This window comes from Ammospiza nelsoni, chromosome 30, assembly GCF_027579445.1.
Source record: "Ammospiza nelsoni isolate bAmmNel1 chromosome 30, bAmmNel1.pri, whole genome shotgun sequence".
Taxonomy (NCBI): Eukaryota; Metazoa; Chordata; class Aves; order Passeriformes; family Passerellidae; genus Ammospiza; species Ammospiza nelsoni.
The window spans coordinates 2,028,044-2,302,461 of NC_080662.1; the positions used below are offsets into that span (position 1 = coordinate 2,028,044).

General features: G+C 49.2%; 8 protein-coding genes across 14 annotated transcripts; 2 read left to right on the forward strand and 6 right to left on the reverse strand.

Annotated features, from left to right (window-relative positions):
- The first annotated feature begins 11,593 nt into the window (after window positions 1–11,593).
- Window positions 11,594–62,773, forward strand: ZMAT4 (zinc finger matrin-type 4). 2 transcript variants are annotated; one of them, XM_059490882.1, is made up of 7 exons: window positions 11,594–11,739; window positions 25,205–25,306; window positions 39,202–39,291; window positions 44,159–44,315; window positions 51,426–51,653; window positions 56,330–56,426; window positions 62,326–62,773. In XM_059490882.1, the coding sequence occupies exons 2-7, from the start codon at window positions 25,205–25,207 to the stop codon at window positions 62,339–62,341; spliced, it is 690 nt and encodes a 229-aa protein (XP_059346865.1). In that variant the 5' UTR covers window positions 11,594–11,739; the 3' UTR covers window positions 62,342–62,773. The 2 variants fall into 2 exon arrangements, with proteins under 2 accessions (XP_059346865.1, XP_059346866.1); XM_059490883.1 differs by lacking the exon at window positions 51,426–51,653.
- A 39,575-nt stretch (window positions 62,774–102,348) lies between these two features.
- Window positions 102,349–103,959, reverse strand: TCIM (transcriptional and immune response regulator). The gene has a single exon (XM_059490969.1). It carries the CDS (start codon window positions 103,946–103,948, stop codon window positions 103,628–103,630), a length of 321 nt encoding a protein of 106 aa, XP_059346952.1. The 5' UTR covers window positions 103,949–103,959; the 3' UTR covers window positions 102,349–103,627.
- Window positions 103,960–123,583: 19,624 nt separating this feature from the next.
- On the reverse strand, window positions 123,584–133,112 carry IDO2 (indoleamine 2,3-dioxygenase 2). 3 transcript variants are annotated; one of them, XM_059490853.1, is made up of 10 exons: window positions 132,990–133,112; window positions 131,499–131,594; window positions 130,645–130,764; window positions 130,351–130,469; window positions 129,755–129,769; window positions 128,870–128,969; window positions 128,584–128,701; window positions 128,416–128,467; window positions 126,276–126,424; window positions 123,584–124,134 (listed from the first exon to the last, which is right to left on the reverse strand). In XM_059490853.1, the coding sequence occupies exons 1-10, from the start codon at window positions 133,089–133,091 to the stop codon at window positions 123,767–123,769; spliced, it is 1,239 nt and encodes a 412-aa protein (XP_059346836.1). In that variant the 5' UTR covers window positions 133,092–133,112; the 3' UTR covers window positions 123,584–123,766. The 3 variants fall into 3 exon arrangements, with proteins under 3 accessions (XP_059346836.1, XP_059346837.1, XP_059346838.1); XM_059490854.1 differs by having other exon boundaries at window positions 131,499–131,590; window positions 132,938–133,011; XM_059490855.1 differs by lacking the exon at window positions 126,276–126,424.
- Window positions 133,113–135,150: 2,038 nt separating this feature from the next.
- Window positions 135,151–143,694, reverse strand: LOC132085297 (disintegrin and metalloproteinase domain-containing protein 32-like). Its single transcript, XM_059490673.1, has 17 exons — window positions 143,624–143,694; window positions 143,427–143,505; window positions 143,145–143,221; window positions 142,834–143,023; window positions 142,586–142,651; window positions 141,483–141,649; window positions 141,057–141,138; window positions 140,775–140,911; window positions 139,975–140,161; window positions 139,055–139,144; window positions 138,539–138,737; window positions 138,209–138,317; window positions 136,810–136,993; window positions 136,493–136,573; window positions 136,295–136,412; window positions 135,863–136,016; window positions 135,151–135,676 (listed from the first exon to the last, which is right to left on the reverse strand). Exons 1-17 carry the CDS (start codon window positions 143,692–143,694, stop codon window positions 135,151–135,153), a joined length of 2,517 nt encoding a protein of 838 aa, XP_059346656.1.
- Window positions 143,695–144,303: 609 nt separating this feature from the next.
- Window positions 144,304–172,379, reverse strand: LOC132085418 (disintegrin and metalloproteinase domain-containing protein 9-like). Its single transcript, XM_059490884.1, has 22 exons — window positions 172,215–172,379; window positions 164,660–164,757; window positions 164,066–164,130; window positions 162,954–163,032; window positions 161,546–161,622; window positions 160,666–160,855; window positions 159,730–159,795; window positions 159,234–159,305; window positions 158,180–158,349; window positions 156,730–156,811; window positions 155,603–155,736; window positions 155,238–155,409; window positions 155,039–155,131; window positions 154,122–154,317; window positions 152,350–152,455; window positions 151,741–151,930; window positions 150,975–151,055; window positions 150,426–150,531; window positions 148,954–149,092; window positions 148,335–148,437; window positions 147,579–147,706; window positions 144,304–146,261 (listed from the first exon to the last, which is right to left on the reverse strand). The coding sequence occupies exons 1-22, from the start codon at window positions 172,315–172,317 to the stop codon at window positions 146,147–146,149; spliced, it is 2,565 nt and encodes an 854-aa protein (XP_059346867.1). The 5' UTR covers window positions 172,318–172,379; the 3' UTR covers window positions 144,304–146,146.
- A 1,325-nt stretch (window positions 172,380–173,704) lies between these two features.
- TM2D2 (TM2 domain containing 2) lies at window positions 173,705–174,870 on the forward strand. Its single transcript, XM_059490852.1, has 4 exons — window positions 173,705–173,915; window positions 173,987–174,074; window positions 174,153–174,268; window positions 174,380–174,870. Exons 1-4 carry the CDS (start codon window positions 173,728–173,730, stop codon window positions 174,591–174,593), a joined length of 606 nt encoding a protein of 201 aa, XP_059346835.1. The 5' UTR covers window positions 173,705–173,727; the 3' UTR covers window positions 174,594–174,870.
- A 685-nt stretch (window positions 174,871–175,555) lies between these two features.
- Window positions 175,556–190,732, reverse strand: PLEKHA2 (pleckstrin homology domain containing A2). Its single transcript, XM_059490964.1, has 12 exons — window positions 190,597–190,732; window positions 187,087–187,250; window positions 186,107–186,163; window positions 184,715–184,763; window positions 184,500–184,597; window positions 181,793–181,939; window positions 179,717–179,851; window positions 179,547–179,615; window positions 179,357–179,427; window positions 178,836–178,899; window positions 178,161–178,238; window positions 175,556–178,057 (listed from the first exon to the last, which is right to left on the reverse strand). Exons 2-12 carry the CDS (start codon window positions 187,225–187,227, stop codon window positions 177,719–177,721), a joined length of 1,248 nt encoding a protein of 415 aa, XP_059346947.1. The 5' UTR covers window positions 187,228–187,250; window positions 190,597–190,732; the 3' UTR covers window positions 175,556–177,718.
- Window positions 190,733–196,515: 5,783 nt separating this feature from the next.
- TACC1 (transforming acidic coiled-coil containing protein 1) lies at window positions 196,516–232,777 on the reverse strand. Of its 4 annotated transcripts, XM_059490697.1 has the most exons (15): window positions 219,608–219,800; window positions 218,788–218,900; window positions 211,041–211,971; window positions 209,866–209,901; window positions 208,151–208,214; window positions 207,125–207,323; window positions 205,320–205,375; window positions 203,352–203,474; window positions 203,067–203,143; window positions 202,031–202,074; window positions 201,776–201,936; window positions 201,428–201,534; window positions 200,161–200,281; window positions 199,119–199,572; window positions 196,516–199,051 (listed from the first exon to the last, which is right to left on the reverse strand). In XM_059490697.1, the coding sequence occupies exons 1-14, from the start codon at window positions 219,781–219,783 to the stop codon at window positions 199,504–199,506; spliced, it is 2,277 nt and encodes a 758-aa protein (XP_059346680.1). In that variant the 5' UTR covers window positions 219,784–219,800; the 3' UTR covers window positions 196,516–199,051; window positions 199,119–199,503. The 4 variants fall into 4 exon arrangements, with proteins under 4 accessions (XP_059346680.1, XP_059346678.1, XP_059346677.1 ...); XM_059490695.1 differs by lacking the exons at window positions 209,866–209,901; window positions 219,608–219,800 and adding an exon at window positions 232,626–232,777; XM_059490694.1 differs by lacking the exons at window positions 209,866–209,901; window positions 219,608–219,800 and adding an exon at window positions 227,220–227,309.
- Window positions 232,778–274,418: the final 41,641 nt, after the last annotated feature.

Here is a 274,418-nt window from a genome sequence, read left to right on the forward strand (position 1 = left end):
CCTGTGTTTGAATGGAATTTATGCATCATGTATGAGGTGTATGAATATGCAACAGGCTGTTGCTTTTAAGGGTTAATCCTCTGTTAACGTGGGTCCTTTTTCGGGCTTATTTTGCCCAGAACCGCATGTCTGTAACTCTTTGTTTTTATTGTCTCATATTGTCCTGAATCCTAATTGTCCAAATTATTATTACTCTAATTATATTACTATTTTTATAACCATTTTATTACTAATAAACTTATAAAATTCTAAAAACAAGTTATTGGCATTTTTCACATAATACATATACAGTATCTGTATAATATATTTCATTATTTTTAATTGTTTCTGCTCTGTTTCAATGCCTCTCTGGAATGAATCTTGGCAAGATCCATTCGCCCTAAATGCTGTATTTTTTAAAGAATAAGCCCAAAGAGCAGCAGCAGAGCTTTGCTTCTCCCCTGCCCAGGTAATAACCAGTAACACAATTTGTGCCAGTGATAAAGAGCTGCTGAATTCCGCACCTGTCCTGGTTTTTGGCATTGAGCACAGCTGTCAGGGTTCCCAGTCTGGCCTAATGAGGTCGGTGCCTCTCTGTGCCATAACCAATCTGGACATCCGAGCTGCTGCTTTATTCCTTTCACTAATTGCTTCTGGCTGTTAAAAGCTTCTCATGCTTTAAAAAAGTGAAAGTCAATCCCCAGAAAATTCAGGAAATGATAACAGTCTCTGTGCTGGATGGAGAGGAGATGAGAAGACTTTTGATTTGTAATTTTGTGGTCTAACTAATTAAGGGAGAACAAAACATAATGGAAGCTTTGTTATTTTTATTTAACAGGGAATCTAAGCTGGTTAATTTTTGCTACGTGGATTTAAATGTGGGGTACCTGAGACCTCCACAGCATCATTAGGGAGAGGGTGAGGAGCTCCCCTTAAAGCCATAATTAGAAAGGCAGCGATTTCCCCATGAGTTTTTATTTTTGAAGTGTTTTAAGTGGCCTGGTCTCCTCCACAGAGCTCCCTCCCTCTCTCCTTCCCTGCTTTCTCCCCTCCCCAGTTTCTCTAATGTGGGTCATGCCTCCCTGTTTGCAGGTGGCACAGCACAGAATCTGCATTTTCCTTTTTCAAAATTAAAGTGCCTTTGAAATATGGTTCTGCATCTAATGCAGGGCATAATAAAAAGACTTTAAAGAGCTGCTGACGCCTCATGGAAAAGTGAAAAACACTCTGTTGAGAAACAATCCCGCTAGGCTGTCTTATCTGCTGTTCCCTTTGCTCATTTTTGATAGCAAGGGGCACTATAAATATATGTAACTATACATAAAAATGAGAAACCTTGGCAACCAGAGAGAAGGTTGGCTGTTTGCTCGTGTTCCCTCTCTGTGGGCAGGTGGGTGAGGGTAGGCAGAGTTCATCGGTCTCGTTTCATCTCCACAGCTCCCGAGCTGATGCTGTGGCCCTTTGCTGAGTGTTGGGCTCAAAGGGAGTCACGTACCAGCGGATTATTTTTTTCCTAGAGGTATTTTGTTAACCCTCTAAAAATAGCAGCGGTGGTTTCTGGAGCACTCTGATGAGGCTGGCGCTGGAACAGAGAGGAAGCTCCGGAGCCAGGGGACAGGAGCTGCCATATGGCCATTATTATATATATATATAAAGTTTATTATTTTATTATTATAGAATTTATTATTTTATTATCATACAATTTATTATTTTATTATTATACAGTTAATTATTTTATGATACTATATTATATTAAATAATACTATACTAATGAATACAGAAAGGATACTTACAGAAGGTTAAAAAGATAATAATGAAAACTCGTGACTCTCTGCAGAGCCCCAACACAGCTTGGCCCTGATTGGCTAATAAATCAAAACAATTTACATGGAACTAATGAAATAACCACCTGTTGGATAAATAATCTCTAACCACATTACAAAGCAGCAAAACACAGGAGAAGCAAAGGAGATAATATTGTTTTATAAGTAATATTGTTTTATAAGCATTTATAAATGCTATACTAAACTATACTAAAGAATATAGGATACAGACAGAAGGCTACAAAGAGAATAATAAAAACTCGTGACTTTCTCCAGAGTCCCAACACAGCTTGGCCCTGATTGGCCAAAGAGTCAAAATAATTCACATGGAACCAATGAAACAATCACCAGTTGGATAAACAATGTCCAACCACATTCCAAAGCAGCAGAACACAGGAGAAGCAATCAGATAATTATTGTTTTCCTTTTTCTCTGAGGCTTCTCAGCTTCCCAGGAGAAGAACCCTTGGCAAAGGGATTTTTAAAAGAAATATGAATGTGACACTGGGCACACACACCTCAGGGGCTGCTTCCTGTGCCCACGGCAGAAACCCAGGACATCTCCTTTCACCTGCTCTGCAGAACACAGGGATTGCATTGTGGAACTAATAGAATTGTGATTGTCATAGATAATATGACAATAACACCCCACACAGGCAGATGTCTGCTGCAAGGAGTGACTCTGATCATTTCCAAATGACTGAGCAAAAAGAACCTGCTTGATCCCTCCCCTTCTTGCAAAGAACATCTCCATCAGCAGCCCAGTAGATTCTGCTGAGAGGGGCTCAGCCAGTGTAGAAAGGATGGAAAATCCAGATTTTGGAGCCTGGCTACAGAGAGGAGCTGCCTCATGGCTGGGGTCCTGCAGATGGAAGCTGCAGTGTTGCATTGCTCAGCTAAGTGCTCCTTGGCTGCTAAGTTTCCCAGTAATTTTCCCAGGCAAATGATGCACCTGCCATAGCCTCAGGAGAAAATGTTTATTGCCATATCCACTGTTCAGGAAAACAGAGTTATTTTGGCACTGAAATACTGTACTCCCCTCCAAATCTGCACCTTGTTCATGCTGTTATAAATGGTAAAGCTGAAACCACAGAAGGTGGGCTGAAACCTCCCTCAGGTGTTGCAAGAGGTGCTTTCCTGTCAGAAAATCAGCAATTTCTGAAGTGACAGCCTTTCTAAAGAACTTCTTGAGTGCATTATTAGCAGGTTGTATGGAAAAGAGCTGTTTGGGCAAAGCTGGTTTCCAGCTTGGGTCTGCCAGGGCTGCCACAAGTGGCTGAGTGATGGTTCAGGCATCCTGGCAGGGCAGGCCGTGTGAAAAATGCCCATTTTCAGTAGGACAAAGCAAGCAGTTGCCTGGTGAATAAGGCAATCCAATTTAAAACCAAGGGTCAGTCAGGAAGCCAATATGGAGCAGGTCAGTAGACTCCAGAGTGGTGCTGTGAGAGGCTACAAACCACAGGTAACATTTACATGGAAATTGCAGCTCTGTGAGATGCCACCCAAGGCTGATGGGATTCCTTTGGAGCACTTATGGTTTCCAGACATCTCTTATTTAATACTGAGAAAGTCCCTTTTATTTTATTCTTGCTTTCCTGCACTTGTGACTTGTTGCTCTCTGAAATGATGAGGTGCCACGCACAGGTATGCTCTGCACAGAGCAATCCAGCCAGTGCTGGCTGAGTGGGCTCAGACATCTGCACAGTATCACTCCTCTGTCACCAGCTAATGGTGGTATAATTAGAAAAGTCATTAATCCTTGCTCAGCAGTGCTAGAAACTATTTATAGCAAGGCAGAAAGCCCTGCACATGAGGCTGGGGTATGGAAATTGCTTCTGGTGCCATGTGTGTTGTGGGGCCCACATGAAGAGGGTGAGGGAGGGAGCTTCTCTTTCTGAACTTGTGCAAACTGCCTGAGATGTGGGGAATCCCTTTTGATATCCCCTGCAGGCTGTCACCAGCACAGGGGAGAGCTGGTCTGCATCTCCCACTGCTGTGGGCTGTCCTGGCACACAGAAACCTGCAGTGACAGCCACCAGGCTGATTGCCCTGCTATTCCCTGTGCTGGCAGCAGCAGAGGGCAGGTAAAGCAAACTGGGAGCACACCTTGGTGTCTGTGCTGCTGCTCAGGGCAGGTAGAACAAACTGGGAGCACACCTTGGTGTCTGCAGTGCTGCTCAGGGCAATAGAACAAACTGGGAGCACACCTTGGTGTCTGCAGTGCTACTCAGGGCAGGTAAACAAACTGGGAGCACACCTTGGTGTCTGCAGTGCTGCTCAGGGCGATAGAACAAACTGGGAGCACACCTTGGTGTCTGCACTGCTGCTCAGGGCGATAGAACAAACTGGGAGCACACCTTGGTGTCTGCAGTGCTGCTCAGGGCGATAGAACAAACTGGGAGCACACCTTGGTGTCTGCACTGCTGCTCAGGGCGATAGAACAAACTGGGAGCACACCTTGGTGTCTGCAGTGCTACTCAGGGCAGGTAAACAAACTGGGAGCACATCTTGGTGTCTGCAGTGCTGCTCAGGGCAGGTAGAACAAACTGGGAGCACACCTTGGTGTCTGCACTGCTGCTCAGGGCAATAGAACAAACTGGGAGCACACCTTGGTGTCTGCACTGCTGCTCAGGGCAATAGAACAAACTGGGAGCACACCTTGGTGTCTGCAGTGCTGCTCAGGGCGATAGAACAAACTGGGAGCACACCTTGGTGTCTGCACTGTGCTCAGGGCAGTGGGAGCACACCTTGGTGTCTGCACTGTGCTCAGGGCGATAGAACAAACTGGGAGCACACCTTGGTGTCTGCAGTGCTGCTCAGGGTGATAGAACAAACTGGGAGCACACCTTGGTGTCTGCACTGTGCTCAGGGCAATAGAACAAACTGGGAGCACACCTTGGTGTCTGCACTGCTGCTCAGGGCAGGTAAACAAACTGGGAGCACACCTTGGTGTCTGCAGTGCTGCTCAGGGCAATAGAACAAACTGGGAGCACATCTTGGTGTCTGTGCTGCTGCTCAGGGCAATAGAACAAACTGGGAGCACATCTTGGTGTCTGCAGTGCTGCTCATGGCGATAGAACAAACTGGGAGCACATCTTGGTGTCTGCACTGTGCTCAGGGCGATAGAACAAACTGGGAGCACACCTTGGTGTCTGCAGTGCTGCTCAGGGTGATAGAACAAACTGGGAGCACACCTTGGTGTCTGCACTGTGCTCAGGGCTGGCAGATTGCACCTGCTCAGCCACCAGGGAGCTTTTGAGCTGCTTTGGCTGGTAAGAGCCCTTTGCTCAGCTCTCTTCCCACCTGGGGGCTCCAGCAGCAGCAGCAGCTGTAGCTGTTAATTCGGTGTGGCACTGCTCTCTGATGCTGGCAGCACGGGCAGAGGTTGCTCCCCAGGTCTCTGAGAAACTGGGGCACTGGTGATGCTCAGTGAGTCACAGGCAAGGGAAGCTGTTATTTACAGGAGGCTTCCAGGACACAGCTCAGCTTGGGCTGAAGTCCATGTTTTTCCTGTGCAGGAGTCAATATTTCTGCTTGAGGGGTTCAATCATCTCCCTGTGCCTGGGTTTCTCCTTGGTGAGGGGTGGGAGGATCTTGGGGCTTTCTGAAGCAGCCAAAGAGGCTGCAGTGCAGTACTGATGATGTTTTTGCCCCTCAACAAGGGGAAAGAATGATGAGGAGGACTCCATCTTATCAGAAGGCTAATTAATTACTTTATTATACTATATTATTCTATATTATATTACATTATATCTAAACTGAATCTGCCGAGCACTCAACTGCACAGAATCTCGTGACTGTCCCCAACAGTCCCGACACACACCAAGGAAACAAAACACCATCACTCTGGATAAACAATCTCCATATTACATTCTACTTTTGCACAGAACAGGCACAGCAAATGAGAGCAAGAATATTCTTGGGAAGAATTGTGCCTTGCTTTTCTCTGGGAAGAGAAATGTGGGGCTACACACCTGGCCCTGACAGGCCAAGGAACCAAAACACATCACTCTGGGGAAACAATTCCCATATTGCATTCTACTTTTGTAGTAGAAAAACAATAAGAATTGTTTTTCCTTTCTCTGAGGTTCAGAGGATGTGAAACCCAGAAATATTTTTGGGGAGAATTGTGCCTTGCTTTTCTCTGGGAAGAGAAATGTGGGACTGCACACTTGGCCCTGACAGGCCAAGGAACCAAACCACCATCACTGTGGGCAAACAATCTCCATATTGCATTCTACTTTTGTAGTAGAAAAACAATAAGAATTGTTTTTCCTTTCTCTGAGGTTCAGAGGATGTGAAACCCAGGAATATTCTTGGGAATAATTAATTGCGCCTTGCTTTTCTCTGGGAAGAGAAATGTGGCTGCAGTGGAGAACTGCTGGATGCTGGACACCGGAGAACTGCAGGATGCTGGACAGCAAGGAGCCCGTGGAGCTGGTGCAGAAGCACAAACTGCCTGGAAGTGGAGATGCTGAGGTGCTGGGGGAGCTGTGGAGCTGGGCTGGGGGTCAGCTGAGGTGGCCCCAGCGTTCAGAGAAACGCTCCCGTTGTCAAGTTAACCACTTGACTGGGCTGTGCCCAGTGAGGCACAAACAGCCTGTCTGTGTGCTGGCAGCCGGGCAGCAGCACAACCACAAGGGAAATATGTTTCTGTCTGGCCTCGCTGCATCTCCCAGGCTGTGCTGGAACCATTTCTCAAAGAAAGCATACAATTATTTTAGCCTCGGAGATTAGTGAACCAAGCCTTGTTCTCCTCAGGAATGAGAGTGAAATCCCTCTGAGAGAAGCCTGGTGGGCAGCTGCTGCTGTGGGATTTGGGGAGGAAGAGAGGACCTGTTGGAAATGGGGCTGTTACCAGCTGGAAACCCACTGTTCCAGCATTGTGGGAAGTCCCAGCGCTGGCTTTGGCTGTCAGAAGAGCTCTCAGGCTCTGTGGTGTGCCTGGATCATAAAAGGTGACCTCGGAAATTGCATTTCCAAACATCTTCCCCTCTCTGGGAATGATGGCATTGTTCCCAGTGTTTCAGGCTGGGACTGCCTGGGGCTCTTTGTTCAAACTCCCTGGGTGCTGCAATTCTAGCAGAGAGCTAACGATGCTTTGCCAGAGCCTGGGATCCTGGGAGGCAGCTGAGGATCAGCCTTTTGTTATCCCCAGCATTAAAAACCGCAGTTGGGGATGAGCTGGAGAAATCAAAGTCACTTATCTGGAGACATCCTGCGGGCATATTTAGCAGTGTGATGGAGCCAGGGTCAGCCACTCCTTCAGGCTGTTTCAAGCAGCAGGAGCTGGCAGGAGGACCCACAAACCTCAGTGAAGAGGCACAGGCTTCAAAAACTTTGTTTTGCTAAGAACCTGCTGCTGTCTGCTCTGATTTAAGGAAAGGAGAAGTCCAAAGGGCCTCAGTGAAGCAGGAGAGAATGTGAGAGGTGGCTGTCACAAAGGGGGAAGGGAAATGGAAAATGCCATCAGGAACAGCAGATGTTGCTGCTTTGCACAGTGAAGCATCATTTCTCCTCTCCTCAGAATTCGCTCTGAATCCATAGGCTGATGTCAGGATCTCTAGCTTGTCAGAGTGACCCCAAGAAGGGTTCAAAAGTCTCTTTTCTCAGTCCAGTGCTTGAACAAGGAGTCAGAGCTCTTCATTTCTCGGTCTCAAGGTTGTTTATTGTGTCTTATTTGTAAAAATTTTTTCCTGCCCTGCCGAGGTCCATCCAGCAGGACAGTTCCAGGCACTCTGCCTGCCCCCAGGGTGGTGTTATGTCTTTATACTAAAAACTACATGTACAATATTTACAATTCCTTCCCAATACCTGTCACCTATGTTAGACAGTGAGCTTCTACTCTAAACCAATCCAAAAGTGCCACCATCACAGCAGAAGATGGAGGCCAAGAAGAAGAAGGAGAAAGGCTGGACATGCCCAGATCTCTCCATTTTGCCCCTCTAAATCCCCATTCTAAAAACCCCAAAATCTATTTTTCACCTTGTGATAAATTCATTATCATTCTACTGAATTTGTCATGGCTTGCAGATCTTCATCTAAGGTTGGTAACTTGCTCCATAGGTCATAATCAAAACCACACAGGGGCATTCTGGGCTCTGAGACCCCTGGCAGGGTCTGGGCTGCTCAGGACAGCCAGAGGGATGTCCTGGCTCCTGACAGGCTGACATTGGATTTTTCCAGGGGAAGGCCTGGAATGGTGTCCCCTGGAGTATGTGGCACAGCACATGTCACTTGTTTGACTGACATGTAGATGAGATAGAAATTAGGATTTTTACAGTGCAAGATGCAGCTCCTTGCAGCATCCCCCTCTGTCTAACAAGGTGACCTGCTCCCCTGCTGGCACTGATGTGCTTGGGCAGGTTTGCCAGTGTCCTTTGGGCAGGTTTGGCAGTGTCCTTTGGTCCTTTGGCAGCTTTTCCACTGTCCTTTGGGCAGGTTTGGCAGTGTCCTTTGGTCCTTTGGCAGCTTTTCCACTGACCTTTGGGCAGGTTTGGCAGTGTCCTTTGGTCCTTTGGCAGCTTTTCCACTGTCCTTTGGTCCTTTGGGCAGGTTTGGCACTGCCCTTTGGTCCTTTGGTCAGGTTTTGCAGTGTCCTTTGGTCCTTTGGCAGCTTTTGCACTGTCCTTTGGTCCTTGGGCAGGTTTGGCACTGCCCTTTGGTCCTTTGGGAAGGTTTGGCACTGCCCTTTGTTCCTTTGGTCAGGTTTTGCAGTGTCCTTTGGTCCTTGGGCAGGTTTGGCAGTGTCCTTTGGTCCTTTGGAAGCTTTTGCACTGTCCTTTGGTCCTTGGGCAGGTTTTGCAGTGTCCTTTGGTCCTTGGGCAGGTTTGGCACTGCCCTTTGGTCCTTTGGTCAGGTTTTGCACTGTCTTTGGTCCTTGGGCAGGTTTAGCAGTGTCCTTTGGTGAGGTTTTGCACTGTCTTTGGTCCTTGGGCAGGTTTAGCAGTGTCCTTTGGGCAGGTTTAGCAGTGTCCTTTGGTCCTTGGGCAGGTTTTGCAGTGTCCTCTGGTCCTTTGGCAGGTTTTGAGGTGTCCTCTGATGTGCAGGCTCTGAGCTGTGAGTGTACACAGGAGCTGGGCACACAGCAGCTCCAGAGCCTTTCCAAGAAGGAATCAGCTCCACTTTGTGATCTGCTTTGTTCCACGTCTGTGGCAACCCCTCCTTCTTTGGAGAATAAGATGTTAAAGAGCTTATGAAAATGATCAAACCCTTCAGCTTCACTACTGTGATTAATCAATCACAGCTGCTGCTTTACAGCTCCTTGTTTTGATGTGTTTTAGGTTGTTCCAAAGTTAGCCCAGTGCAGGGCCAGGAAATATATTCCTGAGCCCTGCAGGGTTCTGCGATACAGCAAAAGCTGAGTTTTCAACATTATTTCCAACATTTCTTGTGCCTATGCTGCCATTTATTGCCAGTGCACATGGAATGCTCCTGGGAATTACACAATCCCCCAAAAAATGTGAGGAAAGGATTTAAGAACCAGCTCTTCCCTGAACGGTAGCTGCATCATTGCAAATATTGTCTGATCTGCCCTTCTTAGCACTGAAGTATCTGAGACTCCAGGTGGCACCTCTAAAGAGTTTGTGTCAATTTTGAAGGCTTAGTTGCATGGCTTAAATGCTCCTTAACACTGATATTTTTTACAGCTAAAGAGGCAAGCAGGATCATGAAGCTCAGATAGTTTGTAAAACTGCTGTCAAGCAGATTAAGCTGGAAATGGAAAATCTGCTGGTGAAGTCTTTTCTTTCTAATGTTTGTGTTGATAGAGGGTGATTTAAAGTTTATTTCAGCACTGAGGTGAGGCCTCAGGTATCTGGTAGCAAAAGGAGAGTGGGGATGGCTCAGCTTGCTGCATTGCACAGGCAAAATCCTTGAGACTGCCTGCAAAGAATATTTATTATAAACAAATTAAATTACACAGACTCAGCTCTTGGAGGTCCTGACAACACCCCTGGCTGGGCTGTGGGTGTCTGCAGAGAGCTCTCAGGCCCCAGGTCCATCTCTGATGTGTGCCACATCTGCTTCCCACAAACAGGGATCGCTGAAGGTGCAGCATTTCTGTCAGACCCTGACAAAGCTGACACCTGGACAGCAGAGCAGTTTGATGAGAAAAAGGGGGAATTTAACCACCCTGATGAGCCAAATGTTCAGGAGGGGAATGATGCAAGCTTAATTCCACCTGGCTTTGGAACTGAAGGCTCAAAGGAGCTTTTCTATATCTTGACATGCAAGACAACTCCACAGTTCCTCTGGGGTGCAACCACCAACTGCCTTGAGCTGCAAAGACTTTAAGCCATCTCCCCATCCCTGTGGAGACACAACCCCCTCATCCCTGATGAGGGATATCATGGGGGCTGAGGGAGGTGGAGCCGAGCCAGATTAACTGCCTTTGTCCTGGCTGTTTGCACAGCCTTACACCTGGCAGGACAGGGCTTGAGGCAGGACATCTCTCTGCTCCATCACATCCCACTCTCCTTAACTCATCTGCTGGCGATGAGGCACCAGCAGAGCTGGGACAGAAAGCCTCTCTGATAGCTGCTAGCCCTCATCCTCCTCTCCAGCACAGGCAGAAAGGAGGGCAGCAAGGTGGCATTGCCACTGCAGGTGTGCTTTGGCAGAGGGATGATGCTTCCAGGACTGTCACTCTGCATCCTGAAGTGGCTTTGCCTGGGGATAGCGTGCACAAAGATAAGGGAAATCCATCTTCTTTCCAGACTCAGGCATTACTGGATTTCAGAGTGGGGAGACAGCTTGGTTTGAGCCTGACTTTGCATCACAGATTCCCTGGCATGTGTGCCTCATGCTGTGCTAGGGATCATCTTCCCATCATGTTTGCAGGGCTCTGTGTCCCTCCAATTTCTCCTTGCCCTGTTCATTGCCTTGCTCTGGTCCTTGCCTTGCTCCTCTGTTCAGACCCTGGCATGGGGCACTTGTTCAGTGCTCACTGCCTCTCCTGGGGCTGTAACCAACCTTTGACTGGAGATGAACCCAGTTCCCTTTGGCATTTGCTCTCCTCCAAGCCGTTCCTGCCCGCGCAGGAGCTCACCTCCCACTATCCCCAAGTGCTGTGTGTGGTGAGCACCTGCAGTGCCAGGCATGCTTATCCATAAATCCAGGGGATTAAAATGAGTGTGTCATCTGCAGAAGGAAGACTCTGGGAGTGTGTTCTCCACATCCTTCTATTTTCACAGCGGGGAAAACTACAGACTCACGGAATGACTTGGGTTGGAAGACATAGCAGAGACCATCCAGTTCCAACCCCTGACATGGGCACGGACACCTTCCACTGGACCAGACTGTTCCAAGTCCCATCCTTGAGCACCTCCAGGGGCAGCCACAGGTCCTCCAGGGCCTCCCCATCCTCACAGGGAGGAGGAATCTCTTCACACCTCTGATTTAAATCTCCCCTCTTTCCATTCACAGACGTTTCCTCGCTCCCTGCCCGTGTCAGCCCCGTGCTCCGGGGGCGGCCGGACCGGGTGGCTCGGAAGCCGCGGGGCCGGGGGCTGCGGGGCCGGGCCCGGGGGCTGTGGGACCCGGGGCTGTGGGGCTGTGGGGCCGGGCCGGGGGCTGTGGGGCCGAGGACGGGGGGCTGCGGGCCCGGGGCTGTGGGGCCGGGCCGGGGGCTGTGGGACCCGGGGCTGTGGGGCTGTGGGGCTGCGGGGCCGGGCCGGGGGCTGCGGGCGGGCGGCCCTGCGGAGCTCGGCGGAGCCAATGGCGCTGCCGGGGAGGAGCCGCGGCCCCGGCCCGGCCCCGCCCGCCGCCCCCCGCCGCACTCGGCCTGGGCTCGGCGGAGCGGCGGGAGCTGCGGCTGCGGCGGCCCCGGAGCGCGGGGCAGCGGCGCCGGCGCCCGGCTGGAGCGGCCCCGCCGCGCCCGAGGCACCGGCCCTGGAGGCGCTGGACATCGGCCCCGCAGGCAGCGGCCGGACCCGAAGGTAGCGGGCAGCGACCCGCCGGCTCCGCGGGGGTGGCTGCGGGGATCTGTTGATGGGAGTTGCAGGAAAGTTTGCAGAGGGAGCGGAGGCTGCTCGCAGCGGTGTCGGTGCGGGCGGTGGGAGGCGGTCCGGTGCCGGTGCGGGCTGGGACTGACTGACCGACCGCCGGCGCGGTTCGGGCGATGCCAGCGCTGCTGCGGATGGAGCCGGGATGCGGGCTCGCCGCCGGGATGCGGGCTCGCCGCCGGGATGCTGTGCCCCCTGTGCCACCCCGCAGCCCGGCGGTGACCGGCGCTCGCCCTGCCAGCGCTCCAGCCCCGCCGATCTCCGGGCTGCTTTCCCGGCGGAGTTTTTAGGGAATGCTGCATCCACCTGTGAGGCGGCGGGCGGAGCAGGCAGGCCTGTGGGTGCAGGACCCTGGGGAAGCAGCCCCTGTGCTGCTGCTGCTGCGGGTGCAGCTCGGGCTGCTCCGCCGGGATGAGCTCCGCACCGGCGGCCCCACGGCCCGGCGGCGGAACGGGAGCTCCCGGGGCTCTTGGGGTATGATCAGAGATGCCTGCAGATGCGGGAAAACAAGGCTGTTCTCTGCGTTGTTTGGGAAGTTGGGAGAACTTCCTGAGGCAGCAGGGCGGCTGCCAGGAGGCCGGGGCTGCCGTCCCTGGGGCCAGCTCGGCCGGCTGAGGGGATCGGGCCGTGAGGCCGGGGGCTGCCGGCCCCCACGTGTTGCACCGGGGGTGTCCGGAGGTCAGAGCCCGGCCAAAGCTGTCCCTGGCACAGTGAGAGTGAAATGACCCCTGGTTCGGGCTGTGGGAAGGGTCTCTGGGGCTGCCCCCTGAGCGGATTGCCAGCGGTTTGTGTACCCCAGTGAGTGACACCCGTGCCCCCCTAGCTCCTGACCCCAATCGTGCTTGGGTGCCTGTCCTTGGGACACCCGCACGCTCCTCTGAACCTCCCGTGGTGCTGAAGTGGCCTGAGTGTGTGGAGAACACGATTTGCAGAGCGTTGAGTGAAAACCCATCAGTTTGTGTTTTCTGCGTGAGGTTGTGCTGTTTGCTCTTGCACGTGCTGTCCCTCTGCAAAACACAGCCAGGGAGGTGAGAGGTGAGCAGGGGATGCTCTTGGGCAGGAGGGGGATGCTGGACAGAGGAGCTTCAGTTTTGATTTCCTCATCGTCCCACAGGAAAGGGAGAGTGACCTGGAGCACTGCCTGACACTGCACTGTGCTGTGGGGCAGCGAGTAGCAGGGACCTGATAAGCAATAAGAGGTGTTTTGCTAAAGGTTCTAGACAGTGACTCATCTGCTGTAGGAAGGGACAGGAAGGAGAGGCAGCACAGGAGCTTTCTAGAGTACAAATGGGTCTTTCCCCCTGATTTTATCAGAAGCAGGAGCTTGGGAATCCTTTATTACTCTCAGAATAGTGCAGACCTGTAGGTTATAAACCTCCTGATGCAAGTGTCCCTGTACCAGCACCTCTTGCATCCCTGTCCCTGGGGAGGATGCTGATGTTGGGTCACATGCTAGGGTGGGACAGTTTCAAAATTTGAGGTGATTTCCAGGCCTCACAATTGATTTTATCTGACCATTTTTATTCACTTGTGAGTTTCTCCGAGTAATTGATCCTAGTCTGTACATTTCACCACCATTTCTGCGTGTGCCTGCCTGCCTGCCTGGGGTGTTTCAGAAGTCATTTTCCCTTGCCTCTCAGCTGCTCAGTCTTAACTTTTCTCCTTCATCCAGCCTTCCTCCCTCGGGCTTTTCTGCCTTCTTGTGCCCTGGCCAGCACAGAGGAGGTGCAGTGCTGCCGCCTTTCACTTTTTCAGGTGTGCTGCACCTCCCCAGCTATCAGCAGCATTGCTGACTGCCCTCACTTGAAACGTGTCTGTATAAGGAGCTGTTTTTGCTGATATTTGCCTGGATTTGTGTTGTGTGCAGAGGTATTGGTGCAGCCCGTTGGTCCTTGCTGACTGAGCACCTTGCTCACAGCTGGCTTCCTCTCTCTGGGGATTTATGGCTCCTGCACCACCTCACTTCATTTGCTGGGGATTTACCTGGGAATGCTGATGTCTGGTCAGGTCTGGGGGTGGATTTGTAATTTCTCCCTGCAGGAAGGGAGGGAAGATCCCCAAAAAACAGCCCTCATGTCAGTGGTTAAGGGCGGAAAATAGTGGGTGTTTGAGAATTATTCCTTTGCAAGAAGCAACTTTTGACCAAAAGTTGGCATATTTTTGAGACATGTGAGTCTCTAATCATACCCTTTTCCATTGCAAGGTGTTCTTTCACGTTTAGGCAGGCTCTTCAAACCATCTTGGGAATGGGTGTGGGGCTGGCCCAGGCTGGTCCTTGCACTGCTGCCCTGGGCACTTTGGGATCTGGGGTTCTCACTTTATCTGGGTTAAGCTCCCAAGGAAAGAGGTGTGACTTGAGATCCAGAACTGGTTTGAGAGATCAGAACTGGGCCAATTTCTAGGCCAGAATGGGGCTCTGGGTGTCCCAAGGGCAGATTTAGGCACAGAAACAGTTGAAGGTCAAGGTTCTCACCTCCCTTCCTTGCACAGGTGCCTTCCTGTGCTGAACACAGAGGGGGTTATGTCCCTGACAGGGCAGGCAGCAGGACATATGGCAGGACATAACCTTATTACTCCTTTCAAAGCATGAAAAACACCCCTTGCTGAGAAATACTGGAGCTGTGAAATGCAGATGGGGCTGCCCCCAGCAATAGCAGCAGCCTGGGGGAATGGAGAGAAAGCTTTTCTCCATGCCCTACCGCCTCACCCTCTGAAGTTCACAGTGTCTGCATCCCCCAGAGGAGGATTTAACAGCACCGGGCTTTGCTGTAACCCTCAGGCACCGTGTGGATGAGCCTGGGTGGAGAAATGGCTGAATGGGATGGTGCTTCCTTGCTCTTTCAGTTTCCTTGTGATTTCCTGCGTGCCTTGTTGGTACCACACTGCACATCCCCTGCCCTCCTGGGTATCAGGGAAACAGTCCAGGTTTGGGGCACCACTGATGCCCAAAGGCTGCCCTGCTCTGTCCTGCAGCAAGCTTGAGAGGTTTAGCTAAAATATAAATATAAATATACACCTTTTATATTTATATATATACCTTATATATATATATATATATACCATTTACATATTATATATGTATATACACCTTTTTTATATGTATATACACCTTTTTTATATGTATATACACCTTTTTTATATGTATACACACCTTTTTTATATATATATACACCTTTTTTATATATATACACACCTTTTTTTATATATATACACCATATATATATACACCTTTTTATATACACCTTTTTATATATACCTTATATATATTTATATATTTTTTATATATATACCTTATATATATATAGTTAAAGTAGGTTTAGTTAAGATATATAGGAGTACCTTTGTGAGTACATTTAAAAAGTTGAGAGATATTAAATACATATTTTTTCTGAGCTGTATGCAAGAAAACAAAGGGTTTTCCAGGCTGGCTCGTGCCTGCTCAGCCTGGCTCGTACACAGGAGCCTTTGGTTCTGTGTGTTTCTGGTCACCTTGCAGCAGGCACAGGCTGCTGTGGTTTCTGTTCTCCCTTTGCACCCTGTTCTGCTGACACCTGCGTTTTCCTGGGCCTGGAGGTGTGAATGCTTTACCTGGCAGCACCTCCTGCTCCTGCAGAGCAGAAGATGGCTTTTTGCAGGGAGCCAGGGGGAGCCGTGCCACTCGCTTCTTCCTTATTAACTAGAAAGGAATAAAGTTGCAGAGGGATCAGATTTTTGAGAAAGACCCAGAGTTCCAAAATGCTCCTAGAGGATAGATCCCTAATTACTCTCTAATTGCATTAGAGTTTAATTTGTTGTTGTTTTTACTGTAATGTTCCCATTTTCCTCGACAGTTTGCTCTGTTTCATTAACTGGAAATGGCTGGAGATGAATATTTGCAATATCAAAACTTGCCTCTTGTGCAATGCTTGACAGGTTTTAGACCTTTATTGTGCTGTCAGGTGCCTGGGACTCAAACCTCAGGTGCAGCTCTCACCCAAAGGCAGCATTTTGCCTACACATGCAGGTTTGGTCCTGGGCGTTTTGGTGTCTGTCCTGCTTCCAGGAGACATGGAAAAAGCTGAGCTGAGCTGTCCCCAGAGCAGCTCACGGGCAGCTGCTCTTCAAAAGGCTTGTTTAATCCATTTCTCCTGAGCACAGCGGGGAGCTGGTCTGGAAATGAGTTTGGGAAACTTCAAAAAAGGGTTTTCAGGAGCTTCATTTAGAAAGCAATAGGGGAGAAGGATGTTGCTGCTCTTAATTTTGAAGCAGAAATATATTTATTTTGCCTTGTTTAAGGGGAAATGGTGTAGAAGGTATGGTGAAGCTTAGACCTGCTTTTTGCCAATGCGTCTTTGTTGGTGAAACAAATCCTTGAGGTGGGAGAGTATAAATAAACCTTTCCAGTTTGTGACACCCTAGAGGTGTCACTTTGATCTACTTGCTTATATGTCACATCCATGTTATTTGTGTGTGCCACAAAGGGCACCTGAGCCCACTGCCCGTGAGCTGGGTGTGATGGAGCTGCACCCACAGCTCTCAGAAAGTGACAGGAACCATGAGGAGCTGCACTGTGAACTCAAAACTGCTCCTAAATTTGATCCAGCCGCTTAAAAACAGTGGGTGGACCTGGTGGTGAAGTGAGACGTTGGTATTTAAAGCTTGGAGGATGCAGCCAGAGACATGACACCCAGCAGTGAGCTGTGAAGGTGAGACATGCTCTGCTTTCAAAATTCACCGAGAAAACGGGAAAAGCTTGGAGGGCTGGATCTGCAGCACCTGGAGTGGCTTCTCAGAAACCCCCAGGAACGGGGTGGAATTGAACACCCACAGCCTTTGAAACCATAAATTAGTGGGTTAAAGCTGCTGCTGTGCAGAGTGCTGTGCAAGCCCCTCTATTATTTGATATACAATGAGCACATGTGAGCTGATTGTGTTAGAGGCAGAAGCTGTTTTGGCCTGGCTGTGTGAGCAGGGTTTCTCAGGCTGGCAATTCCCTGCTCTCAGCTGTAACCCTGGATCTCAGGACACTGGGGATGCCACCTCTGAGCTTCAGTCTTGGCTTCAGTGACAGCACCGAAGCCAGAGTTTAGTTTGACTTAAAATGAAAACTAATTAATCAATTCCGTGTTTTCCACCCTACAGTGTCACTAGTGAAAACATCAAGATGATAACTGTGGGTTCAACTGCTCGTTTGGAAATACTGAGCAATTAGACAAGTTTATGACAATATTATTTCCTGCCACCAGAGATGATCCACAATAGTACTAATTGTAGCAATAATTAATCTGTCTAATTTTCAAGCACGCAGCTGTAGTTCATGGTAGTCTGGCAGGGGCAGGAGTCGCACAGAGTGTGGGGACCCATTATTTTTTCTGTTTAATTATCAGTGCACTTTCAGCTTGTTGTGCTTTTTGAGGAGGTGCTGGGCTGCTCCCAGCAGATCTGGGAACAGGAGAGTGAGGACAGAGGGATGTGAGGAGCCAGTTCATAGTGCTCTGCTCTGACACTGGGTTAGACAGGACGTTGCAAAGCAGCTGGGATGGTTTTGGCTTTGCAGAACATACAAGGAGCATTTTTGAGCCCTTTTTCCTCCTAGCCAGACCATGAGGCTGACAGCCACGAATGCAGGATAATCTACAAACTCCACTTGGAAAACTGATTGTATATGAAACACATTAACTTGTTTTAATGCCTTTCTGTTGCTCCTGAGTACCACAGGGGATGCCTCATAAATACTGTAGGAATTGGAGTCTCTTTTTATGCAGGGAAAGGGAGACCTTTCCAAACCTATGAGTCAGAGCTGGTCTCTGAAAGGAGCAGCCAGTGCCCAGCTCCAGCCCTTCTGCAGTTTAATTTCTGACAGAAATAGAACAATTTGCATTTCTGGGGACCCTTTGGCACACGGGGCTGGAGCACTGCAGTGGGCATTGATGAACCATTGCTCATCTATTGGTAAGGGACAGAATGGTGTTTTTTTTCCCAGAGTTATCTGAGTGGCTTGTTGAGATGCTCCCAAGCCCAAGGAAGACAGGTCTGACATAAAACTCATAAAATAAAAAGCATGAAACAAAAGAACTCATAAAACATAAAGCAAAAGTCCAGCATGCTTTTGTTTAGTGTGACTGAGAGTGGGAGATGCTCCTGCTTCTTAGAAGAAAGCAAATGCAAACAAAAGGAGAGGTTTATGTTTTCTTTTTTTAATTCAAAGATGGGCAAAGGTAAAGAAAGTGCTGTAGGAAGGATGTAAATGTTTTATGTTTTGCTTAAGATAAAGCTCCTTGTTTGCTGGTGCTCACAAAGCTAATAGACAGATTACATGATGATAAGAAGGAGTTTAATGAAATGTGCCGATACCCTTTAGAGGATGTGGGATTTAGATGTGCAGTTTAATGAGGCCAGAGGTTTAGCTGCTGTGTGCTAACTCTGGCAACATTTGCATTCCTGGTGTCTTGTTTCTAAATCATTTCACTGGTGCCCAGAAGCTGTGCTGTAGCAGGGAGCTGTGGCTGGAGGGAGCAGAGTCCATCGCTCAGCGCAGGCAGGGAGGGTTCCTGGCTGGAGTTTCTCACTGCCTTGGTGGCACCCGAGCTCCTGTAAATCCTCACCAGGTGGCAGTCAGTGAGTCATCTCTGCTGGCAGCACAGGGTGGGAGAGGAGCCATCCTGGGGATGGAGAGCAGCTCAGCCCACCTGCTGCACCAAAACTCGTGGATGACCTGGAGCATCTCTGCCTCTGGTTAAAGTCTGCTGGGCAGGGAGCATTTAGAGCTGTCAGCAGTGACAGCAAACTCATCTGGGGTTAGTGCTGCTGAGCCTGATTGCAATTTTGGGATGAGGTGCTTTAGCTTAGCCAGCCAGCCAAGCATGCAGCCTTTTATCAGGGATCCAGAATTAAAATAATCCCCCATCAGCGATGGACAGATCTGTTCTCTGGAGGCTTCTCCTAAGTCTGTTGCCACCTTACATGGCTTTTCCTCTTGGGTTTCTGAGCTGAAGCTGATGGGGACTGACAAGCCCTGATTATGCAAAGTACCAGAGGCAACGGGCTGCTTGCATGGGATTCACTTACTGCCATTTTGTGCGGTATTAGGGAGCCATGGAAAAAGTAGGTCCTGCTTATCCAAAAATGAGTGTGTGGTCCTGGCTGGGCTGGGCTGGGCAGCAGTGACCCAGCCAGAGGGGTGCCCCAGCCTGTCTGTGCCCACGCTCAGCCACTGCTCAGGCTATTTATGTGTCTTTTTGTGAGAAGCCACCGTTTCCATGGCAACGGGGAGCATCACATGGTAGCCCTGGCTGTGGTGTGTGAGCCCGTGCTGTGCCCCGACACCCGCCAGGGTCCCTGGGCAGCCCGGGGGCTGCAGCTGCCCTGCTCACCCAGAGCTGCCAAAAACACCCCTGGTGGTGGTGGGATGGGAGCAAGAGTGATGCCAGGGTTTTGTGTCCTGACCCAGGACATTCCTCTGGGTGATTTGAGACCCTGGCACAGAGTCAAAACCAGCTGTGCCTTCCATTTTAGCCCATGGAAACAATTACCAACTTTGTGTGAAGATTTACAAGCCACAAGAGCTTGAGTAGAATGATAGTGAATTTGTCACAGGGTGAAAAAGTAGAATTTTGGGGATTTAGAGTGAGGGTTCAAGAAGCAAGATGGTGGGATCTGGGTGTGTCCAGTTCTTCTTCTCCTTCTTCTTGTCCTCCATCTTCTGTTGTGATGGTTTAGACACTTTTGGATTGGTTTAGAGTAGAGACAGACTGTCTAACATAGGTGATAGGTATTGGAAAATTATTGTAAATAAAGTACAGGTAGTTTTTAGTATAAAAAGCCAACAGCACCCCCAGGGCAGGGACTGTGCCACAACCCAACCTGCTGGACAGACCTCAGCAGGTCAGAGAAAGAATGGAATAGATAAGAGAAAATAAACAACCTTGAAAAGCAGAACTGAGGAATCTCGACTTCTTCTTTGGTCGCGGGGCTGGGAAAAATGATTTTTAATACCTCAAAAGTCATCTCAACCACAGAAACGCGAGAGTTACTCCCTTCTGACTCCAGCAGCCCCTCTACCTCAAGTGTAGTCTCTGCAAAGCCTGCTCAGGTCTGTTTTGATGCTTATTTCAGGACGTTTCTGGGCTGTCCCCTGTGCTAAAGGTTGAGCTGTGCCACCTGGCCTTGCTGAGTGAGTGACAGAGCCCTGTCCTTGAAGTGTGCTGGGCACAGAGTCCTGCAGCACAAAATCTGATCGCTCTGCCTTGAGTTCCTGCAAACTGTATTAAAACAATATATCAATCTCTTTTTTTTTAAAATGTATTTTTATTCAAATCAGCATATGTTTGCAATTAAACCCTGCTACATGATGTAGTGTGAATAATTAGAAAAATTCATGTGCTTAATGAATTTGTAGGGAGGGAATGATGCTAATCCCAGAACTGCAGCGTGGCTCCCTCTAAACTTGGCAGTGCCCTTCCCTCATGTGCCCTGAGGCACTTTGGGGCATGGAGGGCTTGTCTCCACTATCTGTCCTTTGCTCTCTGCTTCTGTAATTTCTGTTGCTTGCCTTTTGTTCCCCTTCAAACAGGCAGGTCAAAAAGTCGCCAGCTGGATTTTAGTGCCATAATCAGGTGGGTGCTGTGGTGCAGGTGGGGGATGCAGAGACAAACCTGGAGATGTGACCCTGCTGCTGTTCTGCCTGGAGGAAAATTATTGTAAATAAAGTACACATAGTTTGTAGTAGGGTATTTCCCTGGCTTCCCTCTTCCACAGAGCCCTCCTTCTCCTGATGTGCTCATCAGGCTGTTTCCTTGATGGGTTCGGTTTGTATAAATGGCACCTTGATGGTTAGGTGAGGAGATGGGAACATCTGGCAGCTTTCCCTCCAGCCCAGAGCTCGTGAGTGTTGGGAATTCAGTGAGACATCCGTGGCAGTTTCCTCCGCACAGTGGCATGAAAGCTGAGAGGCTCTTTTCAAAAACACCATCTCTGTCCATTGTTGTGTGACTGTACTTTTCTCAGTCCTGGCAAACACAGAATCCCACAATGGTTTGGGTTAGAAAAGACCTTAAAAATCACCTTGTTCCAATTCCCCTGTGTGGACACCTTCCACTAGTTTAGGTTTCTCCAAGGCTCATCCAGCCTGGCCCCTTTGGGCACTTCTGTCAAGAAACCCAGCAAATGAGCAGCTTGCCTGCTTACACTGGGGGAAAATCATGTGAAGTGAAGTATTTGGGGTGAGCCTGGTGTGCACTGAGGCTGTGTCTCCCCCGTGTTGTTCTCCACAACCTCTCCTCTCCGTGCTGCCGCATGCAGCAGCCACGTGCAGGATCTCTCCTGCTCCCCAGCTCATGCCACACACAATCTTGTTCTGATTTTCAGGGCTCCAATAAAGCGTGTCCAAATGCATCAAAGGCTCGGTGCCGAAGTGAAGCAAATTGACTCTGTGGAGGATTTAGGGAGTGGAGGGAGTTGGGATAAACCCCAAGCCAAACAAGAACTGCAGGGAAGGTGAGGCGTGGTGGAGACAGCAGATGTTCAGCACAGCTGGAGGGACGTGGAACATCTTGGTTTGGCAGGAGAATGGGAAAAATTAAAAATAGCACACACATCCTCTGGAGATGTGGCTCACAGGGAGCTCTTTGTGGACACACTGCCATGACCTGTGGGACACAGGATTATCTGGGCTCTGTTATTGCCCTGTCCCACCTCTTTGGGACAGCAAAGAAATTCAGGTGCTGGTGGAGGCTGAGGCTGTGAATTTGGGCTCTTGCACCAGTTCAGGTGGGCTGCAGAGCTCTGTCATTCCATGGGATGGCCTCTCCTGTCCTGTCCTGTCTGCAGCACAGAATTGGCCCAGGCTGCCCCATCCCAGCCCCTTTTCCTGGCTGCTGTGGCCTCCAGCACCCAAAATGTCTCCAGGCAATAAAAATAGGAGGAGAACTGCACTCCTGGAACAGGCTCAGCCATTGTCTTGTCGTGCTGGGAAATCAGGCACTTCAAAAGGCAGTTTTGCATTTCTTCAGATGCCTCGATGTAAGTGCAGTGACAGAGTTGCTCAAAGCACATTAATTATTAGTAAAGGCTTTTTTTCTTTTTATTGCAAGACAAATTAAACAACAGACAAAAACAGGAGGTGTTACATGAGATGTTAATCCATGGGAGAGTGGCAGCAGCAAAAGCCACAAATAATTCATAACATGAAAATCAGGACATTTAATTTTTGGCTTGTTGTTTGCATTTGGCATTCCTGCACATGCTCAGTTGTTGCTTCTCTGCCCTGGTGTGGAGATTTTGAATGCTGTTAATTTTGGAAAAAGTGATTGTAGGCCTTCAAGAGTAAATCAGGTAAGAGATCATATTTTTCTTCTCTCCTCTTGACTGGCGAAAACCAAGTTGCTGAACCCTGTTTTCTGTGGCACTCCTTGTCCTCAATGGGGCAATAGAAGAAATGAATGTGTACAGGAATTCCAGGGCACTTCCAGCGCTCTCCTGTGTGACGGGGACACATTTAGCATGTGACCTCACCTGGAGGGATTCAGCTGGTGCACAGCATTTCCTTAGAAAGGAATTTGGCTTTGCACATGTCTCTGATGTCAGCTGTGAGTTGCTATCCTCTAAAATTTAGTGCAGCTTAGTTAGCACCTTCCTGGACATTGCCAAAACCTGGCATCAGGGTGATGAAATTGATTTTTCATTGAGCTGTTCCAGTCACTGAAAGTGCTGAGGAGAATTGCAAGCATATGGCACAAGGTGCTGCAGACGAGGTCTCTGTGACACTCTGAGCCATTCCTGGAGATGCTGAGCTGACATTTGCAGGGCCATGGATCTGGGGCAGGGAGGGGATTTGTCACTGGAGTGCCATAATAAACCCCACAAAGTCATTGTCATTTTTGGGAGAGGCCCCACCTGAGTAGGAGGACACCAGGATTTTCAGATTTTAATATCTCAAATGCTTTTGCTCAGCATGACCATCTGTGTCCCAGTGCCAAAGTTATGAACCCCATTTAGTTCTTCAATTCTCAGCAAGAAAAGTCTCTGAGAGTGTTCAGGGGCATGTCCCACCTTGCTCAGCCCTTGAATGTCCCTCACAGCTGAGGACATACTCGTGGCAAGGACACCCCTCCTTTCCATGCTGCATTTTGACAGATGGGCTGTGAGGTGGGATCAGCTGAGGGCTGGTCAGTCCTGGAGCAGTTAGGCATGTGGGCAGGGAGAGAGTCACAGTGGTATTAAGTGATTAGAAATACATAAATATTAATTGCTTCTGAACTCCCTTTATCACTCTTGCAGGCAGAAGAAGTTAATAAATCACTGCTTGGATTAACCCACAGAAGGGTTAGGCAGGAGAGTGGGAGCTTCTCTCACATGGAACTCTGCTCTGGCTGTGTTATGTGAGGGTCTCCCATTCCAGAGAGACTTTTATTAGGTGATTTGAATATTTACATGTGGATGGTGGTGCACAGCAGTCACCATCAGCAGAACCACCATGTTCTGCTGGTGCTGAACCTGTGATGTGAGGGGAACACATCCCACACCTGTGTCAGACCTTGCTGCTTAGAGAAAATGCCTGAGATGCAGCTCCTGGATAAGCCTGTTCAGCCCTTGCCGCTATAAAGGAGGACAGAGGATTCCATTTGAGAAAAATAGACTTTGGCTCTGTTATCAGAGCGCAGAATGTTGAACTAATGCTGAGAAGCTTTTGATTTACTCTGATTTTTGCAATGAGGGTTTGTACTGGCATTGCAGGCTGCATGCAAATGAAGGTGGTGTTACCTGTCTCTGGCTTGGTTGCTGGATTGAGGTTTAATGAGATTCTTTGGTTTGCTTTGTGCCAATCTGTTGGAGTTAAGTGAGATTTCTTCCTCCCACTTTGTTTTGCCTTTGATGCAATTTTGCAACACTACTTGTATTCCTAAAAGGGTCTTTTGGTGTCTTTGAAAGTTTCTCAATGCAACATCTCTCTGGACAGAGTAAATGAGGATTAAAACTAGGCAGATAGCAAGAGAAAACAAGGAAATGTCTTTGCAGAATCAAACAAAGAGCAAGCACAGCAGCAGAGGAGCTCTGAGATCAGTGGTTTTGTCTGGTAAACCAGAACACCTGAGCAAACCTTTTCCTGGAGCTCAGGGCCAGCTGGTCTCTCCAGGCTGGCAGTCTCTGTCAGCTCAGCTGCTTGTTTTCATAAAATATAAATAACAATGACTGTGGGGTGGCAGGACACTGGGTTTGGCATCAGCACCTCCAGCTCTGCTGCACAGCCCAGCAGTGACCAACCCTTCTGCACCTGGCTTTGTCTGCTAATGAGATCTCATTGCCTCTTCATTTCCATGTTATTTTTCTTCCCAGTCAGTGGGATGAGCTCTATAAAACCTGTGTTATCAGTCTTCATTATGCTCAGGTTTGTTATGATTGTGAATTAATAGATTTTATCTTGGCATTAATGAGAAGGCACCAGCCTCTCTTTTCCCTCTTGCTTTGCATAGGGGTTGGTTTTAAATATTCTCTCTATGTAGCTGCTTCTGGCTCTGCTTGGGTTCTGACTGTTTTAAGCCTGAACTTTCCTGATCCACCCCTTGATTGTGAGTTCAGGTCTGTGTACCTGCAGTGGCACAAGGAGGAGCAGTGTGTTCCTGTGAATCAGAGCACTCTGCAAGCTGGTTTTAAAGGTGCAAGTGTCCTCCTGGAAAGTTCTGGGGAGCACATAAATATTTAAACAGCTGCTGGGGAACAGCACAGCCCAGTAGATCATCCAAACAATTCTCTTCCACATCTAAATCGAGAATTACAACAGAGTGCTCTTCCAGCTTAAAACCACCTTCTTCCAGGTTGTGCTGCTGTTTGCCTTCTCTATAAAAGATTTTGTAAGCTCTTTTACTGTTCTATAACAAATGGCCAAGCGTGTTTTGTGCCAGGAGGGACCTCTGGCAGAGCTGGTTCTGTGCCTGGTGCTCCTAGACAGGAAAGGTGATGAAGAGCAGCTAAAGAATACAGAAAGGATACTTACAGAAGGCTAAGAAGATAATAATGAAAACTCGTGACTCTTTCCAGAGCCTCGACACAGCTTGACCTTGATTGGCCAATGAGTCAAAACAATTCACATGAAACCAATGAAACAATCTCCAACCACACTCCAAAGCAGCAAAACACAGGAGAAGCAAATCAGATAATAATTGTTTTCCTTTTTCTCTGAGGCTTCGCGGCTTCCCAGGAGCAAAATCCTGGGCTAAGGGTTTTTTCCAGAAAATATGACTGTGATAGGGTCTGTGTGTCACATTTACACCTGTACAACATTGGTTTCACTCCCTCATGGTGACAAGAACTGCTTTGGCTCAAGTGTTGCCTTGCCCTTGGCTCTATAGGAGCCTTGTCAGACACATCTGCCTGCGTTCTGTGACTGATTCTGCTTCTTGTCTCTCCTCTCTGTCATGCACAGATGAAATCCTCTGACATCGACCAAGAATTGTTCACTGAAAGTTACTGCAAGGTGTGCAGTGCTCAGCTGATCTCTGAGTCCCAGCGCGTGGCCCATTACGAGGTAAGATGTTCTTGGTTTCTCACTCCACTGTTTCAGTTCTGCTTGGAAGACTCAGCATTTGAAGAACTGTTTTTCCTGTTTTTTTCCCCCTGTTTTTCTTTTTTTTTTTTCCCTGTTTTTCCTGGGTTTTTTTCCCTGTTTTTCCTGGTTTTTTTCCTGTTTTTCCATTTACTCTGTAAGTGATGTCACTGCAGCGGTGTCTGCTGCATGTCTGGCTTTTTTTTCCTTCTGTTTTTTGCCAAGTCAGCCTGCAATTTGATCAGGGCTGAAGGAAGCACAGTTAGCAAGGAGAGCAATTAAGAGTGCAGCAAAAAACAAGCTCAGGTTGTATTAAATGTGCTGCACTGTGGTTTGGTGAGTAGGAATCACTGATTGTGCAGAGAATAGATTAGAATTTGTGAATGTGTTTAAGCACTTAAGAGGTAGTGAGCAATGAATAATTAGAAAGGATGGATTATTAGAGACATGTTAGAACAGCAATTAACAGCACTGCATATCTTCAAAACAAACTTAAATACATTCCTATTAAACAAGGAGGAAATTATGGAGGGATATGATGCTGTAAAATCCTTCAGGGAAGGAAACTCACTGCCTGGGAGTAGATCCTGCCAGGGTGAGAGGCTTTTGAACAGAGATTCTCAGGTTCAAATGCAGAGGAGGTGCAGGGTCACTGTGTGGTGGCTGTGCACAAGGGACTGTCCTCCCCTGGGAGCATGTGAGGTGCTCCAGCCTGTCCTGGAGGGCTCCAGAAGTGATGCATGTCTGCATTATCTATAAAACATCGTTTGTATATGGAGAATAAACTATATTAACTCTGTATATTCATAATATATAGTTTGTACATGGAGAATAAACTATATTAACTCTGTATATTCACGATATATAAAATAGAGATAATACAGATAATATGGAATAATTTGGTTTGATTTTGGTGGTCATGGAGGTCTTCTCCAATGTAAATGGTTCTGTGATTCTCTGTGATGAGCTGTGGGATGAGGGATTTCTGCACTCAGGGGAGTGCTTTGCTTCTGTTTTTGGTTATGTGGAGACTCCCAGTGTCTGCAGAGTTCCAACAGATGCAGAGTTTGTGCACAGGGACCTGGAAGATGAAGTTACCCCAGGCTTGATTCAAGTGTTTTTCAGTTAATGTACGAGGGAGACAATTGTGTGGCCAGCAGAGAATGTGCAGGAAGCTTAATGTACATGATCTGAGGATGCTGTGCTGCATTAATTAACAATGGGAACAAGAATGTACGTGTGCTTGTAGGGCACTTTACATGTCTGTTTTGGTGAATTTCTTAGGAGCTCTTCTGTAACTGCTCCTCTGGCTGCCCTCGGTGTGCAGCAGAGGTCCCTGGCAACTCTGTGAAGTTGAAGGCTGCAGTTTTAGGGACACCTTCCAGATCTGGTACTGGGCAATGGATGCCAAATTTTGCCTGCAGGAGGCAGGAGCAGCTCCTGGTGAGCCTCAGGGTGCTCAGCCAATCTCGTCTCCTCTGCGCCTGTCACTGTAGGTATGTGCTGAATCATTAATTCATAGCAGATGTTTTTGAAATGTGGAAAACAACACTGTTTTCTGTTGTATATTTTAGTGTGAGGTGTTGTGCTCGTTTGTCATCTGCTGTGAAATCCCAGCAGACGCTGAGATGTTGGGCACAATAATGTCATTCCCAAACCTTGCTGCTGGGTTACATAACACAGAGAGGAGGAGGCTTGGAGTGAGTGAGGAGTTGTCTTGGTTTGGAAAGCCAGGTGCCTGCTAAGGAAGGCAGGAGCCTCCCCTGAAATGGAGAAAATGAACCCCCCCCTCCAAATTGCTGTAAATTTTAAATTAAGGGACTCTCAGGCAACAAAAAATATGGGAGCAGGGAAGAAAAGGATAAAATAAACAATGCAGTAACTAAATCAACACTGACAGAGTCAGAACCTAACCTGACACCCTGTGAGCCAGGGTGTTGGCAGCAGTCCCATTGGAATTGTGGCTCAGCCCTCCTGCAGTGTCAGGGGTGGTTCTGCTGGAGCAGGGATCCTGTAGAAAGGGTCCAGTCTTCCTCTGTCAATCCAGAAGAGGCAGCTGCTGTTCCTCTGGGAAATCCAGTGGAGAAGCCGTGCTGGTGTTCCAGAATCTCCAGATTATATCCAGGTAGCAATGCTTGGCTGGTGTTCCAGAATCCCCAGATTATATCCAGGCAGGAATGCTTGACTGGTGTTCCAGAATCCCCAGATTATATCCAGGCAGGAATGCTTGGCTGGTGTTCCAGAATCCCCAGATTATATCCAGGCAGGAATGCTTGGCTGGTGCTCCAGAATCTCCAGATTATATCCAGGCAGGAATGCTTGGCTGGTGCTCCAGAATCTCCAGATTATATCCAGGCAGGAATGCTTGGCTGGTGTTCCAGAATCTCCAGATTATATCCAGGCAGCAATGCTTGGCTGGTGCTCCAGAATCTCCAGATTATATCCAGGCAGGAATGCTTGGCTGGTGTTCCAGAATCTCCAGATTATATCCAGGCAGCAATGCTTGGCTGGTGCTCCAGAATCTCCAGATTATATCCAGGTAGGAATGCTTGGCTGGTGTTCCAGAATCTCCAGATTATATCCAGGCAGCAATGCTTGGCTGGTGCTCCAGAATCTCCAGATTATATCCAGGCAGGAATGCTTGGCTGGTGTTCCAGAATCTCCAGATTATATCCAGGTAGGAATGCTTGGCTGGTGTTCCAGAATCCCCAGATTATATTCAGGCAGGAATGCTTGGCTGGTGTTCCAGAATCCCCAGATTATATCCAGGCAGGAATGCTTGGCTGGTGTTCCAGAATCCCCAGATTATATCCAGGCAGGAATGCTTGGCTGGTGTTCCAGAATCTCCAGATTATATCCAGGCAGGAATGCTTGGCTCCTCCCTCTGGGCTCACATCTCCCAAGGGGATGCTGTAGTTCTTATCAGCCATGCAGTGACATTTAATGGCCTCTTATCAGCAGATGTCCCCTCCTGAGGGAAGAGTGATTGTGATCACTCAGAGAGATAAGGAAAACTGCCCACTTGACAAAAGACAACTGCCATACAGATGGTAATAAATACATCTTGCCTCGCAGTCTGGAAGAGCTGTAAAGACTATTTAGGATCCCCTCTGGTGTCCCAGAGGCTGGGAGTGCCTCTGCCCAGTGGCTGTGCCACACTTTGCTGCTCTCAGTGTCCCTTTGGGGCAGCTATTCTGGTCACCACTCCCAAGTGTGATGCTCATTCTCGTGCTAACTTTCTGACACCCTGGTCCAAGAGCCCTACAGGCGTGTGAGAGGCTGGAAACCTGCCCTGAGGTTCTCCAGGGAGGTGGAATTGAGGGCTCTATCCTGCCTGAGATTGCCAGCCCTTGCTGCAGGCCAGTAGTTAATAGCAGGAGTGTAAAATTCACTGTTTCTTTCTAATTATAAAGTAGCTGGTCACAATTTTCACACCTTTCTTTTTTTCCTTCTTTCTTTTAGAAAGTGCTGTATAGTTAAAAACCGATTATTTTCATGGGGGAGATTTCAACTTCAGAAGACTGAATTTTCTGCAAATCTCTTTCCAGGAGCCCTGGGGTAGCCACCCTGAGTACCCATGGGTGCTGAGGACCCTTGGTGGGTCCTGGCAGGGCCAGGGCTCTGTCTGGGTTTGTTTTGGTCAGCAGTGCCCTTATCCTTCCTGAGAGAGCTTGGATAGAAAGGGAATTGATCCACTGCCTCACTAGCGCAGTCAAGTGAGCTCTGCAGCCCTTGTGCCAGGGACTGGAATCTTGGCTCTCTGTGCATGCAAAATAAGACATTTCTCTGTAAGAAAATAGAGGGAAGCAGCCTATGAAAGGGGGACGTTTTTATCTTGCCAAACAGGAATAGTCAGTTCCAATCGCTGTCTCATCTCCTTCTCCAAATCACCAACCAATAACTTTTCTCCTGTGCTACTTTGCCAGGAATAAAAATATGATTTTATGTCAGTCACGCAGTATTAAGTGATATTATTTCCAAGGGCAAGCGTAGTGGAAAAAATGACAAAAGGATCAGAGTATTTGCAGCACTTTGTGCTTCCAGCCTGACATACAGCAAATACTGCCTTTATTACATGTGCTTCATGCAACTGTGTCTCTGCCTTTGTCTGATGTGTCTGATGCACCCTGGCTCTCCTTCCCATGCTGCTGAAAGTGCCAGGTCCTGCCCTCCTCTCCAGGGTTCACCCCAGGACAGAGCTGAGCCTTGGGGCATTGATTTGGCTCCCAAATTAAGGAGCCCAGCTCACTCTGCAGTGCTGAGCATCTCCAGGGGCTGCTGCTGGGCAGCTGTGAGTGAGGGATGAGGCAAACCTTACTGTTGGTGCCCAACAGAGTGTGCATTTGCATATTTTAATTCTGCAAGCAAATTACTGCCTTAATTTGTCCCCTGAAGTATCAGAAAACTCTCTTCTCCCTTCTGTTTCTGGAATAAAGCAGCGAAGTACGGATGCCTGAGACAATCCCTGGATGCCGAGCATCCCTGAGCTGCCCTGGCTCCCCTTTCCTCCTTGGGAGGAACAAAAAGGAGCAGGGTGGCTGTTTGGTCAAGAATCCATGTGCTGCAGGTGCTGGCTGGCTGCAGGAGGTGGCCAGGCACATTTGAGGGAGGGTATTTCACACCTGAGGGTATTTCACACCTTGTGGTCCAAGGGGTGACAATGTGCAGCGCTTGCTGCAATGCCATTGAAAGTCTGTGCTGCAGAAATGAGGTTTTTCTTTTCTGTGTCTCTGCATCTTTCCCTCCTCTGGAGCAGGAAGCCTCTTTGGCACTGGATTCCCTCTGGATTACCTGTAATTTAACACTTCCTTGCAGCTCTGTCTTTGAGAGAGGTTGTTTCAATCACTTTGGAGAGCTGCTCTGTAAATTAAAAAGCTAAAACAAAGAGAGCTAAGGTTTCTTAGTTAGCTCTGAGTCCTCATCTCTATGTAGAAGTGTTCACAGCCATTAGGAAGATGTTACCATTTATTTTCATGTTTCCCCTTGAAAATCCTGCAGGAAAATTACCTCATCTACAAAGTTGCTCTCAGATTTCACCCTGAGCTGCACATTCATCACCACATTTGCTCCTCAGGCTGCTGTAATGCTCTTCTCCATTTCCTCCATAATCTTTATTGCTTCAGGTGTTCAGAGGGTGCTTTATTTTTCCATTTAAAATGAAGGAAGATGCCAGGTCTGCAGGAAGAGCAGCCCAGGAGGGGCCCGTGGAAGTGTCACCTTATGGGATGCTGCTGGAATGCTTGTGGTGGAGCAGCAGGGGAGGGCAAAGCATATTAAAATTCAAATGCAGAAGGGACTGGGGAGAACAAATCAAGTGCCAGTGCCCCTTGGCTGCTCTCTGGAGCTGTGCACTGTGGAATTTCTCACTCTGTTTCCAGAGCAAAGCAGGCGGGCGGTATCGACAGCCTCGTCAGTGCTCCTTGTGTGCACGGGCTGGAGTGGTGCTGGGGTTAATCTGCCTCCAGTTGGGCTCTCCTTGGCTGGAAACGTGTAAAGCAGTGGCTTGTCTGAAGGAATAATAAACATTGTTTACTATTGGCACATTAGTGCCTTAAGGATCAAGATGTGTATGCACAGAGAGGCAATCCTGTGTCTGAAATATTAATGTGCTGCAAGGAGCACATACCCTATTTAACAAAATAAATGCTGTGCTAGAAAGCAAAGAGCTGGAATGGTATGTTTCTGCTCCCAGCTCCCTGAGTGAGATGCTGCAAGCATTTCCAGGCTGGAGGAGTGGAAAGGATGTGCTGTAGCTGAAGGGAAAGGCTGCACAGGGCTGTTGTATGTCAGTGATCATGGATGGGAATGTGACACTTGCTGGCCATGGTCTCTGATGTGTGTTGCTGCTCACTTGCCATGTTGTCTTGCTGTGGTGGCAGTGACATGTAAATCTTTCAGAGGATGAAGGAGGAGGGGACACCCTGGCTGTTGTTGCCATGTCCTTCTCCACCACTGCTGGAATCTGCTCTGCTGTGGTGATCACGGGTTTTGGTGGCTGCTCAAACATTGCTGTTACCCTGCAGATGTGCTGGTGTTGGATAGAAGAACCTTGGCTGGAGGAGAGAAAGCTAAAGAGGGCATATTTGTGTTGCAGAGATGACAAGGTGCTGCTTTGTTCTTTTGGTGTGCACATGCAGGCCTGGATATTCTTTGGTAGTTTGTGTCGTGGTGACAGCCCCAGTTAAAGTGTGCTGAGGAAAACGTGGCCACCCATTGCATGTGAGGGAGACAGGTGGGTGCCAGGGTTTTAGGGCACAAGGCTCGTGCTTCTCTCTGCATGCAGGGCAGCAGCAGCTGCTGCATCACGCTGGGAGCCAGTGGAGACGGGATGGGACTTTACAAGGCTCTATGTTACTGCTCTGTTGTCAACATTAATGGCTGAGCATTATTTTTAATGCACTCCCAGTGTCAAAATCTATTGCTAAACAGCAGTGGTAGCGGAGCAGATGAAGCCCTGTGCACAGCTCCCTTCCCAGGCACCTCTGCACACACAGACCTATTGCTGTCTAAAAATAGCTGGAGTTAAAAGGTCCTTCAGAGCAGCAGTAAAACACACTGGGAAAATGGGACCCCAGGGTTAGCAGTAGTGGGGAGGCATAAGGGATGTCACATTAAAGCTACATGGAATGAAAACAAAGAAAGGTTGCACTGGCTCAACCCTGGCCAGCATCCCTGGGAGATGAATTCCTGCAGCTCTTGCCCTTCTGCATCATCCCTTGCTGATCCTGCTGCACAGGAGGGCACCTCTCTTTGTTCCAGGTATTCACTCCTGCCTGTATTCATTATTTAAGCTCCCAGCCCGCGTTTGGATCGGGGTTCTGGGTGTTTGGCAGCAGTCTGCAGCTCTGTGTGTGTTGTGACAGACCCGCCCCCGTGCGCTCGGGCGCTCAGGAGTGACTGGCACTGACGCGGGGATTTGTTCCACACGGATCAAATGGGGATGGAATGGGAACAGCAGCGCTGCTGCTGCTGCTGTGGGGCAGCTCATGTGCACTGTGTTTGTGTTAACTTCTCTGTTGCCTGCTGGTAATGGGATGGGGGGCTGTATCCACACTGAAGTCCACTCACACTTCGATTATCTGTCCCCAAGAGTGACCCAGGATGAGGGACTTGACGTGCAGGTGAGCAGCAGGAATTTAGTTTGCTGTGTGGAGCACATATCAGAAGTGTTGCCACGTTTCTCTTCACAGAGAAAAGCAAGGCACAATTCTCCTCAAGGATCTCTGAGATTCACCTCAGAGAAAGGGAAAACACAATTCTTACAACTTGCTGTGCCTGTGTTGTGCCAAAGTAGAATGCAATATGGAGATTTTTTACCCAAAGTGATGGTGTTTTTTTCCTTGGCCTGTCAGGATGTGTGTGTGTGTTGGGACTGTTGGGACAGTCACGAGATTCTGTGCAATGTGTGCAGAGTGAGTGCTTGGCAGGTTCATTTTAGATGAAATGTATATAGTGTAGTATGATAAAGTAATTAATTAGTAAATTAATTCTGATATCCATGGAGTCAGATGCATCGCTCTCTCTCCCCTTCATCGGAGTCGGCTTTGATTTACAATATCAGAAGTTCCCAGCCTGCTCACTCTATCCCTGCATCCCCTTTCCCTTGGCATGTGTACAGAATCCTGGAATGGGTTGGGTTGGAAGGGACCTTTAAAGGTCTGGTCCAACCTCTGCCAAGAGCAGGGACACCTTCAGCTCAATCAGGGCGGTGCATTGCCTGGAAAAATCCCATCATACCAACGGATTAAATGCATGGTTGCGTTAGTGTAGATGTAAGATCCACCTGCAGAGAATGTGAGGCACTCAGAAGGGACTAGCAGTGGGTTTAGGGAGGAGCAGGTGCCTGTGGTGGCCCAGATGCTGAGCCTGGCTGCTCCTGCTCTGCTGCTCTAAGGAGAGTTATTTCCTCTCCACAGGGTACCCAGCAGTGTGTTGGACAAGAGATACTTTGACTACAGTCAAAACCAATAGAGGAAGCAGTAAAGCTAAAGATCACAGCTGAAATGGTGATTCCTGAGACAGAAAATTCATGTGTAGGATCCCCACTTGGAGTCAGCCTGGCCATCCAGGTGGAATGATCTAAGGGATAAGCAGATATAAGGAAGTGGAGCTAGTGATTGCTTGGCTGAATAGATCCTCAGTAGTTGCTTTAATGTGTAAACAAATCAATGTCCAAATGAGTTATGTGCCTCTCTTTGCTTTGGAGCAGCTGGTTTGATGGGGGTGCAAATTCAGCTGAGCACTCGGGAATTGCAGGCACATTTCTGTGTGCCCAGGAAGGCAAAAGCATGAGTAGACACTTTTTAAAAAATTAACTCGTGGAGGAAAAAGGGGAAGTTGATAGAAATGACCATAAATTATAAATGAGGCTTTTCAAAAATTACAAAGGGAGAAAAAGGACATTGGCATCCAGCAGTGTCTGGAATAACAGCCGGGGAGTTCAGCTCTGCAGCGAACCACGGGGATCTTGACAATGTTTGTTGTGTGGGTAGTAGAGGCAGAAAAGGGAAGGCATTTGCTGAAAATACTTCTCCTGTCTATTTAAAAAACGCAGAGGATGTTGTTATATCACAGAGGAAGAAATAGATTGGTTCCATTCCAGTAGAAATTTGGAAGAGGTTGTTAGGCAGCGATTACAAATTCCAGAATGATGTAGTTCAGGTCAGCAGGTCCACTAATTCCCAAGTGGGTGCTTGAAGTGTGCTGGCCACGTGCTGTGCACTGTCACTGCTGACCCTGGGGGCATGGGAAAGAGGAGGAAGAGGAGGAAGCAAGCGCAGGGCCAGGCATGGCAGTGCCAGGGGCCATGCAGGGAATCCAGCTTGGCACAGCCCATGGGCACAGCAGGACCATGGAACTGGGTTTCTGCCCAAGGTTTGGACAACTGGGCCAGCCAAAATAACTCTCTCTCCTTTGATGAGATTACAAGTGGGGCCAATACAGATAATAAAATTGGTATAATCACGTGGCTGCGTGTTGCGTGGCAATTTAATTAAGAAACTGCCAGCGCACAAAAAAACCAACACAGTGTACACTAAAAGGATTAAAACCCAACCAGTGGCCTTCTGAAAAAGAGTTTAATACAGACTAAGAGAAGCTGCAGCCATTTGGGCTGCCACAGTTCCTTCCTTCATCTCTCACCTGTGTCTCTGCTGGTGCTTGTGCTCCTCAGTGTGGGACGGCCTTTGGCTGGGGAAGAGGAGCCGGAGAGAAAAGCTAAACTGCCCAAAAGCATAAAGCTGCCAGCACAGGAGGGAGCAAGGACTGATGAAGGGATATATGGGGAATAGGGAAATGAGATTATGTGCTAGCACAGCCTGAGGGAAGCTGCAGAGATAGTTGATTTGAGCCTGATGGCAGCAGACAGGAAGAGGCTCTCACAAGCAAAGTGGTTTAGACTGCTGGATCAGCTGGAGTCGTGGTGTAAAGAGGGAGCAGGGCCAGGGCCATGGAGGGGTCTGAGCTCCTCAGCTCTCAGTGAGGGGACTCCTCTCCCAGACCCCAGAAGGGAAGAGCTGTGTGTGTCTGTGCAGCCTGGAGACCCCTGGGCTGTAATACCTCAGATGATTCAGTCCTCCCCAGAGCCACTGTTCCACCTTTAATTTCAGCCTTTTAGTCCTTTCCCAGCCATGCAGCCAAATGCCAGAAAATTTGAATGTACCCTGCTTGTCCTACAAGGGGGAGCTGGTTCCATGCAAGGCCGGGTTGGCTGGACAGCATGGGGGGCTGGAATTGGATGATCATTAAAGTCCATTCCGACATCAAAAATTCCTTATTTCTATGAAGAGATGCTTTGCTTGCTCAAGGCATGAATGCAAATTAAAAAAAAATAATTTTAACAACATATTTTGTTCTTGCTCAGGGTGGGAAGAGGGATGAGAAGCCCCTCCATCAAACAGGGCTGTGTCCCAAACCAGCTCCAGGTCCTGCCAGCTGCCACTGCTCCCACAGGGACCTCACTGCCTGCTCCAGGCACAGCGTGCTGCAAAACCCAATTTATGCAAAATCAAATTGCATTTCATAGCACAATCTCGCTCTGCTCTGCCCTTTTATGTTTTAGGGTTGAATTGCCAGAACTTTGCTGTCTCTGCCACGATCTTCTGTACTAGAGTAGATTTGATAGAGATAGAAATGATCCATTTATTTACTTTTATTGATGAGCCTTACAGTAGCAAATGAGCTTGCAGTGCAGAACTCTGCAGCAGCTGTGTGAAAACAGACTGAGCTCCCTGCATAGTCAGGGCTGGTTTTCAAGCCTGCAGTATTAAACCAGACTTAGTGCCTTGAAAAGGTGCTATTCCCACTAGAGACAGGAAAGTGAGAATGCCTTGGGCATAACACTTTGCTCAAAAGAAATATTCAGGGGCACAGAAACCCCTTTATTGCACCCAAAATGAGGTTGTGGTGGCTGTTGGAGCCATGAGTGTTCATTCCATGTAAATCCTGTGGATTTAGAGATGTGGCAAAGTTTTGTCTTTCCTAAAGTTTGTGGATGCGTTGAGATGGGTCAGAATAGGAGCTGCAGGTGCCCTCATCCCAGTTCCTCCCAGTTCATCCCAGTTTTCTGGCTCCTATTTGTGGTTCTTCCACATGTGCTATTCCCACTAGAGACAGGAAAATGAGAATGCCTTTGGTGTAACACTTTATACAGCTACAAAAGAAATATTCAGGGGCACAGAAACCCCTTTTTGCACCCAAAATGAGGTTGTGGTGGCTGTTGGAGCATGAGGCAGCATGCTCATTCCATGAGTGCTCATTCCATGTGAATCCTGTGGATTTACAGATGTGGCAAGGTTTTGTCTTTCCTAAAACTTGTGGATGTGATGAGATGGGTCAGAATGGGAGCTGCAGGTGCCCTAATCCCAGTTCATCCCAGTTTTCTGGCTCCTGTTTGTGATTCTTCCACAGGTGCTATTCCCACTAGAGACAGGAAAGTGAGAATGCCTTGGGCATAACACTTTGCACAAAAGAAATATTCAGGGGCACAGAAACCCCTTTATTGCACCCAAAATGAGGTTGTGGTGGCTGTTGGAGCCATGAGTGTTCATTCCATGTAAATCCTGTGGATTTACAGACGTGGCAAAGTTTTGTCTTTCCTAAAGCTTGTGGATGCATTGAGATGGGTCAGAATGGGAGCTGGATGTGCCCTAATCCCACTTCCTCCCAGTTCATCCCAGTTTTCTGGCTCCTGTTTGTGGTTACAGATGTGCCAAGGTTCTGTCTTTCCTAAAGCTTGTGGATGCTGTGAGATGGGTCAGAATGGGAACTGGAAGTGCCCTAATCCAGTTCATCCCAGTTCATCCCAGTTCAGCCAGTTTTCTGGCTCCTGTTTGTGGTTGTTCCTCTGGCCCCCCCATGTGTCTGGCACTTGCCCTCCTTGCAGGTTTTCAGCAGGGAGAGGATAACAGATTTACAGATGTGGCAAGGTTTTTGTCTTTCCTAAAGCTTGTGGATGCTGTGAGATGGGTCAGAATGGGAGCTGGAGGTGCCCTAATCCCAGTTCCTCCCAGTTCATCCCAGTTTTCTGGCTCTTGTTTGTGGTTTGTTTGTGGTTGTTCCTCTGGCCCCCCCATGTGTCTGGCACCTGCCCTCCTCGCAGGGTTTCAGCAGGGAGAGAGGATAACCCGCAGTGCTGTTTGCGAGCAGCACGCTCAGAATAATCACTGTGCTCCTGCCGTGCTCCTGCTGGGGTGTTGGGATGATAAATACACATGTAAATGTAGAAAATGCCAGAGATAAAGTGGATGACAAATGGGCTGTGCTTCCTCTGCTCTGCAGAGGGAAGGAGATGCTCAGCACATACACGCGGAGGCCAGGGATGATTTTAAGCTCCACTTTTATGGTCATAAGATAATAAGGTTGCATAAGGAGCTGTGTAGTTTTAAATTATGCCAAACAGAAGTCATTCCTTTACCTTGGCTTTCACAAACCCAAACAGTTGCCCCAAGAAAGGTGAGAGGTGTTGTACAGAAGCCTGAAGCTTTGTTGCCTTTTAACTCTGACACCTGGGCACCATTTGTGGTCCGGCTGAGCACCATAAAAATGATTCCTCTTGGCGTCTTTGCAGCTTGCACACACCCAGCAACCCCTCCCAGCTTTTTTTGCCCCTCCAAACAGAGCAGGCTGTGGCTGTGTGAGCGTGGGCATGGTGACGTGCTGGATGGAGCCGGGCGAGGGAAGAGCCTCGTGACTCTGGGGAGGATGACTCGAGGGAGGCTGACTGCTCTGCAGGGTGCAACAAATCCAACTGAAAAACTCTGGCCACGCCGCCTTTTCAGTGTATTTAACTGGCCCTGTGTGGTGCAAGGCTGAGCATCGCTTCAGGAGTGGCGTTGCACCTCTGTCCTGTGCATTTTTCAAACATTATTTGTCATTTTATTTTGTCGTTTTCTAATTACGCAGTCGCTGTTTGGCTGCTCATTTAATAGCTGGAGCTTTGGGGTTTCCAGCACTTAGCTCTGACCATGGAAGGTCACTTTTGCCAAATGCAGCAGGAAGACAAGCTGGGGACAGATATTTGACATTATTTGTCTTGACTGATTTGCTCTGTGGAAAAAATTATTGCACAGTCACATTTCTGCATGCGAATACAAATATAGCTCCCTGCAAATTTAGCTCCAAGTTTATACCACAGGAAAAAGAATGTTCCAGAACATGCTAATGGTAATTTAATATTTTCAAATTGCAGCTCTGTGATGTGGAATTATAACATTACGGTGCTGTTGTTCTCTGGGGCAGTAGGAAAGGGTGATTTAAAGGAAACATTTGCATGGTAACAGCTCCCCATGTGTCTGCTGCCCATATGCTGGGTGCAGTTATTTTGTGGCTGCAGGCTTTTCCCCCCTGCATCTGCTGGAAGACAAGACCTGATGTAAGTCAGGCTTTTGAAGGTTTTTATGTCTGTGCTCCTGCTGTAGAAGCTTTAAAATCTTCCTTTAAGTCTTGCCAGTCCCAAGGATTTGCTTTGGCTGCTGCTGCTGGGGTCACCAGGGGAGCTCCTGTCTGTTCTGACCCTCACCTGCCCATGAGCTCCACCTGTGAAACCTGCTCGTGTCTCCCTCACAGCAGATTATTTGCCCTTTTAATGTTTTATTACTCTAGAAGTGTAGGAGTTCTGGGTTTGGTCTGTGTGTCTGCCTGTGGTGGTGTCTCAGGATGAGGGAAGAGATGAGAATCTTGACTCCATGTTTCAGAAGGTTGATTTATTATTTTATGATATATATTATATTAAAAGAAAATTATATATCAAAACTATACTAAAAGAATAGGAGAAAGGATTTCATCAGAAGGCTTGAAAGGAATAGAAAGGAATGATAATAGAATCTTGTGACTGACCAGGGAGTCCAAGACAGCTGGACTGTGACTGGCCATTAATTAAAAACAACCACATGAGACCAATCACAGATGCACCTGTTGCATTCCACAGCAGCAGATAATTACTGTTTTTCTTTTCCTCTGAGGCTTCTCAGGAGAAAAAATCCTAATGAAAGGATTTTTCATAAAATGTGTCTCTGACACCACAGGGTGCTGTTGTGTCTCTGGCTGAAGCTCAGTAACCCACATCCTTCAATCTGCCCCTCTATGGAAATGGTCTGGTAACAAATTCTGTCCTTCCCTGGCTGTCTGTGACTTGGACAGGGGCCAGGGTGGGCCATTTCTTCATCCCACAGCTCATTCCAGCTGGGTGCAGAGCTCTGTGAACATTCAGAAAAGCGCAAATGCTCCTCACCTGGATCCCTCTGCCTTTTCTCCCCCAGTGGCGGATATGTGTGTCAGGGGGGGTGTGAAATCTGACTGTGGGTTGGTGTAGTGAGCACAGCAACAGAGCCTCTTGCTCCTTGTAACTTCATTTTTGGTTTTTTTTTTTTGCATTCCAGAGTCGGAAGCATGCCAGCAAAGTCCGCCTGTACTACATGCTTCACCCCGTGGATGGAGGCTGCCCGGCCAAAAAGCTGCGCTCAGAAAATGTGGGTACAACCCTAACCCTATTTATTCAGTTTCTTTGTGCGTCATTGACTCTGGCCTACAACATTCTCTCTTACAGCCACAGCTGATCAGGTGCCCAGAGGTAACATTTAGATTAGCTGAAATGCAAAGTAACTGGAAATAATTTTCAATAAACTGCGCAAGAATTATTACGCGCCTCAGCAGCAGTAATTGTGTTTTTAGTTATTTGAATGTTCTTTCATAGGGAAAAATGTGCTGATAGCAAATACTCAGGGCTTGCTCCATTTCTTCCAATTCTTCCAGACCAGGCTGAGTGGGCTGGTGAGCAGCTGGGGCAGGTGATAGGGGCAATGCCTCCAGGTTGATGTGCTTTATCCAAAGGCTCCTCACTCACCTCTGCTCTCCGTCTGCAAGTTTAAAGATTGGCCATTGGCTTCCTCTGCTGTGTTCCAATAAACAAAGGGAGGTGAGGAATTGGACCAGCTCACAGCCATTTGTCAGGCAGTAGATAGGAGGAGGCTGAATTTTTAAGAGATGGCTTCATGGGGAATTATTCATTTGGCTCCTTCCCACGTTCTGCTGCAGTGAGGTTCCCAAACCAGTTCAGTGTGACTGGGGCTGAGTGCTGTTGATATTCAGTGTGATATCTTGTAATTAAAGGGAGAAGCATGCAAGTTTTGCCCAAGGAATCTGAAAGCTCATTTACGTAGTAATTGAACCCTAGTGAACTTTTCTGTTGCACACAGAAAATTGAAACACCAGTGAACTTTTCTGTCGCACACAGGCCAATTGCAGATGCAATGTGCCTTTCGCAGCAGGACCTTGCAGTGATTTTATTAATAAGATAAAATAAAATATTTTATTGTTTATAATACATAAATATAAAAATACAGTCTAAAAATATATTTTATATATTTATATGTAATTTTATATATTTATGTATTTTAAAAATTATTTATTCATATATTAATTTATATATTAATCTGTTTATATACTCTTGAAATATTTATATATATTTATAGATATTTAAAATATATAGAGAAATATATTTTTAAATATATTATTTTTACTGTCATTAATAACAGTGTGGTCACTACAATGGACAGGTACATGGAGATGGGGAACAGAGTCCTCTAAGGGGTTTGATTACAAGGAGCCACATTCTGCATGTGCACCTCATGGGATGTGGAGGACAGAGAACCAATCAAACCTCAAATAAGTCAAATTTGAACGATTTCCCACTGTTTTTGTGAAAGGCAACATAGAGAAGGAATGTAATTCTGTGTTTGCTGATGCTCTTCCCAAGGGCAGCCCTGGTGGGGGTGGATTAACGTGTCCTCATGTTCTAGGTGAATGCCAGGCTAGGCCAGACCTAAATGCTAAAATTATTTGTGTTGTAAAAATATAGCAGGGAAAATCTGCCAACATTTCCAGCTCAGAGTAGGCCTGTTGCTGATCAGATATTATACAAGCCTTTGCATTTGGAGAGAGCAGAACTATTTAGGATGCCTCTAATGCTGCACAATTGCATCCCTGCCATGTGAACATGCCCAATCCTAGCAGTGTCACTCAGGCCATGGCACAGAGACTTTAATGAGCATTAGAAACAACCCATGGAAACCAATTAAATTTCTGTAGAAGTAGCTGCAGCTAAAAAGGGAATATTAGCCTTTTTTTTTTCATCAAAACTGTTCCATGGCTGGGTGCCATTGGGTTTGTGTTCTGCTGACCACAGAACTAACACCTTGTCCTTCTGCCAGGTGGCAGCAGGAGGGTGAGGTGGCTGCAGCTGTGGGTACTCAGTGCAATGGGATTGGAAACAGAATTTGCTTCCTGACCTTTCTGTGAGGCCAAGGGAGGGGTTGGCTGCTGTTCGAGGATTGCAAAAAAACTGCATTTCCAAAACACCCCTGAAGTAGAAGCTTTATATAAGTAGTCTTCCCATAGATTACTCAATTGTTTTGTTCTTTATTATTGGTTTGATTTGGTGTGGAGGAGGGGAAAACCCTCATGTCTTGACCTTCCATGAGCTGGTACTTGCTTTTTGCTGGTACCATGACAAAAACAGGCTCCAGAACAGAAATGACCTGAATTTCCTAAGGAGCAGCACAGAAAGTAGCTCTTTACAGCAGCACCAAAAATTAATTCAAATTTCAAAGTTACTTTGCAGCACTTTAATGCTGTGGTTTATGCTGCTCTGTTCTAGGGTTTGTATAATCTTTTCTTCTTAGTAAAACTTGGGAAATGAAGGCAGCAGATTTGTATCTGTGGAATGAAAATCCTTACTTTTCCTGTGGATTGCTTAAGGAATGGCCTGTGTGAGGATTATGCCTTGTTAACAGGCAGCCAAATTACTGAGGTTAATTCTGTTGGATATATGAGGCTGAAGTTTCTAATATCACAAAAAGCAGCCTAATAAATGAGGCTGGAGCAGGGGAAGAGTGGGGATGTCAGTGCTGGGAGACAGATGCTGGGAGACAGATGTAAATCCAGTGCTGTGTTCTGTTGTGTTTCAGTTTGTATGAAGCCAGTGGCTTCTGTGCTGCCTCGTAGTGAAGGTTTGTGAGGTGGGATGGGCTGGAGGAAGCTGCAGAAGCAGAATGTAGAAATATCCCTTGGCAGCAGGGGGTTAAGGAGCTGCTGGTGGATTTACAGACCAGAGCTGTCAGTGCCTGGTCACTCTTTCATTCCTGGGAGTGTTTTGTATTTGCAGGGACCCCCATGGCAGGAGGAATGATGAATCTGACTCCATGTTCTCAGAAGGCTAATTTATTATTTTATGATACTATATTATATTAAAGAATACTAAACTATACTAAAGAATAAAGAAAGGATACAGACAGAAGGGTAAAAAGATAATAATGAAAAGTCGTGACTCTTTCCAGAGTCTTGACACAGCTTGGCACTCATTGTCCAAAGAGTAAAAACAACCAGAATGCAATAAAACAATCACCTGTGGTAAACAATTTCCAAACACATTCCAGATGAGCAAAACACAGGAGAAGCAAATCAGATAATTACTGTTTTCATTTTCTCTGCGGCTTCTCAGCTTCCCAGCAGAAAAATCCTTGGCAAAGGGATTTTTCAGAGCATGTGAATGCCACAAGAGTGGACTGTGGTGCAGAACACCCCCAGGGAGCAGCCAGCTGCCCCTTGTAGAGCCCTGTGGCCCAGCTGAGCCCTGTGCTTGCAGCACCTGCACAGCCCTGGGTGTCTTTTGTCACCGTGTCATTCAGCAGGTGACAAAAGACACCCGGATCAGCTTCCCCCTGCCCTCTTGGGTTTCAGGTAAAACAGCCCCTGACAAATGAGAAGGCATAATTACCCTTCAGGGCTGGATCACCTGCAGCACCTCTGGCTCTGTGCAGGGCTTTGGGTGGTGGAGGAGGGAAGGGAAGTGATGCTGCTGAGGGATGATCCACACTTGGGGAAATTCTTAACCCAAATACCTCATGTTGGTGTATAAAACTGCTCTAAAAATAAAAGCTCTGCATCGTAGAGGTCTGTCATGGTTTGGGGACACCCCTGTCCTGCTGGTGGCTGCCACACATGGAGGTGCTGTCCCAGAGCCTTGGGTGAACCCAGGTGAGCTGCACAGCCAGCTGTGGGTCAGTGTAAATGGGACTCTGAGCTCTGCGTGAGGTATTGGAAGGCTCTTTGAGGGGGCTTTAATTTTTTATTTTTAATTGCAGTCTAGCTGAGAAAGTAGGTTGAAAAGGGAAAAGTGTCACTGAAGAGCAGCCCTGGCAGAGGAAGAGACCCTGGTGCATTAACACTGAAGTGTATCAGCTTTTCAAACGAGCTCTGTTGGAGGCTCTTTATGTGTTGCCACTGATGATCAATAGATACTGGAAATTTTCTACTCTGCTCTTAACTTTCAAGTGATTTCCCTTTGAAGGCATAAAATATCTTGAGAGAAAGCTATTTAAAAGAAGTGCAAATTACACTCAGAACAGTACTAAACACCTCTTGAGATTCCTCCCTAAGGTTTGATTTACAGTTATCAACAACAAAAAAGTCATGAAAATCAGTCATTTTTCTAAAAGTGGATTTTTTGGAGGGGAAAAATGACCTTCAGTGGTGGGTCAGATGTGTGTCAGTGTCCACTCTGTGTTGGGTTCACCCAAGGCTGGTCTTGGATCCTGCTGGAGGGACCTGAGAGCTTTCAGACAGTTCATTTATTTCTCCCACCTGCAGAGTGGGTTGTGCCCCCCAGATGTGTCCCCCCAGATGTTTTGGGGTCTCTTCAAAAAGTGCACGAGGAGGAAGCACCGGTGTTGGATGGCAGGGAAAGCTCTGGGTCTGTGTGACTCCCTCAGAGAGAGGAGGAGCAGAGGATGAGGGAAGGAAGGCTTGGGGTGTGCCAGGAGCTCCGGGGCCATGTGGGACAGAGGGACGGGCTGAGAGACATGGGGACAGGGTGAGGGACATGGGGACGGGCTGAGGGACATGGGGACAGGGTGAGGGACATGGGGACGGGCTGAGGGACATGGGGACAGGGTGAGGGACACGGGGATGGGCTGAGGGACATGGGGACGGGCTGAGGGACATGGGGACAGGGTGAGGGACACAGGGATGGCTGAGACACACAGGGACAGGCTGAGGGACACAGGGATGGGCTGAGGGACTCAGAAACAGGCTGAGGGACATGGGGACAGGCTGAGGGACACAGGGACAGGCTGAGCTCCCAGTGCAGACCAGGTGTTGGCAGCTGGAGGTGTCCCCAAGCTGGACACAGCTGGGATGAAGCACAAGCAAGGCTGGGAGAGATGAGGAAGGGAAACCCCTTGGCATGCCAACCTCGATTCCTCCCTCCTCTTCCTCTCCTCTCTCTGTGGCTGTGCTCACACACCTCTTTGTTTTGTCTGTGTTTTTGTCTCCACGCAGGGCAGTGATGGTGACTCAGTGGATAAGAACAAATGCTGCACGCTATGTAACATGTCCTTTACCTCAGCAGTGGTGGCAGAATCACATTACCAAGGGAAAATCCATGCCAAAAGGTTAAAACTGTTGCTAGGGGAACAACCAGCACTGAAGGCCACAGGTAGGTGCAGAGGGGCTGGTGCAGAGAGGTGTGGGGGCTTGGCCAAGGGGCTGGCTGGGTGTATGCAGGCAGAAAATGGGAACAAGGTGGAAAGCTGAGCTGGCAGAAGCAGCTATTCATTTGTGTTGCTGTCATAACAACCTTTACAAACTCCTGATGCTCATTACTGTCTGCTTTGTTTATGTAGATTAGGGCTTTATCAGCTGGGACTGGCCCTGGTGCCAGAGCCCTATCTCCAGCTCCACACTTCCAGAGTGTTTTCTCAGTGGAGGACAGCGTCTCCACTGGGTGCAGATAGCCAAGCCTGGCTTTAATTATCAGCAGTTCAATTATCAGCCCAGCTAATATGTTTAATAAACCTTTGGTGTTGCTGTACAGTACAGAGCATCATCTGCTCTTACCGCAGAGGGAAAGCCAGGCTTTAAAAACCCTTTAAAAACCCTTGGATTGATTGTCTCTTGATTTTTGCCCGGATGGGTTTTGTGCTTTCCTCCACAGTGATTCTAGTAATGCAGCCTATTAACTTTCACATTTAAAAAGTCAAATGTTGAAATTGGACAATTTAACCATCTTACTGTTTGCTTAACCATAAAGTCCTTGAAAACCACTAATAATCTGTGAAAAAAAATATTCCTCTGCGGTTGTGGAAGCAGAAAATGCTTGAACAAATCACTCACCTTTCTCCAGGAAGGATTGCTGGGCTGAGGTCCTGCAGACAAACAGATGTGACCCAGAATTGCTGCCAGTGGCACTTCCTTCAGCACAAAATACAAATGGAGCTGTGTGTGCTGTAGATGTGATTAGATAACAAGGGTTGACACTCTCTGTGTGTGGTTTTGTTGCCTTTTTAACTTCACAGACTGTAGATGCTGATACAGAGAGTGTGATTTGTCCTTTGCCAGGGTGGGCTTGGGAGCTGCTGGCCCCTTTGCCTGAGGGAGTGTGGGGAATTGTGTTAGGTGGTGGTTTGGTGGGTTAAACCATGCTGGGGCACCAGTGTGTCTTGTGGAGGAGAAGGTAAAGCCATGGTAGCCAGGAGGAAGGCTCTCACTGATCTGTCATGGTCATCCACACCTGGCTCATGTGGGGCTCCTGCAGCTGGCACACAGCTGGCACACAGCTGGCACAGACTCAGGCTTGGTGTTTGTGTGTCGCAGACATCTTTTAAGGAAAAATCCTTTCCTTAGGATTTTTTCCTCCTGAGAAAGCTGGAGGCCTCAGGAACAAAATGTAAACATTGATTATCTGCTGCTGTGGAATGCAACAGGTGCATCTGGGATTGGTCTCATGTGGTTGTTTCTAATTAATGGCCAATCACAGTCAGCTGGCTCAAACAGAGAGTCTGAGACAGCTGCCTTTGTTATCATTCTTTTCCATTCTATTCTTAGCCAGCCTTCTGAGATTAAACCTTTTCTTCTATTCTTTTAGTATAGTTTTAATGTAATATATATCATAAAATAATAAATCAAGCCTTCTGAAATATGGAGTCAGATCTACGTCTCTTCCCTCATTTTAAGACCCCTGTGACCACCCATCCCCATCCCTCGAGTGCAGGATGCCAGCAGCTCCTCCCCTGGCACCACAGGACCTGCCACAAGCCCTGGTACCCCCAGTGAGCTCCAGGTGAGCAGATGTTCACAGCAGTGCTGATCCTGTGTTACACTGACAATTTGGATTCACCCTTCAGCTGCAGGGCCTGGCCAAGGCAGGCATCGCTAAGAGCTGCAGCCTTGCATTGTGGCTTTTGTCTCACTTTTTAATCATCTGGATCAGCCTCACAAGGCTCTAAGTGAGCCATGCTGCCTGCTCTGGGGTAATTAGCTCTTCAGCCACCCTAACCACTGGGAAGGAGCAGCTCAAGGACTCATCAGCTCTTACAGACACTTGATCTGGAAGATGAAGCTGAGCTCAGGAATACATTAATAAGCACCTCCTTGCTCTCCAGGAATTCTCAGCAATATGCCCTTTGGACACAGCATTTTTCTGGGCTTCCTACCCAGCAATTTTCACTGGGTTTTTGTCCCAGTGCTCTGTGGCTGGCACTAGGGAGCATCAAGTCTCTCAGAGCAGAGACTCCACTGCTCGTGAGAGCCAGCCAAGCACAGCCCTGAGCGTGCTGGATGCTCCTGAGGAGGAGATTCTGCTGCTGGATATTCTGGGGTTTCTGTTTCATCAATCCCAAAGAAAATCACATCTATTCTTAGACCCCTTAGGGAGATCCACGTTCTCCTTCACAGTTACCATCCAGATGGAGCACAGATGTCCTGTTCTCTGCTGGTGCTTTCAGGAGAAGAAGTGGCCCAACAGTTGGGTTTCTCACAAAAACCATGTCTCATCATGACAGAGAAATAGTTGTGATCTTTCCTGTTCTCTGCTCTACAAGGCTGCAGCCCTCAGAGGCTTCATGTCAGCACTATTGCAGATGAATTCCTCCAGTCATTTCCAGCATCCCCTGTCAGTTTACATCCCATCATCACCACGAGTTATAAACCAAAGGATTGTGGGGAAGACCTGCTGTCTTCATCATCCAAGTGTGAGGACCTGCAGGCATCATTCCAGGAAAGTGGTGGTGGCCCTGTTTATTCTTTTTAGCTGCCTCTTGGAAAGTCACACTGTGATAATCAAGACATAGGCACGCATTTTAAGTGGAATTCCATTGTTTTCAATAGGCTTTAAATCAAGGCCATTTTGAGAGGAAAACTGAAATGGACATGGAAGATATTAAAAAGGGTTAGAGGTGGAGATAAAAGAGAACTCTTCTCCATTCCAAAGCTTTGCAACTTTTCATAAATTACAGAGGGTAAAGATTTTGGGACATCAAAAGGGATTGAGCAGATGGCTTTTTGTTTTGGTACTGGGATCTGTCCAGCAGTGGCTGGAGTTTTAGTCCTGGAGTTCTGGGATTTCTTCTGGAAAAAAACTGAGTTTCCCAGTGCCTCCTTGTTGTGGCTCACTTAGTTTCTTGTCCTCATGCTGAGTTTCTGGAGTGTGCCAATGGAAGAAGTTGGGTGCCATTTAAATCCAGCTTGGAATAAAAAGCTTTGGATGTGAGAAAGAAGTCAAACATTAGTTCATTCCCGGAGTGCTAAAGTGTTTCTAACTTTGTATTTTGCCTCTTGCAGCAAAGTAAGACTTTCTCACTTCCCTCCCACAGCGAAAGGGAACGTAAGGCAGACTGTCATGAGCTATTTAGCATTTTGAAATACTTGAAATAGTCAAACTCGCAGCTTTTATGTTTGTGTTTTAGATGGAGAAACATTTTTAACTTTTGACGTTTCGTGAGTGTTTATTATTAATTTTCATGTCGCTGCTCTGGGAATGATGGCATTTGCTGTTCTGCAGCAGTTATGTAGTGCATATCAAAATGATAAATTCACATTTGTGGAGAAGTCAACTTTCATCTGCTTCTCTCTGGGAGAATTTGGTACGCTTGGGATGCTTTCATTAATTGCCAGGCTGGGCTCAGCACACCTTAGGACTGCTAGGGGTTGTCAGTGGGACCTGAGGAATGTGAATTCAAAGAAAATATTTTGGCATTTTGTGAGTGCTTAGAGGAAATCCTTGCCCATGGCAGCCCCCATGTGATGCAGGGTCTCTGCTGTGGAGCTGTAGCCTGTGGTCCCATGGGAGCCAGCTGTGGATGAGGGCTGGGGTGGCCATGGGGGGCTCTGCTGCCATCCCCTGCAGCAGCAGTGCCAAACTCCTGCATGGAATTTGGGGGAAGCACAAACCACCAGCCTCATGGAGAGGGGCTCAGAGGCACAGCCAGAGGCTGGGAGCAGAGATGCTCCTGTCAGGTTTCCTTAGTGAGCAGGAGCTGTAACTCCTGTGGACATCACCAGCTCCCTGAGCTTCAGCCTGCCTGGTCCCCCTCAGGCAGCAGCGTGCATAGAAACAAGGAGAGAGCTGGCCAAAAGATTGGATAGATTTAACTTTATAGCCTGGGGCTTGTGGAACAGCAAGTCAGATCTGCTGCAGAGCTCCTGGGCTGCTGAAATTGCTGGTTGTTTATAATGCTCCAAACTTCTCTGCAGCTCAGTCTGGCTCCCTGGACTCACCAGGGCTGTTCCAAGTCCCTGTGGCATCGCTGTGCTCTGGGCATGGACCCCTTCCTGCAGGAACATCAGGAACACATCTGCAAGAAGCCAGCTGTGCTTGCTTCTCATGAGTCAAGCAGGTGCAAAGTCTGTGTAGCCCCAGTTTAACCAGGAAATACTGCAATTCCCCAATTTTCTTCCTAATGACCGTGCTGCCCGCTGGCTTTGCTCTTTGCTCACCCTGCCAGTTCTGCTGCATGCACCTTGGAGGAGCTGGGCCATGTCTCTCCCTGCTGGAACCATAGAAAAGACTTTTGTTTAGGAGCAAAATCCAGCCAGACCCTGCCTGGAGCAGCTCTTCAGAGGCACCATCATCACTGCTGGAACTCTGATACTTTGGCAGTCATCATCAAAAACAATAGAAGGTTATAAACCCCTGGAAATTGATAAGGTTGTAAGTAATGTTATATGTAAGATAGAATTTCCTTGGAGGTGTCCCTTACTGAGCAGGTCAGCAGAAGATTTATAACAATATTAACTTTCTCAAGGCAAGGAGTCAATCACAGTGGGCTCCAGGCATAATTATATGTCTAAATATATCCCTCAGTTGCTGTTCCTGGTGTCAGGCACTGAGGTGGGTTTGGCATTTGCTGCCCTGTGCGCTCATCAGGGCTCAGCTGGATCATCTCCTGATCAAAGACAGCCACCACACACCTCCAAATGTGCCTATTCCAGTACCATGGAGAGAGCAGGTTGTTAATTATTTAAAGAGCAGACATTTCATCTGGAAAAGAAAGGAAAAGGAAAACCACATAAAAGGGAATTTTTGAATGAAGTGTGATAATTAAGTGCTAGTCATTGTATATTTTTGTGTCCCAGTGTTACCTGAACTTTATTTTACTTCAAACTCTTTTTTTCCATGGGTTTGTGACTCGTATTGTACAAAGTTGGGAAACTCTGTTGAACAAAGTGCATTCCATTATATAAAGACTAATCACTCACTTTTCTTTGGGATGATTTGGGGGTCATATTTGTGTTCCTGGATGGGCTTTTGATGAATCTGAAGGAAAATAAAATTAAATTAAGGTTGTGTGTTGCTGGTACCTGACAATTCACAATGTGAAGGTCTTTGAAAGATGGGACTGACTGTTGAGTATTTTTTTTTTCATCTGTGACAGTTTGCAATGACTGTGGCTTTCCCATTCTTTCTGAGACCAAGTAAATTGAAAAATAAGAATCCTGAGATAATGATAAATATGTCTCTCTATCCTGAGAAGGAGATGGCTCTGCATGGTGTATTTATTCTCCACTGATGATTTTTCCTGGGAGTAGCAATTGAAGCAGGATAAGTTTAGCAAATGTAGTCAGAACAGTGATAAGACGTGTAATTGCACTGAGAGCATCCTCCTTCCCAGTTAGTGAAATGCAGAAAGCTGAGGAACAGTCTTGGGCTGTCCTTTCATGATGCTTTTTTAATGAGAAGTGGTAGCTTTCCAAGCAGTATGTCTTGGTCTGGAAAGACAGGTGCCTGCTAAGGAAGGCAGGAGCCTCCCCTGAAATGGAGAAAATGAACTCCCCCCTCCAAATTGCTATAAATTTTAAATTAAGGGGCTCTCAGGCAAAAAAAAATTATGGGAGCAGGAAATAACAGTTCTTTGATAGGGAAGAGAATAAAAGGATAAAATAAACAATGCAGTAAACGAAACCAACACTGACAGAGTCAGAACCCAACCTGACACCCTGTGGGTCAGGGTGTTGGCAGCAGTCCCATTGGAATTGTGGCTGCAGCTCTCCTGGAGCAGGGATTCTGGAGAAGGGTGGAGTCTTCCTCTGAAGCTCCAGGGGCAGAGGCAGCTGCTGTTCCTCTGGGAAATCCAGTGGAGAAGCCGTGCAGGTGCTCCAGAATCTCCAGGTTATATCCAGGTAGGAATGCTTGGTTGGTGCTCCAGAATCTCCAGATTATATCCAGGCAGGAATGCTTGGCTGGTGTTCCAGAATCTCCAGATTATATCCAGGCAGGAATGCTTGGCTGGTGTTCCAGAATCTCCAGATTATATCCAGGTAGGAATGCTTGGCTGGTGTTCCAGAATCCCCAGATTATATCCAGGTAGGAATGCTTGGCTGGTGTTCCAGAATCTCCAGATTATATCCAGGTAGGAATGCTTGGCTGGTGTTCCAGAATCTCCAGATTATATCCAGGTAGGAATGCTTGGCTGGTGCTCCAGAATCTCCAGATTATATCCAGGTAGGAATGCCTGGCTGGTGTTCCAGAATCTCCAGATTATATCCGGGTAGGAATGCTTGGCTGGTGTTGCAGAATCTCCAGATTATATCCAGGCAGGAATGCTTGGCTCCTCCCTCTGGGCTCACATCTCCCAAGGGGATGCTGTAGTTCTTATCAGCCATGCAGTGACATTCAGTGGCCTCTTATCAGCAGATGTCTCCCCAGAGGGAGGATTGGTTGTGGAAGAGATAAGGAAAACTGCCCACTTGACAAAAGACAACTGCCATCCAGATGGTAATAAATACATCTTGCCTTGCAATTTGGAACACAGCACCATCCAAAATATCCACTGGGACCCTATAACTGCAGCTGATTATTCCCTGTGTCTGCTGTGGGATCTGCCTCAGGCTCTGGCGCTCCTCAGGAGCCCAGCAGAGCTGACTTGTGATGGTGTTCACAGGAGTCTTAGGATGAGGGAAGAGACGAGGATCTGACTCCATGTTTCAGAAGGCTTGAATTATTATTTTATGATATATATTATATTGAATCTATACTAAAAGAAGAAAGGATTTCATCAGAAGGCTAGCTAAGAATAGAAAATGAAGAATGATAACAACAGCTTGTGTCTCAGACAGAGAGTCTGAGCAAGCTGACTGTGATTGGCCATTAATTAGAAACAACCACATGAGACCAATCACAGATGCACCTGTTGCATTCCACAGCAGCAGATAACCATTGTTTACATTTTGTTCCTGAGGCCTCCCAGCTTCTCAGGAGGAAAAATCCTAAGGAAAGGATTTCTTAGAAAATATCATGGCTACACTGATGTGTCCCCTTTGCCTGTTGCAGAGGCTGCTCTGGGTCCCCTGAAGCCGGCGCACACGGAGAGCACCGCGGCCGTGCCGCCGCCGCCGCAGCGCCGGGACTCGGACAGGTACTGCCAGCTCTGCACAGCCTGGTTCAACAACCCCCTGATGGCACAGCAGCACTACGAGGGCAAAAAGCACAAGAAGAACGCGGCCAGGGCTGACCTCCTGGAGCAGCTGGGGAAGACCCTGGACCTGGGGGAGCTGCGAGGTGAGGAGCTGGTGATGGAGAGGTGCAGTTTGATTCAGTCAGGATTGAATCTTGACAAGTACCTGTGATGGTGTTCACAGGGGTTCTTGGATTGGGGAAGAGACGAGGATCTGACTCCATGTTTCAGAAGGCTTGATTTATTATTTTATGATCTATGTTACATTAAAACTGTACTAAAAGAATAGAAGAAAAGGTTTCATCAGAAGGCTGGCTAAGAATAGAAAAGAATGATAACAAAGGTTTGTGGCTTGGGCTCTGTGTCTGAGCCAGCTGGGCTGTGATTGGCCATTAATTAGAAACATCCAAGATGGGCCAATCCCAGATGCACCTGTTGCATTCCACAGCAGCAGATAACCATTGTTTACATTTTGTTCCTGAGGCCTCCCAGCTTCTCAGGAGGAAAAATCCTAAGGAAAGGATTTTCCATAAAAGATGTCTGCAACAAGTGCCTGCTTGCTCTGGGCTGTAGGCACAGGGTCACAATCCTGTGTGCACACAGGGACTGACTCAGGCAGCTGAGGAGAAAGGACCAGGTTGATTCACAGCCATGTGCAAGAGCTTTGGTTTGCCAGTGAGGCTTTGCAATAACAGTTTGATACACCTGGGTCTTCCTCCTTGCTCAGTGAAATAATTTTTCTTTAGGTGCTAATGACTGTACAGTATATTGTGCATTTCTTGGTCTCCCATAAACCCTGTAATGGTTATCTTGATCCTCCTGTGCTACCTAGTGTGACTCACAGTGCCATCAATGATTCATGTTGGCTGAGTCACCGCCCGCTGCTGGAAATATGTGGGAATAAAAACCTGGGACAATAACATGGAAGTGCTCAGTACTTTGAGCTGTGCCAAGCTCAGGAGTGGCTGAGGAATGTCATTAGGTGTAAATAAATCAATTGGGAAGTGTTTTATTCATTTAGCTCCTGGGAGAGTTGAAATTGGAGACCCTCCCTCCCTTGCATTTAGCTGCAAGATCAGAGCAGATGTTGACAGGTGTGCAAAGCAGCCTCTGCAGTGGCCACCACACCATGTTACCCAGCCTCACCTTGCCAGGTGACATTATTTCTGCCTGCAGGGCAGCAGTGGTAGCAGGACATGTGCTGGGGACACCATCCCCATACTCTCCCTGCTCCACACTGTCTTTGCTGCCTCAGTTTTCCCTGGATTGCAAAGTCATCTCCTTCCTCTGCATCCCCGGTGGCTTCTCCCATCACAATTTAAATATTAATTCTATTTTGACTAGTGTGGGAGATGAACATTTGATGCATTGTGTGAGCCTGGAATAGGCAGTGTCAGTTGAAGTACAACATTTCAGCAGCCTTTGATGTTTTGATAATGGCTGTAATAAAATATTTATTGATAAACATGAGTGTATATTTAGAGAAATAAGAATAGAGATATATTTTTGGACAATTGATATTTATAGGAAACAAAAACATTGATTCTTGTCACCAAGCGCTCATCCTGCAATTTTGAGGTCTTGTTTTCTTCTCAGAAATAAGAATGAGGAGAGGGGGGAAAAAAAAGGAGAAATGAGCATTGTTTCTGCAGTCTGTGTTGAGTTAAAGCTGCAGCACAGGGCACACAGATCTCTTCTCCTTGGCTGGATGGAGTGCAGGGTCCAGCCCACCCTCAGAGCAGTTCTGTGGGGCTTTCCAGCTGTGGCACAGCTGCTTTGGGATCCACCCAGCTGTGTGGCTGACCTGGAACCCCTGAAAGAGGAAGGAACTGGGAGTTTTCTTCCTGCACAGCTGCCTCCCCTGCACCTTTTGTCATAGGAAGACAAAACCTGGTGGATACCAAGCCCCAGATTCCACAGCTCAAAGTGGCCATGGCTCAGCTGGAGGCAGCCCTGGGCTCCATCTGACAGCTCTCACCCTCCCCAGCCTGTCCCAGGCACAGGAGGAATGTCAAATTTCCTCCATCAAGTCACATCTCACCAGTTGTGGTTCATGTTTGGTGTCCCCCATGGCCCAGCTCTCCTGTTCCCTGTCCCAGGCAGGTGGGCTCTGCAGTGGCAGCTGGCTTGGAAGGTTAGGAGGGTGGTTTATAAGGTTTGGAAGGTGTTGGGGCCATCCAAAACCTGCAACAGGTGCTCTGAATCCCTAAAATAAATCTGAATCCCTAAAAAACCCTGCAGCCAAACCCTGCAACAGGTGCTCTGAATCCCTAAAATAAATCTGAATCCCTAAAAAGCCCTGCAACAGGTGCTCTGAATCCCTAAAATAAATCTGAATCCCTAAAAAGCCCTGCTACAGGTGCTCTGGATCCCTAAAATAAAGCACAGCAGCCTCTGCAGGACAGATGGACAAGGGCACAGAGATGATGTCACTTGGAGCCTTTGTGTTCTCAGGTAAATTGGTGGTGCTGCAGATGCACCAGCATCAGGCAATGAGCTGTGTTGCCTTTTTCATCCCAGCTCATAATTTCTTTGTATGCCTTATAAATACCTCTCATTCTGTGCTGTCACTTGTGGTTAGTAAGAAGCAGCTTAACAAGAACTCCCCTGGAATGGGTTTTAATTCATTTCATGCAGGACGACGTTAATAACTCGACTTGTTAATATTTTATTTAATGGGGATAGGAGGACATTCAATTTTACACGAATGCATGTCACGCTGCAGGGGAGGCAGTGCTGGTGTGTCTGGAGGATGCAGGAGGGGATTTGAGCACAGGCAGAGTCCAGAGCTCCCAGTATGGACTGGTCAGGCTGGGACACCTCACGGCCTGCAGGGCTGAGCTCAGCCCCACAGCACTGCTTGGGGAGTTTATAAAACCACTTTCAGCCAAGTAGCAGCTTTGATGAGCTCCAGTGAGCTCAAATTGTGGTAATTTTTATATCCTGGAAGTGATTGTTGCCTGTGGTCTCATCCTGCTGTTCATTTCAGGCTGGTTTCCTCCTCCGTCTCCATCCCAGTTCATGGGATCTGCCCAGTTTGGGGCTGCATCTTCCAGCCTGTGGGAAGAGCAGGGAACAGCATTGATTCCACAGGGAGGGGGAGCAGGGTTCCCCCTGGTTCATCTCTGTGAGTAGCCTTGACATGTTGAGGAAGAAAATCATCATCCCCACTTAGGAGCTGCTTTGCTGAAGGCGTTTCCACCTACACCAGTAATTAACATTCACTGAGGCTGCTCTTAACGTGCTGCTAAATTGGCTGAGCAGCAGAACCTTATTACCTTAAATTAAAGAATTACCTGTTTCTTAGTTCTCCAGTCCCACTCTTGATGTGGAGATCCTGGTGGGCTCCAAGTTCTGAGGCTGCTGCAATGTGCTGACACCATTCCTGCCCTTCCCATTCCTGCCTTCCCATTCCTTCTCCTGCATTCTGGGAGATTCATGTGGCTCCTGATGCCTGTTGGTTGAATAAAGGAAAACAGGAGCTGCCAACAGGACAAAGGGCGTGACTGTAAAATCATCACTTCTTCATCAAGAATAAATTCAGTGAGGAGAAAATCCATATGCACATTTGCAAATCGATTTTTTTTGTTCTGTGCCACGTCGTGACACAGAAATACAGAAACTACTTAAATACCTCTGCAGTTGCTGGCTTGTTGTTTTCAAGCACTCATCTGAATGATTTTGGAATATTATTTAAAGATGATTTTCATATGTTGTGCCAAATTCCTGGGTGGGAGATATTATGAGAAAAGTGGGGCTGTTGGTGTAGCTGTGCCTAGAGTGCAGAACAAGACAAGGGATCTTTTGAGATCCAAAAAAGGCAGGTCCAGCTGGGGAGGAGTCAGTGTGTTTATTACCTGTGCAGTTAATTATGGTGAGCATGGACTGATGGAATTTGACAATGCCACGCTTTATTTGTTCTGAGTGAGTCGTTCTAACAATTTTTGGCAAAGAAATAATACTGTAGAAAGCCAGAAGAGACTATTACAAGAAACATTAGGAGTGTTGCTGAGGAGCACAGCAATCCCTGCTAGGATCCTCCAGTGTTTTCAAGCAGAGCCCTTGTTCTGCAGCCAGGAGAGAACCCAGCAGGTGAGAGAGCTCCTGCTTTGGCTTTTTGGGGCTGCCAGCCTTGACCTTCAGCCAGAGGCTCTGGGAGAGCAGAATCTGTGCTTGGCTGGTTCACCGTGGTGGATAAATCAGAGTGGATCCCTCTGGGGAGAAGAGAGCTCCTAAGTGATGTGGCTGCTGAATGTGCTAACAGGGAATTGCTCTGAATTATGATCACTACCAAAAAGCAGAGGGATAAATGGTGCCTGGAGTGCTTTGTAAGTGTGAGCACAGTGATGGTGCCCTGAGGAGGGCACAGGAGAGATTCAGCACACTCTCAGGAGGGATGAGCCTTTGAACCTGGCTTTTTTCTGCTCGCTTCAAAAAATATCCTTTAGGTTTCTCTAATGTTTGGATAGCCTGGCCTGGAAAAATCAACAGAGGGGTCACTGTAAAGAGAAATGTCTGTGAAAATGGAAATGAAATGTGGGCTCCAAGTACCTTCTAATTAACTAGAAGTTTGCTTGGAGCACAGGTTACTGCTTTTTTCTCCCTATTTCTCTCCCTTTCTTCAGTCATTTTCACTTACTTGTTATTCCTAGCTGCCATTTTGAGCAGTCTGTAACCCAGAGTGTTTCCCTCTGGTGCTCCCCTGGGCCTCACCATGTGGCACAGCTGGAGCCAAGCCTTAATTAATTAACAATTAACTAATTTTTGGTTTTCTTCACAGGCCTGAAGCGCAGCTACACCTGCAACATCTGCAACGTCACCCTGAACTCCATAGAGCAGTACCATGCACACCTGAAGGGCTCCAAACACCAGACCAAGTGAGTGTCCCTGTGCCTCTCTCTCCCAGGGGGCTGCAGTCTGTCTGTCTGTCTGTCTGTCTGTCTGTCATGCTGGAATGCTCTGGGACAGTGCTTTGCCCTCCAGCCTCCCCCAGCAGAGGAGCACTGGGGGCTGTGCTAACACAGGTACCAGAGGAAGGAGGAGGGATCCACTCTGATTTATCCACCACAGTGAACACAGGTACCAGGTGGAGGAAGGCAGGGCTGTTGTGTTGCGATTTCAGGGTTTACCACAGAACCTTGGGTCCCTCCCAGGTGTGTCAGTCACCTCTCCTTTCCCCTCCCAGCACTGTCTGTCAGTCCTGGAATTCCAGAAGGGCATCGAGTGTCTATAGGGTGAAACACCACACACCCAGCCAGCCAAAAGTGTCTGTGGGGTGAAACACCACAATTGCCACTGTTTGCTTCAGCACCAAGGGCCAGACAAGCTCAGGCAGGTCCTGTCCAGCAATATTGGTAATTATTGCAATAATTGAATGGGTTCCATGAACCCACATGGGCTTGCTGGAGTCCCACTGACTTGTGGATAATGACACTGAGTCTGCAGCTTCTTTCATGTGTGGAACCTCAGAAGACACACCATGAGCCTAAGGGGATTAGGTGTTTCCCAGTGAAACAGTTTTTCTTTTTTTGCTGTGATTTAGACTAATTATGCATTACCCAGCTATGAGAACTGGGGGGAGTCTGCTCTGTCAATTACCACAAATTATTAAAATGAAGTGATGGAGAAACATGATACCAGAGACTAGATTAATGAACTAATTGCTCTTAATGCACTTATATGTGAGCTTTGGGAGCCATTTGAAGCTGAATCACTTGGAACTGCCCAGATTAGGAGAGGAATATAAAGGGATATACCTGAAGTGCTTCAGGTAGCTTTGAGGGTACTCTGAAAAGTGAGCAGGATGAGCAGAAGTAGCAATGACTGCTAATGGCTCATTTTGCTTAAGCCAGCAAAGAATAAAGCCAACCCTTCGCCAGCTGATGTCAGACCTTCTCAGGTTCCTGGTATTATTCACCTTAGCTTTATTCTATTTATTTATTTATTTGAATGCCTTCCAAATGCAGTGGTGCAGCACACCTGGCAGTGCAGGTGTGTCGTGGAGCAAGGGCTGGGCCAGGTGAGTGAGCCAGGTGTGGTTTTGGGCTGTTCCATGAACAACCTGAGACCTTGGCTGCCTCCATCTCCTCCTCTTCATCACAGCTGGGGGATCCCTGCCCAGCCAGATCATGTAGGAACAGCAGGGACAGGGTCCCAGTGCAAGAAATTCCCACTGCTGGAAAACAGAGCTCTTCCTCTTGGAAACTTGGAATGGCAGCATCTGTGCTGTGCTGCCCTGGCCCAGAGCTGTCATTTATCCTTTCCAATCCTTCCGAGTCAGTGTGATTATTGCTGTGCTTGCTGTTGGTGTTATTGTGAAGCATAAAGAAGTTTATCTCAAACCAGGAGGGGAGACAGAGATGTGCAGGAAGATGTGTTCAATTCCCCACACCAGAAGGGTCCTCTGGGTTACCCCCACACCCTCTACTCTGTTGTGCAGTCTCCTGCAATAAGCAGAGGTTAGGAAATCTTAATTTCTAGTGCTGTGAATGAAAACCTGGGGAAGTTATTTGTGCTTTGACTGTGGTAGGAGTGACAGATGACACACGTGCCTTGGGCTCAGCCAGTTCCAGATAAAGAAGTTTATCTCAAACCAGGGCAGCCTCATGGATGGGACACAGAGATGTGCAGGAAGATGTGTCACCAATCCCCACACCAGAAGGATGCCTGGTTCAGCAAAGGAATGTGCTGGGCAGCACAAACAGATTCTGGGCTGTATCTATGTCTCACTAGCTTTTCCACGCAATTGCCTCTTCCATACAAAGAAAGGGACTTTGGGAATGCAGAGCTGGTCCTTTGCTGAGCTCCCAGAGCTGTGGTGTCCCATGGCAGCGCTGTGGATCCCACTGTGCTCTGTGCACAGTGAGGATCATCCCCTGCTCACTCCTCAGCCAGTGTTCCCCCTGGTTTCTGCTGTTCTCATTATTGCTGCCTAATGTCAAGGCTGTCCTCTGCCTCCTAACTCAGGCTGAAGCCACTGGACTGCAGTTGCCAAGGCAACAAAACATTTTATGTAGCTGTCCTACTTCGTACAGTTAAAAACTAAACAAACCTGAAGAAAGGGGCAGTTAGTGAAGGGCTGGGCTGGAGGGACACAGGGATTTTGCTCTGGGACAAAGGGCAAAACAGGGAGCAGTGATTGCAGGCTGGAAGCTGACACCACCCAAAAAATACCAGGCAGATGAGTTTCCTGGAAAGCCGCTTCAGGAGCTCAGAACTTTTATGAGGCATGAGCTGCATTGTGGTTATTTATTACTGCTCCTGAGAGCTCTGCAGAGCTGAGAGCCCCAGTTAGAGCTGCCTTAAATGACCCACCACACTCACCAGGAGCTTGGCAGCTGTGTTAGCCAGGAGCCTGGCACTGCCCCATGGAGGGCTGGGGGTCCTGGGGCTCCAAGGGCAGCACAGTTTGAGGGCTGGGGGTCCATGGGCAGCACAATTTGAGGGCTGGGGGTCCATAGGCAGCACAGTTTGAGGGCTGGGGGTCCATAGGCAGCACAGTTTGAGGGCTGGGGCTCCATGGGCAGCACAAATTGAGGGCTGGGGGTCCTGGGGCTCCATGGGCAGCACAATTTGAAGGTTGGGGGTCCATGGGCAGCACATAATTTGAGGTTTGTACCCAGCAGCTGAGCTGCTCTTCTTTGAGTGGTCTGACCAGGAGAAATTAACCATTCATAGGAACTTCAGGTGCTGCCCCAAGTGCTTCTGACTGCATTTGTTTGACCAAAAGAGGGAGGAATACGGCTTAGGAAGGAAGCTGGAAGTTTCTTGGCTGGTATTTTGGTGCTGAATAAAAGATGCAGGAAGAGGGAGCTAATACTGAGCTGGCCCTTGTCCCTCCAGCTGTGCATGCACAAAGCAGATCTATCTGCCAGCTCCTGGTTTTTTCTCCAGGTACTTGAGCTTAATTTGAAAATTAAGGTTAAATGCCCCACTGGATGTGTGGGGAGTGCAGGGCTCAGCTCAGGCTGCCGTGGGTGATGCTGCTGGCACTGAGCAAGTGTTGGGGTGTGATGGTGTTCACAGGGGTCTGAGGATGAGGGACGAGATGAGGATCTGACTCCATGTTTCAGAAGGCTTGATTTTTTATTTTATGATATATATTACATTAAAACTATACTAAAAGGATAGAAGACAGGATTTAATCAGAAGGCTGGCTAAGAATAGAAGAGGAAAGAATGATAACAAAGGTTTGTGGCTCGGACAGAGAGTCTGAGCCAGCTGACTGTGATTGGCCATTAATTAGAAACAACCCCATGAGACCAATCCCAGATGCACCTGATGCATTCCACAGCAGCAGATAACCATTGTTTACATTTTGTTCCTGAGGTCTCCCAGCTTCTCAGGAGGAAAAATCCTAAGGAAAGGATTTTCCATAAAAGATGTTTGTGACATGGGTGCAAGGAGCAGAGGTGCTTTTGGCAGGGCAGAGAGCCCAGATTCAGGTTTGGGGTGGATGTCAGCCCTGGGCCAGCTGTGGGTTTGTCACTCTCATTCCAGGTGCCAGAATGAGAGCTGAGCTCTGAGCTCCTCTGCTTGGGCTGGCAGCCACGGAGGGCTGAGATCCAGCCCTGGTAATTAACAGTCTGCCTGTGTGGGGATAACCATTCCCACTTCCATAAAGAAGAACTTTGTCTTCTCGCCTTCATTTTTGTCTCTTTGATCAGCCAGACCTCTCTGCCACATCTAGAGCTCACAAATGTATTCCAGGCTTTTATAATCACTCATTTGCACTTTCATAGATGCTAATACATGGAAGGGTTTCCCTTTCAGGCTTAGGCTTGCTGGTTAATTTCAGGATTTTTGCAGAGAGAGGACCCAGTCCTGCAGCCACCATTGGTGTAAAACCAATTCAATGGTCAAAATTAACTCTGAGGGGTTAAGAGTGGTCATGTCCAGTAGGGGAGGTGGCTCTGCAGCCTTTCCTGCACAACTCTCACCTTGACTTTAGGGAAACCCAGATGGTTGATGTCCTGCTGAAGAGCAGAGGCAGCAGGCTTAGGCCTGGACAAGCTCTTTCCTCTTTTCTTTCCTTTTTTTATTTTCAGGCTGAGAACACAGATGTCTCATTGGAACAGGGTATTTATCAACATAAGCTGCTTGGCTATTCAGGCATGAGCTGATCAAAATATTGTTAATATCATGCCTGGAGAAATGTCACCCTTTCCCATGGTTGCATTTACATCACTTTCCCCATCTATTTAAGAAGGTGTGAACAAACACTGACAGCCTGTTGTGGCTGAAGCTTGTCCCAGGGTCTGTGTGTCTGGCACAGCCAACACGTGGGGAGCCCTGGGGCTGCCTGGCCCAGCTCCACCTGGGTCAGATTTAGTGCCAAATGGTGTTTCTGTTTCTCCTGGATGCTTCCAGCCCTGTCCCTGCTGCCAGCAGGTTGGGCTCCTCATGCACATCCTTGATGGAACCCAGGACATTCCTTTGGAGGACTCAAGACCCTGTCAAGGGGCTCAGAGACCCTGGCACAGAGTCAGAAACAGCTGTGCCTTCCATTTTAGCCCATGGAAACGATTACTAACTTTGTGTGAAGATTTACAAGCCACAAAAGTTTGAGTGGAATGAGAGTGAATTTGTCACAGGGTGAAAAAGTAGAATTTTGGGGATTTAGAATGGAGGTTCAAGAGGCAAGATGGAGGAATCTGGGCATGTCCTGTCCTCCTCCTCTTCCTCCTCCTCCTCCTTCTCCTTCTCCTCCTTCTTCTTCTCCTCCATCTTCTGCTGTGATGGTGACACTTCTGGATTGGTTTAGAGTAGAGACAGACTGTCTAACATAGGTGATAGGTATTGGAAAATTATTGTAAAAAATAAAGTACAGGTAGTTTTTAGTATAAAAAGCCAACACCACCCCAAGGGCAGGGACTGTGCCTCAAACCAACCTGCTGGACAGATCTCAGCAGGTCAGGGAAAGAATGGAATAGATAATAGAAAATAAACAACCTTGAGAAGCAAAACCAATGATTCTTGGCTTCTTCTTCAGTCACAAGGCTGGGAAAAAAGACTTTTAATACCTCAGGGGTCATCTCAACCACAGAAACCTGAGACATCCTCACTCAGGATGAAGGTGTTCTCTGACAGAAGATTGCCGGTAAATTTCTGGAAATTAAAATTGGTTGTATTGTGCACTTCACACCCAAGCCAAATGATTTTGTTGTACAGCACCAGTAACACTTGGAAATGGTAACATTTCCATGTGCTTTTTGCAGTGTATAGTGGGTTATGGTAAAGGAGCCTTTAGAACAGTAACAGCTCCAGAAGATGAATAATTACAAAAGGTAGATGGAATTGATAGGCATTTTAATTTGTCATAGTTTCACTTCCAGGGAGCAGCTGAATAATTACACTGCCTGTGAAGAAAGGGAATGTAATACTTCCCCTCATTATAGATCTGACTTGTCTCCCTTCCCTTTTAATGTAAGTGAAAATGAAGATATCTCTGATATCTTCTGTTTTGATCATAATTTGAAAGCCCCAGAACAGCCTGTACAGCTCTGTGTTGTGGTGTGGGGTGTACAGATTAATCATTTTAATGTAAAACCCAAACACTGGGTTAATTGCTCAAAGCACAAACCTGAGCTTGCCAATGCCAGTTCCAGTGAGGAATTCCTCATCAGCTGAGGAGGCGAATTGGGCAGGATTTGTGAGGCTCTTAAGTTCAAATTTAAGACCTAAAGAAAGGAGACTTTTTCCAATTTGCTGTGGTGGTTTTCTTTCATAAAACACACCAGGATGGAGCGTGACTTGGGCTTCTTTTCTCTCTTGCAGTCTGAAGAACCAATAGTGGCTCATCAGTGGAGAAGAGGACAAGCACTAATGCTGCTTCTGTGGAGGGGAGCAGGCCAGCAGGAGAGGAAGCTTTCTTGGACAGTGATCCTATGTGGATTCAATAATTAACATGTAACTAACCTTTGCTTTGGACAAGTACATGGATTTTCTTTTTTTTTTAATTTTGTGGTGAGTTAAAATATTTCGATGGATTTTTTTACCCTTTCAAGACAATATTTATTCAGCACAGAGTCTAGAGTATGATAACTATCCTGTAAATACAGCACTTACTCATCAGTCATCTTCAGGGACAGTGGAAACAAACTATTTTACTTTTTCATATTTATTCCTAGATTTCTCCCAAGAGTATAAGATTATTCTACTACATTATCCATGATAGTGATGTAATCAGTCTTCAATCAGAAATAAACACACTTTCTTCACCTTCTCCAGCATTGTTTGTGTCAACACACACAGAGCAGCAGCAGTGAATCGTGGGGATTGTGTAATGGATGAGTTCCTTCCTTCCCTCTTTGTCTCTAAAGAAACAAATGGGTTCCGTGAGTAAAGAACACTGAAAAGAAAGTGTGAATTCTTTTTCCTGCTGGTAGGATTCCTGCAGGCTCAGCAGAAGCTGTTTGCTTTACTGACGTTGCTGCGAGGCCGAACGCTGCCGTGCCCACCGGCGAGCTGCAGGTGCCCACCAGAGCCTTGGCACAGGCTGGGCTGGCCAGGCCCTCTCAGGTAAGGCTGATGCCCTGTGCACCTGCAGGGACAGGGGTTGGCCCTGCACTGACCCAGCTCTGCCCTGCAGCAGCTCGTCCTGCTTTGGGCACCTGAACAGAGAAGGAGCTGAGTGTGAGGAGAGCCCTGCAGGGCTCTGCACCTGGGGCTGCCGCAGCTCTGCTGGCCAGGAGCCCCAGCCCTGAGCTGTCCCTGAGGCCCTGGGCAGTGCCCACAGCTCTGCTGGCCAGGAGCCCCAGCCCTGGGCTGCATCTGAGCCCTACCTGGGCTGTGTCTGAGCCCTGGGCTGTCCCTGAGCTGCTTCTGGCCTGTCCCTGAGCCCTGGGCTGTCCCTGAGGGGCTAAACCCAAATAAGGGAATGTGGGCAGGGCTAAAACCCAAATAGGGGAATGTGGGCAGGGCTAAACCCAAATAAGGAAATGTGGGCAGGGCTAAACCCAAATAAGGAAATGTGGGCAGGGCTAAACCCAAATAAGGTAATGTGGGCAGGACTAAATCCAAATAAGGGAATGTGGGCAGGGCTAAACTCAAATAAGGGGCTGTGGGTGTGACTAAACCCAAATAAGGGAATGTAGGAGTGGCTTAGACACAAATAAGGAAATGTGGGCAGGGCTAAAACCCAAATAAGGGGATTTGGGAGGGGCTAAACCCAAATAAGGGAATGTAGGAGTGGCTTAAACCCAAATAAGGGGATGTGGGAGGGGCTAAACCCAAATAAGGAATTGTGGGAGGGGCTAAACCCAAATAAGGGAATGTGGGCAGGGCTAAACACAAATAAGGGGCTGTGGGTGTGACTAAACCCAAATAAGGGAATGTAGGAGTGGCTAAGACACAAATAAGGAAATGTGGGCAAGGCTAAAACCCAAATAAGGGGATTTGGGAGGGGCTAAACCCAAATAAGGGAATGTAGGAGTGGCTGAAACCCAAATAAGGGGATGTGGGAGGGGCTAAACCCAAATAAGGTAATGTGGGAGGGGCTAAATACAAATAAGGGAATGTGGGCAGGGCTAAACCCAAATAAGGGGCTGTGGGTGTGACTAAACCCAAATAAGGGAATGTAGGAGTGGCTTAAACCCAAATAAGGGGATGTGGGAGGGGCTAAACCCAAATAAGGTAATGTGGGAGGAGCTAAACCCAAGTAAGGGAATGTGGGAAGGGCTAAATCCAAATAAGGAAATATGGGAGGGACTAAACCCAATTAAGGGAATGTGGGTGGGGCTAAAACCAAATAAGGAAATGTGGGCCGGGCTAAACCCAAATAAGGGAATGTGGGAGGGGCTAAACCCAAGTAAGGGAATGTGGGATGGGCTAAATCCAAATAAGGGAATGTGGGAGGGGCTAAACCCAAATAAGGGAATGTGGGAGGGGCTAAAACCAAATAAGGAAATGTGGGCAGGGCTAAACTCAAATAAGGAAATATGGGAGGGGCTAAAACCAAATAAGGAAATGTGGGAAGGGCTAAACCCAAATAAGGGAATGTGGGCAGGACTAAATCCAAATAAGGGAATGTGGGCAGGGCTAAACCCAAATAAGGGGCTGTGGGTGTGACTAAACCCAAATAAGGGAATGTAGGAGTGGCTTAGACACAAATAAGGAAATGTGGGCAGGGCTAAAACCCAAATAAGGGGATTTGGGAGGGGCTAAACCCAAATAAGGGAATGTAGGAGTGGCTTAAACCCAAATAAGGGGATGTGGGAGGGGCTAAACCCAAATAAGGTAATGTGGGAGGGGCTAAACCCAAATAAGGGAATGTGGGCAGGGCTAAACCCAAATAAGGGGCTGTGGGTGTGACTAAACCCAAATAAGGGAATGTAGGAGTGGCTTAGACACAAATAAGGAAATGTGGGCAGGGCTAAAACCCAAATAAGGGGATTTGGGAGGGGCTAAACCCAAATAAGGGAATGTAGGAGTGGCTTAAACCCAAATAAGGGGATGTGGGAGGGGCTAAACCCAAATAAGGAAATGTGGGAGGGGCTAAACCCAAATAAGGGAATGTGGGCAGGGCTAAACACAAATAAGGGGCTGTGGCTGTGGGTGTGACTAAACCCAAATAAGGGAATGTAGGAGTGGCTTAGACACAAATAAGGAAATGTGGGCAGGGCTAAAACCCAAATAAGGGGATTTGGGAGGGGCTAAACCCAAATAAGGGAATGTAGGAGTGGCTTAAACCCAAATAAGGGGATTTGGGAGGGGCTAAACCCAAATAAGGTAATGTGGGAGGGGCTAAAACCAAATAAGGAAATGTGGGCAGGGCTAAAACCCAAATAAGGGGATGTGGGCAGGGCTAAACCCAAATAAGGGAATGTAGGAGTGGCTTAAACACAAATAAGGAAATGTGGGCAGGGCTAAACTCAAATAAGGTAATGTGGGAGGGGCTAAATACAAATAAGGAAATATGGGAGGGACTAAACCCAAATAAGGGAATGAGGGTGCGGCTAAAATCAAATAAGGGAATGTGGGCAGGGCTAAAGCCAAATAAGGAAATGTGGGATGAGCTAAACCCAAATAAGGAAATGTGGGAGGGGCTAAAACCCAAATAAGGGGATGTGGGTGGGGCAAAGTCCATATAAGGGAATTTTACCCCTTTTTCTCCCATTTTATTCCCATTTTCCCCATTTTTTTCCTGTTTTTTTCCCAGTTTCCCCCCAATTTTTATTCCCGTTTTCCTCCCAATTTTATTCCAATTTTCTTCTTATTTTATTCAAATTTTTCACTTTTTCTCCCAAATTTTTCCCCCACTTTATTCCCATTTTCCAGCAATTCCTCCCCAATTTTTGCTGATTTTCCCCCGGTTTTTCCCATTTTCCTGCTGTTTTTTCCCGTTGAGTCCCTGGGCTGTCCCTGAGCCTCCAGAGCTGTGGAGGGACAGCCTGGGTGCACTGCAGCATCACCTCCTCCCCTCTTTGGGGACACTCAGAGGCACTGCAGAAGCTCCGTGTGATTAATTTGTGCTCTTGCATCGATGCCTTTCATGTGTGGAGGAGAATGGGTTTTTCACAGATGAGTAAACATCTCCTTGGGTTTCATAGCTGTGGGGTGGTTTCATTTATTGTGTTTTGGGTAATAACACGAGCTGCCAGTGTTCCTGAAGCTAAACTGCCTCTTTACAGAGAGAATGATTTACAGAAATAGGGCACATCAGTCATGTGGGTTCAAGCCTGACTTTTCCAAGCCTCCTTTCCCCAAAGGAGCCCTCCCCCAAGCAGCATCCAGGGTGCTGCAGAGGCGTTTTTGTCAGGAGACAAGTCCAAAAATCTGTGTGCTCTAGTAATCACTACCAGCTAATTGCAGCAAATTAATTACAGCACAAACACAATTTCTTTCCCCAGGCAGGCATGGAGAGAGCTCTGCAGTGAGCTGGGTTGGACTCAGGCTCTGCTAGGCTGGCTGTTCTCCATGGGGTGTTCAGGTGTCACTCTGGGGTCACTCTGGTGTCACTCTGGTGTCTCGTGGCACTGCAGAGCAGGCTCAGCTCTGCTGATGGGATTCCCACCCCACAGCACCTGGCCCAGGTGAGTGGGAGGCAGGTGAGCTGTCCCATCACACCCCTGGAGGGACAGGGCAGCACAATATTTCCATTTGTTGCCCATATTGTCCAGGTCTTCGGTCCCTAAATCCTTTTAATCTGTTGTTGGCTTTCCCTAAGTTCATTAGGCTTTCAAAGCAAGACACAAAAAGACAAATCTCCTGCTGGTAAGTCAATGATCCTTGTAGATGTGAGGCCAGATCTCTGATGTCAAGCCTGGTCCAATGGCCCCAGGCTGAAATGTGTGAGAGGATGTGTTAGAAAGCTTTGAAAATGGTTCACTGCAACCACTGCATCCCCCTAGGTTCCTTTAAACTGAAGGGTGAAAACATTTGAGTATATTTTCTTCGTTAAGAAAAAAAAACATAAAAAACACACTCAGCATTTTTCTATATCTGTTGGTAACAATTTGATTTTTGTCTGTTCTGGCCAAATGTTTCACTGGTTTAAAATTCTGTGCAAGATAGTCTGTAAAGAAAGTAAATCTCAATAATAGATCTTCAGTGTGGTTTGGTGTCTCCCCAGACTCACTTTGCAGTCAGTGCTAACTGGAATGCAGGTGGCACTGGGAGACAGCTGCAAGGAAATGTGATGTTTCAGAAGTGTTTCATTAATGTGGCCATACTGAGGCAGCTCTCCAGAGTCTGCTGTGAGTCAGGTTGTGTTTCAGGGCCAGGACACTGACTTCCAGTGGTGTTTTGTGCTCAGTCACAGCCCAAAACAAATAATATGTGGTTTTATCTGGCTCCTTATGTGGTGGCAATGGAGCTCTATGGCAACAGGGTGTAACCTGAGGCAGCCCTGAGGCAGCAGCTCCATACAGAGATTAATCATGGCAGAGGAATGCTCCTGCTACCTAAGTGGTGCTTCCTTTGTGAAGTTCCTATTGCATCAACTTAATTAGCAAGTCCTGACCTTTAAAAACCACCTTCCATAAGCTTCAAATGAAGTATGTGGAAGTCTGGTTCTTCCTCTGGGCTGCACCTGCCCGAGGTCAGGGACCTGCAAGAGGCTGTGGGGAGTGCCCAGGGCTGGAGTGGGGCTGGGGACAAGCAGGACCCACTTTGGGGGTTAAATGAGAGCTCCAGAGAGAAACAAATGTCCATTAACCCTGTGGTGTGCTCCTGCTGAAGTTCCTGCAGGAGAAATTCAGTAGTGGGGCACTGCTCCCTCATTGAACCCTGGCACCCACTCGCAGGTCTCTGACAAAAGCCTTTGTCTAACACGTTTTTAATCAGTGTGTGCATTTCAATTTGCATATTAATAGCAAAGAGCTGGTATTACAGCTGCTGTTGATGAGATGGTGTCAAGCCCATCTTCTCATCTGAGGAGAGAAAGGAACTGCATCTATTATGTAGAGAATGACTTTGGCAGAAAACATGTCTGAGGATCGTCCATTCTTTGTCTCTATCTTCCTTTATCTCTGCCTTTATTTTGCTCTTAATGGCTCATATAGATGCATTCATTAAGCTTCTTTTTTCCCCTTAGAACAAGGATCATTTAACAAGAGACTGGGACAGGATTTTGTGCCTGTTGTGACAGCTCCAAGCTAAATACAACAGTCTTGTTCAGTGCCTTTGACTTTTGTAAAATGACAAAAGGTGGCCCCGCTCTGGGAGCCATTTTTTGCAGCTGACCCAGAAGAATAATTAACATTATGGCAGTGCTCTCCAGGTTCCAGCCTTCCACAGCTCCACAGTGTTGGCTTCCCCATCCATCCCAGTGCAGTGAGGCAAAGTGGAAATTTTCCAGGGTAGAAATCCATTTTGATTTAGGTGAAATGTACATTTTTGAGTTGAGTCTGTGGTTAGAAACCATAGCTATTTAGCCTGACTGCAGAACCCAGGCTCAGTGAAGTTGCTTCACTGAAGGACGAAGATAAGGGAGGGAGACAGAGGTGATAGAGAGAGACAGAGAGACTGCTGTGAGAGCAGCTCAACCTGACCTAAGAATTCTTTCTGATAAAGAAGAACTAGCAGCAAATGTCATGCGAAATTCATATAAATGAATATGTATGAACCTATTGTGAAATTGTATGCATATGTATCTGAGAGGGGGATAAAAAGGGACCTGAAGTTCCCAGAGTTACTCATGTCATTTTGAGGGGAACGATTCCCATGTGCATCCAGCACTGTAATAAACATCCCAGCTTTACAACTTTCACAAAAGTTGTGGAGTTTTTGGCTGTATCTCCACAAAACGCCAGACGGGGCTGTGGTGGTGCTGGTGGCACAGGAGGCAGATGGAGCAGGGCTGCTGCTCCTCAGAGCATGCACAGGAGGGCTGGGATGAGGGAGAGCTCATGGCATGGCTCAAACAGTGATAAAGGAGAGCTATGGAAATAGAAAATGCCAAGAAAAAGCCCTGAGGAAAAAGCATTGCACTCCATGAAATGAGCTGGAGGAAGAGCTGCAGTGCTGCACACACACATTTATTGAGGGCAGCGCTGCTCTGAGCAGACTGACAACCTCAGCTCACCCACTGCTGCCAGTTCAACAGCTTCTCCTCACGAGGAAGTTGTTATCTGTGCTGGGGAATGTGGAACCCAGCAGGTGCACAGGATTAAATAACAGAAAAGCATCTTTGCCAGTGCCAAAAACGTGGTGCTGCAATGTCGAGGGACCCTTGGGTGGGTGCTGTGAGGATGCTGCCTTTGTGTTTGGGAGCACAGGGATGGAGAGGTTTGTGCCACTGGGTCCCTTGGCTGGGGTGGCCAGGGGCAGGGCTGTGCATGGAACAGGAGCCATGTGGACTCTTCTCTCAGAAATGGCACAGGCTGCTCAGGCAATGCCTTTGGCTGCTCCTGCAGTTCAAATTGCAGTTTAAATTTGGAAAGGTCTGGCCAGAATCCAGCTCACAGCATGCACCTCTAAACCAGGGAGTGCTGTCTCGGTTGCTCCCACCATGAGTCACTTTCTAATGCAGATATTTAGTTCAGTAGTGCAGTAATGCATTAAAATGGATCTCAGTGAAAAGGCAAAGCTCATTATACAACACCCAAACAATTCCTCCCTCTTGTCCTGAGCATCTTTGGCCACTGACCAGTGAGTGCCCACAGGCTCTGGAAACAGGAAGGTAAATTAATCTCTGTTCTTGTGCCCAAAGGTTGTTTTCCTCTCCCAGTATCACAAATATCTGCAGCCTCTCCCTGGCACAGCTCAGGTGCTTATTTCACCCTTATAATTAGTTCTGTGTAATTTACTATCAGTGCTGTAGCAGAATCTAAGGCTATAGGATAATAATGTCCTGGTTCAGGGCAAATTTTGGAAAGAACCCCCAAAGGGGTCAACCTAGGACAAAGGTTTATAGTGAAATTAGAGTATCCAGAAAGGCTTTAGGGCATCAACAAATTCTTCTTTGGATCAAGAGTAGGAACACCAAGCTTCCAGCTAGATCTACACTATAAAAAAAAAATCAGCTCTAATTTAATGTAATTATGGCAACAAATTAGACAGTGTGGGGCAAAAGGTAGTAAGTCCCTGTAAAATTAAGTGGTATAAACCTAATTTATTATTTCAGATTTGGGAGGTTTAAATAGTGTTACAACCATCACCTAATTTCACAGGGGTTGAAATGAATTTTTGCATTGGACAGAAAGTTGGTTGTTTTGCACAGGACAGAAAGTAGGAAGTGCCAGCTGTGGTTGCACATGTTGAGGGGTTTTTTTGGGGGGCTTTTCCACCCCTCTGTTGCCATTCAGCATCGTGCACTTGTGTGTGAAAATGCCCAACGTGGTGATTTCTGTTCTGAGAACAGGATATTTGTGTCTGTGCAAGCACAAACACAGAGGTGCATTGCAAAAGGAATGTTAAAAATGAATTATTTTACACCGTGCTGTATGGTTGGATTAGTTCGGGGGTTTTGAGGATTTATTTCAGCTGTGTCTCTCTTTCCCCAGCCAAGCCCTGTTCATCTCAGAGAGGCTTTGGCACAGCAGCATGCTTGTTTGGGTCACACCAGTCTCTCCCTGTCCCACCTGCTCCTCTCTGAGGTTTCCTCTGGAACTGGAGCCCAGATCTCTGCATCCCTGCTTGGGGACAGGGGACAGCAGTGCTTGGAACAGCAAAGGGAGCTCAGGAAATCATCCATCACCCTCTCAGCACCGTGCAAACGTGCTGACAGCCCAGCCAGCCCTGCCTCCCCTCCGTGCCAGTTGCCTCAGTGTGTTCACGGGGATGAGTAATAAAGTAATATTTTAAATTCAGACCCAATGGTTCAGACCCATTTCTCTGCATAGCAACACCAGGCTCCTGTCCCAGGAGGGACATTTAGAAAGGCCTCAGAGACATTTAACAGAATTTTCTCTTGGAAGTCAATCTAGAGAGCAGCTCTGGAGCCATTCCCTGCTGGCTGGCTTCAGTGTGCATGTTTTTAATAGTCAGCTGCTGTGCAGGTTTAACACAAAACACCAGCGTTCTGTTTAATTAAACACACAGTTAAGGGATATCTGCAGCTTGCAGAGGGATGCTCTGTGGCTGCCCTGCCCTTCAGAGTGCTACCAGGGCACTGCTGTCCCCTCCTTGCTGAGCAATAAGCTGCCAGCAGCTTCAGCAGTGTCCCTGGGGACGATGCTGGTGCCCAGAGCAAGCCCCTGCCCTTTTCTGCTGAGAAGAACCCAAGGATTATGAAGTCATTGGGGCCCTTGGGGAGATTTATTGCTGTGACAGAGCTGTGCCTGTGCCAGAGCCTCACAGCAGGGCAGCCCTGAGGGCTGGAGGTGCTCTTGTCTCTGCTGCTGATCACTCTGGGGCATTCAATATCTCCTGGGTCTTCTCCCCATAAACTTCCCCTCATTTTTCTTGGCCTCCTGCATACTAGCTTGACAGACTTGTGTGGAAAAAAAAAAAAACCAAAAAAAACCCCGTCAGCCAGAGACTGAATCCAGAGTGCAAAATGTGCTGGGTTTTTATGCTGGGTTTTATGTGCTGTCTGTGCTAATGTTTAACCGTGCCTCAGCCAAAAATAGCAGGCTTTGGGGAACTCTGTAGTCTGCTGCTCATCAGCTCCTTCCATTCCTGCTGCTGCTGTCTAGCAGAGGCTGGCTGGGCTGCAGAGCAGTTCCTGCCAGCTGCAATAGATGCAGAGCAGGGGTGTGCTGCTTTGATTTTTTTAAGATTTTCTGCAGTGGTTGTCAGTTCCCAGGTGCTGCTGTGCTCCCAGGCAGGTGACCTGATGAGCTGAAGGGGTCCATGCATGTCTGCACATGCATTTTGCAGGAGAAATATCTTAAATACCCTTAAAAGTGTCTTAAATAGCAAACCTGCAGGCTTCAGACTGTCCTTGCAGCCAGTTCTGTGTCTGTTTCTGGTGAAAGTGCTTTGCTGAGATGTCTTTAATGTTCAGTCAATGATCTCGTTTGTTTTCCCTCTGTCAGTGTCTGTTTGCCAACACACGCTGCAGCAGGGGGTCCTGCTATTGGCACCTTTATTTCCCTGATGTTTGGGTTTTCACTCAGGTCTATTCCCAGCAATATTCCCAGGGAATACTAATAATCATCCCAGCCATGCCCAGGGATCACGGCTCTGCTGTGTGTGGACTTGGGGATAGCACTGAGTAGAGGCAGGAAAGCTTCTACTAAAAAGTAGTTGAGGTGAGCTGGGGTGTGAGAAAGCAACATTGATGCTTTGTGGTTTTTAGGCATCCAAGTTTAACATTAATGCTTAGTGGTTTTTAGGCATCCAACTTTGTAAATCTGCACTCTAAAACTTGCCCACACAGCACAATGAGTTTCAGCAGCCTGGTTTGCTCTGTGCCCATTCCATCCATTGAAACTCACTCTCCCTGTTCCCCCTTCCTTCCCAGTTTCTCTGCCCTGCTGGGTGGAAAGCTGCTGCCTTTATTTTCCCCTTTCCAAGCCTGGTGCCTCCTTTACAGACGAGTGGGCTGAAGAGGCAAAGCCCATCTGGGTGGGAGCTGGGAGTGAGGGGAAGCGTGGGAGGAACAAACGCTTCACATCATCACATAAACCCAGTGAGTTTGCCTTAAAAGCTCCTCATGGCTTCAGCACACGTTAATGGCAGCGCAGAAATCCAACCCAAAGCCAAACCAGCCTGGAGATGTGTTTGCACCAGGCACGTGTCAGTGTGTCCCTGCTGAGACATCCCCAGAGAGATCCCACATCACTGAGCTTGGCCCGCAGAAAGTGTGGTATGGTACAATCTGAAGGTACAACCTGATTTTTACTTTTTTTTTTTTTAATATTCCAGAGCTGTAGCCAGCAGGGAAGTTGGTGGTTAATATTCAGGGCCACAAACCTCCAAGGTTTTGAGTCACCACAGTTTCTTAGTGTATGAGGCAAGAGAAGTATCCCTGAGTGAAGAGTGGCAGGCACAGCTCCTGGCTGCCTCCAGGCATCCCAGCTGGGCTTGGAAATGTCCTCCTGCCCTGAGCTTCCTCATGGAGATGGTGGGTCTCAACCACGTGAGCTGCAAATCCTCCCTTGTTCCTCCTCCTTCTGAACCCTGGGAGGGTGTTTGGGGTGGAGGTTTCCCTGCTGTGCCCTCCTAAAGTCCCCCTGTGGCTCTTTTGGGGCCCAGCTTTCCCTGAGTGCTCCTGGTGACTGCCCTTGTTCAGTGCCATGGAGCAGAATTTCAGGGGAAGTTCCCTAAAATCATGGATTGAATTCTTTCCAGCTCAGGGTTTTTAGCATCTCGGAATTTCAGGGGAAGTTCCCTAAAATCAGGGATTGAATTCTCTCCAGCTCAGGGTTTTTAGCATCTCAGAATTTCAGGTAGAACAGATCAATCTGTGAGCTCTGCCATAACCTGCAGTTCTCATTTTGCCTCCAGTGACAGTGTGACCTCATTTTGAAAGGTCTGAATAACTTGCATTTGGCCCCTGGACATGACACAGAATCCAACTACTTCCCCTCTTTATTATACCTGTGGCAATAATTATTCTTCCTCTCCAAACATAGCATTTTCCTTTTTAAAAGGCCTTTTTCTCATTCTCATTTCCATCTTGGAAGTGCTGGTTTCTGTTCTATTTTTAATGGGAAGGCCGGAGGGCAAATGCAATTAAACCACAGTGCATGAACTGTAACTTGAAATAGATTTTTTAAAAAAACCCCAAACATCACCTTGTCACTGGCAGAGGACTGGCTTTCTAATCTGGGCTCCAAGTCCAGGTTTCAGTTGTTGTGATCAGAGCAGGGGAGGCAGGATCACAGAGGATTTGGAGTGAAATGAATTGAGTGTGCTACAGGAGGAGATCCAGTTATCCCAGGGCTGGAACTGGATGGCAAAGCAGCACTCAGGATCACCCCTGGTGCCGTGGGGTGTTCTGAGGGGGAGCCCAGCTGTGTGTGAGTGTGGAGCTGCTCCCCTTGCACCGAGGATCTAAAGGCAAATGTGATTTCAGCACCTCAAATGTCCCTTGTGGCCAAAGGCGTGTGGCTGAGGCTGTGATCCCCTCCTGGGTAGGATGGAGTGAGCTGCCATTGTGGCTAACAGGCAGGATCAATGAGGTGGAAGGTGCCATCCTTCTCCATTTGCTCCTCACGCTGGAATCGATGCCCTGATGCTGTTATCACTCACCTGTAACCACATTGCTCTTCACAGAGAAAAGCAAGGCACAATTCCTCCCAAGAATATTCCTGGGTTTCACATCCTCTGAACCTCAGAGAAAGGAAAAACAATTCTTATCTCATTTGCTGTGCCTGTGATGGTGCAAAAGTAGAATGCAATATGGAGAGTGATGGTGTTTTGGTTCCTCGGCCTGTCAGGGCCAAGTGTGCAGCCCCACATTTCTCTTCCCGCAGAAAAGCAAGGCACAATTCCTCCTTAGAATATTTCTGGGATTCACATTCTCTGAACCTCAGAGAAAGGAAAAACAATTCTTATTTGCTGTGCCTGTGTTTGTGCTAAAGTAGAATGCAATATGGAGATTGTTTACCCAGTGTTTTTGTTCCTTGGCCTGTCAGGGCCAGGTGTGTAGCCCCACATTTCTCTTCACAGAGAAAAGCAAGGCACAATTCTTCCCAAGAATATTCTTAATCTCATTTGCTGTGCCTGTTTGTGCCAAAGTAGAATGCAATATGGAGATTGTTTGCCCAGAGTGATGGTGTTTTGTTTCCTTGGCCTACCAGGGCCAAGTGTGTGTGGGGACTGTCAGCTAAAATTCACAAGATTCTGTGCAGAGTTGAGTGCTTGGCAGATTCAGTTTAGATGTTATGTAATATAATGTAATATAGTATAGACTAATATAGTATAATAAAGCAATTAATTAGCCTTCTGATAAGATGGAGTCCTCCTCATCATTCCTCTCCTTTGTCAGGGGCAAAAATATCCACTATAGCTCTGCCCATGGCAGAGAAGTGGGATGAGATGAGCTTTAAGGTCCAACCCAAGCCATTTTGGGCTTCTCTGATTAACTCAGCCACCTTCTAATGCCATTAAGATGTGAAAAGGTTTAAGTGCAGCTCCTGACAACTTTTTAGTCATAAATACTTTTATAGCTGTAAGACCTTGAACCATTGAAGCCACCATCCAGTGCAGCCCTTTCTGCAGCTGTCCAGGGTCCTCACCTGGCCCTGAGGTAGACAATTCCCAACAATTCTGCTGGGAATTGCTCCAAGAGGTGTCTGCAAGTGCAGGTGCAGAGGGGCTGTGCTGCAGCAGTCGTGCTGCAGTGCAGGTGGAAGGCAGAATTGCAGGAAGGTAATAAACTGCCCCATTTAGCAAGCGATTAAACACCCATTTAAAGGCTGACTTGGCCGCTCAGGCAGCAGAAAACAAGGTACAAGGCAGTACAAGTGCTCAATGGCCACTCCAAATGCAGCTTTTCCAAAGTTCAGGTGCTGTTAATCTCCAGAATGTGATTTCATCTGTCTGCAGCAGCTGCCTTTTGCATGTTTTGCTAATGTTTATACGATATTCTTGTTTTACTTAAAGTTCACAGCATTTAAATAATGTGTTTTGAGCAGATTAAAAATAGCACGAGATGCCACCTCTCTCTCTCCAGGCTGTGGGAAAGACTCCAACCAACAGGAAAATCTCCCTGTCCATCCTGCTGATGCCAGACTCCCCTCCTGCTGTACTTCATGCCACTTCATTTCTTAAATTGGCAGCTTATTGAAATTAAATGATTGTGTTTGTGTGTGTTGTCAGTAGCATTTAAGCTGTTCACTTTTTGGAAATCTGTTGGTTCTCCACGGGGCAAGCACAGGGATAAATTCCAAATAATAGGTGGATGAAAGAGTCTTTCATTCACATGTTGAAATCCTTCCAAGAAACCTGCTTTACATGTGAAAAAAATCCTTAAAAAGTCATCCAGAGCAGCTTTCTGGGATAGTTTATATTTTTGTGCAGTAAACAAAATTATAAAAAAAAATCCTTGTCTCTTCCCTCACCCTGAGATCTCTGTGAACACCGTCACAGACCCTGCTCTGAGCTCAATTATTACCTCTGTGTTTGTGTGAGGTTGGTGCTTCCCCCTGGGTGCCCTGCAGGTGATTTGGGCTCTCTGGAGGGAGTTTTGTGTTGTCCCATGTGTGAGAGCAGCTGGGAATTAAATTAATTATTCCTGAGTGAAGGCCATTTCTAATGGAGCAATTTCTAACAGTGCTGCTGACCCAGTGCATGGGGCTCATCTTTCATCTTTGTATTTTCCCCTGTAATTAGCCTTTCCTGCCACGACTCAGGGCACATGGATTATTATCCTGTGGGCTGGAATTGGTGTTTTCCTGCTGCAGGGGGATGTTGGGGGGTTCAGGAGCTGCCAGAGCTCAGCTGCAGACACCTGGGAAAAGGTTTTGGAGGATAGGATATGCTGCAAAGCAACTCACTGTCAGGTTTGGAGTCAAACAAAATCAAACTGATATCTTTTAAAATTTCATGCTTGTGTTAATGCACTCAGTCAAGCGTAATTAAATGTAGAGACTCAATGGATTCATATCAACACTCTGTGGGAGCCTGTCAATCTTCCAGGGAAGTGAAGCCCCCAAACAAATGAACAAACCTTTAATATCTTCAGCTCTGCCTCTTTCAAGAGCAGAGCTGGGGGCTCTGGAGAAGGATCCAAGGGCATTTTTCCAGGTGAAATGCTGTGTCTGGAGGGCTGAGGGACAGCTCAGAACTGGGGGCTCTGGAGAAGGATCTAAGGACATTTTTCCAGGTGAAATGCTGTATCTGAAGGGCTGAGGGACAACTCAGAACTCTGGCGCACCTGCACCGGGCCACTTTCTCCTAAACTCCTCAGAATTCCTCTGTGCTCATGAGTAGAACTGGGGAAATCATCTCCAGCAGGGTGAGAAAGGGAGGATAACACACTGCTGAGCTAATTTTTTCCTGTTTGTGGGGGATTTTTCCTCTTTCTCAGTTGAATTCTCACCTTCTCACAACAGTGGTTGCATATCACTGTAAACTTCATTTAATCCTTTTGTGAGGTTGAAGTAAATATGACTGAAAGACAAAATACATGCTGTACTTGATGTAAGACTGATGACACGTCCCCCAGTTATCTTCAGCAGTGAATACAGTGAATCTTCAGCTATGATCACGTTTAGAGAGCAGCTGTGCTGCTCAGCACTGCTGACAGGGATGCAGTGAGTTAGAATTGATGCTGCAGCATCGGCCCCAGTGGGGATGTGCTCACCCAGCCTTGGCACACACCACCAGCACCACTGGGCACCACCAGCCTGCTCTGCCCACTGCTAATCCTCTGCTCCTACCCCTAAATGTGCTGGAATTGGGACAGAACTCCCAGGCTTGTGTATCTGCTGGGCTGCCTTTCCCTTCTGAACCATTGTCTTGAATTGCCCATCCCTGACAGCTCCAGGGAGTTTCCTCTCTTGGGCTTCAAAGCCAGCCAAGCATTGAGCTGCTTTTATTTTTATTTTATTTTTTTTTAGCTTTAGCACAAATAGTTGTTTAAGTAGAGGACTCATTTCAGCTGTCTGTTTTGTCAAAAAAGAAAGAAAAAAGAATCTCTGCAGCTCCCTGCTGTCCTGGCCTCAGCAGGACGTGTCCAGCAGCAGCAGGGAACCTGATGGTTTAACATCCCCAGAACCTTCTGTGGTGCTCTTGGGTTTTCACTGTCAGCCTAATAGTGGTGTTCAAAATAATTGCCATGGAGGGAAAATGTGCCTTATCACAGGGAGCAGCACATGGACAATGGGAGCGTTTCAGAGCATATTTTTAGGACGCACAAAAAAAAAAATCAATCTAAATCTTGTGCTTTTTCATCATGTGCAGTGGAAAGGGGAGGAAAGGGATCAGCATTTTTGCTGGTTGGATGGGGCTGTGAGAGACGTGGTCTGGTGTCCCTGGGGGTAGCAGATGCACCCAGCAGGAGCTGCAGTGGTTTTCCCTCTCCTTGGTGCCCGCTTGGGAAAGTCAAATGTTTATGTGTAACCTAAAAGAAAAGCTGTTCTGCTGCTGTGAGCTATTGGGTAATAAAACCAGGAAAGGCACTGCAGTCAATAAAAGTAAATTAATAACTAGAGACAACAAACCCTGCTTCTCTGAGTGGCATAAAGCAATCCTGTGCTGAAAGCAGGAAAAATGTCACAGTTTATGAGGAGGCAGGTCAAGCCCAAGAGGAACGAGCCATAGCATTTTGTGGGATATTTGTGATCATGGCTTGTTCTTCCTAAACCTGTAGGGCTTTGTTTGCAGGAGAAGCCAAGCAGCTCCACAGAGCAGAGGAGACCCCAGGGCCCTCGGCGTGATGGGTGCTGCCCACACCTGCCCTTGCACTTGTGCTGCTCATGCAGCACAAATCAGGAGGCTTAATTATTTCAATAGAGGTTAATTACATTAGCCACTACAGCAAATCTCCCGTTCATGCCACGCTTTCCACTTCATTTAATTCATTACCCCCTGTGACAGTAGATTTCTGCACAGAGCCGCTCCTTTATTCCCCATATACCATCCAAGCAAGATCCTTCAAGCTTGCTCTTCTTCCTGGAGGGGAAGACAAAGGGGTTGTGTGGGAGCAGCCTGGGGCATGCTGTGCCCCAGGGGCAGAGTGGAGCAGTGCTGTGCCCAGCTCAGCATTGGGTTCTCACCATGCAGGGACAGGCTGTGAGCCCCACACTGTGCGTGCCCTGTGCTGGAGCTGAGCTGATGGTGACCATGGATTGTGCACATCACCTCCTGCCCTTGTGTTCATCATCCCCTTCCCTCTGTACATCACCCCTTTCCTTGCTATATGTTCATCGCCTGTAAGAGCCTAAATGAGGGATGTGGGACTCCAGGGGCTCTCCAAAATGCAGTTTGTTGTATACAGAATGCAGTTTATTCCATCCAAGAGGTTACAGCAGCCCAGGGCCATGGGTGACAGAGTCTGTGCTTCCAGCTGTCAGCTCCAGCTGCAGGCAGGCCTGGAGTCCCACATCCCTCATTCAGGCTCTTAATAATGGCGCCCCACGTTGGGCGCCACTGTGAGAGCCAAAATGAGAGATGTGGGACTCCAGGGGCTCTTCAAAATGCAGTTTATTGTATACAGAATACAGTTTATTCCATCCAAGAGGTCACAGCAGTCCAGGGCTGTGGGTGACAGAGCTGTGCCCACAGCTGTCAGCTCCAGCTGCAGGCCTGGAGACCCTTTGGTTTTGGTTACAATGCATTATAAACTTTTCTTTTGGTTACAATGCATTATTTACTTTTCTTTGCTGAGCACCTTATACAGTAGAACCAGTCTATACCTTAACTATTATCTATAGCCTATCATAGCTACTGTAATTACCATATTCATGTTACTGTTCTCCAATCACTAAAAGTCAGTACATTACAATTTAAGCTAGAAGTTATTTTTCAGTTTTCTTGCACTGGAAAATTCTGAGACCTTTTTTCTACTTGCAACTTTGCTGCCTTGTTTGCCTGTGCTATCTTTCTGCTGGGTAAAAACATCTTCTTGTTTGGGGTGGGTTTATCCTTTGTTCTAAGCCATAAAACCCCTTCTAACCAACACACCCTTTGCCTCCTTGGTTATCCAGCAAGACTGGCTCAGCAATTTTTTCTTCTATATCAAAACTTGCTTCCATCTCTATTCCTTCATCAGACTCTACATTCAAAAATCTTTCTGCTAAGCACACAGATCAGTGAGACTTTCTTGTCAGACTTTCATCCTTCCCAACAATCACCCCTTTCCCTCTGTACATCACCCCTTTCTCTGCTGTGTACCTCATCCCCTTTCCTCTCTGAATAGCTCTTGGAGATCTATTTCACACCCAAGGTAGCTCAGCTACCTCAGAAGGCATAAAATCAGCAGCATGGCTTCTGTGGTAGTGTTGGAAACAAAAAGGTTTTAATAAAAGGCAAAATAACAAAACTCTTTACAGAGAAAAACCCAGCCAGGTGCAAGAGGTGTTCTCACCTCACAAAAGCAATTTGTTTCTTTGTTCTCTTCTTTTTCTAGTAAATTGCTCAGGTGGGACTTTTTGGCTTCTGTCCAGTTGTGTATCCTTAAATTCGAGGTGAAGTCCTCCAGGTCCTATAAGATGTCTTTTCACCTAATTGAGGAGAGAAACTTCTGGGCTTATTTCCTTTTTAAGGGGACAAAGGAGAGTTTTGTCACTCCATCAACAAAGGGCACATTCCTACACTGAATTTGAAAATGAAGATTTGTCACACCTTGGGCTGAGGCAGAATTTAAGCTGTGAGCACTGTCAAGGTGCCCTGAGCAAATCTGTGTGGGCTGCCCACAAAGGCTGTTTGTGTTCCCAAGGCTTCCCAGAGCTTCCAAAACCCAGGGAACCAGAGCTCCGTGCCACTGCCTGGCTCCATCTCTCATTTTGTTTTTAAACCCAGTTCATTCCTTTTTCTCTCTGCACCTGGGAATTCATCATTCCTGTGCCTCCAGCTTCCCCAGCCCCCTGCACACAGCGTGGGGGGAGATTTCCACACTCAAGGAGCCCCAGTGCCCAAACTGTGGCTGCTGACATGTGCAAGGGGGAAGTGAGACATTTCCCACCTGTTCAGCTCGTTTGCAGCTTGGTGGGATATTTCCTATTTTTAACTGTAGCTGCAGTCAAAGGAATAAATTTGTGAAGTCAAACATAAGGTAACAACAAAAAGAAGCAGTTTTTTTAGCTGCAGATCTCTCTGATTCACTACCTGGTGAACATTTTCTTTAGCATGATGATATTTCTTAGGGTGCTCGATAAAAACCTGCAGTAATCAACAGACACTGTTCTGTTTTCAGTCTGACCATTAGCATTTTGCTCTCATTAACCTGAGCGTGATAAATTGCTTATAAAACAGCTATTTCTTTGTTGGCCATTAGCAGGAGAGATGTGGAATTTGGTTTGCAGAGTTTTGCATCATGGACATGAACTGTGTGTGGCTTTGACACCGCAGGTCAGGACAGTGTAAATCAAGGAGATGTTTCTAGACTTTAATCTGAATGTTTCTAGATTTTAATCTGAACTGAGACCTAGGGATTTAAAGATATTTAAACTCCTAACCAGGTGTTTTCTTGGGCTGGGAAGCAATCAGCTTTGCTGTCTGCAGGTGGAATGTCCTTCCACAGAGGTAGAAGATGCTCTGACTGTTGTAGGTAAAACTCCGCCCTCTCTCCTCTCCTTTTTGACATTTTAGAACTTTTTCTCTGCCTTTTTGTCCCCGTGTGCCATCCCCCATCCTGCTGGAGTGCTGCAGAGTCCAGCTGGGATGCTCACTGGGATGCCAGCCCTGGCTGGGAGCACTGGAGGGGCACACAGAGCGCTTCAGCTGCCAGAAAATGAGACTCATTTATTTGAAAATCTGTTGTACACAAAGCACTTTAATAACCACATTCATCTAAAGGCCACATCAGGAGAAACAGCACTGCCTGTTCCCTCTTGGATGCCAGTTTTGGGGAATGCTGCTGCTAACATTTAGCAGGAGCTCCAGGTCACCTTGATATAATCAAGCTAAGACACATTTTAATGGCTGTTTAATTAGATTTACCATAGGGAAGGTGCCATGGAGGAAGGCTGCATTTCTGCTTCTAGTGCTGGTTGAAATAAAAATGCAGATAAGAGACTGCAAGTGATAGATAAAGATGAGGGGGGTTTGTTACCCCTGTTCAATGTGATTTTTTTACCTTCATTTGAGTGATGTGTCTGCTCTTTCCCTGCACTTGCAGGGTTGGAAAACCTCACACCCCCACAGACTGGTGCTGTTTTCTGCCTGCCACAAAAATGTAGGTTCTCCTCAATGTGTGATTTTATTTGGGGTGACCTAAGCTTTGAGCACCTCACTGTGAGGCTCCCACATCCTTCAGAAGCTGCCCCTGTGTTATAAACAGAATTAAAGCATAAGGAAAGGAATTAATGTGATTTCCAGCAGCAATATCTGAACCTTATTGCAAACTTATGGTCCCTGTATTAGAGAACAAACAGCTCCTGCTCATCTCACACCATTTTGAGTCCTTCATGAGGCTGTGGGAAACTCCAAGGAGCATTTTGTAAAGTGGCCACTTGCTCCTCCATAGGAAATAAAGCATTGAAACATTGCTATAAAGGATATGACATCTCTCCCAGTGGATTTATTAAGAAGACCACACGAGTGAGGAGTTATAAAACCTGATCCAGTCGGCACTTCAAGCTGTGTAATTGATATCCATTATTTCCCATTGACTGCTCTGCATGAATTTGCTTTTTGTAGCATCAACAGATTCTGCCTGTGAGCTGCTGGGGCTTGGCAGAGAGCAAAGCCAATGGCAAACCTGGAGTGTGAATCCCAGAGAGAGCCAAGGTGCTTTTCCTCAATTTCTCCCATAAATACACACCTTTATCATCATTTGCACAGCTTCTCAAGTCACCACATTTGCACAGGGCAGCACAGATCTGCTGTGGCTTTGCTGGGGCAGACTGGGCATCAGTTTGGGTTCCACAATGATTTAATTTCTCCTCATTCTGCTTCATTTCATGTCAATTTCCTGTTATTTACAGAAATTGGGTTATTATAGTAAAGAATTTGCTGAAACAAAGCAGGCAGAAAGGGGCCATCCCCAGAAATTCAGATTATTCCTGTGCCAGAGTAACCTCAGCTCTGTTGGTGTCTGTCTGTCCTGAGCATTGTCTGTCTGTCAGCTGCCAGGAACAGCACATCAAGGCTTCCCCAGGACTTCAGGATTTGATTTCAGGATTTGATTTCAGTGTTTGGTTTGCTTTTGGTGGGTGTTAGAGCAACCAAAGATAACTGAGATGCTGACGTGCCCCCACCCAGGTCAGATCAGGGAAATCCATCATTTTTCCCTTCTTACCCAAAGCTGTTCTCCTGCCCCTACCTCCTGCAAATCATTTGCTTCACTATTAACTTGTGCTATTTCTTGCTTTATTTTATTTTTTTTTTCATTCTCCTTATCTCACCTCAAGAAGGAGAGGGATTACCTCATTTCCACTGCCTCAGAAATAAATCCTCATTATGGATTTGTACCTGGGGAGGAAGAAGCTGATTTCCACTCCCAGCCTAATCTGGAGAGAAATTTGAAGGCAATTGTTGAGTCCAGGGACATCTCACTTGTCTAATAACCATAAAGAGCATTTTTATTAGAGCTGGGCTTGGGGTTGGGACTGTTGAGAAGATATTTATGGGGAAGATATCATTTCAGACAAGTAGAATATGGACATCAAATAATTTCAGAAAACTGGAATATGGACATCAAATCATTTCAGAAAACTAGAATAGGGACATCAAATTTATGTTTGGAGCAAAGGGAAGGATCTAACATGCAATAAATGTCTTGAGTGCTGGTGAGGGGCTCATCCCCAGGCCAGGGCAGCTGCACTGCCCCACCAAGAGTGCACAGGGCTCACTGGATTGCCTCTGATTTCTTCAAAATCATCCTCTAAGCTGGCTAAACCCAGCAGCAGCTTTCCCCCTCGTGCTGTAGTTGTGAAAACTGCTGTGAACCAGCAGAAAATGGTGTTTTCACTCAGGATCCAGGAGGAATGCCTGGGTTCTGCCTCACTAAACATGCTGGAACACCAGGCTGAAGTGACAGTGGGATGCAGCCCTTTATTCCTGGCTAATTGCTGCAGGATGAAATAAGGGTCAGGATAAAATGTGGTTATCTGCTAAATGGCTGCAGCACCCAGCTGTCAGGCTGTCTGCTGCAGCCCGGAATATATTGAGTGTGGAGTTGTGGATGCTCCAGCTCAGGGCAGGGTTGTGCAGTGATTTCTGTGGGCTTTGACAGAGCTGGGGCTGAGCTCCTGCCACAGAACCATCAGTGATGGACCAGATAAAAATAAGAGTCCATGGGAGCTTTCAAGAGGAGAAATGGCTTGGTTCAGTGTTGCAGATTTACCCCAAATGTACCCAGATGAGTGTGACAGAGGTGTGTGCTCAGCTCTGAGGCTCTGGAGCTCTGCAGGGACCCTCAGTCACCTGCTCGGCCTCCAGCTGGTGCTGAGGATGGATTTTCTGTAATGATTCATGAGGAATGGCATCAAACTGACACAATCACAATTCCCATCTCGCTGTTGTTTAGTCCTTGGTGATTCAGGACAGTGCGTGCTCACACTCAGAGCTGCTTCCCACCCCTGGAAGCAGACACGAGGGTTTGTTTGCACAGGTCCTGGTCCCAGTGAAATGCAGAACATGTAAATCAGACTTAGATATAAAGAGGATGATAGATTAAGTTATGTTTGACTGACAGATTTTTCCTTCTGCTGCCTCCACATCCATGCTCTGAATAGGAGGCTTGGGATTAAGGCCATTAAGTTACTTAGTTTATTGGAAAAAATAAAATATCAGGAACAGATGAAAATGAAAAGAGAGAGAAATGCAAACTGAATGAGTGCTAAAAAATTACTAAGGTAAGGCAGCAAATGAAATAGAACAGCACTAAAACTGGATGGCATGTAAGAAATCCTTAAGTGGCAGTGCTGTGGAGTCTGGATTTCAAAGTGTGGAGTTAAAGACACGTGAGCTTGATCTTTTTATGAAAATCCTTTCCTTGGGATTTTTCCTCCTGAGAAGCTGAGAAGCCTCAGGAACAAAATGTAAACAATGGTTATCTGCTGCTGTGGGATGCAACAGGTGCATCTGTGATTGGGCTCGTGTGGTTGTTTCTAATTAATGGCCAATCACAGTCAGCTGGCTCAGACAGAGAGTCTGGGACAGCTGCTTTTGCTATCATTCATTCTTTTCTATTCTTAGCTTAGCCAGCCTTCTGAAGAAAACCTTTTTTCTATTCTTTTAGTATAGTTTTAATGTAATATATATCATAAAATAATAAATCAAGCCTTCTTGATTGTGCCAGTACTTGCACACAAGGCCATGGAGAGAGCTCAGACCCTGCCCTCTCCTCTGGATTCATGGAATGGGCTCTCACTGCACTCCTGGGTCTCCCTAAAGGAAACAGAACTGTTGCAGATTGCAGGCAGAGCCATACTCCTGAGGAGCTGCCTTTTCTAGAATATGAGCATTGAAACATTTCCTGGGGATTTGATTTCATCTCAGGGCTGGGGAGATTCTGCAGCTCCACAAACAATCCATCAACAGCTGCCCAGAGAGGAGCAATATAGATTCATCTTCTTCTGGAACAGCAGTGCAAACTGCCTTCCCTGCACGTGGAAAAATGCCAGATTTGGGTCAAAGGAGCAGCTTTCAGCTCCTCCTTCCCTGCCCACTGTGACTCATGTCACAGCAGCTCTGCTCCCCCATGCCTGGACAGCTGTGCTGCTTGGCAGGAATTGCTGCTGCCTTTTTCACAGCCTTTGCTTTTTTAGGCTCTTGATGAGGATGGTTGTTAAATCTCTGGAGCTCAGTGAGTGTCCACTGGGGTGATATCAGGTGCAGCCTGATGTGGGATTTGCAGGAGTACCCAGAGATGAGTGAGTCTGACTCCATGTTCTTAGAAGGCTGATTATATTATATTATATTATATTATATTATATTATATTATATTATATTATATTATATTATATTATATTATATTATATTATATTATATTATATTATATTATATTATATTATATTATATTATATTATATTATATCATATCATATTATATCATATCATATACAATAGAATGCAATATATTGTATTACATTACATTATGTTACATTATGTTACATTATTCTGTACTAAAGAATAGAGAAAGGATACAGACAGAAGGCTTAACAAGAATGATAATGAAAACTTGTGACTCTCCAGAGTCTGACACAGCTGGATGGTGATTGGCCGTTAAGTTAAAACAATTAGCATGAAACAAATCAAACATGCATCTGTTGGTAAAAAAATCTCCAGACCACATTCCAAAGCAGCAAAACACAGGAGAAGCAATCAGATAATTATTGCTTTCATTTTTCTCTGAGGTTTCTCAGCTCCCAGAAGAAGAAATTCTGGTGAAGGGATTTTTCCAGAAAACGTGACAGTGACAGCCTGACTCTGTGAGTGTCACTGTCCTCAAATGCAAAATAGGTAAGCATAGGATTTGTGCTCTGCCCATGGCAATGCTTCCCAGGCAGACCTCCTCCTCCTCATCATCATCATCCTCCTCTTCCTCCTCATTCTCCTCCTCCTCTTGGCAGGGCCAACCCCACCAGGGCAGAGGATGGAGATCCAGCCTCTGCACCAGGCTAGAAGTGGTTTAATCACATCACAGCACAAAGTAAGAGTGTGATAAAACGGGGTAAGAGAACATATTCTCTCGTGTTAAATCACCACTCTAGGTCCTGTTGCCATTGGAAGCCTGAGGGATATTTTTCAGAGATGCTAAAACACATCGTAAATTAGGAAAACAAGAGAGAAACCAAAACCAAAACACCATATTGTGCAAGATCATGTCTCTTGGTACCAGAAAAGCTTCTCAGAATGAACCGCCTCGTTCATGTTTACTCTTGTTTGTTTGGGGTTTTTCATTTGAAGAAATGAAAGAGACGTCAATTCTGGTTTTCTGTAAAAAAAAATAGCTGTTGTCACAATGCCACATCTGTAGCCTGCAGAGGTCAGGGCAGTGCAAGAGGCTGCACAAAGCACAGACACTGTGACCCGTTGTGTGGTAGCACACGCTGCTCTGCCACTCCTGCTGAGGCCTCAGTAATGCACAAACCATAAAATTTTTAAAAATGGTGTTAGGATACAATTAAAAGCAGCATCTCTGAACTGGAACTGCTTTGCCATGAACATGCCTAAACCCAGTCATGGTTGAGCAGAGCAATTCCACTCAGCGCTGGATAAACCCAACAGCAGAGTGCCCGGAATCTGATTTAATTTGAAAGACCACAAAATTATATTTCTCTGCTGATTTTCCAGGTGGCAGGATTTGATACAGAGTTTTTAGTTTTTCACTGCTTCCTTTTAAGTCAATTTGACAGAAATGGCTTTTGGTACAAGGCAGAATTTGCTGGGTGTCACAGCAGGGGATAATGGAAACATGAGAGAAATGGCAAAGCCCAACTGGGGGAGATCAAAACTCTGTCTGGAATGCTCTGGAATGCATGAAGGCTGTGAAAAATGCCAATCACTTGTTTTTAAAATTTTAAAAGTTTAATAGTAATTAAATGGTTATAAAAATAGTAATACAATTAGAGTAATAATAATTTGGACAAATTGAATTAGGACAATATGAGACAATAAATACAAAGAGTTATGGACAGTCTGGGTATGTTTTCCTGGGCAAAATAAGCCCAAAAAAGGACACTTGTTAACAAAGGATTAACCCTTAAAAGCAACAGCCTGTTGCATATTCTACAGCTCATACATGATGCATAAATTCCATTCAAACATAGGATTCTGCCTGGTCATCATCAACCTCCAATCCTAACAGCACCTTTGAGGTGTTAAGAAGTTTGTTTCTTGTGATAAGAGGGCAATAAATTCTTTTTCTCTGAAATATTCAGGTGTCCTGTGGCTGCTATCTCAGTGCAAGACCTTTCTTTAAAAACAGTATCTTACATAGCATCATTTCTATTTTAACAATTTTTATAACCTAAAACTATATTTAATGCAGTACTTAAGAGAATTAACACAGCATCACTTTCTAACGCAACACATATAATACTCATTTGAATATTTGCGAAAAGCCAATCATAAAATACGTGCATTTTACACAAAGGCCAGGCTTTCTGGAAAAGCAGAAGTCAGGGAAATTTGCACCTCTCGTGGGACATTCACTGGTCCACCAAAGCAGCCCCTTTTACCTCTTGGGGAGACCAAGAGCTGCAGCAGGATCTTCCATTCAGCAGGGCCTGGCAGATTGGGTGTGTGCTGGCCTTTGTGAGGATGTGGAAGGGATTTTTGCACGGTTGGCACCGGCGTGGCCACGAGCACGACGTCTGCAGGGGAAGGAAGGGTGGTGGCCGTGGACAGCGCGGCCACAGGGACACCCTGCAGGAACGGGAGCTGCCCTTCCTCGCGGCTTTGCTGATTGAGGAGCTCCTTTTGTTGGCGCTTTGGGCTGGGATTAAAACATTGCTGGGAGAGACGCGCTCAGGGGCAGGCGAACAGCTTGTTCCCAGCTGGCTCAGCACTTTCCTGTTTGCAATTCCACCTCTCAGGGCTCAGAAAATGCTCCCTGAAGGCAACGGGGTGCTGGGCTGGCAGCCCCACACAGCCCCTGTGGGGTTTGTGAGGTCCCTTCTCTCTTTCCCCATTTCTGAGGTACTTGAGAGGTTCAGACTCCCCTGAACACCTGATCCCAAAGACTCCCCTCTAATGCATAACCCTCCCTTTTCATTTTTAATTCTTACTGAATTTAGGGGTTTTCCTTCTTTATTGTTTCTTTCATCTTTCAACGCCTAATTTCATTTACCAGCAAACCTAAAGTTTATTTGTAAAAGCAAATCTTTTTCCATTCATCAATCAGTGGAATCCTTCCCATTGTTCCTTTTCTCTCCCAGTGCTGGTTTTATCTCCCAGCAGACCCACAGCTTGTTTGGAAGGACAAATCCCCCATTCCTCTCCCTCCAAACTGGAGGAGCTAGGGGATGTTTCTGCACCCATTGCTTGGTTTAAAGGTCAAGGGATTTAAAAGGGTTGGTGGTGGCTCCTCCTGCTCCCCCTGCCAGAAATGTTCTGCCTGGGAAATGGGCTGTGACTTAGCAGGCAGCTTTCTAATGACTCCTCAAACTGAGATTTTTATCCCTGCAAATGCAACTAGGTCTCAGTGTCCCTGATTAGTTCCTTGTGACAAATTCCATCTGCCTGCCTGCGAACAACAAAGACCTAAAAAACCTGAGCACCAGCCATGCAGCCGACTGCTCCCATGCTGGGCTTTGCCATCACAGGAAATCACTCACAAAACAGGAAGCTCTTCCTTGTTCCGCTCAATTTCCTGGGACTATTTGCTGTGAAATGTCACCTTCTCAGATGAAGGAATGGGATTTATCACAATTAAGGGAGGTTTTGACATATCCTTTTAAGTGAATTAAGGGTGCTCTAATTCTGAATTCGCCCAGGGCCTTGTTGGTGCAGTGGGAGTCCTCAGAACATCAAAAGCTTGCACATTTTTGGGCAGTTTTTGGTGTGATTTTGCTGTTCCTGTTAGTGTGGGCTGCCAAGGTTGACAATGAGTGGCTCATTGTCAGAATGTTGGCCCTGAACATTCCTGAGGAATGCAGAGAGAGGACTCTTGTGCTGGGTTGTTGATTGACTGAGCCGCTGCCGATGTGTTTGGGATTTTGAGTCACAATGCACCTGCGTCACTGCCCTCGTCAGTCAGCGCTTTCCTGCTCTGAGATTTTGGCTGCCACACGAGACACAGAGGAGCTGAACCCGTGTCACAGGGGTTATATTGTTATATTGCACAGGGGTCCTGTCTCACAGGGGTTATATTGCACAGGGGTTCCATGGCACAGGGGCTCTGTGGCAAGGGAATTTTGTGGGTCAGGGATTCCATGGCACAGGGGCTCTGGGGCACACAAATTCTGTCCTACCCAAGTTCTGTGGCTCAGGGGTTCTAGCTCACACAGGTTCTCTGGCACACAGGTTCTGGGGCACAGGGGCTCTTGTGGCACAGGAATTTCGTGGCTCAGGGGTTCCATGGCGCAGGAGTTTTGTGGCTCAGGGATTCCATGGCACAGGGACTCTGTGGCACAGGGATTTTGGGGCTCAGAGGTTCCATGGCACAGCCATTCTATGGCTCTGTGGCACACAAATTTTGTCTCACACAAGTTCTGTGGCTCAGGGCTTCTGTCTCACACAGGTTCTCTGGCACACAGGTCCTGGGGCACAGGGGTTTCATGGCACAGGGGTCCTGTGGCACACGAGTTCTGTGGCACAGGAGCTCTGGGGCACACGGGTTCTGTGGCATACAGGTTCCTTGGCAAACACAGGTTCTGTGGCACATGGGTTCTGTGGCACACATGATTCTGTCTCACACAAATTCTGTCGCACACAGATTCTGTCTCATACGATTTCTGTGGCACACAAATTCTGTCTCACACAAGTTCTGTCTCACACAAATTCTGTCTCACACAAGTTCTCTCTCACACAAATTCTGTGGCACACACAAGCTCTGTCTCACACAGGTTCTGTCTCATACAGGTTCTGTCTCGCACAGGTTTTGCTCCACAGGTGCTGGTGCAGTGATAGCAGAGCCCTGGCATGCAGAAGGGCAGGCAGAGGTGGCTCCCAGCAGCACTGCCCACCCTGGTCCCTCAGTCTCCTCCTCAGCCCCCTCACCATGGAGGTTTTTCCCTTTTTAACCCTTTAAGCCCTCCCAAAGCTCTGTCCATCGACCCCTTCTTGGCTGTCCAGTGGTGGAGATCTCTCCCTCAAACCCTGATATGAGATCATTTTGTCCAGCTTACTCTGAAATAACTTCCTGAAATAACTTCCTCCAATGAATAATTGGAGCTCAGGTGTTGCACAGTGACAAACCAGCCCTCCCAGATGTCCCTTGATAACCACACAAGGGTTATCAACAAACTATAAATCTATAAACTTTTCTTAACCTATAGACATGATATTTGTCTGTTAATTGTGAGAGTCAATAATTGCATTATTCATCTATCATGGATGAACTTTACAGAGCCCTTGGTGGGAGTTGCTTGGAGCAGTTATTGTGTCTGCTCAAGCCCACCTTACTGTGCTGTTATCTGTTTGGTGACATTTCATCAGAATTTTCAGCTGGTTTTGTTCCAGAATTTTAAGCTGGTTTTGAGCGGCTCTCCAGCCACAGGAGGGCGGCACAAACTGCCAAAGCGCTGGTTACAGCCTGGCTTTGTCAGAAAAACAAAATCAGGAACCAAATTAGCGCATATTTATGTGTATATTACGAAATAAGAGATAAAACTTTAACAGGAAGGAAGGAGGGAACCCCCTCAAGCATCACCCAGCCCCGCTGAGCCCTTGTGCAAATCCAAGGAGAAAGACTGTTTGCTTTTCAAAGCAAGATTTATCTCTAAATAATATTTTAAGTATCAAAAGGAGGTTAAGCCCCCATGAAGTGATCTAGCAGAAGCACTCTGTTTCCTCTAAGAGCTGAGGGGGGCTAGAAAGCCAGCAGGATTTTTGTGGCACCTTTCCATGGTCTAAATGTGCTGCAACGGACTTGGACAGTGACATAATGCACTACTCATTCACAAATCATTTACCATCTCAAATATCTCTTTTAAAGGGGTAAAGATTTAATTTGGTGGCAGTTTTGATTGTGTTTACAGTGGCTTGAGAAAATGAGTGGGTGCTGCAGTCCCAGGGTCTCTCTGGGTACAGTTTTTGTGGTCAGGAGGCTCAAGGGTGCCTGGAGACACAAAAAAACCCTCAAGGGTGATCTTAAAGCTCCTGCTCAATCTCCTGCTTCACTAAATAAAGGAAAAGTTAAAGAAATGATGTTGAAATGCAGAATTGCTGGCAATGCTCTGCAGCTTGGCTGATGTTTAACCTGAAACCCGCTCAGGTGATGGGATTTGGCTGTCTGAGGGGTGTGTGAGGCTGAGGCCAGGCCAGGCCGGCCCTGCTGGTGTTTTCTGCAGGATAAAGATAATTTCTTGGCCACAGCTCAGCCTGCAGCAAGGCAAGGGCATTGCCTTCCAAAGAGGTTTGTTTGTTTGGTTGTTCGGTTGAAGTGAGATGTTTCTGAGAAAGGTTAAATTAAGAATTGGCACACAGTGGCAAGGGACAGCATTTGGGAATCCACACCTGAACCAGCCAAACCCTGAAAAATGAGTCCAAAATGGAATTCTTTTATTAGCTTTCCCCTGGCACTGACACCTGCAGGCTTTTATCTGCAGCTGTGTGGGAAGAGCTCGCACTGCAAACCCAATTCCCAGAGGATGGGGCTTTGAGGAATCAGACTGGGTTTGAACCCATCCTGGAGAAGTGTCACAGACATCTTTTATGGAAAATCCTTTCCTTAGGATTTTTCCTCCTGAGAAGCTGGGAGGCCTCAGGAACAGAATGTAAACATTGATTATCTGCTGCTGTGGGATGCAACAGGTGCATCTGTGATTGGTCTCGTGTGGTTGTTTGTAATTAATGGCCAATCACAGTCAGCTGCCTCAGACAGAGAGTCTGAGCCACAAGCCTTTAAGGTTATCCATTCCTTCTTATTCTATTCTTAGCTAGCCTTCTGATAAAATCCTTCTCAGCTTCTCAGGAGAAAAAAAAACCCTAAGGAAAGGATTTTTCAGAAAATATCATGGCTACAATAATATCTTATAAAAATTAGGTTACATGACTCAGAGTGGAAGGGTGTCAAAGCTGAATTTCACTCTGTAAACAGCAGCCTCAGGTCATTGCTGAGCTCTGTGCCAAAGCACGTTGGGTTCTCTGAACTCTGCTCTGCCCCGTGATGGGTGCGTGGCTCTGGGCATCAGCTACAGGCAAAGAGCAAAAATTGTCCTCCTAAAGCCAGGAGGAGCTTCCTCATCTTCCCCAGCAGGGACTGGAAGGTTTCCCCAGCTGTAGGAATGTGCTCTTTGCTGATGGCGTGATAAAACTATCTTTGGTCCTCTTAAAGAAGAGTTTAAAAGTTAGTTTAAAACTATCTTTTGTCCCTTAAAAAAGGAAAGAAGCTCAGAAGTTTCTCTCCTCCATTAGGTGAAAAAGGCATTTCATAGGTTTGGGGGACCTCACCTCAAACTTAAGGATGCCCAGTTGGACAGAAGCCAAAAAGACTTTCTGAGCAATTCACTAGAAAAAGAAAAGAACAAAGAAACAAATTGCTTTTGTGAGGTGTTTTACCAAGAGCAAGGACCTCTTCCACCTAAATCAGTTTTTCTCTGTAAAGAGTTTGTTATTTTGCTTTTTATTAAAACTGTTTTGTTTCCAACACTGCCACAGAAGCCATCCTACTGATTTTATGCCTTCAGAGGTAGCTGAGCTATCTTGGGTGAGAAATAGACCTCCAAGAGCTTGTGAGACCTGGCTGGAAGAGGCTCCTATTCCTCCCAGCCTGTTCATTCTACTGAGAATTAATGGGGCTCTTCCTCTCTCTCCATTACTGGCTATCCACCTGTGAAGCTGTAAAGGGTTGGAACAGTAAATCTCACAATCAAACATTCAATTATACCTAATTTATTTGCTTATGGCACACGGTAAGCTCTGCAATCAAGTGTGTTAGGCTTTATGTCCCAAGCTCTCCTGGGAGTCAGGGGACGTGCCTGGCAGTGAATTTGGGGGGTTTTGCTGAGCACAGGGACAGGCAGGGACTGAGCCCTGAAAATCTGGGGTGTCCCAGGCACAGAGACCCTGGAACAGCATTGGTTCAGCTCTGCCTGCTCCCTGACTTTGGTAAATGTGGGTTTGCATATTTATATTGTGCTGAAACACTCAGTGTTTTAAATCTGGGGTGTCCCAGGCACAGAGACCCTGGAACAGCATTGGTTCAGCTCTGCCTGCTCCCTGACTTTGGTAAATGCCTTTCCAACCTCACAATGTGTTTTTGCATATTTATATTGTGCTAAAACATTCAGTGTTTAAATCTGGGACTCCCAGGCACAGAGACCCTGGAACACCATGGGTTTGGCTCTACCTGCTCCCTGACTTTGGTAAATGCCTCTCCAACCTCATAATATGTTTTTTTTTTTTTTTCATGTTTATATTGTGCTAAAACACTCAGGGTTTAAATCTGGGGTGTCCCATGCACAGAGACCCTGGAACAACATGGGTTTGGCTATGCCAGCTCCCTGACTTTGGTAAATGTGTTTTTGCATATTTATATTGTGCTAAAACATTCAGTGTTTAAGAAGGAGCTTATTGTTTGAGTAAGGATAAAACCAGCATGAGTTTGGCAGCACATTCTGCATAATATATCAAAAAGGTTTTTTTTTACTTCTGTATAAAATCCTTCAAGTCACCTGGAATTTTTCCACGGGCTGCGCTCTGCTCAAGGTTTCAGTTTGCCTTAGAGTTGTACATTTGTCCTTGTCCTCTCTGTGCTGCCTTCCTGCAAACCTGGCTCAGAAAATGGCACCAGGGTGAGGATGGAAATCAGAGCCTCACAGAAAGTCTGGGGGAAGAAAGGCTCTGATGGCTCCCAAGCAGATTTCTAAATGAAAAATTGTGTCTTGTACTTTACTGTTCAGGAAAAGGGGGGGGAAAGGTGTCTGGATTGGAATATTTTCGGCATTTGGGAAGGCAGGTGAATTTTAAACAGAGCCCTGCTGGATTACAGCCAGTCTGGGACACAGTGTGGCAGTTCTCTCTTCCCTCTCCATTATGGTCCAGGCAGAAACAACAGCAGGTGGAGAAAGTACTTTTAGTCAGATTTTCCCTAATTCCTTGAGGCATTAAAGCATCTCTGCATTGCAAGGACGATGGAAATCCACTTTTTCACGCGCATGAATGTTTTAAAAACTGAATTTTCTGATGGTGTGGGAGAGCAGCAGCTTTCACAGATCCCCCTGGGAATTCCTTCTCCTGCAGTGATGGGTCCTGGGTCCCAGAGCCAGTTCCAGCACGAATGGGGGGGATGGCAGGGTGTCACCCTGACTTTTTAAGATTTTCTAAGCCTTCTGATGTTCACATTATTGTAACCAATTTTCTCACACACTTTGTGTAAATAAGTCATTGTTTTGCATTCTTTTATGGAGGAGGAGAAATTTGATATCATATTATAATATTATAATTATAATTATCTATTATATATATATATATATCTTCATCAAAATAATAAATCATCCTTCTGAAACATGGAGTCAAGATTCTCATCTCTTCCCTCGTCCTGGGACCCCTGTGAACACCACCACAGACTGTCACTTTTGGAAAACTATAAATGTTTGACGACTTCGGTTATCTTGACTGATGATCCCTATCAAATGCTGATTTTCCTTGAGTGTTCTCAGGCGGTTCTGGGGGAAGCCCATCTCCACACCAGCTACATCTTTTCTACTTTATTTTTATTTTTTATTTGTTAATGAGGCATTCTTTCCTTCTGCCACCAGGAGTTTCGCAACTTCTGCGTGGTGATCCGGGCTGTCCGTGGTCTGAGGTTGGATTTGCGTTATAATTTATCCTACAATTTTTATTTTATACATTTTCCACTCAAGCACGAATTACTTTACATCACACACAGCAATCCTGCAGATGAATCAGTGCCCCTTCCCAGGCCTGGGGCAGTGCTGAGCGCTGGAAAAAGCGGATTTTCCACGGGGGAGGCTGCAGGAACCGCAGCAGCAGCAGCATCGGGCTGGGTGATGTTCCCGATGAGTGTGCAGTGATTGTGCAGTGATGCTCCCTTGGCGTGGGCGCTGCCCCGGCTCTGATTCACTGCCCGGGGCCCCAGCTGGGAGCCCTGGGCCAGAAAAGGGCAAAGCTTCCCACGGCACAGCGTGCTGGGGAAAATTAACCCACAAACACCAGAGGTTTGTGTCCAAAAAGGAGACAGAGGAGTCCTTTTACTTTATTCCAATAAAGGCAGAGGCCATGGGGCATTCCCCTGGAGTCTCTCCAAGTTTTGGAGGAGCAGCCTCCCTTTTTATCCTAATTTCCTTCTCTTTCCCCATTTCTGAGGTACTTGAGAGGTTCAGACTTCCCAGAACACCTGATCCCAAAGATTCCCCTCTAATGTATAACCCTCCTTTTTCATTTTTAATTCTTGTTAGGAAAATTAACACACAAACACCAGAGGTTCGTGTCCAAAAAGGAGACAGAGGAGTCATTTTGCTTTATTCCAATAAAGGGAGAGGCCATGGGGCATTCCCTTGGGGTCTCTCCAAGTTTTGGAGGACTCAGCCTCCCTTTTTATCTCAATTTCCAGCCACATTTCCCTTCTCTCTTTCCCCATTTCTGAGGCACTTGAGAGGTTCAGACTTCCCAGAACACCTAATCCCAAAGATTCGCCTCTAATGTATAACCCTCCCTTTTCATTTTTAATTCATATAGTTCTTTTAATTCTTACAGAATTTGGGGTTTTCCCCATTGTTTCTTTCATCTTTCAATGTCTAATTTCATTTACCAGCAAACCTAAAGTTTATTTGTAAAAGGAAATCTCTTTTCCCATTCATCAATCAGTGGAATCCTTCCCATTGTTTCTTTCCTCTCCCAGTGCTGGTTTTGTCTCCCAGCAGCCCCACAGCTTGTTTGGAAACACAAAACCCCCATTCCTCCCAGTGCCATGGGTGCAGCTCACCGGGAATAAGGGGCTTTTTCAGGGTTGTCTATTAAGATTCTGGTCATGGCCCAGCTTTTGGTTTTTAGTAGAGATAAATGGCAACTGTGCCATCTCCTGTTGCCTGCAGTGTTTTAGAGGCTTTTTGTCTCATAAATAGCCTTGTCTTGACACTGGAGCATCATTTTGCTGCACGTGAGGCGTTTGAGCTTTGAAACCCCAGCCCAGCTCTTTTCTGTGAAAACCACACGAACACATCCACAAATCTCACTCTTTACAGCTTGTCACTCACACTTAACCTGCTTTAGAGCAGAGGTTTCCCTTGGCAGCTGCAGATGAAATATGCTTCACCTGTGACTGTTTTCAGAAGCACAAGGCATCCCTGTGCCAGAGGCACCCAGGCTGTGGGTGTGAAAAATGCCTATCACTTGTTTTTAAAAGTTTAATAGTAATAAAATGGTTATAAAAATAGCAATACAATTAGAGTAAAAATAATTTGGACAATTTGAATTAGGGCAATATGAGACAATAGAGACAAAGAGTTACAGATGTCCAGCTACCTTTTTCTGGGCAGTACGAGCTTGAAAAAACACACCGATTAACAGAGGATTAACCCTTAAAAACAATAACCTGTTGCATATTCATACACCTCATACATGATGCATAAATTCCATTCAAACACAGGATTCTGTCTGGTCAGTGTCAGCTTCTCCCTCTGAATCCTGACAGCACCTTCGAGGTGGGAAGAAGTTCATTTCTTCTGATAAGAGGGCAATAAATTCCTTTACTCTGAAAGATTCAGGTGTCCTGTGGCTGCTATCTCACTGCAAGTCCTTTCTTTAAAAAAAGCATCCTCCATAGCATCATTTCTATTTTAACATTTATAACCTAAAACTATATTTAACACAGTACTTAAGAGAATTAACACAGCATCGCTTTCTAACACAACACATATAATATTCATTTGAATATTTGCAAAAAGCCAATCATAAAATAGGCATTCTTCACATTTGCCAAGCAGAGCCTGTCCCTCTGGGTGCAGCAGGGCAGGAGCTCAGCTCAGCAGTTAATTTTTAACCTGCCTGTTGCTCCATGGTGTAGGGGAAGCTGCCAGGGAGGTGTTGCTGTTGACTGGAGCACACAAACACGGCCAAGCGAGGGCTTGGCTTTGGACTCTGCTCCTGCTCTGTGTGCTGGATTTCAGCAGGCACTGGAGGTCACAGAACTGGCTGTTCAGACTCTGGGAACATCCTCATCTGCTCCTGAACACTCTGCTCAGGTTGAGCCGGGCTGCTGACTCGTTCCAGCCCCATCTTTTCATCTTTGGAGAGATGGGGATGGGTGTTTGTCACTATGGGACACGAAATAACACGATGCACACACTGCTGTTCTCAAGGTAAAAAAGGGAAGTTTATTTTCTGACTCTAATATTTATAGATTTGCAAAAGTGACAGTGGATTGGAGGGTGACAGTGCCACCTCTCCAATGACACTGGACAAACAAACAGTCCATCAAATTTCTTCTCCTCCATAAAAGAATGCAAAACAATAAGTAATTTACAGAAAGTGTGTGCGACAGCTCATTACAAGAATGTAAACATCAGAAGGCTTAGAAAATCTTAAAAAATCAGGGTGACAGGTGTTTGACGAGGGGACAGAGGGTGGGACCTCTGTGTGGTCTGCTGTCACTGACACCCCCTTTGCTCTGAGCTTTCTCTTTCCAGCGCTGTAGCCCCACATTTCTCTTCACAGAGAAAAGCAAGGCACAATTCCTCCCAAGGATATTTCTGGATTTTGCATTCTCTGAACCGCAGAGAAAGGAAAAATAATTCTTATCATTTGCTGTGCCTGTTTCTGCCAAAGTAGAATGCAATATGGAGATTGTTTCCCCACAGTGATGTGTTTTGGTTCCTTGGCCTGTCAGGACCAGGTGTGTAGCCCCACATTTCTCTTCACAGAGAAAAGCAAGGCACAATTTTTCCCAAGAATATTCTTATCTCATTTGCTGTGATTGTGTTGTGCCAAAGTAGAATGCAATATGGAGATTGTCCACCCAAAGTGTTGGAGTTTTGTTTCCTTGCCCTGTCAGGGCCAAGTGTGTCAGGATTGTTGGGTGACGCTCATGTGATTCTAGGCAGTTGTGTGCAGGTTTGAGTGCTTGGCAGATTCAGTTTTAGATGTATAGAATAATATAATAAAGTAATTAATTAGCTTTCAGATAAGATGGAGTCAGATGCATCATTCTCTCTCTCCTCCTTGGGATTGCCTGCAAACTCAATACAGCACCTTGAGTTGCTCCCCACCTTCCCCAGTGTGTTAAGCCAGAGGTTTTGCCAAAAGTCTTCTCCTTAGTTTGTGTCCTGCCTTTCTGTGGCTTCTCCCCACCATCAGTGCTAGTGGGGAACCACCAGCACCCTCCCAGCACGGCTGCTAGACCAGCTGGATAAAATTAGCTGTTCCTCCGCACGTTCCTCAGGATGCTGGGCCAGGGGACACCCAGTACAGCCAGCCTGACTCATGGAGAAGAATTAATGGAAACGCCCGGCTCCTGCAGGGAGGAAATTCCTCGAACAGCCTTTTCCTCTGTTTGTTGTGCTGGAGGCTGACAATGGGCTCTGCTCCTGGCCCTGCAGGCGCCGGGAGCTCAGGAAGGGCTGGTGACAGTGACAGCGACAGCACCGCCCTGACCTGCCCTCCCACACCTCCCAAACCCAAACTAATCTCTGCCGTCCTCCCAGAACCCAGGGCATCCCTCTGGCTGCCTCTGAAAGGCTGTTTCAGCTTGTCAAAATGTATTTTTACAAGCAAAAAAGTTGAAACTTAACATACCACTAGACCAATCCACACTCAAAAAAGTCTCGTGCTTCTTTCCCTTCTGTATTTAAATTAGAATTCAAAAACTAGTGTTCTTCAGCTGTCTAGTTGTTTGTAATTGGCTATATTATAGTATATATTGTTATATACACTATAACAATAGTATAGCTATAATAAGCTATAATATATAGTATATATAGTATATATAGTATATATAGTATATATAGTATATATAGTATATATAGTATATATACTATATATACTATATATACCATATATACTATATAGTATATATATACTATATATACTATATATACTATATATACTATATATATACACTATAATATATATTTTTTAATTTTATATATATATATATATATATATGCTATGTATTATATAAGCTATAATATATAGTATATATTGTACTGCGCATGTAGGAGTTCACCGAACAATTAAGGAATCTCCCAACACATTTGGAGACATCTATTCTCAATTTATTTATTTTAATCAAACTGCAAGAATGAGTAATTGACATTAAAATGGTTTCTTCCATACATTTACTGGATTTAGAATGGTTTAAATGTAAACTGTTTGCTCAGAGACCTTGGCACAAAGCCCAAGACCCCTGTGCCTTTGATTTAGCCCTTGGAAAAAATTACCAACTTTAAATGAGGATTTACAAGCCACAAAAGTTTAAGTAGAACGATAGTGAATTTATAACAGGGTGAAAAATAGATTTTTGATGTTTTTAGGATGGGGTTTGAGACCCCAAGATGGAGGAATTTGGGCGTGCCTTGTCCTTTTTCCCTCTTCTTCTTGGCCTCAATCTTCTGGGTGATGTTGGCATTTTTAAATTGGTTTAGAGGATAGGCTCACTGTCTAACGTAGGTGATAGGTATTGGGAAGTAATTGTAAATAATGTACACATAGTTTTTAGTATAAAATACAACACCACCCTGAGGGTATCAGAGTGCCTCTGTTTGACCTGCTGAACAGACCTCGGCAGGCCAGAGAAAGAATTTTATAGATAAAAAACAATAAACAACCTTGAGAATGAGAATAAAAGAGTTCTGACTCCTTCTTCAACTGCTGGGCTAGGAAAAGAGATTTTCTAACACATCTCAGGGTCACAGTGAGCAGCAGAGATTCTGAGACTCCCACACCTCTCAAACCCCAATTAATCTCTGGTATCCCCATGTGCAATATAGTTTCAACCAAAACATTAGGCTGTGATTCTAAAACTGAAGTTAAACCCTTCTTACGTGCCCAGGGGAGGTTAAACTAGCAAGAACTGCTAATTCTTGCAGTGTGGGCAAGGGCCCTGGGATGGTTGGACATTTGTACCTCAAACTCTTTTTGGCTCATGTTCCATGAGAATTCATTGCAGGTTTTGTTGAGCCTTTTGAGTAAGGCACATTCCTGGAGCACAAACCTGCCAAAGCAGCACACAGGCTACAACCAAGGAAAAGTGCCTTTCTTCACTGTAAATATCCAATAAACACATAACTTCTTAGTAAGTGGCCTTTATTTATCAGGGATACCACTCAGGCTAATGATTTCCGAGTAATGAGACAAGAGGGACTATAAAATCCCCAAGTCAGTGGATGTTATGAATCATGTTATGCAAATCTTGTGAACAGGACCGTCTGGGCAATCCCAGGACGTGCCAGCAGCAACCAGTTCAGAGGGTGTGGATTTCAGTCTGCCACAAGCTTGGCTTCTGCCAGATTTTTCTCCTTCTTTCAAGGAAAGGCTGGTGGCAAATGCTGCCCAGGGCATCGGTAGCAAAGGGGAGCTGGGTTTGGTTTTGGGGACCCAAAGGGTGACAAGGCTCTCCCAAATCCAGCATTGGCCTGGTTTGGTTGTGGGGGCCTAGAAAGGCTCAAGGTTCTCCCAAATTTTGCATTGGCCATGGCTGGGTTTGATTTTGGGAGCCCAGAGAGTGACAAAGCTCTGCCAAATCCAGCACTGAGTTTGGTTTTGGGGCCCAGAGAGTGACAAGGCTCTTCCAAATCCAGCATTGGCCTGGTTTAGTTTGATTTTAGGGCCCAGAAAGTGAAAAGGCTCTCCCAAATCCAGCATTGACCATGGCTGGGTTTGATTTTGGGGACCCAGGGAGTGACAAGACTCTGCCAAATCCAGCATTGGGTTTGGTTTTGGGGCCCAGAGAGTGACAAGGCTCTGCCAAATCCAGCATTGGGTTTGGTTTTCGGGACCCAGAGGGTGACAAGACTCTGATAAATCCAGCATTGGCCTGGTTTGGTTTTGGGGGCCTAGAGAGTCTCAAGGTTCTCCCAAATCCAACATTAGCCCTGGCTGGGTTTGGTTTTAGGAGTCCAGAGAGTGACAAGGCCCTGCTAAATCCAATATTGGCCCTGGCTGTGTTTGGTTTTGGGGCCCAGAGAGTGACAAGGCTCTGCCAAATCCAGCATTGGCCTGGTTTGGTTTTGGGGACCTAGAAAGGCTCAAGGTTCTCCCAAATTTTGCATTGGCCATGGCTGGGTTTGATTTTGGGAGCCCAGAGAGTGACAAGGCTCTGCCAAATCCAACATTGGCTGGGTTTGGTTTTGGGGACCCAGAGACTGACAAACTCTCCCAAATCCAGCGTTGGCTCTGGCTGGGTTTGGTTTTGGGAGTACAGAGAGTGACAAAACTCTGACAAATCCAATATTGGCCCTGGGTTTGGATTTAGAGGCCCAGAGAGTGACAAAGCTCTGCCAAATCCAGCACTGGTCTTCCTGGGAGGGGAAATCACCGTGCATCCCACTCCACTTATAAATAATTATAACTGCCCGTTCTATTAGGTGACTTAAAAGATTATTTCCAGTCTCCCTGACTTATTGGCAATTTGGAGTTGTTACTGTAGGCAAAAAAAAAAACAAACCTGTAGCTGGGCTATTGCTCTTGCAAGCTGCTTTATCTTTGTTGCTCTAAGCAGAGTCATGGGAATGTTTTTATCTAAACCATCAGGTTATTAGAGGACAGACTTATAAATAACCAGTCTTTGCTATTTTTAAGTACTTTCAGCATCATCTATCATGATAGTACAGCACAACCTGCAGAAAAACAGCCCAGTTCTGCTGCCAAAGCTTTGTAACTTATTGCTGTTTCTTTGGGTGATGAGGAGCAAAGCCTAGGTTTTCTCTGCTCTGCAGAAATGCCAAAGGCTGATGAGCCATGCTCCCGAACCATCATTTTCTACACCTTTCCACAATGCAGAAAATGTTATTCTGCTTTATTACAGAGGGGAAACTGACACTGGAGTTGATTAGAGATAAATTTGGTGAGGCAAATTACATGGTTGCCATGGCAATTGTGGGCCAAGGTGGTGCTGGCAGGTGGGATGGGGAGCCAGGGCCTGCTCCACATCCTGAGGATGGGCTGCCAAAGCCATATCTGGGGAATCAGGGAGAGCTGCAGGTAGTCTGCTCCTAAACCAGGCCTCTATGAAATGACAAAAAAAAGTCAAACCCCACCACTCCAGGAGAACTGAGCATTTCAGACAAGGTAATTTAGATTTACTTCATAATTTATTAGTTTTCACATCGCTGTATGCAATAAATTATAGCCAATATAATATTAACATTGTTATAAAATATTGCCATGAAGTAAGTACTCATCTAATAGTGGCTGTCACCTACACAGAGAAGAACTGTAGTTATTATATTTAGATTTTTAGTGTTAGTGGTAAGTGAACATAATATTAAGGAACTTCACAGTAAATTCAGGGAAATCTGTCATTATTATTGCTTCTGTGCAAACGACTTTTCCTGCACACACAGAGCTTGGCAAGGAAAGGCACAGCTGTGCAGAGTTAATGCATTCCCGGACGGCTGAACTCACTGCACCACGCTGCCTTGGGGGCATTTCACAGATTCTGACCCTGACCAGCAGCTGGGAGGTCTCCAGAGCCCCCCACCACCACAGCAGCCGGGCTCAGGCTGAAGAGCACAAAGTCTGGGAGCACCAAGTCCATCAGGAGGTCCTGGGTGTGGGGTTTCCCCCCAGCTCGGTCCCATGGCTGCCCAGAGGAGCAAATCTGCCCCAGCTGGGAGCTGCTCTCTCTCTGAGAGCCTCTGGCCACCAGGCTGCTGGCCACAGTGATGTGCTGTGGGCACTGGTCCTGCTGGCCACACCAGAGATGCTGTGGGCACAGATACTGCTGGTCACACCACAGCTGCTGGCCACAATGATGTGCTGTGGGCACTGGTCCTGCTGGTCACACCAGTGCTGCTGGTCACACCAGTGCTGCTGTGGGCACTGATGCTGCTGTCCCCACCAATGTGCCATGGGCACTGGTCCTGCTGGTCACACCAGTGCTGCTGTGGGCACTGATGCTGCTGTGGGCACTGATCAGGCTGCTGGCCACACCAATGTGCCATGGGCACTGATCAGGCTGCTGTCCACATCAATGTGCCATGGGCACCAATGTTGCTGTCCACACCAGTGTGCCATGGGCACTGGTCCTGCTGGCCACACCAGTGTGCCATGGACACAGATGCTGCTGTGGGCACTGATCAGGCTGCTGGCCACACCAATGTGCCATGGGCACTGGTCCTGCTGGCCACACTGGTGTGCTGTGGGCACTGGTCCTGGTCACACTAGTGCTGCCATGGGCACTGATGCTGCTGCCCGCAGTGATGCTGCTGTTGGCTCATGTTTTCCAGTAGAGCTGAAGCCCCTGCATGGACTGTCAGCTCCCCAGGCCCACCGAGCATGCTGAGCATGCTAGGAGCTCTCAAACGGTCCCGTCACAAAGTTCTCCATTCCTGCTCCCTCCGCCAGCCAGCTCAGTGAACTTTGATGGAGTATTTCCGAAACGTCAGGAACTGCAGCAGCTTGTCTTTCCTCCTCTGCTTTAGCGCCATCAGCGCCCTGGTTTTTTCCTCCATGTCCTGGTCGGTGGCGAGGATTATCTTGGCTCTCTCCTCCGCCTTCTTGTCGCCGGAGTTTCTGAAGAGTTTCTGCAGGGACGCCTCGTTGATGCTCTCGAAGATGTTGGCCGCGGCTTTCTTGCGCAGCGCGGTGTCGAAGCGGTACCCATGGAGCGAGGGGCTCACCCGCAGGGACGTGGACATGGCTGCAGTGCTGGAGCTCGTCTTTGCTCTCATGGAAGCTCTGCCGGCTCTGTCCTGCTGCTCTGCTGCCTGCAGGAGTGGTATTTAAAGGCAGGCTGGAGGAAAAGCCGGAGGGCTCCGGTTACAGCGCTGAGATCACGATGATGTCAACAGCCAACAGTCGCAGGCAAAGTTTAACATTTAAGTTGCCAACTTTGCTGTCTGGCGGACGGGATGAAAAGTCCTCTCTGCTGCTGGAAATCTTCTTCTTCTTCTGGAAATATTGGGGGGTTTTGACCCACTACAGAACAGGCTTCTGGAAATCTTCTGGAAATATTGGGGGGGTTTGACCCATCACAGAACAGGCTTCTGGAAATGTTCTTCTTCTGGAAGGGTTGGGGGGTTTTGACCCATCATAGAACAGACTTCTTGAAATGTTGTTCTTCTGGAAATATTAGGGGTTTTTGTCCATCACAAAACAGGCTTCTGGAAATGTTCTTCTTCTGAAAGTGTTGGGGGGTTTTGACCCATCATAGAACAGACTTCTTGAAATGTTATTCTTCTGGAAATATTGGGGGTTTTTGTCCATCACAGAACAGGCTTCTGGAAATGTTCTTCTTCTGGAAGTGTTGGGGTTCTTGACCCACCACAGAACAGGCTTCTGGAAATCTTCTTCTTGAAGTGTTGGGGGTTTTTGACCCACCACAAAACAGGCTTCTGGAAATGTTCTTCTTCTTTTGGAAATGCTGGGGGTTTTTGACCCATCACAGAACAGGCTGTGGGACTGAGCCAGCACAGCTCAAACTCCACTGCTGCCCTTGCTGCATGTGAAAAGCACTGTGTGCACAATGGATCATATCATAAATGAGTAAAACTCCAGGTGAGAAGTGCTGCAATGCCAGCAAGAGGCTGGAGCCTGTGTAAACAGCCAAGAACTTGGCTCTGTCTCCACTGCCAGCACTGCAAACCTGCTCCTGTCTGGGCATGGGTTCCTTTCTGCTGCTTCCAGCAGATGTAACTCATCTTTAGTGCACACAGAGCTGCAGTTTCTGACTGACAATGTTGTCCCAAAGGCAGGTGATCCATAAAATCCTCTGAGGTTACTTCCCTGGGTGTTACAGCCTCAGCTGCACATGGCAATGCTCTCAGGGGGAGCAGGAAAACTCAGTTTGCTGCCCTGCTCCTGCCTCCAGTGTCCTTTTGCTTAAATTTCATGCTCATTAGTGCTGGAAAGAAAACTCACCTCTGCTCCACAAGGCTTTCCATACCACCCTTGGTCAATGACAAGCCCTTGGGCTGGGAGGACTCTCCCTTAGTCACACAGGTCAGTTTTGGCTCCTGTGAGGAGCAGGGAGCTGCACTCCATCACCCTTTGGATCCCTTCTCTCTTGAAGGGCACTGTGGGCAGGGCACAGCTGCCAGCCAGGGGCTGCTCTGCCCACCAGGACTCCTGCTGGCCTCACACACCTGGACTGAGCACAATCCAGCCTGGCCCAGAATAGCTGTGGGTTCAAAAGTCACTTAAGGCCAGGAGCCAGAGATAAGTGTATTTTGGTTAATGTTTCAAAGCAGCCGGATGCTGCAGAGGCTCTGTTTGGTAAACTAGAGGTTTGTTTGCTGTAGCTACTGACCCTGTTACTCATCCTGGCTGAAAGGCTCCAGAAACAGCCTCTGCCCCCATCCCACTCAGACCAGGGGTTTCCCTGTTTTACCGGAGAGCTGTGGAAATTACCTCTGACCACAGTGAAAACAGATCCAAGGAAACATCACCCAGCTGCTTTTTATTCCACATTCCCTTTAAAACTTCAGCTCCTCTGGATGGAGGGAAGGGATGTGTCTGAGCCACACACAGGGGATATGTCTGTGCCTCTCTGGCACTCAGCAGGAGCAGTGAGGAGCTGAGCACACCTGAAGGTTTTGTGTAGATGTTCGTGCTGGCTCAGAATGGAGAAGGGGATTACCTGTGACTTGTTGGTCACCAGGTGAACTGGCACGGGGCATTGAGAAAGTGAGGCTCAGAATATCCTGTGATACCTGAGAGATGTAACAGATAGATATGGATGATATAGATATAGATATATAGATATAGATATGTGTAGATGTATAGATGTATAGATGATGTATAGATATATATATAGATATAGAGATATAGAGATATAGATATATAAATATATAGATACATAGATATACAGATATATAGATATATATAGACATATAGATTTATAGATGTATAGATATATAGGTATATAGATATATAGACATATATCTATATAGATATATAGATATATAGATATATAGACATATAGATATATGGATATATAGATGTATAGATATATAGATATATAGAGGTATAGATGTATAGATATATAGATATATAGATGTATAGATGTATAGATGAATAGATATATAGAAATATAGATATATAGATATATAGATATAGCAGGGCAGGTTGCTCCTGAGCCCCAGAATAACTGGCAAACCCAGCTCCAGCCAGGCTCAGATCAATTCCAGGTGGCCAAAACTTGCCAGGCTTGTTTCCTTAGGACAGGGAGTGGCCTCATTTCAGTGTCTGGCCACTTTCCTACCTGGGACTTGGGACTTGGTGCTGCTGGGCACAGCCTGAAACAGCCCTGAACCCTGCATGCCCATTTCCTGCCAGGACATGGGCTTCCTCAGTGCTGCCAGGACTTTGCTCTGGCACGAGCTCTCTCTGCACGTGCCATCGCTTCCTGTGGTTCTGTCACTGTGTGAATTACTTTTTACAAGTTTTTCACAATTCCTTTTGTATTGTGCTGGATGTTCTGTGCTTCAGAGTGTAAACAACAGCTTTGCAAGTCCCTGGGATTCTTCTCCCACCAGCCAGATGTGCAGCCTCTCACCTTGCCACGAATTGGTGAGGCCAATTCGTCAGCTGCTTGTTCAACATTTGCAGGGCTGATGAATCCACCCTGAAAATAGAACAGTTTTGGTGTGGCTGCCTGGAAAAGATCTCATGGTTTATAGACTGTGCTAGCATGAAATGTGGTGGGGGAGCAGAAGGAAGCAGGGCCACATGTGCTGCCCAACCCTTCCTGCTCAGAAAGGGGGTAAATCTGCCCAAAACACGTGCTTGGATGATATGCTCAAAGGACAGGACAAATAACGCAGTGTCAGGGTACCTGGGGTAAAATTCAGTGCCAGGAGATCAGCCAAGATGTTGTGGGCTGAAGAAAACAAATGCTTTTTTTGTCCCCTGGTCAAAAAACAAGAGCTGAGGCAGGTTCATGTGCGCCTTGTTTTCACCACTCCCAGTGCACATGGAATCACTCTGCAGGTATTTGCAGAGATGTGGCTGACAGCATAAATTAGCAATATCTGGGGAAGATACAAGCTCAGAAAAGTATCTGCCATGGAAACCGAGACTAAAGCTGATGCTTTAGGAGTAAGACATCAAAAAGCTGCCAAGATCAAGCACGTGTTCCTTGTGAGCTCACCTCACACAGAGCACTAACAAATGTCTTTGCCCCTTCAAGCTTCTCTGCCCACTTTGTATAAATTTAGTTGTGCTTGGCTCTGACAGAGCAATGAAGCATGCCTCGTCTGTTTTTTTCCAGTAATTCTTGTTTATATGGGTGTTTTAATACTGCTTTCCCAGTAATGCCTAGGAGGAATTATTCATGTGTTGGATTGGAGAGCAACTTCAGAGAAGATGTGATTTCTATCATCGCTCTCCTGCTATTCTTGTGTAATTGCTTTGTGAGACGCAAACGCTCCATTTCACCCGTTAATGGGAGGATTAATTCCCATGCCCACCGTCTGCAGAGAGGCACAGCCACATCTCTAATTGTGCTCTGCTTCTCCTGCCGGCCTGACGGGCTCGGGGTGCTTTGGATGGGGCGGTTTTGCTGCCAGGAAAGCCCCGGGACTGAGCGGGGAGATGGAGGGAGCTGGGGCAGCCACAAGCTCCTGCAGAGAGCTGGCTTTGCCTTCTTGTAACCTCCAAAAGCACTCCAAAGAAGGCAATCCGGGATGCCTGGCAGCTCCCTGGGGCGTGTTTTGCATAGCTTTCCCTCCTCTGGCTGCTGCCAAAGCCTGCACGGTCCGGAGCATCCATTTGGGGTCAGAGGATGCAGCAGTCCCCTGCAGCATCAGTGCTGCCCTGCCCTTCCCACCAGGCATGGGGCATTGAGAAACTGAGACTCAGAATATCCTGTGCGATGTAACAGATAGATACGGATGATATAGATATAGATAATAGATATTATATCTATTTATATCTATGTATCTGTAATATATAGATAGATATAGGTAGATATAGATAGATATAAATATATATAAATAGGTATAGATATAAATATAGATATAGATAGATAGATAGATACAGTTATAGATGTAGATAAATATGATAGATATAGATAGATATAATAGATATTATATATTTATTAGTATATAGATATATAATAGATATTATATCTATTTATATCTATCTTTATCTATCTATATATCTGTAATATATAGATAGATATAGATAGATATAAATAGATATAGATAGATAGATATAGATATTTATAGATAGATATAGATATTTATAGATAGATATAGATATAGATATAGATATAGATATAGATATAGATAGATAGATAGATAGATAGATAGATAGATGATAGATAGATAGATAGATAGATAGATAGATAGATAGATAGATATAGATATTTGCTTTATCTTCAGGCCATTCAGTGAAAACCTAACAATGGGAAATGTCCAGGAGCCTCCAGCCATCTCTGCTCTTCCCATCCCTTCCCTGGCTTGGAGCTCTGGCTCCTCACAGCCTTCACAGCTGCCACGAGCCTGCAGCTGGGGAAACCCAGCCCTTCTCAGGAGCCACAAATGCCCCTGGCTGCTGGGAAAGGGCTCTGAGATGGGAAGGTTTCCGAGATGCAGTGCTTGCAGACAGCTGTGGGATGGCTCTAAGGTCAAGGAGGAGCTGGTTCATTGTGTTGCTCTTGGAGTCCAAATTCCTGGGAGGTTGTCAGACACCCAGCTCATGCGAATGGCAGTGCTGCCCTGGCTCCAACCTGCCCACAGCCTCTCTGCACGGGGACTTGTGTGCCTCTGGGACTTGTGTGCCACTGCGACCCCACCTGAGATTTCTGTTTGTTCGGCCGTTGCTTGGGTTTTCCTGTGGTTGTTCTATCTTTAATAGAACATCTGGGAACACTTGTGCAAATCTCACGGCAGGACACCGTACCCTTTGCTCAGAAACCCCAAGAGTTTAACTTGGCCATCTGTGCTCCTTGTGACTCCTCCTGTGGTCCCCATTTCCAAGATATGGGACAGGGCAGGTACTTGTCCCCAGATTAGAGGTTCAGGATAAGGAGGTTCTTTTAAGGGCACTTCTGTTGCAGTTCATTTGCTGGGAAGCCCAGATATATCTCAGACAATCCTCACACAGCTCCCTGGCCTGAAAACAGGAAAAACATACTGGTTTTCAGACAACAGAAGGCACGGTGGCACAATTAAATTCCATCAGAAAATATTTTAATAGGGAAAAAATAAGGAGAATTTTTTATAAGTAACTTAGTTAATTTCCATCAGAAAATATTTTAATCGGGAAAAAATAAGGAGAATTTTTTTCTTTAAGTGAGGGGAATGCAGCCCCAGAAGTGTGCAGAGCAGCCCTGTCCTGCTCTGGCCCAGGGAATGGCTGCAGCTGGCTGAGCCAAGCATTGCTCTGTGCAGGGAGACCATATAAGAGTAAAGCCTGTGGTGTTACTGATAATGAATGTCTCCTCATTTCTCATAAATTCCCTGCTAAATGTACGATGACCAAGTTAATAATGCAGTGCAGGGCATGACGGATGGCAAGTTACAGTGAGTAAATCATGTCTGGGAAGAAACAGAAGAGAAACAGAAACTTCTGGCACTTTTACCAGGCAGGACCCCTTGGGAGAAGCCCTGAATGCAGCAAAGCAGAGCTGAGGACACATCTGGGACTGCAGGGTCTGGAGATGCAAGGGCTTGCTGTGTAAAGAAGCCACAGCTGATTCTCTTGGTGCTTGAGACTTCTCAAATCCATCTTGCAAAGAGAAACTCTGCCTGTGGTGCTCTCCACATGTCATGGGAGATCATTCCTGAAATATGGTGGTGGGTTCCTATCCAGAGCATTGTCACAAAAAGAACAGCCTGGTCTGTGGGGATGCAGGTGGGCAACAGCCAGGGGTGTGCAGCAGGGTGGGGATTTAAGGGGGAAAACTCCATCATGTGCCAGCAGGACCAACCCCATGGGATGGCACTGGCACCATGGCATGGCATCAGTGTCCTGGGATGGCACCAGCACCATGGGATGGCACCAACACCCTGACATGACACAAGTCCCCTATGATGGCACCAACTCCCTGGGATGGCACCAATGCCCTGGGATGGCACCAGCCCTTCATGTCCTGCTATTCCCCTGGCAGCCAAGGAAAGTGTTTGAATATCCCCAATATTCCATCCCTGAATACACTGATGACTTCAGCATCTTCCTGCAGGCTCAGGAATGAAAGTTTGGACTTTGGAGCACGAACAACCTTTTCTTTCTGTGCCCGGTTTCCTGTTTGATCTTCCTGCAGGTCCCGAGGAGCCGTGGCTGCAGAGGGGCTCAGCAGAGCCGTCTCCAGCTGTCAGACACTTCATTGTCTCTGCCTCGGGGACGGGCCCACGGAAATCCTGCCGTGGGGCAGGGCTGGGGGCTGGCCCGGGTCTGGCCCGGGTCATTGTCGCAGCGCCTTGCACACGCTCGGCGCCGCCGTGCCCGCTGCTGGGGCTGGGATCTCTGCCCAGCCCTTCCTGTGCTGCAGGAGAGGTGGCAGACAGGATGTGCCTTGGTGCCTTTGTGCTGCTCTCTTGTGTTGCACGAAATAGTTTTTACTCTGCTCCTCCTTCTGGGGGGCTGCAGTGCCCCCCAAAGCCCCCATGGCCATTGTAAATCAAAGGTGACTCCAACAAAGGAGAGGGAATGATGTATTTGACTCCGTGGATATCAGAAGGCTAATTAATTATTATATTATATTATATTATATTATATTATATTATATTATATTATATTATATTATATTATATTATATTATATTATATTATATTATATTATATTATATTATATTATATTATATTATATTATATTATATTCTTTATTATATTCTTTATTATATACTTTATTATATACTTTATTATATTCTTTATTATATACTTTATTATATACTTTTATTATACTTTATTATCAGACACCCCACGCTGTCTGATGGCCACAATACAGGGGGGAAAAGGGAGCTATGGGGAGAACAGAGGACATTAAACTACAACAACGTAACTATACATCACTAAAGCTTTACTTGATATTCACACAACAGTTATCTTTCAATTAAGAGCCAATCATCTCATTATCCATCTATAACATTAAGGGTGGTCTGGGGTACCTGGGGAGGGTTGTGGCTGTGCAGAGGAGATCCTGGGCTAGCAGGGGACGCCAAAGGCTCTGTCTGGGGCCTGGCTGACCTCTGTGCAATGTTTGAAACCCTGCAAGCAGCCCAGGCAGGGAAACACTGGCTTTATGTTGAAAGAGCTAAGCCAGATCCAAGGTCAGAGGCACAGCCTTGGTGAGCAGTGTTCACTTTTCAGTTCCTTAATTTTGGAGATGGGGCAGAGGGAGCTCCTGACCTGGCTGTGTTTTGGAGAGGAATGGCTGAGGTTTGTGCAGCTAAATAATGCTGGGAGAAGAATACCAGGAAGGGAAGGGAAGGGAAGGGAAGGAGGAGAAGAGCAAAGCTGCATCTGTGGAGATTGATCAGGGATTTATCAGAGATTTATCAATGCCGTGCTGATCGTCTGGGAGATGAGCCTGGCACTGCACAGTCATCAGCCTTATAGCTCATTTCTCCACTAACAAAAGAGTTTCTGGGAGAGAACAGATGGTGTTTGGCTCCTACCACCATCTCTGGTGGCCCAGCAACTTTGCTTTGAAGCTGCTAGAAAAGCAATTTCTGTGATCCCCTTCCCATCCCTGTGGCAGTGCCTGAGCCACAGGGGCTGCTGGCTGCATTTGGGGTATTTTGGGGTATTTTTTGCATGCTGCAGGAGGATGGGAGCTGCTCCAGAGCTGCCATTCAGGTTTGTGCTGAGGCTCTGGCTGTCCCCAAGGCCACTGCAGCTGTTAGGGCAGGGAAGTGAACTTTTGCCAGTGCTGTTTTCCTCAGAAATCTGCCTCAGCTGCTCACGTCAGCCCTGCTCAAAGAGCAGCTCAGGGCTGTAAAGCCTATCTGTGGGACAGGCAAGGCTGGCAGCTCCAGGCACCAGAGCAGAGCTGCCTGCCACAGGTCTGAGCTGGGCAGAACTGGAGCAGGGAGGCTCCCAGGAGCCCTGAATCACCTGTGGGGTGAAAGAAACAGGGCAGGAGACCTTTTCTCCTTTTAATTCCTTTATTAAAAGTGATCAGCTCAAGACTGGGAAGCTCGATGGGTCCGTAGTTTGCTGTCACTGCTCCCAGGGTGACTCACAGGAAGAGGAATCTGCAGCTTTGTCCACTAAAGGGCAGAGCTGGGGGTCCCATCCCCACCACAATGGGTGTAGCCCTGTATTGCAATTTTCTCATTCTCTAGGGCTGATCTCTTAGTTCCAGCTGAGGTCTCTGCTCAGGGCGAGAGGCAACAAAGGTTCTCAGCATCTCTGCAGGCTCAGCACTCTGTTCCTCACCTCCAGACATCACTCTGGTCTCTTAATTCTCTGTTGGCTCGTTGTTTTGGGGGTTTTTTCAGTAAGATTGGTGGGTAGCTTCCCATGGCATGCTGGCCCCGAGGTTATTTTGCATTCTCTCTGATGTCCCCCTCCTATGTCCCCTCCTCTCACCATCCATCAACTTAGCCCCAGGCAGGGCCTTACTGATACAAAAGGAGCAATTAATGAAATGGTGATTACAATAACAGGTAGAACTTCACCTTGGCAGCAACTGGTTTAACTGGTTCTGCAACTCTTTTTTATCCCCAAAAAAATTGGCAGATTTTGTTACTTATGACATGGGGCAGCTCAGGACAGCTCAGAGAGCTTCCCCTCATGTCCTGGACCAGCCCCAGTGGTGCCATGTCACAGACATCTTTTTGTGAAAATCCTTTCTTAGGATTTTTTCTTCCTGAGAAGCTGAGAAGCCTCAGGAACAAAATGTAAACAATTATTATCTGCTGCTGTGGAATGCAACAGGTAGATCCGTGACTGGTCTTGTGCAGATGTTTAGATTTAGTGACCAGTCACGGCAGAGCTGGCTCTCTCTCTCTGTCCGAGCCAGCTGCCTTTGTTTTCCTTATTTTCTTTTCTATTCTTAGCTTAGCCAGCCTTCTGAAATGAAGCTTTTCCTTCTATTCTTTCAGTATAGTTATAATGTAATATATATATCATAAAATAATAAATCAAACCTTCTGAAACGTAGAGTCAACATCCTCGTCTCTTCCCTCATCCAAGAACCCCTGTGACCATTGTCACAGTGCCACAAGCAGCAACCTGCTGCCAGCCCCTGCTCCCAGAGGTGTTTAACTCTCCCAGAAATGCCTTCTAGATGTTTCCCCACAGCCAGAGCCACAGTTTCAGTGAGTGATGCCTTGTTTACATGGGAGCCTTGTCTTTGTTCTCCAGATCTGCCCTTGACTCGCTGTCAGGTGTCAGCGTGCAGGGGCTTCAGGCTGTCTGCTGGGTTATTTATGCAGCAGTTCAGATGAAAAAGAACCAGTTTAGAGCTGCCAGTAGATTTGAGCTCTGGGAGGGAGGGGAGGGAAGGGGAGAGGGGTGATGCTGTGCGTATGGCAAGCTGTGTAGGGTCTGGCTGAGCAGAGAAATGCTGATGGTGAGCCTGGGGTCTGAACCCTCAGTGGTTCAGAGTCGAACCAGAAGCCCACCAGCAGTTTGTGCTCTGGAGTTGTTGGCATCTGCTTAGGAGAAGTAAATCCAGTTTGACTTGGTGTCTGCCTCATGGAGAGAATCTGCCCATCACAAGGGTCTGTGTGAGACTGAGGGAGGTTGTAGGGTCAGGGGACACATGGGGAGTCCTCACCACTCTGATGGGGACCTAAAAACTAAAATAAAAGCTGTGGTGTGTCAGTAAACACTGTTGAGTGTGACATCAGGACACTGAGGCCCTGAGCTCATGTCCAGCACCCTCTGTGCACAGAGCTCAGTCAGTTCCGGCCATGGTGAGTTCTGTGGAAGGAGCATTTTCCAATTCTGTTCAGAGAAATCTTACAGAGAAAGTAAACAGCTATCTGACCCCAAACCCTGCCCTTCTGTGATCAGCTGGGGAAGGGGGTGTTGGTGCAGCAAAGGGGATCCTCACCCCAAGGTTCTCCCAGTGCTGAGTTTGGCAGGCATGTGGTAAACACCAAGCTGCTTGTTTGGCAGATTAATTGGGGAAGAGAAAGGAATAACAGCCTGGCCAAGTGCCCCTGGGCTGGTGGGATGGTGCCTTGACTTCTGGGACAGTGTCCTGACCCTCAGGGGTGCTGTCCTGATGTGCCCCATCTGCTCTGAGCTCTGTCCCACGTCCCCTCAGGCAAATTCTTTCCTGGGGATTTCTCCCCCCTCCACCCACTCCTGGGGCTGTGGGGCTCCTCTCTGTTGAGGAACTATCTTTGATCAGTGGAAATGAAACCAGGAAAATATTTTCCATTTGTGTCAGGATAAAAATGGCTCAAGCCAGGCGTGATTGATAGCTGAGAAAAAATGGGAGCAGCCCCCGTGCCGTTCTGAAGGCTTCCCACTGTCCTTGCTTACAGTAAACACTGAATAAATTTAGCTGCAGAGCCCAGCATGACACAGCCTCTTACTGCAATAATAGCAGCTCCTTGTCTCTTTTCCTTTTTTTTTTTCTCTTTTCTAAGAAATGGGGCTGAGTGGAGCTCCTCAAGCCGGGTGGTGATTGCCTCACTGGTTCACTGGACACCAGGATCTGTGCTTGCCCTTGTTTACTCTGAGATAAACTCAGCAGAGAGTGGAGAAAGATGGGGATAGAGATCAGAGGAGCACAGGGAGAGGTGCCCTTGTTTACCAGGGCTGGCACTGTGGTCTGTGCTGACTAACTTGGCAAACAGGCCCCTGGCACATCCCCTGTGTGGCACCAGTGACGTGCCACCCTGCACCACTGGTCAAACCCTGCCTGGGCACCCTGGGCAGCAGAGAAGTGTTGACACCCTCATCAGGACCTGCCTGTGCCTTATTCCCACCCCTTGCCCCGCACTATTTTTATTCTAGTGCCAATGTTTGGGTTTCTTTATTTACCAACAGCTGTAATAGTGCAATGTTTTACAAACAGTGGCCAGATACCAAGAATTTTAGGGAAATAAAACCCCTTTCCAAAGGTCCCTCTGGTCATCCTTTATCTGATAATGGAAACTTTACCATCTCCCAGCCCTGTGCCATCCAGCAGTGGTGGCTTCTCAATCTGTTCCCCAGTCCTTCTCCATATTAGGTGTAGTTTTGCAGCTTCTCTCTCCTCCCCCTTGCTGTAATTTGCACTTTTTGGCTTGAGTCATGGCCTGTAATCATATCTGGCCTTCCCCAGGTGCAGATAAGGCTCTGCTTGTGCCAAGCTCAGTGGGACACGGAGCTCCAGGCACAGCCTGAGCTCTGGGGCAAGAGGCAGCACAGAAAGGTGAGGGCAGCTGTTTTCTGTGCTCTCAGATCCCTCCCAATGGGAAATCACAAGGCAAACTTGGCTGTTATTAATAAATTGCTTAGTGACCTGTGGTTAAGGTGTCCAGGAACAGAGTCTGACCAGGTGAGAAGGAATTGTCCCCTCAGCAGAGCCCTGGGATGGTCCCTGATCACAGAGCTGGGACATTTGGGCCACAGCTGTGACAGCACTGGGGATTTGCTGCCTTTCCAAGGCACTGAAAGTGGTTCTGCAGCAGGGGAAGGTTTGGGATATGTAGAAGAATCGAGGGGTAGGACAGTGGGGATGGATGGAGATGAGAGATCTCTGCAGCCAGGTGGAATTTGGGGTTTATTGCAAAGGGCCTGGGTGCAGGGCCCTGCTGGGAGCTGCCAGGCACAGCTCAGAGCAGGCCTGAGAGAGGGAGAGGTAAAGAGAGGGGTAAAAGAGGATGAGAGAGCGAGGTTCCCATTACAATACAATAAATCTTCTTCTGGTTATGGAACTTGGGATTTATTGCAAAGGGCCAAGTGCAGGCCTCGTTTGGAGCTGCCAGGCACAGCTCAGAGCAGGCCCAAGAGGAGAGAGGGGGAGAGAGGATGAGAGGGTAAGAGAGTAAAAGAGAGTGAGGTTCCCATTCCAACACAATAAATCTTCTTCTGTGTTGAATATTCTAATCCTCACTAACCAATCTAGTACAAGATACAAATCCTACAGCATTTACATACATAAGAATCACATTACATTACCATCCTGTGTTACATTTTAAACCCTAAAACCTCCTCTTTGGGCCCTTCTGCCAAGCTGTAGGGTCTGCTCTGAGCCTTGGAGCTGTCTGCAAGCAGAGGGTGTTGTTCCATCAAAAGGGGATCACCTTCAGCCAGCCACACCATTGTTTTCCAGTTGTTCAGTAACTGAGGGATCTCAAAGCTTGCTTTCATTTCAATCTCACTTATAATTTCCATATTCTCAAAATCTTTTGCCAGACAATCATATTTATAAGGCTTTCCTGTTCCATCTTCCCCAACAGGGATGCAGCACGGGGAGCCCAGCAGCCCCTGGGTGCTCCCAGGAATGCAGCAGCTCCAAAGCTCTGCTCCAGCAGCACAAGTGAGGCAGGAACTGAGGGGAATTGCTCTGAGATAAACTCAGCAGAGAGTGGAGAAAGATGGGGATAGAAATGAGCAGTGCTGGTACAGACAGGAGCACAGGGAGATGAATGGCATGAGAGAATTGGCCGTGGCTCCAGTGGGACCTTCAGGATGTAACAGCAACCTGGGGACCCTGAGATGGGGCTGCAAACTCCCAGCCACTTTAGGGAGGTTGTTTATGAATGAGATTATGATCAACAAAGAAAGAAGGTGAAGGCAGCTGTTTTCTGTGCTCTCAGATCTCTCCCAATGGGAAATCACAAGGCAAACTTGGTTGTTATTAATAAATCCGTTAGAGACCAGCAGCCCCTGGGTTCTCCCAGGAATTCAGTAGATCCAAAACTCTGCTCCAGCAGCACAAGTGAGGCAGGAATTGAGGGATTTTCTCTGAGATAAACTCAGCAGAGAGTGGAGAAAATGGAGATAGAAATGAGCAATGCTGGCACAGAGCAGGAGCTCAGGGAGAGGAATTGCAGCCATGGCTCCAGTGGGACCTTCAGGATGTAACAGCAACCTGGGGACCCTGAGATGGGGCTGCAAACTCCCAGCCACTTTAGGGAGGTTGATCATGAATGAGATTATGGCTTATGAGGTGTTTGTAAGGCAGCCAGGACCCAGATAATGGGGGATTTTAATTACTTGGATATTGATGGATACTATAAGTGTGCAGCAAACCACAAAGGGAGACCTATGGCTGGAGGGGAGAGTGAGATTGATCTATGCACAGCATGCTAAATCACTTAAATCATTCAGAGCCTCTCCTGGCCCCAGCTCCAGGAGCAGAGCCAAGTATGATAAATAAGGCCGGAATTGGGAAGTGTCTGGAATCCAAATGTTTGTGTTCCCGTTCGATTTCAAATATTCATGGGACAAAAGCAGCAGAGCACTTGGCTGGAGCTGCCTGGGGGCTGTGGGAGTCCCTGTGGAGGGGGCTGGCCCAGCAGCAGGGAAGGTGCTCAGGAACTTTTGCACAGATTTGTCTCAGTGCTGACCTGGGTGAGACCTGGGCATGGCAAGGAGGGACCCGGAGGCCAAAGCGATTGGGGATGATGGAAAGTCTGAGGCAGCAGTGTGGGTGGGATGACAGGCTGGGCATGGCCCAGGGAGCACAGGGAGCCTGCAGGCAGGGCTGGCCACCTCCTGTGGGCTGGTCCCAGGGCTGGTGAGGCTCTCTGGGGTTTGGTGTGTTGCTACAGGACACGAGACAACACACACTGCTGCTCTCGAGGTGAAGAAAAGGGAAGGTTATTATCTGACTCCAACATTTATAGTTTTCTAAAAGTGCTCAGGGAGCACAGGGAGCCTGCAGGCAGGGCTGGCCACCTCCTGTGGGTTTTCCCAGGGCTGGTGAGGCTCTCTGGTGGTGTGTCACTATAGGACATGAAACAACATGAGCACACCCACCGCTGCTCTCAAGGTGAAGAATAGGGAAGTTCATTTTCTGACTCCAATATTTATAGATTTCCAAAAGTGACAGTGGGTTGGAGGGTGACAGTGCCACCTCTCCAATGACACCGGACAAACCAACAGTCCATCAAATTTCTCCTGCTCCAGAAAAGAATGTAAAAGCAATAATTATTTACATAAAAATGCGTGAGAAACTCCATTACACGAATGTGAACATCAGAAGGCTGAGAAGAACTTAGAAGAACAGAGCAACACTTCAGCATCTCCACATGGGAACACTTTTGTCTCCTGGGAAGCTGGAACTCACAGCAGAAGCAAATTCATGTTTCTGTCACTCAATTTGGAGAGATTTTGGCAGAATAAAAACTGTTTGGCCATTTTTGGTAAAAAACACCTGGTCAGGTGTCACTATAGGACACAAAATAACACAACGCACACACTCAGCTCTCTCAAGGTAAAAAAGCGCTTTTAATTTCTGACTCCAACATTTATAGATTTCCAAAAGTGACAGTGGGTTGGAGGGTGACAGTGCCACCTCTCCAATGACACCGGATAAACCAACAGTCCGTCAAATTTCTCTTCTTCTATAAAAGAATGCAAAACAAAGAGTTATTTACAGAAAGCGTGTGAGAAAGTTTGCTACAAGAATGTGAACATCAGAAGGCTTAGAAAATTTAAAAAATCAGGGTGACATTGGTGCATGGAAGGTGTGCCCAGGTGAGGTCTCCTCCTGCCACCCTGGGTGTGCACCAGGCTCCATCACACAGGCCTGACCATCAGATATCATGGGGAAAATCTCTGTTTAACAAAAGCAAGGAGTCAGGAGTCAGGTGGACACTCCAGTTTGTGGCTGGAAGAGCTGCTGGGCAGCTCCACGTTGGAAACATGTGCCTCAGTGCTGCAGGGACAGGGCTGGGACAGAGATAAGGGAGGTTTCTGTGTGGGTGGCACTGATTTGGGTCTGGAGCTGCTGCTCTGCTTGTGGACAAGGGCTGGGACATCTCTGCTGTTTTTCCATCCCCTCCCAGGCATGTGTCAGTCCCAGCTGACCCAGCAGACACTGCTGGGCTCAGGGACTTGGTGCAGAATCCCTGAAAAGTGGACATCACAGGGCCCCTGCCTTAAGGCCTGCACAGAAAGTGGTGTTTTTTGAGGATGTTCTTGGCAATTAAGGATCCAAAAATCTTTCACAACTGGGTTTAATCTCAGAAGGCAGTGAGAAGCTTTGGGTGTGGATCTCTGACCCCTACAGACGTCTGGGAGCTGAAAGAGGGAGGGGAGCAGCTCTTTTGCTGAAATACCATTAATTCTATTACTGAGCTGCAGAAATGGGATTAACCCCGCCTGTTCCAGGGTTTAGGTTGTCCCAGCTGGGGTCTGAGAGAGCAGCAGAGCCTGGACATTGCTGTTTAGGATGGATCCTGTGCTAGACTCACCCCACACATTCTGGGGTGTGCAGTGATGCCAAAATAAACCCTTGAGGACAGAGCAGGTCTTTAGGTGGGCAGCCTGTTCACACTGGTGGGATGCAGCAGGGATGCCAAGCACATGGTTATCCTCAAACACCTCGTGCCATTTTTAGGCACAGGCATAAATAAATTATTGAAAATGCCATGTGCTTCCAGTCAGAATGCACCTGAGAGCTCGGATGTCTGTGTCTTGTGATCAATGTTAGACAGGAATGGTTTGAAAACAGAGAGGAATCAAAGCTCTCCTGTCCCAGCCTGCCAGGAGAGCACACAGGAGAGGTCTGTGCATTATTGTGGCTCTGTTCTGGGTTCTTCCAGAGCTGCAGGATCCTTGCTGGACCCCATTCCAAAGGAGCTGCTGATGGTTTGTGAGCTGGCTGTGACAGAGCATTTGATAACCACAGAGCCTGTGCTGTGTTTGCTGGCTGACTTTTTCTCTGTAGTTTTTTTGGCACTTTCCTTGTCCACCAAAAGAAGGGCAGAGTGCTCTGCAGAGCAGGGAAACTTGGCTCTCCAGAGGCCTCTGACATGATCAGTGTGGGAATCCATAAATCAGAAAGTTTTGGGAAAGCCTCAAAAGGCCTCAGAGACAGCAGAACTGTGATCAGAGCTAAGCAGCAGCCATGAGATTGGTCAGCAGAAAAATTATGCAAAATGTAGAAAAGTAAGGACAAATAGAACAATGGTCTGTGTATTAATGCTTGTCTAGAATAACTCCCTAAGCTACAGAAAAGTTTATCTAGTGAGATACTAGGAGGTTCTAAGCTTAATAATGGAGCTCTGTGTGTTGTGTTTTAAGGCTCACAAGCAGGTATTGTACTTGAAATAAGCAAGCATTGTTTAACCAAAGGTACCTGTGCTTATAGTGGTTGGATGGAACTACTGTCAATGTGCTTTTGCTTTGTGTGATTGGTCAAAAATCTTTTAAAGTGAGTTGTAACATTAAGTTCTTGAGATGTGAGCTGGTGGCATCTTCCCATTGTCATAACCATGGAATGAGACTGATGCTGGAAAATGAACCAGCTCAAGGCACGTTCCCAGCAGTCCTGTCCTGTTTGTGATTTGTACAAACCCTGGCTGGTGATACTCAGCCTCTCTGATTTCCCATCTCCCTTCTTCTCTTCTGAGGTGACAAATCCTTTCTCCTGAGGACCCTGGTGGCACAGGGCAGCATGTTTGGGCATGGGAGTTTGCAGAAGGAGGAAAATCCCCTGCTGAGGGTCCTGTGCCCACCTGGCCCCAGCATTGCTGCTCCCAGCAGGGTTTGGGCATTTCCAGCCCGTGCAGAGCCCCCATCCCTGCAGGGCCAGCCTCCCTCCAGTCCTGGCAGCATTTCTCGTTTAGATGGAGCGATTTTCCCCCTGGTCCAAGTTTGCTGTTTTCCTGAAATGGTCTGAAATGTAATAGGCCAAGACAATCATTGGGATGAAATATTTCCTCCATGAAATATGCAGCAGCTATTCAGAAATGAAGATCAAGAGGAAGGAGCGCTGCCAGGCAGAGATTTAAAGGTGCTGACACGTTCCCGTGGGTTGTTTACTGAAGTCATCTCCAAAGCCCCAGTTTTAGGGCTGTATTCAAAAAAAAAGCACAAAATACAATTTAGCAAGAGTTTAATAATTCAAGCTACAGCATGCTGAGCTTGTTTTTGCCCTTATGGGAACATCATCTCATTTCAAAAGACCTTGACTCTCTTCTGGTCGTGCAGAAGGGGCACTGCCAGGGCTATTTTTGCACCAAGGCACTGATTGGGTGTGAATCCTGCCTCTGGTGCCGGTGCCAGCAAAACCTGGGAAGGCAAAACAGAGCCATATGGCCCCATTTCCCTAAAGATGTAAAATTCCCAGGAATCTGGGCGTGCTGACTTGCTAGAAAAGGGCAGCATAGGCACCTGGCATTACAAAAAAAGCTTTAGCACGGCTCTTGGCACAGGCTCTGCCCACTCAGCCCAGCTGGGTGGTGCAAGGTGAGCCCATTCCTGCAGCCCTGGGCTGGGCAGGGACACTCAGGAGCAGCCACATCCAACACAGGGGATGCTCCAGGGTCTCACCTCACCTGCAGAGGGGTCAGAGGAGCCTCTCTGTGGGGCTGACACTACCACCAGGCTGTGTCTTCTATTCTATTCTATTCTATTCTATTCTATTCTATTCTATTCTATTCTATTCTTATTCTTATTCTTATTCTATTCTACTTATTCTATTCTATTCTATTCTATTCTATTCCATTCCATTCCATTCCATGCCATTCTGTGATTCTGTGAGGATCAAGGCTTTGTCACAAGTATTTTTGCCATGCTGGCCCCTTGGGGAAGCCGTGTGTCCCCATGTCCCTACTACAGCACTTGGTGTTATCACCAAGACTTAAAGCGAAGCCCCTGTGACCTCCAGTGCTGCAGCTTTGTACTTTTTGTGACCTCCTGAGCCCTTCATGAACCAGGAGATGGATTTGGCATGGAGAGCAACCTCTGTACCCCTGTGCCTCGGTGCAGCCTCCTGGACACCCCACATTTGTCCCAGTGCTTTGCTCCCTTTTCTCATCCACCCTCCTTTGGGGAGTTTGGGTTTGAGCAGCTTCAGCATCACTCCCACGGCAGAGAGTTGGTGTTTGTGGAGTAACCACGGTCCCTTTTCAGCTGTGGGGGGACAGGAGCCGTGTCCTGGGGGTCACAGTGGGCAGTTCCTTCTCGCCCTGTATCCCCCGTGCCCACCTTCCATCCCTGCCCCGCTCGGTTCCCCCGGTGCCAAACGCGGCTTTCTGCCGCCACCTGGTGATGGACACAAAAGGGCTGTGACATCTCGGATTGTCCCGGTTCGGCAATCGCTGCTTTATTGGTGACCCACCCGTGTCCATCCAGGGCTCGGAGGGACGCAGCTCCTCCCTGGGGCCCGGGGGTGATGGGCTGGTGTCAGTGCCACAGCAGGACCCTGTGCCCGTGCCAGGGGAGTCTCGGGGCTTTAGCTGGTCAGAGTGACCCTGAGATGTGTTAGAAAGTCTCTTTTCCCAGAGTCAGAGCTCTTCAGTTCTCGGTCAAGGTTGTTTATTGTGTCTTATCTATAAAATTTTTTCTCCTGTCCAGCCAAGGTCTGCTCAGCAGGGCAGACAGAGGCACTCTGCCTGCCCCCAGGGCAGTGTTATCTTTTTATACTAAAAAATACGTGTACAATATTTACAATTACTTCCCAATACCCATCACCTATGTTAGACAGTGAGCTTCTACTCTAAACCAATCTAAAAATGCCACCATCACAGCAGAAGTTGGAGGCGAAGAAGGAGGAGGAGGAGGAGGAGGAGGAGGAGGAGGAGGAGGAGGAGGAGGAGGAGGAGGAGGAGGAGGAGAGGAGGAGGAGGAGGAGGACAGGACACATCCAGATTCTTCCATCTTGCCCCCTGAACCCCCATTCTAAAAACCCCACAAATCTATTTTTCACCCTTATTATTCACCCTATTTTTCACCCTTCACCCTTATTCACTATTATTCTACTTAAACCATCATGGCTTGCAGATCTTCATGTAAGGTTGGTAATTTGCTCCATGGGTCAAGATCAAAGGCAGAGGGGTCTTGGGCTCTGTGCCAGGGTCTCTGAGCCCCCTGGCAGGGTCTTGGCAGTCCAGGACAGCCAGAGGAATGTCCTGAATTCTGACAGGGGGGGATGCTGAGCTCACATCTCTGTCACTTCTCTCTGTCACCAGCCCCGAGGGTGTCCCTCGTGTCCCAGACCTGCACAGGTGGGGAGGTGCTGCTGATGGGAGGTTTTGCATCTTGGCTTGTTGCAGATGGAGCCCCTTGGCCTCCTGCACCCACTTTGGGCAACCCTTGGGGTGGGTCAGGTGTCACTGACATATTTTCTGAAAAATACCTTTGGCTAGGATTTTCTGCTGAGAAGCTGAGAGGCCTCAGAAATGAAATGTAAGCAATAACTACCTGATGGCTGTGGAATGATGGCTTACCAACAGGTGCATCTTTGATTGGTCTCAAGTAGGTTGGTCATCAAGTAAAAACAATGATGGTCCAGATGTGTTGAGGCTCTGAGTCTGCCACGAGACTTTATTATCATTCTTTTCTAGCCTTCTGATGTCTCCTTTGTCCTTCTTTAGTATAGTTTTAATACGGCATTTTTAATATAATATATATCATAAAATAATAAATCAGCCTTCTGAAACAGAGTCAAGATTCTCATCACACCCACAAACACTGCCACCGTCAGGCCCTTATCATCCCCTCCCTGGTGGTGTCCCTGATGCTCTTCAGGAAGCTGAAGATGTGCGACCCTCCAGTTCCTTTATCCTCCAGTGCTGACGGCGCCTTTCCCACAGCAGGGCCAGCCCCGTTCAGCTCTGCCCGCCTGGCCCTGGCTTTGGAGGCTGCCACAGCGATGTACTTGGTGACAATGGTGATGTGGTAGGACCTGAGCTCTGCCAGCATCGACACGCAGCGGTTGAAGGCGTTGCGGAGCCGCGTGTTCCCCGAGGAGAGCACGAGGTGCCGCGGGGACAGCGCGCCGCGGATCTGCTCCACGAAGGCTCGGTGGGCCGGGGGCATGTACTCCCTCATCCTGAGCAGGAAGGCGGCTGTGAGACACCAGAAAAGGCAGGAGTAAGTTGTGGGTAAGTGGATTAAAAGCTCCAACCCCCTAGGAGAGAAGCTGGCTAGGAGCTGTGGTGCTGGCACAGCCTGCACAGCCTCCTCTGCCCTGCCTCCAATTAACTGAGTGTTCCAGGTTGCAAGGCAAGATGTATTCTATTACCATCTGTATGGCAGTAGTCTTTTGTCAAGTGGGCAGTTTGCCTTATCTCTCTCTTTGAGTCACCACAATCACTCCTCCCTCTGGAGGGTATCTGCTGATAACAGCTATTGAATGTCACTGCATGGCTGATAAGAACTACAGCATCCCATTGGGAGATGTGAGCCCAGAGGGAGGAGCCAAGCATTACTACCCAGATATAATCCAGAGGTTTTGAGACACCAGCACGGCTTCTCCACTGGATTTCCCAGAGGAACAGCAGCTGCCTCTCCTTCCACTGGATCTTCAGAGGAAGAATCCATCCTTCTCTACAGGATCCCTGCTCCAGCAGAACCACCCCTGACACTGCAGGAGGGCTGAGCCACAATTCCAATGGGACTGCCACCAACACCCTGACCCACAGGGTGTCAGGTTGGGTTCTGTCTCTGTCAGTGTTGTTTTAGTGCACTGCACTGTTTATTTTATCCTTTTATTTTTCTTCTCTCTTAAAGGCTATTTCCTGCTCCCATATTTTTGCCTGGGAGCCCCTTTATTTAAAATTCATAGCAATTCAGAGGGGTGGGGAGGGTTTACATTCTCCATTTCAGGGGAGGCTCCTGCCTTCCTTAGCAGACTCCTGGCTTTCCAAACCAAGACACTGAGAAAGAAAGCCCATATTAGGTCAGTGCTCCATTAGAGCTGGTGCTAGCCCTAAAAGGCAAGGTTTAGCCCTGCTCCCAGCCTTTTGGTTTTCTTTTTTTTTTTTTTTTCTTTTTGCTAATTTCTGGTAAATATTTCTGTTGTGGACTGGACTAAAGTGGAGCTTTATGAATGACCTCTTACTGGCAGGATGCCTGCACGCTCTGCTCACTCATCTCTTGGACCCATAGAGAGCCTCAGCAAAAAGATGACATACAGAAAGCCAAATGCATGCTTTTGTGAATCTATCATGGTGAGGAAACACCTGCCAGAGGCACATTTGTAACCTTCCTCCCTGGATCTGGGCAGAGCCTGGTGCCAGCCGGAATGAGATGGGCAGACCTCCTCCTGCCTGCCAGAGCTGGCACACTCATGGGAGTCGCTGTGGCTCATCTCTTCCCCAGCCCCTCATCAGCTTTGGAGAAGGAAAAGTGTCACCATCATATTTCCTGAAAAATCCCTTTGCCAGAATTTCTTCTTCTGGGAAGATGAGAAGCCTCAGAGAAAAATGAAAACAATAATTATCTGATTGCTTCTCCTGTGTTTTGCTGCTTTGGAATGTGGTTGGAGATTGTTTATCCAACAGGTGGTTGCTTCATTGGTTTAATCGGAATTGTTTTAACTGAATGACCAATCACTGTCAGGCTGTGTCAAGACTCTGGAAGTAGTCATGACTTTTTATTATTCATTCTTGTTAAGCCTTCTGTCTGTATCCTTTCTCTATTCTTTAGTATAGTTAAATTATATATATAACTATTATATATATACTAATCTTTAGTATAGCATTCTATAATATAATATTGTGGTGGTGATCACAGGGGTCCCAGGACGAGGGAAGAGATGAGAATCTTGACTCCATGTTTCAGAAGGCTGATTTATTATTTCATTATATATATTATATTAAAAGAAAATTATATATTAAAACTATACTAAAGAGTAGAAGAAAGGATTTCATCAGAAGGCTTGAAAGGAAAGGAATGGAATGATAAAATCTTGTGACTGCTCACAGCCTCGACACAGGTGGCTGTCATTGGTCATCAAGTAAAAACAATTCCACATGCTGGGTAAACAATTCTCCAAATCACATTCCAAAGCAGCAAAACATGGAGAAGCTGAAACTTCCCAGCTTCTCAGGAGAAAACATCCTAACGAAAGGATTTTTCATAAAATATGTCTGTGACATAACATCATAAAATAACAAATCAGCCTTCTAAGAACATAGAGTCAGGTTTATCTTCTTTCCCCTTATTGGGGTTGTCTGTGAACTGGACAGAAAGGCTGTTGGCTCACCGCAGTCCTGGCGGTGGCAGATGCCCAGGAGCTCATCAAAGGCATGCAGGACCGTGCTCTGCGCCGCGCTGCCCCCCGAGAACGCCAGCGCCTCCGCGGACACCCCCTCGTAGACGAGCCCCTGGGCCATGGCAGGGTTGTCCTTCCAGCTGGGCAGGAGACACGGCAGTCAGGCAGCGGCCATGGGGACAGAGGCCTGGGAGAAGGGACCTTGGGCTCGCAAGATTGAGCAAAACCTCCCTGGCCCATGGATCTCCTTCTCCAACGCGGCCATGTCAGCCTTTCTCAAATAGGAGATAAACTGATAGGAAATCAGATTCTGTGCCAAAGCACACAGCGAGGGCACGGGGGTAAGGAGAAATCTTTCATTTTTTTCTGAGCCCTGTGAGAAGGGGCCTTGGGCTGGCAAGATTGAGCAAAACTTCCCTGGCCCAGCCCAGGGATCTCCTCCTCCATGTCAGCCTTCCTCAAGCAGGAGATAAACTTGGAAATCACATTCTGTGCCAAAGCACACAGTGAGACCATGGGGTTAAGGTGAAATCCTTAATATTTCTGTGAGCTTTTTACTTAATTTTTTTCTGGGCCCTGTGAGAAGGGAAACTTCCCTGGCCCAGCCCACGGATCTCATCCTCCAATGCAGCCATGTCAGCTTTCCTCAAACAGGAGATAAACTTGGAAATCAGATGCTGTGTCAAAGCACACAGTGAGGCCATGGAGTTAAGGAGAAATCCTTACATTTTTTTTCTGTGCCTTTTCCTTAATTTTTTCTGGGCCCTGTGAGAAGGGAAACTTCCCTGGCCAAGCCCATGGATCTCCTCCTCCAACACAGCCATGTCAGCTTTCCTCAAACAGGAGATAAACTTGGAAATCAGATTCTGTGTCAAAGCACACAGTGAGGCCAGGGAAGGAGAAATCCTTGATTTTCCTTTGCCTGAAGAGTGTTCTCTGCGATCTCCACGCCCTGGTGAGCACCCAGCATGGTGCTGGGACACGTTGCCCTGCCTGGCTGCACCTCCTGCTCCAGTTCAGGAAGCTTTCTGCAAGCAGAGAGGGGAGGCAGCACTTTTCTGGGCAACAGTGGCACTTTACAGCAATTCCTTGAATGTCAGTGGCCATTGAGTGCAGAAATGGAGAAGTGCTGACACCCAAATGGAGACAGGAGTTAGGATTTCAGGGAGGTGAAGTGCCTGGCACAAAAATATCTGTTGGCCTTTAGCAGAAAGCACCATTCCAGGAGGCTTTGGGTGCTGGCTGCACTTGGGCTACAGGAACAGATTTTACACAAACTGCAGAGAAAATAGATTCATTATCAAATACCAGAATATTTTTAGTTCTCCCAGGATTGTATTTATAGTAACCTCTACTAGTGGGAAGTTCTTAGAAGCAGAAGGGAATTTAAAAGGCATGTTTTCCCAAGCTGATGACCATCGAGACAAGGTCAGCTTGTCCATAAAAAATGAGAGAAACTTAATCACAATGCACGGAGCCTTTTACTTGAGAATTCTGAGATATGATGGAGAGAAATAAAAATAGAATCCCCCTGAGAAGCCTGAGACTGAGTGTCTGCAGATGCTGCAGCCCCACGGGGTGCTGGGGGATGGTGAAGGCTCCATGCTGGGCTCCTGGGCTGTGGTTCTGCCTTGCCCAAACAGCATTTTCAGTATTTGGGGGGGAATTTTCTATTTTTTGAACTGACAGAATTGTAACAGAGCAGCAGCAAGAGGATTGTTACAGATGTTTGCTTAACACGCAGTGGGAAGAGCCTCTGCTCAGCTCTGCAGCTTTGTGTACACAGTGTGGAAGGAAAGAGAAATTCCTCTTCTCCTGTCAAAACTGTTTGACCAAGAGCAGGAAAGATTCATTTGTGCACAATTCTGGGTGTTGGGGCTGTCAGGGCTGAGCTGAAGGATGGAGAGAAGCTGGAGGGAGGCAGACCCCAGCCCTTGGCCACATCCATGCCCAATTCCAGTGCCTAGGAACTCGTGATCAACAGGGTCATGATGCTCTAGGGAGAGCAATGCTGGTCCCTACCCTGCCCTGAGGAACTCCATATCCCACCTGGGCTGCCCCTTCCCTGCACATCCCCAGTTCCCCCCAGCCCTGTGGCTCTGAAGGGAAACAGAGAGAAAGATCCACTCACCCAGAGAGAAAGATCCGGATCACAGAGTAGAATACTTCTGGGTCCACATAGTCTAGGAGGAAGTCAGTCAGATCAGATCAGATCAGATGAGATCAGATCAGAGGTGATGAGCAGCTGCAGCAGAGGGTGCCAGGAGCTGCAGCATGCACAGGCACCAGCTGCTCTCACCGTGCATCCTCCTCAGTGCCTCCCTCATGGCCTCGATGGCCCCTGCCAGCTCCTCCAGGGCTCTGTGCAGGGACTCCTCATCCCCCTGCAGGGTGGCACCGAGGGCCTGGGGGATTGCCTGAGGGAGGAGGAGGGAGAGCATCAAGTCACAAAGGGGGAGGATGTCTGTGAACATTTGCTGCCACCCATGGCAGCCCTGCCCCTTCCCCAGCCTGGGTTCAGGGACAAGAACACCTTGTGGGTGCACCTCAGGCACTTTAGAGCCCCAACACAGGGTGGTGCCCACCTTAATGCCAGGCACAGCTGCCTTCTCCACAAGCAGGGTGACAAGGATGAAGCCCCTCAGGCTCTCTCCTCCAGGCAATGTGATGATTGTGTCCAGGTTCCTGCACAAAAGGGCCAAGAACAGGGATTGGGGAGGGATGGTGGCTCAGGATTTCCTTTCACATTGTGGGACCCTGGGAACAAAACCATTCCAGAGTCCAGAGCCTCTTATCAGAGGAGCTGGCACAGAGTGAGAGGGGAGTGTGGTATTTGCAGGGTCCCCAGGATGGAGGAATTGAGAATGACTCCATGTTCTTAGAAGGCTATTATATTATATTACATTATATTACATTATATTATATTATATTATATTATATTATATTATCATATCATGTTATACTAAAACTATACTAAAGAATCAAGAAAGGATACTTACAGAAGGCTTAACAAAATACTAATTAAAAACTCATGACTGTCCACAGTCCTGACACAGCTGGACAGTGATTGGTCATTAAGTAAAAATAATTCACATGGAACCGATCAAACATGCACCTATTAGATAAACAATGTCCAAACCACATTCCAAAGCAGCAAAACACAGGAGAAGCAATCAGATAATTATTGTTTTCATTTTTCTCTGAGGCTTCTCAGCTTCCCAGGAGAGAAATCCTGGTGAAGGGATTTTTCCAGAAAACGTGACAGTGACAGGAGAGCGGGACTGCTGTGGTTTAGGGGCCCTGCCATCCTCCCTGTGCCCTCCCCATGGTCTGTGCTGTCACTGCAGTGGCACTTGGGTGACAAATAGAACACACATCAAGAGAGGTTCAGCCCAAGCAGTGCTACACAGATGAGCCAATCCAAACAATAACCAGCACCGTTAGAAAAGAAATGAGCAGTAACTACTTACTCCATTTCCAGAGGCCTGAAGGCATTGCAGTTATGGCCAACAACATGCACAAGAAAAGGAGAGAGAGAGAGATATTATAAATTGTTCTAGTAACAATTGTTCTAGCAACCTTGGCTCTGCACAGGAGAGCTCTTCATCCCCTTTCTCTCTTTTCCTCCCTCTGGGTATGGAGGGAGCTCCTGACTTCAGCCTGTGTGTGCAAAGAGCAAATCTGGGCAGAATTGGGGCAGGGAGGGTTTGGAAGGACCTTGGGATCTGCTGGGCACAGAAGGTGTTTTCCATTGCTCTGAGACTGTCTGCTGTGGAAAGTGGATTTAATACCCAGCAGAGGAATGACTTTTTCATTTGATGGAGCTGAAATGGCCCTGTGCTCTGCAGGGAACAGAGGAGTTTTTCCTAGGGGCTGCTCCCAGAGTCACCCACATCCCCACAGAGTCCCTGTGTCCACACCCACAAGGCTGAGCCCAGCAAATGTGGGATTCAAGGGGCTTTGGCAGAGCAGGAGCAGTTTGGGACCAGTCTGTCCTGCTGATCACTGATCTGTCCCTGACACCTGCAGGAAGAACCGTGCTTGCCCGCTGGCATTTGCTGTTTACCCGTTGGGGTCCTTCCTCCTCCAGTTGGCCAACACAAAGTCTGCATGGCTGAGGATGGGTGGGAGGCCCAGGGCCTGGGACACCTCCCAGAAGGGGACAGCGAGGTTTCTGGGCAGGACCTGAGTGTCACAAAGCACAGGGGAAGGTGGGGATGTGGTCAGGCTGTGGAAAGGTGGCGGCAGCTCCTGCTGCAGCCTCAGGAAAGGGGATTTGCTCCCATGGGGAAGTGCTAATGGAGCAGCAGCAGCTCCCAGAGCCCAAGGAGCAGGTGACCCTGCTTTACCTTGCCTTTACCTGCACGGTGCCCTCCTCGCCCTCCTGCCACACGTAGCCCATGGTGATGAAGCTGAGCACCAGGTGTGCCAAGTGCAGCTCCTGACGCCCTCGGAGCTGCTGCGGGCTCAGCTGCGGCATCTGCCAGGGAAACCCTTGGGAGCAAGGAGCAGAGCCAGCAATGCCAAGGGCCCTGTGCTGGAGGGGCTGCCCTGCCAGCTGGGGGGAACCCTCCTGGTGCTTCTCTTTATGCCTCCCTTCCCACCCACCCTGCAGGAATTGTGCTTTGTTACTGCTCTGTGAGCAGGGACAGCAATCCATGGGGTTTTATTCCTCCTGGTGCTGGGATGCCCACGGGGCAGCTGATCCCAAAAGGAGCTGGCATCAGGGAGCATGGCTGGGATGAGACATGGTTCTTGTGACACCTAGAGGGGCCCTGCTCCAGCCCTTGCTGCCTGCTGAGCGCTTGGATCTGCTGCACGAGCTGTTTCTGTGCCAAAGTTAAGACTTTGCTGTCGCCTGGTGTCTGTCCTGGCTCAGCACACATTTGGCAGCGTTTTTCAGACACTGCTGTGTCAGAGCAAGGTTTGAGAGCTCTGGGGGCAGGAAGGAGGAGGCCATACCTGGTGGGCAGGAAGGAGAAGCCCACGCCTGGTGGGCAGGAAGGAGAAGCCCACGCCTGGTGGGCAGGAAGGAGGAGCCCATACCTGGTGGGCAGGAAGGAGAAGCCCATACCTGGTGGGCAGGAAGGAGGAGCCCATACCTGGTGGGCAGGAAGGAGGAGCCCATACCTGATGGGCAGGAAGGAGGAGCCCATACCTGGTGGGCAGGAAGGAGGAGCCCATACCTGGTGGGCAGGAAGGAGGAGCCCATACCTGGTGCACTCGTGAGCGGAGCTGGTGGCTCGTGATCAGCTGGGGCAGCTCATGGGCAATGTCCATCCAGGGCCTGTAGGGTGCTGGCAGCTCTGTCTTGGTGGAAAGAGGCAGAGGGAGGGCTGTGAACGTGCCCAGGCTCCCAGCTGTTATAGCAGCTTTTTTGAGTTAGGTTTAATAAGTTTTCAGAGGCTTGGAACACACTTAAAATAACTTAGCTACTTTTAAAAAGATAAAAATTAACAAAATAGCTTTTGTTGCAGTGTTAAAAATAAAAAAAGTTTAATAAAAAGCAAAATAACAAACAAAAAACTAAGTTAGATGTTAAACATTTTTTGTTTTAGTAAAATACTTTTAAAAAGTGGTTAATTTCTTTGGGTTTTTTTTTAATTAATTACTTAAGCAAAACTTTTTAGCTTCTGTCCAATTAGCTATCCTTAAGTTCAAAGTAAAACCTCTTAAACCTATAAAATGAAATGAAATGAAATGAAATGAAATGAAATTAAAAGAAATAAAATAACTTATAAGCTTCTTTCCTTTTTTAAAAAAACAAAAAATAGTTTTGTCACTCCATCAACAAAAAACACATTTGTACACCCAGCACCCACCCAGCCCCACACACCACTGCTGGTGGCTTTTGTCTGGTTCCCCCTCCTGTAAAGTGAGTATGTGTGGTCACAAATGAATGGATGGTGACCACAATCTGTCAGTCCCCACCCACTCCCACTGTGGAGCCAGATTGAAATATGATTCTCCTCAAGCCAGGTCTCACAAGCTCTTGGAGATCTATTTCACACCCAAGACAGCTCAGCTACCTCAGAAGGTATAAAATCAGCAGATGGCTTCTGCGGTAGTGTCGGAAATGAAAAGGTTTTAATAAAAGGCAAAATAACAAAACTCTTTACAGATGAAAACTGATCCAGGTGCAAGAGGTTCTTGCCCCTGATAAAACACCTCACAAAAGCAATTCGTTTCTTTGTTCTCTTCTTTTTCTAGCAAATTGCCCAAGCAAAACTTTTTGGTTTGGCTCTTGTCCAATTAGCTATCCTTAAGTTTGAAGTCCCCTAAGTCTAATGAGATGTCTTTTCACCATTGAAGAGAAAAACTTCTAGGCTTATTTCCTCTTTAAAAAAAACAAAAGATAGTTTTGTCACTCCGCCACCAAGAAACACATTCCTATAAGGGATAAATAGCCCCGCTTTGGGCACAGGACACCTGCACTTCTTGTGCTCCCCAAAATCCTGTAGAGCCAAGGCCAGTCAGAGCTCCTTCACCTCTCCTCTGTGCTGCTTGCTGCAGCTGCTTTCATCATTTTAAAGGGTAGGGGTTTGTCCTGTGAAACTGCCTGTGCCCAAATAACACCTGCCTTCCTCACGGTTCTTTGTCAAGTGCTACAGCAAAATGCCAAATCCAAGCTCCCCCAGCAGAAAGCTGCTCACCAACCCCTCTCTCTCCTGTGCACGCAGGTGGGGAGGCACAGCCAGCTCCTACCAGAGGGTCGGGGAGCAGGAATCCAAACTCCTCGGAGATGTGGAACCTGCTCAGTGCCAGGGGCAGCAGCGGGGGCTCCTCGGTGTCAGCGCTGCCCTCCATGGCTGGTGCTGCCTGCCAGGGCTGCTCTGGCCCGGCCACCCCGCTCAGAATGTGCTGAGCCAGCACCTGGGGGTCAGCCTGGCTGCCCAATGGCCGCAGGGTCATTGAGCAAACACGGCTAAAGGTTGCTGATAAGGCTCTGTCTGCTGCAAACATTCAACTCTGTTCCTGTGGGATGGGAAAGCCTTGGGTCACCTGTCTCTGGGGAGCAGGGGCTGTGAGCTGACCCCTCCCAGGGCTGCCCCAAAGGGCTGCCAGGCTCCCGTGGGGTGGGAGGTTCTCAGAATCTCTGCTGGTCACAGTGACTCTGAGATATGTGCAAGTCTCCTTTTCCCAGCCCAGCACATGAAGAAGGAGTCAAGATTCCTCTGTTCTCATTCTCGTGTTTATTTATTATTTCTTATGCTTAACATTTTTTCTCTTACCTGCTGAGATCTGTCTGGCAGGTCAGGTTGTGGCACACAGACCACCTTGGGGTGGTATCTTTTTATACTAAAAACTACCTGTACTTTATTTACAATAACTTCCCAATACCTATCACCTATGTTAGACACTCACTGTCTGAGTTTCTACCTTAAACCAATCCCAAAGTGCCAACATGTTAGACACTCACTGTCTGAGTTTCTACCTTAAACCAATCCCAAAGTGCCAACATCACAGCAGAAGATGAAGGCCAAGAAGAAGAAGAAGGAGAAAGGCTGGACACACCCAGATTCCTCCATCTTACCCCCTGAACCCCCATTCTAAAAACCCCAAAAATCTGTTTTTCACCCTGTGACAAACTATTATTGTACCTAAACTCTCTTGACTTGTAATTCTTCATATAAATGTTGATAATTGTTTTTTCCATGGGTCAAGATCAAAGGCACAGGGGGTCTTGGGCTCTGTGCCAGGGTCTCTGAGCCCCCCAGGCAGGGTCTCAAGTCCTCCAGGGCAGCCAGAGGAATTTCCTGGGTTCTGACAGGAGGTGGCTTGGGGCAGCAGCTCAGGGACACTGCTCCTGTGCCCGGGGATCCCCTCCCAGCCTGGGGGTGGTGGATGCTGCCCCCCGGCCACAGATGCACAAGCACAGTGGATGCTGCTGCTTTCCCCATGCTGCTGGGGCCACTGGGGCTGCCAGTGGGGTCCCAGCAGGATGCTCTGAGCAGGGCCTGCCCAAACAGCAGCTTTCTGGGGGAAAATCAGCCCTGAGAGTGCTGCCTGTGCAGGAGGGGCTGGGGCTGGGGGCACTGGGAGTGCAGGGGAAGGGAAGGGAAGGGAAGGGAAGGGAAGGGAAGGGAAGGGAAGGGAAGGGAAGGGAAGGGAAGGGAAGGGAAGGGAAGGGAAGGGAAGGGAAGGGAAGGGAAGGGAAGGGAAGGGAAGGGAAGGGAAGGGAAGGGAAGGGAAGGGAAGGGAAGGGAAGGGAAGGGAAGGGAAGGGAAGGGAAGGGAAGGGAAGGGAAGGGAAGGGAAGGGAAGGGAAGGGAAGGGAAGGGAAGGGAAGGGAAGGGAAGGGAAGGGAAGGGAAGGGAAGGGAAGGGAAGGGCCAGGGTACAACAGGACTGACATCCCTGTGGGGTGCAGGGGTACAAACAGCAGGACTGACACCCCTGTGGGGTGCAGGGCCAAACCCAGGGATACAAACAGCAGGACTGACATCCCCATGGGATGAGGTCTGAGGGCACTGCGGGTAACATATATTTCACATATAAAACAGAGGTGTTGCCTTCACTCACAGTCAGCACCAGGGCCACCACACGAGGCCTTCTCTGGTCCCCAGCTCTGAGGAGGGGGACCATGAGCCACACACATTCACATTCACACAGGAGAGCTCCACTTCAGAGGCAGCCCCAGGGCCTGAGCCAGCGCTGCTGAACAGCCCCCAGCATCAGGCAGCTTCACAGCCCTCACAGACAGGCAAATCCCAACCACCATCGTGTACCCACAGAGAAAAGGGGACAATCTCAGCAGCTGTGGCCTCTAGGCCCCGAGAGCAGGGTTAACTCTGATAAAAAACAAACTACATAAGCAGAAAACCACGCGGCACTGGCCATGACACCAGCTTTGCCCAACACCTTTAATTAGTGCCCGTGGTGCTGCCCCAGCGCTGGCTCTGCTGGTGGGTCCGTGTTTGTCTTCATCTCCAGCTCTGGCTCTAGCTCTGTGTCTGTCTGCAGCTCTGGGGCCAGCTCTGGGTCCTGGAGCTCCAGGTCTGGCTCCCATTTTAGCTCCAGGTCTGGCTCCAGATTTAGCTTCAGGCCTGGCTCCAGATTTAGCTTCAGGCCTGGCTTCCATTTTAGCTCCAGGTATGGCTCCCGTTTTACCTCCAGGTCTGGCTCCAAATTTTGCTCCAGGCCTGGCTCCTGATGTAGCTCCAAGCCTGGTTCCCATTTTAGCTCCAAGCCTGGTTCCTGTTTTAGCTCCAGGCCTGGTTCCTGTTTTAGCTCCAGGCCTGGCTCCTGTTTTAGCTCCAGGCCTGGCTCCTGATGTAGCTCCAGGCCTGGTTCCCGTTTTAGCTCCAGGCCTGGCTCCTGTTTTAGCTCCTGCTCTGGCTCCAGATTTCGCTCCAGGTCTGGCTCCAGCTCGCTGCCCGTGTCCCGGCTGGTGCTGTGGGGGATCTGCAGTGGGGCCTTGGCCCTGCCTTGGCTCAGGGGGTGCCTCAGCCTGAGGTCACCTCAGCCCTGGGCAGTGTCCTCATCTCCCCATGGGAGTCCCCCCATCCCCTCCCCTCTGCAGGGATGCCCTCAGCCCTTTGACACCCTGCCTCCCCCAGGCCCCTCAGGTCCCACTCACCCCTGGGTGCCCGGTGCCCACTCCCCGTGGCGCTGGCCGGGCATCTGCTGCCGCCACAGGCCGAGCCCCAGGGCCCCCGTCAGCAACAGCAGGATGAGGCAGGAGCCCAGCACCAGCCAGGCCATGTCACCATCATCCAGTGATCGATGCACACCTGGTGGGAGACAGCTGGATGGGCATGGGCACTGCCAGCCCTGCTGGGCACAGGCACTGCCAGCCCTGTCTGTCCAGCCCAGCACAGGCACAGCCAGCCCCGCTGGGCACTGCCAACCCAGTCCTGCACAGGCACTGCCAGCCCAACTGGGCACAGCCCCTGCCAGCCCAGCCTGTCCAGCCCATATGGGCACAGGCACTGCCAGCCCCAGTGGGCACTGCCAGCCCCGCACAGCCCCTGCTAGCCCTGCCCACGCCATCCCACGGGTGCCCACTCACCTCCCTCTGTGAACTGCAGCCCGCTGTCCATGCTGCCCCCCTGGCGGGACCCCCTCCACTGGCAGTCGGGGGGCTGCCAGCCCATGTTGCAGTGGCAGTTGCCCTTGTTGTTGCACACCTGCAGGGCCAGGGAGGGGTACAGGTGTGCAGGGGGCTGGTACAGCTTGTCCCACCCAGCCCAGCACCCCTGGCACTCACCCCGTGGCCGTGGCACTTTGTGTTGCTGTCACAGATCGGTCCCAGCACCGACACTGGGTGGCATGTGCCGTTCATACACACCTGGGAAAAACCATGGCAGCTCCAGCCCAGCACTGCCTCACCCATACAGCGCTCAGCACATCAGGCTGTGGCCCAAAGGGAAATGAAAACACACTATTTAAAAAAAAAAAAAAGACAAAGCCACAGCTCTGCCCTGAGGCCAGGTCATTTTAGTCAAGCAATGAGTGTTTCTATGATCTTGTTAATATTTACAGTTTCTATTTGTCATTCCAGGTGATTACAGAATATCTCCTTACCCTTCCAGAGCCACACTTTGTCCCTGGAGTGACCAGAAGGGGATCCAGCCATGCGGACACGTTCAGGTAGTTCAGAGTCACACAGATATGATGCTTCACCCGGGCGTACATCACGGCAGTGGCAGGTGCTAAGAAGGGCTTGTGGGATGGGTATGTGCAGACCAACTTCCCACACCTGAGGTCCCTGGAAAGCCAATTTGCACAGGATGTGTATCAAACATACAAAGAAATGTGGGTCTGTTCTTCAGCACAGGCTACAGCCAACATCTGAGGTCACCATTTGTGGTATTTGCAGGGATCTCCAGGACGAGGTGAGAGATGAGTGAATCTGACTCCATGTTCTTAGAAGGCTAATTTATTATTTTATGATATTATTAGTTTATTATTTTTAAAATGTATTAATTTTTATTAATTAATATATTATTTTATTATATTATTTTATGATAGTATTTAGTATAGCATTAAAGAATGCTATACTAAAACTACACTAAAGAATACAGAAAGGATACAGACAGAAGACTTAACAAGAATGATCATGAAAAACTCATGACTGACTCCTCAGAGTCTGACACAGATGATGGTGATTGGTCATTCAGTAAAAACAATTCCCATGAAACCAATCAAACAACCAACTGTTGGTAAATAATCTCCAGCTACATTCCAAAGCAGCAAAACACAGGAGAAGCAATGAGATAATGTTGTTTTCCTTTTTCTCTGAGGTTTCTCAGCTTCCCAGGAGAAGAAATCCTGAGCAAAGGGACTTTTCAGAAAATGTGACAGTGACACTGGTGTTACAGATCTTATTGCAAGAATCCATCTTTTCTGTGTGGGTTTGAGGTTTTTTTTCACAGCCAGTACACAACTGGAAGCACCAGAATGCATTTTCCCTGTGATTCAGACCTTCATTAGCTACAGGATCAATGCTTAAATGCCACACTGGCTACATTGTAAGACAACACCAAACAGAAATAAAAAGAAGTCTCAATTCTGACAAATATCATGTGAAATAGTGGAGTACCAAACATGCTTTTTCTCTAACCTTTACAGAGACACAAGAATTGTAATAATTGCAACAATCTGTCCTGTCACTTGTTGGATGTAGCCACAGGTTGGAAGTGTTTCCTAGACTAATTCTCAAGGTGAATAAGTGCAGATGAATTTAGAGATGGAAGAACTTAGTGGATTTTAGCAGAGGCAGTGCCCCCTGGCCAGCATACCTCCACACACAGCGCCAGTACGCATGGTTGGGCTGGAACCCGCAGTGCCCGAACCTGCCCGTTAATCTCCTCATAACACATCACAAACCTCATCATAAACTGGAGTCTTGCCACTTCTCCTGAGTGTCCAACCCCAATGAAAGCTGGATTTCAGCACATCCAGCGTCCCCTGGGCAGCATACCTCCACAAACAGCGCCGGTACTTGCGGTTTTGCTCGAACCCGCAGTGCCCGAACCTGTCCCGCTGCCCGTTAATCTCCTCGTAGCACATCACAGGAGCGTTCTTGGAGTCTGCAAGTTCAGCAAGAATATTTGTTACTCTAATAGATGATGTGTGTAAATTCCTGCTGAGTAATCTCGCTGAATGGAAATCCCGGCATAGCAAAGCAGGATTCCAGGAAATTCGCCCTGATGAGATCACAGCGATATGCACCAAAATCCCAACCAGGCAGGTGACGCTGTGGCCACCCCAGCCCCTGAGCAGCGCCAGTGCCACCAGCACAGCCTGGTACCTGTCCCGTAGATCCTCCTGCACTGCAGGTCTGGGGACTGGCAGCGTCCCCGGTAGCAGTAGCCGGTGCCACGCCAGCACTCCTGCCCGTCCTGCACGTACACATCGGGCGGGCAGGAGGCCGAGGAGCCGCTGCAGAACTCGGGCAGGTCGCACTGGGCATCGGCGGCCGGGCGGCACAGCGTGTTCCTCCACTTGAACTGGGGAGGAGGAGAAGCTCTGCAGCCTCCCAGCCTGGACAGTAGGAGCTCTGCAGCCCCCCATGTCTGCCAGGCAGAGCCCACATAGCCCCCTCTGTCCTGAGGTGCTCAGGTGTGACATGTCTGTGACACTGCCTGGGACAATCCCCGTGTAATATTCCCCACCAGGGGTTCCCAAGAGCTGAGCTGGGCAGCCCAGCCCCAGGAACCTTTCCCACTGCACAGCAGGAAGTTTGGCTCTATCCCTCAGCATGGGAACATGCCATTTGTCCAAAAAGAAACAATGATTTTTTTATAATTATAAAGATATGCCTTACCTGACAGTTTCTACAACATAATCCAGAGGCACATTTTGCTCTCGGCTTCAGTCTACAGTTTGGAGTGCAACACCTGTCCTTCAGGCATTCCTGTGGACACATGGCAAGCCCATGTTATTTTGTTGTCCCCCTGAGCTTCTCCTCCTCCTCTCCCCGTATTACTTGGGCAATATCCAGCAGAACAAACAGGCAAAGCTGCCACACAGAAACAATCTCCAACCCAACACAGCCCTCCCTGGGCTGCTCCCCACGTGGGAATCCCTAAAATCAGAGGGTTTTGGAAAAGCTGCAAAAGGCCTCAGAGACAGCAGAACTGTGATTAGGGCTGAGCAGCAGCCATGAGATTGGTCAGCAGAAAAATTATGTAAAATGTAGAAAAGCAAGGACAAATAGAACAATGGTCTGTGTATTAACGCTTGTCTAGAATAACTCCCTAAGCTACAGAAAAGTTTATCTAGTGAGATATTAGGGAGTTCTAAGCTTAATAATGGAGCTCCGTGCATTGTGTTTGAAGGCTCACAAGCAGGTATTGTATTTGAAATAAGCAAAGTACCTGTGCATATGGTGGTTGGATAGAACTACTGTCAATGTGCTTTTGCTTGGTGTGATTGGTCAAAAAACTTATAAAGTGAGTTGTAACATTAAGTTCTTTGTCTGCTGCCTGGGATGTGAGCTGCTGGCATCTTCCCATTGCAATAACCATGGAATGAGACTGATGCTGGAAAATCAAACAGCTCAAGGCACGTTCCCAGCAGTCCTGTCCTGTTTGGGATTTGTACACAGCCCATGGCTGGCGATACCCCGCTGCACTGGGGCTGTGTACAAAGGTTGGTGACTCCACGGGCACTGGGAGCACAAAGGCAGGGCTGTGCCCACCATGGCTGTGCCCACCATGGCTGTGCCCACCAGCCTGTGCCCACCTGTGCCGTGCCACAGTCGCACTGCTCGCCCGGCTCCACCACGCCGTTGCCGCACACGGCGCCGCTCTGCCGGGACTGGCGGCTCAGCCGCGGGCTGCTGAAAAGGCAATCCCCTCTGCCCTGCTTCAGGAAGACCTCAAAGTCCCTGATGCTGCAGTTGCTGAAGGCTTTTGACCCGCTGAAATATCTAAAATAAAGCAATGATCGGGTTATAAGTTACACAAAGCAATCATCAGTTTATACCTTACACATTCACCACCCCTCTCTCTCTCCAAAGCTCTGTGCAAGTCAAGGGCTCACCCAGACACTGACAGCCCTGGGGTTTATTAATTCACCTGATCTACAACTCATTATTAACAGAGATTGAAAAACATCCTCATTTTAGAGAGCAAAGGTCTCTTTTGTCAAATTAGGCACTAAATTGCTATTTAATTAATTTTTTTTTTCTTCTTAGAGGAATAAAAGCAGGGATTTCTTCACTGAAATAATGGTATTGAAATAACTGAAATAACTGGCGTTCAGGCATTGGAATTGCTGCCCAGGGAGGTGGTGGAGTCCCCATCCCTGGAGGAGTTCAGGAAATCACTGACACAGCACTCAGTGCTCTGGTTCAGTTGACAAGGCAGTGATTGGTCAAAGGTTGGACTCCATGCTCCTGGAGGGGTTTTCCAGCCTGAGTGATTCCATTTTTGCAGTGGAATGACAGTGCTGGAGGACACCTCTGACAAGGGGACACCGTGCATCCCTCCCTGTCCCTCCCTTCATGTGCCCCAGCCCTGCAGCCCCTCGGGCAAACTCACAGCGCCTCAGGGCTCATGGTGCAGACCCGTCCAGGGCAGCTGCAGCATCGGGGGCTGTCGGGGCTCATGCCCAGGCTGTGGCCCAGCACCTGTGCCAGCAGCACGGAGAAGGACTCCAGGGTCACGTTCCCATGGTACTGGAGGGAGGAGAAAAGGGAGCTGCCGGAGCTGAGCACTCCTTGCAGAGACACAGATCCTCCCATGTGTTCCATCCATCCCTGCTCGTGCTGCTCACAGCCCTGAGGCTGCTGAGGGACAGGCACAGGACAGGGGGGACCATACCAGGGTCACTGTGGCAGCAGCACCTCTCTGACATGCCTTTCCTGGAGCTGCTGCACCCACGAGGGCTCCTTGGTGCCTGTACCTGGAACAGAGCTGGGGTCACTGCTGGGTGTCCCAGGGACCCCCTCTGGCTGTGGTCAGGGGGAGATGATGGCTCTGCACAGCCCAAGTCCCCTTGGTGCCCCTATTTGCTGTCCCCAGGGGAGTTGGAGCAGGGTCTGGTGCCTGGTGCTGGAGGGACTAGGGGCATGGCAAGGGATGGATGGCACCATTGCAGCTGCTGCATCACTAGGAGGAATGGCTTGGAAGAAATACTTTAAGGATTTAGGAAATATGGATTTTTAACGAGCATTTTTGGACAGTTTCAACTTATATCGGTTTGATTGCTACCACGTAACCTTTAACACCAATGAACCTTTATCTCACCCTAAGAGAGAAGCAATGTTGTGTGCCTGTGGCTCCAGAGACAACTGTTTCCACTGTAAAAATCGCTGTAGAATGTCATCTGTGTCCCCTGCTGTTGATATTTTATCCCCCTCTGCCCACAGCTCCAGGGAGGACAGCACAATAGTGATATTAAGAGGATTAAACATCTGAAAATAAAAGAGGAAATCTGTTCTCACACCTTCCCTTCATGCAGAGCCACCACTCTGCACACAGTAAACACAGGGGAAAAGTAAATTGCTGCTGTCAGTGCCTCAATGACACCTGTAGCCAAAAAGAATGAACACACCTAAAGAATAAAGAGATACAGCAAGAGGCCTGAGCCGAACTCCAATAACTTCATAAGTGTTAGGGGTTTGGGAATAATTTCTCATTACACAAGAGAAGCATAAGACCACAAATGGAGTAAAAAACAGGATTGGAAGTTGGTTACAAGCACCTGAGAGCAAGCAGGTGAATTGGATCAGTGGGATCAGGGGAGAGGGAAGCAACTCAGGAGTCCTCAAAATGCAGGGTTTGGCTGCCCTGAGGCAAACTGCCTGTTTATCTGTACATCTGCACGAGACATGGCCATCACACAGGGAAAGATGTTCTTGTGTGGCAGACTGACATGCCCAGAGGAAAAACCTTCTCAGGAAACATGGAATTTTTAACATGACATCCTCCTAAACCTAAAAGCAGCCAGAAAAAGGTGGCCACTGCTAACATCAACATCCCCCTCATCCCCCATCCCACTGCAGTACAAACCAGAATTAAGAACTCACATTGTTGATTAAGTTGAAGGCCTGGATTACGTTCTGTGTCGCAACATTTGGGTCTGATCCCATATAGTTGTACTGAAAAACAACCCAAGAGCACACAAGGGCAGACAAGGTGCTTACCATGTCAATGTTGGAACACTGAAATGATTCCCAACACTGAGCCATGGAGCGACAAATTCACGTTCCTTATTTCCTACAAAATCCACAGCATGAGGAACTTTTCAAAACAGAAAATAAAGCCACATAAAAGCTGGGAAATTTTACCATTTCAGTGCTCACAGAAGTCAGGCAAAGAAAAGGGAAAAGTGGCTGGCATGGACTTACCAAAGCCTTGTCCAAAACCACGTACACTGTGAGGAATTTGGGAGATTGTGCAGCGGCCGAGAGGGGCTAAAAGAGAAAATGGGCCTCAAAGTACAGATTCTGCATTCTCTGGTCACCTCACTGCTGCTGCTGGCTGTGCTTGTGTCCAAGTGTCTGGCCACAGACAGACAGAAACCCTTTCAGCAGAACCAGGTCCCTCCTCACAGGACAGGGGCAGCAGCAGCACTGTGAGCACAGGCAGCACTCACCTCATCATCATCATCCTCAGGGGCCTTGTCCCAGGCTGCCAGCCCACCCTGCCCTGCCTCAGGGGGGCTCTGGGCAGGGGGGGCTGCTGCCATCTGCTCCTCACCCACTCGGTACAGCACGTGCTGGAAGGCAGGGGAGTAGCCCAGGGGCTGGATGCTGTAGCTCACGTTCTCAAACTGCAGCAAACCCCTGCCAGGGCACCAGCACTGCCCACCTGCTCCTGGGCACTGGCACAGCTGGCACAGCTGTTTGTTCTGCAGGCCAGGCTGCCAGGGAGGGCAGCACAGGGACAGTGGGGCTGGTGCTTTACCTGAGCCCTGAGCAGGTGCTGAGGGTCACTGCTGAGCTGGGGAAGCCATCGATGTAGCCCCAGTAGTGGCAGCCTCCCTGGGACATGAGAGAGGACAGGGAGCCCTTCCATGGCTGGGCAGGCCATCCCCTTAATCAGCATCCCCTTGATCACCGTCCCCCTATCCACCATCCCCTTATTCACCATCCCCTTACCCAGCACCCCAGCTGGAGCAGCTGCCTTGGGCAGAGACAAACAAAACCCAATGTGGAACAAACACAGCCCAAAGCAAAACCAGGTTACCTCAGAGTGGGCAGAATCAGCGTGCAAAGATCCCTGCTCACTGGCCACGTAAGTCTGGAAATCATCAGATAGAAAGGCACTGCAAGAGAGAGGTGAAAAGTGAGGTACTGACAGCAGCATCCATCACCCAGAGCTCCTCAAGCTTCTTGCAGCCACCAGGGAGCAGGGCAGTGAGGAAAGTGTCAGGGCCAACTCACTGCTGCTGCAGGTGGATGGTGTAAGGCTTCCCCTCAATCCTCAGGGTGTAGGACACTGCCTCCTTGTGCATACAGAAAAGCAGAGAAGGGGAGAAATGGGAACAGGGAGTTGGGAATAGCACAATCCAAGGCCTGCTGTGAACAGCAAAGGGGGAGCACAGCGTGGCTGCAGCCACCCTGGTGCTGGCAGTACCATTGTTACAGCTGCCACCACATCTGTATTCCCCCAGCCCCTCTCTTTAGCTGAATCCTCCCTTTCCCCAGCCTCTGTTACAGCTGCCACCACATCTGTACCCCCCAGCCCCTCTCTTTATCCAAACCCTCCTTCCCCAGCCCCCCCAGCACCGTGCCTGCTTCAGCCCCTCCTCTCCTTTCGTGCTGGCCCCCAGCTGCTGCGGGACCGTGATCTGGGACCAAACCTGCCCACCCACAGGGGACAGAGACCCCCATGGCTGAGCCCGGTGCTGGCGGGCTGGGGGCTCAGGGGGGCCCTGCCCAGCCTCGTGCAGCAGCTCCAGGAGCAGCAGGAGCAGCAGTGGTGGCATTGCACAGAGTGGCCCCATGGCCGGCCAGTAACTGCCCCCCAGTAACAGCCCCACAGCCCACCAGTAACTGCCCACAGCTAACAGCCACACCAGTAACAGGGCCCCCACCCCTTAAAGCAGAGGCTGAGGCAGAGATTTGTACAAAACTGGCATCTTTATTGCTTGTTGGGGCTGTACAAAGGGGTTGGGAGCAGCTCTTGGGCCGCTGCAGAGGGGACACAGCTCCCGACCTGCCCGGGACAGGTATCCCTACACTTTACAAAAGAAAGTCAGTAGTCATCTTCAGCATTCACCACCAAAATCTGGAGCCATTTCCTGTCCTTGGCATTGCTCCTCACACCACACATCCCTGCTGTTCCAACGGGCACGCCGGGAGTACAAAAACTCTTTGTCTATGAAGGCACCATGTTCAGCATAGTTTAGTTCACACACACAGCTAAGTACATCTCTCTGGATGACTTCACTCCCTGGATCCCCTCCTCTTTCCCCACCCTCTGACCAGGGCTGGAGATGGGCTGCATCCAGCTGCAGAGCTCACTGTGACAGACAGACAGACAGACAGCCCGCTCAGCCAGAGCAGGACACAGCAATTAGGAAGTCATTGATTATCTTGGAACAAAAAGGAGACCCCCACCAGTACAGTTGGTGAAATTCTAGGTGACATTTTACAGATTTAATGGTGTTATAAATCTTAATCTAAGTTTATGGGAAACCACAGGAGTTCAAGTATTTTATTACTGCACACACTATATATATATTTATGTATGTATATACAGAGAAAAAGATTATTTTTTGGCAATATTAGGGGGATTTTACAGATTGAGCTGGGCTTGTGGCGAGCACAAAGCGAAACAGCCCAGCAGGCTCTTCAGCACTTATCTCACTTTTAGCAAGTTTGTGCAATAGAACCTCACTTTTAGCAAGTTGTGCAATAGATTTCTACTTGTGACCACGACATCCAGCTTCTACCCAGGGCACCACAGAACCAGCATCTACAGCTCCCTCTCCTGAGCACCTCTGCTCAGGAGGAGTTCCAAAATCCAGTCTAGCCCATGGTGCAGGAGCACAGGGCAGCCCAGTCTGACACACAGCAGCCCTGACTGACACCACAAGGGCTTGGCTGTTAAATTCAGGGTGCATCAGCCACCAGGCTCCCATTTAAAGTGCTCAGAGAAGCTCTGGTGGTCCAGGCAGAGACACTTCCCACTTCCCAGTGTTCTGCAGGGACTGCAGCTGTCTTTAGACCTCAATTAAAACCTAGCAGCAGCCCATTGTTTAAAACCAGAATATGGCCGTGTCTTCTCGTACCTTTATCTCCACTGCCCATCCATGAATTAGTGGGAATTAGTACAGGAGTCTCATTTAGCCACTCTCTAATTAAAAAGCATTAAACTCAGTGCTCCTACAGCACAGCTTAGTGTCAGTCAGCATGGAGTTAAGAATTTAAGTGCATTATTATGCATCTATAAACATATATACATGCATAAACATGTTTAATATATATCTCTCTTCCTGAAAAAGTCCTCTGAGACCTCATTCCATTTATGGTGTACATGGGAAACACTTTCCAGTCCATGCAGAGTAACTGTAAATTAACTGACAGATCTTGCTTTGTAAACGGGTTACTCCAATTCCTCACTGCACAATCAGAGAGACAACACCAAATCAGACAATTTCCTTACCAGGGCTCGTGGCAGAAATGGGGAAACCCAAAGCCACGTGCTGGATTTCAGGACTATTTCCCTGCTGCCAGCCTGGCTGCAGCGGCAAAGCTTGGACAGAGCGAGGGACAGGCTGGGTGTTTCAGTCCCTGCAGCTTTGGTCGAGGTATTTATTGAGTGTAAAGTTCTACATTCCTGCTCGGGATCTCTCGTTTGCCCTGTCCCAGGCTGCAGAGGGAGGCTGCCGGCACTGCACTGCCACGGGATGCCAGAAGGGGAACTGCAATTTCAGCTGTCGCAGCCAGCAGCTCAGAAAGCTACTTGGGAGGCAGAGGTGCTGGTCGGGAGGGGAAGTACTGTCCCTGAGGTAAACATTTCTGCTGGGCTGGAGGCGGTCCCTGAGGTACAACCTTCTGCTGAGGGGGTGGAGGCCTGCAGGGGACACAGGAGGAGCAGTCAGTGCCACAACATCACACCCCACCCTGCCCCACCACAGCCCTCACACCAAGACTCATCCCAAACATGCCATGCTCAAACTGTGCCTTCAATGGCCTGAAATCCTCTGGGAACCCCCATCTGGTCAAACTCACCTTTAGTATTCACAGGGAACCCCCAACGAGGGGAGAGAATGATGCATCTGACTCCATCTTATCAGAAGAGATGCATCTGACTCCATCTTTTTAGAAGGCTAATTAATTATTATACTATATTATTCTATGTTGCATAGTATATATTATTCTATACTATATATATTATTCTATACTATATATGTTATTCTGTACTATATTACATCTAAATTGAATCTGCCAGGCACTCAACTCTGCTCACACTGCACAGAATCTCATGACTGTCCTGACACACACACTTGGCCCTGACAGGCCAAGGAAACAAAACACCATCATTTTGGGTAAACAATCTCCATGTTGCATTCTACTTTTGCACAGAACAGGCACAGCAAATGAGATTAAGAATATTCTTAGAAAGAATTGTGCCTTGCTTTTCTCTGGGAAGAGAAATGTGGGGCTACACACTTGGCACTGATAGTCCAAGGAAACAAAACTCCATCACTGTGGGGAAACAATCTCCATATTGCATTCTACTTTTGTCGTAGAAAAACAATAAGAATTGTTTTTTCTTTCTCTGAGGTCCAAAGAACGTGAAACCCAGGAATATTTTTGGGAAGAATTGTGCCTTGCTTTTCTCTGGGAAGAGAAATGTGGCCACCACACTCACCTTTTCTCTAAAATTCTCTGCAGAACCCCCCAGTCCAAGAGCCCCCCAACATGAGCTACATTAGGATGCTCCCACTCAGGCACTGGCACGTGCTGGGTCTGTGTGTGACACAGCACAGCACTGCATCTCACAAGCACAACTCAGAAGTAAGATGAAACACACAGGAAAACTTCCTGCTCAAATTTAAGAGAAATGGCTTTGCACTTGGCCATAGCATTCACAAATCAGCACAATGACAGATTTGTGAGTGATTTGCTTTTAAGCTGACTATTTTACCAGGCCTTTCATCCACCTGCTGGGCTAATCTGCCTGCACAGCCATGCTCTGAGCCTCATCCATCACCACACAGCCACGACAGCGCACCATGAACGCGCTGCCTTCCGGGGTGAAGTGAAGGAGAAACTTCTCCTGGTGAAAAATCAGCCTCCATCACACACAACACACGATGGAACACCCCAGGAGTGACAGCCAGGACAAGAAATGCCATCAGTGCCCCTGCCAGGGGGCTGCACTGACCTGCTGGGCACCCTCGGTGGCTGCTGCACTGGGTACTGCGGTGGGGAGTAGTAGGGCTGGTGGAAAGCCTGCTGGGGGTGCTGGTTAACTGGGTAAGCTGGCACAGGAAAGGTGTTGGGATGCATATCCTGCAAAAAATAACACAGAGAGAATGGTCACCAATTGCACGTAGGGAACCGAAATATTTACGTCACGGAATCGAAATATTTACGTCACGGAATCGAAACATTTGCGTCACTAAATAAGTGATGTTCAAGAACACTTGCAAAGCAGCTTGGCAGTATCAGAGGAGCTCTTTCCTCTGAGAAACTCAGCAGGAAGAAGCAACAGCAGTCTGGAAACTGCTGGATTGTGAAAAATACAGAAAGGCTGATCACAACAGCTGGATTTCTGTATTTTGAAAAACACAGCAAGGCTGATCACAACAGCCCTTGGTTTGCTCTGGGAGAGTGTTCTGGCTGTTTGTGGCTTTCAGAGGACAACTGCTCTGACAAGGAGAGAGGGCTGGGCATCTGTGATGAGGAAAAGGAGCAGCAAAGCAGGTAAACCAAGCACATTCTGGGACAGCACTTAAACTGGGAAACTGAGGAGCCCCCCACAGAACAAATATTCTCTCTGCTTTTTATCGAGGAGAAACAATTTTCAGAAGTGAAGAAGTAACTTTAGAGCTTTTATTAGGGCAAAAGTTAGAGCAACTGCCTTCATGTCTTTACTTGAGAGGAACAAATAGAGTAAGGGAAGGTGGCTGGTTCCTACCATGGGCACAGCTCTTGGAGGATAAGGCATGCCACGGGAGAAGCCTCTTGGCTGGTAACCCCTGGGCTCAGTGTCTGGCCGAGGAGGAGGTGACTGAAGTGACCTGAAATCCAATGGATATGGGCTGTGTGAGCACATAACCCAGACACAAACCCTGCACAGGCTGGGAACACAGTATAAATCCAGCTCAGGTTCACAGTGCCTATCTTAGCACATATCAAGCATGAGAAAGATAATATTTAATATTACAATATGAATATTTACAATATTAATTGAAAATAATATTAATATTTACAAATCTAATAAATAAAAACAACCTTTTTTCAGTTCAAGACTCTGGCAGCTTCCCTTTGCCCCTCTATAAAAAGATCAGACACGAAAATATAAAGCTCTATCATCAATGCACAAGAATAAACATCATAATAAAGAGAAAACTCTCTGCTCTCTTGATTTGGGATGGATTTATCTATTCAGTCATTGCCAGAGGGAACCTGCATGTGCCATTGACATCCTGGGACTGGGAAATGCCTCCACATTTGGCATGACTGGTGTAAACAACCATGCACGGATTTTGCCCTGTTCCAGGGCACAGGAGAAGGCAGAAAGGAGAAGCACTCACGAGTGGCAGCGGGACATCAGCCTCCTGCAGCTCCTCTTCAGCCTGTCCCTCTTGGCAAAGGCCAGAGCAGCAGCCACGAGCAGGGGCAGCACCAGGAAGAAGAACACCAGGAGCCCATTGCGCAGGGAGGTGTCTTTGTCTGAGGGTACAAAACCACAGGGGAGAAATAAATATTCTCTGCTTAGGTAGGAATGGTTCTGTAACTGCTTTCTATTCTTCATAGACAAAACCCCAAAGAATCCAATAAGACAGGTGCCCAAATAGATCCTTTCTGTTTATCTGTTAGAGCTGACACTCTGGGCTGCAGGAGCACATTGAATTATGAGATCAATCCTCATTTTTCATGGCTGTAATGTTTCATTACTAAAGATTTTATAAGAGAGGAAAACAGAGCTTCTGCCTTTTGGGCTGATGTTAAATCTACCTCTTCTCCAGCCACTGTTTGCTGTAGACAAAGAACTTGGGCTCTTCATTTTGACATTTTTATACGCAGCAATTTCTCCCCTGCAGGCTGTACCAAAACAGCCTTTCCCTTTTTCTGGCTGATGATTTGAGGGATCTGCCTGAGCTCCAGTGTGCTTCTCCAGCCTGTTATTGCATCAGAGTCCCTAGCCTTCCAAAAGCCACACCAGCTTATGAAAAAGTCTTCAGGATCATCCTGCAGCCCACAGAAGTTACACCAACCCCATCTTTATATACTCCACATGGACACAGCAAATTTTCTCCAGATTAGTGTTCACAGGGGTCCAAGGATGAGGGAGGAGATGAGGATCTGACTCCATGTTTCAGAAGGCTTGATTTGTTATTTTATGATATATATTATGTTAAAACTATACTAAAAGAATAGAAGAAAGGATTTAATCAGAAGGCTGGCTAAGAATAGGAAAAGAAAGAATGAATAACAAAGGCTTGTGTCTTGGACAGAGAGTCTGAGCCAGCTGACTGTGACTGGCCATTAATTAGAAACAACCACATGAGACCAATCCCAGATGCACCTGTTGCATTTCACAGCAGCAGATAACCATTGTTTACATTCTGTTCCTGAGGCTTCTCAGCTTCTCAGGAGGAAAAATCCTAAGGAAAGGATTTTTCAGAAAATATCATGGCTACAGATTAGAGCTTAGCTCTGGCTTCCTATTTCACCTTCAAACCCTCAGTGAGCAGAGCAAGCTTCCAGCTCTGTCATTTGATTTTTCTTGTGCAGGAATGTTTCCCTTCCCTGAAGCTTCCCTTCCAAGCCTGGATACAGGGAAATCCAAGAGGACCTTTGTTCTGAGGTGGCAGAAATCACCTGAACTAAACCAGATCCTTACAGATCCCTAGCCCAGCACCCCGGGACAGAAGTGCAACACCTTGAGCACAAAACCTCTGGCAGAATTCTTTGCCAGTGAAACCCAGAGGTGCCTGGGGTCACCAACACGTGGGGCTGCCCTGGAGCACCCAGCCCCAGCCCAGCTCCCACAGCCACTTGCCATTGTAGGGAGGGCCACTGTCCACGCTGCCCCCGTAGCCTTTGGAGTCACAGAAAGGAGGAGCCCAGCCTGCTTCACAGTGGCAGTTCCTGTTGTTGTTGCACACCTGTATGCCAAAACACAAATACTCCACTCAGTCACCTCCATTTCTGGGCATTTCAATCTGCTTGCAGCAGCCATGACCTGTTCTGTCCTTTGTTGCTCAGCCTGGAGACTTTTACCCAGTTCCTCCACAGCCCTTGGCCAGGCATCCCAAGATTTCACATGACTGAGCACACACAGCACTGCTCAGGAAGAGCTTCCAAGGATTAGCTATGCCAACAGCTTACACACCATGGCTTTTACTTGTTTGGGTTTTTTTTCTTTGTGAGATGCAGAGTCAAATTTCATTAGTAATACTGGAACTGGGAATTCTTGCCTGGCAGAGAGTTGTGTCAAAGATTTTTTTGACACTGCTACAGGTTCTCTTGCCTAGAGGCATTTTATAGAGAGTTTTACAGTTGACAAAACAGAAAATAAAGTTACTGATCACTTCTCTTCCCTGCTTACCCCATGGCCATGGCACTGCTTCTCCACATCACAGTCGTAGTTCAGGACAGAGGCACTCACACACTGGAAGTGCCTGCAGATCTGGGGAGCAGAAATGCACACAGATGAGGGATGATGGCATTTCAGTGCCCCCTTGCCTGCCCAGATCCCTGCTCCTAAGCTGTGCTTGCTGCCACAAAGCCTCACACACTCTCAGTGATAATTCCAAACTCTGCACAAACTCTGCTCCACAAAAGGCCCCTCAGCATGGGGCTGAGCTGGCACTGGAGCCTTTTGTCTCCAGTCTGAATGTAAAGGAACAGCAATTAAATTGTGCCCAGTAAGGACATGTGGAATGCACATTCCTCTGCTAGGGCTAAGCTTCTGCACTCTTTAGTTTAGTTGGATTTTAATTGAAAGTTGTCTTCCAGGCATTTGTGAGGGCCTGGCTCTTCCTGCTCATTGACAGAGCAAAGTTTCTGGCTCTCAATGAACTCAATTTCTTACGCTTCACCTCCAAATGAAAGGCTCATTAAAGGTTTGGTGCACAGGCAGTGCAGTACTGGGCAGTGGGGGCAATCAGTGGACTCATGTCATTTTATATTAATTACAGGCATCCAAAAATAACAATCATAACTATCCATGAAACAGTGCAGCTGAAAATTTTAACTACAGGCATCCAAAAATAATGGTCAGAACTATTCGTGAAACAGTGCAGCTGAAAATTTTATTCCCATGAATACCCTAAATTATTACATTAGGAGAGCATTTTAAAAATTTTTATTACCTTTCCATTACCACACTTGGTGCCTTCATTCACCATTCCTGGGTCTGGGACATCAGAGCCCAGCTGGAAATCCACTCCCCAGCACGTCTGATGGGTGCCTCTGATGGGAGTTTGGATAATAGCAGGCTTGATTCCAAACACAGGCATAGCTTTCACATTTTCACACTGCAGCTTCCCACACATGGCATTCCTACAACAGCAACACAGGAACACTGTAGTGACACTTGAATTTATTCTGAGAACCACACTACCATGTGCTTGATGCCATCTTTCATTTCTACTGGAAGATGCTACTTGAAAACAAAATTGAGGCAACTTGACAAATAAAACTGAACTGGGCTTCATTCCAGTGCTGCAAGAGTAGTTTATCCCTGCTTTCTGTAAGCTGTTGGAATCTCTACATTTAGGAAAACATGATGATTTGCTTCTCATCTTGCCATATGTGATCACTTAGGGAAAGCACAATCCTTGACAGGAGATGTGGAACACCCTCTCCTCAGCACAGCCCTGCATCCCCCCCTACAACATCCCAAACTGACACCACAGCACCCAAACACAGATCCCCAACCCTTTATTTCAGCACTTCCCAACGCGCTGGGCTCCACTCACCAGCTGGAACATTTCTTGTAGTCATGGCCATGGAAACCACAGTTGCCAAATCTGTCCCCCTTGGAATTCACTTCAGCAAAGCAAATGTTGGGGGCTGCTTTGGCTTCTGCAAACAAGAGCCCATCCCCAGAGAGAGGAGCCACGTTACCCAGGCACAGAGACATCTCCCACAGGATCTCCTGCACCCACAGCAACCACCCTGCTACACCAAGTGTTTGCCACGAGCTTAGCAACTTGGGCAAAACACTAAAGAAGCTATAATGTCAGAATTACAAGGTTCCAAGTTTAAAAACTGAGAAAAACAGTTCCTTAACCTGATATTTTTTGATATTTCTTTACAGACCTATAGAGCAGAAACCCCACTGTACCAAAAATGATAAGTGCAACAAAATTATGGCTTGTATCCCCAGCACAAAACTAAATGTAACACAGGAAGAATGCAGGACCATGATGCTAAGCCATTACTACCACTGCTCCAAACACTCTGCCAAAGCCAGCTGGTCTCTGTTAGTGACAAGCAAATAAATATATTTTAAATAAATTTAGTGTATTTATAGGAATGTGCCCCCTGTGGACAGACTGACAAAACTTTCCTTCGTTTTTTTAAAAAGAAATAAGCTTAGAAGTTTTTCTCTTCAATGAGGTGAAAAGGCATCTCATAAGACTTAGGGGACCTCACCTGAAACTTAAAGATAGCTAATTGGATAAGAGCCAAAAAGTTTTGTTTGGCCAATTTACTAGAAAAAGAAGAGAAGAAAGAAACAAATTGCTTTTGTGAGGTTTTTACCAGGAGCAGGAGGACCTCTTGCACCTGAATCAGTTTTTCTCTATAAAGAGTTTTGTTATTTTACCTTTTATTAAAACCCTTTTGTTTCCACCAAAAGCCATCCTGCTGATTTTATACCTTCTGAGGTAGCTGAGCTATCCTGGGTGTGAAATAAATCTCCAAGAGCTTGAGGAGACCCATACTTGATGTATTCTTTAGTTGCATCTCTTAGAAAGACTGCAACATGTGCCCTTCCTTATTGGAGCCAAAGATGTCCTGGCATTGAGCTTTTTCTCTGTAAAAAGTTTTGTTATTTTGCCTTTCAATAAAACCTTTTTGTTTCTAACACTACCACAGAAGCCACCCTGCTGATTTTATACCTTCTGAGGTAGCTGAGCTGTCTTGGGTGCGAAATAGACCTCCAAGAGCTTGTGAGACCTGGCTGGAGGAAACCAATATTTTAAGTATTCTTTAGTTACACCTCTTAGAAAGATTGTAACATGTGCCCTTCCTTACTGGAGCCAAAGATGTCCTGGCATTGAGCTTTTTCTCTGTAAAAAGTTTTGTTATTTTGCCTTTTAATAAAACCCTTTTGTTTCCAACAAAAGCCATCCTCCTGATTTTATGCCTTCTGAGGTAGCTGAGCTATCTTGGGTGTGGAATAGATCTCCAAGAGCTTGTAACACCTGGCTTGAGGCGACCAATATTTCATGTATTCTTTAGTTACACCCCTTGGAAAGACTGTAACCCTGTGGCATTCCTTACTGGAGCCAAAGATGTCCTGGCACTGAGCTTTTTATCTGTAAAGAATTTTGTTATTATTTTGCCTTTTAATAAAACCTTCTTGTTTCCAACAAAATCCATCCTGCTGATTTTATGCCTTCTGAGGTAGCTGAGCTATCTTGGGTGTGGAATAGACCTCCAAGAGCTTTTGAGACCTGGCTGGAGGAGACCAATATTTTAAGTACTCTTTAGTTACACCTCTTAGAAAGACTGTAACCCTTACTGGAGCCAAAGATGTCCTGGCACTGGGCATCGTAGTACTGGCACACGCCGTTGTAGCAGTAAGCCTCCTGGTTGTGGCAGGGGTGCCCGTTCTGCACGGTGAAATCTGGCTGGCAGAACTGGGAGGTGCCATTGCAGTACTCAGGGAGGTCACACTCGTTGGTGCTGGCACGACACTCTGTGCCTCCAGGGAGCAGCTGAGCAGAGAGGGGAGGGAGAATTGTGTTAGGAAAGAGGGGTCTCACAGCAGAGAGTGGCGCTGCACCTGAGCAGGGACTGATCTGAATTCTGATCTGCGTGTCCTCATGGGCCAGGTGTGAGAAACAACTGCTCGCTTTGGAAGTTTAAAGAGGTTTATTAAACCTTAACAAAAATACAACATCAGGAAAAAGCTGCAGCACTGGGAACTGCCCCTCGTGGATACCACGACTTCAAGATGGATGCTCAGTGTTTTATACCCCTGGGGGCTGCATCAGCCAGCCCTGGCCCTTCCCAAAGTCTGTCACTCAGCTCTTCTGTGCCATTTATCAGTGCAAACTGCTTTGTAACTGGATTGGAGGGCAGGTGTTGCCTGTGTTAGGTGTTCCCCTAAGCACCCCCAAGCTTTGCCATTGCCACCTGCCCCAGGTAAGGGACACGTGTGTAGCCTTCTTTGTACCTGTCCTAGACAGCCCAGGCTGTCTGATGGTCACAATACAGGTGGAAAAGGAACTATGGGGAGACAGAGGACATCTAAACTACAATAACATAACTGTACATCACTAAAGCTTTTCTTAATATTCACACAATAGTTATCTTTCAACTGAGAGAGCCAATCATCTCATTATCCATCTATGACACAGGACAACTCCCTCTCACAGATGCACTAAGCCAACACTCTCCTTTTCTCAGCCTCCTACCACCACCCCAGTTTCCTACCTGGCAGTTTTTGCAGCAGTCCCCATAAGCACATTCAGCACCAGATCGGAGCCTGCAGGTTCCTGGCTCACAGCATGGATCGTTCTCACATTCCTGAGGACACAAGGGCTGTGAATGTCACAAAATCTCCTCCTCTGTCACAAACAGTCCCCTCTGAGCAGGGGCACTGCTGGGATAAGTTACACACGCAGCCACAAACCTTCGGAGAGCCACAGTCACACTCCTCCCCAGCATCCACCAGCTTGTTCCCACAGTAAGGGACACTGTAGGTCTCATCAGGCTTTGGGACGTTGAGCAGGCAGCTCCCACCTTTGTTGAGTGTCAGCTTCTCAAAATCTTCTGCACTGCAGCTGCTGAAGTTCCTGGATCCCCTGCAATGGACAAAATGAGCTGAGCTTTACACTGAGCCAAGCCAGCAGAACAGGGGGACATTTGCATCCTCCATCACAAGCACAGGACTCTTTGCAAGGGGAATTTGAAGGCGAAAGTAATCCACAAAAAAAAAAAAAGCACACGGATGGGGGAATTTGAGCTTTGTTTGCCTTCCCTTGTTCAGCTACTTACGATGCTCCAGAGCTCATGATGCAGCTGCTTGCCCCACAGTGACAGACGCGTTCATCGTCGTGGTTCATCCCCAGGTTGTGGCCGAGCTCGTGAGCCATGATGGAGGCAAACATCTGGATACTGATCCTTCCAAACTGCACAGGAGAGACACAGAAAGCAGTCAGAACAGAGCTGATCCTGACAAAGTCAAAGTGAGCCATGATGGAGGCAAACATTGGATACTGATCCTTCCAAACTGCACAGGAGAGACACAGAAAGCAGTCAGCACAGAGCTGATCCTGACAAAGTCAAAGTGAGCCATGATGGAGGCAAACATTGGATACTGATCCACAGGAGAGACACAGAAAGCAGTCAGCACAGAGCTTATCCCTGACAAAGTCAAAGTGAGCCATGATGGAGGCAAACATTGGATACTGATCCTTCCAAACTGCACAGGAGTGACACAGAAAGCAGTCAGCACAGAGCTTATCCTGACAAAGTCAATGTTTGCTTCTGTGCCAAGGAGACCCTTTTGCCATTCTGGCTGTAAATTATCAGGATTCTCAGACCAACAGTGCTGGATTTCCAACCAAGTACATGGAATTTGCTCAGCAGTAAAAGCCCTCAGAGAAACCTCTCTGGGACACTACCCAACAAACTCCACTTTCCAGAGCAGCTGCAACATTAACACAAAGCTGGAACTCTCCACACCAGCCCAATTCTCCTGAAATGTGCAAATTCCAGCACTTCTGTCACTGGTCCAAAGAAGCAGATTTCTGGGATTGTGAGTTATCTGACACCAGCAGCTTGGTTCATTAAGGCTCTGCAGTGAACATAAAACATGCAGTGAACCAGCACTGCTCAGGGAGGTCACAGCTGCAGGACAGATTTGAAAATACCCACAGTTCCCACATACTTTTGAGGCAGAGATGCTTAAAACAATACAGAGAAATCCTCTTGCATGAGCACTGCATAGTGAGCTGAGCAGAAGACTACAGAGAAGTTGTGATCCAGACACCCTGGAAATGTCAGAAATTGTTTGGGACAACATAAGAGCCCCACTAAGCCACTTCAGCTTTGTTATGTGCTTCCAGGAAGACTTTCAGAGTGCAATAAATCACATTCAGAGATCACTGAAGAAATCTCACCACATTAATTCCTCCTGCATGGCTCTTGGAGCACACTGTTCCCACATAGGCCATTCCAGCTGTGCCACCAAAACCCTTCTTCCTGCAGTCATGAAGAGAAAGGAGAGGCCACCATCAATCCATACAGACACACACAGAATCCACACCACTCCTGCCTGTGGGGCACAAACCCTGCTGCTCCAGCTTTCCTAGCACTGCTACTGACTGCATGCACAAATGGCACCAGTTAAGCTTTTACTGGCTGCTCAAGATTCCTTTACTCTGTGGATTTAAAACAAGTGTTTACAGAGAAATTCAACCTCTTCCACATCATCCCTCTGCATATAAGGAGCACAGGCACTACAGAGAAGTCCAATTAAGCAGGACCTGTCCAGGCCCCTCAGGCAGACTCCAGACTTAGCAAGCAGTTCAGCTTTTAGTGATTATCAGCTCATTAGTGATTATCAGCTCATTAGCTTGCTAAGTGGCAGGGAGAGAGAGGAGGAGGCTCTGTGAGATTCCACAGAGATGCTTTTATTGGCATCTTCTGCAAAGGTTCTCAGAGACAGCTCTTCTGCCAAACTGGGCAAAAGTAGGACTTTTTATAGAGTAAAGGAGTTTTGGAAACTATCCAATGGTGAGGGTCCTATAGGCTTATAGAGAGATAAGGGGTCTGAAGGCAAAGAGGGGCTTCTTAGGTGCAGTCATCAAGACATTTCCTTATCTTAGGCTGCTGAAAGCCATGGAGGCATTGCAGGCCCTGTGCCTGCTGGGCTGAGCAGGCAGGGACAGAAGGAACTTCCTGGTGTTAGGAAAATTAACCCACAAACACCAGAGATTTATGTCCAAAAAGGAGACAGAGGAGTCCTTGTACTTTATTCCAATCAAGGCAGAGGCCATGGGGCATTTCCCTGGGGTCTCTCCAGTTTTTGGAGGACTCAGCCTCCCTTTTTATCCCAATTTCCAGCCACATTTCCCTTCTCTCTTTCCCCATTTCTGAGGCACTTGAGAGGTTCAGACTTGCCAGAACACCTGATACCAAAGAGTCCCCACTAACGTATAACCCTCCCTTTTAATTCTTACGGAATTTTGGGGGTTTTCCCCATTTCTGAAGTACTTGAGAGGTTCAGACTTCCCAGAACACCTGATCCCAAAGACTCCCCTCTAATGTACAACACTACCTTTTCATTTTTAATTCTTAAGGAATTTTGGGGGTTTTCTTCCCCATTGTTTCTTTCATCTTTCAATTTATTGCTCTAATTCAATTTACTGGTCTAATTTCATTTACCAGCAAACCTAAAGTTTATTTATAAAAGCAAATCTCTTTTCCCATTCACCAATCAGTGGAATCCTTCCCATTGTTTCTTTCCTCTCCCAGGGCTGGTTTTATCTCCCAGCAGCCCCACAGCTTGTTTGGAAACACAAATCCCTCACTCCTCTCCCTGGAGCAGAGGGAAGGAGCAGCACTCACAGGACAAACTGGGCGCTGTCGTGTCTCCGCCGCAGAACGAGATTCTTCTCTCGCCACTGCACGAAATTGGCCAGCACATCCCCAGCCCCTCCATCTGTGCTGATGATGTTCTCGTGCTTCCAGATCTCCAGCCCAACCAGCACGATGCGGATGTTCAGCATAACGTACATCTGGGGAGAAAAATATTCATTTATAGCTTCAGACAAAAACAAGTGGCCTGGTGTCTTGTGTGTCCCTCATGGCAGGAGGAATGATAAATCTGACTGCATGTTCTTAGAAGGCTAATTTATTATTTTATGATACTAAATTAAAGAATACTATACTAAAGAATACAGACAGAAGGTTAAAAAGATAATAATGAAAACTCATGACTCTCTCCACAGCCTCAACACAACTTGACCAAGAATGGCCATTAAAACAATTCACATGAAACCAATGAAACAATCTCCAACCACATTCCAAAACAGCAAAACACAGGAGAAGCAAATGAGATAATATTGTTTTCCTTTTTCTGAGGCTTCTCAGCTTCCCAGGAGAAAATCCTGGGCAAAGGGATTTTTCAGAAAACATGACAGTGACACTGGTGTTATAGATCTTATTGCAAGCATCCATCTTTGCTGTGTGGGTTTGAATTTTTTTCACAGCTTGTACACAACTGGAAGCACCAGAATGCATTTTCCCTGTGATTCAGACCTTCATTAGCTACGGGATCAATGCTTAAATGCCACACTGGCTACATTGTAAAACAACACCAAACAGAAATAAAAAGAAGTCTCAATTCTGACAAATATCACGTGAAATAGTGGAGTACCAAACATGCTTTTTCTCTAACCTTTACACAGACACAAGAATTACAATAATTGCAACAATCTGTCCTGTCACTTGCTGGATGTAGCACAGGTTGGAAGAGTTTCCTAGACTAATTCTCAAGGTGGATAAGTGCTGATGAATTTAGAGATGGAAAAGCTTTCATGGGGATGCATTCCCCAAAGTGATACCAGAACAAACCCCAGGGTGGACATTTCCAAAAGCACACAGAATCCCTCCTACTCACACTGTCAAGGAAGTTTGCCAGCTGCACCATGTGTTCTCTTACTTCTGTTTCACTCTTCCCAAAATCTTCAAACTGCAAGACAAAGAAACTCAGTTTCATGAAGAGAAGAGATGGAGACAACAGTTTGAAAAGGAACAGAACATTTTTGGCTGGCTTCAAATCTCCAAGAAGATGCAAACCAATTCAGCAACATCTTCACTGGTGCTGCTCAGCAGCTCAGTATTCCAAAGCCAACAGCAAAGGCAGTTTTTATTACATGCTTTCCTTACATCAGAAGATTCCTTGCTAACAGAACCTCTCCCTGTCTGATGGCTGACTTCTTTTCTGAGGAGGATTGCATTGCACACATTTATCCACTTCCAGGGTAGCGTATTTGTACAACTTGGGTAAATTGTCAAGTGTTTTTTAACAATCCATTTGGGAGTAATGAAATCTGAGGGCTTTCCAGGCCCTCTCCTGAAGAGAAGGGAAAAGAAAAAACACACAGAACTCCCACCTTTTCTTTATCCACGACTATAAACAGCTCCACATATCTTGTCTGGTGCAGGACTGCCCTCTTCCTCTGGGGGGAAAAAAATATTTTAGACAACTTCAGATTTATTAATTCAAGTGTAAACAAAAAAAAAGCCTCATGACATTGTCATATTTCACTTGATACCACCAGTGGTTTGAGACACACCCAGAGCACACAGTGCCAAATCCAAGCAGTGCAATCCAATGCAATGAGAGTCTCTGTGTTTTACACTAAAACTCAGCTGCACAAAGACTCCCCTTGTTTCAAAAGCAAGGCACCTCTGCACAGATTGCTCTGGAAAGTCACCACACACTTTGATAAAGGAGCAGAAAGATTCTACCAGTAAATACCAATGATTTTGATGTGAAACACAACATTTCTTCATTCTCCTGCTTTCATTTCAATCTTGTTCCTGTACAGACAGTCCTTGAAGGACAAGGGGGACTTCACACCAAGCCACCAAACTGCTACTGTGATGGTGATGATAGTGTAAATGGAATAATGGAAATAATGGATGGAATAAACATGACAATATTCTCTGGCTTCAGATGCAGTACTTTGTTAACAAGCCTCTCCATGATGAGGGTCATGCTCCTGCCCTTAGAAGTCCCCCAAAAAATTCTGGGAATTTTCTAATAATATTGTTTTCCTTTTTCTCTGAGGTTTCTCAGCTTCCCAGGAGAAAATCCTGGGCAAAGGGATTTTTCAGAAAATATGACAGTGACACTGGTCATGCCATGTGCAGAAGCAGGAGGAGACTGTGGCAGCTTTGGGGAAGAAACTGAGCTGTCCCTTAGTGCAAACCCCCCAAATCATAAACCTTTAGGTATGCACTAAGTCCCAGGAAATCTGATAAGCTGCTTGCACACTCTTAAATGAACTCACAAAACCCCTTGTGTGGGACTGGGCAGGACTTACCCGCAGCAGCTGGGTCATGCTGGGATGGAGCTCTCCCTCTGCATGTTCCCCTTCCTGGCCTGCAGTGGTTACTCCACACTCTGTGGGCTCTTTCTTCACATTCTCCAGTCGATATAAAATGTGTTTAGAGCCAGAGGAGGGATCCATGGGCTCAATCCCATAGGTGACATTGCCTATTGTCACCAAACCCCTAAAATAAGGCAGTGTGTAAGAAATGTGGCACTGAGCACAGAAGACAGTAACACAGAATTTTATTTTACTGAATAACCAAAGCCTGCCTATACCTCAGCTCTTGTGAACCAGCACACTTCACAATTCTACATTTCCAAAGGCTGAGCAGGGCCTTACAAATACAGGGCATTAAAAACTTCTGTAAGGCTCTGCAGTGCCCTAGGAATTACATCCCAGGTCTTAAACAGAAATGCTTTAGTTCAAATACACTACTGCCACTCTGACATGGCTCTGTAAAAAATACAATATATGGCACACAATATATGGCAATTAGCCCAAAGCAGAAAACAATTCCATCAAACTTGAGGTGCATAAGGTTTAAAGCCAATTTTGTGAAATTTGGAGATAAGTGTTCAACATTCCACTTCTTCAATAGGCACAGTTGTCATGACTATCTGTGTAAGTTAAAAAATAACTTCTTTTTTAAGTTATTTTGCAAATATGCATCAAAACCAACTTACTGCATTCTGGTAACAATCTGCATTAATAACTTATTTGATGGTACTTTAAATATCTGCGAACTCCTTAAATAAAAGGACACCAGCACCAAGGCAGCTCAGGGCACCCAGTGACAGTGAAAAGCAGAAATGGGTTTTGGCTTCAGCAGCCACAAAGTGACAGCAGGGACACAAAGGAGAAGCTGTGCTACCTGAGCCCTGAGCAGGTGCTGACAGCCACCAGGGAATCCAGGGTCCCCTCCACGAAGCCCTGATAGTGGCAGTGATCCTGGGCAGGAAAACAAAGGTGCATTATCAGGTGTTTCAGGCATCCCTGCACAGCCAGGGCAGCCTCTGAGCTGCCACTGACCTGAAGTGATTACAACTCAAGAACACAACATGTATTATTAAGTTCAATTTACCACAGCTGGATTTCTTGACTTGAGCTAGGCTATCCCTCTCCTGTTCTGTCCTCCACCCTGCCTCAAATATTTTGAGGCCAGCCCCTCCCTCCTGATTTGGGCCAAATTACTCTTCAGTCTTCTGGCAGAAAGTTCTGGCTTGTCTGTCACCTCTGTAACAGGAGGAGGGACCTGCTGTACACCCCAACCAGAGCTGTGCTGCACAGCCCTGACACATGGACATAAAAATTCTGGAAATTAGACAATGGGGAAATACACTCAATTTCCTCTGGCAAGGACATCTTTAGACATTGATATAGGAGACTATAATACAGGTTCTGTCCCCTGTTGCTCAGCAAGGAATGCAGAAAGCACAGAGGGTTTGTGCCAATTGTTCAGGGCCAGCATGACTTCTGTGACCTAATGCTGAAAAAGCATTTTTCCTCTAACCAATCCCTTTGAACTAGGAAGCAAACAGTCATTTGACTCAGGTGCTCTACTTTCAAGAACAAGATCCTATGAATCATGTATGACTAACACTTCCCTTTCAAAGGAACAGCACTGATCCTTAAGAGTGAAACCATTAGGAAATCTCTCTTGCATTTTGTATCGCACAACTTGCTTTCAATTCTACATTTCCAAAGGCAACATGTCAGGCAGCAAATGCTTTTTGTGGAATAACTCCAACACTGCACAGATCCCATTCTACCCAAAGGTCCTTCAGACTTGGTGCATCCATCCCTTCCAGCAGCTCCCACGTGTCAGGACTTACAGAGCAGCCCACCCTGAGGAGTTTTTAGTTCCTAAAAGCCATCCCTGCTGAATGGATGCAGCTCACAGTGCCTCAGGGACTGATCTAGAAGCTCATTTTGTGCAAAAATAAAAAACCAAAGTTGCCTTTTCAGCCCCCAGAGCAGCCCTGCCCTGGGTTTGGGACAAGGACAGCAGCACCCCAGTAATGAGACACCAACAGCAGCACTGCCTTGTAGAGAGGAGCAGCTTCTAATGAGACAGCAATCACCTCCACAGCAGAAAATACAGGTTTTTCACAGGTTAGAGCCTCATCTAAAATTAAGGAGTCTCTCCAGGAACAGGGCAGTGGGCATGAAGGGGACCCAGCAGAAAATACAATTATTCTTTTGTGATCCCAACTCCCTCATCCCACAAATGCTCTGTTCCTGCCACCCTCAGTGAGGATAGGAATAGAAGGAAGTCCTACCTGGACATCTGGATGTTCCAATTGCAACTTCCCCTCCTTGTCATAGGTATAAACTGTGAAATCTTTGGGCAGCAGGTGTCTGCAATGACAGGGGACAAGGAACACAAGAGGAATTTCATGGGACGGCTGCGACACTGGAACAGAGCAGTAAGATGGCCCTAATCAAGTGTGAGAATTGAAATTAAATAAGAAAATATTAAAAAGGAAAATCCTCTAAAATTAAAGAAATAGTATATTTTCACAGCAAAATTCAAGAGACCAGAATGGTAGAACTGCTCATGAAATCAAACAAACCACCTCAGAAAGTAGAACAAGCAGCAAAACCCATTAAATTGTGCTAAAACCCTGTTTCCAAGCAGAAAACAAAAAATTCTAGCCCTCAGTCTGCTGCATATGCCTTTTCCTCCCCAGTTTGAGGAGGAAGTGCACTGGAAAGTCTCCCACGACTAAGACTGCTCATTCATTGATGTGGTGCAGCTCAATTCCCACATTTCTGAGGGTCAGGGCCTTGGCAAGTGGCAGCTGGAGCTCCCCAAGGGCTTGCACAGTTGTGTCTCTATCAAGGGCAGCAGTGGCCTGGTAAATGACCATGTGCTGGTGCTGCAAGTGGCCCTTAAACCCCAGACAGACAGACAGACAGACTCAGTATCAGCTGTGAGGTGTCAGTATTCAGACCTTGGAGAGTCAGTTTCCTCATTTATTACTGTCCTTGTGCTACTGAGACAGGAAAAAACCACAAAACTAAAGCAATAAACAAGATCCAGACAAAAGTGAAAATATTTACTTGAAATACACTTCAGCTTGTTTATTTTTAGCTGTGAATGGAAAGAGTTGTAGATTCCCTGGGTCTCCTCGGAGTAATCTGCAGCTTCCTGCTCTGAAGGGGGCTCCCCAGGGCTGCAGGAATCAAAAACCATCTCTGGCTGATGGCCAGGACAATTAGGATTCAATCTTTTCCCATTGTGCAGAGCTGGGGTGTACCTGCACTTCCCGCACAGAACCCCAGGATTCAAAACTCATGTGCTACCTGCCAGCTTCTCATCTGGACACAACAGTAATTTAATAACATTTAATTTAAATAATTTAATAATTTAAAGAAATTCATCACTTACTTGTTCTTTTCTAGATGAATGGTGTATTCTTTTCCCTCAATCTCAATGGCATATGACACTTTGTCCTAAATAAAAAGAAAGGTGAATTTTATTCATGTTAATGAATGAAACAGTCTTTGAAACCAACAACAGAGGAGGAGCCTGATATTTGTTTTATAACTGTCCCTGCCTTGAGAACTGAGCATCTCTTCCTCTGTGACTGGGGAAAAAAATCCCATGAAGGAAATGGTTTTAAAATAGAAATGGAAATAGTTTCAAAATAGGAATGTGGTTTTCTTATTCTGTCCTAAAACTTCCACAGAAAAGTTCCAATACAGAACCAGAAAAGGACAACACAGTTTTTTTACTGAACATGATGCAAGTTTTACACCCAGACCAAAAATCCACTGCAGCAACTCCTGAGCTCTGGAGGAGGGAGGTACTCCTGTCCCTCAGCTGCCAGCAGTGCCAGAGGTGCTGCTCTCTGCAAGGACAGACATTTCCCTGCTGCCAGGTGTACCCAGCAGCATTCCATGGGCATCTCAGGTTAGTTTTGGGTGGACTTTATTTGGAAATGGGCACTAAATTGAAGATGTGGCTCAGAGTGCCCAGTACCTGTAGGGAGGAGCTGTTGGAAGCCTCTCGTCGTTCTCTCCCCAGTCTCTGTGGAGTTACAACTTCATAGGAAGAGAGCAGGGAAATCTCCTGGAAACCTGGAGAGCAGAACAGAAACACTGGGTAAAGGGACAAAGCAAGCAAGAGGATGAAGCACAAGGAGGAAAACACTATTTGAGGAAAAGTCCACACTCAGAAGAGCACAGAGCAAGGCACGATTGGATTGCCTTGCAAGGGGCCAGAGAAAAACAACACACAAACAGCAGAGGAGACACCAATTTCCCCAGAAAGTTTGGAATTGAAATCTTCACATTCCAAATACTGGCTTACCAGCACCACCACTCTTCATCAGCAGAATCAGCACAGCAAGGGATGCCCAGTGTCAAACCTGTGCTGCAAAGCTGCAGAACTGCCCCGTGCAGCCCCTCTCAGTGCACTGCCCATGGCACAGCTCAGCCCCAACCCTGGCCCTGCACAGCACAGCCAAACTCCTGCCCTGAGGCTGCTCTACTATTTATTAAGCTTTTACAGAGCTCCCAAGGGCCTCATCAAAACAACTGAGGTGAGACAAATCCCTGCAACAAAGAAGCTGTCACAGATCCTTTTATATATTATCTGTACATGCAACATCAGACAGATCCCCTGAACCAAACAAGTCCACAGTCCAAGCTCCCTTTATCAGTTTTTGCAAGCTGTTTTATATTAACTGTGTAAACAACAATAAATTGTGCATGCAAATTACTTTTCCCATCAGTGGTGGCATCTGCTGGTGCCTGGCTCTCAGCCACTCACCCAGGAAGCAGGAGGTTGGCCAAGGCAGATCAGGCAGCATCCAGAGAAATAGTTTTCCTGGCTCATGGCAAGGGAATCAATGAGCTCATCAGAGGAGTCTGAGCTTCCCAACAAAGGCAGGGGGAAGGGAACAGTTATCCTCACTGTCTGTCTCCAGAAATCACCATGTCTGGGTGAGTGAGTGTTTGGTGTCCAAGACCCTCCAAAATCTCTCAAGTGGGACTGAGATGGTGCATCCAGTTAAAATCAGTCCCTCTGAGTACACCAAAACTCACACTCCATGTCCAAAGGGCCTTTGGCTTCTCTAAGCTGCAGGACAGCACTGTGAGCTCAAAGCTTCACGAGAGGCTGCTCCATCCTTGGGAAAATGGGCAGGCTTTAAATGCCAGGGGTTCCTCAAAAAGCACCAGGCATTCAGGAGATGCCTTCTTATGCCTGGCAAGCTGACACAGATCATCATCATCATCATCATCATCACCTTGGGGAGCACTCAAAAAGGCACACCAAGGGAAAAGAGAGTCCCTAGCACACTCTTCCCATTGCCAGCTGGGGTCTCTGTACAAATCACAAACAGGACAGGACTGCTGGGAACGTGCCTTGAGCTGTTTGATTTTCCAGCACCAGCCTCATTACATGGTTATGACAGTGGGAAGATGCCATCAAGCTCACATCTCAGCCAGCAGACCAAGAATTTAATGTTACGACTCACTTTATAAGTTTTTTGGCCAATCACACAAAGCAAAAGCACATTGACAGTATTTATATCTGTATAGTATATATTCTATATTGACAGCAGTTCCATCCAACCACTATAAGCACAGGTACCTTTGGTTAAACAATGCTTGCTGATTTCAAATACAATCCCTGCTTGTGAGCCTTCAAACACAATGCACAGAGCTCCATTATTAAGATTAGAACTCCCTAATATCTCACTAGATAAACTTTTCTGTAGCTTAGGGAGTTATTCTAGATAAAGGTTAATACACAGACCATTGTTCTATTTGTCCTTGCTTTTCGACATTTTACATAATTTTTCTGCTGACCAATCTCATGGCTGCTGCTCAGCTCTGCTCACAGTTCTGCTGTCTCTGAGGCCTTTTGCAGCTTTCCCAAACCTTTCTGATTTATGGATTCCCACACTTCCCACCACTATCCCAGAAGAACAAGCCATCAGCTCACTGCCAGCTTCCCTCCTGTCACAGCACACGTGGCCATGGCAGGAGACCTCAGATGCACTCTCCTGCTCTGCCACACAGCATTTCTGTCACCAGAGCACAGGCACAGCCCCACTGCTTCTCAGGGCACACACTGCAGCAGAACTTTCATTATTATGGTGTTTGTAGACAGAAGGTATTTATTTACTATTGAAGTAGACAAAGTAGACTATTAAAGTAGACTACAATAATACAAAAAAGAAAGCAGACATTAAAAGAATTAGAAGTATTAAAAAGTAGACATTAAAAGTATTAAAAAGTAGACATTAAAAGTATTTAAAAGTAGACATTAAAAGTATTAAACTAGTACTACATTAAAAGTATTAAAAAGTATTAAAGGAGACATACAATACTAAGAAAGTATTTGTCTACTATTAAAAAAGCAGAGATAAAATTCCTGAAAACAGCCCCTGATATTCAGTGGCTACAGAACACAGTGTCAGTACCTCCCTGCCTGAAAACAAGGGAGGGAAGGGCTGCTTCCTTTCCTGGAATGAACCACCAAAAGCACACACACACTGCAGCAATCACTTCTGTCCATTTGTCATTTCCCAGCACGCGCTCCAGCCAGCCCTGAGCTCCTGCTCTGCCCTGGTCCCATCCCCAGAGCCCTTCCCACCCTCAGCAGAGGGGTGGGACCCTCATGCCAGCTCTGGAGGCTCACAGGTGACACAAACAGCAGGGCACAGCCAGCCCTGGCACTGCCTGGAGCTGACACGTTTGCCCAAGAGCAGCTTGGAAGCAGAAAAAAAATCAGTGAATCATCACATGAAGCACAACTGGGAGGGATTTCTGGGAAAAGCACAACTCCAAGAGGATCCTCTTAGAGCAACAGCACTAAAAGAGGCCAAATTTCAAGTCTCTGAATGCTCTGACAGCTCTCTCCCCATTTTCTGCCCTCCTTCCCACCCTTCAGAGCCCAGTTTGGGAGGTGGTGGGGTGGGAGCCTCCAGCAGGGATGTCCTTGGCACTGCCCCTCACTTCCCAAAGCAGCTGTTCCCATGCCAAGTGCCCTGGGCAGCATTTCACACATCACCAGCAGCCCTCAGGGAGGGCACAGAGCCCATCAGGGAGGGCACAGAGCAGCTCAACCCAAGGGACAAAACCCAACCCAAGGGACAAGTGCAGCCGAGCAGAAAGCCAACCCTGCTGCCACAATTTCCTTCTACCAAGGCCAGGTAGGGTTTGGAATCAATTTTTCAGCAAGTTACAGGACTTAAAATAGTCAGGTGCTTTCTGGCAGCTGCTGGAGCTGCAGCACGTCACCGCTGAGGACAGGACATGCTGATGACCCATTTCCGTGCTGAGATTTTATTTCTGATCAGAAGAACACAACTGCATCCATGACCATAGTTATCTCATCTCATCTCATTAAAGGCTGCCATTAATTACCAAGCACTGGAGACAACTAGGAAGATGTGATTCATCTTCCCCTCCCCAGCCCAAATCCACCAGAGGAATTCCATGCATGCTCCATGGCATGTGGGAGCTTGAAAACCACCAGAACACCTCACAGCTATAATGAATCTAACATTGAGGGAACATCTGGGGGTGTTCAGGTGTTCTGGGGGTGCCTGATAGGTAAAATCTGCGTTCAGCAAAGGTCAGAATGCACCCCCTGTCTTGCTGGCCCCATTGGCTCAGTTACAGAATCAGAGCACACAGCTACATGCACTTAGTCACTCACACTTCCCCTCAATCACCATCCTTCCTGAGCTGTGACTCCTTCCCAAGGAAGGTCAAAGATACACACTTCAACGGAAGAAGAAAAAAAAAATTAAAAAGAGGAAAGTTCATGCTGTGGCCTGTTACACCACAGAGCAAGCTAATTTCATAAAAACAACTCATCAGCATGTGAGCAGCTCAGCTGCTAACACCAAAACTCATCAAGCTAACTGTGGTTATCATCAATTGATTACAATTAATAGCTGAGGTCAGCTTCCACATTTTGGCAGGGGATTGCTCAGCAGAAGTGCCAAAGGCATTACACAGCCAGGACAGTTCCACATGGAGCATTCCTGACCCAACCACCAGCTCCTTGTGCTTCAAGCTGCACTCTCCATTCCTCCAGCCCTTCCCTCCAGCTCCACATCTTTAGATTTCCTGCTGTCATCCTTGCCTCTCCTTTCCTGCAACTAAGGAGAGGATTTCCTTACACCTCTGCCTGCTCATATCAGGCTGCTCTGGCTCCACTATCCCAAAAAACCCCACAACAGGACACAACAGCCCAGAGAGGCCTCACACACACCAAGGCACACGTGCTGTGTGTGTTTGTGGATCTCCACAGGTTAAACTCACCTTCCAAACAGCACACATCTGATTCACTTGTCATTCACCCCACTCTGACACTCGTTTCCTTTCCTGCTCCCCATTTTTCACCCTCTCATACTTGTACAGGAGTTATTTCCACCTCAGCACAACACTTTGCACCACCCTTTCAAAGCCACGTATCCCTGATAGATACTTCTCTCATGCTCAGATCACTGGGATTGCTATCAGTTTTTATGGAGCCTGAATCCCATCTGACTGGGAGGTACCAGCTGCCAGCTCAATCTGCATTCTCCAGACCCTATTTTCAGAACCATACAGGACTTTGCCAAGCAGTGTCTGAGGAGAAACTTCCATGACCTGGCTTACTTACATATGTCCTTCAAAACAACAGAACCACTGCTTTTTATGATTTCTTTTTTTATTATTATTTTTTTTTTTATTTCTCCAGGCAATGACACACCAGGAAAAGCATTTTTTTGGTGCACTTGACTCTTGCACTAAAACCTCCTTCACTTACTTTCACTATGTAAATATTATCTAAGTCCACTTAAAAATGTTTAGAGGTTTATAAAAAAACACAAAGATAACAAGCCTCCTTCTAAATGTAGGAAAGTTTTCTGTGGAGGCAGCAGTTCCAGCTCCTCCCAAACCTCAAAAACCAAAGAGTGCCTCAGTAGTGCTTCATCTTCAAAACACCTGGGAACATCTGGCCAGCTGTTCTTCCACAGGCACCACTCCTTGGGGATTTTCTTTCCACCTCTCCCTCTCCTGCTTTCAGTCTTCAAACCTGCTGGGTTCTCCTGCTGTGCTGGTGCAGGAAGAGATGACCAATTATCATGGCAAGAGAAGCAAATTCCTCTGTGTGTATTGCTCACCTGGAATATTTGGATAACATTAAACCTGGCCACAGCAGCTGATGAAGTTTCCTTTGGTATTTCACTGGGGATGTTGGATGTTGATCAGGTTACGGAGCTCTCCCACAGAAATATTTCCTAGAAAATTCTTACACCCCTTGCTGAAATCCAGACCTATGCTGTAAGTGTTTCCTGTCTAGACTCTCCCCATTCCTTCTGCCCTTCCTAAAGCCTAATTTGTCTGCAAGACAACAGCTCCCCTTGTTCTACAAAAAGGACTGTCACACGTGTGCACTGCTACTGTCACAACATCCTCTGCACCTCAGAGCCTTCTCAAAGGAGAAGCAGGGTAAAGCTAAGTTATCTGCAGAAAAATGAACCCTCCTGGGGGTCACTGGCCCTGAGTCACTCCCTTCCACCCATGGCACGCTGAGCCCACTCACTTCCTCCCCATCTTACCAGCTCTGCTTGCTCAGCTGACTCCGTGGGAAGCTTCTCTCTGGAGACATCACTGCCTTTACATCTGGCCACCAAAGGGAACTGTCAAAGGCACATCCTTACCTTTTTTTATATATATTTAGCCTGTGAAATAATAATGATCAGGACATGCAGAAACTCTAAAGCAATGATCCTCATTTCTTTTTTCCAAAAGCAAGGCAACGTTAACTACACTGAAATGTCTTTTCTCTCCTTCCCTTTCACATGGAGGAAATAACCACAAACCCACTCTTTGCTGAATGATTGTCCCAGATTTGTTGCAATATGGCTGAGGCAGTGCTGTGTTTCCTGTGATCTGAACAAAAGAATTATCTTAACCAAACACCCTATCTCCCCAGAAATTTAAACCCAAGCGTTTAGACACTTCAAGAATTGTGGTCAAGCCTGGCTGGGACATCCTGGTGTGTGCATGACACCAAATATCAAGAGAGAGATGGAGTAGCACAAAGCAGCCTCTGCCTGTGATTTTTTTTTAATCCATATAATCAAATCTTGAAGGCTTCTATGGACACCAACAGGAGGGGAAAAGCCATGCACACAAATCCCTTAAGGCTACACACCACTATGTGATTATGGTCATTCAGGAATTTTATTATTCATTATATTTCATAGGAGGTTTGGCATTAAGAGCTGGGGCAGAGAGGAACACTACCATCCACCATCGGAAATGGCACCAGTGTTTATTACAGGCAGGAACAAAAATCTTATTCCTAAAACACCAAGCACCTGACAGCTCAGAGATGCATAATTCCAGGCATCACTCCTGGGCCTCCAGTCAGGCAGTTCCCAATGTGCTGCACCACCTTTCAAAGCTTTCACCTCACACAGCTCACACACCCTCCAGCAACAACACAGCAAGTGAGAGGAAGAGATTCCAGCACAGAATCCCTCAGGGAGAGGCACACATCACATAAACCGTGTCCTCAGCATGAAGCACCAGTATCAAATATATTCCTCAGCTGGGAAGACCTGACTATAAAAACATGCATTAATGACAAACACAAGTTTTACACAGTGCATGTGTCCCTTCAAGAGGGGGAAACAATGACAGAAGAGACATTTGTGCCTGTCATGTATGTACAGCCCGGAATCAGCACCATAGGAGCCCGTAAACAGAACCATCTCAATTCATAAACAATCCCTAAGGACAGCAGGGGACCCAGTAATTTAGAGCCACGCAGAACGATGGCACTGAGTCCTGTCATCCCTCCCACCCTGGGGACAGCAGCCTGGGCGGCTGTGCCCCATACCCGAGCCCCTGGATGGCCAAGGCCACCTGCACTGACCGGGCAGCCCCACATCCCTGGGGCTCTGCTGCGGGTAAGAGCCGGGCGGAGCTCCCGGGAGGATGGAGGAGCAAAGAACTCGGGCAGGTGTGCCGGGACCCGAGGCCGCTGCCGGGATCAGCTCCTCTGGAGCTCCACACGCCCAGCACCGGAGCCCCGTTATCCCGGGATCAGCTTCTCATCTGGAGCTCCATGGACCCGGCACCAGAGCCCCGGCTGGAGCTCCATGGGCCCGGCACCAGAGCCCCGCTGTCCCGGGATGAGCCCCCCGTTTGGAGCTCCATAGGCCCGGCACCGGAGCCTTTCTGTCCCGGGATCAGCTCCCCGTTTGGAGCTCCATGGGCCCGACACCGGAGCCCCGCCGGGCCCTCCGCAGCATCCCTGAGCACCGGCGATGCTGGGCAGGGCACAGGTGGTGCTGGCCCCCACAGACCCGCCTGCTGTGGGTGGCACCGGCCGAGCTCTGGGGGGCTCTGCCCCCTTCGAGAGCAGGGGTAGGGAGACAAGGGAGGGCCCGACCCTGCGGAGGGGATGGGGAAGGGGGAACGGCGCTGTCCAGGAAAGGGAATGGGGGCCGGGAAAGGGAATGGGGGCCGAGCGGGCTGCGGGCGGCAGGCCCGGCCCGGCCCCGCGCACTCACCCGCGGGCTGCCCGGGCGCGGCCGGCGGCGGCAGGAGGAAGATGAAGATGAGGAGGCGACAGAGGCAGCTCCAGGCCCGGGCCATGACACCCCCTGGCCACATCGCCCCTCCCGTGGGGCGCTGGGTCCGGCCGGCGGCCCCGCGGCCTTATGGAGCCGGGCCGGGGCCTGCGCTGCGCCGCCCCGGGGCGGAGCCGTGAGCCCGACCGACCGCCCCGGGCCCGGCCGACCGCCCGCCCCACGGCTCGGCACCGCCCCGGAACCCAGCACGGACCTGGGCGTCGGCACAGCCCGGGCACGGCCGCAGGACCCAGCACGGACCCGGGCATCGGCACCGCCCTGGCACGGCCCCGGGACTGAGCACGGACCGTGGAATATCCTGAGGTGGAAAGGATCGTCAATTCCGACTCCCGGCCCTGCATGGACACCCCAACAATCCCACCCTGGGCATCCTTAGGAGCGTTGTCCAAACCCTCCTGGAGCTCTGGTAGCCTCCGGGTTGTGACACTTCCCTCGGGAGCCTGTTCAGTGCCCCACCAGCCCTCTAGGGAAAGAACCTTTTCATAATGTGTTGGAAGCACATGAGAACACACCGTGTCAGGCCCTGGCTGGGCAATACCACAGGTACAGGTGAGCACGAGAAACTCCCCAGAATGAGAAGGCATCACAGGCTTTACCCTCCTCTACAAGCACCAGGCATCCTACCCTGCTCCACCAATGGCCCGTGGAAAACCTGCCAGGAAACTTCGGAGCTCTGCATCATCCTCCAGAAAAACCAGGAACAAACACCTGACAAACCCATCGCATCAGGAACAAGTAATGGCGAAGCGGAGTCAATTTACTGGGGAAAAGAGCACAAATGCACCCGAACCTAGGCTGCCTCCCATTCCCACAGGGCAGGGTGGCACTAGGCAGAGTCGCACAGCACAACGGGAATCAGTCGCTGAGCCGCCGCGCTGCCCGTTACCGGCAACGCAGAGCCCTGAGAGCCCTTCTCCGGTGTTAAGGCATCAGCTCTTTGGGTGAACGTGGCGGGCGCCCCCGAGGGAGGGGTCCCGGGGTCCCCGAGTCCCGGCTGGGCCCCGGTCGAGCCAAGTTTGAGCCGGTTCGGCCCCGGCTGGGCCCCGGCCGGGCCCCGTTTGAGCCGGTTCAGCCCCGGGATTCGGTCCCGAGCGCCGCGCGCGGCGGCAGGCGACACGCGCGGCATCAACGCCCCGCCCCTCGCCTTCGCCCATTGGCCGCCAGCGTCCCCGGCAGCCAATCAGCTTTTCGTCCGGCGCGCACTCCCTCCGCCACGCCCTTCGCTGCCGCTTCCGCAGCTTTTTCCGCTTCTCTCCGACCGGCTGCGAGCGGCGGGCGCCCATTGGCTGCGGGAGCGGGCCGGTGGGCGCCTATTGGCTGCGGGAGCGGGGCGGAGGGCGCCCATTGGCTGCGGGCGGCGGGGCGGCGCGACGGCGAACGCTCATTGGCTGCGGCGGTGCGGCCCGAGGCCGAGCGGCGCGGCGGTGCCGCCATGGCGCCGCCCGTGGGGTACGCGCTGCTGTGCGGCCAGGCCGCGCTCCTGCTGGGGAACCTGCTGCTGCTGCACGGCCGCGGCCTCCCGGGCAACGACACCGAGCCCCGGGAGCTGCCGCCGGGGCCGCCCGCCTCCGCCTGGGCTTACAGCGATCCGCGGGCGCCGCTCGTCCTCTGCACCTACCTGTGAGCACCGGGCCGGGGCGCGGGGGAGCGCGGCCTCCCCGCCTCCCTCACCAGCCGCTCCTTCCCCGCAGCCCCGATGAGTTCGTGGAGTGCGATGAGCCGGTGGACCACGGCGGGAACGCCACGGCACAGCAGGAGCTGGGCCACGGCTGCGTGAAGGTGAGGGCGGGGCGGGGGCGGCCCCGGTGCCGGTACCCGCCGGGCCCCGGTGAGCGCTGAGCGCTGCCCCCGCCGCAGTTCGGCGGCCAGGCCCACGGCGAGGTGGATCACACGCGAGTGCTGTGCCGGGCGCTGGACGGCATCGAGTGCGCCGAGCCGCGGAGCTTCCTGCGGGGCAGCCGGCCCTGCGTCAAGTAGGAGAGTCCCGGTCCCCCCTGCACCACCGGACCGAGCTCCCCCGGGAGCACGGCTGGTCCGGCGGGGAGCGCTGACACCCGCTGACCCTGCCCCATCTTCTCTCGCAGGTACACCGGACACTACTTCATCACCACGCTGCTCTACTCCTTCTTCCTGGGCTGCTTCGGCGTGGATCGGTTCTGCCTGGGCCACACCGGCACCGCCGTGGGGAAGCTGCTGACCCTCGGGGGCCTGGGCATCTGGTGGTTTGTGGATCTGATTCTGCTCATCACCGGGGGGCTGATGCCCAGTGATGGCAGCAATTGGTGCACGGTGTACTGAGGAGGGGCAGGGCTGGCTCCAGCTGCAGCCCCTGGGTGCCTCTGCTTGTTCCCAGCACCAGCCTGGCACAAACTGGACTTACAGAACTCAGGGTGCACAGTTACTCTTGATAATGACTCTGTACCAACTTTGGACACAAAGTTGTTCGGGATATATTTTGCTTGTTTAAAATAATCTGCCTTCCCACTGCAAATAGTGACAGCTTCAGAAATCAGAGCTTGCAAACACGGGGGGGGGGGGGTCAAACAAACAAACAATAAAATCTGGAAGAAGCTGACTGCACGTACTTTGGGGATTAGTAGGTCACAGCCACACAGAGATGAAGGCCATGGGGTCATGGGCCACCTGACACCTGGGAGCAGAGGTGCCATTTTGCAGCTCCTGTTTGTGTGCCAGGCACCCTTTGGGTGCTCCAGCCCCAGCACAGGGCACCTGCAGCACACAAAGGGTGCAAGAACCTCACACCCGAAAGAGGAAGCCCCACCAGCTGCAGGTTAAAAACTTAGCAAGCTGAATAAAATGGGAAAAGGAAGCTGCAACAAGTCCCAGCCAGAGCCAGACACAAAATCTGTGTATGCAAATGTCCAGTCATGTTTGACATAAAACAGCAAAAACGCAGTTTGGCAGCTTCAGCTGGGGGGGCAGGGGGCAGCTTTGTCCTGAAAATGCCATTCCTCAGCAGAACAACAGGGCTGGAAAGGCCATGGAGGGGAAAAAGTTCTGCAGTGACCCAGAAAGAAAAAAAAAAAAAAATAACATGCAGAAAGCCCATTATCATTAACAGCTCCTGTGTCTCCAGCCCCCCACCGCCAGCTCACAGCAAGACCTTGGTCCAGCAGCTTCCCTCCTCCCCAGGGAACATCTGGGACCTCGGCTCAGAAGGAATTGTGATGTCCCTGCCCTCACCATGCACTGTTCCTGGTGGGGACAGCATGACCCAAAACACACAGTGCAAATGGACATAACTGGGATTTCCTTCTTTATTTAAAAACACAGAGAAAGGGCATTGCAGCATGTACAGGCAAGGGGTGGGAGGCAGGGAGCCCCAGCCCTAAGAGCACTTGGAATCACCAGCCAGCACTTCCAGAAACTTCTGGAACCACGTGGGAATAGCAAACCCACTCTGCCCCCCACAAGGCACCCCAATAAAGCCCCACAGCACAAGATTCAGGAGGGAGCAGCTCTGAGGGGATACCAGGAGCAAACAGAGCTGAGGGGAAACCAGTTTGCTTTAAAATAACCAAAAAGCTCCATCGAGGTCTGGCTGCACCCACCCAGCCCTCTGGAACAGGAGGGAAATCCCTCCCTCCCAACACCACCTGTGCTCTGGACGGCTCTGGAGCCCAGCTGAGCTCCACACTTGTTTGAACCTCACCTTCAGCCTCTCTGCTGTCCTGGGGATGCAGGAGGGTGGGAACCAGCAAGAGGAATGTTGCAATATTGCTGGTAGTTTCTGCTCCTGGATAATTACCTTAATTGTGCAACAAGCCTCTGCTTTACCTTCCCAGGCCTGAGGAAACTGTGCAATTATCAAGCACCACGAATACTCAGGAGTCTGTGGTTCCATCGTCCCTCTGCATTCCCTGCTCTCCAAAACTGAGATCAGAGCACTGCAACTCTCTGATGGACGGGCTTGCCAAACTGCTAAAACATTCTTGAAACAGTGTTAGGAGCCAAACAGCAAGTCAGCCTAATAAAAATGAACGCTGCAAAAACTCTAGTGCAAATAAAGCAAAAAGGAGCAGAAAAAGGAACAGCAGGATCTAGGTAGCTACAATTAAATAACATTAACACTCACCCCTGTACCGTTTGCATTGATTCCCACCCATTTTCATGGTGTCTGTGTTCTTCAGCACACAATCCCCTTTGAGACTCTCCTCCCCCTGAACTTGGGGGACCCATTCCTGCCTCCCCCAGCAGCAGGGAGGCACCTGTGCTGTGCCCATCCCACAGCAGCCCCACGGGGACTGAGGCAGGAAGGTACAACTGGCATCACATTGAGGTCAGTCAGGCTAATCAAGGCTCAGGCACAGCTGTCGAACAGCTGGAGGCCCCAAAAGGGCTGGCACAAAGCAGATGTTCTGCTCCTGGGGAACACACTGGGCTGAGCAGCAGAGCAGAGGACGTGTCACAGCCAGGGAAGTGAAAGGGGAACGGAGTTCTCGCTTGGCACGTGGGGATTGCACGCACTCGTGGGGTAAAGGTATCAGATCTCAGCCAAGGATTTTCTACACGCTATTTATCACACCTACAGGAGCTCATTTGGTTATGGAAATGACAATTCACATTGCTCTAGAAACTCCTGCTGCTTTCCATCTCGGGCAGGCAGTGGGGGAGTTGGCCAGACAAGTCTGCCCAGCTCCATCAGGGCTGCTTTTCATTGCTTTTTACCAAAAGCCCTTCACCATCTGGCACAGCTACCTGTGCCCAGGTGTGACTAGTGCAAAACCAACATCACACCTGAGGATGCTCCCACCTGGGAGCCACTGTCACTCCAGCTGCCTGCCCTGGCTCATGCTCAGCAAGTACCAAAAGCCTTTGGAGGGGTTGAGAACCTGCCCAGGCTAGGATTCAACAGCAGCCACAGGTATAAAAAGACATAATTAAAAGCCAGCAGATTGCTGATAAACCCTTGTGTGGGCAGTGGGAAGATCCAGTCTCTGAGGGAATAAGTCACTGTAAGGGGAAGCTGCAGTGAGACCCCTGTGTGGGCAGCTGCAAGCTGGTGGCTCCCAGCTCTGCCCTGGGGAATCTGAGCAGCAGAAAAGGGGAGAGAAACATTTTACAAACACAAGAAAGGCCACACTCCCCGTGTCATGCCTTCAAAACCTCCTGCCACTTCCTCCAGACCTGGTTTGTGGGGGAAACAATGCAATTGCAGAAGATGTCCCCTCATACAGGTCCCCAGCATCTCCTGCCCTGCACAACGAGCACCAGAAGCACCTTCCAGACATGGAACCACCGGGGCCAGGCCTGGGCAGGAGCAGCCAGGGACCCCACGCCCCACAGAGCAGGGCACCAGGACGTGGGTGCAGACAGATCCTGCATGGCAGGGAAGGGCTGTGCTGGAGGGAAGGGAGCACTTTGTGTGCCCCAAACAGACCCTGGGGAGGCTCAGTGCCCACTCAGACATCAGAGGTCCGGATGCTTTCATCGTCCAGGTCGAAGGCGAACGGTTTCTCCTTGAGGGGCTGCGGCTCGGAGCGGTGCCTCAGGCGCGTGCCGGGCCCGGCCTGGCGCTGCCGCTCCATCAGCAGCACCGAGGAGTCCCTGAGCGGGGTTGGCAGTGCCCCCAGCCCCGGCTGCTGCCCCTCGGCCCGTGGCACCGGCGTCCAGGGCTGCCAGGAGCTCGTGGAGGGCGCCCTGCAGGACGATCGCCGCTCCTCCGCCGAGGGCCGCGGCTGTGAGGGGCCTGAGGAGCCGCCGGGCCTGGCCACAGAGGTGGATCTCATAAAGGACATCTCCTGCAGGGACAGGATTCATTTATTAATCCACTAAATAAATATCTTGCATGTTGGCATAATCTCCGTTTGACAGTAGATGTGAAATTGAAAGTCTGTCACCTACCCTGGGGCGGGTTTTCAGGGCCTGCACGGCGGCTGTGATTGCGCGGATCCAGCTGTGCATCTCCTCGGGGCTGTCTGCCTGCAAACACAGCAGCCCCGGTGAGGGTCAGCTGTCCTGGCATTGCCAAAGTTCAGCTCTGATCCCACAAACAGCTTCTATTATAAATAATCGCAGAGGAGAAGAAAATCCGCCACAATTCTCCCTCATACTCGTGTGTTACAGCCCCATCTGCTCGTGTTCACTGGTGAAGGGCTGAACTCTCTGCCCCAAAAATTATCCTGGCCTCAGCTGCTCACCTGGATGTAAAAGGTTGACTCCCAGAAATAGTCCCTATTATAAATAATCCCAAGGGAGAAGGGAATCCCCCACAGTTCTCCCTCACACTGGTGTGTTACAGCCCCATCTGCTCGTGTTCACTGGTGAAGGGCTGAACTTTCTGCCCCAAAAATTATCCCAGCCTCAGCTGCTCACCTGGATGTAAAAGGTCCTGGAGCTTGTTATGATTTCCCACAAACAGCCTCTATTATAAATAATCCCAATGGAGAAGGGAATCCCCCACAGTTCTCCCTCACACTCGTGTGTTACAGCCCCCTCTGCTCATGTTCACTGGTGTTCACTCATTTCTTGAGAGTTGAACTTTCTGCCCCAAAAATTAACCCGGCCTCAGCTGCTCACCTGGATGTAAAAGGTCCTGGAGCTCGTTATGATTTCAAAAAGGTTGTCTCGCATCAGGAGGTCACTAGAAACAGTGGGAAAGAGACAGTCACACCTCAGCAGCCATCATGGACAGAAAAAATCCTGTATTTATCTTCATCTCTGGAGTGTGCTAGCAAGGAACATATTGAAGGCAAACCTTGGATCTCATTGGGATCTTTTTAGCCTTCTGTACATATCCTTTCTCTATTCTTTAGTACAGTTTTTAGCCTTAGTTTTTCTTTATTATTCATTATCTTTTTAGCCTTCTGTAAGTATCCTTTCTCTATTCTTTAGTTTAGTTTTAGTATAGCAGAATACAATGGAATGGAATAATAAATTAGCCTTCTAAGAACATGGAATCAGATTCATTTCCTGCCTCCTCAGACAGGGGACCCTGAAAACACCCCACACGAGCAGCTGGAGCAGCCCAATCTCCCTCTGGCTGCTCTGGCCTGAGCCAGCCTGGGGCCAGGGCAGGGAAACAGGGGTGGGAGCATTACCCAGACTTGACCAGGCACTCGTGGGTCTTGCAAACATCTTTCAAGAGAATCGAACGCAGAGGCTCCTTGTCCTGCAGAGGTGAGAGGAGACAATGCTGGGCTTGGCTGGCCCCAGAGCTGGCATGTACCCCCTCCAGAGGAGGAGGAGGAGGTGCCAGAGCCCTGCTGGGGTCCGGGGGGAGCTGCTCACCTGCTCACACTTGTAATAACTGATGGAAAACTCATCCAGAACAAAGAACCGCCGCTTCCAGCTCTTCCTCTGGAAAAGAGCAGGAGATTGAGTGCTCAGCCCTGCCACTCTATGGATGTCCTGCACCCAGAGCAGCCCCAGAACACCCCCAGCCCATGCCTGGCACTCACCACGTTGCCCTGCTTGACACAGAAGCCGCTCTTGAGCGGGGCTGGCCCGGCTGGGGGCTTGCTGGCCGAGGGGGGGATGTAGCTCTGTGAGCGCCTCAGCAGAGGGTGTGTGCCCACCTCGCTGCCCTCCCCGTCCTGCAGAGAGAGAACACAGCCACCATCAGCAGGGAGGCACCCAGGACAGCCAGGGAAAAGCCACCTGACACAAGCCCTGAGTGAAGAGTGTGAGCCAAGGGCTTGTGGCAGTGCTGGACACAGGCAGGGAATGAGCCCAGAGCTGATGATGTCTCATTGTGTGCAGCTCCCTGGTGCTATTCCCCCTTCTGCAACCATGTGTTAAAAAACAAGAATCAGAAGGGCTGCAGAGAAGCAATTTGAGGGCTGAAGGCAATCCCCTGCAGCAGGGGAGTTAACAGAGCCCACCTGCCTGGCTCAGAGGTGACTCAGCTGCACCACTGAAGGTATGAGGAGAACAAGAACCACCAGACAAACACAAGCTGGAAAGGAATGCTTTCCAACAGGAATGCTTTCACGACCACATGCCCAGCACCCAGCCCTGGCTCCCTGAGCTCACCCCAGTGCACCCCAAAGGCCAGACCCACCCCAGCAGCACCCTCCCTTCACCCCAGCAGCACAGAGGATGGCTGAGCTGAACCATCTTCTGCACTCAGCTTATTCCCCATCCCTCAGAGCCCTTCCTCCCTGGGCTGAGGTTTGAGCATTGCCATGGCAGCCACTGCCAGCCTTATATGGCCCCACAGCAGGGACTGTGGTTTGGGTGAACCTGCCCGCCCAGCACCTTCCTCAGCTGCTTTTTGGACACAGCAGCAGCTTTTTGTCTGGCCTCAAAGTGCTGCCCAGCCCTGCAGAGAGCTGGAGCACCTCGATGGGGATGCCACCCACACCCAGCTCTGCTGGGCATTGCACTGGTGGTGTCCAGAGCAGAGGTGGGGACGCTTCCCCAGAGTGGGGACACTCTTGCAGCCAGGAGTGTCACACACCCCGGGGCTGGGGTGATGCTCCTGAGCGTGGGACTCCCCCCTGCAGCCAGGAAACCACAGACACACCCAGGAAGCTGCAGCAGGGGAATGGCCATTTCACACGGTGGGGGAAGCAGCAAGAGCACGGAAATACTCTGGCAGCTGATGCACTGTCACAGACATCTTTTCATGAAAATCCTTTCCTTAGGATTTTTCCTCCTGAGAAGCTGGGAGGCCTCAGGAACAAAATGTATAAAATTATTATCTGCTGCTGTGGAATGCAACAGGTGCATCTGGGATTGGTCTCATGTGGTTGTTTCTAATTAATGGCCAATCACAGTCAGCTGGCTCAGACTCTCTGTCCAAGCCACAAACTTTGTTTTCATACCTTTCTATTCTTAGCTTAGCCAGCCTTCTGAGGAGAACCTTTTCTTCTATTCTTTTAGTATAGTTTTAATGTAATATATACCATAAAATAATAAATCAAGCCTTCTGAAACATGGAGTCAGATCCTCGTCTCTTCCCTCAGCCTGAGACCCCTGTGAACACCATCACAATGCACTAACTCCAAAAAACCCCTCTGCACCCCACAACCCTCTGTACACCTCCTGCTGAACCCTGTGGTCAGGGAAGTGTTAAAAGCATCTGCCAGCAGAAACTGCTGCAATGATCTAATTCTCCTCTCTATTTTTAGTGCTGCCACTGATAAGAGCTGAAGTGAGACCCAGAGCTGGACAAGTGCCCAAGCATGGGAGATGCTGATGGCCACGTGCACGCCCAGCTGCGTGCCAGGGAAGGGATGCAGAGCCACAGCAAGAGGTGCCACCAGCCCTGGGACAGTCCCTGTGGTGGTGGAGACACCGGACCCTGGGTACATAAAGAGGATTTACACCCAAGACACGTGGGTGGGTGGCGATGGCCAGGAAGCTGAGCAGATTCATGACCTTCTCCTCCTCCTCACACCCCCTCATTTCATCACACTTCAGAGTGAGAAAAAGCAGAGGGGTTCAGGGTGCTCAGAGCAGCCATTCATACCTGCAGAGGAAAGGCTTTGCAGGTACAGTGTTCCCAGAAATGAAAGTGCAAACCAGCTCACCTGGTTGATGGAGATGGGCGTGTGGACCACCACCCCTCCAACAATCTCAGTTTTGTAGGCCACCTGGGGCTTCCTCTCCTGGGCCTGGGGCACCACTGGAGGCTTTGTGATCTCTGTGGCTGGTGGGACGCTGCCACCCTTTGGCACCTGTGGGAGAAAGGAAGGGATGAGGGGCACAGGGTGACCGTGCTGGGCACCCCATCTCTGCCCAATGCAGCCACATCCCTTCAGAAAACAAGTCCTGACCCAGCACCCCAGGGTGTGGAAACCCTTGGGCACAGGGTGACCGTGCTGGGCACCCCCACACCTGCACTGGGCACCCCATCTCTACCCAATGCAGCCACATCCCTTCAGAAAACAACTCCTGACCCAGCACCCCAGTTAGGGAGGGTGTGGAACCCCCCTGGGCAGCAGGAGCCACCCAGAGGAGAGATGAGAGGAGCTCAGTGATTAAAGCATCCCTTCACAGGGATTCGCCTCTGCAGCTCAGTGAGTTTGTGGGACACTTGTGCTCCTTTAATTGTCCCCGCTCCATTTACAGCCAGGCTTAATGAGGAGCTGGGGCTGGCTAACGAGGCTGAGCCAGGCATTGCTGTGACCCCAGAGCTGGCCCCACACCCCTGGGCAGAGGCTGGGCTGCACCAACACAGCTCCCACACTGCCATCCTCCCCTCTCCTTCCCTTGGCACCTAGAAAGGACATTTTCCATGTAAGTTTAGTAAAAAGCAAAGGCAGTTTAGTAAAAAGCAATGAAAACCAGGAGATTCTGTGCTCCCAGCCCTGAACTTCAGCTGCCCTAATGCCACCCCGCAGTGCCTTCCCCCAGAGCAGGGCAGGGTGACAGCAGCACCACATCCCTGGATTTGCCAGCCAGGCAGGGACAGCTCCTCCCTGAAGGGCTGGACGAGCCGGTTGGCCAGCTGGGACACAGCCAGGGTGGGGAAGGGCTGGCCGAAATCAGGCCGTGCTTGCAGAAGCAGAAGAATGCATCTCATTATTCTCCTGTCAGAATCCCCCTGCCCCAGAGGCAGCCACCCTGGAGGATGCTGCTGACAGTACAGCCAGACACAGAGCCCAGGCAGAATCTGGCCACAGCTCTGGAGATGGAGTCTGTGGCCGGGAAAGAGAAGGCACGAGCCAGAGCAGTGTGGCAGCTGCAGGCACAAAGGTTGTCACACTTAATGTATTTGCAGACAAAGAAAAAAAAATACAAGCTAGGTCTGATCTTGCAGGTGAGTTTCCCACAGAGACTACACCATGGCACTCCAGGGATTTTAAAGAAAAAAGCCATGGGTAAGCCCCAATCAAACTGTTTACATCACTTTTCCTCACATTTAATTCACACACCATAAACAGCATGCATCAGTGCATGACCTAATAAAACTCTGCTCACATTATGCATTGGCCCTGCTGTGGTATTCACATGCCCTCTGAACAGAGAGGAACTGTGAGAGAAGCAGAGAAGGAAAACACAATTCTGATCTTGCTTGCTGTGCTAAAGTAGAATGCAATATGGAGATTGTTTACCCAAAATGAGGATGTTTTGCTGCCTTGGCCTGTCAGGGCCAGGTGTGTGTGTGTGGGACTGTCACGAGAGAATCAGAGATGAGTGCAGTGTGAGCAGTTGTGAGCAAGGGTGAGGGCAGGGCAGATCCAGTTTAGATACAACGCACGTTGTCACAGACATCTTTTATGAGAAAACTTTTCCTTAGGATTTTTCCTCCTGAGAAGCTGGGAGGCCTCAGGAATAAAATGTAAACATTGATTATCTGCTGCTGTGGAATGCAACAGGTGCATCTGGGATTGGTCTCATGTGGTTGTTTCTAATTAATGGCCAATCACAGTCAGCTGGCTCGGACAGAGAGTCTGAGCCACAAACCTTTGTTATCATTCTTTCTTTTTCTATTCTTAGCCAGCCTTCTGATGAAACGTTTTCTTCTATTCTTTTAGTATAATTTTAATGTTATAAATATAATAAAACAATAAATCAAGCCTTCTGAAACACGGAGTCAGATCCTCATCTCTTCCCCAATCCAAGAACCCCAGTGAACATGGTCACATTACCTAGTATAGTATAATAAAGTAATTAATTAGCCTTCTGATGATGGAGTCAGATGCATCATGCTCTCCCCTTTTTCAGAGCCACCTTTGATTTACAATACCCCGCTGCTCACTGCAGGTGAGCCCCCAGAAGAAGCCCCCAGCCCTTTCCCAGGGACCCCCCGTATACAGGCAGAAGCCATCCAGGTCTCATTTTCCTGCCAGCCCATGCCCTGGTGGTGCCCAGGAGGGAGCAGGGCACATCCCACGCTGCCAGGAGCGGCAGGCACCGGGTCAGTGCCCATCAGCTCACGGCCCTGTGAGCACAGCAGCACAGCACAGGAGATGGCAGATGAAGCCCTCTGGATGCGCCCCACAGTGATTCGCTGCCTCACCACAAGAGCTGGCATTCCAGGGAGAATAAAAACCGAATAAATAAGTCACTGAAGCACAATGAAGCCAGCCTTTGACAGGCACTGTGAGGCCAGATCCCAGCCAGCAGGAGCAACGGGAGGAGGAGGAGGAGGAGGAGGGCCTGGATGGCTCCCACAGGACCTTCCTGGGGCACAGCTGGGCTGGGAGGGTGAAGGAAGAGAAATAAAGCTCAGCCATAAGGATCCCTGGGGATGCTGGAGGGAACAACTGAGAGGAGCATGAAGTAACCCACCGTGATCTTACTGGCCCTGTTCAGCGCCTCCACCCAGTCCTGCAGGTCCTTCTGGTCACTGGCTTGCAAGAAATAGCGCTGGGAGAGAGCGTTGATGACTGCCAGAGAGGGAAGGACAAGGAGAGGAGGATTCAGGAGGGTTCATGGGCACCCACACTGCAGATTCCTGTGGGAGATTGTTCCCACACTGAGCCCACCGAGATCCCCTCACTCACCAAAGCAGAACGGAGTTTTGGGCTTCTGTTTTGGGGTGGCAATGCTAACCTGCGACAGAGCAAATCAGGGAAAAAAAAAATCAGAGAAGGGAGAAAAATTAGAGATAACAGCACGTGCTAACGGTGGGCAGAAAAGCTGGGAGTTTCTACCCAGCCATCCCACTCCCTGCCTGGGCTCTGCCAGCGCAGCCAGGACCCCTAAACAGGACCCCACACACATGGGGGCAGCTGGAGCTGCAGCACAGCTGTGGCAGCTGAGGGAACTGGCCCGTGTCACAGCACATGCAGCAGCACAGGGTGCTGGCTCCCAGGGGAAGGTCAGCACTGAGCCAGGACTTTCATGCCCTGCATCCCCTCAGGCGCTGGCTGAGCTGCACAGCAGAGGACAGAAAGCTTTCAAAGGACCTGAAAACATCCTCCATTCTCCTGGATTAACACAGTCCGTCTCATCAGCAATTAAGGGAATTGAGGGAAAATAGTGGTGGTTTTTCCCTGAAGAGTAGGAATCGTTTATATAAGAATAATATTCCTTGAGGCTCCACAAACAACATTGTTGGAGTATTTATTCTGACAGTCCTCCTCCTTCAAAGCCAGTCCATAATGCTTTAAATATGTTTTCTCAAGCAAACCTCCCTTTTTCTGGTGTATTTACTATTGGTACTTCCAGCCACTGACAGAACCCAACCCCGCAGTTTGTGACCAAATGCTGTCCTGCAGCAATTTCCATTTAAACTAAAACCTATGTAATTTGTGAGGCTCTCTCCAAAATGGGGAAGGCTCGGCCTCCCAGCATTGCTTCATCTGCGCTTAATTTATAAATCATGATTCAGCAGGAACAGGAAGATCTGTCCAAGGCTATATCCAGCTCCAGGATAAAGCAGCCACCAGCCCCCAGCAGCTGAGGGGCCACTTGCAGGAGGAGGAGGAGGAGGAGGGTGGCAGCTCCACTGTCCACACACAGCCACAGCTCTGCCTTATTGCACTGCTCCTGCCTTCCCAAGGAGACTGGAGAACCCCCTTGAGACACACAAGTGACTTTGGAAGGTCTCATCCTTCAGGGCACTGCCCTCTGAGCACAGGGGAGAGCTGCTGAAGCACTGCTCAGCTGATTGCCCAGCTCACACTGACACCACAGCGTCCCCACACACCCCTGTGTCCTTCCTCAGCAGAGCAGTTCCTCTTCCTCCTCAGCCCAGCCTTGCACCCTGTCCTGTGCCACTCCAGGGTCTTTGTGCTGCTTCCCACAGCCCTGCCCAGCTCCATCCCAGGGAGATGGACCAGGAGCTGGCCTTGGGTGCTTCCAGGGCAAGCCATTCTCTGTCCTGGGAATGGCACAGGGATAAGGGGAAAACAGGGAGCACTCACCTTGCCTGTGCCCCACCCCAACATTACCTTGGAGATATAGGTCAGCTGCAGAGATCCCACAGCACCCGCTCCGATGGCCAGGTTCTGCAACACACAGGAGGAGCAGTGGGAGGTAAATGACAGGGAGAAGGTGGCAGGGGCAATCCAGCCTGTCCTTTGTGCCCTTGGGCTCAGGCGGCAGCTGCCATCCTCGGCCACTTCCCTGTCCTGCACCTGCTTCAGCCCAGACCCCTCAGCAGAGGGAGCAGCCCTGCTGTGCTCCTTGGGACAGCCCTGGAAACCACAGAGGTCACAGAAGGGCTGGAGCCTGGTCATGAGAGACTCTGACACAGCAGGGAGGGGCCTGGGGAGAGCTGGGGGAGATGCCTGCTGCAGGCAGGGATGTGCAGGAGTGTTGGGATGGATGGAGATAAGAGATCTCTGCAGCCAGGTCATGGAATTTGGGGTTTATTGCAAAGGGCCCTGCTGGGAGCTGCCAGGCACAGCTCAGAGCAGGCCCCAGAGAAGAGAGGGGTGGAGAGGATGAGAGGGTAAGAGAGTAAAGGGGTAAGAGAGCGAAGTTCTCATTCCAATACAATAAATCTTCTTCTGTGTTGAATATTCTGCTTCTCACAAACTAATTTAGTACAAGATACAAATCTTATAGCATTTCCATACAGCCTATAAGAATCATTACATTACCATACTGTGTTACATTTTAAACCCTAAAAACTCTTCTTTAGACCCTTTCTGCTAAGCTGCAGGGTCTGCTCTGACTTTTGGGCTTGTCTACAAGCAGAGAGTCTTGTTCCATCAAAAGGGGATCACCTTCAGCCAGCCACACCATTGTTTTCTCATTGTTCAGTAACTGAGGGATCTCAAAGCTTGCTTTCATTTCAATCTCACTTATAGTTTCCATATTCTCAAAATCTTTTGCCAGGCAATCATATTGATAAGGCTTTCCTGTTCCATCTTCCCCGGCAGGGATGTGCCCACAGACTCAGTGCCAGCTTTAGGGACGTGCCCACCTGAGGATTGTCCATGTACCACAGGAGGTGGTTGGCCTGGGTGTCCAGGATGAAATACCTCCGCAGAAACTTGCCACAGGTCTCATTTTCCTCGATGTCCAGGAAGCCACAGATGCGGTTCTGTCGGTCCAGGTACGGCATGCCAGGCTCCTTCTGGCATCACCCTGTGATGGAGGAGGGCAGGCAGGGGCAGGTGGGTGCTCTGCTCCCCAGGGAGCTGCCCCAACATCCCCCCAGCCTGTCCCAGGTGTTCCACAGCCACTCAGCCACAGCTGAGCTCTCTGGAGGGACATGGGAGGAACAACACCCAACCCACCACTCCCAGAGCCACCAAACCCCATGAGCGAGGCCAGAGCAGCCACAAAGGATCTGCCACGAGACACCAGAACCCTGAGAACTGTGCTGAGCAACAATCCCAAAGCTGAGTGCTGGAGAGAGCCTGAGCACACTCCCAGGAAACGGGGAACAATCTGCAGCTCCAGCAGAAAATCCCTGCAGCCAGGACGTCGAGTCAGCAGGGAAAGCAATGAGCCATCCCAGCAGGGCCACGCTGTGTCCCAGCTCTGCCAGGGGCATGGAGGGATCCTTCAAACCCCCAGGGCTGCAATGGGAACATCATCATCATCATCACTTCCAGCCCTGCATGGGGAGCAAAACCAGCACCTCCCACCCAGGAGAGATCCTTCAAACCCCTGGGCTGCTGTAGGAACACCATCATCACTTCAGCCCGGAATCAGGAGCAGAACCAGCACCTCCCACCAAGGAGGGATCCTTCCCTGAGCTGCCCCTGAGCACCATCATCACTTCCACACTGAATGAGGAGCAGAACCAGCACTCCCCACCCTGGAGGGATCCTTCAAACCCCTGGGCTGCTCTAGGAACACCATCATCACTTCCACCCTGCATGAGGAGCAGAACCAGCACTCCCATCCAGGAGAGATCCTTCAAACCCCTGAGCTGCCCCTGAGCACCATCATCACTTCCAGCCCTGCATGAGGAGCAGAACCAGCACCAAGGGCCCCAGGAAGGCAGGATGTGTCCCCCTGCCCAGGGCACAGGGTGGAGGGCAGGGATGAGAGCAGCCGTTACCCAAAGGATGTGAGTGAGCCCAGTGTGGTTTGTCTGGCAGGAGAGTGAGTGGTGATCACGCAGGTGCCAGAAGCAGAGCTACACAAATAAAAGAACTCGTGCAGCAAAAGGAGGAAATACTATTTTTGAGCTGCAGTGGAGTGGGGCCCGGGGAGGTGAGGGTTGTGCAAGAGCTGGGGTGCAGCTGCAAAGGTAGAGGAGGCAGAAAACAACTCAACCTGCTGCTACCACCACCATTTCAGAGATGGGTATCATGGGGACCATGCTGCTGCAGGGGGAGAGATTGTTTTAGACCAATGACAGTGCCCTGGCACAAGGGTTTCTGTGGGCATTTCAAGGCTCACTGCTTTTTTGTGGGGTGATTTTTGTGTTGGGGAAGCACATGGAAAGCCAATCCCTTCAACCATACCAACACATTCAGAGCAAACCTCATAAACCCTTCCCTCTGCTGACAGCAAAGGTCTGGAGATTTCTGCTTAGGAGATGGATGAGGGAGGAGCAGAATGTGCCACAGGCAGCACAGAGATGAGCCCCCAGCCCCATGGGACACCTCTTGGGGTCTCCATGTCCCCTCAGCACCATCCTTCATCACAAACTCATCCCTTCTGTGCACACTGACCTCAGCCTGCACTTGGAGATGCCCAAAGCTGTGGGCAGAGGGGGTTGGGGTTGCCCCACACTCTGCACCAAGCCAGCCAGGTTCCTGTCCCCTCACATCCCACTGCCCACAGAACACAAATGGTCTCTTTGCAGCCACCCAGAACTGCGCTTTTCCATAAGAAAAGGATAAAAGTAGCATCTCCAGCTGTGCTAAGGAAATTCAGGAGGATCAGAAAATTCTCAATTTCCTAGTGAAGCCTATCAGAGACTTCCAGCACTCTTTCCTACCTCTGAAGCAACTGACTTGCCAGCTTTTTAAATCACAATATCCCACCAAAAAAGACAACCCTTTCCTGATTCAGTGAATGACATTACAAGCAATTGGGCTGTAGAAGAAGATTTACAGCAAAACCACCCCCTTGCCTGCCTGCTCCAAAGAGAAGTGCTCCCCAGGGAGAGGCAGGAGGTGCAGGGCACTGTCCGTGCAGCACCCAAGGGTGGCTCAGGAAATCCAGCAGGGTCAGAAAATGCTCAATTTCCCAGTGAAGCCTATCAGAGACTTCCAGCACTCTCCCCTACCTCAGAAGCAACTGACTTGCCAGCTTTTTAAATCACAGTATCCCACCAAAAAAAGACACCTCTTTTCTGACTCAGTGGCAAGCAATTTGGCTACAGAAGAAGATTTACAGCAAACCCACCCCCTTGTCAGCCCGGGCCAAAGGGAAGGGCTCGCCAGGGAGAGGCAGGAGGTGCAGGGCACTGTCTGCGCAGCACCCAAGGGTGCCTCAGAGGCCTCGTGTGCAGCCACCCAGCCAGACTTTCCAGGAAGCACCTCAGGATGTCCCTGCACGGTCACGGCTGCCTGTGCCCTCCTCTGAAAAACCCGAGGCCATGGCACAGCCGGCGTGTGGAGCATCACATCGCCTGGGCACCTCCCTCCGCAGCTCCCAGCGCACCTGCGGGCAGCCGCAGCGTCCTCCTCCTCCTCCTCCTCCTCTCTCACACCTGGATGAGCCTCCCTCCGTTCCGGGAGCTGCCCCGCAGGGCTGCAGCAGCGCTCCCTCTCACCTGCGCTGTCTGTCCCGACCCGCGACAGACAGACAGCAACTCGCTCCTACTAATTGCAGCTCTCTTTCTTCATGAAACCATCAGCCTGTCGGGAGGAGGCTCTTCATACATACAGCTCTTCATCAGCCACACACGGAGCAGCCGCAGATCCCCTCCACGAGCCTCCAACCCCACAGAGTTCGGGCGAGGATGGTCCTGGAGCATCCCCGGAGCTCCCACGGGGCAGAGCCCCCCTCGCTGCCCCCATGGAGCCGCTGGCACCGCGAGGAGCGATGTCTGTCCCGACCCAGGACAGACAGACACTCAGCGACTCGCTGCTACTAACTGCGGCTCTTTGCCTTCATGAAACTATCAGCCTGCCGGGAGGAAGGCTGCGTACAGCTCTTCATCAGCCACGAGGAGTGGGAGAACACAGAGCAGCCCCAGACCCATGATCCCCACCACACGCTTGCCTCCAACCCCACAGACTTGAGGCGAGGAAGATCCTGCGGCACTCCCGGAGCTCCCACGGGGCAGAGCCCCCCTGGCTGCCCCCATGGAGCCGCTGGCACCCGGAGGGCTCCGCTCCAGCCCGGCACGGATGGTGCAGCCGCAGGGACAGGGACAGGGACAGGGGGCCCGGCGCTGTCCGGAGCCGCGGGGCGCGGACCCTGCAGGGAGGGTGGGGATGGGACATCGAGGGCTCCCAGCCCGGCCCGTGGGGTCTCCGGAGGCGGCTCTGAGGCCACGCGTGTCCCCCCGGGTGTCACTTACCCCGCGGCGTCCCTGGGCTGCGCGCCCCGGGCGGGCGGGGGGCGGCGGGCGCTGCGAGGAGGAGGACGGACGGACGGACGGACGGACGGACAGACGGGAGGCGGAGGGGGTGTGCCCCTGGCTCCGCCGTCGCTTCTTTCCGGGTTAATTACGTCTGTCATTAGCAAACCCGGCCCCGGATGTGAGTGCGGGGCGGCTCCGCGGGGCGGGGGGTCGGTGTCCGTCTGTCCGTCCCACCGCCGTCTGTCTGTCCGCCTCCCTCCCGCGGGTCCGGGGGCTCAGCCGGTGGGAAGGGTAGGGGCAGCCCGGTGCCCTCCCTGTTGTGGATCCTCTGCGTGCCCCAGGCGGGGAATTCACCCCATTCCCGGTGGATCCCCCCAGACCCGGCACGAAACCGCTCGGGCTGGCACTGCCAGAGATGAGCCGCCCCCTTGGTGATTCCTGCAAGGGCATCTCTTGGGGAAGCTGCTGCAGGGTGGGTTTGGGAGCAGGAACACCCCGGGGCAGCCCCACTTTCTCTCCGAAACTCCGTCTGGCCCCGATGCGCTTTCTCCGGGCACCGTGAAACCCATCCTGGTGCAGAGGAAGATTTAGAGCAAAACCAAGGCAGCGCAGGGATCTCGCAGCCCCTGTCCGTGCCACGCCGGTCCCACCGCTGCCTGCTCCCGGCATCCCGGAGCTCCCGAGCCCTCCCTGTGTCCCCATCCCTCCCTTTGCAAACACTAAACTGGTTTAGGGTTTTCACACCCAGGCTCCTCTCGCACCCCTACAGGGTGGCACCAGAAGCCAAACTGTCGCAGATATCTTTTTATGAAAAATCCTTTTCTTGGGATTTTTTCTTCCTGAGAAGCTGGGAGGCCTCAGGAACAAAATGTGAACAATGGTTATCTGCTGCTGTGGGATGCAACAGGTGCATCTGGGATTGGTCTCACGTGGTTGTTTCTAATTAATGGCCAATCACAGTCAGCTGGCTCGGACAGAGAGCCTGAGACACAAAACTTTGTTATCATTCTTTTTCTATTCTTAGCTAGCCTTCTGATGAAACCTTTTCTTCTGTTCTTTTAGTATAGATTTAATAGAATATATATCATAAAATAATAAATCAAGCCTTCTGAAACATGGAGTCAGATCCTTATCCTCAGACCCCTGTGAACACCGTCACATCTCCCCCATGTCTCTCTCCACAGCCTCAGGTTGCAGAGAGCAGCCCAAAAACGCCTCTGTTCGACCACAGGGGAGGGAATCCCTGCAAAAGCAAAGCAAAGCCCTCCGGGGTAGCACCAGAAGCCAAACCGGTTCCATTTCTCTCGCAGTTTTGCTTCCCCCATCAAGCAGAGGCTGCGGACGCGGTTCTCACTGCAGCGTTTATTGGACTGGCGGCGCTGTGACCCTCCCTTGGAGCATCCCCGCCGCTCCCTAGGCTAGAGCAGAGGCAGGCGGGGCTCAGAGCCAGCCCAGCAGCATTGTCCCGGCCAGGGCCGTGGCCAGCAGGCTGGCAGGAGGTGGCAGGGCTGTCCCCGCTCCGCTCCGGGAGCCCCGAGCCGCCGGCCCGTTGCAGTCGTCGCTGAAGCAGCAGCGCACGGTGGCGCCGCCGGAGCCGCCGCGCCGGGCCTGGTCACAGAAGGATTTGTAGGAGCAGGATTTGATGATGCTGTCTGCGAGGAAAGGCGAGGGGACAGAGGGTCAGGCACTGTCCTGGGTGTCACCGGCACAGGAGAAGGAGCCGGCACAGTGCGGGGCGGAATTAACACATCTCTCTCCTCCCCTCAAGCAGAAACTGCCTCCTGGTCCCCCTCATGTACCCTGCTTCTCCTCACCCTCTGGTTCTCAGCCCCTCTTGTCCCCTCCAAGACCCTCTGGTCCCTTTCACAATCCTCTGATCCCTCCAAGACCCTCTGGTTCCCTCTAAGACCCTCTTGTCCCCTTCAAGATGCTCTGGCCCCCTCCAAGACCCTCTGGTCCCTTTCAAGGTCCTCTGGTCCTCTTCAAGACCCTCTGATCCCCTCCAAGATTCTCTGGCTCCCTCCCAGACCCTCTGGTCCCCTTCAAGACCCTCTGGTCCTCTTCAAGATTCTCTGGTCCCCTCCAAGACCCCTTCAAGATTCTCTGGTCCCCTCCAAGACCCCTCCATGACCCTCTGGTCCCCTCCAAGACCCTCTGGTGCTCCCCCCTTTCCCCCCAAGCCCCCCGGCCCAGGCGCTCACTGGGTGCAGTGATGGTGGAGCAGGCGTCGGCGTACTGGGGGCAGCTGTGGGATCCCTGCTGGTTGCACTCGTTCTCGTTGGATGCCACACATTTGTGGCATTTCAGAGCTTTGCCTGGGTGAAGGTGAGCAGGAGGAGTGAGGGTGACACCAATGCACCATCCCAGTGCCCCGACAATCACACACTGGTGACCCCCAGCCCAGGGAGGTGAGGGTTGGCACCCCATGGGCAGGTGCTACCATGGCACGCAGCAGGATGCAGCATCTATCCCCAATTTTAATTTAAAATTTATTAATTTACTATTATTATTAGTTTAAGAATCTGTCCACAAAATTAATGCAAAACTCTTCCAGGTGTGACAGCCAAACCTGGCAGGTGAGCTCTGCCTGAGAGGACTCCCTGAGAGTCCTGGAATTCCTTTTACAGTAAAAACAGCTAGACATAATATTTAAAAACCATTCTAGATCTTTGTCTTCTTGTGCCAGATTTCATTTTAATACATATTTTATGGGGGAGAAGGGAGAATCCATCCAACCTGTGGGAGCAGCTCCCTGTAATCAGGAAATTCAGCCCAAGGGATTGCCTGGGGACAAGCAGGGTGACAGGCAGATGCAGCAGGGACAAACCATCTCCAGATTGTCCTTTAAGGAGCCCACAGGCAGGTTAGATAGCAGCAGAGCTGACAGTGGTGCAAGAGCTGTGTGACCCCTCAAAGCATCCACACACTGCCACAAACAACTTTTATGGAAAATCCTTTCCTTAGGATTTTCCCTCCTGAGAAGCTGGGAGGCCTCAGGAACAAAATGTAAACAATGATTATCTGCTGCTGTGGGATGCAACAGGTGCATCTGTGATTGGTCTCATGTGGTTGTTTCTAATTAATGGCCAATCACAGTCAGCTGGCTCAGACAGAGAGCGGAGCCACAAACCTTTGTTATCATTCTATTCTATTCTATTCTATTCTATTCTATTCTATTCTATTCTATTCTATTCTATTCTATTCTATTCTATTCTATTCTATTCTATTCTATTCTATTCTATTCCATTCCATTCCATTCCATTCCATTCCATTCCATTCTACCCTTCTGATGAAACCTTTTCTTCTATTCTTTTAGTATCATTTTAATGTAATATATATAATAAAATAATAAATCAAGCCTTCTGAAACATGGAGTCAGATCCTCGTCTCTTCCTCAACCTGAGACCCCTGTGAACACGGTCAGAACACACCCCAGAAACAGCCGGACCTGAAGATGCTGCTCGTGCCCGAAATGAGGAATTTTTGATTTTGACGGGGCTGGATAAGGCAGCGCTGGGGCTGGAGGTGGAGCTCGGCTCTCGCTGACAGAGCAGAGCCCTCTCGTGGCAGCGGGGCCGGAGCTTCCACCTCCAGCTCAGGGACACAACCCGGCGGTGGAGGGGTCAAATTGCCTGAATTGAATGGTCAAAATTGGGATTTCATGGGGTCAGAGCCCACTAAACACCTTCCATTAGCCCACAGTGACACAGCTTCCACTGCTGCGTTGTGTTCTGTTTCCTTTTTTGTTCCTCACAGCCTCTCTTCTGCCCTGAGCTAAAAGTTCAGGCGCGTTCTGTCGCTATATTTTTAGAAAAATCTTCTTTGCCCAGAATTTTTCTCCTGAGAAGCCTCAGAAAAAAAATGTAAACAAGAATTATCTGATGGTTTGGAATGTGGTCTGGAGGTTGCTCACCAACAGGTGCATCTTTGATTGGTTCCATGTGAATTGTTTTTAATTAATGACCAATCCCAGTCCAGCTGTGTTGGACTCTGGTCAGTCACAGGTTTTTATCATTCATTCTTTTCTAGCCTTCTGATGTATCCTTTCTCTTTCTCTAGTATCGTTTTAGTACATAATTTCTATAATGTAATGTAACATTATAATAAAATATGATATGATATAGTATGGTATGATATAGTATGATATAATATAGTATGATATAATGTAATATGATATAATGTAATATGATATAATGTAATATGATATAATGTAATATGATATAATGTAATATAATGTAATGTAATATAATGTAATATAATATAATATAATATAATATAATATAATATAATATAATATAATATAATATAATATAATATAATATAATATAATATAATATAATATGTCAAATTCTCATCTCTCACCTCATCCTGGGAACCTCACAACACAAGAGTGTTCATCTTGCCTCGATCCAAAAACCCTGAAACAGCCCAGAGCTGCCCCAATTCCATGGCATTGCTCTGAGCAGTGCAGCCACCCCCCTTTTACCATGTTTTTCTTTGTGATTATACCTTTGAAGAACCAAATTTTAGCAGGCAAACACAGCTCCCGCCAAGGGACACTTACCTCCTCCAGCCAGGGACGTGACCAGGGCCAGGGCCAGCAGGGTCCTCATGGCAGGCATCCTCAGCAGAGTGCAGGGTGGGCTGGGCAGCTGCTCTTTTGTCTTAAGGTCTTACAGCTAATCTGCTTGGCTGAGTGCATCAGGGGCTGGGCTAATGCCATCTTAGCTGGGGGGACAGGACACAGCTCCCCAAGGACGTGGGCTGGGTGATGGCACCACACCGGGCTGGGCTCTGCTCCATATCCTGCTCTGGAAACCTTCTCTGGACACGGGACCTTGTGGCGGCTTTCAAAGGTCTTCATCAAACCCAGCTGCTCCATCACAGTTAAGTCCCTTTTTTGTCATGAGTAGCAGCCAAGGTGGGGAAAATTCCTCCAGATTCTCCAACCCACCAAAGGAGAAGTGCAAGAGAACAACAGAAAACCCCTGGGAGCCCGGTGGAACCATTCCTGTACCGCCAGGCTCCAGCAGGATTTAGCCAAGGCCACAGAGGGATGTCAGGGATCAGGACAAGGATTCTTAGTGATGCTGCCATGGATGGGCTGGGCTCTGCTCCATATCCTGCTCTGGAAACCTTCTCTGGACACGGGACCTTGTGGTGGCTTTCAAAGGTCTTCACCAAGCCCAGCTGCTCCATCAGAGAACAGCCCCTTTCTTATCACAAGTTGGGGAAAACCCCTCCAGATTTTCCAACCCACCAAAGGAGAAGTGCAAGAGAACAAATGAAAATCCCTGAGATTCTCAGTTGTTCTATTCTTTTCTCCCAGTGGAACCATTTCTGCACCCCTCAGGCTCCAGCAGGATTTAGCCAAGGCCACAGAGGGGTGTCAGGGTCAGTGCAGGGATTAGGACAAGGATTCTCCTGCCTGGCACATCCTGCTGCTGCCTCAGCTCTTCCTGCTGCCTGAGCTCACTGCATGGCTTAGGACAGTCACAGTGTGCTGGGAGGCCAGAAAAATCATCCCAAGTCTGAATTTCAGAGCTCAGAAATGCAGATTTCAGGAACAGATGATAACTGTGCTTATCTGAAACCAAATAATAACCATACTGTGAACTGTACTTATTTGAAACCCAATAATAACCATATAAACCACATTAATAAAGTCAAGGCAGAACACAGCCCATGCTTAGGACCATCACAGTGTGCTGGGAGGCCAGAAAAATAATCCCCAGGTCTGAATTTCAGAGCTCAGAAATGCAGATTTTAGGAACAGATGATAACTGAGCTTATTTGAAACCAAATAATAACCATATAAACCATATTAATAGAGACAAGGCAGAACACAGCCCATACTGGAAGGTAAAACCCACTCCTCCCAAAACTCTTCACCAACCTCACAAACACCAAGAAAGCTTTCAAGAGTGATAAACACAGTCTTTACTCAGGCAATGAAACATGGAAAAAATATATTAGTAATCATTATAATAATAATAATAATAATCTCATTTGTGTGAGTATAACTCTTACAAATATTTACCTGACATATAAAAGGGAAATTATCATACATATAAAACCGATGGCAATGGCAGTTACACACGTGGCTGGAAGCAGAGGGGTCCAACGCAGAGGAATTTGAATTTCCTGCCTGGGGGAGGCACAGGGGAGGGATCAGTAGTTGGGGGTCACTGGTTGGCACTTGGTTACAGACAGATCTGCTGGCAAACACACACTGCAAACAGCAACACAGCAGCAGCAGGGGCAGGGCCTGCTGCTGCTGCCAAAAGGGCATTTAAAGCCTACTGCAAGGGACAGGGGATAAACACACACCCAGCTGTGACAGCACTCACAGGGACCTGCCATTCCCTGTGCCATTCCCTGTGCCATCCCTGACACCACCCCATCACCCAGAGGTGCAGCCATCAAGGCAAACACACCTTGTTTTACATCACCATAGCCATTATGCATGTATTTATATCTATATCTGGAGCTACAACCATATTATAGTTAATAAATCATTCCTTAGGAATCTTCTTTGCCCAGGCTGGGGTGCACAGGACGGGCGAGGGGAGGTGGCACAGCAGGACTGGGTGGCACTGGGGACAGGAGGGATGGAGGGCTGTGTCCTGTGGGTCACAGCTTTGCAGACAGCCCCCAGTGACTGCTGTGTGCAGGGCAGGGCTCTGGGGGAGTGGTGAAACCTAAATTCTGCAGTGATCCATCAGCACTGTGGGTGCTGCTGTGGGCTGGACAGGGCAATGCCCCAAGGCTCAAACCAGAAACCAGCCCTGGAGCAGCTCTGAGGGGTGATGCAATGCTGCACTCTGCCTCCTCAAGAGAAAAAAAGCCATTTCTGCCCCAGAAATCTCAGGGTTACAGGGGTTTGCTTTACCTGCACAGACTCCCAAATGGGAACAGGAATAGTCCTTGTTGATCGCAGGATTGAAGGTTTTTCACCAGCCCAGGAAGGGACATGTGAGGAGGTCAAAGGGTTAAAAAGAAAGGGGGGAAAAAGGGTTTTTCTTTTCTGCCAGCTGTGCAAGGGTGAATATCCAGCACAAGCAACAGGTGCACTGCTTTGAGTGGTGTCAGCCACTGGTTTCCATGACCAGTCTGTCACTGGGATAACTGGGGAACGGGGAAGAACGTGGAGAACTGGAGTTGGGGAGCTGTGTGCTGGGGGAGGCTGCTGACACCTTTGCTTAAGTGTAGAATAAACTCTCTCTATATTATATAACTAATAAAATATAATCAAGTGTATGGCTCTGGCTTAAACAGGTGTTTGCTCTGCATGCTCGACACGGGGAATTAGAAAATAGAAGGAGAAGAGCTCAATTCTGTTACAAAAAGGTAGCAGCAAAAAGGTTTGTGAAAGTGTTCAACAGGCTGGGCAGGAAACAGTCCAAACTGCAAATATTTCCCTTATTTCACAGCTATCCATTCAAGGCAGAGAATCCTGCACCACTGCAGCACCCAGAGGCACATCAGGGCTCAGCTCCTTCCTCTGAAAGGGAGCCCTGATCTCAGCATGGCACAGGAATCACAGACACGGCCCTGCAGGGGCCAGGGTGGGCACAGGGAGGATGGATGGGCACTCCCAGCCCTCCAGAACCAACATCTCCATTTGAGAAGCATCTGTTTGCTTCTCAAACACCTCTTGGTGCAGAAACCTCCTGCCTCCCCTCACCTGAAGGTACTGCAGGCTGTGTGACTGCTCTGGGGGGAACAAGTCCTGCCTGACTGGAAGGAGTGAGCAGAGAGCCCCAGCGCCCATAAATGCTCATAAAGTGCACGAATGCAGAGATGTCAGCTCCCTTCCTCTGAGGCTGCCACAGCCAGGGGCAGGGCGAGGCTGTGCTGTGCTTCACCCACCAACCAGACACCAGCCAAACCCAGTGCAGGAGCCTGCAGGTCCCTCCCTGCCACCCCCCACATCCCAGGGCAGGACCCACCAGAGGCTGGACCTGTTCTGCTGAGCCCATGGGGACAATCAGGGACAGAGAGTGCAGTGGGGACACAGCCCAGCCACGGGGGACAGAGCCCAGGGTGTCACCTCCCACCTGAGAGGTGCAGAGGGACAGGGCAGCACGCCCTGGGAGGGACACACAGGCCCAGAGAGGGACACACAGGCCCAGGCTGAGCCCAGGATCATTCCCAAGCTGAGCACAGGAAGATTCCCAGGCTAAACCCAGGATTCCCAAGCTGAGCCCTGATTCCCAAACTGAGCCCAGGATGATTCCCAGGCTAAGCCCAGGATGATTCCCAGGCTGAGCCCAGGATGATTCCCAGGCTGAGCCCAGGATGATTCCCAGGCTGAGCCCAGGATGATTCCCAAACTGAGCCCAGGATGATTCCCAGGCTGAGCCCAGGATGATTCCCAAGCTGAGCCCAGGATGATTCCCAGGCTGAGCCCAGGATGATTCCCAGGCTGAGCTCAGGATGATTCCCAAGCCTGAGCTCAGGATGATTCCCAGACTAAACCCAGGATTCCCAAGCTGAGCTCAGGATGATTCCCAGACTAAACCCAGGATTCCCAAACTGAGCCCAGGATGATTCCCAAGTTGAGCCCAGGATGATTCCCAAGTTGAGCCCAGGATGATTCCCAGGCTGAGCTCAGGATGATTCCCAGACTAAACCCAGGCTTCCCAGGCAAGCACAGGATGATTCCCAAGCCTGAGCCCAGGATGATTCCCAAGCTGACTGCAGGGATCCCAGCCTGGAGCTGTGGGAAGCAGACAGACACAGAGAAGGGAGCAGCCCTGCTCAGGAGCCACAGGTCTGGCAGCCAAGGGGCAGCTGGACACGGGAGCTTCCCTGCAGGGACTCCAGGGTAAGGCAAGGTGCTCAAGGTCACGAGAGAAGCAGCCAAGTGCAGAGTGCTGGGCGAGGAGGGGGTGCTGAGGCTCAGTCTGACTTTCCCAGTTTCGCTATCAGCTCGTCGCAGATCTTGGTCAGCTCCTCGATCTCCTGGTTCTGGAAGAGAAGAAGATCTTGGGGACCAACAGCAGGGCCCATCTGGCATCAAGGATATATGGGAAAGGGCAGCCAGCTCCTATATGTGACCCTGTGGAGCCCTGTGCTCACCCCTCCTCATGCCAGATCTGCAGCAAGCCAGCCCCAGCCCACATCTCTGCATACAGGCACACATAAGCCAGCAGTGCCCATTCTGCCCAAAAAAAAAAATCCAAACCAACCCCACAAAACACACAAAAAAAAAAAAAAAAACTCCCAAAAACCAAACCCACAAAACACCTTCTGGACCAAAAGGCTGGAGGACACCTCTGGCATCAACAGGATGCTCAGGGCAGAACAGCAACTCCTCATCCCAGTCAGACCTGCAGGGATCTGCAGCAAGCCAGCCCCAGCCTACAACTCTGCAAACAGGCACACATAAGCCAGACCCCAAAAAAAAATCCAAACCAACCCCACAAAACACAAAAAACCCAAAAAAGTATCCCAAAACCCAAACACCTTCTGGACCAAACATCTGGAGGACACCTCTGGCATCAAGAGGACGCTGAGGGCAGCAGCAGGAGAGGCAGGAGCAGGTGTGTGTGTTACCTTCTGCTGCAGGGTTCTCTCCAGGGACTCCACCTTCATCTGCTCCTTGCGCAGTGCCGCGTGCAGCGCCGCGCTCTCCGCCTTGGCCTTGGCGCGCACCTGGGCGATCTCCTCGTTGGCTCTGGGGGACACAGGGGGCCAGGGTGACTTCAGGGTTTACCCCAGAACCTCGGGTCCCTTCCATGATAATTCCCTCCCAGGTGTGTCAGTCACCTCTCCTTTCCCCTCCCAGCACTGTCTGTCAGTCCTGGAATCGTGTGGTTCTCTTAAATAAAGCCGTCTTTGCCCTTTCTACAGCCCTGCCTCCTGCCTGTTCCTGTGACATTCTCCACAAAAGTGACATCACAGCATGTCCAGAGCCTGGCTCTGCTTCCCTGGGTACAAGAGAGGGGGTTTAGCCCTGTGGAAACTGGGTGAAACTGGGTTAATTCAGCTCCTCCAGCCCCTCTGTGAAACTCTGCTCTCTCAGGGCCAAGCTAAACCTGCCTCCTACCTGCTCCTGTGTCACTACAAAAACCGTGTGGTTCTCTTAAATAAAACCTTCTTTGCTCTTTCTACAATCCTTCCTCCTGCCTGCTCCTGTGTCATTATAAAAACTTTGTGGTTCTCTTAAATAAAACCTTCTTTGCTCTTTCTACAATCCTTCCTCCTGCCTGCTCCTGTGTCATTATAAAAACTTTGTGGTTCTCTTAAATAAAACCTTCTTTGCTCTTTCTACAATCCTGCCTGTTCCTGTGTCATTCTCCACAGAAATGACACCACAGCACGTCCTGAGGCTGTGCAGCAACTGCAGAGCCTGGCTCTGCTCATTTGGGAAAAACAGAGGGTTTGCCCCTGTGGAACCTGGGTGAAACTGGGTTAATTCATCTCCTCCAGCCCCTCTGCTCTTTCAGGGCCAAGCTAAACCTGCTCATCACCCACCTCACTCGGGGTTACACATTCTGCTGAGCTCCTGCTCATCAGCTGAGCCCCAGGGCTGCACAGCCCCCTCCTGTACCACAAACAGGAGCACTCTGAGAGATGGGAGCTTGGTTAAGTGGCCATAAATAGACCGTGAACCTCAGGTTCTCCATTAAAAAATAAATAAGCAGAGATCAGAGAGTGCATTCAGGGATTTGCTCTGCCTTGCTTAGACACACTTGAGCCTGAGGTTGTAAAATGCAGCTTTTCACATCATTCAGCTCCTGCCTTGCAGCCTCAGCACAGCAAATGAAGCTGCTTCCCTACATGGTCTTGAAGCACCCAGCAATCTCATGCATGACCTTACTTGTCTAATTTTTCTTCTGCGTGGACTTTCAGGGCCTGATAGCGCTGCTCCTCCTGCTTGACACGGGTCAGGTAATCCTGAGCACATTTCTTCAGAGCTTCTTCATTCTGGAAAAGAAAGTACATCCATCTGCATTGGGACTGGGCACATTGCTCTGACAGGATGATAGATACTGTTCTGAGCGTGAAAAAAAAGGTTTTTAACAAATCCGATTTCTGCTTTACACCCAGCACCATAGAAACATGGACTGTGAATGCCCAGGAACCCTCTAAGAATCCCAAAATCCAAACCAGCAGCTCTGTCCAGGGACCAGAGCTGCAGGGAGAAAGGGCAAACCAAGGTAAGGACCTTCTTAAATCCTTCCAGGACGCCCTTCAGGTTTTCATATCTCCTGAACAGATCCGACAGGGACCTCTCCACTGAATTCAGGTCTGCCAGGGCCTGCTCCTTCTCCATGGTGAGCTGCTGCAGGTTCTTCTGAGATGTCATGTTGGTCCTCTGCTCATCCTCTGGGATGGAGAACAAACAAACAGTGATTGAGTGGGGACAGCTGTGGCAGCCAGCTCCCTGCCCTGCACACCTGGCCAGGTGACAGCACCTTACCTATCATCTGGGCAATGGTCTTCTCATACTCTGCCACGATTTTCCTAGAAGGAAGAGAAAAAACAAACAGGTGAGAGGCCACTGATTGTGGGGACATGGTGGCAACCTGCCCCATGGAGGCCCTGCTGGCCCTGTCACCACTGCACCCCACAGGAGCATGGGTACAGGGCCCAGATGTTGGGGCTGCATCCCAGATGTTGGGGCTGCACCACCTGTCAGTGCTGCTTCAGACCAAAACCCTACTCTGCCACTGGGGCTGGCACAGCTCATGGGATTTTACTTCTTTTATTTCTATTTTTATTTATTTTTATTTTATTTCTGCAGCAAAGGAATGAGCAGGATGCAGCACCAGCACTAAGAGAACACTGGTGCTGGGTTTGTGAGGTCCCCAGGACAAAGGAGGAATTGAGAATCTGACTCCATGTTCTCAGAAGGCTGATTTATCATTATATATTATATTATATTATATTATATTATATTATATTATATTATATTATATTATATTATATTATATTATATTATATTATATTATATTATATTATATTATATTACTTTATACTACATTATACTATATTGTACTATATTATATTGTATTTATATTACATTATATCATATCATATCATATTATATAATGCTATACTATAACTATACTAAAGAAAGAGAAAGGATACATCAGAAAGCTTAACAAGAATGATAATGAAAAACTCGTGACTGACTCCTCAGAGTCCAACACAGCTGGATGGTGATTGGTCATTAATTAAAAACAATTCACATGGAACCAATCAAACATGCACCTGTTGGATAAACAATGCCCAAGCCACATTCCAAAGCAGCAAAACACAGGAGAAGCAAATCACATAATTATTGATTTCATTTTTCTCTGAGGCTTCTCAGCCTCCCAGGAGAAGAAATCCTGGCGAAGAGATTTTTCAGAAAATATCACAGTGACAGGACACAGCACTAAGAGAAATCTCTGCCAAGCCTGGTGAGGCTGAGCTGTGCCACCCCTGATGCCCCCTCAGGGGACAGTTCTCACCTCATCTCCAGCACCTCCTGCCGGCTCTCCTCGTATTTCTTCTTCCACTCGTTGGACTCGATCTCCTTGGTGATGATCTGGGGGCAGCAGACACGTTTGGGATGTGCTCGGAGGGGTTTCCCCTCTCTGCCCCACGCAGGCGATCAGATCGCCCACCCCGGGCAGAGCAGAGCTGCCCCTGCTGCCATGGGGACAGGTCCAGGGAGGGACAGCCCAGGGACAGGGACACGAGGGGCAGTCCAGGGACACAAGGGACAGCCCCAGGGGACAGGAACAGAGCTTTACCTCCTCTCTGATGAGCGTGAGCACCGCTGCCTTCTCAGACTCGCTGAGGCAGATGCCAGCCAGGGCACTGTCACTGCTGCTCACGCTGGGGCACTTGTCCATGGAGCACAGCCCGGGATTGTCCTGGGGGAATCACCCAGGGATGGGATGTTACCAGGGGGTTCTTTTCACACACCCACCCTGTTTCATCAGCATTTTCCCTTTCTGCACACACAGAGCCCAGAGCCTGCATCTGAGCCCTGGCAGTGCTGCTGTGACCACGTTCACAGGGGTTCCAGGATGAGGGAAGACATGAGGATCTGAGTCCATGTTTCAGAAGGCTTGATTTATTATTTTATGATATATATTCTATTAAATCTATACTAAAAGAACAGAAGAAAGGATTTCATCAGAAGGCTGGCTGAGAACAGAAAAAGAAAGAATGATAACAAAGGTTTGTGTCTCAGACAGAGAGTCCAAGCCAGCTGACTGTGATTGGCCATTAATTAGAAACAACCACATGAGACCAATCCCAGATGCACCTGTTGCATTCCACAGCAGCAGATAACCATTGTTTACATTTTGTTCCTGAGGCCTCCCAGCTTCTCAAGAGGAAAAATCCTAAGGAAAGGATTTCTTAGAAAATATCACGGTTACACTGCAGCCACTGGGACAAACAGGGCACAAGGCTCAGTTGGCACTGCCTGCCCCTCACTTCCCCACCCAGAGCAGTGACAGCCCTGCAGCATCTCCCTGAGAAGGGGCTGCCAGAAATAGAGAAGGGAGGAAGGGGAGAGAGGAGGCAGCCTGCTCCTCACAGTGTGGAAACCAGAGCACTGGAGCACTTTTCCTCTCCTTTCTCCCCCTGGTGCTTCAGCTGCTCAGTTTGAGCTCCCTGTGGCCATGGCAGAGGTGGGAGCGACTCCTGGGGCAGGTTTGGGATGCTGCTCCACCCCAGCACTGAGCAGGTTCAGCCTCCCACAGCATCTTCCAACAGCAGATGCACACCTGAGCTCCTGCAGGTACCTGTGGGGTGACAGCAGCCTGCCTGCAGGACCAGAGCCTGTCCAGGCTCTCAGGGCACCAATTAAAGCTCACTTTGCCCACGTCCTTGTGGGGCTCAGCCCAGTTAATCTGTCTCACAGGGGCTGCTTTTGCTGATGTTGCTAATCCCATTGTCATCTGCTTGTCAGCTCAAGCAGCTTTGGCCAGGGGCTGGCACAGGGTGTCCCCTGGGGCTCCTCAGGCCATGGCAGGGCTGTCCCAGCACTGTGGGGCTGCAGAGCAGGGCTCCTGTGCTCTCCCCAGCTCTGCTGCCAGAGGGCAGAGCCCTGAGGGTCCCTGCAGCACCAAGGGGCCACCAGAGCCAGCCCTGGGCACTCCATGTGAGACACAACCTGTGCAGGCTGCTTGTCCCCTCCCCACGGTCTGCTCTGCCCTCCCTGCCCTGCAGCCACCTCCCTGGCTCTGCACTGTCCCCAACACTGCTCACACCCCTGTTCCAAACAGTGCTCATTGCTGTCCCCAGCACTGCCCATCTCTGTCCCCAGCCCTGCTCCTGCCTGTCCCAGCACTGCTCATGTCCCCAACAATGCTCATCGTTGTCCCAAACAGTGCTCATCCCTGTCCCCAGCACTGTCCTGTCTGTCCCCAGCCCTGCTCCTGTCCCCAGCATTGTCCATCCCTGTCCCCAGCCCTGCTCCTGTCCCCAGCATTGCTCCTGTCCCCAGCCCTGCTCCTGTCCCCTCCCTGCCTGTATCCCAACACTGCTCCTGTCCCCAGCACTGCTCCTGTCCATCCCCAGCCCTGTTCCTGTCCCCTCCCTCTCCCCCTCCCCTCACCCACCCAGGATGGATCTGTCTCTGCCAGGCTCCTCCAGGCCTGCTGGGAAATCTCTGCTATTTTTATCAAGTCCCTGCGTGGGCTTGTCAGGAATTTTACCTCCCAGAGAAACTCGTTTCAGAAAGGAGAAAAGCGAGAGGCACTCACGGGGAAGATGCCAGGCCCTCCCTTTTCCATCTGCTTGCAGAGCTCCTTTTCAAAACCTGAAGACAACGAAACACAACCTTTAATTGATTTGGAAACAGCACCTTGGGGCACACATAGATTTTCTGAGACAGAGGAGGGTCCCTCTGAGCCTTCCCATCCCCTCCCAAAGGTGTCTTTGCCCCCAGCTCCTTGCTGGAATCATGTTGGTTGGAAAAGCTCTCTAAGACCACGGAGTCCCCAGCAAGGTCACCATGAAACCCTGTCCCCAGGTGCCACAAGGAGCAGGGCTGGGGACAGGGATGAGCCATCCTTGCCAGCCTTCCAGCACTCCTGGAGTGGGAACCAACACTCCCCTCTGGTGGCAGTTCAGCTGTGCCCATGTCCCACCGTGTGGTGGCAGTTCAGGCTGTGCCCATGTCCCCATGTCCCACTATGGGGTGGCAGTTCAGCTGTGCCCATGTCCCACCATAAGGTGGCAGTTCAGCTGTGCCCATGTCCCCATGTCCTACCATAAGGTGGCAGCTCAGTCCGTGCCCATGTCCCACCATGAGGTGACAGTCCAGATGTACTCATGTCCCACCATGGGGTGGCAGTCCAGCTGTGCCCATGTCCCACCATGAGGTGACAGTCCAGATGTGCTCATGTCCCACCATGGGGTGGCAGTCCAGCTGTGCCCATGTCCCACCATGTGGTGACAGTCCAGATGTGCCCATGTCCCACCATGGGGTGGCAGTCCAGCTGTGCCCATGTCCCACCATGAGGTGGCAGCTCAGTCCATGCCCATGTCCCACCATGTGGTGGCAGCTCAGTCTGTGCCCATGTCCCACCATGAGGTGACAGTCCAGATGTGCCCATGTCCCACCATGAGGTGGCAGTCCAGCTGTGCCCATGTCCCCAAGCTGGGACAGGACATTCTGCACCTCAGCAGCTGCTCAGAGCACCAGCACCCTCATCCCTGGTGCTCCAGGAGAGCTCTGGAACGGGAGATGCTCACACAGAGCCTCCAGCCTCCCCCCTGGCTGTCAGATTTTCCTCCCCTGAGGACAAAGCACCATTCTCATGCAGCTGGCGGCCCAGCACAGCCCTCAGCAGAAATGACTAATGGGTTCCTGCAAAGTGAGGCTGCAACCCCCCCGTGGTGATTTCCCCTGCTTGCACCTAGGGCTTGGCTATTGATTAAATGCCATGTTGGCCTGGCTTTTAATTATTTTGTAATGGCTTGGGCAGAGAGGCTAATTACGTGGGAAACTGAGGGCAGAATTCCACCAGGAGCAATAATTGGGTCTGTGTGGGCATTACTGAGATCTCCATCAAGCACAGCCCTGTGCCAGGACACCAGGTCCATGCTCTGAAGGGAAAATTGCTCTGCTCAGCAGTGAGCACTGGTGGGGGAAACCCTAAATCACCCCAAATCCCCCTGAACCAACCCCAAACTCCCAAAATCCTCCTCCTCCTCCTCGTGGCCCTCGGGTTCTGCACTCACCGACCCCAAATCCCCCGAAGTGACCCTAAAACCCCCAAATCTACCTGACCTGACCTTAAATCCCCCAAATTCACCCCACATCCCTCTGCAGCATTATAGGGAGAGAGCTCTGTGCACAAAATCTAAACAAACACAGCCTGGACCATGGTTTTCCATGCTGGAAACAGAGCAGGGAAGCAATGGGAGGTTCCATGAGAACCTGCAGCAGCCTTTAGCCCTGTCAGTGCAAATAAATCACTCTGATAAGGCTGCAGCACCAAATCCTTGCCAGAGGCTCCCACAGCACGTTCCCAGGGCTGAAGGCAAGCAGGGTGCTCCTCACCTGCCTCTGGTCTGTGCTTCCCTGAGGACACAGGCACGTTGGAACACTCAAAGTACTCCAGGTCATCTTCTGCCTCGGCCTTCTTCTCCAGCCCCGCTGGTTTCTGTGTGGAGGTGGTGGAGGCCAACTTCTCCTCATCAGTGGCACGGCCATCCCGGTTTGTAACGTCTGGGAGCTCTGACATCAACACTCCTTCATCCTGCACGACCAAAACACGCAGTTAGGCAAGACCTGCAGGGGTCAGGCCACCAGGTGAGCTACTGATACTGCACAGAAAGCATGGAAAGCTTAAAATCCACAGGTGAGCTGCTCCTGCCTCCCTTCCTGTAGGAGCAATGGGGGAAGGAGGGTGGGGATGGATGGAGATGAGAGATCTGTGCAGCCAGGTTGTGGAATTTGGGGTTTATTGCAAAGGGCCAAGTGCAGGGCCCTGCTGGGAGCTGCAGCCACAGCTCAGAGCAGGCCTGAGAGAGGAGAGGGGGAGAGAGGATGAGAGGGTGAGAGAGTAAAAGGGTAAGAGAGTGAGGTTCCCATTCCAATACAATAAATCTTCTTCTGTGTTGAATATTCTGATTCTCACCAACCAATCTAGTGCAAGATACAAATCCTACAGCATTTCCATACAGTCTATAAGAATCATTACATTACCATCCTGTGTTACATTTTAAACCCTAAAACCTCCTCTTTGGGCCCTTCTGCCAAGCTGTAGGGTCTGCTCTGAGCCTTGGAGCTGTCTGCAGGCAGAGGGTGTTGTTCCATCAAAAGGGGATCACCTTCAGCCAGCCACACCATTGTTTTCCAGTTGTTCAGTAACTGAGGGATCTCAAAGCTTGCTTTCATTTCAATCTCACTCATAGTTTCTATATTCTCCAAATCTTCTGCCAGACAATCATGTTTATAAGGCTTTCCTGTTTCATCTTCCCCAACACCTTCCCATCCTCAGGAACTGCCCAGAGGGAAGATGCCAGCCTCAAGCTCAGCCAGCCCAGCCCTCCCCAGCCCAGTTTTGGGGTCTCACCCCCGTACCTGAGCACTGATGTCCAGGACCAGGGGCTGCTGCGCCTCGTGCTGCTTCACCTTGCATCCACTCCTGCAGGAGAGAGGAGCAGCAGCTCAGGGGGGCTCAGGGGCAGCGAGGGGGGTGTGGGGTGAGTGCCAGACAGCCCAAGCAGGGGGAGGCAGTCCCAGCACCAGCCTTGCACCCACGGCGTGCCAGCACCCCACTCACCAGTGAACACCGAGGCAGAGCGACGGCTGGGAGGGACAGGAGGAACAGGCAAACAAAAGACACAACTACACAGAGGTTGGGTTTGTCCGTGAGCTGTTTATTCCTGAGGAAGGTAAGGAGCAGAGCAAGGAGCCCAAGAGGCTGATGGGGAGAGAGGCACTGCCAAGGAGCTGGCACAGAAGGATCTCCCTCGCCCTGCGTGCCCAGCACCACGGCACCCCAGGCTTTGGTGCAAGTCGACTTTCTGCAGGAAGAACCATGTCCAGGCTGTCTCATGGCCTGTCCCTGCAGCTGGAAGTTTGTCTGGGACTTCTCCACAGCAGCCACATCTCCCAGGTGACTCAGGGCAAGGTGCTGTGCCTCAAACAAACGCTCTGTGAGGCACAAACGCTGCCCCAAGGAGAAGGGCCCCTCAGGTGGGATCTTTAGCCCAAGGAGGTCTTGCAGGTGATCTCCTCACCCTTCAGGGAGGAGGCTGTCCCTGGAACTCCATCCCATGTTCCTGAAGACACCCATCCAGAGCCACCTGCACAGGGCTGCAGGCACGGCCGCATCCCCGCGGCCCCAGTGGGAACATGGGGGGACAGCAGGAAATCTTCTCCTGCATCTCACCCCCTCACACTCCACACTCAGGGACCTCCCAGCCTCATGGCCATGTCCGACCCCTCAGGAGATGCTTGCTGAGCTGGAACAGCTCGTGTGATCCCTGGGGAGGGATCCCAGCCTCCAGGGACAGGGAAAGCCTCCAGCAGCTGGAGCAGCTCCTGTGACAGCCACTGCAGGGACCTGCAGAGGGATCCCAGCCTCCAGGCACAGAGAAAGGCTCCAGCAGCACTGCAGGAGCTGCTCCCAGGTCCATGGAGCTGCCCCCAGCCTCTGGCAGTGTCCAGCCCAGCACAGCAGAGCACAAGGTGGGGCACGCAGAGCTGGCTCTGCACGCTGCCATGCACACCTGGATCACACTGAAGAATCCCTCAGAGCTGTTTTTCTCTCTCATGCCCTGCCACGAGCAAGACAAACTTGTCAAACTCCTCTGTTCTGCACCCTCTCCTGTGCCAGGGTTGTCCCATCACCTGGCTGCTGGTTTGAGCTCCCCCCTCATGTCCTCACCCTCCTCTTTTCTGCACCTTCTCCTGTGCCAGGTACCTGGCAGCTGGTGTGAGCCCCTCCCCAGCACCAAGATAACAGCTCTGGATTGCACAAAAACCTGCTGAAGGTTTTGAGCATTTGTCCACCATCAGAAGATGCTGCAAGGCGGCATGCTGCGAGGACAAGCACGGGTGTGTGCCTCCAGTGCAGCTCAGCTCAGCTCAGCCCAGCTCAGCTCTCCTCTTCTCCCTCACACCAGGCCAGGCCACCCTGGGGACCCCACCACACCAACCAGACAGCAGAGAGCACAAGTCAAAGGGCAGAAGGAGCCAGCATGCCATGGAGACCAGAGGGGCAGCACACACCCAGAGAGAGGACAAGAACAGCAAAGGAGAAGGAAAGGAGTACAGGAGAGAGTACTTACAACAGAAAACAGAGAAATTTCACTTGCTCAGTAGTCCTGATGCACCAAAGCATGGACAGGGAGAGAGACAGACAGATGGAGAGAAGAAGAGTGTGTGAAAAGACCTGAAGAAGAGTGTGTGAAAAGACCTGGATGTTAACTCTGCTCTGAGAAGCACAGGGAGCTGCCTAGCTCAGGTTTTGGGAAGGCACACACACACATGGGACACTCTGATCCTGCCTGTGCTGCCCACCACAGCAAGATGAGATCCAAACACAAACCTCAAAACAAAAAAAAATAAATTTTTGCCTGTGAGGTTTTCTCTTTCCCTGTTAAAACCCACTATCTGATTTTCTCACTGGAGAATCTGACAGCAGAGTGAGAGACTGCCTGTCCAACCTGTTCTCTTCCTCTGACATAAAACACAAACTTGGTGGCAGCTCACAAAATAAATGTCTCAGCTCATTTGACCGACCACACCTGCATCCACCAGGGTGTGCTTGGTCCTGCCCAAGTCCAGCAAACACAGCAGCTCCAGCCTCCCCTGAGGGCTCCTCTGACACCACATCTACACCCTGAGCCACCAGCTGGACCCTCAAAGGGTTTCCAAAGAGGTGACCCTGCAAGCAGGTCCCAATCCAGCCTTCCCTTGGGACTCAGGACACTGGCACTGCTCCAGAACTCCTGTCCCTCTGCTCCCACAGTGGGACTGACAGGCACAGGAGGACAAAACTGAGCCAGCAGCAGAGCCTGAGGTGCATGGCAGGACCTGGGGCTGGTTCAGGAGGCACCAGGGCAGGAGCATCAGCAGGGCAGGAGCACCAGCAGGGCAGGAGCAGTGCCACCACCATCATCACCTCTCCAACACCATCTCCATCACCTCTCCATCATCTCTCCACCACCATCACCACCTTCATCACCTCTCCATCATCTCCTCCATCACCATCACCTCCGCCATCACCTTCTCCATCATCATCTCCTCCATCACCACCCCATCACTATCATCACCACCTGCATCACCTTCTCCATCATCACCACAATCACCTCTCCATCATCTCCTCCATCATCACCTCATCCATCATCTCCTCCATCATCACTTCATCCATCATCTCCTCCATCACCACCACCAGTGCAGCTCTGCCTGCCCGTGGGGAGCACAGGGGGGCTGCAGCCCCAGCTCTGACATTGGCACTCACGTTATCAGGCGTGACTTGGGCTTCTTGGGGGAGTCTCTGCCTTTCAGGGCATCATCCTGCAGCTCCAGGGTCTGAGATTCCAGGATTTCATTGAGGCTGTTGTCTGCAGTGGAGCACGAGTCAGGGTCACGGTTGGCAAGAGTCTTGGTGGGCTTGAATGGATCCACGGAGTCAAAGTTACTGGGGTCAAACTGGTAAGAGCCCTTGGGGAGAACTGGTGAGTTTTGCAGTGCTGAGCTGCCACTGAGAGAGCTGAGGCTGGGAGGCAGCTGGGAGGAGCCCCGGGCTGGGGGTGGCTCTGTGGGACCCCTCTCTGCATCCTCAGCTGCTCTCTTGGGGGACTCTCTGTGTCTCCTGGGTGTCAGCTTGCTGGCTGGGATCCTGCTGCCCCTCCTGGGTGAAGCTGGCTTGGCCTCCACACTCTCTGCAGAATCAGCCCCAGGTTTCAGGAGCTGCCCTGGGGCATCCAGAGCCGGGTCTCCCCCCAGCTCACCAGGATGGGGGAGGCTTTGTGGGGCTGCTGGGGCAGAGCTCTGCAGCTGGCAGGGGCTCACACTCCTCTCGTGCTGCTCAAGCTGGGTCTCCTCTGTGCCTTCATCTGTTTTCCTCCCCAATGAAGGTGTTTTCCCTTTCCCGAGCTGCTCCTGGCCCAGGGCATCAGCCCTCAGCTCCAGCAGCCCCATGCCAGTGTCCCCTGCTGGCATGGTGGCAGTGCCCACGTGGGGCACAGGCTCCCCAGCAGAGTGCCCAGGGTCAGCCTGGCAGCCCAAGGGCTGCATCAGGGGTGAGTTGTCGGGCTCAGTTTCCCCTTTAGCATCCAAACTGGCTGTAGGGGCTCCAATCTCTGGCTGGGCCTCATCTTTGGGGTGCTTCCCAGGCGAACTGTCCCAGTGGGCTTCTCCTACCAGCAGGTCACCATGGCCACCTGGCTCTGGGAAGAGAAAAGGAGATGGTTAAACCCTGACCTGTGTGACCGTGCTCACAGGGGTTTGGGGAAGAGACGAGGATCTGACTCCAGGATTTATTATTTTATGGTATATATTACATTAAAACTATACTCAAAGAATAGAAGAAAAGGTTTCATCAGAAGGCTGGCTAAGAATAGAATAGAATATAGAATAGAATAGAATAGAATAGAATAGAATAGAATAGAATAGAATAGAATAGAATAGAATAGAATAGAATAGAATAGAATAGAATTATAACAAAGGTTTGTGGCTTGGACAGAGTCTAAGCCAGCTGGGCCATGATTGGCCATTAATTAGAAATAACTCTATGAGACCAATCACAGATGCACCTCTTGCATCCCACAGCAGCAGATAACCATTGTTTACATTTTTGTTCCTGAGGCCTCCCAGCTTCTCAGGAGGAAAAATCCTAAGGAAAATATTTTCCATAAAAGATATCTGCGACAACCTGCAGTGCACTCCCCTCCAGAAGAGTTTCTGTTCCCCCCTCACAGCTGCTCCAGGGTTGGATTTTGTGGGGGATTCACTGACTCACAGCTCAGCTTCCCTCCTGCCACACCACAGGGAGTCACTGCTCGCTTAGGCAGAGTTAAAAATCAGTGAGAAGAGTTCAGGGATGCACAGCATGAGGCAACAGCACAGAATTTGAGCCAGCAGGGCCCAGGGAGGAGGGGAATGGGAAGGTGTGCTCAGGGGAGGAGCAGAATGTGGCTGCAGGAGGGATTTGGGGGTTGCAGGGTTGGACACTCCTGCCCCACACCAGCTCCTCTCCACCTGCACAAACCCTGCTGTACTCACACCAGGCTCTCCACACTGCTGTCAGCATCTTCTAATGACAAATCCTGATCCATGACTTAATCTGCAATCCTTTCCCCTCAATCCTTTTACTGTTTAATCTTTTCTTTGACATCAAGGGATGGGAAAGATCCTTTATCTACTGGGGCACCCTGAAAGCTGCACCCACCAAGCACCCAGAGCCAGGCTTGTGGTGCAGCTGTGCCAAGGCTTAGATAATAGTTAAGGTATAGATCGGTTCTACTGTATTAAGATGTTCAGCAAAGAAAAGTAAATAATGCATTGTAACCAAAACCAAAGGGTCTCCAGGCCTGCAGCTGGAGCTGACAGCTGTGGGCACAGCTCTGTCACCCACCACCCTGGACTGCTGTAACCTCTGGGATGGAATAAACTGCATTTTGTGTACAATAGACTTCATTTTGTATACAATAAATTACATTTTTTATATAATAAACTGCATTTTGTACACAATAAACTGCATTTTGAAGAGCCCCTGGAGTCCCACATCTCTCATTTCAGCTCTCACAGTGGCGCCCAACGTGGGGCACCATCAGTGAGAGCCTGAATGAGGGATGTGGGTTTCCAGGCCTGCCTGCAGCTGGAGCTGACAGCTGGAGGCACAGCTCTGTCACCCATGGCCCTGGACTCCTGTAACCTCTTAGACAGAATAAACTGCATTTTGTATACAATAAACTGCATTTCAGAGAGCCCCCAGAGTCCCACATCTCCCATTTAAGCTCTTACATTTTCCTACCACCAGGCATTTGCAACCAGCTCATGTGTGCTGGTAACAGAGCCAGGCTGGCAGAGGAACAGGGAATCAGGCAAATATCTGCTCCCAGGGCTGATCCAGGACGTGGAGCCAACAATCCTGACTCAGTGGATGGCTCGTGGTTAGCATAATTGATCCCTGGGATGCTAAAAGCCATGGAAATGAATCATGAGGGTCTGTGCGCTCCCTGAGACTGCAAAAATGCTTCCTCTGACTGCAAAAAAAAAAAAAGCAACTCCCTCCAAGTAGAACGTTGCCTTGATGCCCCAGAAAATGCATCAGTAAACACAAATCCAGTGGATGAGTACTTGGAGTGCAGCCAGGAAACAGTCTGAGGCAGAGCCTGGCAGGCCTTCCCATCATTAGGAACCAGGAAAACCTCCTTAACAGACCCCAAAGAAAACTTTATTACACTTGCTGTGCTGCTCAGCTGTTTGAAGCCTTCCTGAGACAGCCCTGAATAGAAGAACAGACTTCAAAGTCAGGGCAAAAGGACTATTTAAGTGCTTTTTTTGCCTTCCCAGCAGAAGGTTTGGCAGCTGCTGCTCTCACAGGCATGAGCCCATCCTGGTTTCTAACCCAAGCAATGAGTAATTACTCCTTGAATAACAAGCAGCCAGCACACAAACTGCCTCTCCATGGTGTCTCCAGGGTGGGGAGGAAAGGAGAGTGTGGCCATGGCTCAGAATGGTTTAAACACAAAAAGCAGAAGGAGCACCCAGCCAGCCTCTCCAGCTTTGTGATTCCATCATTTTCTGCACCCAGGGGTGCTCAGCCCCATCTGTAGCCAGTCTGAGGAACTGGGCTATACTGGGAAGTGGGAGGCACAGGCTCAGGTGCTGTTTTTGGAAATCTTTTGCAGAAAAATGTCCCTCTGCAAGCTCAGGGGGGATTTCCCTTAGTTCCTCTTCCCCCCTCAACATTTCTTCTGCCTCCAACAGCAGCAGGAACAATTACACAGGATGCAGAGAGCAGAAACCCCTTCCTTGGGGGCTCCCACAGCTGCCCAGCCCTGGCAAAACCTGAGTGCAGCCCTGGCTCCATCCAGGGAGCCCTCTCCAAGCCCAGCACGGTGCCTGCAGCTCTCCCTGCTCCTCCCGAGCTCTCCCCCAGCCCCAGCCCCAGCCCCAGGCAGTCACGTTGTGAGCAGCCCGGCCGGCTCCGCACGTACTCCCCTTGGCTCGTGGCTCCTGCCAGGGAAACCAGCCTGTCCCCCACTCCTGCAGCTGTCCCCCAGCCCTGTCACTGCCCAAATCCTCCCTCTGCGCCAAATCTGAGCTGAGCAGCCCAGGAGAAGCTGGGGTGGCAGCCACGGACCGCACACAGCTCTGCCCCTTCCAGAGCATCCCAAAGAGGTGACCCTGAAGTGGCCCATCCTGTGGGATTCACTTTTTTTTTTTTTGGAAAAATCCCTTTGCTCAGGATTTTTCTCCTGGGAAACTGAGAAGCTTCAGAAAAAAAAAAAAAAAAAAAAAAAAGAAAACAATAATTATCTGATTTGCTTCTCCTGTGTTTTACTCCTTTAGAATGTGTTTAGAGGTTGTTTACCCACAAGTAGTTGTTTAATTAAATTTCTAGTCTGAGTGTTTTGACTCTTTGGCCAATCAGGGCCAAGCTGTGTCGAGATTCTGGAAAGAGTCACGAGTTTTCATTATTGTCTTTTTAACCTTCTGTCTGTTTCCTTTCTTTATTCTTTAGTATAGTTTAGTACAATATTCTATAATATCATATCATAATGAATTAGCCTTCTAAAAACATAGAGTCAAATTCATCATTTGTCGCTATGATATTTTATGAAAAACCCCTTTGCTAGGGTTTTTCTCCTGAGAAGCTGAAAGGCCTCAGAGGAAAAGAAAAGCAATAATTATCTGCTGCTGTGGAATGCAACAGGTGCATCTTTGATTGGTCTCATGTGATTGTTTTTAATTAATGGCCAATCACAGTCAGCTGGCTCAGATTCTCTGGTCAGTCACAAGATTTTATTATCATTCCTTTCTATTCCTTTCAAGCCTTCTGACGAAATTCTTTCTTCTATTCTTTTAGTATAGTTTTAATATATCATTTTCTTTTAATATAATATATATATCATAAAATAATAAATCAACCTTCCGAAACATGGAGTCAAGATTCTCATCTCTTCCCTCGTACTGGGACCCCTGTGAACACCACCACAACCATTCCTTCCTTTGTCTAAGGGAAACCCAATCACAATCCTGTCCCACCTCTGCACCCTGACAGTTCTGGACACTGTCAGAGCATGGCACACACACACAGACCCCAGGCTCTGTCCCAAACACAGCACAGGACAAGCTGGATCTCACCCACACCCACTGTCCTGGCTGTGCTCAGGCTGCAAACCTGCTCCACACCCAGCTGAGCACCTGCAGGGGATGCTACAAAGTGAAAACAGAATTTTTTTTACTTTCTAAAGAAAAGCAGGCAGGGCAGTCTGGCACCGCAGCAACAGACGCGTTGTGCCTCTGCATTTTAATTGCTTTGCTTGTCTTCCTCGGGCTGAAATTAAACACAAACACTGATTTAAACAGCTTTCCAACACGCCATCCCTCAAACCAAGCAGGAGAACTTGGCAGCAAAGCTCAGGGCCCTTTCCATCCCTGTGCCAGAACAGCCCCTCTGTGCTCAGCTGTGAGTCACACACTTCCCATCCCAGCACAGGATATCTGCCCCACACACCCAGCTCAGCCCCACCACTGCTTTCTGTCGGTGTTCAACAGCCGTTGGGCTATTTTTAAACTCATTCTGTTAAGAATTAGCATCAGAGGGAGGATGCTGCTAACGCACCGGAAAACACGTGCCCTGCATCAGGGCAGCTCGCAGCTCTGATGGCTCCAGATCTGCTGCTTCTGCTCATTTCCTTGTGCAAAACATCTGTCTGCAGATGACTGCAGATAACTCCAATATCTGCTTTTCCTTGTGCAAAACATCTACTGGCAGATGACAGATAACTCCAGCAAGAATGGGATAGAATTAGTCCCACCAGCCAAAATCACAAGAAGAAAATGAGTGGGAACAAACCCTCACTGCAGCTCCCTCCAGAGCTGAATTTTTGTCCCCAAGGACAGGGTTTAACACACTCAGGTCACCTCTTGACTGTGCATGGAGCAGCCGGCCCTGGAGTGCAAAAATCTACAGGCAGATGACTGCAGCAAGAATGGGATAGAATTCTTGGGGTGGAATTAATCCCACCAGCCGAGACCACAGGAAGAAACTGAGTGATCCTGAGTGGGAAGAACCCTCACTGCAGCTCCCTCCAGGGCTGAATTTTTGTCCCCAAGGCCAAAGTTTAACACTCCCAGGTCACCTCTTGGCTGTTCATAGAGCAGCCAGCCCTGGAGTGCAAAATATCTAATGGCAGATGACTACACATAACTGCAGCTAGAATGGGATGGAATAAATCCCACCATCCAAGACCACAGGAATAAACTGAGCGATCCTGAGTGGGCCCAAACCTTTAATACAGCTCCCTCCAGGGCTGAATTGTTGTCCCCAAGGACAGGGTTTAACATACCCAGGTCATCTCTTGGCTGTGCATGGAGCAGCCAGCCCTGGAGTGCAAAATATCTACTGGCAGATAACTGCAGATAACTCCAGCAAGAATGGGATGGAATTCTTGGGGTGGAATTAATCCCACCAGCCGAGACCACAGGAATAAACTGAGTGATCCTGAGTGGATAGACCCTTCACTGCAGCTCTCTCCAGGGCTGAATTTTTGTCTCCAAGGACAGGGTTTAACACGCCAGGTCATCTCTTGCCTGTGCATGGAGCAGCCAGCCCTGCAGCCACGGCTTGTGTCATTCCTCACTCTATTTATTCCCAAGGCAGGGTGAGACTGCAAACACACAGCAGACAGTGCCAGGGGTGCAGTGCCTGCCCCCTGGTGCAGCCCTGGCACTGCCCCAAACAGCCCAGCAGGGCCAAGCAGCCATTTCAGGGATTCCATCCCTGCTGCAACCCAGCTGCAGCCAGACCCAAGGCTCTGTGCAGCAGCAAAATGCAAAGATGAGGCCTTAACACAGGGATTGCGCTGGTGGCGTGACAGCCTTTTGCACACTGCAAAGCCACCCACAGCCAGAAAATCCCTTCTCTCCACCATTCCAGACAAACTGAACAGACACAGGGGCAGGGAAGGGCTGGAGCCAAGTGTGGTGGCACCAGTTTGGCTCTGCTGGCCCCAACATGCCACTGTCTGCCAGGCAGCACAGAAAAACAGCTTTTGCTGGAGATCATGCCCCCGTGTGCAGAACACTGGGAGCTTTGTGTGCCGGAGCAGATACTCCCTCAGTGCTGAGCAGGAGCTGCTCATCCCAGGACAAGGGGAACAGTGACACCCTGAAATGATCCTCCTACCTGCTAGGAAAGCCTTGATCTCACCCCCCCTCCCCTTTCCCAGGCATTATCCTCAAAGTAAAGATGCCTCTATCATCCCTTCTTAAAAGGATTATTCCAAGAGCTGTGATTACTGGAAGCACAAACAGAGCACTCACAGCAGACAAAAATGAGTTTTTCACAGGGATGGATGAGCACCCAAAGCAGAACAACACCACAGGGGATGGAGAGCCATGGCATCCTGTGCCTGGGCTCCTGCACAGAAGGACCCATGGTCTGGACCAAGCCCATGTGCTCCGACACCAACCCCACACAAAGTTCCCAGCTGAGTTTTCCTAGAGTTTTCCTAGAGCAGATCCCCTGCAATTCCTCAAAAAATGGGGTTTAGCAGCATTGAGCTCTTGCATCTTTAACGGTGAGGACAGCTGGCACCTAACTGCAAGGAAAAATGGCCTGTGCAGTGAAATCCCACTGAATCAAATGAAATACTGAATCAATCCAATGAAATCCCTGCACTGACCAGCCTGGGGGACACAGAATGGCATCTTGCCACTGCTGTGAGGGACACATGAGCAAGGTCCCAGCAGCAGCCAGGGCAGCCCCCAGGCTGCAGAGGAAGTGTCAGAGGAACGTTTAACCGATAAAATAATCCAACAGCACCCTGGGACTCCTCCCAGTCCCCCATCACAGCTCCTTGTGGGGCGCCCAGCCCAGCCCTGGCATTTGAACTGTCCAGGCCGTTAACCACCAAAAGTGTGCCAGGCATTACTCAAAGTCAGAGAATTTCACTCCTTGACCCCACCCTGCCTTTCTGCCACCGGAGCAGAGCACCAAGAGCAGAATGTGCATACTTAGAGCTCTTTACCTTGGCTCCTGGCCTCAGGCTCTGGCGATCCCGGGGGCTCACAGAACTCCTCGAGGGGCGAGCAGGCCGGTGTTTGTGCTTCAGGGGTCTCAAAATTATCAGTGGAGTCCGAGCTGCCGAAAAGGGAGGGGGAAAGAGTGAGGAATTATTGCTTTCAAGGCTACCTCTGAAATCCTCCAGCATCCCCTCGCTCCTGTCCAGGCTGGCAAAGGGAGAAGGGAGAGCAGGTGAAACATCATCGGCACATCGCCCTGCGCTCCCCAGCCCTGCGGGAGGCTTTCAGCCAGGCTGAGCACACAGCACGGGCCTCCAAGGACACGCAGCGAGCCCGGCTGCTCCGGCATCCTGGGGGGAGCGGCTCTGATCCCCCAGCCCCGGCATCCTCGGGGGAGCGGCTCTGATCCCCCAGCCCCGGCATCCTCGGGGGAGCGGCTCTGATCCCCCAACCCCGGCATCCTCGGGGGAGCGGCTCTGATCCCCCAACCCCGGCATCCTCGGGGGAGCGGCTCCTGATCCCCCAACCCCGGCTGCTCCGGGGAGCGGCTCTGATCCCCCAATCCCGGCATCATCGGGGGAGCGGCTCTGATCCCCCAATCCCGGCATCATCGGGGGAGCGGCCCTGATCCCCCAATCCCGGCATCCTCGGGAGCGGCTCCTGATCCCCCAGCCCCGGCTGCTCCGGCATCCTCGGGAGCGGCTCCCGGCCCCCCAGTCCCCGGTGCGGTGCGGGATCCCCGGCAGACAAGCAGCGAGCGAAGGGAGGATGGGGACAGGGCCGGGGAGGACGCGCAGGGAAGGGAAAGGGCCATGGGTGACTTGCCTGAAGCCGAGGGCCGAGCCCCCCGCCGGCGGGTCCTGCTCCTCATCATCATCATCCTCCTCCTCGCCAGCAGCCCCGTCCCCCTCCTCCTCGGGGCTGCCGCCGCCCCGCACCGCAGACCATGTCCAGCGGGCCCACTGCACCGGCGAGAGGATCTGCCAGGCGCTGAACGCCATCGGCCCCGCTCCGTGCCCGCTCCCCGCCGGGCTCACTGCGGCCGCGCCGCCCCCATCGCGCTCCGCTCCGCTCCGCTCGGGCCGCCCGCCCCCGCACCGCGGCACTGCCGGCGGGGAGCGCCCGCCCCGGGGAGGGGCCGAGCGAACCGAACCCCCGCAACGCCTCCCGGAGCCCTCGCCGAGGGGATGGACCCGGGGATGGATGCAAGGATGGACACGGGCACGGACGCGGTGATACCCCGCCCCGAGGAGGGGTCGATCCCGAACCCCCCCAACGCCTCCCGCAGCCCCCGACGCGGGGATGGACCCGAAAATGGACGCGGGGCTCCCCGGCTTGCCCGCCTCCCGACCCTCCCGCTGCTTTTCCTGCCTACGCGAGCTCCTAAATTGGCCGATTTCTGCCCAAATTGGCCAATTTCTGCCCAAAAGCGGGCCCCGGGCAGGTCGCTGTCACCCCTCGCCTGCCCTGCTTTCCCCCACGCCGTGAGAGGCACGGAACGGTGAAACCCAATCCCGGCAGTTTATCCCGCATCGATTTGGTTGCACCTGTGCTAGAGCAGATTCTTTCCACTCTGGACGCGCCCGAGAAGACCCCACAGGGGTGGGGAAGTGCTCTGGGGGGTGGGCAGCGCCCAGGAATCCTCATTTTCCCCCAGGAATCCTCATTTCCCCAAGGAATCTTCATTCCCCCCAGGAATCCTCAGTTCCCCCAAGGAAGACTCGATTCTCCCCTGGAAGATTCCGTTCCCCCAAGGAAGACTGGGTTCCCCAGCGCTGAGGAGCCACACACAGCAGGCAGGGCCAAATGGGAGGGAAACACCTGTCCTTTCAACTTTCCAAGGAAATACCGGCCCCAACAGCCCTGGCTGATGCTATATCCTTCCGTGGCAGCAAGTTTATTTATTTATTTATTAAGTCTATTGTTGTTTAAAAATACCAGCCAGCAGTTCCCACAGAAATCAACCTTGCTGGCCTCCCTCAGGAACTTCTTTCCCTTAACGAGGGCTCCCACTCCCAAATTCATCACCTCCCACACGCTTGCTAGAGAGAGGAGGATAACATTACTGACACCATGCTGCAGCACCGGGAGGAATGTCCAGGGCAGATCTGTCACGGGCAGTGACATTTGGCAGCTCCTGACTGGTTTAGCCCAGTCCCAGGGATGGCCTCAGGACGGACAGACAGCTGTCCTGCTGTGAAACCAGCCTGGCAAACTGCAGAGAACGCTGCTGACCACACCAAGGGCTCCATGTGAGTCAGCTCTGGGGGCTGGGAATGCCTCTGCACGGACAGAGAGGCCCCTGGGCCACAGCAGACCTGTCCATCTGGTCTGGCTGCCTCTGTCTGAAGCTTCAAAGGGCTCGGCAGTCACCGTTGTGCATCTCAAATAACCTCCCTGCAGGGATCCTTTCTCCAGGCTTCCCTCTCTTGGTGTCCTTATTAGGTATTTGTGTCATTCCTGCGTGCTTTCACACGCCACCCTCTCAAAAAGAAAACCTCTTACCCCTTTCCACAACACTTCTAAGCTTCACCAAAGCTGGGTGAACCAAAAGCTGAGGTGCTGCCTGTTCCCAGCACAGGTCAGTGGCAGGAGAGGTAAAAGAGTCCCAAGGAACACCTCAGCCCCTGCACAACATTGGCCCCACATCCCCAGGGGGACAAGGGACCCTGCACACTGCCCTGCTGCTGTAGAGGACACAGAGCAAGAGGGGAATGTGTGAATCTCACTGAAGCTTAGCCAAAAACCATGAGTCTGAAGCAAAACCACGAGTCTGAAACACAACCGTGACTCTGAAGCAAAACCACGACTCCAAAGCAAAAGCAGAAGCTCCACATCCTGTTGCCCATGGCTGCCGTGAGCAGAGCACAGCCCACATCCCCGCTCCGAAGCAGCAGAGCTGATTTCTGCAGATGAATTTTACATCAGATCCTCATCAGCGTGAGCAATGCTGCAGCCTGACCTCATCCTGCTCCTGCCTCTGCTTCCCCTTCCCACCTCCCTGGAGCCAAGGAGCAGCCGAGGAGCTCTGCAGGGACCTCACAGGGGATCAGAAAGCCGTGAGATGGGAAAGAATGCAGCAGGAGCAGCAGCAGCTTTGGCACGGCAGCAGCAGGGATGAGGCGCCTCTGCTGCAGAGGGAAGGAGCTGTGTGTGACCTGCTGGGTGAGGGAACTGGGGCACACGAGAGCAGGAAAGCATTCAGGACCTGTCCTTGGAACCCCAGGAATCCCAAATCCCACCCAGCACCCCAGGAAGGAGCCAGCAGGAACAGGATCAGCAGGACTGGCTGCAGAGCCCTGGGGCATGGAGATACCAGAGCAGTGCAGGGGCAGAGCCTGCTTCCACCTGCTGCTCCTGAGGAAAAATTTTAAAATTGCCTCGAGTGCCATTTTCCAGCTTGGCAGCACTGGCACAGCAGCAGCAGGGATGAGGCGCCTCTGCTGCAGAGGGAAGGAGCTGTGTGTGACCTGCTGGATGAGGGAACTGGGGCACACGAGAGCAGGAAAGCATTCAGGACCTGTCCTTGGAACCCCAGGAATCCCAAATCCCACCCAGCACCTCGGGAAGGAGCCAGCAGGAACAGGATGAGCAGGACTGAACCCTGCAGAGCCCTGGGGCAGATCCTGCTTCCACCTGCTGTTCCCGAGGAGCAATTAAGAAAATGCCTCCAGTGGCATTTTCCAGCTTGGCACCTGACCCAGCCTGGCTGCGAATCACCACCAGGGAGATAACCTGACTTTGTCGGTCACGCTGCAGGCTCTGCCTGCCAAACGCTGCTTGGCACAGTCAGCAAACACATCCCTGCAGAGCAGCGAGGGTGCTGACCTGCTGAAAAACACCTGGCAGCAGTTTCCAGGCTGGCAGAGAGGCGCAGCCCACACAGGCAGCAGCTGGACGGGCTGTCCTTGGCACTGCTGTCACCTCCCTCACTGCTGTCACTGCACACCCACAGGGCAGTTGTCTTAATTCTTCTTAAAAATATTTCTGGGGTTTACATTTTTTCAGCTTCAGAGAGAGAAAACACAATTTTTATCATTTGCTGTGCCTGTGTTTGTGCAAAAGCAGAATGCAACGTGGACATTGTTTACCCAAAGTCATGGTGTGTGTGTCAAGATTTTTGGGTGACAGTCACAACAGCAAGAGTGAGCGCAGAGCAAATTCAGTTTAAATACAATGTGCATAATATAGTATAATGAAGTAATTCATTAACCTTCTGATATCCACAGAGTCAGATGCATCATTCTCTCTCCCTCACCAATGTCAGAGTCGCCTTTGATTTATAATAAAGCTCAGGGACGTCTCTGAACTGCCTAAAACTCCACCCACAATTCTCACTCTTTCCAGGAGGGGGACTCCAGCGGCCCCTGCTGCACAGAAAACAGGAGGAGCCTCAAATATTTTGGAACCAGAAGAGCCCTGTCATCACAGAAGCTGCAAAAAGAAGCAAAACCTTGCTTAGCTTTTTATATTTATCCTTGCAGGGAGGCAGCTGCATCCAGGGATAACAGCTGGACCTTCCCTTCACTCTGGGGATGAAATTCCTGCTGGCAGCTTGGCAGCACAGCCTCTGCCTGACCCGAAAATGCAGTGTGCACAATTCCTGACCCCCAAAAACACAGTGTGCACAATTCCTGACCCCCAAAAACACAGTGTGCACAATTCCTGACCCCCAAAACGCAGTGTGCACAATTCCTGACCCCCAAAAACACAGTGTGCACAATTCCTGACCCCAAAAACACAGTGTGCACAATTCCTGACCCCAAAAACACAGCCTGCACAATTCTTGACCCCAAAAACACAGCCTGCACAATTCTTGACCGAAAAAAACAGTGTGCACAATTCCTGACCCCAAAAACACAGCCTGCACAATTCTTGACCGAAAAAAACACAGTGTGCACAATTCCTGACCCCAAAAACACACCGTGCACAATTCCTGACCCCCAAAACACACCGTGCACAATTCCTGACCCCCAAAACACAGTGTGCACAATTCCTGACCCCCAAAACACAGTGTGCACAATTCCTGACTCCAAAAAACACAGTGTGCACAATTGTGCACAATTCCTGACCCCAAACACAGTGTGCACCATTCTCAGTGTCTGCCCACCCCAGGAAAGGCACAAGAATAAGGCTGAGGAACAGGTAGCACACAGCCACACCTGGTTTGGAGCTGCAGTGCCCCAGGCCAGGGGAAGGCGTGCACCTGGAATTTCCCTTCTCAGCCCTTTCATTAGGCAGCACAACACCTATTTCTGGCTTCCAAGCTTTTCTGGGCACGGCACAGCAGCCAGCACTGACATTTCTAGCTCAGAAACAGATCTTTTGTGGGGTTTCATTTCTCTTCCCCACTCCTGCCTCTCTGCAGTGGAGCACCAGGACCAGGGCCTGGCCCTCTGTAGGAAATGCCAGGATGGGGCACAAGGACAGCAGGGGAAGGTGGTGACAATTCAGAGATCAGCACACAAATCCAAAAAGCCCAAATCCACATTTCACTGCTGTGTAAATCCGCCCCCCCCCCCAGCTTGTAATAAGCACTTTATCCACATAACACTTATCTCCTGCAGGAGAGGAGGTCCAGGGCATTTCAGGAGCATTTTTCTGTTCCTGCATTTTATTCCAACCTATTTTATCAAGCAGGGATCAGCACCTGGAGCATCCCGGAGCATCCCGGTGTCACAGACATCTTTTATGGAAAATCCTTTCCTTAGGATTTTTCCTCCTGAGAAGCTGAGAGACCTCAGGAACAAAATGTAAACATTGATGATCTGCTGCTGTGGGATGCAACAGGTGCATCTGTGATTGGGCTCATGTGCTTGTTTCTAATTAATGGCCAATCACAGTCAGCTGGCTCGGACAGAGAGTCTGAGCCACAAACCTTTGTTATCATTCCTTCTTTTTCTATTCCTAGCCAGCCTTCTGATGAGAACCTTTCCTTCTGTTCTTTTAGTATAGTTTTAATGCAATATATATCATAAAATAATAAATCGAGCCTTCTGAAACGTGGAGTCAGACCCTCGTCCCTTCCCTCATCCAAGAACCGCTGTGAGCACGGTCACATCCCGGAGCATCCCGGCGTAGCCCCGAGCCGTGCCAGCCCCCCGGAGCTCGTCCCGGGCACAGCAGCATCCCCGGAGCCCGGCGGGCTCTGCTCTCGCTAGAGGGCTCCCCAGGATGGATTTCCGAGCGCTGCCGAGCGCTCCGGGCCCGGAGCTCCTTCTGCTTCTCCCGACCTGGGCACAGCCTCAGCCTGGGCACCTCTGGGCACAGCCCGGAGCGAGCAGAACGACAGACACGCAATGCCCTGGCATTGAAATTGGGATTGAAATTGGGATTCAAGGCGGACGAAACCGAGCTGCTCCCATCTCGGGCTCTGCCGTCTGCCTGAGTGGCACAGGAGGAGCCCAGGTGGCACAGAGGGACCCGGGGTGGCACAGCAGGAGTGGGATGGGACAGAAGGAGCCCAAGTGTCACAGGAGGAGCCAGGATGGCACAGAAGGAGCCTGGGGGGCACAGAGGGAGCCCGAGTGGCACAGTGGGAGCTGAGGTGGCACAGAGGGAGCCAGGGTGGCACAGGAGGTACCGGGGTGGCACAGAGGGACCCGGGGTGGCACAGCCGAGCTGGGGTAGCACAGCAGGAGCTCAGGTGGCACAGCGGGACTTGGGGTGGCACAGAGGGAGCCCGAGTGGCACAAAGGGAGCTGGGGTGGCACAGAGGGAGCCGTGGTGTCAAAGCAAGAACCGGGGTGGCACTGCAGGAGCTGGGGTGGCACAGCAGGAGCTCAGGTGGCACAAAAGGAGCCCAGGTGGCACAGAGGGACCCGGGTGGCACAGAGGGAGCTGGGATGGCACAGAGGGAGCCTGGATGGCGCTGCAGGACCCGGAGTGTCACAGGAGGTGCCGGGGTGGCACAGCAGGAACTGGGGTGGCACAGAGGGAACCTGGGTGGCACAGCAGGAACTGGGGTGGCACAGGAGGAGTTGGGGTGGCACAGAGGGACCCGGAGGGACATAGGAGGAGCCAGGGTGGCACAGCAAGAGCTGGGGTGTCACAGCCAAGCCGGAGTGGCACAGCAGGAGCCCAGGTGGCACAAAAGGAGCCCGGGTATCCCAGCAGGAGCGCTGTCCCCCCCTGTGGCACCACCCCCGAGCTCCAAAGCCATGCCCAGCGTGGGAGAGCTCTGCAGAGCAGCTCAGCTGCCCCGAGACCCTCCCCGGCCTGGGATGTGCCAGCTGCCATCGCCGCACATTCCATCAAAGCAGCGCTACAGGAATAGAAATAAAGGACACAACTGTCACACACGAGGCTGGACACCCGCAGCTCCAGCTGCCTCTCCCCAGCAGACTGCCAGCAAATGGATAAATACAGACATTTGTGGCTGCTCTGAAAAGGACCGATGGGATAATGAATGCTCTGCTATCCCTGCATTTTAAAAATGCCAAGCACAGCTTAATCTCGCTGGTGCGCTCGTGTGGGCGCGAGCTCATTTCAAAAGGAGCAGGCTCCAGCCCCGTTTCCACCCTGATGCTGGATGAACACAAGCAGCTGCCTTCATCATGCAGCTTATTGACTCCCCCTTCAGCTCCTTTGCTCCCTTTGCTAAAAATATCTGTGCTATGTGGCAGGAATGCTTTTATCAGGTGTTTGTCAGGCCCTTAGATCCCGGAGTTAACTCCAGAATCAGGCATTTTGGGAAAAAATGCAGGCAGCACCCTAACCCGTAACAACACCCTAACCCATAACCTGGGATACCAGCAGGAATGGGGACAGTGAGTGAGGACAACAACCAGGACATGGGGAGGGGACCAGGAAGGTGGTAAAGGGTGGGAGGAACAAAACAAACTTTGCTCAAGGTGGAGCAAACAGGTGGGAAGGAGAAACAGCTGAGTCCAACGGGGCAGAAAGGAGCAGCTCCAGCCACGCAGGGAGCACTGGGGTGGCTTTTCCACCTGAAAACACCTCCAATGTCCAGGTATGAGATAGTGCAGGAAATAAAGGCAGGAGTGAGCATTTACAAGGACAGAACTGCTTGTTTTCCTTGTCGGAGCCCACTGTTTGCAAACACACAGCCTCGCAGCGTCCCGCTTCAACAAAACACTCTGCTCTCAGCACTGTTTTGGTTGATTCACAGATAAGATATTTCCACTTTTCCTTTTGATCCCAGCAATGTCTCCCGTTCAGTTCCCAGCGGAGCAGCTGGTGGGGAGCAGCTCCGGCTCTCCCCAGCCTGCAGACCCCCCCCAGCTCAAAGCCGGGGGTCCCGAGGCGGCCTGGGCTGGGCTGGCACAGGGATGGGGTTCGGTGTGCTGAGCAGGACAGAAGGACAGAGGGGAAGGAACTTTCTCCCCGCTAATCAAACCTCGCTGTCCGTTCGCTGCCCGGGGAGGGGGCATCGGGACCCACCCGGACCGCGAGCGGCCCCTTCCCCTCCACTCACCGGTCCCGGGGCTCCCGGGGGTCCCGGGGGGATCGGGGGTCCCGGCTCGGGGCTGCCCCCATGGCCCCGATCGCTGCCGCCGCTCCCGGAGCGTCCAACCCCGGGAGAGAGAGAGGGAGGGAGGAGAGAGGAGGGAGAGGGAGAGAAGAGGGAGGGACGGAGGGAAAGAGGGAGGGAGGGAGAGAGGGAAGGGAGAGGAGAGAGGACGGAGAGGGGGAGAGAGGAGGGAGAGAGGGAGGAAAAAGAAAGGAAGGAGAAAGAGCGGGAGGGAGGGAAAGAGGGAGAAGAGAGGGATAGAGAAAGGGAGGAGAGAGGGAGGGAAGGAGAGAGACGGGGAGGAGAAAGGGAGAGAGGATGGAGGGAGGGAGGAAGGAGAGAGAGAGGGAGAGAGGATGGAGGGAAAAAGGCAGAGAGGGAGACGGAGAGAGTGAGACAGGGAGGGAAAGAGAGAGGGAGAGAAGAAGGAGGGAGAGAGGGGAGAGAGAGTAGAGAAGAGAGAAAGAGAGAGGAGGGAGGGAGGGAGAAAGGGAGAGAGAGGGGAGAAAAGGGAAAGAGAAGGGAGAGAGAGAGAAAGGGAGGGAGAGAGAAAAGAGGGAAAGAAGGAGAGAGAGAAGCAGACAGGGTGAGAGAGAGGGACACAGGGAGGGAAAGAGGAGGAGAGATGAGGGCTGGTGGGGCTGGGGGTGCTCTGGGTGCCGCTCGCACCAGCGGGGAGTTGTTGTTGTTGTTGTTGTTGTTGTTTGTTCGCTTTATCATCCACACTGGTAAGGAAATGTCATTCCTGTTCCCATATCTGAGCCCCTCGTCCAGGGCACCTGATCTCTGCCCCAAAGCCCTGATAAAGTGCTGGTGTGATTTCTGCCCTGAGGACCCTTCCCGAACCTCATGCAGGCGAAGCCGAACAGCCAGTCCCAATGGCAGGGGCAGCCAGATCCTTCCACAGGAGGAAGATTTAAGGTCACACTTTAAAAGCTCCGAGGTGACCCTGCTGGTTGGAGTAATTTTAATTAAAGTGCCTCAGAATGCATCCGTTTCTGACAACATCCGAGCCTTTTTACTTTTGAGAAACTGAAAACTGGAATATTAATCTTTTTTTTTTTTTTTTTTTTCCCCTGTCAGTCAAGGTGTTCTGGCTGGAGCTGCGGCACTTCTTGGCAAGAAAAGTGTCAGTGCCCAGAAAAGTGTCAATGCCCTTGAAAGCTCTCACCTTCCTAAGAAAAACAAAGAAAAACCAAACAAAAAAAAAAAAAACAAAAAAAAAAAAAAAAACACAAAAACACAAAAAAAAAAAAATCAAACCAAAAAACAGACAAAAAAAAAAAAAAAAAAAAAAAAAAAAAAAAAACCACCACAAAAAAAACAAAAAAAGCCAACCAAACTTTCCTTAGATGGAAAAAATCCAGGCCAGGCTCAACCGCTCTCCTGCCTATGGTGGTGCCCTCAGCCATGCCCACCCATGGGGACCCCTCTGTGACCAGGGGGTGCTCCCAAAACATCCCGACCCCCCCAGAGCCCTGAGATGGCCCCGGGAGGAGCCAGAGTTACCTGTGCGAGCTCGGAGGCTGCTGTCGGTCCCCAGGTTGGTCACAGGAGCTGAGTCAGGTGACAGCCATGCGGGACCTGGCGTGGGGCCCTGCCTGCTGCAGGAGGGCAGGAAATCCCTGGCAGGGCTGCAGGGCACAGCCTGCACCACATTGAGCAGCCTGGGCACTGCTGGCACCTGCCTGTGCCATTGGTGCCACCTGGTGCAGGCGTCTTTTCATTAAAAATCCTTTCCTTAGGATTTTTCCTCCTGAGAAGCTGGGAGGCCTCAGGAACAGAATGTAAGCAATGGTTATCTGCTGCTGTGGAATGCAACAGGTAGATCTTTGATTAGCCCAAGTCAGTTGTTTCTAATTAATGACCAATCATAGCCCAGACAGCTTGGACAGAGAGTCCGAGACAGAGCCTTTGTTATCATTCTATTCTATTCTATTCTATTCTATTCTATTCTATTCTATTCTATTCTATTCTATTCTATTCTATTCTATTCTACTCTATTCTATTCTTAGCCAGCCTTCTGATGAAACCTTTCTTCTATTCTTTTAGTATAGTTTAATGTAATATATATCATAAAATTTATCAATCAAGCCTTCTGAAACATGGAGTCGGATCCTCATGTCTTCCCTCATCCAAGAACCCCTGTGAACACCATCACAGGCACCTGCACCATTGGTGGCACTGAAATGGAGATTTTTGGCCTTCACCTGAGTTAGCAATGTGAATGAAGCATTTAAATTTTAGCCTGTAGAACTATGTGTTGAATTTGAACCTTTTTACTTAAGAAACCTCTGCCATGGTACAAAGTGTCACAGACATCTTTTAAGGGAAAATCATTTCCTTAGGATTTTTCCTCCTGAGAAAGCTGGAGGCCTCAGGAACAAAATGTAAACATTGATTATCTGCTGCTGTGGGATGCAACAGGTGCATCTGTGATTGGTCTCATGTGGTTGTTTCTAATTAATGGCCAATCACAGTCAGCTGGCTCAGACTCTCTGTCCAAGCCACAAACCTTTGTCATCATTCTTTCCTACTCTATTCTTAGCCAGCCTTCTGATGAAATCCTTTCTTCTATTCTTTTAGTATAGTTTTAATGTAATATATATCATAAAATAATAAATCAAGCCTTCTGAAACATGGAGTCAGATCCTCATCTCTTCCCCAATCCAAGAACCCCTGTGAACACAGTCACCATAAAGGGCAGAGGGAAATGCAAATTTCTGAAGTTTCTTGCCTAAAGAACAAAACCTCTTTGAATTTTCAAAGTGAGCAGTAGTTTCTCACACCTGGGACTGGACATTCAGTCCCTGCACAGCATCCTCCTGTGGGGCCAGGCTCTGGCATGGGCAGAATTCCCAGGGCTTGGCCTTTCCATTCCTGTGCCTTTGGTTTCAAAGGAATTTCCTCCAGCCCTTTCTGAGTGCTGCATTTGGAAATGCTGCCCGGCCATTGGGACACACACACACACACATCTGCATCTGCTGGACGGAGCTGCCAGGACCTGCCTGCGCTCCAGGCTGGGATGCTGCACCCAGAAATGAATCCCAGAAATTTAAAAACGCTTCCACGAGGCTTTACCGAGCTGAGGATCGCTCCCCTCAGCGGCAGGAATTCAGCATTTCCTGTAAAAGTGCATTCTTTTAGAGCAGGGATCTAAACCGGAGGGGTGAGTCTGACCGGGAGCCAAGGCTGCAGCACACACACATTAAAAAATATCATTAAAAATGCTCATGGATGCCAAACAAGCCGGGGACAGGCGGCGGGGACGTGTGACACTGTGGCTCCAGGCTCGGCACTTTTTCCCCACCCTCCTTGGCTGGGTCCCACCCTGAGAGGAATAAACACACTGGGATTGCTGGGAAACTGCTGGCAGACCCTGGAGGGAAACTAAATTAAGTGACATTTGTGCAGCACGCCGGCAGGGAAAAAACAACCAGTTTCCAAATCCAAAAACCCTGAGGGCACACGGCGAGTCCTTCCCCACGCTCCTCAGAGCTCCCTCAGCCTGACAAACCAGCAGGAAAAATCCTGATGAAGCTTTCCCCAGCCCTTCAGGACAGCGGGAAGGATCAGTGGCATCACCTGTGAGCCACAGGCCTTGGGGCAGTGCCAGGGGCTGCTCAGACCCCTCAGGAGCCCCAGAGCAGCCCCCAGACCCACCTGAGGGCGAGCAGAGCCGCAGGAGAGGCTTTGCTTCCTCACCTGGGACCTTAACCAGCCGCAGCACCCTGCCCAGAGCTGGCACTGCAGGCAGGGCTGGGTGCCAGTCACACGGAGCAGCCAGATGTGCCCCAGATGTGGGGTCCCACTCCTTGGGCTCAGGTGGGGCTCCTGCAGCACCCCCAGGAGCACTGGAGCTGGCCAGGGGCAGCTGGGAAGAATAATTATCCTGGTGCTAATTCCATGGAAATTTCAATGGGCCTGGGAAAGTGGTTGTTTCTAATTAATGGCCAATCACAGTCAGCTGGCTTGGGCTCTCTGGTCAGTCACAAGATTTTATAATCATTCCTTTCTATTCCTTGCTAGCCTTCTGATGAAATCCTTTCTTCTATTCTTTTAGTATAATTCCAATATATTATTTGTAAGCGCCTAAATGAGAGATGCGGGACTCTAGGCAGCTCTCCAAAATGCAGTTTATTCTGTCTAAGAGGTTACAGCAGACCAGGGTAGTGGGTGACAGAGCTGTGCCCACAGCTGTCAGCTCCAGCTGCAGGCCTGGACACCCTTTGGTTTTGGTTAAAATGAATTATTTACTTTTCTTTTGGTTACACTGCATTATTTACTTTTCTTTGCTGAGCATCTTCATACAGTACAACAAATCTATACCTTAACTATTACCTACAGCCTATCATAACTACTGTAATTACCATATTCATGTTACTGTTCTCCAATCACTAAAAGTCAGTACATTACAGTTTAAGCCAGAAGTTGTTTTTCAGTTTTCTTGCAGTGGAAAATTCGGATACCTTTTTTCTACTTGTAACTTTGCTGCCTTGTTTGCCTGTACTATCTTTCTGCTTGGTAAAAACATCTTCTTGCTTGGGGTGGGTTTATCCTTTGCTCTAAGCCATAAAAACCCCTTCTAACCAACACACCCTTTGCCTCCTTGGTTATCCAGCAAGACTGGCTCAGCAATTCTTTTCTTCTGTATCAAAACTTGCTTCATTCCTATTCCTTCATCAGACTCTACATTCAAAAACTTTCTGCCAAGCACACATATCTGTGAGACTTTTTTGTCAAACTTTCATCCTTCCCAACAATCATTTACTTTTAATATCATATATATATATATATATATATCATAAAATAATAAATCAACCTTCTGACACATAGAGTGAAGATTCTCATCTCTTCCCTCGTCCTGGCCCCCCTGCGAACACCACCACATTAAACCAGTTTGGACCTTGGAAGATCACTGGTTCTGTTTTGCCCTTAGAGGACCTGATTGTGTCTCCCTGTCCCCCTGGCTGGCCCGGAGCTCTCCCGTGGTGGCATCTCCCGTTCCCGAGGGTGCCAAGGGAGGGTGGGCAGCGTGAGCAGCGAGTGCCAGCACACATGGCACGCATCGCACACACCATCCCATCCCGTCCCGTCCCGTCTGGCTCCAGCAGCGCCTCCTTAGCAACCCAAACAGAGCCACAACAGGGGCTGGCAGCACATCACACCCCGGCCAGCTCTGGAGGAGAGCCCGGGATGGACGCACAGCTCCGTGCCATCACCTCCCTGCACGGCACACTCGCAGGAACTTTATGTCCCAAAGTGTCCTCCAGGCTTTGCACGGGACACCTCTGCACCTCCATCCCTGCTCTCCTCCTCCCTCCGGCCTCTGCGTGAGCCTCCCGGCCCTCAGCTCCCTTCTCCTCCTACCTTGGCAGCTGCAGGCTCGTCCCAAGCTCTGGCACTCCCTGCTACCTGTCCGGGGCTCCTCGCACAGCCGCTCCCGTGGCAGCTGCCTGGGAAAGGGCAGGGAGGAAGGAAGGGGATGGACGGGGAGGAGAGGGCCGGGCCGAGGGTGTCTCTGCTCCCTGTGGCCGCAGGGGAAGGGAGGAGGATGTTTTGGAATATTTGGGCAGAGCGAGGGAAGCGGGGCCGCGCACCGGGAGCCGCGGTCCCGGTACCGGGGGAACGCCCGGAGCTCTCATGCCGGCTCCTGCCGGGGCCCCAGTGCTGTCACGCCGTAAAAATGCGCTCCAGGCTGGAATTTGGCAGCCGGGACCCTGACGGGGTGGGAACCTCTGCGCTTACAGAGGGAGCGGGAGCTGGGGCTGCAGGGAGAGGGGATGGGGAGCAGTTCCGAGCTGGGAGAGGGGATGGGGAGCAGTTCCGAGCTGGGAGAGGGGATGGGGAGCAGTTCCGAGCTGGGAGAGGGGATGGGGAGCAGTTCCGAGCTGGGAGAGGGGATGGGGAGCAGTTCCGAGCAGGGAGAGGGGATGGGGAGAAGTTCCGAGCAGGGAGAGAGGATAGGGAGCAGTTCTGAGCTTGGAGAGGGGATGGGGAGCAGTTCTGAGCTGGGAGAGGTGATGGGGAGCAGTTCTGAGCAGGGAGAGGGGATGGGGAGCAGTTCTGAGCAGGGAGAGGGGATGGGGAGCAGTTTTGAGCTGGGGCACGGAATTCACCTCAAGGCATTCTGTTGAATTCCCAGGAATGGGAATTCCCTGGTGTCACAGACATCTTTTATGGAAAATCCTTTCCTTAGGATTTTTTTCCTCCTGAGAAGCCTCTGGAACAACATGTAAACAATGGTTATCTGCTGCTGTGGAATGCAACAGGTGCATCTGGGATTGGTCTCATGTGGTTGTTTCTAATTAATGGCCAATCAGTCAGCTGGCTCGGACGGAGAGCCGAGACAGAACCTTTGTTATCATTCTTTCTTTTTCTATTCTTAGCCAGCCTTCTGAGCTGAAACTTTTTTTCTATTCTTTTATTATAGTTTTAATGCAATATATATCATAAAATAATAACTCCAGCCTTCTGAAACATGGAGTCAGATCCTCGTCTCTTCCCTCGACACAAGGCCCCTGTGAGCACGGTCACATCCTGGCAGCCCTGGCAGGGTTCGTGCCACCCCGGTGGGGGCTGGCAGCGACCCCCGGGCCCTCCCGAGCCCCGGCCGCTCCTGCAGAGGGAGCGCAAGGAGCGGGAATGAGCCGCGGGCTCCGCGCAGCCATTTCATCCTCGGGAAGCATCAGCAGGGGAGCTGCTTCTCAAAGAGGAAAAAACTCCGCTCAGATGGGAAGCTTCCCTCGCGAACCGATTGTGCCGTCTGTTCAGCGGTGCCTTGCCCGGAATTCCCGTCCTAAAGCCACAGGACATCCGTGCAGGGGAACGAACCTGCCCTCTTCACTGCCAGCTCCTAAATTCAAAGGAATTTCCTCCAGCCCATTTCTGAGCGCTGCATTTGGAAATGCTGCCCTGCCCAGCAGGACACACACACACACACATCTGCATCTGCTGGACAGAGCTGCCAGGACCTGCCTGCGCTCCGGGCTGGGATGCTGCATCCAGAAATGAATCCCTCCAAAAGCAATGAATCCCTCCAAAATCAGGGCAGTGAGTGGAAAGGACCCTGCTGCACCTTCCAGGGACAAACAGGGTGGGGAGAGGCAGCCTGGGAGCCCCAATTACTGCTGCCTTGCCAGGTTCCTCCATCTGCTCACCATTTCCATCCATTTCTTTCTCTCTTTTTCTCTCTCTGACGCCTCCTTGCTGGGGTGTTTGCTGTGTCCCACCTGTCCCAGCACCCACAGGCTTGGCTCTGTGTGCTGCCAGCCCTGTGCACAGCCATGCCAACACCCCAAAAACCGTGTTCTGCCCAGGGTTCACCCCAGAGCCCGTGTTTGGGGCAGGTTTTGGGGTAGGAGAGCATTCCCATCTGTTGCAGTGGCGCTTGCCTGCTCGTCTCATCCCTGGCCCCAGCCTAGCTTCAGCTCCCATCTCCCAAGTGGCTCTTTCTTTCTCTCCAGCTGGAGCTTCCTGTTGGCTCTCATTTTCATTCTTTACCTCTTCAACAGTGCAGAAAATTGGCACTTAATGTGCCCCGCGAGGCTGTGTGGGAGCAGCTTAATTGACCCTGTTTGCATCACCCTGCCCACAGCCAGCTCAGCCTTGGGCCACGTTCATTTCCCACCCCTCCTTTGTTTTCCTGCCTTTCTGGGGTGCTGCTGGTGTTTGCCTCCAGGTGAGGGTGGTAGAGGAGCCCAGGCTGCCCAGAGAGCTGCAGGAATTCCCAGGGAAACCTGCCTTCCTGCAGCTCTCCATCCTCTTCTCCTCCCTCGTCCTGGTGCCTTCCCCAGCTGGTTGCTCCAAACCCTGCCCATCCCAACATCCCGCTTTTGGTGAGGAGCGTGGCAGGGCCGTGCTGCAGCTCTGGGAGCTTCCCCAAGCACTGCAAACCAGTCAGAAACCTGAGCTGATGGCTGCAGCCCTGACCTTGCCAGCTGTTTTCCAACAGCTGGTCCCAGGCAGGATGGGTGGAGGGATTGCAGAGTGTGTCAGTGAGGACCAAGTGGCACCCTGACCAAAATAGCTGATGATAAAACCAGATTTGTAGCAATCACCCAGATGTGGTCTCAGCTCAGCTCCAGTTCTCTTATTGCATCCTTTGGGGCAGGGATTGCTGCAGGAAGAGCTGAAATAATTGGTATTCAGAGCATCATAAAACTCCACGTGAGGCTGACACTCCAGGCAGGGCTGCATTATGGCAGATGTCTAGCAGGGGAATAAGATTTTGCAGGTGAATGAAGGAAATGCATGCAGCCATTGTTTTGGGGTGTTCCTGAGTGCTGCTGAGAAGGGGCTGCTCACTCTGATAATGGAAAAATGTTAAAGATAGACTCTGAAAATGCTAGGCTTTGTGTTTTGCCAGATCATGTGAAATTGCACCTGCGTGAGCAGTATATGATAAATGATATAATTGTTAGATGTGATGATTGTTTAGTAATTAAATATAATTATTGTATAACCATAAGAAGAATCATGAGAAACTATGTTAGAAGTTTGAGGGGGGCCCATGCTTGGCTGAGATCTATGTATACAATAGAACAATATAAGTTTAATAATTAACATGAAAGTTATATAATGATAGAATACAAAAACATGTTCATCCCAAACCCATGTTGGAGTCAGATTTGGGTTTGTACCCCTGACACCCAGAGCTCTTCAATGTATATGCAATGTATACGTGTATATGCACCTGCATATACGGCCACGTTCCCACTTTGCAGGGGAGGCTGGAAGAGAGTGTAAATTATTTCTATAAATATATATTATTTAGAGAGCTTGCAGATGATCATTCTTGTGATTATGTGTGTCTGAACCTTGACAACTCTGCTCTCTCTGCTCTGACATGGGAGAGCAGAGCGCTGCCACCAGGGCTGTGCCCAGCTGTGCCCAGCTGTTGCTCTGGCACTCAGCCAGCAGGACCCTCCTCATCCTCACCCCAGCGGGCTCTGGGGGACAGCAGGGCCACACCAACAGCAGCAGGACCCGCAGATGTCCCTGTGGAATCCCCAGGGCAGGGCTGAGGCACCTACACGGCGTGCCTGGGATGCTCAGTTAACAAGGAGGGCTTCCTCCCGTTAAATATCTCACCACTCCATTTGTGTTAGAGCATGGAGTGCTTCCAACACTTGGAGCACAATGAGTTAGTATCTGCTGCTCTGGGTTTGCCTCCTGGCCAGCTGGGAGCACGCTGGGAGCAGGCTCCAGCACAAAGAACAATGGGAAGGCTCAGCAAGGGGCTCCAGAGGCAGGACCCAGCCTTGGCGACAGCGCTGGGGCTGCTCCCAGCTCTCTGATGGTGCACCAGGAGAGGATCACAGCCTCCAGAGCCTCCTTTTAACTCTGCAGCTCGTCCCCTGGCTGGCTTTTCCTGCCCTTTCAGGCGGTGGGCTCTGCGTGCCAAATGGGATGCTGGGGAAGGCGCTGCTGCCTGGATGGGCTCCAGCTGCAATGCAACAAATCCATTTTTATAGCTGGGAGCAGGTGTCTCGTGCGTGGCCAGCAGCTCTTCTGAAGATCACTCTTTTCATTCGAATTTTGTCACACACTTTCTGTAAATAACTCATTGCTTTGCATTCTCTTATGGAGGAGGAGAAATTTGATGGACTGTTGGTTTGGCCAGTGCCATTGGAGAGGTGGCACTGTCACTTTTGGAAATCTATAAATGCTGGAGTCAGAAAATAAACTTCCCTTCTTTTTACCTTGGAGTTCCAGTGTCCAGGTTGTTTTGTTTCATGTCCTATAGTGGCACCCATGTCACTCTGATTTTTTAAGATTTTCTAAGCCTTCTGACGTTTACATTCTTGTAACCAACTTTCTCGCACACTTTCTGTAAATAACTCATTGGTTTGCATTCTTTTATGGAGGAGGAGAAATTTGATGGGCTGTTGGTTTGTCCAGTGTCATTGGAGAGGTGGCACTGTCACCCTCCAACCCACTGTCACTTTTGGAAATCTATAAATGTCAGAGTCAGAAAATAAACTTCCCTTCTTTTTACCTTGGAGTTCCAGTGTCCAGGTTGTTTTGTTTCATGTCCTACAGTGACACCCATGTTGCCCTGAGTTTTTAAGATTTTCTAAGCCTTCTGATGTTTGCATTCATGTAATGAACTTTCTCATGCACTTTTATGTAAATAATTATTGCTTTAAATTCCTTTATGGAGAAGGAGAAATTTGATGGACTGTTGGTTTGTCCAGTGTCATTGGAGAGGTGGCACTGTCACCCTCCAATCCGCTGTCACTTTTGGAAATCTATAAATGTCAGAGTCAGAAATTTAAAAACTCTTTTTACCTTGAAGGAGCAGCGTGTCCTTGTTGTGTTATTCCATGTCCTACAGTGACAACAGTGACCGGTCCTGGGGCTGTGCAGTTCTGCATGGACTGTGTGCCTAAAATGAAGAGCACAGCCTTGAGGACATGGAGAAATTCCTTTTTGCTTGTACTTCCCCCCATTTCCTGCACCTGGGAAGAGCCAGAACCTGTGGGGAGGAAAAGAAAAGGATCCACTGTTGGAGCCACAGATAAGAAAGGCCAAAGGGTTTGTTTTCCATCCTCAGCAATGCAGCGAGTGGAGCTCAGTCAAGAAACCCCATCCAAAGCCACAGCTCCTGAAGCTGCTCTGGGCAAACAAAACCTCAGAGGGCTCTCTGTCCTTGCCCGTCCCATTCCCGCTCTGGAAGGAGAAAGGACCCAGAGCTGCAGGGCTGAGGCACAGCCCCATCCCCAAAGCAGCACCTGGAGGAGCTGCAGCCCCAAATCCTGCAGGGAGCCGGTCCTGGGGGGCTCAGAGACCCCAGCAAAGAGCCCCCCAAGCCCAGGAGCTTCCCCACTGACACGCCTGGACTCATTGGCCCTGCTGAGACAAAGAGCCATTGCTGAATTCAGCTGCCCTGGGTATTTTTTTTCCCTCTTGGATGAATCACCTGCTAAAAATATTATAAATGGAGTCGCTGGCCAGACCTTTCACTTCTCTGGAAGCAAAAATATTTATTTTACTCAGGCCGTGCCTGTGTTTTAGCAGAACTTTATGATCAATTTTGGAGGAATGTGCCATGCTGTATATTCAAATTACAACTTTTTTTTGGCTCGCAGCATAAGTTTAAAACGTCTTGTTTAAGGCACAACTGTCAAGCTGCCAGAAAAATGCATTTTCAGCTGTTTTTCCTCCCAAAAGCAGCAGTTTTGTTCTGTTGATGGTTATTGTCAGCCCAGGTGTGTGCCTGTTTCAGGGTTTGGTGATCAAGGGGTACAGGCTGGACTGGTTTAGACTGGGAGCTTCCACTTCCATGGAAAACCAGCCTTTGTTTTCCAGCATCACCACTAATTTGGTCCCAGGGAGCTCTGGAGCTGCTGGCCTGGTGGGGACAGGCCCATCCCCATTGAACAAAGCTGCATTTTTGGGAATTGAGTGGGTCTTTCTCCTGCCCACGCTGCAAACCTGATGCAGATCATCAGACAGCACAATGAGATCCTTGGGGAGAGGATCATCACAGAGCCAAAGGAGCTTTGTCCTGGGAGCATTTCCTCCTCCTGAGGAGCCTGGAGCCACTGAGACCCCATTGGGACCAAGCACCACCAGCTCCTGTTGCTCTTGCTCCCGTGCCAGGCAAACCTTCCCCATAAACCCCCGTTTGAATTTAGGAAGGAAATGAGGGGAAATTTCTTTTTCTTGCTTCAGGGTGCAGAGAGAATAATGGGATCTTTATTCCCAGGTAATTAAATATTAAATTGATTTTTTTTTTTTGGTGTGGGTTTAATTTACACTCCCTTCCAGGCTCCCCTGCAAAGTGGGAACGTGGCTGTGGGTGGGCAGGGAACACCACCAGGACCAGGTGTGGGTCAGGGCATCCCTGAGTGCAGAACAAGCACTTGGGATCCTCTCCATGCCAGCTTGTTGGGAAGGATGAAAGTTTGACAAGAAAGTCTCACAGATCTGTGTGCTTGGCAGAAAGATTTTTAAATGTAGATGAAGGAATAGAGATGGAAGCAAGTTTTGATATAGAAGAATTGCTGAGCCAGTTTTACTGGATAACTAAAGAAGCAAAGGGTGTGTTAGTTAGAAGGGGTTTTTATGGCTTGGAGCAAAGGATAAACCCACCCCAAACAAGAAGATGTTTTTACCAAGCAGAAAATCCCACCTGCTGGCCCTTTCCTTCCTCTTATCCTGTCCAAGGGGATGATCAGAATTCAGACACCTTAAAATCCACCATCTTGTTCTACAAGTCACAATATTAAACCTAGTTTCAATATCAGCAGTGAGTTTCCTTGGAAATGGTGAAGAAAACAGCAGCATTAATTAAAGGCACAGCCTTTTGTGTTCATTCCTCACTCGCTGTCTTTTTTTCCACTCTCCTCTTGTATATTTGATCTGTTCAAAGCTGAGGAAATGTTACCCACAGCTTTACTTTAATAGCAACCAACTTCCAGTGCCTGCTTAGTCACCAGGGAATTTCTTGGGTTTTTTGTTTTCTGAAAAAACAGAACCACCGCTGGCTTGGTCAAAATTCAGACTAAGGCTCACCAACATTTTATACTTGTGGTTGGAGGTGAAATTCCCCTCATAACTTTTTGACAGTGCTGTGGCCTTTTGTACATACACAGGGCTCTGAGCACCCTGCTGCAGCTGAAGCTGTCCCTGCCCATGGACTAAATGGACTTTAAAGGTCATTTCCAGCCCCAAACACCCTGTGATTCCATGAATTCTCATTCAGGGCTGCTCCACATCCCCACACAAGTGTCAGTCAGATGCAGATGAAGAGCCCATCCTGCAGAACAGGCTCAGGAAGTTTCTGTCCTCAGCTGAAACCCCTTTGGTGTGGAAGAGCCTGGAACTTATTACAAATCGCTTAAGCAACTTTGGCCCGCTCACGCTGATTAAATTGCTTCCCTGACTATTCCAGAGGCTCAAAACCACCAGCAGCTCCCAGGCTCGCTGTGCAAAATTAATTAAAGCAGGGGATAACTTGGCAAGGACAAGAAAAGAAAGTCTCACAGTAAGGAACAAGCCCAGTGTGGGGGTGTTTGCTGGAGCACGTGCCTGTGGGTGCTGGTAGGTGTTTCAGACCCACCCTCAGCCCTCAGTGCTTTGCCAAATCTGGGCATAAAAATAAACTTGGGAGTCGAGTGCAGGATCCCAGCACAAAGGCAGGGACCCCTCTGTTTCCATAGGAAGCAGAATTCATAGCTTGGCAGAAGGGGTGCGTTTCCATTTTTGTACAAGAATTTCCTCCGCCTCCTGCAGGAAAAAAAAAAAAAAAAATAAAAATGTTGTGTAAGAAACACGGATTCAGACATTTCTCCAGAACCTGGCAGCGGCCCCGAGGCTTCCCAGGAGGTGCCTGCAGGACTTCCAACAAAAACCAAGCGGGGCATCACTGCTCCCTTCCTTGAAAGCAGCAGCAAGGCAAGCACAGAGAGGCACCTGGCACCCTGATCTGCACAAAGGGAAATGGGCTCCAGGGTTTTTTACGTAGCTCGCCCCATGGAGGTCCCTTTTAGCCCCCTGTGAGGAGGGGAGGGGGGACAAGGTCGGTTCTGTCCTGCTGCCAGGGCTCTTGCTTAATCATGGAGCCCCCTCCCCTTCCCCAGCGTTATCTGAAACCACAGCCCTGACTGGCTGCGCTTCTCATCCATCTGCAAAAGCACATTAAGGAGGGAGAGAAAGGTTGGCAGCTGACCACGGAGCAAATCCCCAGAGAGGGCCTTACCTGACTCCAACCAGATGCTGTTTATCAGCCCGAGCGCTCGCTACATGCCCGATGTGACAGAGACAGCAGAAATACAAGAAATGCTTGTTATGCTCAGGGCTTCAGGGGGTTTTCATCCTCAGGCCGGATATACAAGTTCCAGGAGAGGAATATGCATCCCTGGAGTCCTGGGCTGAATCTGGAATTCATATACTCTGTAAATGTGCTTTATTTAATGCAGGAATCGAGAAGGGGTTTGGAGTTATTGCGCCGCAGAGTTTGATTGTGTAGTCACAGCGTGGAATTAAGGAATAGCTGCAGATCTGTAGGGCAGTTCCAGCCCCATGGAAAGGGCAGGAGGGTGTGTTCTGGTTGCACTGTTCTATCCCTGTTCTCCAACCACTGCCCTACATGTGCTGAAGCCTGAGAGAAGGTCCCAGTGGGGTCTGCCCTAGCCCTGCACATTTCCCATCCCAGATCTCCCTTTGGATGAAGCCAGCAAAGCCCATCAGGCCAGGGAGAGGCACCACAGTGACAGTGCAGGGTCCCAGAGCCCAAGGAAGCCTCTCAGAGCAGCACAAGAGCCAGGGCCAGGCTGGGAGGTGGGGAGGATGTGCTGCCAAAACCAGGGCAGCACTAACATGGAACAACCACCCAGACCAAGAAAAGGCAGGGAAAACAAGGCCAGGACTCCCTGAGAAATAGCTGTACCCTCATGCAAGCACATACCTGGATGTTTATACAGATCTACATGTGCCTTTTATGTGTTCCAGCCTGGCTTTAAGGATTTAACACATTTTTTGCTGCACCACCGTGGTTTATCTGACACCTGCAGGGTGCATCTGTCCCTGGAAGTGCCTCATCCTCACCTGTGTCCCTCTGCAGAGCGTGGTGCCAGCAGCTCACAGGGCTCTGGGCACCTGCAAGGCTCTGCCTGTGGAAATAAATGCCCAAATGCCCAGCTCTCAGAGCCTTGGGCTGGGCTGCTACAGTCACAAAGAGCTTTTATAGCCTGTAGGGGCCTGATGGCTAATTAACAGCTCATTAATGTCAGATTAACATCTGGAGGAGCCCCAGAGCCAGGGGGCACCCTGGGGGCTTTTCTGCCCACCCTAGGCTGGGTGTTAGACTCTCCAAGGTATTCCTGCAGTGCTGGAAGCACTGAGCAGAGGGAGGGCACCCTGGCTGCTCCCCCCTTTGCTTTCCCAAGCAGATCTGCAGGGAAAAACCATCCCCACACACAGCCCCAGGCCCTGCTTTGGGACCCTTGGGGATCATCAGCAAAAGGCGTTATTTGGAAAGGCTGTGCCATGAAATTGGGTGCAGGGAAGGTGTCACATCCCAGGAGATGCCAAGGCACCAGGAAGGTGCTGAGGAAGCGGGTGAAGAACCCTTTGCTGCATCAGTGTCTCCCCCTCCCACCAGCTGCTGCGTAAATCACGTCGGCTTCAGAACCTGCTGGCAAAACATAAAGCAGCCTCCGTGCTCCAGCCACCACAAGGGTATTAATCAGGCTAAAAATATAAAAACAACATGAAAAACACCATCTAGGGGGGTGTGCGGCATCAGCCACTCGCTCCGGGAGCTTGGCCAAGTGCTCATATCTCCACTCTCATAAATACACCAGGAAAACACATTATCTCTGCAGTGCTCTTGGAGCAGGGAGAGCTCAGAGCAGCCCATGGCACCTGTTGCATTTTAATGATCCTTCATCATCACCTGTAGGGGAACCGGTAACCTGTCACCGTCATATTTTCTGGAAAAATCTCTTTGCCCAGGATTCTTCTCCTGGGAAGCTGAGAAGCATCAGAAAAGAAATGTGAAGAGTAATAAAATAATAAATAATAACTGAATTATTTAAATGACTGTCCTGCAGCGCCCTGACCTTCCCACTGCAGCCCTGGCATCAGCAGAGTGAGGATCAGCAGTGCCAGCAGAGCATTCACACAAATCCTCCCATTCTGGAGCACCAGAACATGACCACACATCCATGTCCTCACCTGTAGGGAAAGTGAGATTTAAATAACTGAATTATTTAAATAACTGTCCTGCAGCGCCCTGACCTTCCCACCATGGCTCTGGCAAAGCTGGCACCAGCAGAGTGAGAATCAGCAGTGACAGCAGAGCATTCACACAAATCCTCCCATTCTGGAGCACCAGAACATGACCACACATCCATGTCCTCACCTGTGGGGAAAGTGAGATTTAAATAACTGAATTATTTAAATTATTGTCTGCAGTGCCCTGAGCTTCCCACTGCAACCCTGGCATCAGCAGAGTGAGGATCAGCAGTGCCAGCAGAGCATCCACACAAATCCTCCCATTTTGGAGCACCAGAATGTGACCACATATCCATGTCCTGGACCAGCAGCACTGCCAGGGGAGCAGCAGGCACTGGGATGTGGGATTGGCCTGGCTGGGGTTACAGATGCACCCCGGTAAAAAACACTAAGAAAGGTTTTCTCATGTTCAGGCAGCCCAAAGAACAGAGCTGATGTAGAAAACGCGCCCTCTGCATTGCTCTCCATTGCCCATAAAGCCATAAACCCCTTTCAAATGCTCCATCCCCCTAACTTTTGGATGTCATTAAACGCTTTATTAATTTACTCCAAATGTCTTTGCTCATATTCCAGCACGGCTAACCCCATCAAAAGGAGACAGCACAGTGCTTAGGCAGCACTTCTGCTCTTCAAAGCCTGTTACTGAGATTAATTGCTTCTCCCGAGTCCTCTGTGAAGGGGGAACATGAGGATAGCTGTTATGAGTGCTGGGTGTGAGGGGGGAAGTGAGATCCAAAGTAAAAGCAGAGTTCCAAGGCATTGGCTGGATGGAATGGGCTGTGCAGGCTGCAGGGGAGGTGTCACAGACATCTTTTATGGAAAATCCTTTCCTTAGGATTTTTCCTCCTGAGAAGCTGGGAGGCCTCAGGAACAAAATGCAAACATTGATTATCTGCTGCTGTGGAATGCAACAGGTGGATCTGGGATTGGTCTCATGTGGTTGTTTCTCATTAATGGCCAATCACAGCCCAGCTGGCTCGAGCTCTCTGTCCGAGCCACAAACCTTTGTTATCATTCCTTTCTATTCTTAGCTTAGCCGGCCTTCTGATGAGAACCTTTTCTTCTATTCTTTTAGTATAGTTTTAATGTAATATAGATCATAAAATAATTAATCAAGCCTTCTGAAACATGGAGCCAGATCCTCATCTCTTCCCTCAACCTGAGACCCACAGCACAGCTCAAGGTCTCAGTGGCACTAAGGAGGGGCTGCACAGCCCCCCAGAACCTTCCTGGCCACCCTCAGGCTGGCTGCCACTGGTTCCTGTCACTGTCATGTTTTCTGGAAAAATCTCTTTGCCCAGGATTCTTCTCCTGGGAAGCTGAGAGGCCTCAGAGAAAAATGAAAACAATAATTATCTGATTCGCTTCTCCTGTGTCTTGCTGCTTTGGAATGTGGTTTGGACATTGTTTACCAACTGGTGATTGTGTCATTAAATTTCATGTGAATTGTTTCAACTTATTGGCCCATCAGGGGCCAAGCTGTGTCAGGACTCTGGAAAGAGTCACAAGTTTTCATTATTATCCTTTTATCCTTCTGTTTATATCCTTTCTGTATTTTCAGTATAGTATACTTTAGTATAATATACTTTACTAAATAATGCTGTAGTATAACATTATTTACTATAACATAGTATCTTATATTTATCTTATATCTTAATATAAGATAGTATCAGCCTTCATTATTATCTTTCTAACCTTCTGTCTGTATCCTTTCTGTATTTTCAGTATAGTATACTCTAGTATAATATACTTTACTAAGGAATGCTATAGTATAACATTCTATAATATAACATAATATCTTATATACCTATCTTATATCTTAATATAAGATAGTACCAGCCTTCATTATTATCTTTTTAGCCTTCTGTCTGGATCCTTTCTGTATTTTCAGTATAGTTTACTTTAGTCTAGTATACTTTACTAAACAATGCTATAGTATAGCATTCTTTAATATAATATAGTATCTTATATATATACCTATCTTATATCTTAATATAACATAGTATCAGCCTTCATTAGTATCTTTATAACCTTGTGTCTGTATCCTTTCTGTATATTTTAGTATAGTATACTTTACTAAACAATGCTATAGTATAGCATTCTTTAACATATCTTATATATATCTTGTATCTTATATATATCTTATATCTTAATATAACATAGTATCACCCTTCTAAGAACACGGAGTCCGATTCATCATTTCCTTCCTGCCACCTCCCAAGCACAACAGGTACCTGCGGAGGGAGGATGCTGCGGGGAGGAGCGGCGGTGCCAGATGCGCTCCTCGCTGAGCCTGCCCTGCTACATCTGCTCCGCGTTTTGGTTTCCATCGCCGAGCTCACCACATCCCCCCCGGCCGGCTGGAGGCGAGCAGGAGAACATCTGGAAGCAATCGCGGCTGTCACGCTTCAAGGAGATACGGCACCGCAGAGAGGAGAACCCGATCCCGCTCCCCAGCAGCCTCCTCCCGCCCGCCCGCAGCCCGGCAGATGAGCACAGAACCCCGGGCTGGCTCCTGCCTGGTCCCCAGACCCTCCCAGGATGGGTGACACTGGCCACCAGAGTGTCACTGGGCAGAGGGACAGGGCTGAGACCCGTGCTGAGCACCCCAGCTCCATGCCGGACTCCCGAGGGACTTGGGTCTCTATTTTGGGGGTTTTCAGCCTGGAGAAGAGAAGGTTTCAGGGAGATCTTTGAGCTCATTTCAGTGCCACAGATGTCCTGAGAAGCTGTGGCTGCCCCGTCTCTGCAAGGGTTCAAGGCCAGGTTGGACAGGCCTTGGAAAACCTGGGATGGTGAGAGGTGTGGGGGCATGGATGGGCTTTAAGGTCCATCCCAAACCATTTCAGGATTCTGTGATGTCCCTGCTGTGGCCAGGCATCTCCATGAGCCCAAAAACGTGTTTGTAAACACCCTGACACCTCAGCAAACCCTGCACCACACTGCTTTGGATAGGGCTTGGAAAACCTGGGATGGTGAGAGGTGTCCCTGCCCATGGTGTGGGGACATGGATGGGCTTTAAGGTCCATCCCAAACTATTTCAGGATGCTGTGGCCAGGCAGCTCCATGAGCCCAGAATGTGTTTATAAACACCCTGGCATCCCAGCAAACCCTGCACCATGCTGGTTTCCTCTGTGCCTTTTTGTTTAATTAAGTGCTCTCTGTTTTCTGTAGCTCACCAGGGCTCAGGAGCACCATCACTGCAGAGCATTTCTGGCAGGGAAGGAGCCCTTGATCCTTTGTGATATGGAATACTTTCAGCATTAGTTATTCCAAAATCATTCTGGTTTATGAGCAACCTGCCAATTGGGCAGAGGCAGGAGGCCTGGGTCTGTACCAGGCACTAATAAAACCTTGAGAGGAGCTGTAAACCCCTGCTGGCAGCTGCTGGGGAGGAGGGGGATTACTCAGGGCACCGCTGCTCCTGCCTCCTCCCTTTCCTTCTGCAGAAGGGCATAACCATTGCAGGCTTCTAACAGTGCTCCTTTGCTGCCCAGGGTGGGGAGCAGCAGGGCCCTGCCCTCACCTGGGCATCAGGACAGGCACAGCAGCCAGCCTGCCCTCCCTGCAGACATGGGGAGATGATGAATTAAAACGAGAGAGAACGGGGCTCAGGTGGTTGGATGAGCTGGGGCTGCAAATCCAGCCTGGGAGTTTCTGCCTGTGGTCATGCATGCGACATCTGCTCTGCTAGGATTCCAGAGATGAGAGCTGAGAGGATGCAGAAATTCCATGGGAGTCCCCATGGCAGCCCTTCTTTTGCCTGGCACCTTTCAGCCAAGCCAGAACTCCACAGGGACGTGGACACACCTGGAAATTCCTGCTCCCCTGTGGAAACACAGCAATGCACTCTGATAACCATCATCTCCCTCAGCAGAGCTGCACTGCTGCTGAGGGGGCTCCTCTCCTCTTGGAATGTTGGGGGTCACAGGACAGATGATGGACTTTAGACCTGGTTAACATAAGAGATTTGATAACAGGATGCCTTGGCAAAAGCAAATACAGCTTTGAAAATTAGACCTGGATTGCAAGAAGATTAAATCAAACAGGTTTACCAAAAGAAGAAAATCCCATTAAACTCTGCAAGCAAGAGATGTTGTTATATGGATACGTTTGTGTGTGTGATTGTAACCTAATCATTGTAGTACACATTACTGGTCTCCCTGAAATAGGATAGAAGTGTTTGTATCCTCTTGGAATCTCTGCTGCTCAGAGTGACTCTGAGATATGTTAAAGTCTCTTTTCTCAGCCCAGAAGTCGAAGGAGTCAAAACTCTTCAGTTTTTTTTCTCAAGGTTGTTCATTGTTTCTTATCTGTAAAATTCTTTCTCTGGCCTGCTGAGGTCCATTCAGCAGGTCAGACAGAGGCACCTTGGCCACCCCTGGGGTGGTGTTATCTTGTCATACTAAAAACTATGTGTACAATATTTACAATAACTTTCCAATACTTATTACTTATGTTAGACAGTGAGTTTCTACTTTAATTTAAAAACGTCAACATCACTTAGAAGATGGAGGCTAGGAAGAAGAAAGAAGAAGGACAGGCCATGCCCAAATTCCTCCGTCTTGGGACCTCAAGCCCCCATTCTAAAAACCTCAAAAAATCTGGTTTTCACTCAGTGACTATTATTCTACTTGAACTCATTTGACTTGTAATTCTTCATGTAAAAGTTGGTAATTGTTTTTTTCCGAGGGCTAAATCAAAGGCACAGGGGTCTTGGTCTCTGAGCCCCCTGGGCAGGGACTCAAGCCCTCCAGAGCAGCCAGAGGAATTTCCCAGGTTCCAACAGCATCCCACAATAAAATGGGGTTCTGATCACCGAGTCAATCTCCATCACTGACACTCTCCCACCCCTGCAGCAAGGTCATATGAGGAAAATGCAAGTGCTGGGCTGAGCAATTCAACCTAGAGATGATTGGGAGGGCGTGATCGCTGGGGCTTCGAGGAGAGGAGTGGCACCAGCAAGGTCCCTCCAGGGCTGGATCTCCCTCCTCTCCCTCCCCAAACATCTGTGCAGATGTTAACAGGCGTGCTACGGCTCGATTTGCGATATGAAAGGCGAAGGGTTAGAGTTGAGCTCTTGGGTAAGCGACACCGAGAAAGTCAAAGTTTAATTGGCATTCCTGGCTGGGATGAAAGCCCGCGGCTGCGGCGGCCGGCTCGGGCTGAGCGGGGCCATTGGTCACGGGCTGTAAAGGCCACACACAGGCACACAGGGACAGGGCTGCCCTGCCAGGGGAGCTGCAGCTCTCTTGGATTGGCATCTCCCTCCCCATGTACCCCATGAAGGGGCAGCATGTGGAGAGTTGGGGGTAGGATGGTGGGGATGGATGGAGATGAGAGATCTCTGCAGCCAGGGCTTGGAATTTGGGGTTATTGCGAAGGGCCAAGTGCAGGCCTTGTTTGGAGCTGCCAGCCACAGCTCAGAGGAGGGCTGAGAGAGAGAAAGAGAGGTAAAGAGAGTGGTAAAGAGGATGAGAGAGCAAGGTTCCCGTTACAATAAAATAAATCTTCTTCTGGTCATGGAACTTGGGGTTCATTGCAAAGGGCCAAGTGCAGGGCCCTGCTGGGAGCTGCCAGGCACAGCTCAGAGCAGGCCTGAGAGAGGAGAGGGGGAGAGAGTAAAAGGGTAAGAGAGTAAAAGGGGTAAGAGCATAAAAAGCAGGAGCTAAGAGACAAGAGGTAAGAGCTAAGAGGGCGAAGTTCCCATTCCAATACAATAAATCTTCTGTGTTGAATATTTGATTCTCACTAACCAATCTAGTACAAGATACAAATCCTACAGCGTTTACATACAGCCCATAAGAATCATTACATTGCCATCCTGTGTTACATTTTAAACCCTACAAACTCCTCTTTGGGCCCTTCTGCCAAGCTGTAGGGTCTGCTCTGAGCCTTGGAGCTGTCTGCAAGCAGAGGGTGTTGTTCCATCAAAAGGGGATCACCTTCAGCCAGCCACACCATTGTTTTCCAGTTGTTCGGTAACTGAGGGATCTCAAAGCACAGCAAGCAAGATCAGAGTTGTGTTTTCCTTCTTTGCTTGTCTCACAGCTTCTCTCTGTTCAGAGGGCATGTGAACACCACAGGGTTGGATCAGTGCTGCCCCATCCCTGTCCTCACCTGCCCCATGGGGCTGGATCCCTGCTGGCCAGGGAGCCACCCTCTGCTCAACACCCTTGGGCACTGCTTTTCCAGCTTGCAAAAAGCCCGGGGTGCTCATTATTATCTTTTCAGCATTTAATAAGTATCCATTCTGTATTCCTTAGCATAGTATAGTATTTTTCAATATAATATAGTATCATAAAATAATAAATTAGCCTTTTGAGAACATGGAGTCAGATGATTAATTCCTGCCTTCATTGAGACATTCCCTACAAATACAAATAAATATAAATACTATAATACTCCACATCAACCCTATAATACTCCATGGCCCAGCAAAGGCACCCCTGCTCCAGGGTGGCTGTGTCTGTGGGAGGCTGAACCCCCACGCTGCAGCTCCTCTTTCAAAGAGCCCTGGATGAGGATTTTTGTTCCCTTCTTCCTTCAATTTCAATGAAACTGCAATTTTTGTGCAGAAGAAAAAGCCCTGAGAAAACAATTTTTTGGCATGTTCTTAAAGCAAAAATCCCCTTTTTCTTGGAAAGCAGGCCAAAGCCTAGCCCATATTCCTTGGAAGTGGGCCTTGTTCTACTTGAAAAACATCCCAAGTTTTTGATGGAAAATTGGAAAATGGGTCCAGGAGAACGTGGCGTCTCAGCAAAACTTTCCATGAAAATGATAGAGAGTCTGCACAGAGCAAAAACCCTCAAAAGTGGAATTTCACCAGCCTGGCAGAGGCACTGTGGCATCATCCTGGTAAGATACTCCAGTGGTGGGATGGTTTTGGCAGGGATGCTGTGCCCCCAAAAGCTGGAGTAGCTTCCATTACTGCTCTGAGTACATTGCTGTGGACTCGAGGTAATGCAGGTCCCCTCAATCATGGTTGTTTGTTTTTTGCAACCCAACATGATAAAAGAGATTCCCCCCACCCCCCAAATCTGCAGGGCATGTTACCCAATAGGATTTCTATTAAAATGTGATTTTCTTCTGCTTGTAATTTCATTATAAGGTGTTTGTGTAGAACATCGACCCCACAGGTAATAAATATATGGGCAGGGAGGGGAGCAAGAGTAGAGAGCATGGATGATTCCTAATGAAGGATGCAAGCAGAGGTGAAACAATCAAGGCTGGGCACAACCATCATCATTTACTGGTGCCTTATTGGAATAATTACCAATATAGCCAGACAGAACGTGCCTGAGCTTGTCTGGCCCTTGGTGCTGAAGCAAAGAGTGGCACTGTGGTGTTTCACCCCAGAGACACTTTTGGCTGGCTGGGTGAGTGATACACCTGGGAGGGAATTATCAGGGTTGAGTTTCTGAGGTAAACCCTGAAATCACAACACAACAGCTCCTGATGTGGAGAAATACTTCATCGAGGGATTATTGCCATTTAACACATCTTTCACTTCTTCCATCTTTCCTGAATGGAGTGCACACACTGCACAGAATCTCGTGACTGTCCCGACAGTCCCGACACACACACACAACACACCTGGCCCTGACAGGCCAAGGAAACAAAACACCATCACTGTGGGTAAACAATCTCCATATTGCATTCTACTTTTGTAGTAGAAAACCAATAAGAATTGCGTTTCCTTTCTCTGAGGTTCAGAGAACGTGAATGCCAGGAATATTCTTGGGGAGAATTGTGCCTTGCTTTTCCCTGCGAAGGGAAATGCGGGGTTACTCAGCATGGGGACGAAACAGGAATGTTCACCTCCATCCCCAGCCCCCTCCAGACCAAACTCACCCTGCTCCCCTCTCCCTGCCTGCAGTGCTGGAACTCAACCCCTCCCCATCAAACTCACACAAGAATAACCCAACCCAGAGGGCTGAAATGCCGCTTTCCAAGGCAAAAGAGCAGGAACAAGGCGGTTTCCCCCTGCAGCAGTCTGGGGGTGCTGCGCAGACGACGCCGAGCCCAGCGATGCCACTTGGCATTCCTCCCACAGCCGAGGAATAAACACCGCTTTGTTTTAACCCCCCTCGCCGCACAGACAAGAAGCACTCCGAGGCTTTCAGAAGCTCATCTGCATCATAATGCTGGCGGATTCCTATCTGGAGTGATCCGAGTGTCAAAACCCGGGATCCAGCCGTGAATTACGGGGGGAAGAAGAGTCGCAGGGAAAATGACACCGGTGTGGGAGGGAGAGGAGCTGCCTGAGGGCTGATCCCGGCCACGGGCTTTTAAATAAATGTCTGAGAGAGAGGAGGGCGAGGAGAAAACCTGGGGTCCTGCCAAGAGAAATCCTGGGGTCCTGCGAGCAGGATTCAGGCTGCTGCTCGAGTCTTATCCCCCAAACCATGAGCAAATCCTTGTCTGCAGCATCCACAGGGTGGCTGGGAAGCCAGGGCATCACCAGAGAGCCTGAGGGCTGCTCCTGGGCCACGAGCTTTCAAATAAATGTCTGAGAGAGAGGAGGGTGAGGAGAAATCTTGGGGTCCTGCCAGGAGAAAACCTGGGCTCCTGTGAGGAGAAAACCATGAGCAAATCCTTGTCTGCAGCATCCACAGGGTGGCTGGGAAGCCAGGGCATCACCAGAGAGCCCTGTGCTGGGATGGGGCCACCCCTGCACCAGCACCCCCTGCATTCGGGGGCCTTTGACCTCCCCACCCCACTGTTGAGCCCTGGGAATACAGGCCACACGCCAGATGTGTGATTTCTGGGGAAATTCTGATTCATGAGCAGCAAAACCTGCTCACGCCATCCCTCTGCGAGGAGGGAGCTGTGTTTTCTCTGGCGTCTGCAGGAACAGGGGCTGCTTTGAGCCTTCCTGAGCCCTCCGGGTGTGAAGCTGCAGTGAGAACTTGTGCAAACACACAACGCTGTTAGCCGGCAGCTGAATTCAGCAGAAATCACCGGCTCTGCCTTCGCAAGGAAAACAAAGCCGGCAGAACGAGGCCGGGCGAATGGAACAAAAGCGCCTTGCTAGCTTGGGTGAGAGCAGGAGGGCGGGCAGGGCTGGGAGGGAGCCCTGCGGGCCATGGGGGCTACCGGGGGCAGGGGCAGCGCTGCAGTGCCTGCCAGGAGCTCCTGCAGCCCCTCAGCCCTTCCCCACAGCCCTTCCTCCCCAAATCCTCAAATCCCTTCCCCAAAGCCCTTCCTTCCCTCAGCCCTTCCCCAAAGGCCTTCCTCCCCAAAACCCTTCCCCAAAGGCGTTCCTCCCCAGAGCCCTTCCTCACAGCCCTTCCTCCCCAAATCCTCAAATCCCTTCCCCAAAGCCCTTCCTCCCCAAAACCTTTCTTCTCCAAAGCCCTTCCTCCCCAGAGCCCTTCCCCAAATCCCTTCCCCAAATCCCTCCCTGACATCCCTTCCCCTCAGCCCTTCCTCCCCAAATGCCTTCCCCAGAGCCCTTCCTCAAAGCCCTTCCTCTCCTCAGTCCTTTCCTAAAGCCCTTCCCCAAAACTCTTCTTCTACACAGCCCTTCCTCCTCAAAACCCTTCCCCAGAGCCCTTCCCCAAAACCCTTCCTCCCCAAAACCCTTCCTCCCCAAAACCCTTCTTCTCCACAGCCTTTCCCCACAACCCTTCCTCCGCATATCCCTTCCCCAAATCCCTTCCCCAAAGCTCTTCCTCCCTTCAGCCCTTCCTTCCTCACGGCCCTTCCTCCCCAAAACCCTTCCCCAAATCCCTTCCCCACACCCTTCCCCTCATCCCTTCCTCCCCACAGCCCGTCCAAATCTCTCCTTGGCAGGAGGGGCAGACCAAGCATGCCGTTATTGATTTATTCCAGTTATTTTAACAGATTTACTGGAAAGCACGGAGGAGGAGGCAGTGCTGGGCTCAGCTGGCATGCAGCGTTTCTCCTCACGGCTCCATTGCTGCTCCCCGTGGATCTGAGACCAACAAGCCCCTGGCTGGTGGCAGCACTTGGCCATTTCTGCTCCAAGCTGCCTGCAGCATCCTGTTGTTGTTTGGGATTTTTCCCTCTGCCCCTGCTGCGTTTCACAGCATTCTGCTGAGCAGGAGGAGCTGAGGATGGAGCTCTGAGCAGGGAGAAAACCTGCAGCAAACCCCAGGAGCTTGGGTAGAGAAGGAGCCCCCGAGTTCCAACCAGCCCTGCAGGGGCTCTCACCTCCTCCAGAGCATCCTCATGATCTTTAGCTGGTCAGAATGACTTCAAGAAAAGCTGGGAAGTCTCTTTTCTTAGGCCTGTGCTTGAAGGAAGAGTCAGAACTCTTCATTTCTCGGTCTCAAGGTTGTTTATTGTGTCTTATCTATAAAAATCGTTCTTTTGTTCTGCTGAGTCAGTCAGAGGCACTCTGCCTGCCCCCGGGGCGGTGTTATGTTTTTATACTAAAAACTAAATGTACAATATTCACAATTACTTCCTAATACTTATCACCTGTGTTAGACAGTGAGCTTCTACTCTAAATTAATCTAGAAGTGCCACCATCACAGCAGAAGATGGAGGCCAAGAAGAAGGACAAAGGCTGGACGCGCTTAGATTCTTCCATTTTGTTTTTCTAAATTTCTATTCTAAAAACTTCAAAATCTACTTTTTTTTTTTTACTTTGTGGTAAATTTGCTATCATTCTACTTAATTACTAATTAATTAATTAATTAATTATTCTAAATTTACTATCATTCCTAACTACTGAATTTGTCATGGCTTGCAGATCTTCATCTAAGGTTGGGAATAATTCAAACCACAGGCATTTTGGGCTCTGTGCCAGGGTCTCTGAGACCCCTGGCGGGGTCTGGGCTGCTCAGGACAGCCAGAGGGACGTCCTGGCTCCTGACAGTTCAGGGTTCCTCTGGACAGCACCCCCAGATCATGTGCCAGAGTCACTCAGCCACCTTTTGTCGCCTTTCCATCCTACTACATATTTATCAGCCTCATTTGCATGGCATTTGCATAAACCGCTGCTGCGGAGTGTCTCTCCTGAAGGCAAGCTGAAGTTTGCATCTCCATAATTCTGCATTTTGACTTCCCAGGACAGAGGCTTTGTTTTATGCCTTTGCCAGCAAATTCCTGCTGGGGCGGGCTCAGGTTTCCAGCGCACCATGAACACACAGCCGTTCCCATCCGCAGCTCCAGAGAATTTCCCTGCTCCCTTCCAGCTCCAAACAGCAGCAGCCCGGATCCTGTTGGGAATCCTCCATCTTATTTTGATGCCTGAACACACATTTTGGGATGAAAACCTTTTTTAAAAGCTCCAGGACCAAGGCTCTGCCACCAGAGATCAGGGATGTGGCCATTGCTTATCCAGGTGCTCCTTTTCTGACTCCTCACACCCCCATGGAGTGAGAGGAAATATATTTTTGATTCCAGACACTAATTAGGCCTCAGGAAAGGAGATAATGTGCTCTGTGCTCACCAAAGCATCCAAGATTTGGCAGGGTTCACTTGTGGTTCCCAAGATGGTGCTGAGGAGGGAGGAGGGTTGATCCTCCCACAATGTTTCCAGTGGGAATGGGGGAAAAACTCTCATCACATGGGCAGAACGGGCAAGAAGAGGTTTATAAAAGTTTTAATTTTTTGGTGTGAGGCAGCCATTTCTGTATCACATTCCCATCATCTTCCACAGCACTGTTGGGACAGAGCCCCTCGTGGTTCCCAAGATGGTGCTGAGGAGGGAAGAGGGTTGATCCCCCCACAATATTTCCAGTGGGAATGGGGAAAAGACTCTCATCACATGGGCAGAATGGGCAGGAGAAGACTCATAAAGAGTTTTAATTCCTTGGTGCGAGGCAGCCATTTCTGTATCATATCCCCATCATCATCTTCCACAGCCCTGTGTGCCCAGAGCAGGCAGTGCAGGAGCCTGGGACGAGGACACCAGGTCAGGGGAATTGATTTCACAATCCTGGAAGAGCAAAAACCCCACAGCAACAATCTCATCGGATGTTCCTGCAAATACATCCGTGTCCATTAGGCTGCCGGGCTGCCTGGAGTGCTGGCTGAGTGCTCCCGCCGGGATCGATGCTCCCAGCCCTTAAAAACCCACTAATCACCCTGATTTATAGGTAACATGCCTTGCTCGTTCCGAGGGGAGGGTTTAAACCCTTCCTGCTTTTTAGTGCTTTTTGGTTGAGAGCAATCTCTGGCTGTTGCCTGCCCTACAGTGCCCTCACAAAATCTGCTGGAACAGATTGCTGTGGGATGGGGAAGCAGCTCCTGGGGCAGGGGTTTCGTGAGCATCCAAGTTTTGGACGTCTCCAGCACCATGGCAGCTCCAAGGTGCAGTATCTGTGCTGTAACTGCACCCTTGAGCCCGTTCTCTGCCCAGCAGCTGGTCTGTTATCTGCAGGGTTTGGCTCTCAGAAGCAAGTCTGGATGCTCTGCGGTGTCCTGGGGCTGAGGGGTCTCAGAGTCTCATCCAGCCAAGCCAGGGAGCTGAGAAATCCCTCCCTGGGAGCTGCAGCACAGACAAGGGCCTCTCCAGCATCCCCTGTCTGGGCAGTGGAAGTGGGAGCAGCATCACTGAACCAGGGCATCTCCCTGGTGATAAAAACAGAGCAGGATCCAGGTACTGAAGCGATTTTCAACATTTATTATAAGAAAAAAAAAGGCCTAAAGCAAGGGTGATTTTCAGCATTTATTATGAAAAAAAAAGGCCTAAAGCAAGGGTGATTTTCAGCATTTATTATAAAAAAAGAAAGGCCTAAAGCAAGGGGGAGTGGGCCAAGCAGGAGCGTTCCCATCCACCAGCCCTGGATTTTCTTTTTGATGATGTCCCAGATGGAGCAGCACAACTCAGTGGGTCAGGAGCCCCTTTTTATCCTGTTTTTTGTCCCTTTGGATTGGTTTCTGTTTGGATCCTTCATTTCCATGAAGGTTTTAGGCCTTGATTGGCCATTACAGTTCTGTCCAGGCTAGCTCGTGGTGCGCTTTGCTGAGGTGCGTTATGGTACCTTGAGTACCGGATTTCTTACAACCACCCTTTGAACCCCTTTTACAATATAATAACCAAACTGAGAGTACATGCTTGACGACCTACCAACTATTTTACAACACTTTCTAACTTATTTTTAACCCTGGGGTGCTGAGGAGCATCTCCAAGAGCATTGGGAAGAATCTCCACGAGGTGCTGCATCTCCACGGGGTGCTGCCTGCAGCCTGATTGAGCCCTGCTCAGCTAATCAGAAGGAGCTGAAGTGCCTCCCTGATTGCAGTGAGTAAGTGCCTCCGTGGGCAGCAAATGCCGGGCACTGGAGAGCTCTTCAATCACACCACAAAATAGATGGCACAGCCAGGAGCACTCGGGGGTTGCCTGGGGACAGAGAGAGAGGATTGGCATCACATTTCTCTCCACAGAGAAAAGCAAGGCACAATTCCTCCCAAGAATATTTCTGGGTTTCTCTGAACCTCAGAGAAAGGAAAAACAATTCTTATCTCATTTGCTGTACCTGTCTTTGTACAAAAGCAAAATGCAATATGAAAATTGTTTACACAAAGTGATGGTGTTTTATTTCCTTGGCCTATCAGGGCCAAGTGTGTGTTTGAGTCAAAACTATCAGCTAACAGTCACAAGATGTTGTGCAATTGTGTGCAGTTGAGATTCAGTTTAGATATAATGTAACATAGTATAATATAGTATAATATAGTATAATATAGTATAATATAGTATAACATAGTATAGTATAATATAGTATAATATAGTATAACATAGTATAACATAGTATAATATAATATAATATAATATAATATAATATAATATAATATAATATAATATAATATAATATAATATAATATAATATAATATAATATAATATAATATAATATAATATAATATAATATAATATAATATAATATAATATAATATAATATAATGATATGCAATGTAATATAATGTGTAATATAATATAATGTGTAATATTATATAATATGTAATATAATGAAGTAATTAACCTTCTGATAAAATAGAGTCAGATACATCGTTCCCTCCCTTTGTTAGGGGTGTCATGCAAATTTGTTAGAGGATGATGAGGGAGGAGGAAGAGGGAGCAGTAACTCCATCTCTTGGTGTTGTGGGGGGCTGCAGGAGACCCATCAATGGCCTCCTGGTGTTTCTGGTCCTCAAATCTGTGAACCCACGGAGTGTTTTGAAAGCATTTCCTGTGTTTAAGGAGAGAGCTGCTCTGGAGTGCTTCCCTGGCTGCTTTACTCATGTCCTGTAAATAATGCATTGGTTTCACTTACAGGAGGGAAAGCAGCCCAGGTCTGTGTTACTGCTGGGGCTGCAGACAGAGCACAGCCTCCCCCCCTTCCTCCCCACAAACTCCTATTCTTAATTTCCCTTTTCCTATTTAATGAGCCGGTAAGCACGGGGATGATGCCTGGCTCGGAGTGCCCTGTGCATCAGGCAGAGATGATCCCATTAGGAGCAGTCTAGCGAGCCTGGCTGGATACCTCCCGTCCTGCCCGGGGCTGGGGGCTCCCTGGGACCCCCTGCCTTCCCCCAGGGCATGGAAACTCTCCTAGATGAAGCCTGTGAAAAATGCATGTATTTTATGATTGGCTTTTTGCAAATATTAAAATGAGTATTATATGTGTTGTGTTAGAAAGCGATGCTGTGTTAATTCTCCTAAGTACTGTGTTAAATATAGTTTTAGGTTATAAAAATTGTTAAAATAGAAACGATGCTATGTAAGATACTTTTTTTAAAGAAAGGAATTGCAGCGAGATAGCAGCCACAGGACACCTGAAACTTTCAGAGAAAGAGAATTTATTCCCCTCTTATCAGAAGAAATGAACTTCTTCCCACCTTGAAGGCGCCGTTAGGATTCAGAGGAAGAAGCTGATGATGACCAGACAGAATCCTGTGTTTGAATGGAATTTATGCACCATGTATGAGGTGTATGAATATGCAACAGGCTGTTGTTTTTAAGGGTTAATCCTCTGTTAATGTGGGTCCTTTTTCGGGCTTATTTTGCCCAGAAAAACGTACCCAGATGTCCATAACTCTTTGTATTTATTGTCTCATATTGTCCTAATTCAAATTGTCCAAATTGTTATTACTCTAACTGTATTACTATTTTTATTACTATTAAACTTTTACCATTTTAAAAACAAGCGATTGGCGGTTTTCGCAGGGACCATGCTGGTTCATGCCAGCCCTTTCCTGGGATGGATCTGCATGCTCTGCCGTGCTCCAAGCAGGTTTATAAACAGAGCTTCACCTGGGAGATGGACAAGCTTCCAGAAGTGTGGGTCATGCTCCAAGGAAAGGAGTGTTTTCAGCTGTCTGCTGGTGAGGCAAAGCAGAGAAGGGAAAACAAGTTTTGCTGTTGGAACCCTTGAACTCCTGGTGCAGGGATCAGGACGTGTCAGCTCATCAGCTCCCATCTGACAGAGACACGGCAGGTACTGGGGCGTCACGGCATCACTGCTCAATAATTCATCAGAAAAGGCCAAGCAGAGGCAATGCTGGGAGCAGCCCCGTGGTGGGAATACGTGAGCAGCCTCAGGAGAGCCAGGCTGCAGTGAGATCCCTGCTCTGCAGCAAGCAGGGCTGGCGAGAGCTGCTTGGAAAACTTTGGGTGGCTTCACCTCCATTAACATGCCTGTTAATGGAGGTGATTTTCTCTCTGTTCCGCCTGTGTAGCTATTATATTTTCTGAAGAAACTTTTCTTTAAGATTACTTCCTCCTGAGAAGCTGAGAGGCCTCAGGAACAAAATGTAAACAATGGTTATCTGCTGCTGTGGAATGCAACAGGTGCATCAGGGATTGGGCTCATGTGGTTGTTTCTAATTAATGGCCAATCACAGTCCAGCTGTCCGGACTGTCTCAGTCAGTCACAAGACTTTGTTAAAATTGTTTTTTATTCTTAACTAGCTTTCTGATGAAATCTTTTCTTCTATTCTTTTACTATGGTTTTAATATAATAAAAATAATATATTTCATATGTGTATAATTATAATATATATAATATATAAAAGATAATATATACTATATAAATATCATATATAAAATATCATATATAAAATATAAAATATCATATATAAAATATCATATATAAAATATAAAATATAAAATATAAAATATAAAATATAAAATATAATATATAATATATAATATATAATATATGATATATAATATATAATATATACTATATAATATATAATATATAATATAATATAATATATACTATATAATATATAATATATATTATGTATAGTATATTATATATAGTATATAGTACATACTATATAGTATATGCGATATACTATATACAATATACTATGTACTATATACTATATACTATATTATATGTTATATATTATATGTTATATATTATATATTATATATTATATATTATATATTATATATTATATATTATATATTATATATTATATATTATATATTATATATTATATATTATATATTATATATTATATATTATTATTTTATATAATATATTTAATAATATACGTATAATTAAAATAATAAATCAAGCCTTCTGAAACATAGAAGGCTTGATTTATTATTTTATTATAGAATCAACATTCTTGTCTCTTCCCTCATCCTACAACTCCTGCAAACACGACCACGCTCCTGCAACTTTTGTGGCATCATTTTCCCTTTACATTCCTCTTCCCCTTTTCTATTTCAGGCCAGGGTAGGAAGGAGAGCAACAGGGCTCCCCCAAACCCTGGAGAAGCCCAGGGGAGGCTGAGCCAGCCTTGCCCACAGCCCTGCTCGGTGTTTGGGGCAGCCCTGAGCGGGGGCTGCACCCCAGGGCTGTGCCCCCAGTGCCCAGCCAAGGGACACCACACCCACAGGCAGGTTCCTGGTGCCCATCCTGCAGGTTAAATCTGTTCCCAGTCACAAATTAGACACTGAGTCTCATGAGTTCATCTTAAATTACAGTGCAGGCTTGCAGTGCTCCTTCTAATTAGGAGCTTTGCTCTGGAAGCGCAGCCCTGCAGGAACGCCCTGTGCACGCTTCCTCCTGCTGGGGTAAAGCAAGGCAGTGGGGCCCATCCTGCCCATGGAGCCCCTGGAGGGTCCCATGGAACACCTGGAGGGTCCCATCCTGCCCGTGGAACACCTGGAGGGTCCCATGGAACACCTGGAGGGTCCCATCCTGCCCGTGGAACACCTGGAGGGTCCCATGGAACACCTGGGGGGTCCCATCCTGCCCGTGGAACACCTGGAGGGTCCCATGGAACACCTGGAGGGTCCCATCCTGCCCATGGAACACCTGGAGGGTCCCATGGAACACCTGGAGGGTCCCATCCTGCCCATGGAACACCTGGAGGGTCCCATGGAACACCTGGAGGGTCCCATCCTGCCCGTGGAACACCTGGAGGGTCCCATGGAACACCTGGAGGGTCCTATCCTGCCCATGGAACACCTGGAGGGTCCCATCCTGCCCGTGGAACACCTGGAGGGTCCCATCCTGCCCATGAAGCCCCTGGAGGGTCCCATGGAGTCTTTGTGCTAGCAAAGGAAAAAGCAAAGCACCCAGATTAAAATAATCAACCTCCTGGAGGAGTCCAGGAGCTGCTTTGGGCTGTGTGGGAATGGCAGAGTGGGTCCCATCCCAGCAGGATGAGGCACAGCAGCATTGGGAAGGCACCGGGGCGTTCCCACACCCATCTGGCCTTTGGATCAAAACAAACCCGGACAGGACATCTGCAGATTTTTTTACTGAAACTTCTCATTCTCCCTCAACAGATAAATTTTCACTTTCTGGTTTGTTGTTTTTTTAACCAGAATAACCTAAAACATTTCAGAAATGTGCTCCGTGGCCCAGCCCCAGATGGCTCCCAGCATCCTCAGTGCAGCAGCCCCATCCCAGCCTGTCACACACATCTTTTATGGAAAATCCTTTCTTTAGGATTTTTCCCTCTGAGAAGCTGAGATGCCTCAGGAACAGAATGTAAACAATGGTTATCTGCTGCTGTGGAATGCAACAGGTGCATCTGTGATTGGGCTCATGTGGTTGTTTCTAATTAATGGCCAGTCACAGTCAGCTGGCTCAGATTCTCTCTCCGAGCTACAACCTTTGTTATCATTCTTTCTTTTTCTATTCTTAGCCAGCCTTCTGAGATGAAACCTTTTCTTCTATTCTTTTAGTATAGTTTTAATGTAATATATATCATAAATAATACATCAAGCCTTCTGAAACACGGAGTCAGATCCTTATCTCTTCCTTCAACACGGTCACACCAGCCCTCTCCTCCCTGCTCTGTCCCTCCGCTCCGGATGCAACCACAGCCCACAGTGGCTGCAGAGCTCCGGACGTGGCCCTGGGCACTCCCCTCCTGCCCAACCGATCATTTTGTGGTCTGGCACTGAGAGCCAAACCTCTTCCCGCTGCCCCTGGGTTTGGCACAGCTGCCAGAGCCCGCTGGAGTCAGCACAGGGCTCCCAGCAGCCAGGCAGGGCATCCCTGCAGAGCCTGAGCTGCTCCATCCACAGCAGTGCCACTGGTTTCATTGCACCTCCCCAGTCTGTGCTGGGCACTCCCATTGTCCCCCAGCCACCAACACTGCAGGTCCCTGCTCCTCCCAGGCCTGGGAGGAACCCCCATCCTGTGCATTGCTGTCCAAACTGGGGTCCAGCATCACCAGGCAGCAGCCAGGTGCCTCCAGGTTGTCACACCAGATGTAAACTTCGGGCCATTGTCCCTCTAGAAGGTTTGTCACCTAAAACACCCACTGTGATTTCCTGCAAACTCTTTCGTTTGTAATTGATATATCTCTATCCAAATTGGGGTCCAGCACCACCAGGCAGCAGCCAAGTTGTCCCACCAGATGTAAACTTCGGGCCATTGTCCCTCTAGAAGGTTTGTCACCTAAAACACCCACTGTGTTTTCCTGCACACTGTTTAGTTTGTAATTGGTGCACATAAATATATATATATATATATACAGAAACACAGTCTCAGGTCACTATTTAAAGCCTGGGCAAGGAGGAGGACCAGAGCCAAGCCTGGTTTTCAGGAATGGGACACAGGTGCACGCTGAGGACACGGCCCCAGGGTGCTGGCTGCATTCCAGGGCCATGCACCCATCATCCTGCAGTGTGGAGGAGTTCAAACAACCCCTGCAGTGGGGTGGAGTGGCCAAGCCTGGCTCTGTGGGGCTGTGGGTGACCCCTGGTCCTGTGCATGCTATGGAATCCCTCAAGGGAGCCCAGGACTGCCCACAGCACTGAGCTCAATGTTCAGTGCTGGGTGCCAGGGGTGCCACAGAGGCTCTGCTCTCACACCTGGGCACAAAGGCTGGCTCTGTCAGCCCCCTCCATCCTCATCACACAGGGCATTTGTGCGAGAGGAGCTCCAGCAGAGGCAGAGCCAGGGAGAGCCCGGGGACTTGGCTCCAGCCTGAGCAAAAACACAAACACAAGCACAAACCACCTCCTGCCCGAGCCCAAGCACAAACCACCTCCTGCCCACAGCTTTGCTCTTCCTCCCACAAGGGACAAAAGGGACAGAGCCAGCCCTCTCTGTGAGCAGCAGCATCTATAGTGGATATTTTTGCTCCCGATGAAGGAGGAATGGTGAGGAGGACTTCATCTTATCAGAAGGCTCATTAATTACTTTATTATTTATTACACTTTTTAGTTAATAACTTATTATTAATAAATAATTATACAAATATATTATAAGATAAAATTATATACCATTCCAATATATAATTAATATCTATAATTGTGTTAATAATATATACATTCTATGTAATTATATAATGTAAAAATTATATATAATTATATAATTATTATTATATATATATAATTATATATAATTATATATATAAATTATATATAATTATATAATGTAAAAATTATATATATTTATAATAGTATAATATAAAACTATTTATATATAATATATAATATAATATATATTATATAATATATATTATATAATATATAATATAATATATATTATATAATATATAATACATAATATATAATATATAATATATAATATATAATATATAGTATATAATATATAATATATAATATATAATATATAATATATAATATATAATATATAATATATAATATATAATTATATAGAGAATTATAGAATTATATTATAAAATTATGCATAATTATACTTATAAATAATTATAGTAATTAAATTATATCATTTATTATATGCAATATATAATTTATGATTAGTTTATTTTTTATTATACTATATTATTCAATACAGCTAAAACGGAATGCTGCCAAGCACTCAGCTCTGCACACACTGCACAGAATCTCATGACTGTCCCCCAACAGTCCCAACACACACACACACATTCTTGGCCCTGATAGGCCAAGGAAACAAAACACCACCAACAAATCACTTTGGGTAAACAAAACACCATCACTTTGGGTAAATAATCTCCACATTGCATTCTGCTTTGGCACAAACACAGGCACAGCAAATGACAAGAATTGTTTTTCCTTTCTCTGAGGTTCAGAGAATGTGAATCCCAGAAATATTCTTGGCAAGAACTGTGCCTTGCTTTTCTCTGTGAAGAGAAATGTGGGGCTGCACACTTGGCCCTGACAGGTCAAGGAAACAAAGCACCATCACCACCAACACCATCACTGTGCATAAATAATCTCCATATTGCATTCTACTTTTGCACAAACAGGCACAGATAAGAACTGTGTTTCCTTTCTTTGAGGTTCAGAGAACGTGAAATCCAGAAATGTCCTTGGCAAGAATTGTGCCTTGCTTTTCTCTGTGAATGAAACGTGCTCCCCAGCTGGTGGGGACAGCAGTGAGCACCCCCTGTGCCAGCCAGCCCAGAATTGAGGACAGGGGGTGGCACAGGCAGGGTGCCAAGGGGGCTGCAGCTGGCAGAGGAGCCCTGCCCAGTGCTCCCAGTGCTCCCAGTGCTCCCAGTGCTCCCAGTGCTCCCAGTGCCTGCCTGCATTGGGATGTACCTGCTCCCACCCTCCCCCAGCCCAGCCAACTGGCAGGTGACGATGCCGAGGCTTTGTCCCTGCGCTGTGATGTTGCCTGTGATTTATAGGTCATTTTACAGCAGCTGTAAAGAGGCTGTAAATTATAGGAGGGGCATAAATTAGCCACGGAGCCCTTTAGTGGCCATAAAGATCTAAGGCCCACCACAGCTGCCTTTGGAGCTGGCACCCCGGGACATTCCCGAGGACAGCCAGGGGTGTCCTCAGCCAGGCCAGTGGGGCTCTGCTGGCTTATTTAGCACAGCTCAAATAAATGGGGCCTTTTATTCCAGCAGGGCCACAGAGCCAGAGTGTGACAGGTGGGGAGGGGCCGGGGTGGTGGGGCAGCCCAGGGGCTCCCTGCCCCATCCCAGCCTTTCCCTTTGGTTTTGTTGAGGGGAGAAGTCAGTGCATCCCCCCAGAGGGGTCCTGGAGCTGGGACCCTGAGACCCAAACATTCCTCTGGCTACCCTGAGTGATTCGAGACCCTAGCAAAGAGCTCAGAAACTCTGGCATGGAGTCAAAAACACCTGTGCCTTCGATTTTAGTCCATAAAAAAATTATCAACTTTGGGTGAAGATTTACAAGCCACAAGGGTTTGAGTAGAATGATAGTGAATTTGTCACTGGGTGAAAAAGTAGAATTTTGGGGATTTAGAATGGAGGTTCAAGAAGCAAAATAGGAGAATCTAAGCGTGTCCTGTCCTCCTTCTCCTCCTCTTTCTTCTTCTTTTCTTCTTTGCTTCTTCTTCTTCTTTTCTTCTTTTCTTCTTCTTCTTCTTCTTCTTCTTCTTCTTCTTCTTCTTCTTCTTCTTCTTTTCTTCTTCTTCTTCTTCTTCATCTTCTTTTCTTCTTCTTCTCTTCTTCTTCTTCTTTTCTTCTTCTCCTTCTTCTTCTTCATCTTCTTCTTCTTCATCTTCTTCTTCTTCTTCTTCTTCTTCTTCTTCTTCTTCTTCTTCTTCTTCTTCTTCTTTTCTTCTTCTTCATGTCCTCCATCTTGTGCTGTGATGGTAGCACTTTTGGATTTGTTTAGAGTAGAGACAGACTGTCTAGCATAGGTGAGAGATATTGGAAAATTATTGTAAATAAAGTACACACAGTTCTTAGTATAAAAAGCCAACACCACCCCAAAAGCAGTGGCTGTGCCACAACCCGACCTGCTGGACAGAGAAAGAATGGAACAGATAAGAGAAAATAAACAACCTTGAAAAGAAAAAAATATGAATCTCAACTTCTTCTTCAGTCACGAGGCTGGGAAAAAAATTACTTTCTAATACCTCAAAAGTCATTTCAACCACAAAAACCCAAAAGGATCAGCCCAGCCCGGGAGGGTTTGGTGGTCCATGTGCCAAGAGGCAGCAGCAGGATGGGGATGACACCTTGGGGCTCTGTCCCCATCTGCCAGCACCAGGGTCCCTCCCCTTGTGCCAGGTGTCCCCTGGGCCGTGTGCCCCCCAAATGGAGCCCCCCAATGTGGGCGAGCCCCCCGAATTCCAGCGCTGCCCCAGCCCTGCCTGGCAGTTGGTGCCCTGTTGTTCTCCCCCTGTTGTTCTCCCGTGTGACCCTGGAGCACAAACATCTTTGCAGCCTGTTAATTACATTATGTCTAACGAGCAGGATCAGGCGGAAGGGATTAAACCTTGGATGTGCTGCTGCAGCACTGGAGCAGAGCAGAGAAAAGCAGCTTTATCCATTCAGAACGGGAGTCACTTTTCACACCGCCTCCAATCCCAGAGCCAATCCCCTCGGTTTGCCCAGTGCACTGACAGCTCCACACACAGGCAGGGCAGGCAGGATTGTTCAGCATGAATTCCCCTTTGATTTGTGTGATTGTTCAGCATGAATTCGCCTTTGATTTGCATGATTATTCACATGAATTCCCCTTTGATTTGCATGATTGTTCAGCATGAATTCACTTTTGATTTGCGTGATTGTTCAGCATGAATTCACCTTTGATTTGCATGATTATTCAGCATTAATTCCCCTTTGATTTGCATGATTGTTCAGCATGAATTCACCTTTAATTTGCATGATTATTCACATGAATTCACCTTTGATTTGCATGATTATTCAGCATGAATTCGCCTTTGATTTGCGTGATTGTTCAGCATGAATTCGCCTTTGATTTGCGTGATTATTCGGCATCAATTCACCTTTGATTTGCATGATTATTCAGCATGAATTCACCTTTGATTTGCGTGATTATTCACATGAATTCCCCTTTGATTTGCATGATTGTTCAGCATGAATTCGCCTTTGATTTGCGTGATTATTCAGCATGAATTCGCCTTTGATTTGCATGATTATTCAGCATGAATTCGCCTTTGATTTGCATGATTATTCACATGAACTCACCTTTGATTTGCATGATTATTCAGCATGAATTCACCTTTGCATGATTATTCAGTATGAATTCACCTGATTTGCATGATTATTCACATGAATTCACCCTTGGTACCGAGCCAGGGTCACCCCCTGTGCGACAAGGAAGGCACTTTGCATTCTGAGATGCTGGAGCATCACCTGCCTCGCCCTCAGCTACACAAGCTCAGCCACCACCGAGCTCCCTGGGGAATCCACAGAATGGACAAATCATTTAGGTTGGAAAACACCCTTGGGATCAAGTGCCTCTGAGTCCAGTGCCAAACCCAGCCCTGAAGCTGCCCAGCACACTCTCCCTGCACCTTGGCATCTCTCAGGAACAGACTGGGACAGGCAAAACCTCTGTCCCCAGCTGGGCATGGCTCCATGGGGACACTGAGCCCCTTCCCAAGCGCAGAGTGAGGCAGCAGCAGCAAACCTGGGCTGCTTGCTGGAGGCCCCAAGGAGAGCATCTACAGCTTGTTTCCAGCATGAACTCCTGTAAAAAGGGCACTGTGTCCATAAATCCATCACGGGGAAGCTTCCTGGAAACCCAGCTTGGCTTCTGCTGCTCTCAGAGCCCCCAGGGCTGCAGGGCAGAGGCTGGGGAGGGCTGGGAATGCTGAAGGGGTTCTGCACATCTCCTGCAGAACTCAGAGCAGGAAGGGGGGCTCCCACCCACCCTTTGGGCACCAAACCCCTCTGAAACAGCTCCCTGTGAGCCAGGAACCTCTGCCAGGGCCATGCTCTCAGCCAGGCTGTGCTCTGTGTCCTGGGAGGTTTAATGCCTCTCCAGCTCAGCAGCCAAGACAAGGGTGAATTAAGTCAAACGTTGGCAGGTGGAAGCACCAGAGGATGCTCCTCCCCGGCAAATTAAGCCCAAATGAATTAATCAATGAGTGAAATTTGAAAAGCTTTCATGCACTTGTGCAGCTCTTGCTCTATTTATACGCCAGCCACCTGCTCCAGAGCTGCTGGGCAGGACAGGACCCTGGGGAGAGCTGGGGACTGAGTCACCTTCACCTGGAAGTGCCCTGCACTCATCCTTTTCCTGGCACCTCTCTGTTAGAGAGCAAGGGGAAGGGCAACAGGATCCCAGCAGCCCTGGGCACTGAGAGGAGCCATTCACAATCTGGAGGGGTGAGGGAGTTTAGGGTCTGCCTGTGGTTTCCTCTGCCTTCCTCCTCCTCCCGTTTCCAGCATGTGGGAGGCATCTCCATCCGGCAGCATCAGCCTCGTGTGGCTTTGGCAGGGCCAGCGGGCACAGCTCTCTGCCCTGCTCTATAAATACAGCGGCTTCTCCAGGGCTGTCTAGACAGGAAACAGCCTGAGAAACTGGGAGAAAACTCCTGCAGTTAAAGGGGACTGGGACTGTGCTGGGAGCCCAGGGAGAACTGGCTGCTCGCTTCCAAATCCAGGGGATTCTGCCTCTGGGTGAGGGAGAGGAAGATGGGGAGGCAGCACAGTTACACCACAACCACTCCTCTATCCTGCTCTGGCCTCTCTGCATTCCATCCTCATTCCAACCAGTGCAGAGCAGCTCTAGGGATCCACTGGATCCCTCACCCATCAGACCCAGCTGCTTGGCTCCTTCCTTCCAGGTGCTAAACCTGCTCGAGTTTGTTTTGCATTGCTTCCACTTCATACTCCTGCAGGGAAAACTCCTCATCCTGGCTGTTCTGTCCCCAGCTGTGCCTTTTTCCCCCTGTAAATATCCAAGTAGTACTTGAAATAAAAAAAAAAAAACAGCTCCAGTTAGTCCTGGGAGCCCAGGGGAAACTGGCTGCTTGCTTCTAAATCCAGGGGATCCAAAGCTCTGGGTGAGGCAGAGGAAGATGGGGAGGCAGCACAGTTACACCACAACCACCCCTCTATCCTGCTCTGGCCTCTCTGCTTCCCATCTTTATGCCAACCATTGCAGAGCAGCTCTAGGGATCCACTGGATCCCTCACCCATCAGACCCAGCTGCTCGGCTCCTTCCTTCCAGGTGCTAAACCTGCTCGAGTTTGTTTTGCATTGCTTCCACTTCATACTCCTGCAGGGAAAACTCCTCATCCTGGCTGTTCTGTCCCCAGCTGTGGCTTTTTTCCCCTGTAAACATCCAAATAGTACTTGAAAGAATTAAAAAAAACCCCATCTCCAGTTTGTGGGGGAGGACTCCTGGCCCGTGGGTAATGACACATAATGACAGCCCTTCTCCCTCTGCAAGGAGCTGCTCTTGGGGCTTCCAAACGACAGCGTGCAGAAAATGCCATGAGCAGATCACCCAGCTGAAGGATCTTTGCAGCAACAAGAAGGTGAAATGCATCTGGCCTTGGGAGAAGGAGCTGCCAGCTCCATTCTCACACAGGAATGGCAGAGATGAATCCCCTATCCACACAGGTCTCTGCACCATGCCCAGGCTGATTTTTGCAGTAATAAAAGGGTGAAATGCGTCTGGCCTTGGGAGAAGGAGCTGCCAGCTCCATTCTCACACAGGAACGGGAGAGATGAATCCCATATCCACACAGGTCTCTGCACCATGCCCAGGACCACTCCCCACATCCCCAGTTCCCAGCAGGGACAGGGACAATGTGTGGGTGCTGTGGGAGCTGCTGGAGGGGCGAGATAAAGGGAGGACAACCCCCAAGTGATTTCTCCTGTGCCTGCATCGCTATAAAGGCTGTAAATTAGTGACATCTCTTATCTGGAGTGTTCTCCCCCTGTGAAGAGGAGATAACAGCCTGAGGAGGTGCCTGTTGCTGCTCTGACGGACTTCAGCACCTTTATCTGCCCCTGGAGATCTTTTGGGGCCAAACCAAAGATAGCAGGAGGGTTTCTCAGGGTGGAGAGCCATGGGAACAGGATGGGCAGTGTCCTGGCTCTAGAGACAGCCCTGGGTGTGCTGGTGTCAGCACCAGAGCCTGTCCTTTCTCCATCCCCAGCCCTCTGAGCCTGCCTGGCTGTGTGGGCACTCCCATGGAGCCCGAAAAGCCTCTGAATGCATCGAGCATCAGGGATGGGAAGAGCTGGAGGTCCCCTGGGAGAGCTCATTAAACATCCCAGCCCCTGGAGCAAGCTGGGCTGGAACAGAATGGCATTCATACAGCAGCTCAGCCTCGGTGCCACGGGGGCAATGTCAAACAAACAGAATTAATTTCCCTCTGCAAATCAATGTGGGGGGCAGAAGTCGAGATCTGCCAGCACAGGAGATGCACTGCAGTAGATAATCATGCCACAGGATGATCCTGCAGCACTTCCAAGGGCTCCTGCTCACCTCGATAATCATGGCACAGGATGAGCAGGGGCCCTGCAGCACTTCCAAGGGCTCCTGTGTTGTTAATATTCGGATTTTATTCCAATACTCCTGCTCACCTCCCAGCAGATCAGAGCTTCCCTCCGGGCAGGATCTCCAGGATGGACAATCAATAACAGGCACAGAGCTGAGCCTGGCAGCACTTTTGGGCAGCAGGTTTGGGGGATGGATGGCTCAGCCCTTTACCTGGCTGTGATGGTGCTCACAGGGGTCTCAGTTGAGGGAAGACATTGAGGATTTGACTCCATGTTTCAGAAGGCTTGATTTATTATTTTATGATATATATTACATTAAAACTATACTAAAAGAATAGAAGGAAAGGTTCTCATCAGAAGGCTGGCTAAGAATAGAATAGAATAGAATAGAATAGAATAGAATAGAATAGAATAGAATAGAATAGAATAGAATAGAATAGAATAGAATAGAATAGAATAGAATAGAATAGAATAGAATAGAATAATAACAAAGGCTGCTGTCTCTGATTCTCTCTCCGAGCCAGCTGACTGTGAGTGGCCATTAATTAGAAACAACCACATGAGGCCAATCTCAGATGCACCTGTTGCATTCCACAGCAGCAGATAACCATTGTTCACATTTTGTTCCTGAGGCTTCTCAGCTTCTCAAGAGGAAAAATCCTAAGGAAAGGATTTTCCATAAAAGATGTCTGTGACACCTGGCAGCTCTGGTCTTTGTCTTTGTGCCAGCAGTGAGGATGCAGAGCCCTGAGCATCCCTGAGCCCCTTCTCCCCTGTCCCTCCCAGGGTGCACACACCAGTCTGGGGACGTGCTGCAAGCACTGCTGGGGAACTGCCTGCCTTGACTGCTGTCTGCAGACAATAAAATATCCTGTGATGTCTTAATGAGCCCCTCAGCATGTGAGAATTGCAGGGAGCAGAGCTCCTGCCTGGCTGGAGGGGCTGGTCCCAGCGCTGGGGTCTCAAATGAGATACCACAGGAATGTCAAGGCAATGGCAAAAACAGCTGGGCTGGGTGCTTTGAAGGCAAGGCTGGGTGGCATTGGTGTTCTGCTCTCCCTGGCTGAGCTTGCTCCATCACCTCCTAAAACTGCAGCTCTGGTGCCCCAAGCACTGCTGGTCATGGAACAGGTCCTCTCCTCCATGAAGAAGATGATGTTGGGGCAGTTTGGGCAGCCAGGGGCTCCTAAAAAATGTGTTTCCCAGAGGAGCAGCCTGGATGGGTGGGGGGGTTATGGTGTTGAGATGACACCAAGAAAAGGAAAAAAGCAGTTTGGGTCCAAAACTCTGGGCTGGACAGCGAGAGGGGCTAGAGGTTTCCTAGAGGTGGCACCAGCAAAGCCCATCCCTGCATGCCAGAGCTGAGCTGCCAGCCTTGGGCAGGTGCCAGGCTGCTCTCTGTGACTCACATGTTCCAGATGATGGCAAGTGCTTTGACAAGGCCAGCCAACACACCTGGAGGGTGCAGAGCAAACCCTGCAGCCTGGGAAAAGACATCCTGGGTGTCGGGATCTTCAGCTGCTCACAGCGACCACCAGAAAAGTTCCAAAGTCTCTTTTCCCAGCCCAGCACTTGAAGAAGGAGTCAGGGCTCTTCATTTCTTGGTCTCAAGGTTGTTTATTGTATCTTATCTGTAAAATTCTTTCTCTTGTCCTGTTGAGGTCCACTCAGCAAGACAGTCCAGGCCTTCTGCCTGCACCTGGGAATGGTGTTATCTTTTTATACTAAAAACTACATGTACAATATTTACAGTTACTTCCCAATACCTATCACCTGTGTTAGACAGTGAGCTTCTGCTCTAAACCAATCCCAAAGTGCCACCATCACAGCAGAAGATGGAGACCAAGAAGAAGAAGGAGAAAGGCTGGACACACCCAGATTCCTCCATCTTGCCTCCTGAACCCCATTCTAAAAACCCCAAAATCTACTTTTCCACCTTGTGATAAATTCACTATCATTCTACTCAATTTGTCATGGCTTGCAGATCTTCATACAAGGTCGGTAAATTGCTCCATGGGTCATAATCAAAACCACAGGGGCATTTTGGGCTCTGTGGGTTTGAGACTTCTGGCAGGGGTCTTGCACAGCCAGAGGGATGTCCTGTGTCCCCACGGCTGGAGTTTAGGACAGAGGGTGACACGGGCACAGCCTGCCCTTGGTGTGCTGGCTCCCATCTGGGGACACGCGGGCGTGTCCTGCCCCATCCCCATGCCCAGCCGGGTTCCTGTGAGCGCGAATGCACACATGTGCACACTCAGCTGAGCCCCACGGGGCTGGGGCACGTCCCACACGTGTGTGTGTGTGTGTGTGTGTGTGTGTGTGTGTGTGTGTGTGTGTGTGTGTGTGAGCTCTGCTCTGCTCTGCTCTGCTCTGCTGGCCGGGCAGCTGCCTGCCAGGAGCCCCGCACCCTGATGGGCTCCAGCCCTTTCAGGGAGAGACGGAGCTGACAAAGTCTTTGTCAGTCAGATCCGTCAGGGAAAGCTCTTTGTTCTTCAGCATTTGCTCTTGCCTCCCCCCCCCCCCCACCCCCCCCCCCTCCAAACCTAAACTAGATGCATCTGCTTTTGTTTTCTAAATGCAGAATTAGGGGCTGAAAGGAGCCCCTTTGTAGTGGGGAGGAGGAGAGAGCGAGCTGCACATCTTTCACGGGGAAGGCAAGGTCAGGGGGGGAGCCGCTCTATTGTGCGGGGCCTCTCCTCTGCCGGCTCAGCCCTTTCTGTGCCCCCTCTTCACAGTCCGGTTCCCGCTGCAACCTCGCTGGGGACGAGGGGGAGCCGGCCCGGTGGGATGGGGAGGGCTCAGCTTTGCCCGTGATGGATTTGGGGAGGGGGCTCAGCTTTGCTTGGGGTGGATTTGGGGAGGGGGCTCAGCTTTGCCCGTGATGGATTTGGGGAGGGGGCTCAGCTTTGCTGTGATGGATTTGGGGAGGGGGCTCAGCTTTGCCCGTGATGGATTTGGGGAGGGGGCTCAGCTCTGCTGTGATGGATTTGGGGAGGGGGCTCAGCTCTGCTGTGATGGATTTGGGGAGGGGGCTCAGCTTTGCCCGTGATGGATTTGGGGAGGGGGCTCAGCTCTGCTGTGATGGATTTGGGGAGGGGGCTCAGCTTTGCTTGGGGTGGATTTGGGGAGGGGGCTCAGCTTTGCCCGTGATGGATTTGGGGAGGGGGCTCAGCTCTGCTGTGATGGATTTGGGGAGGGGGCTCAGCTTTGCCCGTGATGGATTTGGGGAGGGGGCTCAGCTCTGCTGTGATGGATTTGGGGAGGGCTCAGCTCTGCTGTGATGGATTTGGGGAGGGGGCTCAGCTCTGCTGGGATGGATTTGGGGAGGGGGCTCAGCTTTGCCCGTGATGGATTTGGGGAGGGGGCTCAGCTTTGCCCGTGATGGATTTGGGGAGGGCTCAGCTCTGCTGTGATGGATTTGGGGAGGGGGCTCAGCTCTGCTGGGATGGATTCTGCTGCTTCCGATGCCGCAGCTGGGAACCGGCATGTGGAGGCAGCAGATGGGGAGGAGGAGGATGATGAAGGACACCCCGTAGCCTTGGGTGGCAAGTGGAGGCGGGCAGCACTGAGTGTGCAGGAGGGGGTGCATGTGTGCACACGTGTGCGTGACACCCTGCAGGGCTGTGTGTGACATCCTGAGGGACTCTGTGTGTGTGACACCCTGCAGGGACACAGCTAGGACACCCTGAGAAACCGTGTGTGACACCCTGAAGGGTCCCTGTCCATCCTGAAGGACTTGCTCGTGCACAGCTCATGCCACCACATGGTGACAGCTCATGGTCACTTCTGTGCTGAGCCCCAACATGATGCTGAGCCAGATCCTTGAGCCTCCTGGGAGCAGGGGGTGGTTTTCCCCATTTTCTGCCATTTCCAAGCACCTTTATTGATAAAGGCCCAAGAACTTGTGCCCTGTTGATGAAATCATGCAGAAAACCATGCCAAAGGACCAGCAGCCACAGAGGCTGTCCATCATGAGTGCAGCCCTGTTTTGGAGCCAGCATAGAAAAGGCTGGGACAGATGCCCAGTGGGAGTGATGGATAGCAAAGTCCATCAGGTTGGGTCCCTCAGCAGCCTTGGAACCTTTACCCAAAGCTCCTGGGCAGTGAGGAAGGCAGCGCTGGGGATGGGGTGACTGCACCCTAAATGTACCTTGGGTGAGTTGCGCATGTGTGAGTTGTGCATTGAAACACTTCCCATCTCCAGCTTGCTGGGAGAACATCCCAGCAGGTGTGTTACCTTCCCCCCTTCTCCCTGCCCACAAATCTGTCAAATCTGAAAGGGAAATGTTCCGCAGGTCTTGGCATGGGGAGCTGAACGGGTGCCTGAAGCAGGAGGAGGCCGCTCCTGGGGATGGATGCCCAGCATTTGGTTCAAATCTACCACCAGTGACTGACAGGGCTAATTCAGCCTGTCCTCTTCCCTCTTATAACTTAATCACTTGCACATTGCCTCGGCAGCTCTTTCCCTGCTGTCTGGAGACGTCTTCATCCCAGGATGCCCTGACTTGGACTCGTGGCTGCTCCCACAGTGCTTCCTGCATGGAGGCTGAGTGCCCTGCACCACCCTGAGCCAGGCCAGCTTTGGGGGAGCTCATCTGAGTGCCCAAACTTCCATGCTGGGGAGCACAGAATTCAGGCCGAGCTCGCTGGTGTGATAATATCCCACTCTGCCTTTTGGCTTGGGGGCTGAGTGTGGCCCCAGCTGGGACTAAGCCAAAAGTGCCTGTTCAGAGTTTTGGGGAGCTCTGTGTTAGAGCTGCCACGTTCCTGCTCCAAACCTCGGTGAAAGCAGCTGGGTAGGGCAGGGGCTGCAGCAC

What these genes read in the sequence shown, in the direction of transcription:
- ZMAT4 (XM_059490882.1), top strand. Translation starts at nt 25,205, where the DNA reads ATGAAATCCTCTGACATCGACCAAGAATTGTTCACTGAAAGTTACTGC. An exon ending in AGCGCGTGGCCCATTACGAG is followed by an intron (nt 25,307 to 39,201) that starts GTAAGATGTTCT and finishes TTTGCATTCCAG; the next exon opens with AGTCGGAAGCATGCCAGCAA. An exon ending in AAAAGCTGCGCTCAGAAAAT is followed by an intron (nt 39,292 to 44,158) that starts GTGGGTACAACC and finishes GTCTCCACGCAG; the next exon opens with GGCAGTGATGGTGACTCAGT.
- TCIM (XM_059490969.1), bottom strand. Translation starts at nt 103,948, where the DNA reads ATGAGAGCAAAGACGAGCTCCAGCACTGCAGCCATGTCCACGTCCCTG.
- IDO2 (XM_059490853.1), bottom strand. Translation starts at nt 133,091, where the DNA reads ATGGAGGGCAGCGCTGACACCGAGGAGCCCCCGCTGCTGCCCCTGGCA. An exon ending in TCCTGCTCCCCGACCCTCTG is followed by an intron (nt 131,595 to 132,989) that starts GTAGGAGCTGGC and finishes CTTTCCACCAAG; the next exon opens with ACAGAGCTGCCAGCACCCTA. An exon ending in CTGCCACCGCCAGGACTGCG is followed by an intron (nt 124,135 to 126,275) that starts GTGAGCCAACAG and finishes GGTGTCTCACAG; the next exon opens with CCGCCTTCCTGCTCAGGATG.
- LOC132085297 (XM_059490673.1), bottom strand. Translation starts at nt 143,694, where the DNA reads ATGCACAAGGAGGCAGTGTCCTACACCCTGAGGATTGAGGGGAAGCCT. An exon ending in CTGAGGATGATGATGATGAG is followed by an intron (nt 142,652 to 142,833) that starts GTGAGTGCTGCC and finishes TTTCTCTTTTAG; the next exon opens with CCCCTCTCGGCCGCTGCACA. An exon ending in CAAAGTGCCACGGCCACGGG is followed by an intron (nt 136,413 to 136,492) that starts GTGAGTGCCAGG and finishes CTGGCCCTGCAG; the next exon opens with GTGTGCAACAACAAGGGCAA.
- LOC132085418 (XM_059490884.1), bottom strand. Translation starts at nt 172,317, where the DNA reads ATGTGGCCAGGGGGTGTCATGGCCCGGGCCTGGAGCTGCCTCTGTCGC. An exon ending in GTGACTGTGGCTCTCCGAAG is followed by an intron (nt 155,132 to 155,237) that starts GTTTGTGGCTGC and finishes TTGTGTCCTCAG; the next exon opens with GAATGTGAGAACGATCCATG. An exon ending in TACAAGAAATGTTCCAGCTG is followed by an intron (nt 151,931 to 152,349) that starts GTGAGTGGAGCC and finishes TTGCTGTTGTAG; the next exon opens with GAATGCCATGTGTGGGAAGC.
- TM2D2 (XM_059490852.1), top strand. Translation starts at nt 173,728, where the DNA reads ATGGCGCCGCCCGTGGGGTACGCGCTGCTGTGCGGCCAGGCCGCGCTC. An exon ending in CTCGTCCTCTGCACCTACCT is followed by an intron (nt 173,916 to 173,986) that starts GTGAGCACCGGG and finishes CCTTCCCCGCAG; the next exon opens with CCCCGATGAGTTCGTGGAGT. An exon ending in TGGGCCACGGCTGCGTGAAG is followed by an intron (nt 174,075 to 174,152) that starts GTGAGGGCGGGG and finishes CCCCCGCCGCAG; the next exon opens with TTCGGCGGCCAGGCCCACGG.
- PLEKHA2 (XM_059490964.1), bottom strand. Translation starts at nt 187,227, where the DNA reads ATGCCGTACCTGGACCGACAGAACCGCATCTGTGGCTTCCTGGACATC. An exon ending in GGTACATGGACAATCCTCAG is followed by an intron (nt 186,164 to 187,086) that starts GTGGGCACGTCC and finishes TGTGTGTTGCAG; the next exon opens with AACCTGGCCATCGGAGCGGG. An exon ending in GAGTGCCTGGTCAAGTCTGG is followed by an intron (nt 178,900 to 179,356) that starts GTAATGCTCCCA and finishes CACTGTTTCTAG; the next exon opens with TGACCTCCTGATGCGAGACA.
- TACC1 (XM_059490697.1), bottom strand. Translation starts at nt 219,783, where the DNA reads ATGGCGTTCAGCGCCTGGCAGATCCTCTCGCCGGTGCAGTGGGCCCGC. An exon ending in CAGGAGGTGCTGGAGATGAG is followed by an intron (nt 202,075 to 203,066) that starts GTGAGAACTGTC and finishes TCTTCCTTCTAG; the next exon opens with GAAAATCGTGGCAGAGTATG. An exon ending in TCCTGGAAGGATTTAAGAAG is followed by an intron (nt 201,535 to 201,775) that starts GTCCTTACCTTG and finishes TTTCTTTTCCAG; the next exon opens with AATGAAGAAGCTCTGAAGAA.